Source organism: Ambystoma mexicanum, chromosome 2p (assembly GCF_040938575.1).
Source record: "Ambystoma mexicanum isolate Mex_15411 chromosome 2p, UKY_AmexF1_1, whole genome shotgun sequence".
In the NCBI taxonomy this organism is placed as follows: Eukaryota; Metazoa; Chordata; class Amphibia; order Caudata; family Ambystomatidae; genus Ambystoma; species Ambystoma mexicanum.
The window spans coordinates 196,193,978-196,458,217 of record NC_090923.1 but is presented as its reverse complement, the minus strand read 5'-3'; the positions used below and the strand labels follow the sequence as shown (position 1 = coordinate 196,458,217).

At 45.7% G+C, this 264,240-nt stretch overlaps 1 protein-coding gene across 1 annotated transcript; it reads right to left on the bottom strand.

Annotated features, from left to right (window-relative positions):
* Positions 1 to 31,230: 31,230 nt before the first annotated feature.
* Positions 31,231 to 198,943, bottom strand: LOC138566337 (protein SSUH2 homolog). The gene is made up of 13 exons (XM_069643478.1): positions 198,749 to 198,943; positions 131,727 to 131,800; positions 115,952 to 116,134; positions 110,827 to 110,899; positions 98,574 to 98,703; positions 94,567 to 94,627; positions 66,470 to 66,591; positions 64,107 to 64,169; positions 63,895 to 63,974; positions 62,719 to 62,811; positions 55,297 to 55,402; positions 36,208 to 36,315; positions 31,231 to 35,760 (listed from the first exon to the last, which is right to left on the bottom strand). Exons 1-13 carry the CDS (start codon positions 198,757 to 198,759, stop codon positions 35,617 to 35,619), a joined length of 1,248 nt encoding a protein of 415 aa, XP_069499579.1. The 5' UTR covers positions 198,760 to 198,943; the 3' UTR covers positions 31,231 to 35,616.
* Between the last annotated feature and the right edge of the window lie 65,297 nt (positions 198,944 to 264,240).

Sequence of the window (264,240 nt, the reverse complement as noted above, 5' to 3'; positions counted from 1 at the left end):
ACTTTTTGGGTGAGACTGATCAAGAGAAGTGCCTCAGAGAATGATGTTGGCACAGACTTGTCCTGAATATTTTGAGGACGACATGGCCCAGGTGCCTGTCTCAATATGGACCGGCTTGTTGAAAGGAGTCAGAGAAGTAAGGATTAAGTTGAAGCCAGGAGCAATTCTACCCAAAGTACGACAGTATCCTATGTCTAGGGAAGCAGCTGAAGGAATTTGCAAGACAATTTTGCCTATGATGGAACAGGGCATCTTGGTGACGTCAGTCATCATGCAATACCACAGTTTACCCTATCAAAAAAATCAAAGGAAGGTTCTTGGCATAGAGGCAGAGTTCCCTTTAGTCCCTAACCCAGCCACAATCCTATACAATATACCTGTTGAGGCAAATTATTTCACAGTGATTGACTTGAAAAATGCATTTTTCTCAATCCCATTTCACCCAGACTCAAGATTTGACGTCATTTACATTCAGACAGATGCGTCTGAAAAGCTTGAGGTTACCCCAGGGGTATTGTGAGTCGCCTTTAATTTTTAACAGAGTCCTGCAGATGGACTTAACCAATATTGCATTAGAGAGTGTTGTCTTGCAATATGTGCATGACATCCTGATTTGCAGCACTACAGATTAAGGATACAGATGAGATTCTGTCCAGCTGTTGACCATATTGGCTGAGAAAGGATATAAAGTTGGCAAAGAAAAGTTACAATATTGTCAGCAAGAAGTGCTGTACATAGGCCAACTGATCTCGCATGAGGGGAAAAGGGTTACCTTTGAAAGGGCTGAAGCCATACTGAACACAGCTAAGCCACACATGATAAAGCAGATGCAGAGCTTTTTAGTTCTTTGCAATTATGTCAGAGCTTGGGTCATTGACTACAGCTCATATACCAAGCCCTTGTTACAAGCTCTAAAGAAGGCACAAGTGACTAAAGGAAAAATTGAATGGACAGACCATGGAGAAAGGGTTTACAGAACTCGAGAGCCATTTGCACAGCACCAGTTTTAGGGATTTCCAATTATGCAGAGGAATTCTACTTGTTTTCACAAACCAATGGCAGCGTTACGACGGCAGTGCTCACACAGAGAACCACATTGGAGAACAAGCCCCTGGCATACTAGTGGGAATTTGGACCCAGTGATGAGAGGCACTTCCCCTGCGAACAAAGTTTAGCTGCTGCAGCGTTCACCATAGAGAAGGCTACAACTATTGTGATGGGATGCTCCATGACGTTGTACATCGAGCATACGCTATTTGCTATTCTAGAGAAACCAAAGGGCACATTGACATCTTAGAGAGCTTCTGCTTATGAAGTGATCATATCAAATCCATCGATTAAGATACTTAGATGTAAGATTGTGAACCCTATGGGGTATCATGTACCTATGCATTGTATTCATCATTGTTTTACTGTCACTGGCAATTAGAACTGCATTTTTTATTGGTGCACAAAGTGTTCCGATTCCAGTGCACCCACCTAATGATGCACACATGAAGCCCACAAAGGCATCCAGACCCTATATAGTCATTCCAGTCCCTAGAAGGTCTGATAGCGGGTTGAGTGAACTTGAGATGGATGTGATTAGCAATGACACACACACTTATGGCAACCAACAAATTGAAAAGCCGGAGACAGGGTCGGCAGAGTAAGAATGAAAGGTTACTGTGAAAGAAGAGAAGGCTGGACAGCCAACAATGAGAAGCTCTACTGTAAGTGAAGCTAAAGCCAAATGAAGACAGCTGAACTAGTGAAGGCTGCAGAGAAACTGGGCAGGTATATGCACAATAGTGAATGTCTATGTTCCAGCATTGGAGATTCAGAAAAGTGACCTGAATATTGACAGTTCCCCAAAAGCAGATGCTCACCTGAGTAAGAAGAGATCTGTGGAACAGATAAATCAAATATAGCGAGATAATTACTTTTCTGCCAAATCCATAGAAGTTTTTGATGCTATCCCTTATGAACATAGGTTGTTTAGTCAGACTTCCTCAGTGTTCACAACAATCTTCATGCCAAGAATTCAAGTTGGAGCAAATACTAAATTGTTGCAGATAACCAGATGGGAGTTGCTGCAGACCATCAACACGACCATAAAAGGATTCAATGCAATCAGGGAAGAGTTAAGAGCGATACGACTAATGACTCTCCAAAAGAGATGTCCTTGACATGATCACAGCTATGGGCAGAGGCATTTGTGCAAAAAAAAAAAAAAACACTAATCAGAGAATTATGTTGCACATGTATACCTTCTCACGATGAAGAAAATGGAACCCTAACGCCATAGGTATGCTGCCGAACCTACAGACTCAAATTATTGATGAAACTGACGAAGTGGATGACAACCGCTGGTTTGGATCACTAGTCGCATGGGTTCCGCAATGGATGGCAGACATTCAAATTCCTAGGAGCCCTACTAGTGATTATATTGCTCTGATTGTGTGTCATCAAGATAATATCTCAGTGTCAGAAGACTGCGGAAAAAAAAGCCATAGGGATGAAGATCATGACTGATGTCTAACCAGGATGGAAACCCAAAGACCTCACTTAAGAGACTTTGTGAAGGTCATCATTCATGCATCAGAAGTAACAAAGTTTTGATATCCCAGGAAGCATAGAAATGATGTGGGAAGATCTATAATAGCCCAGATGGACAGTGTCAACTAATGACATGGAACAAAGATGAGCATGGAAGAACAGCAGGAAGTCTAAAAGGAGTCATACAAATATGGACCACAAAGAGATTTCTTTAGACCGTCTTGTATAGACCAAGAAGATAAAGAAAGAAATTGACCCAGAAGGTGAAGTGAAAATTAACACAGAAGATCCAAAGAAGATGGATACAAAGGAAGAAATGAAAGTGGTCGATGAATCACCCAGAGGGGGTGGGGAGTGTAGCTGAGGTCCCAAGTACAGCCTGCAGGCCAACCGTCCATTTTGAAGTACCAGGAACGTCCATGCTGAAGTATGTGATGTATGAGGAGCAAATAAATGAGCAGAGAGCCACAGTGGGGCTCTGTCCAATACGAATTAGAAAAACCACACCCATTGAGGTACTTGCACCCAAGAAATCCTGGACAGTAAGGTATCCATTGAGAAAACCATATCAACAAATGAAACAGAATGAAGATCGTCTGAGCACAGTCCCTGAAGAAACCAAAAAAGGTCCCAATGGAAGATGAATGGTGACATCGCAAGAACCCGGACTGACTTGCATGTAGAAGATATGACGACCTGTGAATTACGAAAAGAGACGAAACACCATGGATAAGGGAAATCGCGAACCTGAAGTGAAAGGACGATGTCAAACGTAAAAAGCTTATGCTATGAGCACAGCAAAGATATTCAGTTAGTTTACGCATGTACATATGCTGGGAACTGCAAGAAAGCTAAGAAAATCGTGAGGCTTGCTATGCTTAGTAGTAAGATACATTGCGGCAAGCGCCACCTATACATATCTACCTCAAAATAAGCACGTTATACAAGCATACTGTCAGGAATAAAGGATGGGGTAGACGTGGGGTGCTGCAGTACATGCAGTACATGAGGCGAACACGGTTGGGCAGCTACAGGGGCAGAGACTTCAACTCCCAGCAGCCCCTGGGCGTTTTTGTAGTCCTGTCTTCGCACGCGCTGCCAGCTGATTGCGGTCAGTAAGGCTCATCAGTCAGCAACGGCGCAAGACGGGTGCAGATTATTTTGACTTGGAGGAGGTTTCGCTGCCCGACGGCTGGACAATTTAATGACCCAGAGGAACACGAAGGTCGGAGGGGACACGCTGCCAGACTGTCTTCTTTGATGCAGCGCTTTCTTCGTCCGGGTAGTCCCAAGGGGCTCCTGGACTAAAGCTAAGTACTACGGGGAGCGGGCACTGATTATGACCTACTAGTGTTCTCTCATTGCCAGAGTGTTGGGGAATCAATTACCACGGCATGTGTTTGTAAAAAACAAGTTTTTCCTTCTATCGGATCACACATGCTAAGAAAAACACTTTGGAGTCCGGATGGGAAAATTTGATTGTTCTTTCATAAGGGGCATTAACTTGACATGACTAGAATTGCAAACAATTCGGAGCTAAGAGAATAAGTATCTTAGTGAACAGGAAACAAGTGTTGGGCATGGGTTCTAGTGCTGTAAACTGGGACTGTCTACTGTGTGCTAACCTTCATGTACGTTAATGTGCTTCTGTTGCTTTGCCCAGAAAGGGTTCATGTGTGTGTTTGTTCATGCAGGGATATTATTCTCTTGTTTGTTGCATTTTGCTTGAAAGTCTAGTGCGCTCTATGTGTCATCAACTGTGGTACATGTATTAAGGTGTACCTAACCACATCAGTCAGGAACAGTGTGGGGGTAGGTTCATGTGCCTCGCCAGAGTGCAAGGAAGTGCGGATTTGTGTGTTAGAGGTTTGTAGGTTAGATTTTTACCATGTGCTTCCCCATTCCTATCCAACCTAGGTGCTCCCTACTCCTTTTTCTGGTGTTCCCAATTCCCCTACCCTATCCACAACCTCTCCCTAATCCCCCCCCCTCTCCCATTGGCTGCCGCATGATGTCCTGTGCCAACCACGATGGGAGGGGTCGATTCATTTGGCTTCTGTGGTTCGGGAGAGGTGTCAAACTCACTCCCCTAATAGGTGTGATTGTGACATACTTCCACTATGCACAAGGCAGAATCAACCAAAGGTTACTGGAGGCCGCATGAGGAGTTTCATACTCATTCAGCTGAAATAGACTTACAGTAGCTACAATTAATGAAGCAAAGAACAGAATATCCTGCTCAAAAAGGTCAAGATAAGAAGCAGAAGGCAGGTGGTGGGCAAAACGAACATCAAATACATAAATTACATGAAGAATGAGGCAGAAATCAGTGTCTGAATCACGTGACCAGCGAGAAGGGGGACTTTCACACCTACGCATGGCAGTGGGCCATGCAAAGCTATCAACTTTCTCCAGACAGCGATGCAGGCTGAAGGCCAACCACAATGAAATAATTGCCACATGACCACCATATTGATATTTTGTAGCAATAAGTGGATGAAAGCCGGGGGAGCTGACAAGCACCCTGCACCTGGTCAATCATTCTGCATGCTGATAGGCAAAGTGGAAAAGTATCAGTGGGGTTGGTGCCAACTGAAATCATAGTGGACCAAGTAATCTAGTGTCCTATAGTTAGTAGAACCAATGGGACGTCTACAGTAGCCATTTTTAAGGTATGGCTTAGATGCCCCATCCGACAATGTTTACCCAATCCCCTCACTCCGTTACATATACTAAAGTTACTGTCCTAGAACCAATAGAATTGCATGCAACATTTTAAACATTATACATCCATGATGAGTTTTTAGTATATATTATGTGTTTTTTTATGAAGTTCGTTGGAGTTGTGAAGCGAGAAGGAAGATCAAGCAACCGCTGATATTCATGAAACTGATGGTTTTTTGTACTCGTCATTAAACGGACTCCCTTTGCCAAACTATTGAGTTGTCATTATTGATTTGATGCTAGAGTACGAATCTGCATCCCCATCCATCTCACGGGTGCTGCCATTCCATCTTAATGTGCCATTGCCCAATGCCCAGCTTTATGGGCCGGTTGTGGTCCTGGTGCACAGCCTTCACGGAGCAAATGCACCCTGCATGCACAATTCCTCCAACAATTTCACACCATGTACACACACACACACACACACACACACACACACACAGCATGCACACCCTCTCAGATGACATGCATACCCTCACACCACACATTCCACCTTACACTGAACATACATTAAGACTACACCATCTCTGGGCAACATAAAAAAAATAAAATAAAAAGAATCACATTTAAGCTGAAAATCGTTGAAGCCTGGCCTGAAGGGGTTTGAGACGCAGCACTTAACCATGATGCTACTATGAGGTTATTGTTTGGATTTTCACAAGTTTCATACCTAGCCTTTTATCATTGAACATTAAATTATAGGCGAAGTAGGAAATGTATGCCCCATGAAGTACCAAGCCATTGAGGCCTAGTGGTTAAATGCTAAACCTTAAACGCTGGTAGACCAAGGCTCAAAGTTGTAGGTTTTTTAAATGTAATTAAAAGAGAAGCAGCACAACTGGGAGGTGACTAGGTTCATTGCAGTACATTCCTGTCATCTAATTTGGCATGAGGGCATTTAGACGGGACTGCAATGCCAGCTAAGTCCAACCATCCCTTGAACCAAAATAACAGCGCCGGAATGGCTTTCACGGCGAAAAGGGCGTGTCAAAATGGGCACTGCAACGGAATGTCTGCGTCAAATCAGCCTGAGCCAAAATGATGGCACTGAAAAGGGGTGTACCGCTTGGAGCACGCTGCTTGCCCAAAGTGTGCACTCCATGGAAAATAATGTAAACTCACTGCGCATTGCCTAAAAACATCAAGTTCTCAAAGCCTGCAATCCTAAAGCCATGGTTAGTGGGGTTTTAAAATGTAAAGTGGGCACAGGCAAAGGCAGTGCCCAATGACCATGGCTGAAGACCATGCTAGTGTTCTGGAAGCATTCTAAAAATCTATGGAATAACAAAACACTTGAAATTCAAGGAAAACGCTTGTTGCAGGGACATTAGAGTGAGAACTTAATGCAACACAACCCCTGAAATTCAACTAAAGCGACCTTAACTTTATGCCTCTGCTGCGCAGCCTATGACCATCATGACAACATCACAGATGACATCATTAATAGCATTACAACATTAACTGGCATCAAGCATGGCCTTCAGCCACAGACAGTGTGAATGGCCAAATATTTTAACACGTGAATTAGTACTAGTCATGGCCTTCAGCTATGGACCGTGGTCACAACCTTTAACCATGTGCATTGAAAACACAAACAGGTTACCAACCAAATATTTGTCCTTTACCAGTGGATAGAGCTTTCAACCGTGTCCACTGTATATTATATACATTGATTAGGCACTAATCATGCACTGGAGCACAATACTGGCCACAATCTTTGTCTGTGCCCACCATATATTCCAACATATAAATGGACCACTAGCCATGGCCTTATACCATGAGCAGTTTGTACATCTTTTGGCCATGTCTACTATACATGGTGTGGGTTTTTGTGCCTCTGAGGATATCCATACACCTTTGTGGAAGGATTAGGTGGCCAAACTAGGACTTCAGGAGCCAAGCTGCCAAGTTCAATGATTGTGGGTGGGGGGATGCCCCTTGTGTTGTTTCAAAATGTTGTACAGGCACAGGAGCTTGAAGGGGTCGGCCATCTCCAATTTGAGCAGATGTGGAAACCAAGGCTTCTCGCCCACATAGGATTGATCAGGGTTACTTGTTCCCAGTGTTTCTTGTGCACTATCGTACTCAGGAGTGGTGTTGGAGGGGGTAAGGATGTGAAGCGTAATCGAATTTCCCCGACCACGGCATTCCCCTTGGACCCTGCCTGGGGAAACCTGGACGCAAAGTCTGGGCATTAAGCTTTTCGCTTTGTGGCGAACAAGTCTAGTGGGTGTGACCCCATAGTGAGAATATTCCATCTAGGATATCTGTCGAGTTGCCTCACGTGTTCGTCTGGTAGAGGGTGTCTGCTTATGTCAGCCAGAGAACGGTGTTCCCCTGGAACATGTTGGGCTGTTAGAAACAGGTTCCGCATGAGTACCCACCTCCATATCTTCTGGGATAGTTTGGACAGACTTGGAGACTGTGCTTCCCTGCTTGTTCAGATAGAACAAGGCAGTGGTGCCCTCTGAGGACCTACACTGTGACCCTATAGATGTTGCTGAAAAGCCTGAAGAGCTTTGAGGGCTGTCAAGAGTTCCAGCAAGTTGATAGGTCTTTGGGCAGTCGCGAGTGTCCACTGTCAGTGGGCTGTGTCGAGGTAGTGCGCCCCCCAAACTGGCGAGTGAGGCATCTGTAGTTGGCTTTGGACTGTGGAGCACGAAAAGGGTTTCCTTTTAACAGGTTGTCCTTGGGCCACCAGCGAAGAGCCCGACCCAGGGTTAGCAAAACGACCACTAGATCGTCCCACTGTCTGCTTGGCAGACACCACTGTTTCGCTAATCATTCCTGCATTCGACACAGGCGATTGTGAGGAACTAAATAAATGCAAGAGGCCATCATCCCTAGCAAGAGCATTGCTTTGGGTACCCTTATCTGGCGACCAACCTTGTATTGAGGGACTTGCAGCATATTTCATACTCTCCAGATCCAATTTTGAGTCTAGGATAGCTCCCAGAAATTGTTTTGTTTGGCTGGGGATTAGACTATTGTTTCTCTTTGAGAAACCCAGATTGCAAATTTGAGGAGATTCCCTAGTGATCAGGCAGCTAGTCATCCATATAAGGATCTATCACGGGATACACTTTCTGCGCAGGTGTGCTGCCACTAACTGGTAGTGTACTCCTGCCATCTTGAAACACAGGTATTTTCCATGCATTGAAATATGAAAGTATGCATCTTTCATGTCCAATGTCACCATGTAGTTTCCCAGTTTGAGGAGTGGAATCAACTCCTGAAGAGTGGTCATGCAAAACTTTAATTTGACATTTGTTTGTGGGGCACAGATCTAGTCCTGGGCTCATGGTAAGGTCTTTCTTTGGCAAAATGAAGTATGTTGAATAGATACCCTTGTTTGGCCGGTTCACCAGGACTTTCTATAGCGTCCTTTATGAGCAGCATTTATTTCCTCCAGCAGTATGGTTGTTTCTTCGGTTCGTTTCTTTAATCTTAGCGGGCAGGTAAGGTGGTTTCTGAAGCAACTCTATGCAGTACCCACCTGCCATGGTGGAAAACACCGATTTGTCAGATTTTATCCACTCTTATGCTTGGGTTGAGTGAGTAGGCCTCCTTCTGTAGTGGCATGGGAGGGGACCTGGAGCAGCATCCCAGGTGAGGTTCTGCCTCTACCTCTTTTATTCCCCCTTATAAAGCTAGACATGGAACCTTGGACGAGACTGGTTCCAGGACTGTCCTCCCCGAGAGTAGCCAGAGGAACGTGGACCACTCTGGTCCCAAAACCTTCGAGTTTGGGGAACCCCGTTGGAAAAAGATCTGTTATTCAGCTGCCCAAGGGATTTAAGGTGTCATACTAGTCATTGGCACTCTAGGGCACCCTCTATGGCCTTACTGAATAGGATGTTTGGTTATACTGGCATGTTCAGGAGGGCCGATTGGGTCTCTAGCTTAAACCCCGACTGCCTAAGCCAGGAATGCTGCTTAATGAGCATCCCTATGGCTATGATGCAACCTGCACGGTCCTCGCATCAAGGTTGTTTTCAGGATGCAACTGAGATTTGTTTGCCATCTGAAACAGTCTTAAGCAGTTGGGGGTTTTAGTCGTTCTGGGACAGCCTGTAGTCGTTCCAGCTCGTCCCACTTGTGGCAGCTGCAACTAGCCAACAGGGTTCTATTGTTAGCAATTCTCGTTTGGTATGCTGCAGAGGAAGCTACCTTTCTCCCAAACGTGTACATCTTTTTACTCCCCTTGTCTGGCAGGGCTTCTGCTGACGCCAGAAGTGCTTGCCCTCTTTCGGGTGGTGGCAACTACCAGAGAATCTGGTTTGAGCTGGCCCCTAATGTACAGGGGGGTCAGTGGGTGTGGGCCTGAACGGCTTTTCTAGCCTTGGGTCGACCGGCCTTGAAAGACTAGGAGTCAAGAGGGATGGTTGAATACATCTCTTGGCGGACTGCAGGAGATTTATGAATTGTGTAGATGCCTTTTGTCTCCCAGGATGTTTTCAACAAAGTCCTTATCTACCTGTGTCTCCTCACTGTCACTGTAGATATGCTGCGCACCTTCAGTAACAATTAGTTACACTGTAGTTGGTTGTCAACTGGCGAGTCTGCAACCACTCCTTTACCTCTCTACCAATCCCAAGCCCACAACACTAGCTGCTCACCGTCAAAACTCTTCGTCCTATGCACCGACCGAAGGTTGACCGCACCAAGCTAAACCTCGAACCAAATGGATAAATAAAAGATTTACCCATACTCAGAATAATGACCCGTTGCTCCCACTCCTGCACAAAATTCCCCAAAAACTCTGCAAACCCCACATGTCTTCCCGCCTCTCCAGGGCAGAGTATGCTTCTAGTTTCTTGTGACCAACAGCACCCATTGCGTTACCAAACGTGTGAAATGCCTCTCTCCAGGAGACTTAACCAGCTAGTTCACCTTCCACAATCTAGGATAGCACCAACTAACCCTCACAGGAATACAGTCATCTATCCCTGAGCTACAAACACCCAATTCACAGATATTCTTTATTTAAATACTTCTGTAACTCAAGCTGTTAGTCCAGTTGTTCACCAGAACCTTTTATCTCGAAAACCGAATACGCCCTAGACAAAGAAAAGGGACTTCTACCTCCACTCAGGTCCCTACTGACTAGCACTACTAAAACACACTATTAACACTACCAACAATACTTCCACCCTCCCTTACGCCAACATTGCCAATTGTCTGGACCAATACTTACGTTCCATGCTAGTTGATGCTGCTCCGCTGCTGGCTCCCCATCAACCACTCGCCTGGCTCTTCTGGTCTGCCTTGGACCCTACACAGATCGCGGGCAGGATGGTTTCCAAACATTCCAGATGACTTTTCTCTGGTTTGCGCTTTCCCGGTTGTCTCGCAATGCCCACGAGGGTCCTACAGCCTTTCAGGTCCGGCGGCAGAGGAGGCAGATTCTTGCCAGGCTGACGTCACAAATACCTCCACTACCAACTTGTTAGGGTATAACGTCCAGGCAAGCAGGGTGGTTGCTAGGAGTTTGCGGACTCCGAACTCATGTAAGGCTTAACTACTTCCCTTTCCCAAAAGGAAAGGAAGCCCAGACAGGCAGCAAGTTCAACTGTGGTTTATTACAGTCAACAAACCATCAGGGATTAGGACATGGAGAGAAATCTAGGTACAGCTCAGCGAACCCTGGCTTGCAGGCCAGTTTTGTATCGCAGTTACATCACATCATCTTAGTCTGGGTCCTTCTCCAGAAACTTATCACCATCTATGAATGGGTGTTGAGTGATAGTTCCCCGATAGCGGTCCATATAGAGGTTAGTTCCCATGTCAGGTGTCAGGCCTGGACCATCCCTAAAAAATGTTACTTCTAAATGTTACAGTATACAAACATGACTGGCTGGAGGCCCCGGCTACCCACCGCTAGGGCCATAAATTGTGATTGGTCAAGCTGCTATCCCAGGCCTGGTACTCAAGTTGGTTCTCAGCTCAGAGTGTACCTGTTAAAGGTGATATGTGCAACTACGTGTCTGCAGTATAACCGCATGTGAACCACCATAATTACGAGACCGCTCCTTTCCCATCATGTAACTTCGTCTCCGGTTGTAACAACCTTGTTGTTAGCCACTGTCTTGCTCGCGAGACCTCTGCTCTTCCCAGCAGTCAGTTCTTGGCTCATCATTTCTGCTGGACCACATGTTCAAAGACCGTGTTTGTGAGCCTCTGGAGCTCTGAATTTCTGCCGCATTGGTGTTACTTCAGGGGAAAGAATGTCATTTGAAACAGACATTGCCAGTGGTCCCGTTCCACACACGGCAGCCCTCTGGTTTGTGCTGCTTTAAGCTTGGCTTCAACTTTGAGAATGTTGTGGCCTATTGTGAATTCCTAAGCCATACTCTGGCCTCTACTGTATGTGCTTTTCCATAGTATCCATAGGTCAGTGGGCAGCAGTTCGGCCAAGTCCTTCAAGTGTTCTTGTATATCTGTAGGGTTATTTGCATGTGAGCATCTGCAAGCATTTACACAAGATCTTCTTGCGGTTTCTGTGTTGCTGCGACACGCTAATGGCAAAATAATAAACATGTAGACGGTATGTACATGTTACTATCCTCTAACTTACAGAACTGTACATATGTACATGTGTTCAGTGTTCTTCGTGTTTGGGTGCGTGATTGTGTCCCGATGTGTATTTTGTGGAGGGGGTGGATTAACAGGGCCGGATTTTGACCTTCCCTCTTCATGATGGTCTGGCGACTATTATATAATTGTAGTACTGGTCTTGATCCTGTCTATAGAGATCCCCGGAGTGTGTGCTTGATCATCAGAACATAGGTCTTGAGATGGGTCTTGGTACTGCGTGATGTCTCGGGATGCAGAGGCCGGAATGCCTATTGTAGAGGTCCTGGGCTGTGGCTCAAGGTGAGAATTTTTGGCAGGGGGTGGCTCTGCTGATGCCCCTGGCTGCGCGGCAGCTCAGAGTACTGTTAATTGATCTGGGTGTCTGTTCATGAAGTCCACGAAACAGGACATTCTCCCCAAGATCTTGTTAAATAGTTCTGGAGTAAAACGACATTCTGGTGGGACGCCCGAGATGACATGGTCCTGGGAAGGGTAGACCTCCCTAGTAGGGATGTTTTTTGTGGGAATGCCGTCTTTAGGCTGCATAGCCCCAGAGAGGGTGTCTTAAGGGGGTTAATTGCATCAACATGATTTTCGGCAACCTTGCCTTTAGAAGAGCGGCACCAACTGTTGGGAAGAATTCTCAAAAATGTGCTAATTCCCTCTACCTCAGAGACCCCCAGAAACTTTGCTGGATTTTGAGGACTTGATTTTTTTAACCTGGAGAGTGACCCTTTTCCCCCCCACCTCCCACTCTCGTGTATTTGGATGTGCGTTTTACTCTTGTGTTCTTTGATTATGAAGTTTTAGACAACTCCATGGGCATCATCCTTTCCTGAGAGTCACACAGCGCCCTCAGTGCAGTGACACAGGGAAGCCTTATTTGGCTGTCCCAAGGTTTAAATACCTTCTCTGGGATAAAGTGTTTCCCAGAGAAAGTAAAGTTAAATTGACTTTACTAGTCTTTTTAAATTCCTAGACTAGGCACACCCTATCTTACATGAGTGCTGGAGGGGTTTCCTAGTATCCCCTATGTCTAGAAACTCATAGCAGTCCAATGCTACCCTGTCCTCTCGAAATGGCTGGTGGCCGTTTTACCGCAAACACCGGTAGTGTTAAATTGCGGAAGACATGTTTTTCAAGATGTGTCTGAGCCTCCTTTGTTTAAATGGGTTGCAGTCTTTTTTCGCCATTTCTTTTTGGAAAGGTCCTTCTAGAATTGGTCTCTGTGCACCAAACTTGGTTTGGTCCCTTTGTTACTACGCCTTTGGCGGGCTTCAGGACTGAAGCCCGCCTCTGGCACCAGAGTGTCTGGGGTGGGCAGGAAGTGAGGGAGGTGGCCGAAACTCCCTGTGCTTAAACTCCTAGGAGTCCCAAATGCACTCTGGCGTGATTGGCTGGCTGGCTGTCCGGGAAGGATAGCCACCCTGCTGGGTGAGTGGCAGCTAGGCTGGAATGAATGGGCGAGAACTGAATAAAAGGAGTCTCTTGGCTTGGAAGGCAGTGTCGACCACTGGACGAGAGAACCGATAGAGCTTGAAGAGGACAGCTGCTGCAACTCCTGGACCGTTGATTTGCCTGGTGAAGCCCTGCTGCAGATCCAAATCGTCAAGTTCGCAGCGACATATCATATCAGAGAAGCCCTGCAAGGACATCTCCCTTTGAGTTGGTGGGACCAATCAACTCCCAAGTAAGCCACCTGGACACCCATCTCGGAGCTGGAGGCTGCGCTCTGGTGTGATTGGTTGGCTGACCGTCCGGCAAGGACAGCCACCCTGCTGGGTGAGTGGCAGCTAGGCTGGAATGAAATGAGAAAACTGTTCTAGTCTCTTGGACTGGAAAGCAGAGTCAACCACTGGAACGAAAGAACCAAAGACTAGCTGGAAGAAGACGTCTGCTGCAACTCCTGGGCCATTGGTTTGCCCGGTGTAGCCATGCTGCAGGTCCAAATTGCCTAGTCATCTCGACAGAAGCCCCTTCAAGGACGACTTCTTCCTTTGAGTTGGTGGGACCAATCAACTCGTAAGCCACCTCGATACCATTCTCGGAGCTAGTTAGGATTAACCGGGGGCGGGATGACACCAGCTTGTGTGTTTGAATTACAGCTACACAAACTGAAGGGACTACATTTTCCCAACTTGCAGGCCTAATCAGCTGTAACCCAACATATGATTCTTTTTCATACAAACTACTTTTGAGGACTTTGGCAAAGACTTTACTGTTCACTTCAAGAACTGCTTTCCTATCCAAGACACTAGTCCATTGACTTGGCCTAGGCCTATTGAACTGAATCGAGTGCTCTAGTGAACTATAACTATCTGCGCTGCCTAAGAAAGTATGTGATCGATTCTGTTAACTTGTGCCTTTTTACTCCCATTGAAAGTAACTGAAATGCCATTTTGCTCCTATTTCAGGGGAGCCTAATTAGTTCAGAAACTTATCGGTTTGATATTGAAGTGCGTTTGTGTATAATATTAAGTTTCCTCTTTCTAGTGAATGTTTCCTAAATGATTGTGTAATAAATTAATAAGTGTTTTACCAAGAAACATTGAGTGCAAGTGTCTACTTGAACCACTGCGATTGTAAGACCTCTGTATAACCTCTTGTACTGTTCACATTCCCTCTTGAGATAAGCTTGGCTGCTCAGCTCGCTACCCCAAACTGTGTAGTACGTCCTTACACCAAAGGTTGATTTTTTGCTTACACCTGTAGTCCTAATTATAAGTGGAGGTCCCAGAGGTTATTGCATGCAATTCTGCCTAACAGTCTGTAGTAACAACTGCCTGCACTGAAGGATTATAAAAAGGTTTTCCCTTTCACATCTTCTCCTTTGTACACCAGCGTAGAGCTTGTACTAGGGTTAGCGAAACAACCACTTTCCTGAGACTACTGTTTTGATAACCATTCTTGCATTGGACACATGCCCAGTCGTGCATGTGGCACCAGGTAAATGCATGATGCCATCATCCTGAGCATTGCTTTGCGTACAGTTATTTGGCGACCAGCTAGATACTGAGGTATTTGCAGCAGTATGTTTTGCACCCTTTCGTTTGATGGAAAGACTAGACCTTTTCTGTTTTTACGACAGCCTCTAAGAACTGTTTGGAACTAGACTCAATTGCTTCTCATTGATTGAGAATCCCAAAGAGATTGATTGTTCGCTGGGTATTTGGCTTGCAAATCTGGGCAGGAGATTCCGCTGTCATCAGCCAGTCATCCCGACAAGGATACACTGGGATTGATTCCCTGCATAGGTGCGCTGCCACTACTGCTAGTGCCTTGGTAAATACCCTTGGAGCAGGGGCTATGCCAAAGGGTAGTACCTTGAAATGGTAGTGTTGGTTCACTATTTTGAAATGCAAGAACCTTCTGTGCGCAGAGAACATTGACATAAGAAAGTATGCATCTTTCATAACCAAGGTTGCCATCTAGTCCCCCTGCTTTAGCAGTGGGATTACCTCCTGTAGTGTTGTCATGCAGAATTTGTGTGGCTTGAAATCGGTGTTCACAGGTCTAGGACATGCGCATCATTGGGTCTTTCTTTGGCAGAAGGAAGTACTTTGAATAAATACACATGTTTACCCGGTTTGCCAGGATGATTTTGATAGCGTCCTTTGGAACCGGCACCTTCACCACTTCCAACAGGATACGTTCTTGCTGGGAGGTATGCCTTTGTTTTGGCGGGCGGTTGGATGGTTTTTAGATCAGCTCCATACAATAAACGCCTGTTAGGTAAGATTTTCATAGAAATGGTCAATGTTCCTGACCTGGGCAAACCCAAGAGCTTTTTTGCTTTTACACCTCCGAGTGGGAACCTTTTTCCACACTCGCAGAATATTTCCCCTTTTTGGGTGGCATTTTATTGACTCTGCATAGTGTCTTTTTAAAGTTGTCCTCTTTAACAACGGTTTGGCAATAAGTGCCTGTTGTTGCTGGGTTGCCATAGGGGCTCCCCTTTCTCTTGCTAACCTTGAGAGAACTACAGTTCAAGGGTAGAAAGGATCTTTGGACTCGCTTACATTTTATTAGGTGAAAGCAACACCCTCCACCTTATGGGGAGTGCTGGGGAGATGCAATGTATCCCCTCTCACACTGAAACTAAATGCTGTTAGAGACAAGCTTATGTTGGCTGGTGGCAGCGATACCTTGTATTAATTTGGTGCACCTTTACTTCGGGCTGTGTTCACAGATGCAGTTGAGGCACTGACGGGTGCTCATTTTACCAAAAAGGCCATGGTCTTCTTTTTCCACCATTTTAGTGTTTGATGTCCTTTCTTGTTCATTCCCCGACATCCAGGGAGGGAAATTCCTTTGTGTAATTTTTATCTTCGGTGGGAGTCCCCTGGATCCCCGCCCAGGCTCCAGTCGGTCTGTGAAGGCAGGAAGCGAGGAGGAGTCCAAAACTCGGCAGCCCTTTGTCTTTCTCGATGCCTGAATGGGACAAATACCAGTGGGGTGCTGGCTGTCCTGATTAGACAACCAGACCACCCCTTGTAAAATGCAGGGAGAGAATGCAGCCGTTGTGCTGTAATTCCTGTTAAATACTGCGAACCTGGAAGCTGAAGACAAGTTAACCACCAGAACTGAAACCGAAGAGGATGATTAAGGAAAAGTGGCTGAAAGAATTTCCAGCGACTGCAGAGCCTGCTGTGTAATCAGAGCCTGCTGTGTAATCAGAGCCTGCTGTAGCCCTTCCTGTCAATCGGCCAGTGACTCTGAAAACGACGACCCTGACAAGACCCACTAGACTTAAGACGACCTGCATTTTAAGCCATCCCACGCGTTACGGCAACCTTGCGGGGCTGCAATACCCTGAGACCTCGAACCTTTGTAACGACAAGAATACAAACACAATTTTCTGTCTTCTTCTGTGCTGATCCAAAGCCGCATTCAGCCATGAGGAAACACTTTCCTAGAGCCTTCTCTATTGATCCCTGTTGTAAAGTACCTTCCAAAGGTCTTGTTTTCAGTCACCAACGACAAGGAATCAACTGACTGGGTAATTTGGCTGCAGATCCTGAAGTTCTCCTTCTGCAAAACCTTCAATGCAGAAGTACAGTGTTGGGTTGGGAATGTACTTTTCTTACGTCGTTTTGGATTCCTGCGAAGTGTGGGGTGTTTTCTGTGATTGGGAGGCCTCTCATCCAGTTCCACTAATGGAATCCTGCTAGAGTGTCTTCTGTGAAGCCCCTGGTCCCTCTACTCCCCAGTTTAGCCAGTCTTCCTAAGGAACTGACATTTGCTACTTAAGAAACTATCCCGGCACTGCCTGTTGGACACTAGATCCTAGTGACCCCCTTCTGCCACTGAGAACACTTGTGCTCCAATAATAAAAAGGAAAGACTTACGGGATTGGGTCTTTTGCCTAGAAAAGATGTTTAAAAGTTAATTACTTGTAAAAGAGTTGGTTGGTAACTAACTCTAAGAGTGAACTAACCTTGGATGTGTGATACACCATCTGTAAAAGTATGGTGAACATCTTTCTTTCCTTATAAACAGTTTTGCCATTATAATAGAAAGTATATATGAAGGTATATTACTCACCTGTTATTAGGTTGTCCCTCTTCCCAAAAGTAATATGTTGGTTTCACCAGATTATTCCTGTTAAGATAATTTTAGCAGTGTCCCCCCAACTGGGTCTTGCTTACCCTGACTTGCGGTTAGCCAGTCCAGAATAAGTCTGCATTAGTTCCTACCTAGAATAGCTCAGTGTATTTTAACATTGGGTTTTTACTTTCCCAGTGCTTTTGTAGACAGACTCACTAAGAGTCTTTGGTTCCAACTGTCCCTCATAAGTCATACATAAGGTACTTGTATAGCTGGGAACCATCAAACCTGGACTTCATTGTGAGTTTAAAAATAAGTATGGGTTTTACTTATCTTGGGTTAGCTGTGTGCCATCCAAAAATAGTGTTACTGCTTCTCAATGGGTTTCACTGATCTCAAAAGCACCTGTAACTGAATACTACATCCTTCAGTTAATCACAAAAGCAGTCATAGGTTTTTACTGCACCTGGAATAAGTGTTCCAGTAGTCACAAAACATACTGTTCAGTTGACCGATTATGTGATTTGTTACCGAGAGTCTACTGCCCTATGTATAAGTAGAGCGATAAAAACTCGAAATTCCAAATACTTCTATCATAAGAAGTGTTGGGACCTTCGCTCTTATTACAGATTGTCCTGAAAAAATGGGCACTAACCCCTGAAAAGAAATGTTTAGTATAAACTGATTCAATTCATTTATGCATCACAAAAATTAAAAACACCCATAGAATCACAAAGCAAATCATAACTCAATACAATATCACAAACAAGATTTAAAAAAAATAAATAAAAAAAAAAAAAAACACAACATTCAATGGTACAATAGACACAAATGACAAAAATGTAAACTTCAACACTCAGGGCCTCAGAGTTTGGAGGTAGCCAAACCGGGCTCCAATACTGGGTTCCTGCAATGGGGAATAACCAGGCCATTCCGACATAGGAGGATCCGGTAATTCCTCCTTGCAGGAACCATTCCCCATTCCCATTTGAGCACCCATAGGGCTCAATGGGAATGGGGAGGGAGGTAATAACGGGCAGATTACAACTGGCCCGTTATTACCTCCCTCTTCCCGTCGCGGGACCCGAAAAAGAGGTCTGGTTTCACCAGACGTCTGGTCCGGGTCCCGCAAAGAGAACCTCGTATCCGGCGCTCTCGTAATGAAGGGGGCTGGTCCTGTACCTGCCCCCTTCAATACGGGAGCAACAGGGTCGTAATGAGGCCCTCAGTGTCTCTACATCAGATTCCCGTCATGTTGCTGTTCCTAACACCACGCTGGTCAAACTTATCAGGGAATGTTATTTTAAAAATGTCTTCAACACTTGTGCTGTGGGTAGTTCTTGTAAAATTGCAGTGCAATTGTAAAACCCTGCAAATAATACTTCTTCCATGGCGTAAAGATATTTCCTCGAATTCCAAATGAATAAGAACTGTTCATCTAAAAATTGCTCTTGCATAGCACATAAGCTCATCTGTTGCTTAGGCGGCCATTGCTGCAGACATAAATGCACTCGATTCTTGTTGATAGTGTCCGAATAGGTTCTTCCTATCTTGGGTTCTCTGGGTGACACCCATGCACCATGTCTGTATAAGAATCACACTCCTTAGAATGCCCAATTCATCGTAGTCAAGCTCATATACTGAATATATGAAAAAGGTTGGACTTCCCTAGAACTACTGTTCGGTGGTCCAAATAAGGTTATGCGCTTTGGTCTGTACAGATTCAAGCATAGTGTTGTGTTTTTATAATTGTGATCATGTGGGATAGTACTTATTTTCCCCTAAATTTATCTGGGATTTAGCCTGTTTGGTAAGCTGCCGATAAGGCTACCTTCCTTCCAAAAGGTGTACATTTTTCTTACTCTCCTTATCGGAAGGGGGCTTTGGAAGAGGCCATAGAAGTTCCTGCTCTTTATCTTGTAGTCATCACCACTAAAGAGCCTGGTTTTAACTACCCCTTAATGTATAAGGGGTGTTTGGGGGCCGTCTGAACATCTTGATGCGCAGGTTGACTGTGCGTTAAATTTGGTATGAGCTGAGAGGGTTGAATGAGTCTCTGCACGGATTGCCACAGGGGGATAAATTGGGTGGCCAATTTTTTTTTAATCCCAGAAGAGGTCTTTCAAGTCCTAGTCGACCTGGGTTTGTGTGTCCATCTTGAAGTGCTCTGCAGCCTTCAGGGGCAGGTCATTATATTGTAGTTATCCACCAGTGAGTCTGCCACCAGTGGGTTGCGTGATCTGGTGACTGGATGTGAATTTCCTAATCATTGTAGTACTGTTACATGCCCCTTGGTCTGTCTAGTGCCAGGGTCCTGGGCATCTTGCATGGTATAATAGTACCGACCTTGCCCTAGGTCCTGATGGGAGTTGGAAGCCTGCATAGAGTCCAGGGAGGCTTTTTTGCTGGTAGGTTGCGGGGCTGCTGGCCCGCTCCGAGTAGTGTTCCCTGAAAGTTTTGCAGGACCTTGGGGTGGTCAAAGAAATTAACAAAACAGGACATCCGCTTCATACCCTTATCAAATTGCTCAGTCGTCAATTGGGAAGAGCTTGGCAGAGGAGAGGGGCCAGGAGTAGGGGTAGAGGGAGCAGGTGGTGGGAGTTTCCTTTTTTAATGGTGCCTAGCACCCAACAGAGTGCCCTCTGTTACACTGAAAACCCTACTTTCTGTATTTTTCCTCGTGGTGTCGAAGTCTTATGGTCTTTCGACATACAGCCCATTAACAGGGTATCAGGCATGTGTTTTTTGATTAATGCGCTTATTTGCGACTGTGTGCCTTTCTTGGAGGCAGTCGACGTATCTTTCGGTGCCAGAGAATTGAGGGTTTAGACACAGGAAACATGTGGTCATCACGATGGCCCAGAGAACAGGGCAATTTCAGATCTTCCCCTCAACGCTGTGGGTGGCCTTTGGTCAACAGTGTGTTCTACTATCGGCTGTGCGGGGTGAGCTTTGTGCAGCAAGACCTGGTCATGCTAGTGCTGCAGTGGGTCGTCCCTGAAGCAGAAACGCCGGCATCCCTGTTGGTGTCAGGGGCATGCACAGGGGTATCCAATGGATTCAGATCGCCCTTGGCGTCACTGTAGACATTCAAGGCAGCCTAAGCCTGCATGGCGTGGTGGGCCCAGGGTTTGGTTTTGTGGTCCTCGAGTGTTTTAGGGATGAACAGTTTGCACTGTCCCTCGGCACAGTCCCTGGGCAAAACTTAAAGGGTGTGTTTTCCATTATGTTTACGGGTGGCAGCCTGGCGAAATATGTGGGAGTCAAAGGGACTAGGATTCTCTTAACGAGACTAAAGTATGAAGCTTCCCCCACTCTCCCTACTGTGAGGGCCGAGATCCGCTGAATCTTTCCGGGGCTGTGACAAAGGATCATTGTGGCGGGCTGTTGTAGTCTACAATAGTAATTTGTCCTCGAAGCTGAATATCTCGCGGTAGAAGGATTACCGAAAGGACAGAAAGAAATATTATAGTTCTACTTTTTCTAAATAATGGCAATAGCCAAGCAGGAACTCTGCAATATGCATCCCACTATGATGGTGGAAAAAAACAATCCGAGGGTCCTCGACGTGTGAAGCACCATGGGTACAGTAGATGTCACTAGGGATAGTACTACTGGCACACCCTATCGACGTCCCTTTTGAGTTTCGGAAACAAACATTAATATTCCGCAGCTACCACTAGATGTCGGCTTATGCATATCATGTAATCTAAGCAGATTCCACAAGTGTCATATATATATATATATGGGATACATTACTCACCGTAATCGTATTTCTGATGCTTGTATCTGCTTAGATTCACATGCTGTGCATAGGCCGACATCTAGTGGAAGCTGCGGAGTATTACAGTTTGTTTTTCGAAAGTCGAAAATGGGCGTCGACACAGGGCGTGCCAGTAATACTATCCCTAGTGTGACGTCCACTGTACCCATGATCCCTCACGCGTCTAGGATCCCCAGATTGTGTTTTTCCTGACATGAGGTAGCATGAGGAGTAGCGTGAGTACAGATATTCCAAGCAGATAGAAAGAAAGGTAAGACTACAAGCAACCATGCGCCTTCTCTCGGAGGGGAGGAAGGGTGGGTCGCATGTGAATCTAAGCAGATACAAGCATCAGAAATACGATTACGGTGAGTAATGTATCCCTTCTGAGGCTTGTGGAATCTGCTTAGATCACATGCTGTGCATAGATTAGCGAGCAGTACCAGAAGAAGGAGGTGGGATGTGAGAAGGGTCATGAGCAAACAGGTGTCTTAGAACCGCTTGTCCCACTTGTGCATCTGCCTTGGAATGAGTGTCAATGCAGTAATGCTGAGTAAAAGTGTGAATAGAGCTCCAAGTAGCCGCTTTGCAAATGGTGTCGAGGGGAACATTTGCAATGAAAGCCAGAGTGGCCCCAATGCCTCTAGTAGAGTGGGCCCTTGGCGTAAAAGGCAGAGTCTTTTCAGCAAGAGAGTAACACAGCTGTATACAGTTGATAATCCACTTTGAGATGGCGCCCTTAGAGACGCGATCTCCCTCTCTGCCTGTAGCTACGGAGACAAACAGTTGATCTGTTTTCCTTAGCGGTCTGGTTTTATTTACATAGTATAGGACCGCCCTACGCACATCTAGGGTGTGTAGTTTCACCTCAGCCGAGCTTTGTGGGTTTTGGAAGAAAGCCGGAAGCTCGATGGACTGGTTTACGTGGAACTTGGATATGAATTTTGGTGAGAACCTAGGGTGTGTGCGTAAAACCAGTTTGTCCTTGTGGATAGTAAAGAAAGGATCCTGCACTGACAGAGCCTGAATTTCACTGACCCTTCTTATGGAGGTAATGGCTACTAAGAAGGCCGTTTTATAAGTCAGGTGTTTGAGACTACTTTTATGCATGGGTTCGAAGGGGGGGCCCATGAGCTTAGATAGCACCACATTGAGATCCCATCCTGGTGGTGGGTTTGAGATAGGAGGGTGAAGTCTCTTTACTCCTTCCATGAAGGCTTTAACCACTGGTACTTTCCACCACGAAACCTTGTTATGGGATGTGGTGTAGGCTGAGAGGGCTGCCAGGTGTACTTTCAGAGAGTTAAAAACCAACCCTGCATCCAGCAGGTGGAGCATGTATGTTACAACGTTGGAAGGAGTGCAATCAACCGGGTTGATTTGTTTACTCTGGCACCAGATAACAAATCTTTTCCACTTGTTAAAGTAACAGTGCCTTGTGTTTGGTTTCCTGGACTCTTTTAGAATGTCCATACACCTCTGTGGTAATTTGAGATGTCCAAACTCTATGACTTCAGGAGCCATGCTGCTAGGTTCATAGAGTTGGGTTCCTGATGCACTGTTTGACCTTGTTGCTGGGACAGAAGGTTGTACCAGGCTGGGAGTCTGATGGGCTCGCATACCGCCATCCTGCGTAGGTGTGGAAACCATGGTTGTCTCGCCCACATGGGAGCAACTAGGATGAGCGTCATCGATTCCTTGTTCATCTTGTACACCACCTTCCTGATGAGAGGAGTTGGTGGGAAAGCGTACGCAAACATCCCTGACCAGTTCATCCACAGGGCATTCCCCTGGGAGTCCGGTTGGGGGAACCTGGATGCAAATCCTGGGCATTGTTTGTTTTCGCTTGTGGCGAATAGGTCTATAGTGGGGAAACCCCACTGAGAGAAGAGATCTTCTACTACGTCTTTGTGAAGGACCCATTCGTGTTCTTCTGGGAGGGAGTCTCTGCTTAGAGCATCCGCTAGGGAATTGAGCTCCCCTGGAACATGTTGCGATGACAGGAAGATGTTCCGTCTGAGTGCCCATATCCATATTTTCTGGGCAAGCTTGGACAGATTTGGCGAACAAGTCCCTCCTTGCTTGTTCAGATAGAACATGGCTGTCGTGCTGTCCGTCCTGATCTGCACCGACAAGTTTAGTAGATGGGGCTCGAACGCCTGCAGCGCTCGGAATACTGCCAGAAGCTCTAGCAGATTGATGTGGTTCTTGGCTACTGAGTGAGACCAGAGACCCTGAGCTGTGTGGTGGAGATGGTGAGCTCCCCACCCCGTCAGGCATGCATCTGTAGTCACCACTGCCTGTACTTCGGGATCGTAAAAGGGTTTCCCCTTTGCGAGATTCTCTCTTGTCCACCAGTGTAGGTTCTGTACGAGTGTTGGCGAAACGACCACTAGATCGTCCCACTGACCACTTGCCTGAGACCACTGTTTCGCCAACCATTCCTGCATGGGACGCATGCGCAGACGCGCGTGGGGGACCAGGTAAATGCATGACGCCATAATGCCCAGTAACCGCATAGCTTTGCGTACTGTTATCTGTTGACCTGACTGATAATGCGGAATTTGCAGAAGTATGTTCCGAATTCTTTCTTCCGAAGGGAAGGTCAATCCTTTCTGAGTATCTAGGATAGCTCCTAGAAACTGTTTTGAGGTGCTTGGCACCAGACTTTTTCTCGTTGATGGAGAAGCCTAATTCGTGGAGGAGGTCGATGGTCCTCTGAATGTTTGACCTGCAGATTCCTGGGGTTTCCCCCGTTATGAGCCAGTCGTCCAGATAAGGGTACACTGGGATTGCCTCCCTGCGTAGGTGTGCAGCTGCCACCGCCAGTACCTTGGTGAATACCCTTGGTGCTGAAGCTATCCCGAAGGGCAGTACCTTGAATTGGTAGTGGCGACTGTCCACCTTGAAGCGCAAGTATTTTCTGTGCGCCGGGAGCATGGAAATATGAAAATAGGCATCTTTCATATCCAAGGTTGCCATGTAATCCCCCTTTTTTAGGAGTGGGATTACCTCTTGTAGTGTGGTCATACGGAATTTTTGGGGCTTGACATACTTGTTGGCAGGCCGTAAGTCCAAAACTGGGCGCATTGTTAAATCTTTCTTTGGCACAAGGAAGTAAGTTGAATAGATACCCTTGTTTACCTGGTGTCCCGGGACGAGTTCTATCGCGTCCTTTTCTAGCAGAATGGCGATCTCCTCGAGGAGGATCTTCTGATGTTGTAAAGAGTGGACTTTTTGTCTTGGAGGATGGTTTAGGGGACGTTGCAGTAGTTCTATGCAGTACCCATTGGATACTGTTGACAGCACCCATCTGTCGGATGTTATCCCTTCCCATGCCTGGGTGAAACTTGATATACGTCCCCCTACTGGGGTTGCATGGGAAGGGACCCTGAACTGAGCGTCACTGCTTTGGTGGAGGCGTGCCTCCTCCTTTACTGGGGCTGCCTCTGCCTCTACCACGTCCTCTTTTACTACCCCTACCATACGCCTGGGTAGACTGTTGTGAGCTGGTGTTCCACTGTGTACCCTGGGTGTGGGAGTAGCTATTTCCTCTATTGGAATTTTGGCCGCGGGGGCGACGAAAATTGCCATTCCCTCTTTGGTTAGGTGGTTTGGTAGTTAACTGGCCAAGGGATTTGAGGGTGTCGAATTCTTCCTTAGCGTTTTTTAGAGCGTCCTCGACTGCCTTCCCAAACAGGAGATCACTTTCCACTGGTTTGTCTAAGAGCGCAGCCTGTGTTTCTGCTTTGAATCCCGACTGCCTCAACCAAGCATGCCTTTTGATGACAGTCCCCTCTGCTATAAGTCTACCCGCATTGTCAGCGGCGTCCAGAGTTGCTTTTACAGTGCAGCCTGAGACGTTCCTTCCTTCCGCAGAAATGCGAGCTAGCTGGCTTTTAAGGGGTTCGGGAGCAGAATCTATTAGTGCTGCCACTTCTTCCCACTGGTGACAGTTGTAGCTAGCCAACAGTGTGGTGGAATTCGCGATTCTGGCTTGGTAGGCTGCCGTGGAAGCTACTTTCCTGCCAAAACCATAAAGTTTTTTACTTTCTTTGTCGGGGGGAGCCTCAGAGGAAGATAATGGTGTACCAGCTCTTTTGCGGGTGTTGGTTACTACTAGAGAATCTGGCTTAAGTTGACCTCTAATATATAGGGGGTCCGACTGGGCTGCTTTAAACAGCTTCTCCACTCTCGGATTTACAGGTCTTGTCAGGTTTGGGTTGACAAGGGATGGTGCTATTCTGCGTTGAACAGATTTTAGGATGGGAATGGTTTGGGCTACTGGCTTCCTTTCCCCTATTAGTTCTTCCGCAAAGTCCCTTTCTTCCTGGACACCTTGTGTGTCTATGTGGAAGTGGTTAGCTGCCCGAAAGAGCAGTTCATTCAGGAGGGGCTGATTATCTATTGGGGAATCAGACACTGGGGCTTCCCTTTCGACTGGTGAGTCCATTCTGAAAATATATGGGCTATTTTCTGGCTCCTCCTCGTCTTCGTCTTCGCCGTAATAATCTGATCCTGCAGGATCTTCTGGCGTGTCAATTTCCTGACCTTCTATAAGGGAAGAGTTTCCTTGGTCTGTAGGGAAGAGGTAAGAATAGGGTTGGACCTCAATGGGGTCTAAAGGCCTAAATGGTGTGTCGACCCGGGGTCTTTTATTTGAGGGGATAGGGTCCCTTGACCCTGAGGGAGAATCTTCCTGAGGGTTTAAAGCTAGGAGTTGTTCAGGGTGTCTTTCGAAAAAATTCGCCAAGGAAGACATCCTTGACATTACTCTGTCAATGTCCTCGCATGACCAGAGTTTGGAGCTTGGGGTGACCTTGCTGGGACTTTCTATGGACAGGCCCTGAGAAGACTTGAACGGGGAAGTCAGTTCTTTTGTTGTGGAGGATTGCAAGGGTTGTTTCCTTTGCTGTTTACCCCCTCCCCCGTGGGTGGAAGTGTGTTTGCCATTTCCCTTATCTTTCGACGCCTGGCGTCGAGAATCGGAGGTGGAATCCCTGTCCTTCGAAGTAGCCTTCGAAACTGGGCCCTCTTTACTCCCAAGTGGTGTACCCTTTCCCTGGGGTGCAGGCTGGTGATGGAAGTCGTGTTCGTCTCCGGACGAGTGATCTTCCGTGATGTTAATGGGCGAGGCACTATGTGCAAGTGTGGAGGCTTGCCTGACGTCGTGCGGCGACCTCGACCGGGAGCGCCCAGAGGACGTCCTTTCGGACCGCTCCTTCTGTGCCTCTTTCCGAGGTTTCGACGACGTCGAATCTCGGGTGGATTTTTTGTGTTTAGCGTGTGTATGTGTAACACTTTTGTCGCCGGGGGACTTCCCCATAGTCGCCGGGACGGACGACCTTCCGAGGCCGGGGACGTGCGTTCGGCTGTCTTTCGACGCCTTGGTGCCCTCGCCGTCCGAAAGTTCGGCGTCGCTGCCGTCGCTGAAGGTACCCTCCGCCTCCATAGCTGCTAGCTTGGCGTGGTGGGCCCAACGCTTGGTGGAGCGGTCCTTGAGAGTTTTGGGCTTAAACCTACTACAGGCCTTGCAACCCGCCTCGGGGTGGTCTCTGGGTAGGCAAAGATTGCACGTAGCGTGCTTATCTACCCAAGGGTATTTTTTATTACACTTGGGGCAAAACTGAAAGGGCGTACCCTCCATACGCACCTGTGGGCAGCGGGCAAGTGTATGTAGGTAATAAGGTGTCTATATATATAATATCTATATAGCCGAGTGTGGAAGTGTACCACCCCCCACTCTCCCTACTTGTAGGGCCGAGGCCAGCGGCCCAGGCCCGAGCCGAGGCGGAAGCCTCAAGGCCCAATCCGTCGGTATTCGACGTTGATCTCCTCCCCGGTTCGGCGTCGAGATGTTGATCGACGAAGGGTGACAAAAACGGGGCAAGTTAGAATTAATTTTTGTTGAAAATAAGGCAAAGCCAGGGAACTCCGATGAAGTGCTTCCGACCAGAATGGCGGAAAAAAACAATCTGGGGATCCTAGACGCGTGAGGGATCATGGGTACAGTGGACGTCACACTAGGGATAGTATTACTGGCACGCCCTGTGTCGACGCCCATTTTCGACTTTCGAAAAACAAACTGTAATACTCCGCAGCTTCCACTAGATGTCGGCCTATGCACAGCATGTGATCTAAGCAGATTCCACAAGCCTCAGAAATATATATATGGACACAAAAGTGATGGGCAGAAGGTTAATAAATCTGAGCCACTGGCACTACTCTGTCCAACTTTCCACACAACAGATTTTTAGCCCGTCTGTGCCATTGCAAAAGGGTTCCAGCCATACGCAAATCAGTCAAGTTCTGCCACCAACGTGATCAGCCTCTCCAGCGCTGCTAGGTCCCCTCAGCACAGAAACACAAGCTTGTTGGGCCTTCTCAGTGAGGTGCAGCATGGTTCCCATGGAGCAGAAAATGGACCCACGTTTGGGCATACCTGTTAAGGATAATTCTCATTTATGTGTTAATTCCCTTCTACATTAAGAGACCCCGACACTTGGACTTTAGGACTTTTAATTTTTATCCTAGAGAGCAAGACCTTTTCCCCCCCCCCACTCATGTATTTTTCTCCGATTTGAACCTAGTGTCTCGGTTTTTGAGTCTGACAAACCCAGCATCATTTTGACACAGTATACCTTCAGGGCAGCGACAGAGAAATCATTTGGATTTCTGTTAAGGTGTTAATACCTTCCCTTGGATAAAATACTGTTTCCAAGAGTAGTAAAGTGAAATTACTTTACTTACCTTTTTCTCTTTGTAGACCCACACAGTGCTGGAGGGGTTACTTCGTATCCACTTTGTCTCCCTTCTCATGTAACCTGTTTAGATTACCCTTTCAACAATTAATGGCCAGTGGAAGTGGTTTAATTTTCCTACCATTGTGCGCATTTACCGCAGACTTTGTCAAAATGGCCTCAGTCTTTTTTGCCATGTCTTGTTGGAAAGGTCCTTCTTGAGATTTACTCTGCGCGCCAAATCAGGTTTGGTCCCTTTGTTAGTTTTGCCTTTGGTGGGATTCACTGGCGAATCCTGCCTCTGGCACCAGCGTGTCTGCCAGGGCAGGAAGTGAGGGAGGTGCCCACAACTCCCTGTGCTTAGTCTCCTTGGTTATAGGAATGTACCCAAAGGTGATTGGCTAGCTGCCTTTTGAGGACAGCCAACCGGTTGTGTGATTGACAGCTAGGCTGCGAATATGGGAGAAACGTGCAAGTCAATGTCTTTTGCAAGGAAGGCAGAGTCGACCACTGGATGAAGTAACCGAAGAGGAAACTGGAAGACAAGCTTGCTGCACCCCCCCCGGACCGTTGGTTTGCCCGGTGATGCCCTGCTGAAGTGCTTAAGCTCCAAATTTCTAATCTACTAGAGAAGCCCGGAAAGCACTTCTCCCCTGGAGTTGGTGGGACCAATCAACCTAAAGACGAACTTGCATGGAACACCTTTCTGCTGGCTGTACTTCTGCAGGAACAGAGGGACAGGAACACCACGACGAGTGCATTGCCTTGAAGCCTGACCAGAGCTCCAGGAAGAGCCTCTGAGTCCCTCAAAGCAGGACTAACCAAGCCTGAGCCACCTCAGTGCTGGACCCAGAAGCAAGGAAAGTCCACAAGGTATCCAAGAATCGCAGTGGTGCCATTTGCAAGTGGCTGAAACTGAAGTGCCGTTGATCTGGAGTGTACCCATTGCTGCTGCCGATGTTCAAACCGTAGTGCAGGAGTCCCCAGATGTCCTCCCTCTTGTTGCCATGACTGAGGCCCAGGAACAGACGCCAGCTAGAACCTTTTCTTCAGTCTCAAGGTACTGTGTAACTAGGGGTACTTAACTCTTGTGTGTAGCTTGCTCTAACTGGAGACTTGCATTTGCTGCCCTTCACAGAGTTGCTTTCAGCTTTGCTCCTTACAAGCCTCCCTGCTTGTGACCCATCAGTGATTTTTTTTACAACACAACCTTTAAGATTGTGCAAGACTTTTGTGCTATCTTCAAGAAGTGCCTCAGCTCCCCTAGACTTTGTTCCATTGACATTGGCTGGCCTGGCTCCCTGAAGACTCTTATTACCGTCTGACTGTTCAACTATTCCTCCAAAAAGTCATAGATACCTTACTTGTAAGGCAGGGAAAGGGTTAACCTATAATTCATGGGGTATTATCAAGTACTTACTTGTTCAAAGAACTGGTTAACCTTTGTTTCCTTCCCTATCCTTTTCCCACAATCTCTTAAGTGCTGAAGTGTAATATCAATGTCCTAGCAATTGAAGTCACCTCAGGGTGTAGGAAGTGTGCGAGACATGCTAAAATGGTATCCATTACTTAACTGAAACTAAGGAGTGCATTTTATTGTTGCATATTGCCCTTTCTAAAAGCAAACTTATTTTAAAACTGATTAATAAATGATTATTTTAATAAGAAACCTTAAGTATGATATGATTATTTATAACGCGCTTAATACCCAGAGGTTTCTATGCGCAGACCAGGGGATCTAACCTGTGTTGCTCCATATCGTCTTACTTGCCCTTCAGCTATCCTCCCGAGGTATACGAGTTATTTGAATATTTGTCACTGAATCTCTATGTTGCACCTCTACAACTTACATCGACCCCCCCCTTGAGAAAAGTCTGGCTGCTCAGTCACTACCAACTCGTGTAGACCTATACCAAAGGTTGGGTTCCCTATTGCCAAGAGGACAAGCCTGGTATAGTCCCCCACAGGGCTACTACATACAATCTTGTCCAACAACCAGTGGGAAGAATAGTTCACAGACGGTACCCAAACGAGACACTGAAGGATCCCTCCAGCAATAATACAATGTAGATTGCCCAAATGATAAAGTAGGATTAAAAAAATTAAGTATGGAGAGACACAAAAATGACTTCCATGGAAAGAGTAAAAAAGCGTGAGGGGGGAAACTGTTCCCACTGAGGAACATAGAAAAATAATGCACAAGTCCACCAAAAAGTGCTGGGGCGGGTCTCACAGGTGAGGGAGATGTAATATAAATATGAAAATCGAACCTAACAATTTACTAAGTTGTGGATTAATGCAACTACAATCATACGTGTCTTGTGTGCGCCTTTTGAAACATGTAATTAGAAAGTCTTGTGTAACGTGTGCATTTAATATTTATAGGATATTGCACCTCCACGAGATAGTTTTTCCAATTTACAATGACCACTTTGTATATTGGTGTTTTCTGCGAGTGATGAAATATTTGAGATAAAAATGAACATTTGAAATATTGATGGATTTATAATCGTGACATTAGACTGATTCTTCCATTTAGTTTAGTGGATTACTGCATTTCTATTAAAACATGAATTTACATAAAATACGTCAAATGCATGGTTTTGGTAACTTGCACAACATTTACAAATTAAATGTATTTTTTTTTTAACAAATAGTTCTTCTACCAGGACCACAGTACCATTCAGGCTTCATCCAATTTACAGATGTATCCTTTTGCCAACTACAGGCAAGCTTGCTTCTTTATTTCTATGGCGCGCAAAGGTATCTGGGCACATTAGAGCAAATTACACTTGTTAAACAGTAGGCATGTATGCGTTTACAAAAATTACAGTGAAGTACAATGAGAATGGGTACAAAGCAGGGAACAATAAGGTGCATAGAACAGATCAGTTACAAGGTAAAAGTAGTCACTTGAAGCAATGCTGGTGATATGTTGTGGATATAGGTGGAAAACAGAGCGCCAGACTTGGAAGTGATTAGGCTTGCAGTATCAGGTTGGAAAGCAGTTTGCCATCCGCAACTGGCACAACCTAGACTCATCCACTCCTCCACCTCTGATCCTCAAGAATACCCGTCGCTATGCATGAACATTCATTTTAATAAAGCCAAGAAATTATCTGCTGAAGTGTAGTGAGGAGACTCATTTACAAACAAGGACGTCTGAAATGGTTGATCGTGTTGCTGCTCATATTACAATACCCCTTGCTTTTTGTACACATTTAAAAATGTTACTTTTAAATGCAGGAAACCATTTTACAATGCTGAAGCTTCGACACCACCATTATAAAAAAAATCTTAACAGCAGAGAAACCAAATGAAGCATTAACTTAAACAAGAGCGTTTAATATATTGTGTGTTTAATGATTTCACAGTTGTACATTCAGAGGTTTAAAACAGTGGTAAATCCAGTATGAAGGTTAAAATGGTTAAGCACATTCACAATACACCATACAAATAAAAAAAGGCTACACGTAAACATATCTGTAAAAAAAGGAAACTGGAAAATCCAGCCTGCAGAGGATCTAAAAACAATGAGGTTAGGTCAATTTAAAGCTAAACATTCTAAGGGTGCCACATGGACAATGGGGCCAGAGAATGGCAGTACATTCATTTTAACAATCTCTTAATGGAAGCAATCAGCACTGTCTACGTTACTCTCATACTCAAGGGACAATGAAACATGGTGGCGGATGCTTTTTGTAGGGCAGTGACATCCTAGGATATGAGACTGGATACATTACACAGAAAAACATGTAAAAGAATATTTTAGTGACCAGTGACTCAGATGTGCCCCTTATTAGAGGTCATTTTAATCAGTGAATTGAAGATCACCATACATTCCTTGCAGAGAATAAACCCATTAAACAGAATGAGACAGCACTTGGGTGACGTTTCACCATTCAGGCCACAAAGCCCAGTTCAGATACCTAAGGGGAGAGGTAAACTGTTGCAACTCATTTGCAATCTTCCAATGCTCCAGCAAATGCCAGGTCAATAGCACAACCAGTTATGCACCACAATACCAAAACCACAGGTTTGAACACGCATAGGACTGCACAAACTAGATTTAGTAGGACTATTACACCGGTTACACATACCCACCCGGACACGCTGTGCCATCAGCTGAAAAATACTACAAGCTTATTACTGCACAAAAAGGTACACCGTTATGTGAAGGCTCAGAGTAGCACCATAGGTTACATATAATAAGATTTACCATCATTAAGGTGCTCACACATTCAGGTACAAGTCGGTCATAAAAAGATCAAAGTGACAGAGGTACACCATTTACTAACTGCTGGACAGGAAATCTACAGACCTCAAGTAATCCAAATAATTTGACTGCTTGACCCATCAGTAACTAAAACACCATTTCTTTATTAAGGGGGAAGAGGATGCATGTGTAACATACATAGGCGGGTCACAAAGACTATGCAGATGGCATGCCATCACCCTACAAAGCACCACAAAAAACAAGAAAGGCAGAAGCTAAGGTATAAAATGTACACCACACCATTGCATAAAAACAATAAGTCCAGTTATTCCTAGAACAAACTCATGCGACATTCACAGTAGTTCATTCTGGACCCAAACTTTGCACTGAAGATTAGGGGACAAAAAGACAGCGACATTTCTGGAAAAAAAACTATCAAAATGCCTTTAGTAGGGTAGCAAATACATCCAATTGAAACACCTAATTGAATAAGTCAGAGGAAGGCTAACAGATTATCCAAAGGCACTTTATAACAGCAAAGCAGCAAAGGAGCTAAGGCTTTTAAACAAAAATCCACAACATGGTTTCAAGGACAATATTTGTGCGATAGGAGGAATAACCTGTGCTTGTCCAAGCTACAACCTAAATCTTCTATTTGCCAGACACGCAGCCTGGTTCGGCTCAGACAATTCCTGCTTTTCTTACGATCATGGATGGAGTAGGTTAATCGTTTTCTTAAACAGCTGTCTGCAAACAATGAAATCTGCACCATAGAACACACAATAACTGAGGGCATATAATAGACTGCCTGAACTTTAAAGCTGACCAGACCGAACAGCAGGGCCGAAGAACACCCATTTCATAACATCTGTTCAAATCAGAGCCTCAATTTTCACAGTCGCTGCTTAAGGGTTAACAAAATATCAGATTCAAAGAGATGAATGTCAGATAAAAATCACTGTTTCACAGTAAACCCATGGTATTAAATCTTCATTTCAATCACAGTGCAGGGGTTCCCCTGTATCAGGCACCAAAAACTAGGCCCTAAAACAAGTGCCATCTTAAAGATTAGTGGGCTTGGTTGCGGGAACCTTGACATCTCTAGAGTCTAAGGTGTCCCTCAGAAGGCAGAGGAATGGTTTCCTTCCCCCCCTACCATGAGGGCACAGAATCCCAATATGAATTCCATAATCACCTGCAGGGGCCTCTCCCAAGGATGCCACATTACGCATACTAATAGAATACAAGCCTATGTGGCGAGAAGCTAGTCTAGATCAATAATTCCTGTAAAACATAGCAGGTAAGGCAGTGTATAACTACTTGAACATGCATTGAGCTTATGATTGGGTTCAACTACACGAGGTAATAAGCCTCTTGGCACCGGTTTACAGCTAGGTAACACAAATGCCTAGTAATGGGCAATGGATCAATGCTCATTGGTTCGTGCCCATGGGAACCAGTTTCCCACTGTATAGGCAGGCCATGGAAGATACGTAAAGGAGGATAATTTAAAGAACAGCAGGAGACAAGTTAAAACTGGAACAAGATACTCCAGATTAGTCAATGTCCAATAGACCTCACCCAGACAAACTTAATTTCATGACGGTGGGGGCGGTTCAGTGGGAAATTGCCCCTTCCAATGATCGAGTCACTCACTTAAGCAGCTTCTAGGAAAGTATCCAATGAGGGCTGGGTTGCTTTTCTGTGGAAATGTGTGCATGTATCCGAGAAAATCTATGGCAGAAGGCATTGCACAGGTATACTCGAGTGGTGGATGGAGAAAGGGAGCAGGAGTGGATAGTAAAGGCACACCTTCGCTTTCACACCATTACACAGTGGAGAAAGCATTTAAGTTCCTCCTCCACTTAATGAAGGGGAAAGACAAACTGCTTCCCATGAAAAGAGGAGGAACGGGATTAGCATTCAGATCAGACTAAATCGCCACCAAAATGCAATTCATTTAATTTAAACTGACTTCTAGAAAAGCAAAATACAAAAATATTAGTTTCAACTTATATTTGTCACTCTTGAGTGATCATCCCAATTTTAAGACCAAGTTGGCAAGACTAGTCTCATGCAGCCAACTACAGAGGAAAGTTCTTGAAAACTGCAAAAACAGAAACAAAAACCTGTAAACAGAACTAAAGAAAGCCTTTTTTTTATATGGAACGGTGGTCAAAGCTCAGCCAATACTCAACAGGTGCAGTTCCGAATATACCTGGACAGGAAAGAAAAAGGCTACCTAAACCCGGGACCTGTACAGATGAACACCCAATACGATAAACCAGAAAGAAAAAAGCAAATGCAACTATTACACAAGCAGATAAGAGTCCAGAATCAATAAGAAGCCTGCACTCCAGAGACTTCAGATTGGACCATTTCCCCTCAATTCAGTCTAGCCCAAACCAGCATCTAAAAAACAGACTCAGTGCTGCCACAGATGTAATTATTTTCTCAAGTACAAAATGGATGAACAAGTTATTCGAAAAGATGTACATTAAATATTAATTAGAATGTGCATGATCAATCCTTTGCTTACAAGACCTTTCCCATGGCACAGTCTGGAAATTGGGTACATTTACATTTTTTTCCATGCTACTTTACTACACAAGTCAAGCTAAAGTGTGCTGTGTTCCAAACAAAAAGTAGACTGGGGACATTTTGAGCTTAGTAAATGTAGATTTTAAAAGTGATCCTTTTATAATGTTGTGTTAAAAATAATTGATTATACATAGATGTTACTCCTCTTGTGCTCATCCACACACACTAGTGGGCCAAGGCGCCAACGTGTGATTACAAAGGTGATCTGTTATACAAGCGAGTAAAAGGGCTAAAATGGGGGCGTTAATGTATGGTGAATCATTCCCCTACACAGGAAGGCCAGCACTATTTATTAGAAGTAAGGCGGCACCCAAGTCGAGTATTGGTTTATCCTGAGCGGTTACAATTCTTCCTCCTTGAACTATGAAATATAATTTGATGGCACCCAGTACCTCTTTGGAAAGATTACTATTCAATGACCTGAACAATAAATAGAGGTCATGCGTCTACATCTGAGAAGTTGCCATGGAGCATGCCATCTTAGATAGAACAGCTCCTTAATAAACGATTCAAATTTTTAGCTGAAAATCTTTGCAAGTTTTCCAAGTATGCACCATCTCCATTACACTTCTGTTAACCCCACATTGTGGTTTCAGATCTTCAACACCAAAATGCTTACACTATCCTCTTCAACATAGACTAAAGTCATGGTTTGGTGCCAATGTGTAACAGGGTTGTTTCCAATTTTTAAAAAACTACTTAAGGATTCTGAAGTAGTGTAATGTACAATCAATATAAAAGTGCCTAAGCAAAGTAAACATAATATTAAAAAATAAACGAGACCCCAAAATACACAAAGGCCAAGGTTCTCTGAATAATAGCATAATAGGTGGTCTGCTGTAAACATGTCATACTATGGTACTACTACATCTGTTCAGTCCAATGTGCCTCTGAGCCCTGCCAACCTCACATCACATCACAGAGCAGCAGCAGCAGGTGGCTGGGTAGTTTTCTGTGAAAACCTTATTCTCAACTCCATAGACAAAGTAGGAGTTGGGATTCCCTTTCCAGGAATAGTTGACCTTCGTGAGCGGGATGAGCTCAACAGTGTGCCTCTGGAAAATAAAAAGAATACACATGGTCACTAATGCCACACAAAAGAGATATCTAAATTACTTGATTCATGGCAGAACAGCACAAACATTCTAAGATAAAGCCAACAATTCACTCATGTGTATAAAGACCACAATGTTATCACCAACCAGATTCTCACTAAACAAAAAAGGTCATCTTGCACCAAGTGGCACAGGTCGTTTCTTGCAACAGCATACATGGCACTTGGACACATTTTGACTTGCCCAACAATTGGCAAGCCATACACTTCAATAGAATCACATGCACAGCTAAGCGTTATCAACCCTTCCCGAACCCCTACAAAATAATGCTTTGCTAGCATGGACTTCAATGGCATCACCCTCATAAACCCCTAAATTTATCTGAGCCCCGATGCTTTGATTGCTATAAATCAATGGGCCTGCATATCTCAATTTGGCGGTACTCGCCTGTCTCAAAATGCGGCAACTAGACGCAAACTCGCTCCGATGCTTCTCGACTGCTGCCTGTGAAGCATGATTAATTGAAGCATCTGGGAACGTCATCACTGGATACACCTAGGAGGAAAAGGATATGAATTGCAACAAAGTAAGTCGCACTGACTCGATCGTTCCAATTACAAATATATTGACCTCTTAACAGCCTCAATACCAGGTCACCCTTTCTCTGCAAAGGGTGAAGTGGTTACAGCTTGCTTTCAACATAGTTTTTCTTTAATTAGACCTTCTCAAAACATTAGTCTTTAAGTCTCCTCCCAATGTTCCTCTGAGTGAAAGCCGACTGAGAAAGCAGACCTCGCCAACAGAGTGTAAGCTGTAATGGCATCAACCACATGACAAAAGTAAAAGCAGGGTTGCGTGCCCATACACGGGGAATTGAATAGATATGCAGTAATCTAAACTCATAATACCCGCCAAAACTCGAATGTGCATTATGTTCTGAACCACCCATTTCAAAACATTGACCCAAGGGTGCCCATGTACATGGACCAAAGATTACAAATATCTAGGAGCCATTAAATTAATCCCAACTGTTCGAATGTATAAATTACTTTAATAGATCTTCGTTTTACATTTTGTATTCAATGTTAACACTTCGGTTGTGAAGGAGTGGAACGTTGGAATAATGGTGTATGGAAGAGGATGATTGGGTAAGCAGAGGATTCATTTACCCAATAGACTTTGGTGCGTGAGCCCGTTTACCATTATGACAACTTGAAGGACATTGCCCTTTCACACCGGCCTCTTAAAGAAAGTCCCCCTGCACCTCCCCGCCCCCAACCCATGTTGGGATCAATAGGACCAGAGCAATAATGTCCCACTTGCTTTTTTAATTTCACATGGCAGCACATGCCACTAAATTGTGCGCTACAAAGACACTGTCCCATCAATGACTTCGTACCATCTATTCAAAATGGTTGTACCTTGTGGTTTATGCTCTGTACTGGTGTCAGGATGCATTGCTGCTTGTATGCCAGAGCACCACACATTTACCACTGCGCGCACACAATCATGGCACCAGCGTTGGCAGTTGCCACGGCCCACCGGGTATACTCGTCTAGCAATGGCATTGGCTTATTTCAGATCAACCGGAAATGGGTATCCACAGGTATGCGATTGTTAGAACAGTTTATCCCCTGGGCAATACAAAACTCCAACCCTTAATATAGGCCTGTACCACTCAATGCACTGGTAGGTGGCAGAGCAGCTAGGTTCAGCTTAGGAGGGAGAGAGGGATGTAGGAAGGGATAAACAACTTGGAGCATACATATGGTCCAAAGAAAACACTTCTATAAAACAAAAGAACAAGTTACTTAACAACTGGTAACATTCTTTCGACTGGATGTTCCTTCAACGTATTCCACATCTTTGACATGTAATGTCCACAGCGGAAACTTTCAGCTGACGGCGTCCGTCGATGACGTCGGGTCGATGTCCCTCAAAGGCCTCCGTCGAGGGTAACATCACCGGATGTTATAAATAGGACGCACGGCACCCCGTAGCCTCAGTTTACATTTTTTCCCTCAAAACATGTGGCACCAGTCACATGCCTGCTTGACTGCATGTAGCCTTGCAGAAACGTAAACTGCAATCGTGTAGGAAATTCTCCAGAGGGGCAGGCTGGGAGGGCGATGTGGAATACGTTGGAGGAACATCCAGTTAAAAGAACGTTACCAGTTAATTAACTTGTTCCTCGAGGTAATTGTGTCGTCCAACGTATTCCACATCTTTGACAGACTCCCAAAGCAGTACCAGTAAATGGAGGATGGAAAAAAGAATTTAGAATAAAGAATAAAGAACCCCCTTTCCCAAAGGCCATATCCTGACCATGGATCGTATCCAGGGACTAATGTTTAACAAAGGTGTGGAGCGAAGCCCATGTAGCTACTAGGAACCCCTCGCTGGAGGGTGGAAGTAGCCACGCCCCTAGCGGAATGAGCTTGCAACCTTCAAGAGGGTCCTTACCCGCCAATCGGTAACTCTCCGTAATGGGGAGGATAACAGCCTTGCCCAATCGATGTCCAGCACATCCTACAAAGAGTTGATCGTCCACTCTCACCCTGGACATCCTAGAAATGTAAAAGCTCACAGCTCTCCTAGGATCCAACCGATGGAGTCGCTCCTCTTCCTTACCAGGATGAGGAGGGTAGAAAGATGGAAGAACCATTTTCTGACTCAAATGAAATGCAGATACTACCGTAGGTAGTAAGGAAGGACGTACCTGCAGTACAACCCTGTCCTAGTGGAACACAGTAAAGGGTGGCTTAGAGGATAGTGCCTGCAATTCACTCACTCTGCGAGCGGAAGTAACGGCAACCAAGAACAGGGTCTTGAAGGACAATCTCAAAGGACAAGAGTGCAAAGGTTCAACGGAGCACCCATGAGAAATTTCAAAACCAAATTTAAATCCCAAACCGGCACCTGGAAAGGAGACGGCGGAACAGTCAGTCCTTTGAGAAATCAAAGGAATCTTAAAGTAAGAACATTCTTCAGACGAGTGCTTAAAGATATACAGTGCCGTGCCGCCAGGTACCCCTTAATGGTACCCACTTGAAGGCCCCTGTGGGCCAAAGAAAGACAAACCATAGGAATGGAGCACTGAAAAGTATCAACATTGTGACCTCTGCACCGGTCACAGAACTTACACCAACGGTGTTGCAGGCCACCTGGCCGAAATCAACACCTCCATCAAGTCATCCGGCCAGTCTCAATCCTTATACCTCAACCTTTCAGATAGCAAGCATGAAGGTTGAGTCTTGACCTCTAGATGAGCAACAGATACCCCGTCCACCACCGCTCCACCCCTCATGTTAGAGAGCAGATCCTTGGTAGGGAAGAGGGCGTGGAAGGCAGATGGACATTTCTAGAAGGTCCGGATACCATGCTCTCCTGGCCCAATCCGACGCAATGAGGATCATGTGGGAACCAAACCTCCACAACACTTGGGAATGACGGGGACTGGAGGAAACTCGTACAGCAGTGGGAATGACCAATCCACTACGAATGTGTCTCCTAAGGCTCCCTTCAGAGGAAATTCCCTTGAGCAGAATCTCTCCTCTTGCACTTCCGGCTGACACTGGTGGTGAAGAGATCCACTTGCGAGGTTCCCCAAAGGGCGAAGATCTCCAGAAGGACTCTGAGCCAACTCCCACTCGTGAGAGATCGGCTCAACCTGCTCAGCTTGAGGCCACCGCATTTTTGTCCCCAGCCAGATGACCTGCCGACATCGAAACATCCTGCTGGATGGCCCAGAACCTGAGCTGCATTGCCTCTGCACAACAGGAGTGACCCTACCCCCGCGCGTTTTTGTTGGAGTAATGCATGGCCACTGTGTTGTCCACCCCCCCACCCACACAGACGGTAGGAAAGCTTTCAGGGCTAGCCTGATGGTCCTCAGAGTCCAAACTCCACATCAATCTATTAGAGCTGACGGAGACCAATGACTGCTGGCGGTCAAGTCGTTGGCATGAGCACCCCATCCTGTGAGGGAGGCATTCGTCACTACAGTCACCTCTGACCACGGTTGCCAAAACAGCTCCCCTTTCATCAGGTTTCCTTCGTTGGCCCACCACAGAAGTTCCTGGGAGACAGAGTGGAACCTGAACGGGATGCGACATCTTGCCTGATAATTGACAACTGTCTCTTGAGGACCCACTGCAGGAATCGCATCCGCAGCATGGCCTCTGGCACCAGAAAAATTCAGGATCCCATGAGGCTGAGCAACCTTAAGAATTCGAAACCCGGGAGACTCTGGGCATGTTGAAACTTGTCCACAATCTGCACAATGTGATGATCCCTTACCTTGGGAGGTGAGCACTTCCAAGGACGTGTTTAACAAAGCCCCGATGTACTGGAGCTGTTGGGAAGGTGTCAGATGAGACTTCTTGAAATTCAGGGAGAAGCCCAGCCTGTGGAGGGTGCAGCAGGTGAGACTGAGGTGATCCGGGAGCGCTCTCCCGAGCAAGCGTTGGATCAACCAGTCGTCCAGTTAAGGGTAGACGTGAATTCCAATCCCCCCCACCTCACCTGAGGTACGCTGCTGCCACCACCACCATGAGCTTGGTGAAGACCCTCGGGGGCGGAGGTCAATCCCACCAGCCGGACCTGAAACTGAAAGTGATAGTCGCCAGCCGGAAACCTCAGGTACTTTGTGCATGGGATGAATCTGCTCATGAAAGTAAGCATCCTGTAGGTCCAGAGACACCAACCAATTCTGAAGTTGAAGGGCCTGGAGGACTTGAGAAAGAAGAACCATCTTGAACTTGTCCTTCCTGAGAAGTTTGGTCAACCAATGCAAGTCCATGATGGGTCTCAATCACCAGTCTTTCTTTGGTATCAAAAGAAAAGGTGCATACTATTCCTTGATCCCTTGTACCTCTCCACTACAGGCACTAGTTCTATAATGCCTTTCTCCAGCAGGGTTAAGATTTCCTGTGCAAGGAGCGGATCCAGAAGCTTCTAAGAAAGTTCCCCGGTGGATTGTCGGGCGGCCCCTGAAGGAAGGGAAGGCATTAGCCGTGTGCTATGGTATCCAGAATCCACGCATCTGAAGTAATGGCTCGCCATTCGAGATGCTGAGACAGTCGGCCCCCAAACGTCGAACCATGGGACATGGCCTCATTTCTGTTGAAAGCAGCTGCGGCAGTGCCATAAGGCAAAGAGGCAGCTGCCTCAGTGGCTTTGGCACCTATTTCCCCAACCACCACAGGTACTTTTTCACTGGCCCCTTTGACTGGCAGTCCCTCTCGTTCTACCAAAGGAGGAGTAGAAACAAAAAACCTACTCTCCACTGCTGTCCCCTAGGACGAAAAGGCAGAGGTTGACACACAGCTGCGCTTAACGATTTAACCATACCTTTGAGGTCTGCAACCTCAAGGCTCTCGTCAGCCTTGCTGCCAAACAAATGTGCGCCATCAAAGGGCATGTTCAGAAGACTGGCCTGCACATCCGGAGCAAACCCCGACTTCCGCAAATCTGTATAAGGGTGCTCGCAGCCATGGATCAGCTAACTGTTGGCCGTATCCAAAGACGACTGAAGGGATTCACATACTGCATCCTTGCAGTCTTGCATGAGAGCAATCCCTTTCTTCCCCCTCAGGAATATGTTCAGCCGCTAAGGAAACATTTCTACAGAGTGGGAGAACCTCGCCAAGGCACAAGTGGAGATGGCCGATTTCAATGCCATGCTCCCTGCAAAAAATACCTTCCGAGCCCAACCTTCGAAGCGCTCGTCATCCCTATCTGGAGGGATGGTATGGTACACCGCCTGCCTCGAGGTGGCCGTAGCCGCCTTGTCAGTCTAGAAAAATGGATACCTCTACTTTGTGACCGCAAACGTATTTTGGTGGCCGTGGGCCAAACGTCTCATGCATGATACGACAGAATATAGGTTTGAGTTTGCCAATGAGCGGCCATTTTGATGTAAGAAGAATTGCCATTTTGTTTTCTAACCATTGCTCATTGCTTTCTGTTCCTATTGCTTCGCAGTATATTTTCTGCTTACACTGCTCGTTTCAATGCTCCTAATGTTATGTTATTTTGCATTTATATAGCACCTTATATACCATTGGTATGGTCTGAAGGCACTGGTAGGTTGAACACCCTTGGGAACCGAAGTGCAGGTCAGTAGAGAGTCAAAAGGTGCATGTGAGCACCAGGTATGTGTGCAGCTGGTGCAGTATTCGTGTAATAGCCGCTTCTTAGAGGTAGGTTTGGTGGTTGAGAGATCAGGAGTATGTGTTCGTTCTGGAAAGATTTATCCAGACCGAAAGTGGCTGCGTTAGGCCTGAGGAGAACGCCTGGCTGAGGGGGGGGGGGGGAGGGGGGCAGGGGGACGCCAGGGGTTGAGTAACCAGCAGTGCTTACTTAGAGTGATGGGGAGAGAGCGGCGGATGTTGGTATGAGAACAGTTATACCGAATGGTGTCATAGTATCACTGTGTTCTAGTTGAGTGGTAAAGAGGAGAGCAAGCGTGGTGGTGTGATATGATTGGTTATATGCTCTTTTCAAAAGTTCCCTGCATTCCAAACCAGATTATGCACCTCACGCAATTATATGCGCTCTAGTCCACTCCATGTACTCCAGTCTGCTCCACACACTCCAGTGTGCCCGGCGCGCTCCATTCCACCCCACATACTCTAGTCTGCCCCGCGCATGCACTCCTGTCTGCCCCGCGCATGCACTCCTGTCCGCCATTCGCACTCAAACTGCTCTATTTACTCCAATCTGTTTCGTGTACTCTAAATTGTTTTATGTACTCCATCCACATATTTCGTCCGTACCATTCCGCGTATGCTAAGTTGTTTATACGGCACCCGTTCTATCCACATAGGTCAGCCGTTCCATCAACGTACGTCACTCGTTCCATCAACGTCCAGGACGCTTTCCATCCATATATGTGATTAATTCTATTCACGTAGATCATTTGTTCCATTGATATAGAACCCATTTACACACTTCACTCGTTCTGTCCACTCTACGCATTCAGAAGCTCTACGTACTTATCCAGACTACATACTCATCTATACTGCATACACTCTGCACTCATTCGTTCTACATACTCAAATGCTCTACGCAACTCTTCTGTTCCCTCTAAGCACTCGTTCACTCCGCTCTAGGCACTCATTCGTTATATGTCCTCACACGCACTATGCATTCACCCGTTTTATGCACTCATCCACTCCCATCACTCATCCGTTCTATGCGCTCGTGCTTTCCACGCATTCAACTCATCTGGTCTCTGCACCCATCCGCTCCAGGCACTCATCCGCTTCAGGCACTCATGTGTTCTACTCGCTTCTCTGCATTTACGGATTCATCCGCTCTACATGCTTGTCTGCTCTGCACACGCATGTGCTTAACATGTTCACCCATTCTATACACTCATCCGATCTATATAGTCATCTGTTCTGTATTCTTCCACTCGGCGCATTCATCTGTTCCACACGCTTCAGCAATGCTAACTATTTCATCCACGCCATTCACTTTGTTCGCTCCTCATGCATTATGTTCATTTTGGCAGTATGTCTCTTTACCGTTTCCCTATGATTTATTTTTTACTCGTTTCATTCCGTTTGTCCTTCTAGTTTATATTCGGGTTATTAGCTGTCAATTTCTCGCATCAGGTAGTTTGTTGGATTGGTGCCAAAGCGATGCGGTTAGTCTGTTTGGGTTAGTTTTGGTACCGGTTGGTTTTAGGGGGGGGGGGAAGAGCCAGGTTTTCAGCAGTTTGCAGAAAGACATTAAATCCTCAGGTGGATGTGGGGTGCGAGCGAGTCCCACAGGGTGGGGGCCAAGGCTGAGAATGACAGTCCGCCCAACCTGACTGAGTTTGTCTTAGGTATGACTAGAATGTCGGCTGAGCTTGATCTTAGGGTGCGTGGAGGGTGATCGGGTTTTAGCTTGTCTTGAAGATATTGCGGTCCGGTTTTATGCAGTGCCCGATGGGCGTAAGGTTGTGAAAGTCACCCTTCGGCTACTGGAAGCCAGTGAAGTGTCTTAAGGGCTGGGGAGATGGTCTCTTGGGCCGAGCGCAAGTAGCATTTTGGCTGCTGCGTTTTGTGCCCTTTGGAGTTTATTCAGTTGGTATGCATGGACTCCGAGGTATAGAGGGTTTGCATAGTCCAGTCTTGATATAATGATTGATTAGAGAGTCCGTTGGGAAAGGCGAGATATGGAAAGATGTGCCTAAGGGTTTTAAGGTGGTAGTGGCAGGACTTCCAAGATTTTTTACTAAGTTGCAGGGGGGGGGGGGGGATGGGGGGGGGGTCGGTGAGTTGCCCATGGCGGGTGGCCAGGATAGTGGGTGTGGAAGAAGACCGGAGTTGCCACATACCATAAATTCCGTTTTGGAGGGGTTTAACAGGAGGTGGCTTTGGGTCATCCATAGTTCTATGTCGAGGAGGCTGGAGGCCAGGTCAGGTCGGGAGTTGGGTTTGGAGTTAATTAGTTTTAGAATTAGTTTAGTGTCGTCAGCATAGTTTTAACATAGGAGGTTGTGTGAACGAATTATTGGTGGGAGGGTGATCAGGTAGATATTGAATAGGAGGGCGGATAGGCATGCTCCTTGTGGGACTCCTGTGTCGACCGGTCGGGCTTGGGAGGTATAGGTGGAGAGTATCGTTATTTGGTACCCATCTTTGAGGAATGAGGCTATCCATTTAAGAGCGGTTCCACAAATTCCTAGGGAGTGGAGGCGGTCTAGGAGGCTTGAGTGATTGATTGTGTCAAAGGCGGCAGATAAGTCAAGGATTAGTGCGGCACATCCCGTGGAGACTGCTGTCATTTTAAGGTCATCCCAGATTGAGGTTAGGGTGGTTTCAGTTCCGTGACGGGCTCTGAAACCCGATTGTGCGGGGTCTAGGAGATTGTTGGCTTCGACAAAGGCATTTAGTTGGGAGTAGGCGGTTCGGTCAATGAGTTTGGCAAGGAATCTGGTGTTTGAGATCGGGCGGTAGTTTTTGGGCTCAAGTGGGTCAAGGGAAGGTTTTTTTTTTTTTAATTAGTGGTTTGACATGAAACGTTTTGAATGCGTCGGGAAAGATACCAGAGGAAAGGGAGGCATTTATGATGGATCTTGCTTGTTCTGCACAGGTGGAAGCGAAAATCTCTATGAGGGTTGTGGCCGGGCAAGGGTCTAGCGGAGAGCCAGATGGTGTTTGAGAAATTGCTCTGGTGATATTGGACTAAAGGATTCGAACGTTGGTTGTGTAGTGGTCGCAGCTGGCGGGTTGGCCAATGCTTTAGCAGTCCCATTCCCCCACACCAACTAGTAAAGAGTTCAAAGTGAGTTGAGGAGCGGTGACAAAGTCTTATGCAGCAGCAGAAAAGGTATATTTGATACCTCAGATAAAATGCTTTAGTGAAAACCAGTTAGGGACCTTGGAAAGGACACCGTATACGAGCACAAGCAGGTAAGCCTGTGCAAGTGTTATGGATGGACACCCAAACATCTGGTATAGCACTCCAGTCACTCTGGAGTGACTATTCAGCTTGAATTAAGTTCTCCAATAAGGACAGCCAGCCCTCCCCGTGGGAACTGGTTCCATTCAGGCACATCAGCAGACAAAGGACAGCAGACGGCAATGTCCAACTCCTCCTCAGTTTCCTGACCTCACAGACACACTGGAGTTTAGGCTGGATACACAAAGGGTTCCCGCCAAAGGCAAAACTTACATTCAGACCTCTACCCTCCCAATATGGTAGAAGGGCTAACAAAGGACAACCACACAAGAAATGGCGAATAAAGAGAAGGAGCCATGTTAGAATATCAGTGACCATTTTGTGCATAACCGGGATGGGGATACAGCCTGCGGTAGTAAAAGGTCATGTGTGCTAACCTCTCATAAGTATACATTTTAGGAAGGATACAAAACTATCCCTCTTTCCTTAAGAACAGTAGTTCTTCAGGAAAATGAACATAAAAATGTGGTGCTTTATGCTACAAAAGTGTAACACGGATGCCTTCAAGAGATGTTAGGCAAAACTGTATGCAGTACCCATAGGGTGCACTACAACAACTCTTGAGCTCCTGGCAGTAGTAACCCAACGTTTGGTCCAAGTATGTACTACACATGTTGGTAGTGTGGACAAGTAGCCAGGCCTCTCAAGAGGGGTCAATGGGAGCTATAGGGGAGTTACACCAAGGTTCACAGTGACAAGTATTTAAGCATACACAGGGTTTCTTGATAAAACAATTTACCAGTCAGTTAATATGACATGCATTACTCACCGTAATAGCATTTCTGATGATAGTATCGGCTTAGATTCACATGCTGTGCATATGGTCCGACATCCAGTGGTAACCACGCAGTATTGCGTCTCATCTTTCGGGGACCGAAAGGGGATGTTGGCATAGGCGTGTCTAACACTATCCCCATTGTGACGTGTAGTGTACCCAAAATCCCTCACGCGTCGAGGTCCCTCCGATTGCATTTTTTTCTGCCATGAGGGAGCCCAAGGCTAGAGAGTACATAGAGAGAAAGTAGTAAGACATCTATGTTTCTTCCAACCTAGCGGGGAGGCAGGGTGGGCGCATGTGAATCTAAGCAGATACAATCATCAGAAATGCTATTACGGTGAGTAATGCAGGTCTTCTGATGCTTGTTAATCTTAGAATCACATGCTGTGCATAGAATAGTTAGCAGTACATGGAGTTGGAGGTGGGTTGTGAGATGGAACAGTAGTGAAAAGATGTCTTAATACAACTTGTCCCACCTGAGATACAGTTCTAGAATGAGTGTCTAGGCAATAGTGTTTAGTGAAGGTGTGTACAGAACTCCAGGTCACTGCTTTGCAAAGGGACTCAAGGGTAACATTTGCAATGAATGCTATGGAAGCCCCAGTGCCCTTAGTAGAGTGTGCTCTAGGCTTGAAAGACAGTTCTTAGCAAGAGCATAACAGTGTAATGCATTTGACAATCCACGTTGAGATAGCCGATTTAGAGACGGGATCACCTTCTCCACCAGCTGCCACTGAAACGAAAAACTGGTTGGTCTTCCTCAGTGGCTTTGTTCTTTCCAGGTAAAACAGGACTGTCCTGTGCACATCTTCATGCATGCTAGTGGGATTCTGGAAGTGGGTCATTCCATTGATTGGTCCACATGGAACTTCCAGATGAATTTGGGCACAAATTTGGGAGGAATGCGCAGAACCACCTTATCCCTGTGGACAGTAACAAAAGGGTCTAGACCTGAAAGGGCCTGTAGTTCGCTAACACCTTCTAGTATAAGTGATAGCCACTAGGAGGGGCGTCAGGACTTTTAGACTTGCTTTATGCATTGGTTCAAAGGGAAACCCACGAGTCTGGTCAAAACCACATTTAGATCCCATCCGGGAGCTGGGTTTGAAATGGGGGTGAATTCTCTTAACCCCTTTCTATTAATAACATGTATTTTCCACCACAACACTTTCTGCTGTGACGTAATGCATGCTGAGAGCAGCTAGATGAACCTTTAGGGAATTAAAAACCAAACCCGATTCTAACAAATGAGTTAGGTACAACACAATGTGGGTAGACGAGCAATCAATGGGATCGATGCCCTTGGTTTTACACCAGATGACAAAGCGTTTCCACTTACTGGAATAGCAATAACAAGTGTTAGAGTTTGGACACCATCAACCCCCTCAGATGCATGGACATACTCAGGGAGGCTAGAAAACCTAATACCTCAGGAGCCAGGCTGCTAAATTCAGAGTTTGCGGGGATGAGTGTAGGGTCTCCCCCCCCCCCCCCACCAGTCCTGACGCATGTACGGGTAGGGTTGTCTCACCAGGGGCGGGGGGCCATTTCCATTAGATGAGCGAACTAGGGTTGGGGCCACCAATAGCATGGTAACTGGTTCTTGGTGCACTATCTCGTTGAGAAGGGGAGTCGGGGGGGGGGGGGGGGGAGAGGGGGTTTGGTTGGGGTGTTTGAGGAAGCGTAGGCAAAATTGCCCCGACCAGGCTATCCAGAGTCCGTTCCCCTTGGAGCGGTTCTGGGGATACCTGGAGGCATAGTCTTGGCATTGGGCGTTCTGAGTAGCGTTGGGCGTTCTCCTGAGTAGTGAACAGGTCTATCGCTGGGAAGCCCCATTCTGCGAAGACAATGTCTGTGTAGACACCATTTGTATTTTAAGGGCAGTGGGAAATCTCTGCTTAGCTTGACAACACAGAAGAGAACAGGTGGAAGCCCAACCGGGGCAGGCATTGACAATTGCAGATTATACAGTTAGGTCACAACATTATACATAGCTTTACGGATATGAGCATGAGTACAGCAACACAGGAGAGAACTGGGTAACCAAGAGTTCAGGCAGTGAGGTAGGAGAAGAGGAAGCAAGGGATGCAACGTCAGTGGTGGCCATACAAGAGCGAAATTTCAGCCAGATAGTTGGAACTTTAGTGCCTTGAATACTGCTAATAGCAGTAACAGATGTGGTTGGATGCTACTTGTGGGGACCACACTCCATGTGCCATCTGCTGAAGTAGGTGAGCCCACCCCCCCGCGGTGAAAGATGAGTGTCGTGAGAGTGGCTTCCACTGTGGGGGTGGTGAAGGTCTTCCCCCTTCAAGAGGATTGCCCCTCGACCACCACTGCAGAGTATGAGGGCTGGCGAGACAACTACCAGATCTTCCCATTGTCCGGGGGCCTGACAACACTGGCTGTTGAGCCACTCTTGCATGGGACGCAGCCGCGTGCGGGGAACTAAATAAATGCATGACTCAATCATACCTAGCAAGCGCATTTCCTTGCGTACCGTCACTTCCCGACTGGCTACATATTGAGGGATCTGAAAAGGCATGTTCTGAACCCTCTTGTTAGAGGGGAAGATGAGACCCTTCCCTTGTCTGAATCAAAGCACCTAGGAATTGTTTGGCTTGACAGGGGTCCAAGCTGGATTTCTTCTCGTTGATTGAGAATCCCAGACTGAGTAGGAGGTCTATTGTCCGAGTATTACCTAGGCATGTCTCGTAAGAGTCCCCCGTTATGAGCCATTCGTCGAGGTAAGGGTAGACGGGGACGGATAGTCTGCGCATGTGTGCTGCTGCCAGTGCCATGACTTACGTAAACACCCTTGGTGCCGAGGCAATGCCAAAGGGGAGCATTTTGAACTGATAGTGTTTGTCCTCTATCATGAACCTTAGGTATTTTCTGTGCACCAGCAACATTGAAATATGAAAGTATGCATCTTTCTTTTCAAATGTTGCCATGCAATCCCCGGTTTCAACAGTATCATCATTTCCTGCAAAACATACTTTACCATACATACCATACAAAACATTTGAGGTTTGACAAACTTGTTTGCTGGGCGCAAGTCTAGTACAGGGCGCATGGTTAGGTCCTTTTTATTTGCAAGGAAGTACACTGAATAAATACCCTGGTTTACCTGAAGCATAGGGACAGCTTCAGGTAAACCAGGCAAACCAGACAATTTTTCCAGAAGTGCTTCCACCTCTTGTTTCAGGATTCACAGATGGTCTGGCATCAGGAGTCTCGTCTTGGGTGGTCTGACCTGTGGTGACCAGACGAATTCCACACAGTACCCGTGGCCGACCATTTTTAGAACCCACTGGTCTGATGTAATCCCCTTCCATGCCAAAAGGAAAGATGTTAAGCGCTCCCCGATCGGGGCGACATGGCGGGAATCTGGATCCGTAGGTCATTTCTGACCAGAGGCTGTGTGTGGCCTCTGCACTTCCTGCGTCGCTAACCCCTAGGTGGATAGTTGGCGGGGTGCTGGATGCTTGACCCGAGTTCCAGTGGTTTCCCGTGTTGTACATGTTTTGGGCGGAACAGGATTGGCCTCGAAAGGACCGGCAGGATCCACTTCCCCTCTAAGGGGAGGGGTTTGTGCGATTTGTTGCAGGGACAAGAGACTTGTGCTCTTTTTTTGGCAATCTCCAGGGCCTCGTCGTCTGCTTTACCAGAGAGATTTGTTAATAAGAGCTGCTTGGGTCTCCGGCTTGAAGCCCGAGTTTCGGAGACAAGCGTGTCATTTAAGCAGTGTGACCTGAGCCATGTTTCTTCCGGCCATCTCTGCAGGATCCAGATTGTTTTTTTAAAACATTTGTTGACCTGCCTGCCCTCGGCCACAATGGCGAGTAATTTGGTTTTTGCGGGTTCAGGTACCTCCTGGAGACCTTCTTGAACAAGGTTCCACTGTGCATCGGTATAACTGGAAAGCAAAGTGGTGTTTGCTATGCGCATGGTAAAAGCAGCTGCCAGGGTAATACGTTTACCCAAGGCATATAACCTTTTTGATTCCTTATGAGGAGGTGACTATCCCGTAGCAAGGGGTACTCCTGCCCGTTTCTGGGTGGTGTTAACCACTAGGGAATAGGGGGTGGCGTGGCTTAATATATTGAGGGACAGTAGGCGATGGTCGAAATAACTTCTCCACCCTTGGATTTCCTGGTCTGGTGTGACAAGAGAAGGAGCCAATCTCCTTTTAATGGAGTTTAGGAGAGGAATGGCTTGACTGGAGGGGGGGGGGGGGGGGGTGGTTCTTTAAGAATGTCCTCCATGAAATTTTTTCTCAGGTATGGCTTCATGGGTGATCTGAAAAAATTCTGCTGCCTTCCTTAAAATATTAAAGGCTGGGGTGGAAGGACGGGAGTCTACACACAGGACATCTGTGTCCCAATTGTGAGTAGAGTACCCATGGGTCCGTCTCAACTTGATGAGTGTCCTCAGTTGTCTGTGGCATCCGCCTGGTCATCTGCAGTGTAGTCCTGTAGGAATTTAGCATCTCCTTCCTAATCATAAATGTCTTGATATGTGTCCATTTGAATTTCTTCTTCAGGGTGGGTAGAAGAGAAGGTTCAAAATTCCCAGGAAATCTTAAGATCGACACAGAAAGAAGATCACCACGAGGTCGCTTGGGTGTAGGGTGCTCTGAAAGCGACAATCCTTTCCAAGTGGTCCATGCACCCTTCACATTTTTCCCATGTCCATTTAGAAGAACCACAAGGTGCAAAATCTTCATTTTCTTGCCTTTGGCGCTGAAATGTATTGCTAATAGTGCTAAACAAAATCTCCCGACTGTCTTCATAGCCTTCGCGAGCATCAGGGTGCTGTGGCACGTCTTACTTGTCCACAGCACTCTCCTTGCATTTTGTCGATTCCTTAGGCATCAGCCCCACTGCCGAAGTAATCCTCGCAATGCTTTTGGCGATGTCCGGCGAATCGGGGCATGCCGTATGACTAGGAGGCCTAGTGGTAGATTGTTCTACCGGGGCCTTGGGGGGCGTCGGAGCGTCAGCTGAGCGCGCTTCGACAGCCAAATGTGATTTTGAGGTAGCGCCATTGATTTTTGAAGGCCCAGTTGCAAGCAGCTGCTGCGGATGCGGAGAAGGCTGTTGATCTTCAAGATCAGAGGATTCCATTGAAATTTTCGGTGGTCCTGTTGGCGCTTTCACCCATCGACGGAACCGTCGAAACTGGGGAAAGGGTTGTGCGTTTAGTGCATTTTTTTTTTTTTTTTTACACTGGGTGTTGTCCCAGTAGCGTGACTAGGTCAGGCCTGGAGGGGTTGGGGATAGGCGTGGTGGACCTCGAAGTGTCTGTCGTAAGATCGATGGCATCCGCTACGGATGCTGGTCATCACTAGTGCCCCTGTCACTTTTGCCTGGGGAGGGAGAAGATCATCCAGCCCGCGACATGCCGTAGGCGGCCCACCACTTAACGTGATGTTCCTTAAGTGTTTTTGATTGGAGTCTACAAGCCGCGCACTGCTCTTCGTCGTGGTGAAGGGGCAGACAATTATTGCACTTATCGTGCTTGTCCTTCCACAGGTATCGGACCCTGCAAGAGGGGTAGAATCTAAATGGTGTCCTTTCCATAGCGAAAGGATATGAAAATTACCAGACCTAGAGGGGGGGGGGGGAAAGAGGAGAGACAGTGAAAGATATGACCAACGCAACCCCACTCTACCTACTGTGTAGGCCGGCCAGAGGGCCCGGCCACTTGGATACTTCACCGCCGGATCTTCCGCGTCTTGGTCCACCACCGTCGAAAGTTCCTGTAGTCTTTGTCTTCGTATTTGAAGCACTGTCGAAGTGACTTTAGGGGAAATGACCGACAAAGTTTGTAAACAAGGCGACCAGTTATCTGGGAGGAAAAAAACAATCTGAGGGAACTCGGCGCATGAGGGATGTTGGGTACACTACACGTCACGATAGGGATAGTGTTACATACACGCATATGCCGACATCCCCTTTCGGTACCCGAAAGACAAGATGCAATACTCTGCAGTTACCACTGGATGTTGGACCATATGCACAGCATGTGATTTTAAGCAGATTAACAAGCATCAGAAAAGCCTTCAGAAGGGAGCACTGTAAAACCCCACATAAACATACTTCAAAATTACAATCTTAGTTCAGAATCAGTAAATACCCATTTGGGATGGCATACAGCAGAGACCTACACCCTCAGGAGACTTCAATTGCTAGGGTGCTGTTGACATTAATGTATTACTGTTGGCATTCAGAATTAGTAGCAAGTAAAAAAAAAGGGAAAGATTAGAGAAAACAAGATACCAAAAAGTGTTCTTAAGCAGGCACATACTTTCAGATCCCCCAATAAGTCATTCAGTTAAAACAGGCTAAGCCAAAGTCAATAGGTCAGAGTCTATATGGGCTGAAGCACTTTGAAGATTGGTCGAAAAGTCTTTGCACAAGGTTTCAGAAGTCTGAAGAAAAAGATTAATCAATGCTGTTAGACTTGCGAGTAGTAGAAGATGCAAGCAACTCTACAGCAAGAAGTAAGTTCTTAGACTTTGCACAGTACCTTTAAACTGAAGAAAAGATGCAGCAAATGACTCCTGTTCCTGTGCAGCTCTGCAGATCTCACTGTTCCTCGACCTCAGTCGTGGGGACAAGAGGGAGGACACCGTGGGGGGGAGGGAGGGTTAGACGGGACTCCTGCACTGGGACGGTCAAAACTCGCAACAAGCACACTTCACTTTCAGTGGCAGTTTAGGGTTCAGCTCCTCGCGTCTACTGCAAATAGCAACACTGTGGTTCCTGGCTGTCGAGATGGACTTTCCTTGCTTCTGGGGTCCTGCACTCTGTTGAGGGGGCTCAGGCTCAGTCAGTCCTGCTTCCTGGGAGTCCGGAGGATCTTCCTGGAGCTCTGGTGCAACTTAAAACAATAGACACAAACAGGTGTTCCTCTCACTGGCTCTACGGTTTCCAGCAGCAACTCTATGGAAATTCAACCAGCTCTGAGATGGATGTCCAGGTGGCTGGCTTTGGAGTTCATTGGTCCCACAAACTCAAGGGGAAAAGTCGTCCTTGCAGGGGCTTCTCGGTCGATGTAAACTTGCAGTTTTGGCACTTCATCAGGGCTTCACATGGGCAAACCAATGGTCCAGGAGCTGCAGCAGGCGTCCTCTTCAAGTTCTTCGGTTCCTTCGTTCAGTGGTCGACTCTGCCTTCCAAGCCAAAAGACTGCTCTCCCTTTCATTCCAGCCTAGCTGTCGGTAATCTAGCAGGGTAGCTGTCCTTGCCGGACAGCCAGCCGACCAATCAACTAAGAGTGCATTCCTGTCTTCTACGTGACTAAGCACAGGGAGTTTCGGGCAGTTCCCGCCCACCCCAGACACCCTGGAACCAGAGGCAGGCTTCATTTGTGAATCCCGACGAAGGCGAAGCGAACAATGGTACCAAACCTGGTTTGGCGGGCAGAGTAAATCTCAAGAAGGACCTTTCCACAAGAAATGGTGAAAAAAGACTGGGGCCATTTTGACAAAAATGGCACGCTTGGGCGCTTTACTGCAGCCGTGAACGCAGCCCGCGGTAAATGAACACCACGGTAGTTAGAACAAAACCACTGCCACCAGCCATTCAGTGAGAAAAGGGTAACAAACATGTTACATGAAAAGCTAGACAAAAGGGATACTAGGTAACCCTCCAGCACACTATTGTATGCTAGGTCTAGAAAGTTACAAATACAAGTAAAGTCAATTTCACTTTCCTGCCCTGGGAAATAGTAGTTTATCCCAGAGAAGGTATTTAAACCTTTGGGAAATCAATCTGAAAGACTTCCCTGTGCCATAGCACTGAAGGTGCTGTGTGACAATGTAAGAGTGTCAGATTCCACAACCAAAAGAACAAAGCTCAGAAATCATTAAAATACACAAGTGGGGGGGGGGAGAAAGAGAGGGGTCTCGCTCTCTCCAGCTTATGAAATCAAGTCCTCAAAGTCCAGACAATTGCTGGCGGTCTAAGGTGGAGGGAATTGGCACATTTCTGAGAATTCTCTAACAACGCACAAGCATTGTCCTGGGCAAATGGTATGGGTGAAAACCTAATTCAGCACCCTAGTAACACTAGAGTGACAGAAGGGCTTGAGGTAAGTACTACCCTGAGCCCCAGAGTGCCTGAGGATTGATGAAAATCCACCTGGATTCTTTCGTGATGCAACAGTGGTGGACCTGGTCTCCTGTTCCTTGGTCGTGGTGACGAAAGGAGAGACTCTGAAAGGAATGTTGCAGCAGCCGTTGAGGACGCTATGCAAGTAATTCTTTGTACTCCCATGTCAGTCTACAGTTGGACTTTTTTTTTTACAAGCTCTAAGGATTAACAGTTAACTCCCAGTCACTCCGCCTGGATTTCTAGTGTGTGGGATGTTAATTGAGGCTATGGTTTTAACAAACTAAGATAGCTGCTGCATGTTTCCATTATATTGGCAAATACCTTTTTGAGAAAGGATACTGGCCAGAGCAGCTTTAGCAAAGCAAATCACTCTGAAAAACCTTGCAGCTAGTAACTCCAGTTACTGGTTGTAGTTTATTTCGCTGCTAAAGCACTTGACAAAAATTCAATGATTTGTTACAAATAAAGAAATGATGGCAAAATATAACAAAAGCCAGAGCAAGATTCAGTAAAACCAAACAGAATGAAAATGTAATGTTAATCCAGAACAGGATAATGACAAGTGAAGCCAACGCACCCCACACAAATAAAAAATAAAGATACATGGTTGAAAGGCAGTGGTAAAGTAAAAAAAAAGTAGAGTTATGACTAGCCAGCATACACAATAGTACTGATCAAACAAATAGAGTTTCTAGCAATCTGCTGCATTGCACTGGAGGCCTGCCAGTGATCCTAGGGATGAGAACATAGGAGCCGAAGGAAATCCAAGTGCCTGTGCAGTTAAACGTTAAGAGTGCAGTAAAGCAGAGATTGAAAGGAAGTCGAGAAGTATGTGCATGCTGCCGTTAGTCTGTGCAGCAAGAGTAAGAGCCAAATTGCTCTTGCGTATCATGACCATGCACTCTGCAGAGGTGCAAAACAAGGGCGAGCCACACTAGCCTCCACTCCATGAGAGCCAGGTTGCTCTTGCAGCACCAGTATTCTAGATCATGAAGTGCTTCAGTCCTATCACAGACATAAAGCGTAGGAGTGCATGTTCTTCACAAAGGAGGATGTCTGGGTTTCCAGCAGTGAAGCCATTTCAGTGAAATCTAGGTCTAGTAACTCCTGCAGTGCCAAAATGGGTATCCCTTTAAGTCGATAAATGTAGTTTCAAAAGCAGCATTTTGCAATTACCATGAATTGTTCGTCTGTAAACAATTTTTTTCCTGTCACTTTCTTGAAGTTTTCTGCTGGAAATCCAGAACTCTGATCAGCCAAAAATTCATGTATGTTATTTTTCCTGTAGGACACGGGGAAACAAAGTGTTGTGGGTGAATTGATATTTTGCCTCTCAAGTTGCACATACTTGATTTAAGCAATATTTACACAATGTAACCAACATGTAAATTACCTCTGCACCTTTAAGGTGCAGTATGAATATTGCTTTTAGCACCATTCGTGTCTCAACATGCAGATCTGAAGTAGAAGAGAACGTACACCGCCCCCCCCACCTCCAAAAAAGTCTAACTTTACCAAAGAGATCTACCATGCCAGTGGGAATCTTGGGGGCCCAAGACCACCCCTCCGCAGTTCATGACGAGACGAAAGTGCTGACACGCTCACAGCCACCCATCTTACGGAGGAAAGATCCCGGGTGCACCAATGATTAACACATACACTGAAAGGTATCCTCTCAGCCAGTCATGCAGACCAAATACAACGCAAATCTTTCCATGTGTGGGAGAAGAGCCTGTGAGTGTGGACAGGGAAGCCTATATGGACAGCCTCGACCAAGCAGCAAGAAGCCATGGTACCGACATCATTAGTGACACCACGACATAGAAGTGTTACCCATGAAGCACATGTGTAGTCCACACTGCACAGGCAAAGTTTGAATGCAGTACGTTCTGGGAACACTACAAACAACTATGACTACAGGTATAGGCAACCCAACTGTAAGTGACTTCAATCGAGCACTCCAACTAAGCCAATGCCTAGTCTGGGATGCCCAATGGAAGCACTTATTTATATATTTTTATGTCAACGTTCTTTAAATCTGGATGATGAACCCTTATATAACGCCCCTCTTTGAATCTCCCTGACCTCACTGAGCCAAGAAGTAGGTTTGTTTTGCAAATTAAAAGGTTTATTGGAAGAATTTAAATCATATATATCACACTTTTATGAATATAATAATCTCTGAATAGCACACTTATGAATATGACAATCAGCAATGGGTAATTAAAATCTCAACAATCTCTTTAATCAGTAAGGAATAGGAGAATAAAGGTAGCAGAGAATACTTTTATGGTTCAAGGAACTGCAAGATAGGAAAATGCAACACAGAAATAAACTTATATGGTTTCAATCAAAAGACAATATGATCACTTTTTCTCCTGTTATTACTCACTCCCCCCACTATGCAATATGAAGAGATATAAATGAGGGCACACAGGTTTCATTTTAGGTTTGTTAGAAAGCTTAGGATCTTAGCTTCAAAATGACAGAATTCGGTTCTAGGAGGTATGGTTCAAAAGTTAGATGTTTTTGTGAAGTTAGATTTTTTAGAAATAAAGTCAAGATTTCAGAAATGACAGATGCGCTTTAAAGATTCAGAACCAATATGGACTTCAACTAAGGGGCTATGAAGAAGCAAGACACTCAACCGGCAGCCACCAGAACAGCGGCGCAACCGCTCTGATCTCGGTCCATCAAAACACTTGTCCCTCTTCATAAATATCAGTGCAAAGATGATTATTGCTAAAATGATCACAGACTTGAGAAGAGTTTAGGATAGACAAAAGGTTTTATAATGCAGTTCTGGACAGGCTGAGATGGTTGGAATAAGATTACTTTAAACTAAGAGATGGCTATTCTAGACTAAATACTCACTCCTAGGCTTTAGAATGGAGTGGGCCTCATCACAGATCTGGTCACGGGTTTGGACTTCACTCGCCACCGGATAGGCCTTAGGCACTCTGGGTTCTGCTCTCAGCACTGCACGGCGGTCTGGTTGGCCTCTTGGACTGGATCTGACGGGTTTTTGATACAGCTCTGCTTTCTGGGTCTGGATCTGGGTTCTAGCACAAACAGCACAGCCCGGCTGTTGAAGGTGAGAGCCCCTGGGGAGATTAGGGGTTAGAATCAGGTTGCTAGTTTCTGCAGGCCTGCTGAGAAGAATTCAGCTTTTGGATTAGGCCTCTCTGCTTCAAAGTTCTACAGTCTGGTCTCTGGATCTATCTAGAGTGTTCCTGCAGTGTGCTTCGCCAGGAATAGTGAGTAGTGGAAAAGAGTGTGTTCTATCTGTCCTAGCAGTCCTTATTTATGTATTTCCAAAGTGGGTGGGGAGGCTGATTCTCATTGCCCTACCGTCTAAGGATTGGATTGGTCGGAGGATTTTGCGTCCCCTGACTGGAGAAAGGATCAGCGTGTCACCGAGCGTCATGTTTATGGCTTAGGTGAAAACACTCCCCTTTGTGTCTGTAGAGCATATCAGATTTTTCATAAAAACCCATATTTACAATATACACACTTGTTAGTGCTACCTAAATTGCATGACAGATTGCCTAAGGTACATTTCTGTCCAACTCTTATCTTCCTAGGAGCTTTGGTTCAGAAATGACCACTTTTTGCGCTTTTGGTGGGTTTCCAAATATTATTTCTGCACCCATTTTTAGACATGCATTCATATCCTCTCTGGGCGTATTACTGTAATTTCTTATGTTCATAGCAGCAACCCAGCAGCGGCAATATGAATACATTCCGGGGTTTGGTCTCAGAACATCACACGGCGTCCAGCTTAGTCTTAAATTGTAAGGGAATTTTTCATTTTAATAACCTCAAAGTTTCCCATTTTTGTCAGCTTGGTACAATTTGTTAAGCATTTTTAAAAAACATACATTTGCTTTCAATTCACATGTCAGTCTGAACCGCCTCCTAGAGCTGGGCTGACTCAGAGGGTCACATGTCTCGTTTCCTGCCAACACTTAGTTACACCCGAATTTAGCATATTACTATTCATCCCAAAGAATCCATTGTCTTGACTGAGAGCAACAGGCCAGGGTGCCTCTGCTAGTTCCTGTTCACACCAGCCTGTCAATCTCTTGGCCAAGGGCAGGGGAAGCTTCCTTTGTCCATGGGAAAGGAATGAAGGTTTCTCAGGGGAAGAAAGCCTCAGGTTACTTTCTGATCAATTGTAACAGTTCCTTGAGAAAAAAAATAAAATGTACAATCTAAAATAAGCAACATATCCTTAAATCAAGTCTTTTTCAACATGAAATCACTGTGGCACTCATATGGCATTTTATAGGAATTGTCTTTGGCATAGTTTGGGTTCAATTGTTCAACTTAAAACAAATTATTTTAAAACGCTGGCTTTCTGGTAGAGGCGAGCAACGGTATTACACCCATTTTTGACAGCTGTATTTCCATCAAGTATCTTTAAAATAGGATTTTGTTCTGAGAGCATAGGATTTTTGGTGACATTGAAGTGATGTGGATTCTTGCAGTAATGATCTGTAACCCCCAACAAAGAGGTTGGATCATTTAGGTGATGTGAGCCATGATTTTAGCAATTTGACAATCAAGAAAACGGATTTTCAAACAGCTCTGTGTTTCTTTTTCAATCAGCATTGCTATTTCCAAGTGGTTTCAGACTACTTTGTGGGTAGCCCAATGGTGGTTTTAGGCCATGATCTCCTGTGCTCACTAAGAAAGGCAAAAGTGGATGGTGGCTTATTTTTCAGGTTTTCACTGCACAATTTCTGGTGATTTCTGGCGAGCAGCATGCTTTCCAGTGGCCAGTATGTTTCTGCTGCCAGCAATGCACAGTGATGTTGCAGGGCTTGGATGAGTGGGTTGTTACATCTCACACAACCTTTGCTATAAGTCTGTACTACAGTTTCAGTAGCGTGTTGAGCAGCAAGGCTCATCTCAAGAGGGGAATGTGAGCAGTAATGATGTTACACAGATCCACAATCACAGGTGTTCAAATAAACTTACATTCCAAGTTTCTTGATTGTCAGTTATAAAACATTCACTAGAAGGAGGCACTTAAACACTCAAACAAATATACTTCAATACCGTACACTAAGTTTTTGAATCGGATACGATCCTATTGCAATGGTCCACAAACACAATCTACAACCACCAATAACTTTAGTGACAAGGGTGTTGGGTACATCAATATCTTACTGTAGACATTGATAATACTTTTCAATAGGAGTAAAAGGCAAAGGTTATCAGAACATGAGAGGTTACAATCATTCTTAGACCGTGCAAATATTTTGAGTTGTTCACCAGAAGAGTCAATTCAATAGGTTAGGCCAAAGTCAATGGGCTAAAGTCTTGGATAGGATAAAGCGGTTCTGGTAAGTAAAACGGTAAAGTCTTTGCAAAAGTTCTCAGAAGTAGTTTGTAGTAAGAAGAATCATGTTGGGTCACAAGCCGATTAGGCCTGTGAGTTACAAAAGTTTCAAGCACTTTCACGAGAGGCAAGTACTCGGTCTTGTTTTACAGTACCTTAGAAATGACAGTTCCTGCAGATGTCACTGTTCCTGGGCCTCAGTCATGGGGACAAGAGGGAGGACATCAGGGAACTCCTTCAAAAGCTCACAACCTTCAATTTCGGTGGCTGTAAGCAAGGCACAAACCGGTGTCCCTCTTCCTGGTTCTACGGTTTCCTGCAGCAACTCTAGGAAATTCAACCAGCTCCAAGATAGGTGGCTTACTGTTGAGCCGATTGGTCCCACCAACTCAAAAAGGAGAAGTCGTCCTTGCAGGGGCATTTCTGTCAATTAGAACTTAGCAAGTAGGCACTGCAGCAGGGCTTCACCAGGCAAACCAATGGTCCGAGAGTTGCAGCAGGCTCTTCAAGCTCTTCTTCGGTTCCTTCGTCCAGTGGTCGACTCTGCCTTCCAAGTCAAGAGACTCCTTTTATTCAGTTCTCTCCCATTCATTCCAGCCTAGCTGTCACTCACCCAGCAGGGTGGCTGTCCTTGCCGGACAGTCAGCCAGCCAATCACCAGAGTGCATTTGGGTCTCCTAGGAGACCAAGCACAGGGAGTTTCGGGCACCTCCCTCACTTCCTGCCCCACCCCAGACACTCAGGCGCGAGAGTCGGTCTTCACTCCTGAAGCCAGCCAAAGGCAAAGCGAACAAAGAGACCATACCTGGTTTGGCGCGTAGAGAATCACTTGAGAAGAACCATTCCAAAAATAAATGGCGAAAAAAAAGACAACCAGGACCTGTTTTAACAGAGGGGCCTCAGACGCCATTTGAAAAACATGGCTCCCACGATTTAACGCTACCGGAGCTACGAATAGTTTGCGGTTGGGAAAAATAATGGTAGTTTGTTGTAAAACCACTGCCACCAGCCATTCTGAGAGGAAAGGCTAGCATATGACTGCTACATTAGTATGTAGACACAGGGGATACTAAGTAACCCCTCCAGCACTCTATTGTAAGATAGGGTGGGCTGGTCTAGGTATTAAAAAAAAAAAAGACTAGTAACGTCAATTTCACGTTACTTACTCTGGGAAACAGTTTATCCCAGAGAAGGTATTTAAACCTTGGGAAAGCCTGAAAGGCTTCCCTGCGCCACTGCACTGAGGAAGCAGTGTGAAAAATGAAAAGATGATGCCTATGGAGTTGGTTAGACTCCATAACCAAAGGAAACGCACACAGAAAACAATCAGAATTAAAAAGTTCAAAGTCCCAAAGTTTAGCAAAATAGCTGGAAGGCTCTAAGGTGGGAGGAATTGGCCAATTCATGAGAATTCTCCGTAACACTGTGCAGCTCTGCAGATCTCACTGTTCTGGGCCTCAGTCGTGGGGACAAGAGAGGGCATTGGGGGACTCCCGCATCGACAAAGCTGGCAACTGGCAAACTTTACTTTCAGTGGCTGTTTCGTGTTTCAGATCCTTGTGGTACCGCAAATAGCAATAATCACGGTTCCTGGCTGTCAAGGTAGACTTTCCTCACATCTGAGGTCACGCACTCAAATGAGAGGGCTAGGGGGGCACGGGTCAGGCTTGGTCAGTCCTGCTTCGTGGGAGTCCGGAGGATCTTCCAAAAGCTTTAGACCAGTTTACAAGCAACACACACTATCTGGTGTCCCTCTCCCTGGCTCTACGGTTTCCTGCAGCAACTCTGAGGAAATTCAACCAGCTACGAGATGGGTGTCCAGGTGGCTTACTTGGAAGTTGCTTGGTCCTACCAACTCAAAGGGCGAAGTCGTCTTTGCAGGGGCTTCTCTGTCGATGCGAACTTGGCAAGTAGTCACTGCAGCAGGGCTTCACCAGGCAAACCAATGGTCCAAGAGTTGCAGCAGGCTCTTCAAGCTCTTCAAGCTCTTCGACGGTTCTTTCGTCCAGTGGTTGACAGCCTTCCAAGCCAAAATCCTCACCTTTTATTCAGTTCTCTCCCATTAATTCCAGCCTAGCCATCACCCACCCAGTAGGATTAATGTCCTTGCCGGACAGCCAGCCAGCCAGCCAATCACAGAGTTTATTTGGGTCTCGTAGGAGACTAAGCACAGGTAGTTTGGGCACTTTCCTCACTTCTGCCTACCACAGACACTCTGGAGCCAGAGGCGGGTTTCACTACTGAAGCCCGCCAAAGCCGAATGAACAAAGGGACCAAACCTGGTTTGGCGCACAGAAAAACTCTAGAAGGACCTTTGCACAAAGAAATGGCGAAAAAAAGACAACCGGACACCATTTTAACCTTGAAGGCTGGTCACCATTTTGAAAAAGATGGCTCCCGTGGTTAATGTTACCAGGTCTGTGAATGGTCCCGGTAAATGCTAACCTTGGTAGTTCAAAACGAAACCACTGCCACCAGCCATTTCAATGAGGAAAGGGCAACATAAAAATGTTAGATGAGCATTTAGACATAGGGGATACTAAGTAACCCCTCCAGCACTCTATTGTAAGATAGGGTGTGCTGGGTCTAGCAAGTAAAATGCCAAGTAAAGTCAATTTCACTTTACTGCCCTGGGAAACAGTAGTTGATCCCAGAGAAGGTATTTACACCTTGGGAAATCTAAAAGATTATGCCTATGAGGTTTGTTAGACTCCATAACCAAAAAAAAACGAGGTAATAAAAACACAAATACATGAACGAGTGGGAAAAAGGTCATACTCTCTCAAGGTTAAAAAAACCAAGTCCAGAAAATCCAGCAAAGTTGTTGGGGGTCTCTAAGGTGAAAGGAATTAGCTCATTTTTGAGAATTCTCCATAACACATGGTTGGCTCAGTACTAGATCTCTGCACAAGCAACAAGACTGAGCTCAGCACCCACACAGAAAGGACCAGCACATGTCAACATGATTAAGAAGAATACTGCCTGCACTCAAGAAGGGAAGTAGCTAATCCTGTAGGAATATACAGTAGAAACACTGAAGCTTTGCTCGCATTTTCCATGCAGGACACCAGCAGAATAAGACTTGAGCGATCAACATCGGTCTTGGTGTTTCAGTTGGAACTGACATACCGCTACAAGGCCATGACTGCACCACCACAAAAGCCCCCGTTGTTTTTATAACTGCTCTACCCCTCTTACACAGAAGACCAGATGCCCTGAATGAAAGCAGCTCATCTTGTTTTCCAACATACCATGTCGCCTTCAGCTCGATGTAGCACAGCAAGTTCTTCTTTCCTTCACAGGTGGCGCAGTCTATGCGGCCTTGACCCTTACATTTGGAACAGCTGCAACAACAAACAAAATACAAGTATCACTAGAACCATAGCCTTTTGCAGACTATTTAAACTGCTTTGTAGAACATATCCTCTAACTTGGCTTTGACAAACGGCTGCACATTACATAAATCCTCAATGCTGTGCAAGTTGGGAGTGAAGCTCCATGTACCTTGATCGGCGCAAATACAAGAGACAATTGCTTTCAGGATGTGATATCCAACTTTCTATTTACAAAACGAATGAAAAGATCGACTGATACCATGTTGAATGGTATTACAACATAAATGCAAGCCTTCAATGAATTGCTGCACATGGTCCTGCAAGAAGTATACATTTCTAACATTGCTGCATGTTGAAGATCATAATCCGATTTCCGAATAGCTAAACCTGTAAAATGGGAAATGTAGGGGTGTTGAATAAGAGAATTGTGTTTTGTTCACCACCCCCACCAGACATCAATATAGCTCCTGGGAACTAGCTACGTTGTTTATTTTCACAGTTGTCAAGTCTTAATGAAACAAGGCTTAGAACCCACTTTCCGCTCTAGAACATTTTGCTTCTACTCTACGTCAGGTAAAGCTATACAACAGGGTTACTGGTACATTTATGAAGCGTGCCTTCCATTAACCCAAAACAGCCGACAGATGGGTATTCCGTGATATAATCTCCAGAATTTATATTGAGAGCAACATGGGAGAAAAAATAAATTACAGGCACTATCCAACACTTTGCCCAAATATTATGTGCTTGGAGTTGTTTATATAATTGCACCAAGATATGCTGGGGAGGAGTTTTAGTGCATAGAGTCACCCTCGTTATTTTAACCAGCGATTAAATCACATAACCGACTGATGGGACTCAGAGGTGATTTGCAGAAATGAAAAATTCCCCCCCACATCTATGTAACCACCATACAGGTTATGATAGGTTTAAAAAAAGTACATATAATGTGTGAAGGTACGTCATGTCCTTTAACAATGAGGACTGAAACTGAACCATCTGTACCTACTGTGTTTCCACTGTACATGGAGTTCAGAGGGTGCATCAACAGTGGAGTGGACAAATATGCAATAGGTTTCACAATCTCCTCACCTTTGGTTCCCGATGCCATTGCAGTGAGAGCACTGGTCATCCACATTCTTCCCAGTTCCTTTGCACACAGTGCATTGCAGCTGCAATCGCAAAAAGAGATTAAATTATAACTCTAAACGCCATCACTTAATTCAGATGCAAACTGGTCCAGTTAGGCATTCACAACACTAGGGAAGGATACTATACCAAAAAAACAAACCAGAATGACTTACCCTTCCTGATCCTTGACATTCTTTACAGATTGTTTGGCCTAATCCAAGGCACTTCTCACAGGCCTATGTAACAGAGAAAATTCAAGTTAAAAAAAGAATACATTTAGAAACAAGAATTGTAATGTGAGCAAGAAAATACTAACAAAGTGTGGATTCTAGTTTGCTTATTTATTACTCTCCTTCATAACTGGTTGGGTGTTACCCAATCCACAGAAAGGCTACAATTCGAGAATAGCTCTCATAGTGGACCTGCGCACCACACTGAATAATGGCCCGGCATCAACCAACATAGCTGGTTCCATAGGTTTCCCAGCCAACCCAGTTCACGCAAGGTAGACAGGTCAAGCAATGACCATGTATGGCAACATCCATTTACCATCTGGCTGTTAGGACAGTTTTTCTGAAGTTCTACCCAACTTCATCAAAACCATTCAACTGAGACAGCACAAGACTCCACTCTTGGTAAAAGGCTGTACCACCAGTGTTTGTGGTAGCGTAGACAGAGCAGCCAGGCTCATTTTAGGAGGGAGAGCGGGATGTAAACCAGAAGAAAATCTAAAACACAAATGAATCCATAGAAACAGTGACAACTAGAAGTATTATTAAAAACAATAAAAGGTTTATTTTCAAGAAAATTAGGCCAACTGAGGTCATGGGGTAAGTACTGGTCAAAATCATAAAAAGGAACAAGTTATTTACCTGTAATTGTTCTCCAGCATGGGTCTGGCATGGATTCACATGCTCATGAATATTCTCTGTCATCTAGCTGGGATTCCTCGGTAAAAGAAAAAACTGTTTGTTTCATTTCATCTGTCTTTCTCATATAAAGCAATCACTGAGCTTTGGGTCATACTGCCCCCAGCCAATGACTGTCCTCTACCCAAGCCCCTCCCCAGGCAGTGATCTTCAAATTTGGTAGCACAAAAAGTGGCAGTAAGATCAAGAAGAGCCGCAGAGGGGTAGGCAGGAGGGTTTGCATGCAGATCCATGCCAGACCCATGCTGGAGAACAACAGTTACAGGTAAGCAACTTGTTCCTTCTCCAGCACAGGGTCTGGCATGGATTCACATGCTCATGAATAAAGAATACATAGCAGTACACAAATGCACAACCACGGGAGGTGGCAAGGCTCAACAGAAGCAATATCTTACCTGCTCATCAGGCTTACCTTCAAGCAAACAGGTTGCGCAGCACTGCCTGGCCGACTCTGGACTCCTCCCTGCAATCACTGTCGACGCAGTAGAATTTCGTGAAGGTGTGAGTCGACCTCCAAGTAGCAGCCCTGCAAGTGTCCAGCAGGGGCACACCAGACAAAAACACTGTCTTAGCAGCGATCGCTCTGGTAAAATGGGCTCTCGGATGGCCAGGCAATGGTCGGTTTGCCAACCGGTGTCAATGAATGATGCAGCCGGAAAGCAACCTGGAATTGGAAACCTTGGACAGGGCCTTCCACTGGTTCACAAAAAGCTGAGTTTTCCGGAAACCCTGCCTACGGGCCACATCCAGCGAGTGCAAATTCCTTTCAGCCGGCAATGAAGGCGTTGTGGGGTGGGGGGGGGTGGGGGGCAGGCGCTCGAACATGGGTAACACAGGTAACACCAAGGGCTTGTTCAGATGAAAGTCCGATGGAACCTTAGGCATGAAAGGGGTGCGTCCACAGCACCACCCTCGTCTCATGGAAAGTCAAGTAAGGTGGCTTGCAGGACAGGGCCTGGATCTCACTCTCCTTGCAGAGGTGATGGCCACGAGGATGGCTGTCTTCCACAATAATCTTGAGCGGAACTGAAAGCATTGGTTTGAATGCACCCCCCCTCCCCCCCGCCTAGTCAGCACCACGTCGAGTTCCCACACTGGGGAACAGTGTACAAAATCACATTAAAATACATGATTGGGAAAAAGTGTCTCTCTCCAGGTTGAAAAAAAAATAAAGTCCTCAAAATCCAGCAAAGTTGCTGGGGGTCTCTGCCCAACTACCACTTCTGAGCTTGAGGGAGATCCCTGGTACCAAAGTCACGAAGACTAAAGACGTTAAGAAAAATCTTAAACAGCCACACCACAACTCCACTACCCTCATTTTAATGGTCTGTGCCTGAATACCAGGTGAGTTGTTGGAGCTGGCGATGAGTTGCTGCATACATGTGGCCTGATCGGCTATGCTGCACAGAGGCTTCTCCATGCAGTGTTCACCGCTGGTCGAGGTGGATTGCCAGGTGGGTGGTGAACTGTACTGTATTCATATTAGGTTAGGGCTCTGCTACGAGACACTACCTTGACAAACATCTTTGGCTGCAATACAATCACAAATACTTTAAAGCATCCAATGACAACTATGCACAGATCGCATCAGTGCATTAGAGACTTACTTTCACAGAGGATGTGTGGGGCACCTTGACATGCTCTTCTCCATCCTTGAACATTTCAGGAACAGGCACCGCTATATCCCATGGAAGAGGGGCAGGACCGCCCATCGAGTCCACAGGTTCTCCTGTTTGGGCCACAAAATATGAAGTTTACATTAATCAGATCACAAACCATGTGGAACATTTGGGCTGTCTAGCGTGGTCATTCTACGGTACATGGGTCCAAACTGAAACATGCTGAACAGCACCACCATGGAATGCCTTCCCTACTAGATTTGTACTCCAGAAAAATATTTATTGGAATGGAGTCATACGTGCACTGAAGAAGCATTTTAACACTAATGGTGGATGTTAGAAAATCTGCTGCTTACCTCTTGACTTCCATATGGCATGTTTTGCTTTGTTTGGACTCCTGAATTGAATCTTTAGAGTCAAATAAAGTAGTCTTGCTTTATTTGCCTGGTTTAACTTATCGTGTCTTTTGGCTCATTCTTATGTGGAAACTGATCAGTTCATAAAACACAGTAATGAGAGACTGTACATTTCTGGTACAGTTACAATTGCACACCTCACCCTAAAAGGTAAACGGTTGGTAAGATGGATTTCTAAACTGTGGTGGGCAGAGTCTAGGAGGCCACCCTAGCTATAACTGAACTCTGGGAGTTTAGCCAAGCCAATCAAGGTAAGCATGGAGAGTGGTCAAGTCTTAGTCTCAGGAGAGGCAAGTGAGGTCAGGGGTCCACCATGAGTCCACACAGTAAAATACACCTGGACAATAACTACAAAAATACAGTAAAGGTCCAAAAACACTGACAAATCAATCAAGCAGGTAATACTATCACACAATACTCGAATATGAAACATACAATCAATCACTACATTGCATATAAACGCCCTACTACTTTCAAGGAGAAGGTAAATATATAAACGATTATGTCAATAGTCCACAGGAACGGGAGCCCTAACTTTAAGAAGTCCAACTCTAAGTTGAAAAGGGCCTTGTGCCCAAATGTTAACACGGTCCCTTTAGAAGTTAGGAACAAGTTAGACGTGTCCCTGTGGGTTGATCCAGAAGTCTTTCAAATGGATTTACAGGAAAGTAAATTAATGTTACATGGCTTCTAGAAAGGTGTTTTCAGCAGAGGTTTAAAAAATAAGTAGCTGGAGGTAGGTTTTCCCACCATTGGCTACAGTAGAAGATGCAAGGTGCCAGTCCGAGTGCAACCCTTTCCAATGGAGAAATGCACTAGGCACCGATGCAGGACTCTTCAGGACACTACCAGATGGGGGATGGCCAGTTCCAGCGACAGTCGCAGCACACGGGTCGTCAAGGAGTGGCGGGGGCTCTCTAGTAGTCACCCGAATTACTAGCAAAGACACTTCACAAGTACGGAGAACACAAACATAGGGAAAAGTTTAGTCTTGATTATCCAACAAATTACAGGGATCACACTAGAAAAACATTCTCCAGAGCTTGTCTCCCAAACGCGTGTCATACATTTTTATCTGAGAGTGATGCCACAAAACCAAGTTCCGTCCCCGAAACACATCAGGTGTGCAAGTTGGTCAGTTTAGGCGAACCATATACTCTTTCTATACGGATTAATACGATTGGATATCTGGAGGCTCCACCGGATATCACCTCTACATATAATGAATACAAAGTTGCAGGGCTGTGGGGAAACTATAGGCTCCCTCCAGCAACATATTATGCCTTCATGTGAAAGGTGACTCTGGATTAGATAATGCGCCCTCCCAGGCCTGGGACCCTGGATCAAGCTGGATGTACCTTCAAGGCAATGGGAATTATCATGGAGGTGCTGCGTGTTCCCTAATGTTACCATCTCTAATCACCCATGCTTGTGAGAACCCATTCAGTTAATTTGTGAGAAACACATGCATTTTTCCACCTCTGGTTCGATGAGAACAGGTTCCATCCTTCTACCTGGATTGAATGGGCATTGTTAATGTTAAAGGACATTTGTACTGCGCACTATCACCACCGGAGCGGTCCCCTGGTGCTCAGGCGGCTCTGAAAGAGGAAGGGACGGGTGGTTAGTTGAAAGAAGCTGAAAAAATGCAAGCGAGCAGTGATGTGCTGTTGGCGGCCTCAGCCCGGTGTGTCCGTTGGCTGGGCCTGGGGTGTTTGCAGCCGTTCGTCGACGTGTTCTGTTGTGCAAGTCGGTGCGTTTGTTTTGTTGTTGCAATGTAGTGATGTTTGTGCGGTTTGTTGTGCTGTAGGTTTGTAGTTGTGTTTGGTTTGGAGTTTGAGGTGTATGCAGAGCAGGAAACTTTGTGCAATTGGTTAGTCGGCATCTTTATCCTGCATGGAGGTGCTGGGATTCTGTAATCTCCCCAGGTGGGGTTCGGGAGCACCCCAGCGCCTCTGGCCTCAAACTGGGTCCGTCTGGCCTTCATGGTCCCCTTCACATCTGGCCCCTTCCTCCCCCAGCCTCCCTCGCAGCACTACCAGTCTTCGCTTCCCACTCATACAGCTAGTGCAACTGCCAATGTCCACAGCTCATATATAGTGCAGCGATTGCCAATATCTCGATAATTCCACTACCCTGTGGTACCTGGTGGCAACTAAGGGGAAGAGTACTCTGATCAGTGGGAATAGCGTCTGTTGTCTCCATCTCAGTGTGGGTGTCGCCTGTGTTCCCCTCTAACCGGCATCCTTCGTCCAGGTGCCATGGGAGCTTCTTCACATTGGGAAGTCCACAATCGGACGGAGGACGGGGGGGGGGGGGGTGTAAGAGAGGGGGGTTGTCCGTGTCCACTCCAGTTTAGTCATACCTTTCCCTTTTTGTTTCAGTTTGAGTCTGTGGTGTTGAAGAGCCAGGTTTCTAGTAATTTCCTAAATTGTAGGTGATTTTTGGTCTTATAGCTTCTGGGATGTTTTTGCGGCTAAGTGGTAGAAGGAGGTGCCTCCAAGTTTCTTCTTGAGGTATGGTTTAGGTTCCAGGCGGATTTCGTTGCTTGACCTGAGGAGTCGTCGGCTTGTAGATTGCCATTTTCTTTTGTAGGAATGCTGCTCCTTGTCCACCGATTGCCCTATGCGTAATGCACATTTGAAGGTGATGCAATGTTTAACTGGGAGCCAGTGTAGTGTTTTTAGGGCAGGAGTGATGTGTTCTCTTGATAGTTTGAGTAGTCTGGCTGCTGCATTTTGGATCCGCTGTAGTTTCTTCAGGCGGTATTCCGAGGTAGAGGCTGTTTGCAAACCTTTTTCTTTCAATCCTGAATGAGTGGAGCTTTTTTTGACCAATTCTTATGAGCTCCATCTTTTGGAACACAAATCTCCTTTATGGCTGGTGGCAGTGGACATGTTATACCAACTATGGTGTAGTTTTTATAATGCATGCTATGTCCATAGCCTCGGTAGTGCACAATAGGGGCACCCAAGCACCAACTTGGGACCTCGCCCCCCCTCCCCCCCAGTACTAGCACGGTTGTGCTTGGTTAGCCCTTCTACCAATACTTTTTTTAGGGGGGCGGAGGGTAGGTCTGTATGCTTTGCCTTGGCGGGAACTCAGATATCCCTGTCTCTTCCCCAGAGTGTCTGGACAGGCAGGAAGGAGTCTTCCACCCCCCCCCCCCGTCATTTGCCTGCCAGAGTGCCTGAATAGGACCAGCTCCCAGCTCCCACATGGGGTCTGACAGCCAAATGCCCCTTTCTGTAAAATGTTGAGATTGCAGATGAGTGTGCTGGAACTGTATAAAAAGGTGAGGTATCAAATTAACCACTGGAAGCTGAAGTAACTGAAGTAGACAACAGTGAAGCGACAACTGCTGTTCTGGCCCAGTTTTCTGTGCAACAGAGGATCGCCAAAAAGGATGATGACTCTTTGGCTTGTGGGTACAACAAGACCCAGAACGAACTTTGAATTGAGCCATCTCTCGAGGTCCTAGGAGCTGCAGAACCCAATACCAGGAGACCAGCTACCCATTGAGTGAATCATTGTGGAAAGGCTGAATCTGTTCAAGTCTTTGCTGCACCCGTATGGACACTCCAGAAAGCCGATCCAAATCACCCAGACGCCCTCACCAGAGTGTGGGACGGCAGGAAACAAAAGATCGACCAGGTGATCTGTGTCCTTTGTTGGTACGCCAGAAAAGGCACCACAACCGCAGAGTGAAGAAGTTGCTGAAAGTCATGCCACAGGTCCTCCCTCAAGATTACTGCTGAGTTCCCATCCATTGTCCTGCCTTCAGTCATCAGACCAAGGAATCTAGATGTGTCCAGAGCTGCAACACCACGGAACATCCAGCACAAACATTTTCTTCTAAACTAAGGTACTGTGGTGAAAAAGGTATTCCAAAGTTCACCCCCTCTTACCTCCCTTCAGCAAGTCCTTTTACAGGTCTCCCTTGTTAGTTGTTCCCTTGCTGCTTCTAAAGCACTAGAGACCAGAAAAAAATCCTCTGCACTCCTTGTATTCTGCTGCTTGTCAAGACTGAGCCCTCACCGAAACGCCTTTAGCTAGGGTTGCGTATTTGGACTTTGTGCAAAGAAATACTCTAAAACCTTGAACCGGGCTAATGTTACACTAACCATTTTCCTCCCAGTAACTTTATTATATTTGTTTGCAGAGTAAATGTATTACTGTATGAATTGTTAAAACCACAGGTGCACATAGTAACCAATAATATGATGTCTTTTCCCTTTCAAATGTTGTTACAAATGTAACGTGAAAAAACTGAATGTCCTTTGAAATGTATTAAGTATTCTAGTGTAAACGTATTTAAAAGGGATTCTGGTGTATACAATAAATATATAATTTTATATAAATTATAAGCGTTTTTGGTGGCATGTCCAGCTAAGATCTGTAGGCTTACCTACAGCTCACATCTTCCTCTTAAGATAAGGGACTATTCTGCCACTCTACCCAGGTCCCGAGTTAGTACAGACCGATACTAATAGTGGGAGATCTACACTGGGATAGCTTACTAAAGTCTTACTATCAGTAGGACTTTCGGAAAACTCCCCTAAAAGCCACCCATGTTATGCAGTTGGTATGTCGTCCCTGCCATCATCTTAGCATGCAGCTCTGTTAATTGAGTAACTGCCTCTGTCAGGGTCCCATTCTCTTCATCATGGGCAGGAATGAATGTGAAGCAAGAAGGCCCGATCTTGGCGTAAATGCCTCCATGGCAGTGAGGAGGTCTAGAACATCTGTTCTGGAGGGCCATTAACCTTACTGCTCTCAGTTCTTCCTTGAGAGCATTGAACCCTTCTCAGTGGAATACATCGTCTGCATCAACTCCCAAACTGTTATCTGAAGCCATTTGGCATTCATGTTTGCCTGTACTGCTGGAACGATGAAGCGAAAAATAAATTCAGTTCCGCTGAACAGCTTGTGTTCTGGTGGTATTGCATCGAATGCATTTTCCATTTTTGACAATGCATAGTTTCCTCACTTCACTTGGTCAACCCAACTGGTATCTTCCTTTGCTGCGTATCCATTTTCGGGAACCCATCTACTTGTAGGTCTTTCCGGGGCACTGCCAATGCTTGTGTGTAGCTCTACGAGTGAGCACACTCTTCCCAGTTAGGGAGAATTGTCAGAGATGTGCCAATTCCCTCCACCTTAGAGACCATAGCAACTTTGCTGGATTTTGAGGACTTTTTTTTGGTTGTGGAGTCTGACAAACTCCATAGGCATCTTTTACATTGTGTCACGGCACCATCAGTGCAGTGGCACAGGGAAGTCTTTCAGATTTCACAAGGTTTAAATACCTTCTCTTGGATAAACTACGGTTTCGAAGAGCAGTAAAGTGAAATTGACTTTAAACATTATAACGTTCTAGACCCCAGCAAACCCCATCTTACAATAGAGTGCTAGAGGGGTTACCCACTATCCCCTTTGTCTATGTTACCCTTTTCGCACCGAATGGCTGGTGGCAGTAGTTTCATTTGAACTACCATGGTGTGCCTTTACCGCGGGCTGCACACACAGCTACAGTAAAGCATCCACGGGAGTCATGTTCGTCAAAATGGCCCCCCCTCCCCTGACTTTTTTTTCACCATTTTTTTGTGCAAAGGTCCTTATTGAGATTTGCTCTGTGGACTGGACCAAACCAAGTTTGGTCCCTTTGTTCATTTTGCCTTTGGTGGGATTCACAAGTGAAACCTGCCACTGGCTCCAGAGTATCTGAGGTAGGCAGGAAGTGAGGGAGGTGCCCAAAACTCTGTGCTTGGTCTCCTAGAAGACCCAAATGCAATCTGTGGTGATTGGCTGGCTGACTGTCCAGCAAGTACAGCCCCCCTGCTGGGTGAGTGACAGCTAGGCTGGAATGAATGGGAGAGAACTGAATACAAGGTGTCTTTTGGCTTGGAAGGCAGAGTCGACCATTGGACGAAGTAATCTAAGAAGAACTTGAATAGGACGCCTGCTGCAACTCCTGGACCGTTGGTTTGCCCGGTGAAGCCCTGCTAGAGTGACTACTTGCCAAGTTCACATCCAAAGACAAGCCCCTGCAAGGACAACTTCTCCCCTTGAGTTGGTGGGACCAATCAACTCCAAAGTAAGCTACCTGGACACCCACCTCACAGCTGGTTGAATTTGTACAGAGTTGCTGCTGGAAACCGTAAAGCCAGGGAGAGGAACACCAGATTGTGTGCATTGCTTTTAAGCTGGCCTAGAGCTTTTGGATGATCCTCCGGACTTCCAAGAAGCACGTCTGACAGAGACACCTCAGAGTGCGGGACCCCAGAAGCAAGGAAAGTCCATCTAGACAGCCAGGAACCGCAGTGCTGCTATTTGCGGTAGACGGGAGGAGCTGAAACACTGAATAGCCACTGAAAGTGAAGAAGTTTGCTGGTTGCGAGTTTTGACCGTCCCAGTGCATTGCAGGAGTTCCGACGTCCTCCCTCTTGTCCCCATTACTGAGGCCCAGGAACAGCGGGATCTGCAGAGCTGCACAGGAACAGAGGTCATAAGCTGCATCTTTTTTTATTTCTAAGGTACTGTAAAAAGTCTGAGAGAACCTCTTACTGTAGAGTGCTTGCAACTTCTATAACTCACAAGCCTAAACAGCGTGTGGCCCTATATTTGATTCTTCTTCATCAAACACTCCTAAGAACTTGTGCAAAGACTGTTCCATTTACTTAGCAGAAGTGCTCATTCTATACAAGACTTTTGCCCATTGACTTTGGCTTAGCCTATTGAATTGTACGGCTCTTCTTGGAGGATCCAAAAGTATTTGCCTGCTTAAGAATATTTTTGGTCTCGCTCTAATAACCTTTATTCTAAATGTCAGTGATATATTAATGTCCCCAGCACCCTAGTTATTGAAGTCACCTGTTGGTGTAGGTTGTGTCTGTGGGCCATCCCAAAAGGGTCTTTACTGATTTAGAAACTAAAAGTGTACAGTATTGAAGTGCATTTGTGTTACTATTATATTGCTCCCTTCTGAAGAAGGCGTATTCTAACTGACAACTAAATAATTGTTGGTTATGCAAGAAACCGAGCGTAAATTTATTTGAATACCTGTAACTGTAAATATCTAACTCCACTACAGCTCACATTGACCCCTCTTGAGATAAGCCTGGCTGCTCAACACGCTACCAAAACTGTAGTACAAGGTTGGGTTTCCTATAACTGTAGTCAAGAGTTGTGTGTAGTGGTCCCAAAGGGTACTGCATACAAACTTTGCCGAACACTGTGGCAGCTGCATGTATGCCTTCGACCCGATATCCTAGTAGTGGTCCATCAGCACTGCGGTTCCGACCTCCATACCTGGTATTCGAAATCTGCTTGCATCCTTTATTCTCTCCAACCTTTACTGGACCATCACTCTGGAAACCTAATGAAGCACCCTTGAGCGGAAGCATGGGCATGGCCACGCTCCATTTTTGACCCATGTAAGCAGTTCCTTTTAGCTTCCCACTCCTTGAGGCAATTGTTTTTTCTTCTGCACCATTACCACTGGAACGGTTTAGGAGCACCTGTGCTCTGCCCCCAAGGACTCCTCCTTTCCACCCTTTTGCGGTTTATACTTGTCCATATATAATCTGCAGCCTTTCCCCGCATCCTGGCAAACTCCCTCCTGCCCCCTTCCACATGTCCTTGGGTCCCATCTTGGGGTACCAATTCCTTGTGTCTCATTACCTTTGCTTCTTCTTTGTGCAGACCTTCAGTGATGTATTCTATGGTTTTGTCTGTGCTCCAGTAGTTTATCATTTCTTGAGTCTTCAAACTGGAACGGCTTTCTGAACATCCACCTTAGTGTGGCTAGTCTCCCTTGAAATCCTCTTTGTGTTGCAGTGTGATAGACCCATAATGCATTGTGCTCTGGCCATTGGGATTTTAGTTGCTACGAATGTCCTTGGTGCACTCATGGCATAGGGGGATGAGAACATACCAAACAGCTCTCTCCTGTGGTTCATTTGCCTACCTTGGCCATGTGCGTGTACCACATGTTGGAAATATGGGCCAAATCAGTTGAATATGAATTTACCTGGCTGAGGTCTAGGTCTGCACTGCATCCAAGTCTATTTACTTCCTTAGCAGTGCTCATTACCTGCCCAGATATGGCTTCTGGAAAAGCATGGATAGGGGCTACATTAGCAGGGGGCAAGGCTTCTGCATGTGAAAATTAGACTTCCTAATAAAGAGGTATAGACAGCAGAAGGCACTAAACGTTATCACAACATTTCATATTAGTCTACCCCATTATGCGATTCCAAAGTGTTTTCTTGCATTGCTCCGAGGGTCTGTAAAACTCAATTGAAAAGCCTAAAAATGTGCAGTGGCGACAACATACAGGCTCTCAAACCAGGGTTTATACCAGGGCCTGACGAAACTGCGTAATGAAACTGTGTCCCCTGGGTAGAGTAGGGGCAGCTTTAAGAGTGTTAGTTTCTGGGGTGTGGTCCTCACTGTTCTTCGACCTCTACCACCGTGCCCGCAGTTGGTGAGAAATAAAAAGGCAACAGCGGAGCCACCTCGTTAACGTGGCTTATTTTTACAAGTGTTTGAGCAGGCAGTTGAGGTGCTCACAGACCATTAACTTGCGAGCGATGGGCACAGGAAAATGTGTGCTGTATCCCCAATACAGATATGTTGGACCTCATTTTGTGAATGAAACATTTGAGCACATTGTACGCCCTCGCACACCCACCCCCTCCCCCATCATGGGAACACCTCTCAAACAAGGAATTTTGCGAGAGCGTTGGGGTGACAACAGGGACCGGCTTTGATCCATCAGGACAATGGTCATTTGACCACCATCATGTAGCGGTAGCCCTGACAGACATGAATCCTGTCAACATAGTCAATGTGAAGGTGTTGGAAAGGCCCAATCGGGCAGGGTATGGCTCCACTCACTATAAAGTATGACCAGCACTGAGTTTTTTTACAAGTAACAATTTGCCATGTACGTGGCTAAATGCTCTGCCATATTTTACAATGCGAGTGGCAAGTACATCCCTACCTAGAGTGGGGTAAGGCAACTGCCTAAGTGCAATCTGCAATAATGCAGTTGGAATCACTAGCTTGCCTGTGCTCTCCTGTGGCCATAAAGCATCAGTCTGTAGGGCATATCGAACATCCCCTTCTTATCCACGATACTCTTCTCCAATTGTGCCCTTCAGCACGTCTGCAGCCCCTCTGCCATCGTGACAGCCCATAATGTACTGTAGACGTCATGTAGTCCGAATCCGAAAACGCCAACTTCTTGGTCCCCGTTGGAGAATTTTCATTTCAGTGCTAAATTCCTCCCACCATATAGACCCCCAGCTCTTTTGCTGGGCCTAGGATTTTAATTCTGGAGTGAGCAAGACCTTTTTCTGACTCCTGTTTTTTTACCCAATTTGGATTATGTGTTTTCACTGTTTTTGGAGTCTGAAAAACTCCATAGGCATCTACTTTTTGTATGGTGGCACACCACCTTCAGTGCAGTATCACAGATATCCCTTTAGATTTCGCACAAGGTTCAAATACCTGGTTCAGGGGTTAATAAAGTTCCAAAGAATAGTAAAGTGAAATTGACTTCTTACCTTTCTCATTGTAGGTCCATGCAAAACACCATCTTATGTGGAGTGCTGTGGGGGTTACCTTCTAGCCCCTTAACCTACATTATCATGCAGCATTTATATGTTACCCTCACTACTTTAAACAGCTGCTAGCAGTGGTTTAATTTTCCTACCATTGTGCGTTTCTACCGCAGGCCAAGCTGCAGTACAGCAGGCATGGATGACCATTTTGTCAAAATGACAACACCCACGTTTTTTTTTTGCCATTTTCGGTCTTAGAGTGAATTATCAGACCTTTGCCAATTCCCTTCTACCTTAGAGACCCCCAGCTCTTTTTGCTGGACTTTCGGACTTTATCTCATGTACTTTTAATGAGATTTATTCTTTCTTTTGACTTTGGATTCCGACAAACTCCAAAGGCATCATCTTTACATTGTGACAGAACCTCAGTGCAGCGGCAAAGTGAAGTCTTAGATTTCCCACAGGTTTAAATACCTTCTCTTGGTGAAACTTTTTCCAAGAGCAGTAAAGTGAAATGGACTTACTAGACCCAGCACACACCATCTCACAATAGGGTGCTGGAGGGGTTACATAGTATCCCTTTTGTCTAGCTTCTCGTTTAACATTTTTGTAACCCCTTCTACAATTAGGCTGGTGGTAGTGGTTTACTTTTTACTACCATTGAGTGTTTCTGCCGCAGGCTGCAATTGCAGCCGCAGTAAAGCACCCATGGTTGCCCATTTTGTCAAAACGACCCCAGTCTTCTTTCGCCATTTCTTGTTGGAAAGGTCCTTCCTGAGATTTACTCTTTGCTCGTTTTGTCTTTGGAGGGATTCATTGATGAAGCCCGCCTCTGGCTCCAGCGTGTCTGACAAGGGCAGGAAGTGAGGGAGGTACCCAAAACTGCTTAATCCCCTTGGTTACAGGAATGCACCCAAACGTGATTGACTGGTCCTTGGAGGACAGCCACCCTGCTGAGTGATCGATAGGCTGCGAATGAATGGGAGAAACATGCATAAAAAGGCAAGGCTTTTGGCTTGAAAGACAGTCTACCACTGGACGAAGTAATCCGAAGAACAAAGACGCCTGCTGCAACTCCTGCACCGTTGGTTTGCCTACTGAAGCCCTGCTGCATTGCTGAAGATCCGAATTTGCCTCAAATAGAGAAGCCCTGCAAAGGACGACTTTGGTCCCGCCAACTCATCAACCCCAAGACAAGCTCACCTGGAAATCCTCTCGGAGCTGGCTGTACTTCCATTGCTGTTGCAGGAACTGAGTGCCAGGGAGAGGAACACCAGAATAGAGTGAGTGTCTTTGGTCCCGAGTTTCAGAAGATCTTCCAGACTACCAGGAAGCAGGACTGACCAAGCCTGAGCCACAACAGAGTGCTAGACCCCAGATGCGAGGAAAGTTCATAAAGGTATCCAAGAACTGCAGTGGTGCCATTTGTGAGGGTCGCGCGAAGCTGAAACCGCAAAGTGCCACTGATCTTAAGTTTGCCCATTGCTGCCGCCGACCATTCATAGTGCAGGAGTCCACAGAAGTCCTCCCTCTTGTCCCCAAGACGGAGGCCCAGGAGCAACAGGATCTGCAGACCTACACAGGAACTGAAGCCAGCTGGATCCAATTTCTTTTAACCAAAAGGTACTGTAAAACTAAGGGGAATTACCTCCTGTTGTGTAGCCTTGCTAGTCTTAGTTGCTTTTGCAGAGTTGCTTACAGCTTTGCCCCTCACAAGCCTCCCAGCTTGTGGCCCTACTGTTCTACAAAGGCTTCTAAAACGGTGGTCGGTCAAAATACCGAAAAAATCTCGAATTACAAAAAGCACGAATTACAAATCTGGAGGGGAAAAAAAAAAAAAAAAAAAAAAAAAAAAAAGAAAAAAAAAATCGAATTTTTTATTTATGTGTTTTTGGGGTCAGGTAAGTAAACAAAAGGGGTAAAATAAAAAAAAATGAAAAAAAGGGGGTTGGGGGAACCCCCCCATTTTGAAAAAAAAACTCATTGAAAAAAAATGATATTTTTTTTTCTGAGATTTTTAATTCGTGCTTTTTTTTCCGAGATTTTAATTTGAGATTTTGACTATAAACCATCTAAAACATTGTGCAAGACTTACTTACCTTCAAGAAGTGCTTCAGCTCCTACCTTTTGCTCAACTAACATTGGCTGGCCCGGCTCCCTGAAAGACTCTTACCTCCAACTTTGTGCTTTACCTTTCCCCAGGAAAAGGTTACATTACTTTGCATTGGGGATTCAAAAGTACCTGCTTAAGAATATTTGTTAACCATTGTGTTCTTCCCAAAACCTTCGACACCAAACACAGTATTGCTCCAACTGTGCCAGTGATATATTAATGTCCATAGTGTCCCAAAGTCGGGTCTGTGTGCTATCCCAAAAGGATATCTCCCGAATTATAAACAGTGTATTTTGACGTATATTTGTGTTACATATATTTGCTGCCTTATAAAGGCTTATTCAACTGACTTAAATTAATAAAATAATTGTTTAATCAAGAAACCTTGAGTGTGTTTATTTTAATACTTGTCAATGTGAATCCCTGTGTGATAACCCCACAGCTCACATTGATCCCTCTTGAGATAAGCCTGGCTACTTAGTCACTCTACCAACTTGCGCAGTACATGCTTATACCAAGGTTTGGGTTAACTATTGCCAAGAGGACAAGGCTGGTGCCGTCTGCCACAGGGTACTGCACACAATTTTGCCTAACATCATGTAACATGGTTAGTTACACTAAAATACTTGGCTGGTGGCAGTGGTTTAATATTACTACCAGTGTGCATTTATACCACAGGCTAAACACTCAGCTGCAGTACAGCACCCAGTTCTTTCTTGTTTTTACCCTGTTATTTGAAACAGGTTTGAGTCCTTTGTGTGTTTTGCCTTTGGTGGGCTTCAGCCCCGAAGCCTGCTGAGGCTCCAGTGTGTCTGGAAAGGCAGGAAGTGACAGGAGGGACCCAAAACTTCCCTGTCCTTTGTCTCTACGTGTGCCTGAGCGAAACTAGTACAGATTGAGACACCCTGCTGTGTGATTGGCAGCATAGGCTGTGAATGAATGGGAAATTGCTTACAGGGCAAGGCTTTTGGGACTAGTGGCAGAGTCGATGTTAGGCAAGATTGTATGTGGTACCCTTTGGGTGAACTACAACAACCCTGACCTCCTGGCAACAGAAACGCAACCTTTGGTATAAGTCTGCACTACACAGGTTGTTAGCGCGTGGAGCAGCCAGGCTCATCAAGAGGGGTCAATGTGAGCTGTAGGGGAGTCAGCGATGCAGTGATAGATATTCAAATAAACGTACACACAAGGTTTGATTAAAAAATTATTAAAATTACCAGTCAGATATAGTAAGCCTTCTACAGAATGAAGCAATATAAAACACCAAACAAATACACTCCAAAAACACACTTAGTTATCTAAATCAGCAAATATCCATTTGGGAGAACACACAGGCACTACCTACACGCTCAGGTGACTTCAATAGTTAGGGTGCTGATGGCATCAATATACCACTATTGCATTTAGAATATTCTTAAAGAGAAGAATTCAGAATGAAACACGTATTCACACAGTTATTCTTAAGTAGGTAAGTACTTAATGCAAAGTCAGTTAACCCTTTCCTGGATTGAAGGCAAAACACAAGCAGAAGAGAGCAGTCATTCAGGGAACCTAGGCCAGCCAATGTTAAGTTAGCAAAAGTCAAGGTGAACTGAAGCACTTCTTGCAGAAAGTCTTTTCCAATGTTTAAAAAGTCTTGGTAGAATAGAAGAAAATCAAAGTAGGGCCACAAGCGGATTAGGCTTGTGAAGTAAAGCAGCAGCAAGCAACTCTACTCATGCAACTAAGCAAGTCTCCAACGAGGACTAGTGGCTGCATAAGAGGTAAGTTTTTAGCCTTTACTGTACCTTTAGGTTGAAGAAAAAGTGCAGCAGATGACTTCTGTTCCTGTGCAGCTCTGCAGATCACTGTTCCTGGTCCTCAGTCGTGGGGACAAGAGAGGACTTCTGGAAACTCCTGCACTGCAATGGAACGTCACCGCTCGCAACTGGCAAACTTCTAACAAGTGGCTGTTCAGTGTTTCAGCTCCGAGTCTACCGCAAATAGCAACACCATGGTACCTGGCTGCTGAGGTGGGCTTTCCTTGCTTCTGGGGTCCCGCACTCTGTTAACTTGAGAGTCCGGAAGATCTTCCTGGAACTCTTGGCCAGCTTAAAAGCAATGCACAAAAACTGGTGTTCCTCTCCCTGCAGTTCCAGCAGCAACTGCAGTGGATACTCAACCAGCTTTGAGTGGATGTCCAGGTCGCCTACTTTGGAGTGGATTGGTCCCACCAACTGAAGGGAATCCTTGCAGGGGCTTCTCCGTCGATACAATATTGAGTTTTAGCACAGCAGCACTGCTTCACCAGGCAAACCCAGGGTCCAGGAGTTGAAGCAGGTGTCCTCTTCAAGTTCTTCTTCGGATTCCTTCGTCCATCGGTCGACTGCCTTCCAAGCCAAAAAACCTTGCCTTTTATGAGGCTTGCTCCCATTCATTCCAGCCTAGCAGTCAGTCACCCAGCAGGGTGGCTGTCCTTGCCAGACAGCCAGCCGGTTGGCCAATCACCTAAGAGTACATTCCTGTCTCCTAGGAGACAAAGCAAAGGGAGTTTCTGGCACCTCCCTCACTTCCTGCCCCCGCCAGACAACCTGGAGCCATAGGCGGGTTTCACCTGTGAAGCCTGTCCAAAAAACTAACTAAGGGACCAAACCTGGTTTGGCATGCAGAGTAAATCTCTGCAAGGACCTTTGCACAAAGAAATTGAGAAGAAAAAAAAAAAAAGACGACCAGGCCATAAAAATGGCACCCTATGGGTGCTTTAGGGTAGATGCCAGTGTAGCCTGCTGTAAAATCCCATAATGGTAGTAAAAAGTAAACCACGGCCACCAGCCATTCACAAAAATGTTACCTGAGAAGCTAGACAAAATAGATACTAGGTAAATCCTCCAGCACTCTATTGTAAAATGATGTGTGCTGGGTCTAGAAAGTTACAAATGTAAGTAAAGTCAATTTCACTTTACTGCTCTGGGAAATAGCTGATCCCAGAGAAGGTATTTAACACTGCGTTACTGCACTGAAGGTGCAGTGTGACAATGTAAAAGATGATGCATATGGAGTTTGTCAGACTCCACAACCAAAAGAAACAGTGTACACATTGGTTTACAAAAAATAAATAAAACACATGAGAAAGTGGGCAAAAAGGGTCTCTCTGTCCAGGTTAAAAAAAAAAAAAAAAAGCCCTCAAAATCCAGCAAAGTTGCTGGGGGTCTGCAAGGTAGAGGGAAATTAGCACATTTCCGAGAATTCTCCCCAGCAGTCGACCACTGGAGAGGAACATACGTAGACGAGACGCCAGCAGCACCATTACCATTCTGGTCTGCTAAGTGCCCGGTGAAGCCCTGCAGCTGTGCGGACTCCATTTTCACATCTACTGGGAAGACCCGTACGTGATGACTCCATTAGGCTGGTGGGACCAACTAGCCACATGGAAAACTTCCATTTGGCACAACACCTAACTTGCTGTGCCTCAGACCTGCAGAAGCCCAATGCCAGGGCATCTGCAACCATCGACAAGTGTATTGTCTTGCAAAGTCTGAATCGGTCCAAATCTTTGTGGGCATCCAGAGGACACTATCAACGCAGCACATTTTGATCCAGAGTCCCTGCACCAGAGTCCAGGACCGAGGGATCAAGCTTCTTCCAACCACAGTTTGCGTTCTTCATTGGGGCTGAGGAAAAGGTGCCAAAACACAAGTGCCACTGAAACAAAGGAAATCCATTGCTGGGGAATCCCTCTTCAGAGTACAGCCGCAGGAGCCCGCCAGACATCTTCCCTTTCATCACCACAACCAAGGTCCAGGAACAAGGGTCTGTAGCTTGGAGGAATCCGACTGGAACAGTTTTCTTCAAATCATGGATTGTGGGGCTTGGGGTATTCACTTTTTAGCCATAGGTTGTGCTTCCCGCCTTGAGAAGTGCTTTTTGGAGTTGATCTAAATTCACCTGCACTAGAACACCTTGTGCTCTCTACAACGCAGCTCACTTGAGCTTGTGAATTCTTCTGAACTTACTAACTTTGTCAAGACTTTATCTAAGAAATGCATCAGAACGATAATCTTTTTCCATTGACTTTGGTTGTCCTGGCTCCATAAAGGCACTCCTCTGAACCTATTGGCTTTCACAGTACGTGTTCCCTCATAGGTTATAATTGTTGACACCATTATAGCTGGGAGATTGTAATTGTTTTACAAACTGTTGAAAGTATGTTCTAAATCCTTCTCTAACCTTTCCTTCCTTTACAAAGCAATAACTTCATTGGTAACCAAAATATGTGCAATACTGATCTTTACTGAAGTCACTCCGTGTGCTGGAACATGCGTTAGCATTTGAAATGTCTTTACCAATTTTTATTGTCTTTTAAAAACCAGAATCTCACTTTGAATGTTAATAGTAGATAATGCTTTTTAAAGAATGCTTATTTAAACCTTGTGTATACTATAAATAAGTACACAAGTTTTTGGATAAGTGTACAACTCTACAGCTCACATTACACCCCTTATAAACTTGGCTGCTCAGTCAGACTACCAACTTGTGTAGTACAGGCCTATATTAAAAGGGGGGTTACCCAATATCAAGCAGATAAGTCTTGAATAGTCCCACACCAGTTGGACTGCACCAATTCTTACCCAACAAAACATCATAAAACAACTCAAAACCCATTATATGCAAACCAAGGTATATGACAATGCATTACTTACAGTAAAAGCATTTCTGATGGTTTATCTGCTTAGATTCACATGCTGTGCATAGTCCGACATCCAGGGGTCACTGGAGTATTGCATTTTGTTTTTCCTAGTTGAAAAGGGGAGGTCGACAAGGCGTGTCTGTAAAAAACTATCCCTATAGTGACGTGCAGTGTACCCACAATCCCTCACGCGTCGAGGCCCCTCTCTATTTTTTCTGCCCTGAGGGAGCCTATTAGGCATGAGAGTACAGAAAAGAGAAAGATAAGGATGTCTATGTTCCTTCCATCAGAGCGGGGAGGAAGGGTGGGCGCATGTGAATCTAAGCAGATACAACCATCAGAAATGCTTTTACGGTAAGTAATGCATTGTCTTCTGATGTTTGTTAATCTGCTTAGAATCACATGCTGTGCATAGACTAGCGAGCAGTACCCGGAGTTGGGTTGTGAGAAGGAACAGTAGAAAAAGATGTCTTAACATTGCTTGCCCCACCTGGGAATCAGATCTAGAGTGGGCATCTAGACAGTAGTGTTTTGTAAAGGTGTGTACAGAACTCCAGGTTGCCGCTTTGCAAATGGACTCCAGAGGGATATTTGCAATGAATGCTATGGAAGCCCCCGTGCCTCGAGTAGAATGTGCTCTTGGCTTGAAGGGTAGTACTCTTAGCAAGAGAGACAGTGATGAATTGGACAATCCATCTAGATATAGTGTATTTTGAAACAGCATTTCCTTCTCTTACTGCTGCCACCGAGACAAAGAACTGATTAGTCTTTCTCAGAGGTCTAGTTCTTTCCATATAAAACATGACAGCCCTGCGCACATCTAGTGTATGCAGGCTCTTTTCTCCCAAATTTGAAGGGTTCTGAAAGAACGGTGGTAGTTCTATTGATTAGTTGACATGGAATTTAGAAATTAATTTTGGTGCAAACCTAGGATGTGTGCGTAGGACCACCTTATCCTTGTTAACTGTTACGAAGGGGTCTAGTATAGAGAGCGCTTGTCGTTCACTCACTCTCTTAATGGAGGCGATAGCGATTAAGAAAGCAGTTTTAAGAGTGAGGTTCTTAAGGGATGCTCTGTGCATGGGTTCAAAGGGTGAGCCCATAAGCCTGGTAAGTACCACATTTAGGTCCCATTCGGGAGCTGGGTTAGCTATAGGAGGGTGTTTTCTCTTTACTCCCTCCATGAAGGCCTTAACTGGGACTTTCCAACATAACAGTGTGTTGAGAAGTGGTGTATGCGGAAAGTGAAGCTAGATGAACTTTAATGGAATTAAAGACCAAACCTGAGTCTAATAAGTGAGTCGGGTAAAGAACAATCTGTGTGGGAGAGCAGTCAACTGGGTTGATGCTCTTATCTCTACACCAGATGATGAATCTTTTCCATTTGCTGGAATAGCAGTAACAAGTGTTAAGTTTTCTAGCCTCCCTAAGAATGTCCATGCATCTTTGAGGGAGTTGTAAATGTCCAAATTATATGACCTCAGGAGCCAGGCTGCTAAATTCAGGGTCTGTGGGCATGGGTGTAGCGTTCTGCCCTTGTTTTGTGACAACATGTTGTACAGGCAGGGAAGTTTCACTGGAGGAGATAGACACATTTGCATCAAGTGAGCAAACCATGGCTGCCGGGCCCACATAGGGGCCACTAGTATCATTGTAACTGGTTCCTGGTGCATCTTGTGCACTATCTTGTTGAGAAGGGGAGTCGGGGGGGAAAAGCGTACACACATTTCCCTGACCATGGTATCAATAGACCGTTCTCCTTGGATTGGTTCTGGGGGTACCTGTAGGCGTAATCTTGGCATTGGGAGTTCTCCAGAGCTGCGAACGAATCTATTTCTGGGAATCCCCATTGTGTGAAAACGAAGACAATGTCGTCTTGTAACCGCCATTCGTACTCTGCGGGCAGAGGGAAGTCTCTGCTGAGTTCGTCTGCCAGCAGATCGAGTTCCCCTGGTACATGTTGTGACAACAGGAACATGCGTTTGACAGCCCACTTCCAGATGTTCTGGGACAGCTTGGACAGTCCTGGAGAGTGAGTGCACCCTTGCTTGTTCAGATAGTACATGGCTGTGGTGCTGTCTGTGAGGACCATCACTGTCTTCCCTTGCAGGTGTGCCTGGAAAGCCTTCAGTGCTTTGAAGACCGCTAGTAGTTCCAGCAAGTTTATGTGTTTGGACGCTACACTCGGAGTCCAAACTCTGTGTGCAGTCTGATGGGATAGGTGAGGGCCCCCCCCCCCATCCTGTGAGGGATGCGTCTGTGGTTAGAGTGGCCTCCACTACGGGGGTGGCGAATGGTTTACCTATTACAAGGTTTTCCTTCGACCACCACCGTAGCGAGAGAACCAAGGCCTGCAAGACTACCACTAGATCGTCCCATTGTCCGCTGGCCTGACACCAGTGGCTGTTGAGCCACTCTTGCATTGGGCGCAGTCGCGCGTGAGGTATACATGACGCCATCATTCCTAGCAAACGCATTGCGCACCGTCGCCTCTCGACCGGCCAACTATTGAGGGATCTGAAACAGCATATTTTGGACCCTCTCGTTGGAGGGGAAGACGAGGCCGTCCCTTGTTCGTATTAGAGCCCCTAGGAATGGTTTGATCTGGCTGGGGTCTAGGCTGGACTTCTTCTCGTTGATGGAGAAGCCCAGTTGGAACAAAAGGTCTACAGTCTTTTTGGTATTTGAGAAGCACGTTTCGTAAGAATCCCCTGTTATGAGCCAATCGTCGTGGTAAGGGCATACTGGGATGGACAACCTGCGCAGGTGGGCCGCTGCCACTACTTTCGTGAATACCCTCGGCGTTGACGCTATGCCGAAGGGTAGCACTCTGAACTGGTAGTGTTTGCCCTCTAGCATGAACCTGAGGTATTTTCTATGCGCTGGCAACATCAAAATATGAAAGTATGCATCTTTCATGTCCAGTGTGGTCATTTAATCTCCTTGCGAAAGTAGGGGGGGTGGGGGGGTTACCTCCTGTAGGGTCACCATGTGAAATTTGAGGTTTGACAAATTTGTTCGCTGGGCGCAGATCTAGTACAGGGCGCATGGTTGTGTCCTTTTTGGGTACAAGGAAGTACACTGAATAAATACCTTCCGTTACCTGTGATAGAGGCACAACCTCTATTGCTCCTTTTAGTAGCAGTAGTTCCACTTCTTGAAGAATGGCGAGGTGTTCCGGTGACAGGTGTCATCCCCTTGGGGGTCTGTACGTGGGGGACCGACTGAATTCTATACAGTACCCGTGGGCTATAGTGGACAATACCCATCGGTTTGATGTTATTCCCTCCCATGCTGGTAGGAAAGATGTTAACAGGCCCCTGACCGGTGATGCATGGGAGGGGACCCGAATCTTCGGGTCATTTGGTGTTAGTAGCCGGGGAACCTCTGGGAGTGGGGCCCGACCTCTGCCCTTGCCACGGCGCTGTCCTCTTCGCGTGTACTGGCCACTGATTCCCCGATTAGTGGACCAGTTGCCTGCAGTGTACTGCTGTTGCTGCTGTTGGCGTTGGCCTCGAAAAAAGCGTTTGTTGCCGAATCCTTGCTTATGAGATTTGGTCTAAGGTGTTGAGGGTGTCGAACTCCTTCGCAGTCTCCAGTGCGTCGTCTACTGCCTTCCCAAAGAGGTTAGACTCTTCTATTGGAGGATTAATGAGCGACTCCTGGGTTTCAGGCTTGAAAGCGGAATTGCGGAGCCAGACATGATGCTTCAGAAGAATTCCCTGCACTAAAGAACGGCCAGCCGTTTCTGCAGTATCAAGAGTGCTTTTAATGATGGTCTGGTTAATCAGAGTTCCTTCTGTTACTGTGGCCAATAAGCGCGAGTTCTTAAGGGCTCAGGGATTTCTGAGGTCTTGCTGTAATTTTCCCCATTGGCATCAGCATAACTTGCCAGTAGTGTATTATTATTGGCAATTCTGGTTGAAAAAGCTGCCGAGGCTGCAATTCTTTTACCCAGGGCATATAGAGCTTCTTTCCTTCTTTGTCTGGGGGTGCTTCGCTGGTTGACAGCGGAACCCTGCTCTTTTCCTTGTGGTAGTTACCACCAAGGAGTCCAGAATTGAGTGACCCCCAATGTATAATGGGTCTGAATGAGAGGGAGTAAACAAATTTTTTAATTCTGGGATTGACCCCTGTTACCAGTGCAGGTGTGGACAGCGATGGAGTAATTTGTCTCTTCACTGAGGCGAGGGGAATGGTTTGACTAGTGGAAGGTTTTTCTTTAATGATTCTTTCTACAAAATCATCTCAATTTCAAAATGCGTTGATGCCTTCCGAAGTAGCGCGTCGAAGGTGGGTTGATCATCTATTGGTGATGGATTCCTGACCGGTGTGGTCTGAGGAGAGGGAAGGTTTATGATGTCAGGGTCTTTAGACTGTTGGTGACTGCCAGAGCTGTGAGACACTTTCATCTGGGTCTTCCTCGAAGTATATGGTCAGTATTTTCATGAAAACCTATTCCGAGGTCTTGTTGGTCTTCACTATTTAAGAACTCATCGTCCTGGAAGTGAGAGTCTTCTTTGGTGAGGTCATAAGTATTCATGTCCTCTTTAAGGGGGTTAAATAATCTAGGATATTTAGCCCTAGGGTCCTCCTGAAGTGCCTCCCTTGGTCTCCTCGGTCTTTTATTTTCAGGAGTGGACATGAATCTGTCCAGCTTGTCCAAACACGACTGGAATCTCTCAACAGTCCAGTATGGTAAACCAGAAAGGTCTGGAGGCAAAAAAGGAGGTTGCTCTGCCTGTATCCGTTTAGGTCTGTCCCATAACTTCGAGGATAAGGTCCCTTGGCCTTCTGAGTAACCTTCTCACAGGCTAGGGCCTTCTTTCGACGGCAGGAGCGGTCCCTGCCTTCCTTCCGGCATCCTCGGCGCTCCCTGGCCTTGTGAGCGGTTTTCGGCGTGTCACTCGCCGTCCGTCTCTGGCCGTCCTTGGAAACTATACGCGCCAAGCACTCGATTAGTTTCTCCGTCGAGGGTTCGTCTGGCGTCGTGCTGGGCAGTGCCGAGTCTTTTTCGCCGACGATAGCACTCTTACAAAGCACGTCGCCTGATGTTTTGGTGGTAGCGCCCTGGTCTGCAGGTAGCCCAGTCGCTAGTCGCGGCTGCTGTGGCGGGGAGGGTTTGCGAACCTTACGGTCGGTGAAAGACGCCGGTAGGCCCGGCGTCTCCGTTGGCGCTAGGGCTGTCTTCGACCAAGACCTGCCGTGGGTTGTGTGCTTATGTTTGTGTATTCTGTGTTCGTCAGTGTCGCCGGGGTGTTCATCCCCATAAGCAGGACCGTGAGCCGAGCTTGTCGGGGCCAGGGACAGACGAGGAGCGGGAACGCTCCCTAGAGAGGTCTACAACCTCCAAAGCGGAGGTCGGGTTATCACTATCCTCGTCACACTCTGCGGCGGGTGAGGAATCAGACCTAGACATAGCATAGGCTGCCCACCTCTTGACCCTGCAGTCCTTTAAAGTCTTTGGTTTAAGAAGTTTACAGGCCGCACAGCCGTCCTCTTTGTGGTCGAGGGGTAAGCAACGGTTACACCGTTTGTGCTAGTCTTTCCAAGTAAATTTGCCCTTGCAGCGCAGGCAAGGGAGTCCTCTCCATAGCGGAGGAAACAGTTAAACGTGATAACGACCCCGAAGGAAAGTGAGGGGGAAGAGAAAGGCATTCTCAGAAAGAGAAAGGCATTCTCAGAAAGAACAAAAAATGTCCCACGACCCCACTCTCCCTGTCTTAGGCCGGTGAGGCCAGGCGTTCGGCAGCGCCGAAGGATCTCCTCCGTCCAAGTCACCGCCGTCGAAGTTCTTATTCGGCGGTGAAACAGCTTTGCAGCTACGACGTCGAAGGAGGGATCTAATGTAATGTATAATCTTAAATAACGACCAAAGGGTCGAGTAAATGTTTTTGCAATTTCTCTCGAGGATCTTCGCGTAAAGGCGACCAGTACCTGGGCGGAAAAAAACAATCCGAGGGACCTCGACGAGTGAGGGATCGTGGGTACACAGCACGTCACTATAGGGATAGTGTTAGACACGCCTTGTCGACGTCCCCATCGACTACGAAAAACAAAATGCAATACTCCGCAGTGACCACTGGATGTCGGACTATGCACAGCATGTGATTCTAAGCAGATTAACAATCAGAAATAGCCTTATTTAGAGGAGCAAGAAGCAAGTCAGGGTGAATTCAAACCTTAAGGTTATACATTCAGGATAGTAATCTACTATTCTTGGGGAATAAGATCAGGTTAGATATACTTTTAGAATACAGTCAGCATTTCAAAGTACACTTTTCACATTACTTTTTAGAACTCAGTTCAGAGCTAGTAAAACTCCTCATACTTTGTTTGGGCTGAACGAACTCAATGACCAGTATGAATGCACATATTTCAAAATGCACCAAGCAGGGGAAAGCAAAACCCCATTACACTTTAAGACCATAATGTTATTCAAGATAAGTAATTGACTGGCTATTTATTTTGGAAATGCTCCAAGCAGTTTCAGGGTAGGCATGACCCAGTGTTAGAAGTTAAGAGCAGCAGCTATTCAAGGCAAGTAATCATAATTTTAAGAGGGGCATCAAGCAACTCATAAGACACGTATTAACTTCCGCTTTACACAGATCAAAGACAGTCTAGATCAGAGGAAGCAAATAAGCAAACCCAAATTCCACTTTAAGAACATAAGGTTATTCGATTTAAGTAAAATCCTAAAATTTTACTAATTCAGTTAAGCAATGATAAAGTACCAACATTACTTTTTAGAAAGGCGGAAACACCATTCGAAGTTAGTAAACCAAATTATACACTCGTTAGAGGGGCAGAATGCAACTCAAGGTAGGCATAAACTGAATGATACTTCGTAACCTTTCAGAGATAGTTACCACGCCCAATTCTTTACACGTATACTTGAAGACAGAAGCCTGGTGTCATCCAGCCCTTCCCTAGTCTATTGCATGACTTCTCTCAGAGGCAGAAGAGGAATCCTAGTGTTCTAGGTGCCAGCTGTAGGTAGGTTGAGATCAGGTGCAGTTGCAGGAAAGTCAAAGTTCCACAGGAGATCTTAAACAATTAAGTATTCCCAGGTGAGACCTCCCTGGCCTTTTTGAAATCACTGGCCTTGTGCTTTGTGCCTCCAAACTCCTTTGCGTCCCTGGCCCTCCTCCTGCATTTCCTGTCCCTCTACCAGCCCGCCCCTGACCCGTGATTGGCTACCTGCATCAAGCACTGGAACTAGGCCGCTGCACCGTGGGATCACACCCGATTAACATCAGTCGTTCCCAGGTGAGACACCCCCAACCTTTTTTTTTAAATCCATGGCCTCGCCATTTGTTCCCATGCCCCCTCTCCTGCTCTTCCCAGCCCTCCACCCACATACTAGCCCTCCCCAACCTGTGATCGGTTAGTCCCCTGCCTTAATGGTTCCTCCCAGGGCAGCCCTCTGCCCAGCAGCCCCTACGGCTAAGGGCCCCAATGCAAAGGGCAGCTCCCACATTGGCAGCTCCAAGGTGTGTCAGCAGGTGAAGCCAATGAAGCCAGCAGTCAAACACCAACAAAACTAAGTGTGACATGGGTGGGGTGTAGAGCAATTACTCTACTCCAGAAAGCCCCCGCCACTCTACCTTACCTTTCCATAACTTAGACCACCACACACTTACACCATTCATACTTAGAGATTTGCGGCCACCAGCCTAAATCTATTCATTGCTGAACTGTAGAAGTGGCCTTGCATTACATTCTCACATACTTGCCAACGTTAACTAGTGCCAAATCTAGAGAGAACTGGGAAGATTAGCCTGTGTCACATCTAGATAGGATTATGAATGTTAGCATGTGCCACACTTTCATAGAATCATTATCACTAGCCTGCCCCACATCTAGATAGGATACTGAAGATTAGCAAGTGCCACACTCAGATGGAATAGTGAATGATAGCAAGCAACACCTAGACATAATTGCAAGGACGGCAATGCCATTTAACCAATCCACTAACAATTTCACCCCCTCAAACTCTAACCAACCACAAGCCTACACCACAACAATCTGCACAAACTCCACTCCAACAACAAAACAAACCACACATCGACTCACACACAACTACCACCAACCGTAAAACACAACACCACAAGCCCAGCCAATGGACCCACCAGGCTGAGGCGGTCAACAGCAAATCACTGCTCTCTTGCACTTTTCCAGCTTATTCCCACTAACTCACCCCTCCCTTCCCCAGAGCACCAGGGGACCACTCCAGTGGTGATGGATATGTGCGCGGTACAAATATCCTTTAACATTATTCACTTTCAACTTTAGTGTTCAAGGACTTCAGAGAAGGCTCCCTGTGTGTGTTCCAGTAAAAGGCAAGTGGTATGGGCAAACTCCCAACCACACTAATCACCCACTGAGCCTCACAGGATGCACATCAGACTTAAAGCAAGTATTACCCAAGCCCATGCAGTACCTTAGGAGAGAATAGCTTTGGAGTGAATAGCTTTGGAGTGAATGTATTCAGGATGCTGCAGCACAAGACTCAGTCCCTGGATTCTTTACTGGGCACTAGATGGGAACTTGCAGCAATCGTCAAAGGAGGATTCCAGGAAAGGTTTCTTCAGATTTTCGTGGTTCTGGATTTGGCTCCTTTTTACAGTAGCCAGATGAAGAACAAATATCGCTGTTAGGATTCTCTTCACCCTCTTGGTCCTGCACTTGGTGAGGGGACTACCAGGATCTGCAGGGACATGCTTCAAATCCTTGGGGAGGCCACCAAAGCTTTAGACCAATTCAGACTTGGAAGACCAAGTACTGCACAATGGCTCGAAGTCCAAGGGTATTTCAGCCCAGCAAGGTCGCAGCATGCGATGAATCGCTCAAAATGCATAGTTGATCTCACCATCCTCTGGGTAGGAGTAGTCGCGTTGGGGACACACAGGTAGATGGGACGGAAGGCTAACAGGATCTGGTTACACTGCATGCTCCCGGGTCAATGGAAATCACTACAGCAGTCTTTTCTTAATCTTCCTCTTCGGTTTCAGCTCCAGTGGTGGTATTTAACAGTCACTACAGCACAACTACTGCAATATGCTCCTGCAATATGCCCCTGCATTTTACAGAAATTGGCATCTGGCTCTCCAATTAGGAAAGCCAGTCCCCTACTGGGAGTTGTTCCCTTTCAGGCAAGGTGGAAGACGAAGGGCTGCAGAGTATTCGACTCCTCCCTTGCTTCCTGCCTTCTCCAACACTGTGGAGCCTGAGAGGGGGAATCCAAAGGAATCCTGCCAAAGAAAACATCCACGGTTGTTCCCACCAAGAATGGCAGGGGAAGATCACAGAAGCATCAAGCACACAAAAAATGTCAAATAAAAAGGAGTCTACCATTTTAGCAAAATGGTGCCCATTCTGTGCATTACTGAGGCTGAATTAACAGCCTGCGAGTATTAAGTCAAGAAGGTAAAACCACTGCCACCAGCGAGTCATTTAAACTCACAATTGTAATAACGCGTTATTGGGCTTGGGTGGGGTAGATTTGATTGAAACTATTTTACCTAATGGAGAAGTGACTGAATCGATGTTAGCAAAAAATTTTTTTTTTTTTTTGGGGAGGTGGTGGAAGAACCCCCTGCGGCACCCTCTTACCCCTCCCCTAACTTTAAATCTTACCCCACAGTCCACCTATTAAGCACTACACATACCACATTACCCATTTTCAGTTGCAGGTCAAATTGCTCTACATTAAATCTATAGTATTGTGCTGGCTCACATACACAAAAAGTAAAGGGGATGAAAAGCCCTGCTTACTACTTGGTAACTGTAGTTCACAAAAGTACATGAAAGAAAAATTAACAGGGGAGCGCAAAGGGGCAACCTAAGCCCAAAGGTTATAGGAAACCAACTTAAACCATACACTATGGAGAGACACAAAAGGTCACCCATAAAAAGAGTCAGACTAGGCGAGAGAGAAAATATTGCCACTCACCTAGGGACAAGGTCAAATAGTTACCAAGCAAAAGGTTCTGGGGTTTACACAGGTCAGGAACATGCATCACTAGTATGTAAATCTTACTCAACACTAGTGACTGATTTTTTCTGCTGTGTCCCCCCATATCTTTGAAAGCATTCCCCAGCAGAACTCGACTTGGATCATTCCCTTGAAAATTCACAGGAAGCCCAACCATTCTTAGATTTACCTATAGGTCGAAAATCCTTCCCAGAAATATTTGAGCGGCCAGACAAATTAGAGGGACTCGGGCAGCTCTAGCAAGCACCTCCGATTTAGCAGTGTGGAATCCACCACAGATGGAAAGTCACCAGTATCCAAGAAAGCTGTGGACTCATAGCCTATCTTTGAAATGGCACTTGTGCTATCAGCTATGGTGGCATAGTCAACAGCTCCTTGTTGCTTCAGTACCCAAGGAAGACTAGAACTATTAAATAGCTGATCTTCTGACATTGGTGCAAAGTCAGAAGAGAATTATAGTCTAGGGCTGGGCGATACGGACCAAGCGCCAGATCGTGATATTTTTGGGATGAATAGCGATATATAGTATGTGGGTTAAATGCTCAGTTGTATGCCGCCAACTACATGCGAGATGTCACAAAACCCCTTTATTTATATGACATTGATCAAATTCTCACAAAGTGCAAATACAGGGTTCCTGTTTGAGAACACATGCATAAATATCAAAATGTAAATAAAAAATATATCTCTTAATGTTAATATGGTCCCATTCTATAAATATATCTGTATATTTTCGAAACTATATATCGCCCAGCTCCATTTGTCCCAAAGGGAAGCCAGATTCACTGGGTGGACCCACTCCCCCCCAGGTTTTAACCTTTCATCATGGACCTCCCTTTGCAAAATCATTTGCTGCACAAGATCCTGATCCGTGTATGTAGGGATGTTTACTGTGACCAGATTCTGGTTTTGGGTGGTGCATCCCAATACCCTTTCATGGACTATACCCCCATTCTTTAAGAGACTTCTGGAATACAGTTTTATCACACCACCATCTCTCATTTTGCTTCTTTCCCTCAGGTTTGGAAGGATGGCTCTTGATCATTTGGTTCAACCTCATGGAACACTCTCCTGCTACAGTCGACTGTCCGGTTATGCAAAGACAAAATCCTTCCCCTATTCACACTTAGTGGTCATCCAGATTATGATGGCATTTACTGGGCGCTGACCTAGTTTTGAGAAGCTACAGAGCACTTTAAAGACACAGTTCCTTTCAACATTCTCAATTGTCGCCTGCTAATATGCAACATCCTAGGTTTCACAAGAAATTTTTAAAAAGCAATATATATTTGTGAAGTAGTATCAAGTTTAGTCTCACCGTTATAAGGCACATTTTTCCAGCCAGTGGTTCTTGCCTCTGTGAAGGTTTCAAGACGATACTAACGTGAAGAAATCATTAATTTTTAGAAAGAATAAAGGAATGCATTAGCAATGTAGAATCAGAACTGCTTTATATAAATTCACAAACTCAAACCAGAAAAATAAACGCTTCATATAGAGCCCAGGAGTCAAGGAAACAAACCCATCCCCTCAACACATGAGGGCCTTTTGAAAGATATGCATAAATTGGGCATGAACTCACTCCAAACAGGAACTTCAAATGCTAGAAAAGTGTATGGTCTAGCAGGAACAGAGACACTCGTGGGAGGACACCCACTCTAGTGCTAGACTCTGGTCACCACACATCACCCTTTATCCAATTCTACTTTTGACTCCAATGATTTTGCCAATTTTTTGTTTTAAAGTACAAGATTAGACTTTCCTTGGATAATTTGTTTTTCGGTGGTGTCCAATATTTGACTGTACGACTACAAGGTTTGTGATAATTCACGGTCTTCTGTTTCAGTAAGCTCTGTTATAGCGAAGACTGCCCGCTCATCCCTGCTTGTTTGAATCCACTTACTACTTTAATTAAATCTGTTAAACCTTCATTTGCTGCACTATTCTGGGTGTGTTCCAAATTCCTTTAAAGTAGCTACCATTATTATATAAATGTTTGCAGGATGCTACAGGGTTTGCCATTTGTCCCATTTATCCGATCTCATTTATTTAAGCTCCTCGAATGAATCTCCACTTCAGTTCCATTCCATTCTCCATGCCTACTATTTGAAACAGTTTTCTAGATTAGTGCAGCTTCTGAAACGGTGGACCATCCAATGTCACTTTCTTCATTGGGCATTAGAGGTTCTCCGCCTAACTATCTCATTGCTATATTAGTGGCTTGGAAGGATTCTCCCATCACAATCCTATCCTCTATACGTTTGTGTTCCGCAGGGTTCTGTTCTTGGTACTCTTCTTTTTACTCGGTACACATCACATTTGGACTGCTGGAAAGGTTTACAGTACACTTGAAAGCCAACATCAGAAATCAGTGGTAGTCAAATTATTAAAGACCATTTCAGAGTCCCAGGTAAGTTCAGTTTACTGGAACACAGGTCCATTTGATTCCTCACACACAGGTGTAGACTCTAAGTGTTGAGGTAATACTGACTCAGAGCAAAAACAGCAGAGGACCCCCAATTGCAGTAAAGGCTCCCTGCTCCCCACCCAGAAATCTCTACTACGGACCAGAGTGACACATAGGGATGAGTATCTTGAAAAATGGCCCTCCCCAGGACCTAAAGCTAGGTGCCAACACCAGTAGTTTGAGCAAAAACTGTTCCAACAGAGCTCCAGTGAGTTTGCTGCCCTTTCCCACAGGTCGGATTTGAAAAAAAAAAAAAAAAGAAATCTTCCCAAAATGTCTGCACTTAAACATAATAGTTTTTGTGTGGACCACATTGGAAATGCGAGGGAGCCCATAGAAAAACTCCATCCAGATCAGTGGTCAAAAAGATACAACGCTCAGTAGCAAATAGTCACAGAATGGGGACAAAGCTGGAGGAACCCTGGTACATTCCAAGCTATCTGGCAGGCAGTTGAGGCTTCAATCACCTTCTGGACTCCAGCATATATCCACAATCATAAGATTATGGTGGTAAACTGAGGGTGCTGGCAGTAAAATGGCCCAGAAAGGGACCAGGCAAACAAGGTTTGAACCAGCTGATGTGGTGAGACTGGAGACTTCAGGGGGCCTGGATTGAACCTGCATAGGCAAAAAATCTCCAAACCCGGATATTCCCAGACCACTGTACCAAGCCAGTAGGGGTAAGCAAAATGGGATTCTCCGTCAGCAGTCCTGCATCATCCTAGTTACAGAACACCAAGAGTGCAACATGAGCAGGCCAAAGCCTAAATACCCTTGCCAAAGGCCGGCCGGCCAATCACTAAAGGTTCTAGGGCTGAGGGATAGATGTCCAACCACAATGGTTAGTCAGTAGGACCATCATGTAACCTTAGCCATCCCCACAAGAAGTGAAGGAGTCCATAGACCTCTAGTGACCTAAACAAGTTGGGATAAATATGGAGGCTGCCACTGAACTCGCAAAGCATCCACATGTCCAGAATGGACATTTTGCATCCACATTGTGGTCACAAGACAAAGTAAAGCCTTTTGGCCGACATGGATACCAAAAGATTAGGTTATTACACAGCAGTCACCAAAGGGCTGTGCAAATATCCATTAAGCATTCCTGCTTAATTCTCTGAACTAGCTGCACCTTTAAAATAGTATCATTTAACAAACTTGCTATGCGATCTGATCAGTAGAATATATTATGAATTGCCATCTGTAAGGTAGTGCCAACTACGGAAGGAGGTCCTTGAACCTCATGGCTGCCAAAGAGGGCTACTGCCATGGAGATTCTCCAGTCTTCCTTGGGAAAACCTTGCAGAAAGTTCTAGCTGTTGGCAGTAAAGAGTGGCTGCACACACTGTAGCCATTTTGTAGCTCAGAAGTAATTATTTGTTCTGTTTTTTGGAAAGGGCCACCATGTGAGATTGCGTGGAGACACAATGAATGATCATGTAGGCATTTCCTGATGAGACCACAGAACAGGCGCTTAAATGGCTGGGTGGATGTGCTGGGGAGGGCGTTTGTCTGGTATCCAGAGTTTGTCCAGAAAGATTCACGCAATTTGTTGCGTGTCCACATCGATTGGCAACACCAAATGTTTGAATGATGTAGGAGTGCGTTATTGAAGGTTAAGTGCACACTCTGGTTTAGTGCTATAACCTAGCAATGCACCAGTCCTTGGTCTGCTGGATTTCATCCCAGAGCATCCAGATACCAGTCAGATTATGACAGAAGCTCTGTACCACCATCTGATGGACTCCCAAGAATCCAGATGGTGAAACCCCTGCTCCAGAAACCATAAAGAAACTTAGAGTCTTTCCATTGACCTGCAAGGGCCAACTGCTGATGAAACGGTTGACTCTGGTGGGCCATCACTTCCCTGAACAGTAGCAGGGCCATTGTACTGCCCTCATGTGGAGGCCAGATTTGTCCTTTTGTTCTACAGTGCCGGTCACACCCCAGCATTCCAAATCTCTATTGCTTCAATCCAAGTTGCTCAGCTGCCATTCATTCACCTGTTCATCAGGAGGAAGCCATACTTGGAGCACAGACCTCAACTTGGATCCATTTTCCTATAGTCACAGTCCTATAGCTACAGACCTTGCTCATTCGGCTGACCGAATCTACCACCCCTACAGAGTCACTGCACGCCCCCCCCTCCGCTTACCAATACAGCAGCTTGATTCACAGTTAACCATCTGCACAGTCTAAATCTGCTGTGCCACAATTCCAACATGACTTCTATCATATTGGAGTAGTGTGGGCTGGGGAGGTGGTGTAGGGGTGGTACAGGAGGGAATGGGGGTGGGGAGGTTAATCCCCTCACAGCTGTACCTTGGTTCCATGGTAGAAAAGCTCCCAGGAGGACATGAACCATCCATAACTGAACGGTATTGCTGGTGAAGTATAGGGGGCCAGGACAAACAGATCTTGGTCATTGGGGTCTATGGCCCTCTGGTGGTCTTTTGTCGCTGGTTCTTGCCTGTGCAGACTATATATAGACCCACTTACCTCCATTGAATGAACCTACACCAATGGCCGGAGAACAATGAACTACAGGTGGTTTAAAAGGTACTATAGGGAACCCTCCCCCCCCTTTAACATTTCATGATCCTGCAAGAGCACCAGCTCTGTTTTATACGATTATGAAAAAGGTAGCAGCATTTCAAACATGTTACTTTACACCATTTAAATACAGCTTTAGAGAGTGCGGTCATTATTTTATTGTGTGTAAATGAAAACACCATCTTTAAACCTGGACAAAAATTAGACCCTGAAAGATACCAGAAGCCCAAAAACCCTATAACTGAACCAGCAACTTAGTAAACAGAACAATATCCAATACTCCCAACAGTGTCAGCCATGCATACTCTGTACGTGTTGAACGGCTGGAGGTCTTTCAAGAGCATGTCATTGGCAGGGGCAGAGCTGTAGCAGCACTTGCTGTTCGCATACTGTATGAAGGCTTGCTTGGCTGTGTCTTCTGATATGGACGATATACTGAAAAGAAATTTGGTAGATGAAGGTCACTTTGAGGACAGTTTTGCTAATCACAACATGCATAGCTCCGGATGGTCCCCACTTCCTATATAGGTAGCCTTCTCTACCCTATTCAAATGAGACTATAAAAAGGAGGCATCAAAACAGACTCCAATTTCCATACTTCTAGATGCTAAAGATTACCCTGTTTGTTTCTCGCAATCCCATAAACAAGTGCTTTGCTGGAATACTTTCCTTACGCTGCACTCCCTGCTGACACCCCGCCAGATGAAGCCACTGCTCACTAGGACCGGAAGAGCACCATCAAACCAACTGTTTTGCTAAGAATGGAAGTCTGACCTACCACAAAGCACCTTCATGTCAATTTCTACCACAACGCCCAAACCACCAAATGCATGCTGCCTTCCATTGGTAGTAGTTGGTTAGTAAGCACAAATGATTGTTATTTCGGGTTCATCCAAAAATGATTTCCCACAATAGGTTGTTAAATACTGTCATTACTAAAGCCTGCAAATGAAATACAAATAAATAAATGAATATCTTGGATATAGCACCGAATCACAATAGGGATCCTGAGCTACTCGTTAACATTGTTGTGCAAAAGAATAGCAGGAGTGGGAAACCATAATACAGGAATCCGGAAGCAATGAATACCTGCAATTTCATTAGAACTAGACCGCACAGTGTACTTGAATTTCTATTTCCATCCACAATTATCGCAAGGAAAAAAATTTCGCCTACAATCACAACATTGGTTTCCAAGGTTGGGAACCCAGGCAGTACACATTTGATTGGTTCTGGGTCATGTAGAAGATTTCTAAACATACCAACAGCTGGAAATTAACACATTATGGGACTGGGATATTTTCAGCACAAGAAAATGAAATGAATGGTCATGCTAGGTCACTAATGCAGATGAAAGGTTAAATAGAAAATGCACATTGTGAGGGACAAAAGCAAAGTGATCACCCCCGTCAGTTTCAGCGGCAACGTTAAAAATGCTGGCGGTTCAAAGCAAGGGAAATTAATGGATTTAAAACAGCCTTGCATGTAAGGGATAAGGGCAAAGAAACATTAGAAAGACTGAAACCGCAATGTCCAAAGGTGTGTGTATTTTCGAAAAGGGTGATGTGCAAACATGTTAAACATAATAGGAAGACCATGTCATTCTTCTAGGTTCCTGTTGTGTTCTGTGCCTTGACTGCATTGACCGTTTGCCCTCTATGGTTCTTGATATTGTGTTGCTATCCACAGTTTGTGGCATCATTGCAATTACCTGCATTCTTCACTTCTAGGTTCCCTACCGACCTAGGTTCCCTGCGGACCTCAGTTTTGCTCTTGGTCCTGTATTGCATCTGCATTCTCAACTTCCAGGTTCCCAGTTGTGCTTTGCCTTGGTTTTGTACTACATCTGCATTCTCTACTTCTAGGTTCCCTGTTGTGCCCTTTTTTTTCTGATGGTTCTGTACTGCATCTGATTTGTAGGTCCCTTTTTCTTTGTTGTGTCCCCCCTGTGCCTCCCTCTTGTCTGCCCACCTGCAAGACTTCCCTTCCCCAGGATCCCCACTCCCTACCCCCCCCACCCTCTTTCCCTCCCTGCACCCCTATAGTGCTCCGTCTCACCCATCTTTTCAACGGCTTTTCTATGGACTATCCGTATCCCTCCCACTAAATCTAGCAGGACGCTCAAAAGGGACATCCTGGTCTCTAAACCAGGCCGCCCTATTGCTGATGCCCATACCAGTGCTTCCTCCACCCTTACCACCATTCTCTTTGTTCCCTCTCCAGGCCTATGGACCCCCCGTCTGCCCCCCCCCTTAAATATGGTCCATTCCCTCTCTTCTCCCATTAATAGTGGCACCCTGTGGGAGGCCATCCTGGCCCCCTCCCAATCCAAAACAATCATTAATGTCAACATCTTTGTCAAGGGATCCCGTGCAAATCTGAGATAGATGCTTACTGCACATCTTTCCTCTCTGGTCATCCCTTCTTACCCCTCTCTGGCTCCTCTGCCACCTCTTCAGCACCCCCTGCTGCTGCTCTGGCCACCCTGTTGCCTCTGCCACTCTTCTCCGACTACCCTGCCTTCTCTTCCTTCCTCCCTTTGGAACGGCATCCCGACCACCCTGAAACTGGAGAACCATCCCTGGTCCTGGAAATTTCTCAAGACCTTGCTCTTCGCTTCTGCCTTTGCCTCTCTCCCCTGCTGATCCGTTTCTCTCTCGGCAGCAGGCACCTGGCCACTGTTCATTCGGGCCCAGGTACCTGCTCACCCTGCCGTACTCCAGCCCGGCCTCTGTACTGGGGCCTGTATCTGTACCCATACAGTCCCCCTTCTTCTACACTTATCAGTATACCTGTTCAGAAAGATTTCTTAATTGTGGGTAATTTTCCTTCCATGTGGCAACCCCTAAACTTTTTGCTGTTTTCACCATGATCTAGACTTTGCCAGAGAAGTGCAGCCTTCTGCCGCACTCCTCTGGGCTTTCGCTCCATTCTTACGGGGAAACTGACATGCTCTTAAGACAGTCAGTACCGGGAAACGTTTTCTGTAGTTCTTTTATGTTGCAGCTGTCGCGCAACATGGCACAAGAGGGCACTGTAAGCTAAATTACTGCTCTCTAGTCTTCTACAGGCCCTAGACACCCTTTGGATTGTTAACGAACGGTGCAAGTGAATCACGGATGGGACTGGTGGCAGCGATCGTTTCTTTGTGTTTTGAGCTCTTTTTGGCTGTTCAAGCACGTTTCTCGCGCTTAGCCCAAAATGGTGGCCTGGCTTCCAAAATGGCCAGACCACGAGGCTCGTTGTCCTGCCCGCTGACCGTCTTGCCCCCTTCATGTTCCCCAGGTCGAGCCGACCCGGGGCCTTCCTTATTTGGGCATGTACTTTACCGCGAAACAGATGCTTTTGTGGGCTTCTACAGGCCTTGTGTGCGCCTCCAGGATGTGAGCTGGGATGTCTGGTCCCAATACACATCCTGGGTGCCAGAGAGTCTAGTGTGTCGTGAATGCCTGGGACCACCGTGTCCCGTGATATGTCCACGTATGTTGTGAGTGTTTTGTGAACAGATCTCCCATTGGGACCCTCCGTTTTGGCGCGAAGGGAACCGTGGATAAGAGGAGGCTGGAAACACCACTACCATGTTGATCTGAGTTCCAACAAACAAAGGAATACAGGAGCCAAGTATCCTGCAACTACAAGGCTGAACCGAGGAATCGCTGGTGACCCGCTGAAGGACTGCTCCTCTGCACTGCTGTCGCTTTGTGAAACCCTTTCTACCTCTGAACGAACGAGAAGGCCTGTACTGGTACTTCGACCCTTTGGAATAGTGGGAACAACTATTCTCGGCATCTTCACCATCTCCTGCACGTAAGCCTTCGGAAGTGTCTCTGGGCCATCCAGTGGACTGACCAGCCTACCCAGGAGTCTTGCTCTGTAACCGCCGTCAGGTTGCTGTTGTATTACGAGTCCTTGCCACTCTCACACGATTCGTACACTTGGCATTCCCATGTCTGAAGTGAGTGTACATTGGGCTGAAATACACACGGCCGCTCCGTTGCCCTGCTGTGGTAACAAACTGTGCGGGTTCACTGTGTTTGGGACACCCTCAACTCTAACTTCTGTTGCCGCGGAATCTACACGACGCCCAGACGTCCCCTGCTCGTATCTGAACCTGCCAGCAGTGAAACTGAAGCAGAGCAGCCTGGGTCTGCCTGCATCGGGGACCGGTGAGTAGCATCGCTAGGGACTGGTCGCCCTCCTGCAGTAGCCCATAGCTTTTCCCCGCTGTGTCAAACAGCACACCTTTCCGTACTCACGCTCTGCTTCTGCCCACAGTGGAGGCTGCGCTTGAGTCGCGGAGCTCTGTTCTTCCGTACTCACGCTCTGCTTCTGCCCACAGTGGAGGCTGCGCTTGAGTCGCGGAGCTCTGTTCATCTTCATTTGTTCACCGAACTGAACTGCCCGATTTCCTCGAGGAGACTCCCCTTTGCCCGTTGGCACCCGCGTGTGCAGGTACTTTTGAGCACAAGGCTCCACTCGTCGTAGGGCTCGGACTTCCTTCTAGTTAGGTGCCTCTGAAGGCGGACTGGGTCTAACTATTGGGAGTAAGGCTGTATACAGAAGGGGTCCGAAGACTGACCTTGTATTGGTGCTTCAAGCCAGGATTTCTTACTTGGGTGTACCGGGTCCCTAGACCCTGAGGGTGTAGCCCCGTCAGGGGTATAAGAGAGGAAGTGCTCAGGATTCTTGGCATAGAAGTCTGCCAGGGATGACATCCTAGACATAACGTTTATATCCTCACTAGACTATTCCTTAGAGCTGGGGATTGCTCTTTCCTGGGAGAGTTTCCCTGTTCTATCCTAACAGGACCTATGGCCTTGTGCAGGGGTCTTGGGTAAATGAACAGAAGACTGACTGGTCCGTCTGTTTCTGTGGTGTAGAAGAAGGTTGAGAGTGCTTCTTCTGCTGTTTCCCCCCCTCCCCGTGGATGGAAGTGTGTTTCCCCGGTGTTTTCACTCCATCGGAGCTTTTCGATGTGTGGCATCAAGATTCGGGGGAAAGGGGGGGGGGGGAAAGTGTCCCCATCTCTAGAATCTGGAGGTCGGGACTCGGGAGCAGCCGTCACGCGGTCTGCTGACGCCGACTCCTGGAGTGCGGCCTGGGGATAGAGGTCGGCTTTGTCTTCCGACGATCGAACCTCCATTACCTTAGGGAGCGAGGCACTTTTGGCAACAGTGGATGGTTGCCTGGTGTCATGCGGCTATCTTGATCGAGAATGCCCAGAGGACACCGATTCGGTGGACTGTTCTCTGTGTGCCTCTTTCCGAGAACTAGACGCGCGTGTCGAGTCTCGGTTGGTCTTCGCTTGTTTGGTGAAAGTGCTGTGGGTAGCGCTCGTGTTGCCGGGGGTTTTCCCCATAGCTGCCCTGCCAGACAACCTTCGAGGTCGGGGACTTGTGCTTGGCTGTCTCAACACCACATTGCCCTCGCTGTCCGAAAGCATGCCGTCGCTGCCATCACTGAAGGCACCCTCTGCTAAGTAGAAAGTATCCATTTGAAACCAAGTGTGGGGGTTTATAGTGATATTTTCGAATTACATTATGTCGAAAGTCATGTCAACAAAAAAAAGTTGAAAAAAAATTCTATAATGTAATTCGAATGTCTATTTTTGTTCGAAATGGGGGGGGTTCCCCCGAACCCCCCTTTTGTAATTTTGTTTTACCCCCTTTTTTTTACTTGCGGAACCCAAAAAAAACACAAGTAAAATAAAACATTTGAAGAAAAAAAAAAAAAAAAAAGAAGAAATTGACATTTCTTTTCCCGACATTTTTGGCATTCGACCTAATGTTTGACTTTTTCACTGCACACCGTGTGTGGGATATGCTTGCCTTAATATCTTCCCAGAACAGTGGGTTTAGGGGGCCTGGCACAAATTGTTTAGACCCTTAAGATGCATTATAGTAATTCAAAGTAATTGGGGTGCGTTCACTCCCCCCCCCCCCCCCCCCCCCCCATCGACCTCCCACCAACCCCAGACTGCTCTGAAGAAAAGGGGTTGGCCATGTCCCAAAACGAAATTCCAACTGTCCCCCACTCCCTAGACCTGGCCATTAAACAGAGGGGTGCTGCATATAACTAATGGCTGGGTTTTTGGTGCTGGGGTAGTTCTCCATTGAAAAGTGTACCCTCTAGAGAGAGTGAGTCAAGTGACCCTGGTAACAGAACGATTGTGTTGCTTTTGGGTGAAAAATGAAGGGTTCTATCCATCAAAAGTATCCTCAAAGTCGGGGTTATTTCAAAACTGCTAGCATTGTGTGCAGAGAAATTCAAATTCGTTAAGAATCGATGTAGTAACACAGACTAAACAACAAGTAACCCACCTTTTGGTATAGGCTTGTACTACAAAAGTTGTTAGTGTGACTGAGCAGCCAGGCTATTCTCAAGAGGTGTCAATGTGAGCTGTAGCAATGAAATCTGCAAATACATGTAGTCAAGTAACACTTACACTAAAGGTTTCAGGCATAAATATCTATCAATTTTTAAATAAGCGTTCTTTAAAAAGATATGTAACAATCAAATATACTTTAAAATACTTTTCTAGAATCAGCACAATTTAGTAGATACTCTTTGGATGACATGCATTACTACCATTTCTGATGATTGGATCTGCTTAGATTGGTATCAGGTAATATTATCCCCACCAATAATATTGTCATATGGTAGGTCGGGAACGGCCACAGGCGATATTAGTGGGGATACTTTTTGCGGTAAATGGGAGCAGGGTGGTGCGGGGGTACACCCTGCTGCTTTTAAAATATGGGGGCTGCGGTGGCGTCCCCCGCAGCTATAATGTGTTAATATCGCCGCAAAAATTGGGTGCCATTCTTGTATGGCGATATTTTTTGCGGGGTTATTAACACATGGAACCCTATGCTGTGCATATAGTCCGACATCTAGTGGTAATTGCAGAGTATTGCAACCCCCAAGTCAGAGGCTTTTTGGCTTGGAAGGCAGAGTCTACCACTATACGAATTAATCCGAAGAAGAACTTGGAAGAGACACCTGCTGCAACTCATGGACCGTTGGTTTGCCCCGTGTTAGGTAAGGTTTGCATGCAGTACCCTCTAGGACCACTACACACAACTATGACTACGGGTGTAGTCACAACAAACCTTGGTACAAGTCTGTACCACACAGTTAGCGAGTTGAGCCGCCAGGATTATCTCAAGAGGGAATCTGAGCTTGTAAGGGCGTTACACAGAGGTCTACAAATCACAAATATTCAGATACACACTTGTACTCAGTCAGTTAGAATGAGGCAATCAATATCACACAAAAATATACTACAGTGCATCACACTATTTGGTTCTGTGACATTTAACTACTTTGAAGTAGGAACAAAAAAGATATGAATATTACAGTTACTCTTAAACAGTGTAAATAGTTTATAGTTCAGAGGAGTTGATTTAATGCAATAGGTAGGCCAAAGTCAATGGGCTAGAGTCTTGTAAAGGTAAAAACGGTTCTTTGCCATGGTTCTCAGAAGTAGTTTGTAGAAAGAAAAAAAATAAAAAATTCATACGACGGTCCCAAGCTGACTAGGCCTGCAAGTTGCCAAAGTTTCACGCACTTTCACAGCGAGAGGTAAGTTCTGTTGGGTTTTCGCAGAACCTTATATTGAAGAAAAAGATGCAGCTGAAGACATCTGTTCCAGGCAGTTCCTGCAGATCTCGCTGTTCCTGAGCCTCAGTTGTGGGGGCAAGGACGACGTTGGGGACTCTTGCACGGGGACTGGTCATAAAGCTGGAAAACTGGCAAAGCTTCGATTCGGGTAGCTGTCAAGCACACAAACTGGTGTCCTTTTCCATGGCTATCCAGTTTCCTGCAGCACTCGGAGGAAATTGCAACCAGCTCCGAGAATGGTGTACAGGTGGCTTACAAGTTGATTGGTCCCACCAACTCAAAGGGAGAAGTGGAGCAGGCCTTCACCGGGAGAACCAATGGTCCAGGAGTTGCAGCAGCTGTCCACTTCCAGCTTGTCGTCTTGTTCCAGTGGTCGACCGCCTTCCAAACCAAGCGACTCGCCTTTTAAACAGCTATAACCCATTCGAGCCTAGCTGCCACTCAACCAGCAGGGTGGCTGTCCTTCCCGGAAAGTCAGCCAGCCAGCCAATCACGGCAGAGTGCATTTGGGTCTCCTAGGAGACCAAGCACAGGGAGTGTCAGGCACCTCCCTCACTGTAAAGACCGGAGGGGGGTCTGCACTTCCACTCTCTATATGGTAGAGGGGAGGCACAGAGACGCCTGCCAAGATTTTCTATTTTAACAGTCGAGCAATCAAGGCCTAGCTTCTTAGGAGGTGATGCGAGCTGGTTCTTAAGTACAGTGTAGTCCCTGGGCACCCAGGAAGGAATGTCCACACACTATCGGCTAAAACACAGTCTTTATAATATTCAAAGTCATATACACGATCACGATAACTCACTTTGTACTCCGAAAATCAACAATGGTAAATAAGTACAAGTGGTACCACTAACGTTACTCGATCTTATTAAAGTGCATACGGTCAGAATGACCCAGATCAAAATAAAGCGGAAACTAGCAGTAGAGAGGGGGAAGGAAAGCAGGATGGTTGAGCAATAGGCAGAATACTGGTAACTACCGTCAAACACAGCTCTGTGTGGAGACCTCCCCCCTAACCCCCACCTGGGCAACCTGTAGAAGAAAGATACAAGCCCAGGCCATATATTGTTCACCCTTAGACTTCCGAATGGTTCTGCAACCCCAAAGTACCTTGGTGTTGTAGTGTTCCACGTCGGGGAAATCGACAACCCTTCTTGAGTGACCTCCCTTTCAGGCAGGAGTCACGGCCCATCGAACGTCCGACGGAGAACAGGTCGAGCTACGACGTTGAAGTGGCCGCGTCGCTCCTAGCGGTGCTCGTTGACGGGGAAGCGTAAACATCCTGCAAGAGGCGTGCGGGGCACCTTGGTGTCAAATAGTTCTGGACCGCAAAGAGTTGAAGAACTGTGGCCCAGCAAGGGCGTCGAGTCGTCAGCGTTTGTGGTCTTTGGCTGGCGGGAAACCCACCGGTGGATGGTCCTCGGCGCGTCGATGGTCAGGCCTTCTCCAGTAGGCTACAGCGGCGACGATGCGGACGAGAGCGTCCTTCGATCAATTAAGTTCTTAGGCAACGGGAGCACGGCGGCTCTGGTCGGCGACAGTGACGGACAACAGTCCAGGCGCTTCTCCTTGGAGTTCCGTAGCAGTCCCTGTATTGGGTCGGCAGCCTGTCGAAGGTCTGTCTACCAGGGAGCTTAGGCAAAGATCAGCTGTGCACGATGGTCCCTCGTAGCTCAGGAAGAGGGCGCCTTACCAGGTCCTCTCTGGGTCAGTCCTTCAAGCACAGCAGCTTTCCGATTGTGAAGGAGAGCAACAGCAATTCCTCGTCCAGCAGGGCTCAAGGTTAAGCTTCACTCCAGTTACTCGTCGTAGTGGACTTCAGCTTCCATGATTCCTAGCAGTGAGATGTCCCTAGATATACTGTTGATCTCCCATTCATTCCGCTGGATCGCACTCAATCACGACAACGGGCATGCATGCAGGCAATCAGGCACACTAGGTATTCAGGCCATTCACTTCTCTCCAGACACTCACAAGTTATGTGTATTGGGACAAGTACCAAGCCATTCAACACTCCAAGCGGCAATCATACCAGTTTCGGGCAACCATTGTGTCAAACACCAGATACTAGACAGCCACAACATAGAATGTATATTCGTCACACACTCCATTTACCCAGGTCCCACCCACAGGTGTACCCACAACATACGGTCGTTGAGAAGGCTCCAGCCAGTCTGGTCGGCACTTCCCCACACTACCATATACAGAACTTCCACCCAACAGCCAGTCAGGGGGAAGGGACAGAGGCATGGCTTCCCGGGACTTTGGGAAGATCAGGATAACAGGTGATAGAAGGCAAGAGGCCATGGGGACCATTTTGTCTCCATCAGGAATCTACCGATTCCAATGACAGGGCCTGGGCATCCCAAAATGGAGGACGCTCAGGGTACCAGTCATTTCAGCACAGAGCTGCCACCAGCCCATACCCTGCTCTGTGGGTCACACACACACACACGTGCCCAAAACCATACACTAGGGGCGCAGGGTTGTACCCCTACCCATGGGTGCCATAAGGGTATCCCACGGGTCCGTTCACCAAACCAAAAGAGCTGCACTGCCAGGAGTCCCACATGAACTCCTGCGCGGAAAACATGACAGAACACACGATAAAAAGCAGTAAAGGACAAGGTTACGGAGGCCTTGTCCCTCCGATGAATTTCCAGCATCACACTCACCGCCTGCCCACGCCAGACACTCGGGCGCCAGAGGTGGTCTTCAGTCCTGAAGCCCGCCAAAGGCGTAGGAACAAAGGGACCAAACCTGGTTTGGCACGTAGACAAACTCTAGAAGGACCTTTCCAAAAAGAAATGGTGAAAAAAAGACCGGGACCCGTTTAAACAAAGGGGGCTCAGACGCCATCTTGAAAAACATGGCTCCCGTGATTTTTTGCTACTGGTGTTCGCGGTCGGGAAAATTCATGGTAGTTTATTGTAAAACCACGGTCACCAGCCATTCTGAGAGGAAAGGCTTGCATTTCACTGCTACACGAGTATATAGACAAAGGGGATACCTACTAACCCCTCCCGCACTATTGGAAGATAGGGTGGGCTGGGTCTTGGAATTTAAAAGACTAGTAAAATCAATTTCACTTTCTCTGGGAAACAGTTTATCCCAGAGAAGGTAGTTCAACCTTGGGAAATCCTGGAAGGCTTCCCGGTGTCACTGCACTGAGTGCAGTGTGACAATTGAAAAATATGCCTATGCAGTTGGTTAGACTCCATAACCAAAGAAAACAGGTAAAACACATCAAAATACATGAGTGGGGAAAAAGGGTCACAATCTCCAGGTAAAAAAATGAAGTCCTCAAAATGCAGAAAAGTTGCTGGGGGGTCTTTAAGGTGAAGGAAATTAGCACATTTTTGAGAATTCTCCCGAACAGAGCTGAAACTGCAAAGTGCCACTGAATTGAAGTTTGCCCTTTGCTGTTGCAGACTGTCCCATTGCAGTGCAGTAGTCCTCAAGAAGTCCTCTCTTTTGTCCCCACAACTGAGGCCCAGGAACAACAGGATCTGCCAGGCTGCACAAGGAGAAGCCAGGTGGAACCATTTCTTCTAACCAAAGGTACTGTACAGTCTAAGAGAACTTACCTCTCATTTTGTAGCCTTGCTTTCTCATGTCTTGGTTGCTTTTGTAGAGTTGTTTGCAACTTCTACTCTTCATAAGTAACAGCTTGTAGCCCTACATGGATTCTTTTCCACAAAGAATTCTAAAAGATTGTGCAATAATTTTTACCAACCTGCAAGAATTGCTTCAGCTCACCTAGACTTTTGCCCAATTGACATTGGCCTGGCTCCCTGAATGACTTCTTCCCTCCTGCGGTGTGTTGGGTCTTCCTTCCAGGAAGGGGTTAACTTACTTTACATTGAAGGGTTTAGTACTTACCTGTTTCAGAATATTTGTGTGATCTTTTTATTCTAATAACCCTTTTCTTTGACACGCCACTTAGTATTGCTGTAAATGTACCAACGATATATTAATTTCCACAGTGTCCTAGCTACTTAAGTCACCTCAGGGAGTACGAAGTGTGTGTGCCATCCCCAATTGGTATTTGCGGATTACAGAAACTAGTGTGTATTTTGAAGTGTATATGTGTGTTACTATTATGCTGCCCCTTCTTAAACAGGCTTATTCAAACTGCCTGATAAATTAATAATTGTGTAATCAAGAAACCTTGACTAGAAGTGTTTATTTGGATACTTGTCATTGTGAATCTCTGCAACTACCCTACTGCTCACATCGACCCCTCTTGAGACAGGACTGGCTGCTCAATCATGCTACCAACCTGTGTAGTACAGACTTATACCAAAGGTTGGATTCCTATTACCAGGTCGTCAAGGTTGTTGTAGTGCACCCTAAGGGTACTGCACCAAATCTTGCCTAACGAGACCAGTCTGAGCCGGACCTCAAGTGGGCTTTAGGAACCCCCCACCCCCCAACAGTCTGCCAGTTACTTGAACAGACTGTGGCACTTGCAAACTATTCTCTAGGAAAGACTCCCAACTGATCCAATAAATTAAAAATTTGTAAACATCTTTGCGACCCTATGCCATTTGCCCACAGAACAAAATCCAAACAATGCTACGAAAGTACAAATGCCAACTGCCTCCCAGTGCTTCCCTCGACAGACCTTACCTCAGATACATGTATCCAAGTAGATTCTAAAAGGTTCCAATGGTCAATGCATCATGATTTTTCTAACATTAACCAGAAATATGGCAGGCTTCAGTGATCATGGGACTTGCAATCTGCTTATTTACATAGAACTTGGACATCTGCAATCTAAATTAAAGCAAGGTGTTCATGCCACAAGCAAATCCAAATGAACGCATGAGGTGTATGCACGAAAATGGACTCCCCAGAAAGAACTGCTCATTCTGTAGCCTAATGACACTATCAGTGTTCACACAAAGAGTGAAAAAGAAAGCAGGCGCTTACCTCCACTCCACGTTAGGAGGAGGGACATCAATTGGTGGGGCGGGAGCAGGTGGGGGTGGTAGCCATCTGCCATCTGCAACAAAAATAATACAAATATAAGAGCTATAGGAAATGGTTCGCAAGCGGAGCTGTAGCAATCAGTGACACCTTCAAAACAGTGAAGTGCGAGTTAGATGACAGGAGACCATGACGCACAAAATGAAAATTAGCTAATTCCACTAGTAATGCACCCAACACACAGACTATTAATCTTGGCTGCAACACAAGGAAAGTAACATTCGTCACAGGAAAACGTATTGTGAATTCTGGCAGTGCTCCCAGGTTTAGTTTCCTTCCTGCAATTATTTTAGTCATTATTTTAGTCCACGCCTTTAGTCTGTTGACTACCGACTATCAAATACAACACCTTTCATTACCTTTCATTAAGAAGCCTAATCTTATTCCCGGTTTAATATTTTTTATTTTATACTCTTAAAAACCAATGAATTCGCAAAGACCCTGTTGCATCATAAGAGCATCTTTCACAGTCGTAGAATTGGATCGTGGTACCCCATTAAAGGCTGCCATAGCAGCAGAGCTCTACAGGATCGTACTCTGTTCCCTACGGATCAGTGAAAACAGTCAAGCGCTTAGAGTATCAATTAAGTTGTGGTCGGGCAGGCAAAACTTATTAGCTTCTTACCAGTGTGCAAATATCACTAGATCAGTAAAAATGATCCTGAAAGCAGTCAATACACCTTATTCCAAAACATTCTGCTGTTAACCACAGCTTAATCACTCAAAGAAAAAAAAAAGAAATAGAATTTAAAAAGAAAGCTTCAACTAACAATTTGATTTTTGTTTAACAAATTGCTAGGACTTATTGTTTTACACGTTCACCAAGACGGTGACAACTTTGCTTAGAATGTTTTCCCCCTGGTAGTCCCAAACTCGACACCTTGGGCAGGTCCTGTGCAGACTATAGAGCTCTTAACGCCATCACCAAGACAGGTGCCCATCCCCCGCCTGTGAACTGATGAGTTAGTGGACAAAGTGGGTGCTGCAAAGTGTTAGGACAGTGTTTAGGAAGCCGACACAAAGGACTTCATAAGACCTATACCTAGGGCACTACAGAAACTACAAATAGTACAGGCTTGTACTACCCAGTGAAGTGGTAGCTATGACAGAGCAGCCAAGCTCACTTTAGGAGTTAGAGGGCTGTTGGAAGTTCCAAAGAACTTGTAGCCTACATACAGTCCAAAGAAATACATACATATGGGATACATTACTCACCGTAATCGAATTTCTGATGCTTGTATCTGCTTTGATTTTTTACATTTTAAACCCGTGAGAATAAGCAAATGCAATGTCTCCAGGTGCGATTTGGCTTACTGTGTTTTTACTTCCCCAAGTCCATTTACTGAACTGTATGCCCATTAGTACATTGCCTTGTAGTTTGCTAGTGCTTTGATACCACAATACCCATTTCTACCTCGTCCACTCAACCGCACATGTAAAACAAGGATTCCGAGTGCTATTTTGCTCAATTTTCAAAGGTTTTCAATCCGATTTTTGCCTCCCATTGAGAAGGGGGTTCGGCTATCATTTTACAGTGTAATTATCACCACACTGGCGACTGCTGCTCTATATTAAATGTGTGATTTTCATTGGAATTTAAAAATAAATATTACACACCAGCCTGGTTTATGGTCCATTGTGACCCAGGGTGTTTGTAAAGTCGGATGAGAGACAGGTTGGGTGCCTTCTCAAATTGAATTCATAATATATAAAATAAAAGTATTGATTGTGCGCCGAATCCCTGGCCAATAGCGAGAGTCCTGATCTGGAATGTACCATGCCTTTGAAATCCCTAACAGTCTCAGACTCTGGGTCAGGGTCATTCTCAGAGTCCCCAGGTCGATTGGAAGTAAGGGCTACAGCAGGTTCAGATTACACAGCAGGCTCTCCGGTTGCTGGAAATCATCTGCCACTTTTCCATCATACTCTTCGGTTTCAGTGCCAGTGGTCGACGCATCCAGGTTCGCAGTATTATCAGGACAGCCACCCCTCCACCTCTCCACCTCTACCCCCTGGGATTTGTACCCATTCAGGCAAGGAGAAAGGCGACTGAGTTTGGACTCCTCCCTTGCTTCCTGCCTTCACAGACAGACTGGAGCCTGGATGGGTCCTGGGGAATTTTGCCGGAAAAAAAAATAATAAAATAAAAAAACATTTTATTTTAAAGACAAAGTAATTTCCCACACTGGGTGTCAGGGGAAGGAACAAGAAAGGCCAAGCAACACTAAAATGGTGAAAATAAAAGTGCCATTTTGGTCAAATGAGCACCATTAGGGGCCTTTACTGCAGCTGTGAACACAGTCGGCTGTAAAGGTGCACCAAATTAATACAAGGTATTGCTGCCACCAGCCATTGCAGGTAAGCTCGACCCTATAACAGAATTGTACAGTTTTAGTGTGAAAGGGGATACATTACATCTCCCAGCACTCCAAATAAGGTGGGGTGTGCTGTTTTCACTAAATAAAATGTAAAAAAGGTATCCAAAAGATCCTTTCTACCCTTGGGAACTGTAGTTCTCTAAAGGTTAGAGAAAGAAAGTTAAGGGGAGCCCCTAGGGCAACTCAGCAACAAAAGGCACTTATTGCCAATAGGTTGTTAACTATAGAAAGACTATGGAAATTCTAAAAAAAATAAATAAAAAAAATGACACCCATAAAAAAAGTAACAGATACTGCGAGTGTGAAACAAGGTTCCCGCTAGTAAAGCAAATGGTTTTCTGAGGTTAATCCAGGTCAGGAAGATCTACCATTTCTATGAAAATCTTACCCAACCTTACCCAAGAGTCATGTTTTTTTTTTATTTGCATTAGAAATTGAAACAATTTCTTTTTAGCAAAACAGGCATTACATGTTCCAGTAAAAACAAACAATTTAGAGAAATTAAAAATTCCACTCTCCGGGAGGCCCTCCATCAGAAATGTTACCTCTGCAAGAATGTGAGATTTTTTGAACATACAAAGAAGGTCTCCAGATTTTCACGCCTGCAAGTGCCAAGTCCGAAAATAGAGGGTGAAAGAGTTTACAGCCGTGACAATGTCAACACAATTTTTCCGCAGACGGGCCTCCAATTGCTCTGATCTCATTCGTGGGATGTAAATTCAAGCGTGTCGCATAAAATGGTCCCTAGCCCTTTTATCGGGAAACAATTTCAAACAGTCACAGGGAGTATTAAGGATACAGACTTCTGAGGGTAGGTCCCCTCGCTTGCTACTGTGTTTGAATCCAGTCGTAGTCTTGGATTTTCCTTTTCACCCGGTCCGGGTCAGACAGCAGTTGGTCTATGAACTACTGATTTCTTCTAGGAGAGACAGTGAAGATGCACACCATCTCACCAACATCGCATTGAAGCTTTCCGTTAACTGGGAGTTGAGGCCCAACTCTCTCCGGATAATGGCAATCGGTGTGGAGAGGGGGATGCCCAGCACTTTTCTATAACCCACCCTACCTTTCGAGGTGGAAGAGTCAGGAAGGATGAACAGGGCTTCCGCTCGGTATGTTGAAACTGGTACAACGTTGGATTTGTAGTACTTCAGTACTGGTACAATCGAAGAGCAGCCGAAATTCCTGTTCAGGGCTGATGCTTGGCTGGTAAGGTCTACATTAGATGGGTTGACATTGGTGTTTCTATTAGAAAGTTGCTCAACATACCCCTAGGTATTTGAAGGAAAACCTGGTCAATTTTCAATCCGTCGATGTACCATGAATGTCAGTTGGGTCCCCTCTTGCCAGGACCAAAGGTCAAGATTCTCGTCTTCCCCTTAATAATCTCAAAGTTGTTTTTTCCGATGTAAGAGTGCAAGACGTCGAGTTGTCTTTGCAGACTGACAGGCATTTGGTCGATAAGCACGGCATCTGCATAAAACAGGCATGGTAGCTTGACTCCACTGACCTTGGAGGGGAAATGACCTGGTAACCACAAAGTCTTCTGGAAGATCCTTCAAAAAAGACAGTAGAGCGCTGGGGTCAGGGGACACCCCTGCTTGACTCCTCGGAAAGTATTTTTTAATTTTCATTCGAGAGCAGACTGGCTTTTTTCAGCCTTACTCGTCGCGTGGTACCAGAGTGCATCACTGTGATGGGCTGAAGTTTTAAGAACTTGAAATGGCTAATTTGACATTTTTAAATGATGCATTGTTATTTCTCTTGAGATCATGAACGTGGTTTAATGAAGTGGTTTTAAGGTTATTTTCTAATCGTCACAGAACTGTTAATGTATCCGTGTCAGTGATTTTTGATAAATAAAATATTCTAAAAGTCAAAGCATTACTAAAGATCACTGCAAAAAGGTTGTTTTGTCTCCACACTATGGTTGCATGAAAAAGAGGTAAGATGCATAAACAGACGCAACACAATATGAAAGAGACAAGCACTAGCCAACATTGTATTAGTGCATATGATTTGAGCATGGTGATCAATGAAATGGCAAACTGAGTCCACATCAATACATGCCTTTTATTTGAGTAATAATTTGCCGCTGGATCTTAATTGATGAAATGAAACTTTCTAACCAAGCACTGCTACTAGAATTCTTTTTTTGTTAGTGACAGTCAAATTCTCATTAACTTCACAGTTAATCTAATTTTAAAGCCCATGGCAGTAGCTTCTATACATTTTTAGATTGTCATTTTTGAACAATTGCTTAGCTTTAGTCAGGGTATAATAAAAAATAGCTATGATAAAAAAATAAAAACATGCCACTCACTAGAGTATTTGAATCTTCATTTGTCAAGAACTCCAATGAGCACAGTACTGTGTATATATAGAGCCTACAGGTCTTTGAGCTTTTGTTTAAATGTGGATGTGTTTAGCTCACTCACCCACCCCATTATGTAACGGGGGCGACACCCTAAACATTATTTTTCCTAAGCCACTTCCTATACAACAGTTTTTTCCTGCTCGCTTGGTATTAAAAAAAATAAATAAAAAAAAAAATAGAACCTGCACAACAGAGGAAAATTACCACCAATGGAAAGACACGTCTTCCCGATACTGGTGCCTTGATTGAGCACTCAAGGTTTCTGCAAATCTAAATGAACAAAATATTTTTAGAAGAATATGGGTGTTCCTACCTCCGGCGCCAACAGCAAGCCCTTCATATCCTGGTACTGGATCAAACATCAAGTTAAGAGTAGGTGCTGTAGCAGCCCCCACCATAGGTGGGCCTCCCATACCAATGGGAGGATACGGCCCTGGTGCACCCCCAACAGGAGCAGGATAAGTCACTTGCCCACTTGCAAATTGTCCCGGTGCACCTATGAACATAAAAAGCAAATAAATGTCACTTGCACGGATGTGCCAAATAAACGTTGTGGTGTCTTTCAGCAATGTATTTAATCCACCTCGCCCCAGCACAACATACCATCAAATTGTCAGAAAGCAAGTTTGCTGCCATCACATGCAAGAAAAATATAAAATCAGAAATTACCGCATAAATAGTACTACTCTACAGGAGTAAAGTTGTACCTCCTTCACTGCCCCCCCCCCCACCCCCCAAAACCCACCTCCCCTCCCTCGCTCCCTCCACACATTTTAACCTTGCCCATCAACCTGTGCTGGAACAGTTTAGACAGTAAATTGACACAAAACTTACTAGACTAAGGCGATTGTACTCGCAACAAAGTGGAGTGGGTGCATCATTTACATTTTGGTGCAGGGTAGGGAATGGTTAGTAGTGTTAAAGCTGTAGCTGGCAAGCCTTCAGGAGTGTCCTCCAGAATTAACATGAGGTCAGCCAGGAAAAATTCAAGAAGCAGTTAGGTTCACAGAAGAAAATTGAGGGTGCTGGGTGGCATGAGGAGAGTTTACCATTTATTTATTTATTTATTTTTTAAACAATCACATTTTATTGGTTTTGTAACATACAAACTTTGGTCCTCACCGGGCCAAGACACAAAACAAACTAAAACAATAGTACCGTACAATGGAATACTCAAACAAGCAGATCATACAAAGTCACCTTAAAGTTGTTGTGCTAGTGAGAAGGATCCCCTACTGCCCTGCACATTCTACGTTCAGGAGTGTCATATCAAGTCTGGTTGCCGAGTTCACACCTCGTCTTCCCATCGGTGCCATATCTTGTCCGCCTTTTCGGGACATCCTCAGGCTTTATACACTCTATGGCAATGCAAATCTGTACATCAGTGATCCACTGGCTTATTTGCGGAGTCTCTGCAGCACCCCATAGTTGTGCTATATTCCTTTTAGCAATTGCAATTGTTGTCATGAAGCAGGGCTTTTCGTACCTTGACAAGTCTATTTCACTGAACGCTCCACGGAGTAGCAATTTCGGGTCACTGGGGATCGTCTTGTGTAGCACTCTAGTAAGGATGTCACAGCATTGCCGCCAATTTTCGCGGATATTTGGGCATTCCCACAGCGTGTGAAAGAAAGTTCCTTCTTCTCTATGGCAGCGTAGGCAGTTGGGTTCCGCTAGCTTACCCCAGCGCTATAAGGCTACCCTCGGGTAAGATTCTATGTAGTATTTTTAGCTGGACCAATCGCAGTCTGGTCGATATTGACACCTCCAGGGGGAACATTAATATCTGAACCCAGTCTTCCGGTAATATCTCCCCAACTTCGGCTTCCCATTTTGTCTTGAGCCGCACCAGCTCCGTTGTAGCGAAGGAGGTGATGGCGCTGTACATTACTGTGGTGACTTTAGCCTGAATGCAGTCTGTTATTATGTTGCGTTCTATTGGCGTGGTATCTGGCATGTCAGCTAGTGTAGGGAGATACTGCTGGAGTGCGTGTCAGAGCTGTGTGTAATGGTACCTCTGTCTCTGGGAGGTTAAAGGATATAGCCAGTTCTTCATAGGATCGGATGGCGCCATTTGTTACGTCGCCCACCTTCTCTATACCACACCCCATCCATACTGGCCATCTCGGTAATTTGGCTACCTCGTAGAGGTTTCCATTATTCCATAATGGTTGGATTGGCGTGACTGTCTCCCCATCCCGTGAAGGTATGCGATTCTGCCCAAATACGGGGCGTCTGTGCCGCCATGTTTTTTGGGGGGGGGGGGTCGCTCTGGGCATCGACTTGTACAGTTCCAGAGCGGGGGGGGTGGGCGATGCCCATACATGTGTCAGTGCTGGATCTGCATGCATTGCATCGTTTACTACCGACATCTTGACTGGCCCAGAAGCATGTCTGTAGCCTTGGTAGGCCAATCCCACCCTCCCATATTGACCTTTGTAGTGTTTGTAGGGCAATTCTCAGGCGTACACCCCCCCCCACCCGCCCCCAATAAGAGCTTTCCGAGTATATTGTTTATGTTCCGGAATTCTTTCACAGGTATGTGTAGTGGAGCGTTTGAGCTCATACAGGTAGGGGGGGGGGCAAGTGTCTGCATTTTGAACAGTGCGGCTCGGCCTAACGGGGTCAAGGGCAGGTCATCCAGTCCTGCACATCCCCTGTGAATCGCTCCGTAATGGGTTGTAAATTGTTCAGTGTGTAATCATCTAGGTTCCTCGTGATCTTAATTCCCAGATATTGGAAGTGATCAGGGGCTATTCTGTATGGGCAAGGCTCAGGAACCCCACTACCTAGAGCATTTAGTGCAAATAGCGTGGATTTGGACCGGTTTACTTTCAGGCCGCTAAAGGCACCATATTTCTGGAGCAACTGTGTCACCACCGGGCACATAGTCTTGGGATCCCTCAAATATAGCAATAGGTCGTCTGCATATAATGAGACTGTCTTCCCATTCTGAACCCCCCGGGATGCCACTCCATGTGGGTGCCTCTCAGCAACTGGGCCAGTGGTTCCATGGCCAGCGCAAAGAGTAGAGCTGATAGTGGGCAGCCTTGTCGGGTCCCTTCCCCCCCCCCAATGCAAAGGAGCGTGAAGTCCAGCCGTTCACTCGGACTTTAGCCATTGGTGCCTCATATAGCAGTTGGACCCAGGAGAGAAACTGTTCCTGAAACCCCATTTTTCGCATGATAGCCCAGGGAGCCTCCCACCGGATAGAGTCAAACGCCTTTTCAAAATCTATTGCAAGTACACCCAGGGAGATGTTGAGGGCCTGGGCCCGCTCAATGGCCAAGTGTATTCTTATTATGTTCATTCTCGTGGATCTGCCTGGCATAAAGCCACATTGGTCCGGGTGGACTAGGGATGTTAGGACTTGCTGTAGGCATATCGCTAGGAGTTCCGCCAGAATCTTGGTTTCACCATTAATGAGGGAGATGGGCCTATATGAACTGCATTGATCAGGGGGCTTATTCACTTTGGGTATAATTATCGTAGCTTTCCTCAGGTCCGCCGGGAGTCATCCCATTGTCCGGGCCCGTTGGAACATGTTGAGTAGGTGGGGAGCTAGGTTGTTACAGCTCATCTTCTTCCAGGTTTCTGTAGGAAAGCCCCTTCAGTCTAGGGGTCTTTCCAGACTGGAGCTGCATCATGACCATTGCAATTTCTTCTTCCGTGATGTCTCCTAGACCAGCAATCTGGGTCTCATTGAGGGTCGGAAGGGCGATAGTACCAGGGGGAGTTGTAGGTGCCTTGTATAACGCCTCGTAAAATTTTGTAAATTCCTCAGCTATGTCCTGGTCCGTGAGGCAGGGTTCCAAGTTTTGGGACACAATTGCACTCACATGACTGTGCCCTTCATCTCTCCGTTCAAGCCAGGCTAGGACCTTCCTTGCTTTGTCCCCAGTATCATATATTCTGCTTGGCATTGTCCAATGCAATGTTTTGCAGTTTCTTTTGGGCTAGCATCAGTGCTCTGTTAGTAGCTGGACAGTCATTGATCAGAGATGTTTCTTCTGCTCGTTTTACGTTAGTTTCTGCCTCTCAGTGATTCCAAATGTATTTTCTTTTGGGCCGTCGTCCAGGAGATGATTTCTGCTCGTAGCACTGGTTTGTATGCCTCCCAGAGTATAGAGGGACTTTCTACTGATCCGTCATTGGTCTCAAAGTACTCTGTAGTGACCTTTTGTATGCGTTCAATCAGCTCAGGGGAGCCTAGGTAGTAGTTATTCAATCTCCACACTGGTGGAGGAGCTGGTTTGCACGTTGTGAGTGATAGGAGTAGAAGGGAGTGATCTGAGATGCCCCGTGGGAGGTATTCAACTTGTGTTACTGTGTGTTAATGTCGCAGGCATTAAGAAATAATTCAAACGTGATAGCGATGAGTGTACTCCAGAGTGGAAGGAGTAACCCTTTTCTTCCGGATGCAGGTCACGCCACACATCCCTAATACCAAACGCTTCCACAAATGTAGCCAGGTTGGTTCGACGGTTAGGGTCTCCGTTACGTAGGTGCGTACGGTCTTGTACATTGATCATGACGTCATTGAAATCTCCTCCTAGGACCAGAATATCCGAGGTGTAGCCGGTGGAGCATAGATCGCCATAAGGGATATCGTTTTGTTCCAGAGCGTGCCCGTGGCATATGTGAATCTGCCCCCGGTGTCCTGTATTGTTTTGGTGAGGGTGAGCGGTAGCCTTTTGTGGATTAATATCAATACTCCTCCGGCTCCTATCGTAAAACCAGCTTGTATGGCTGTCCGGTAGTTCGAGCGCTTAAATAGTGTGTTGGATGTACGCGCCAGATGGGTCTCTGTTAGAAGACTATATCCGGGCTGTGCCTGTTCAGGAACTGTCTTACTAGCCTCCTTTTCAGGCCGTTTCCTAGGCCATTTACGTTCCAGGTGAGTAGTTTTAAAATTTTGTTCTTATTGTCTTGCAGAGTTGCGTTCATGAGTATGGTTCAAGCTGGCAATGGAGCCTCCTATAGTGGGGGCGTTGGACGCATGCAACTCGCAGCAGGGAACAGTAATTGCTGGTCGATTAAATACTGTTGTAGTGCTTCATTGAGTATTTCCAACTTGTAAACTTGTGCCAAACTCCCCCCTCCCCATACTTCATCCCCAACCGAAGCATCTGTCGCCCCTTAACAGTTCAAACTCTACTTAAACAGTATATCTAGGCAGTCTAGAACTCTGCCTATCGTACGTTCGTTTCTTGCCAAGGGGGGGCGGGTCGGTTCCAGTCGCCAGCCATTACTTTCTGCCATGTGAATCTCGTTTTTAGCTGGTTTAATTTCTCTTTCGTGTCTCGTGGTTTCACTTGCCTTATCTGTTGCTGTTTCCGTCATGCGTTTTCCTGTTGTGGTGCATCTTCCTGCCGCTGGGGTAGACTTGTCCGGTGGTCTTTCTGTATGTGGCCTATTACGATAGTTTCCAACCTTCTTCCTTCCGTTCCAGTCGCCTTCAATGAGCCATTCTGCCCAATTCCATGCTTCTCTAGGATCCGTAAAGTGTACTGTTGTGCCCTTGTAATATATCTTGAGTTGAGCAGGGAAAATCAGGCCATATTTGATTCCGAGTGATTGGAGGCGCTTTTTTAGTGGGTCAAAGGATTAGCGCACTTTTTGGACTTCTCTAGTGAAGTCAGGGAAGGAGATTCGAGCCGTTATAGGTGATGGACCCTTTCGTTCTTGCCATTTGTAGTATGGCATCCCTGTCTATAATTCAGAAGTCTTGCTATGACCGCACGGGGTGGCACGCCAGGGGTGACCCTGCCCTTTGGGATGCGGTGGGCTCTTTCACAAGAGAAGAATTTGGAGAAGGATTCAGTATCATATGTTCAATAGCCATCTTTCAAGGAACAGTTCCATGCATTCTCCTTCCGCTTTTTCTGGGAGGCCTAGGATGCGGAGATTATTGCGCCTTGATCGACCTTCACTTTCGTCTACTCTTCCCACCAGGGATTTCATTAGTTGTAGCATGCCCGTTATCTGGCGGTTGACTCCTTTCAGATTGTCCTCGGTCACCGATATGCATGCTTCCGCCTCTCCAGTGCGTGCAGTCAGCTTCTGCAAGTCATGTCTCAACAGGGATACCTCAGCTCCAATGGCGTCCATTTTCTTTCCCATGGATGTCCTGGAGCTGGCAATGGCGCCCATCACATCCCTGAGGGAGATGTCCTCCTCCATGATTTCATGTTCGGTCGATGCCGACCTCTCTGGTGATCTAGACAGTGGAGTGGTTGCATACTGTTATATACTGCTTTGGGTGGAGGTTTTTCTAGGCTTGTCCTTCCCCATATTGCGAAGCAGGCCTTGTATTATGAATAAAATTACGTTCTGCGGTTGGGAGGAGCTGGCAGTGTCGTTACGGAGGTAACCTGCCTTAGTTGTTCACGAGGTCATCATGTCTGGTCGAGCGCAGCGTTCTCTGGATGTGCACAGCCCAGGCAAATGATCTTTTGTTCCCGTGGTGTCAGGGGCAAGTATGGTTTACAGGTTGTTCCTAAGATCTATTAGTGTTCTGGCATGCCCTCTTCTTCACTGCTTGGAGCACTGATTTTCTAATCTACTGGCAGGAGGTAATTGTTCTTTACTGTAGTCCAGGTCAGTAATTATGCATAGGAACTGCTTTATGTTGGTATCACGTTTTATGAGTTGAAAGAGTGTCTTGCCTGTGTACAGGCTTTGGCGCTCATTTCTGCTCCCTTCCGGGTGTGGGGTGCGTTCTTCACCCCACTGTTATGTTACGGGTCTGCCGGTTCCCCCGATGCTCCGCCGTGGTTCAACTGCGGCGGGGGGGTGGGGGGGGGTCTCCGGTCCGTCACCTTTTGTATCAGGAGCGAATGGTGATCGCTGCTGCGCCCTCTCACATGCTTGACATTCTTTCCACTGTGTGGTTATTGGAATAGTGTTTTCTTGGGCCCTTGATCAATAGGTGATAGGCAGCAGTTATTCTAATTTGGTAGGCCACCACTGTTCACCTAGCGCTCACTGCCCCCATCCATGCAGGGGCAAGAATTTGAGTAGTGATATGATTCCAGTAGTACTGAAGGTTCTTTAGGCTGCGCTTCTCAAATCGCTATGGGTTGGGAGAAACTGTTGCCGGGGGCCCGCGTATCATGTGGGCTGCATTTATGCATCAGTATTTTAAAGTCTGCGCTGGGAAAGCAAACGGGTCCCAGTTCAACTCCTGGGTCGCGGAGCACTCGCTCGACAGTCTCTCGGGGTGTTGCACTACCTTCGGCAGGGGGCCCGCTTGCACCAAGAGGGGATCGTGGGAACTCCTCCCCCCACAGCGCGTTCCAGGCAGGCGGACAGATTTCAGGGCCCACCGCCGCCTCCCCTTACCGGGTCTTGCGGATTCCTCCTCCCGGTGCACACCGCAGGCTGGCGGGCGCTCAACGATGTACGGAGCGCCTGCAACCACTCGGGAGGCCGGGGGGGCAGAGATTCCAGCACGGATCCCCAAACGTAGCCGATCCGCTCCTCCAGTCACTGCTACCCCCTATCTGGCAATATGTTGGTCCGCGTGGGGGGGGGCAAGGCAGGCCCCCCCTCCCTCGAAGCAGCGACCGTCTCTGCGCAGCCACTCTTCCACGGGTACCAGGATTTGCAGCGTCGCTGGGTTCGCACTCAGCAGCACCCGGCCGCCATTTTGGAAACTTCCCAAACGCTGTCACTCCAACTTTTACCAGCTTATTTCTCTGAAACTGGCAGCCGATTTCACACTTGGACCACCGGTCATGAGAAACGTGTTCCGACACCCGAAAACACCTTTTACTTCACATGAGCAGTCTTTTTTCTAGCAGGATATTGCAGGATACGGCTGACGGCCTCAGGAGCACCGAGAGCTCACGTCTTCATGCCGTGTCCGTTGGCCACGTCCCTCCGATTGCACAAAACCCTCAGGCCTTACAGTGCTGTCGAGACACTCAGTAAAGTAAGGAAAAGAAAAAAGTTTGGTACACATGGCGAGGTAGCCAAGTTGAGGTCCAAATAGAGGGGTGGGAGAGCAGTGTGCCAGATAAAGATTTTGAAGGAGTATTACTCTCCACATTCCCATTCGGAACAGGAGTATTTTATAATAAATATATGGTTTAACTGTAAAATAGAACTGTTTTGTAATGAATATTTATTTGCATCAAGTTATTCATGCACATTTAAAAAGATACATTTGTAACTCTTCAGATCAGGCAGCCAGACTAGATTTATTCCTGAAGCATTAAATGTACTATTGGTCCAACCAGATCCATGGAGCTGTGTGACTGAAAGACAGCGTGTGTCGGTTTTTTGTTGGGAGTATTTTTTTGGTCCCCGTTTTTATTTTTTGGGTGCATTTGCCAATTTTTTTTTTTTTATATAGCCGATACACCCCTTATCTGTAGTACTGACTGGTAGTGAACAGATTGCTAGATGGATGAGGCGATGTCGTAGCTTACAGAAAGGTTCCAGTAAAATCTAGAGCGGATCTGGAGACGCTTCCTGTGTAGTGAAAACTACCAATGTTTAAGTCAGTTACAACAATCACAAAAAACATTTTGTTGAGGTCTGGAGCATCTTTCATTCATCTTCTTTAGTGGCAGAGGAGAGATTACTGTTGCCAATGCATTCCAGACCCCTGTGGTCCAACATCTGGGCAAATCTCTACCTTCCGAGACCACTGCTACAGGTGCAGACAGAATCTGTCCAATCGGGGTGTAACCCCCCCCATCCCTTAATGAAAGGGATGTGCCTGGGTCGTCCTCGGCAGTCTGATGTAGCATTCATCCTTTAAGAGTCAATAGAACACTTGCCTGTAGCTGCTTGCTAAAGATGTCAGACTATACTATGTTAATATGGTGGCTGTAGCAGACGAACGGAAGGTATGAACAGCACTTTGCTGATTGATGAGCTAAGACATCAGCTAACCCCATCACTTTCTGGAAAGATGATGGCAATGTTGAAACTATTAAAGCCTGTGTGATGGAGAGCAGGAGTGAACTTGCAAAGGAATATGTGCATTTCAGCAATTGCTATTAGGGAGATTTCTGTGCCAATTTCTTTTAACCTTAGAGATCCAACAATTTTGCTGGACTTCGGCTAGAATGTTTGGTTTTACTATTTAATGGAGTCTGGTAAACTCCATAAGCATCTGCTTTTTTCAAGGCGGCAGCACCTTTTATTCAGTCGCACCGACAAGTCCTTTGGACTTTAATGTTCAAATACATTTTATTTTCGTGAACTATGTTCCCAAGAATAGTACGATTACATCTTCCTTACCTGTTTTTGTGGGTCCAGCACACCACCCCATGTGGAGTGATGGGGGTTACATAGCAACTACTTACCCTACTTCTCATGGAACTTTGTTACACCAACTTGAACGGCTGGTGGCAGTGGTTTCTGTTTTACTACCTTTGCACCATTTATCTGCAGGCGGATTTCTCAGCTGCAGTCAACACCCAAGGGTGACCGTTATTCCAATATGTTGCCAGTCTTCCTTTTTCGCCATTTCTTTTAGTACCTTCTGGGCTTTTACTCTGTTTGAACCAGGTTTAAGTCCTTTGTGCATTTTGCCTTTGGCGGGCATCAGCCCTGAAGCTCGCCCAATCTCCAGTGTGTCTGGAAAGGCAGGAAGTGAGGGAGGGTCCGGAATCCTACCTGTCCTTTGTCTTTAGGTGTGCCTGAGTGAAACCAGTTCTGGTTGGCTATCCGGTAGGATAGCCACCCTGCTGGGTGATTGACAGCCCTAGTGCTGTGAATGAACAGGAACTTGCTTAAAAAGCCAGGGTTTTTGGGACTCGAGGCAGAGTCAACCACTGGAGGACAACATCTGACCAAGAAGATTTGAAGAGACACCAGCAGCAAATGCCTGGACTGCGAAATGCCCAGTGAAGCAGGCAGCTGTGCTGACCCAGTTTTGGGTTTGCCTGCAAGTCCCACAAGGGAGGACTACCACCTCCATTGGGCTGGTGGGACCAACTAGGCTCGAGGCAAGCTTCATTTTGTCATAACCGCAGACTTGCTGCACTTTTCAAAGCTGCAGAATCTCAATGCCCGGGCACCCTCGACCAGAGTGCACCGTCTTCAGAAGTGCAAATCCAGCCAAAAAGGACCCAACAGAAGCAGGAAATCTTCATGCAGAGTCCCTAACCAGAGTCCAGGACTGAGGGGACAAGTACCTTCCAACTGGAGCTGTTTGTTGTCGAGAAAAAGATGCCAAAACCACAAAAGGCTGCTGAATCCAGGAGAATCCATTGCTGCAGAGTCACTATCTAGAGTGCTGCCCCCAGCAGCCCACCAGACATCCTCCCTTTAGTCACCACAACCAAGGACCAGGTACAAGGGTCTGCTACACTGCACCAGGAAGGCATCCAGCTGGAACAAATGCTTCTATTCTCCAGGTACTGCCTTGGTGTACATCTACCTTTTACCATTTGTAGTGCTTCCTAGCTTGGGGAGTATTATTTTAAGCCCTTTTGAGTTTATCTCAAATCACCTGCACTGGCCTTCCAGCTTAAGATGGCTCCACTTGAGCTTCTGCAATTTTTTCTACTGATTATTCTAAATCATTTCCTGTGTAAAGTGCATCAGAACCTCAACTGGCCCAATGACTTTGGCTGTACCATCTCCCTAAATGCTCCTCTGAACCCATTTGCTTTGGCAGTGTTTGCTCCCCTCCCAGGTTAATTGTTGAACACTTCTTGCTGGGACAAAGCTGGCCTACGTCCCTTTGGGAGAATCTAGCTGTTTTACTACTTATCAAGCAAGTTCAGATCTAACTTTTGCCTCCTTGAAACTCAATATTGTAATGGTGGCGATGTGTGTGCGTGTGAATACTGACCTCAAATGACATCACTCAGTGTACTGGAACATGTTTAGCATAAGAAAAGTGTACTTGCCTACTTTATTGCTCTTGTTGAACTGAAGCCTAACTTTTCATGTAATGTTACTATTAGTTGCTGCTTTCTAAAGATTGTCTATTATCCTTGTGTATATATAAATATATATTTATAACCAAGTGTGTAAGAGTTTACTTGGATACCTGTATTTATAATATTTCATTGCACAGCTCACATTACCCTTCTTAAGATAAGCCTGGCTAGTCACTCTACCACCTTGTGTAGTATAGGCCTATATTAAAAAGGTGTGTTAACACCAAGATACAAGTCCCATACCAATTGGACTCCAAATTGTTACCTAGCACTTGCCATCACAGAATCTGGCCTGAAGGAGTCAAAATAAAATTAAAAAAGGACGGCTGATATTACTTTTCCAAAGGGATTGACAATACTGAGAGACCAATGTTAAAAACTGACATGGGAAAGGGGTTGGTGGAGAGGAGATTGGACGAGTGGGTGACTTGTAGTGGAATGGAGCTGCCATGCTCCATTCAGAGGGAGAGGGGCTTGGTGGTGGCGGGGCAGAGGGGCATGGTGCTTGGAGGGGAGGAGTGGCGAGAGAAGGCTGAGAAATACTGGGTTAGGCTATGCAGAAACATGACGACATGGGAATCTGAAGTCAATTTGGAGTGAGGGCTGGCACAGAAAGTGAAGGGGCTTGGGGTTATGAGCCAAATGAGAGATTTGGTACTTGGTCATATAGCACTTGCTGACATGGACAACGGTATGTGAGTAGCTACCAAAACCATGCCATCAGTCCTCTTCACAAACCACAATTAGGAAAAAGATGTCGATTTGCAGAAAAACCCACTTTTTATCCCATATATTTAGTGATTGGATGGGAGTATAGCTTGGTGGCAATGTGCTTGTCTTGTAAGCAAGACCATGCAGAGCAGAGCAGGCTCGAACCTCTGTCCCACAAAGAGGCTGGTCTCCAGCATGAAGCAAGATAGAAGAACCCAAAAGATGTTTATTTCCCACCTGTACATTTTACTAGATTACTGCTTTTTATCCCAGCCAGGTTTAATCCAAAGCCTGAAAAATGGTGCTCTGTTGTGTGCTCTGCCTTAAGCGTCCTTTTGACTTCGAAGGTAGGAGTAAGCCCCCAAAAGGTAAACACTCCCTTAGGACGTACCCTCTCGGTTAGTCCTGGGGCTAGACTGGGTGATGGCCCTTTTCTCCCCTTGTGTAAAATGAAAAAATGATGACCCCCGCCTGCCCCCATTAAACTGGAGTCTGATTTTTGGCCTCAAACACCTGAAGGTTCACATAACTAGCCCTTGTTCTGTGTACGGAGTAGTGGCCATCTTTGGCCATTGGCAAGGTGTTCCTGGACTGGGCTCTCGCCAGCCTGAAGCCAGTGATAGGGCAGTATGGATTAACTTTGCGAGCATGCCGTTTGCGTTCTTGGAAGGACTGATGCAGTTTGCTGACCACGCCCTGCAGCACCCTCACCTCCCCCCCTCCCACCACTGCCGCCCCCCACCCCCATTTGGTGGACGCTAGGTGTGCACGAAGCAGACTCCTTGTCCGCAGGCTGCATCGCTTAACCTACACTTGGACAGCCTGCTGTGTGAGGAAGGACCAAAGCTCGATCCTATAAAAAGGTCTATATCCGAGTTTTTCAAGACACCCAAGTAGATGCAGGTCCAGAAGGGTCTACCAAAATAAAGATCCCTGCAAACCAATCCAGCCTGGCAGTATGCAGTAAGATAAACACTCTAGCTCCCAGGACCAACAGGTTGAAAAAAGACAAACTACACAATAACAAAAGGTAAGGGAAATTGCCACCTGGGAGCAAACGACCTACTGTAAGAGGATTGTGCCACCAGGGAATCGAGAACAAGGTGCGAGTATGGCCTGCTCGCAGGACTTGGGTTTCTTACTGTGCTTCTAAATGAAGTCCGGTTTTGGCATCAGGCGAATGATCTAGCGATGAAGCAGCCCAGCGATTCAGAAAAGCGGCATAAAAGCCACTTTGCCAAAAGAATAAACCTGCAGTACAAAAATACATAGGATCCCAAACCTTTCAACACTCACACTACTCAGATATGTTCCAATCAGTGTCTGGTGTGAAGTGGAACCAAGTTAAAAACCCATACGCTTGAATTACAAGAAAAAGTAGGAATACAAAATTGTCCAAATAGATTTTTGCTCATCTAAAATAGTCCCGCTCAGAGATTTGTCCTCTTTAAAGGTAAAAGTTACTCCGAATCTGGAGCCCTGGTTAGAAACTAAAATTTTAGATTTGGGTTTGTTCAGGGTACAACTTCTGATTGCGACCAGGCTCAACCTCAAATGAGAAAAGGTTGCATCGGTGTGGTGGTTGATGGGAGGAACCAAAACACCTACCTCCTTGAATAGTGTAAGCAACTTGAGAATGAACCACACAGTGACTGCACCCCAAGGGATTCAAAGATTGTGCCTTTTTTCATTAACCAAGCCGACGCGAGGGAGGATGCTTGAAGCAGAGCAAGGGATTATCCCGTAAATTTGACATTTACGGGATAGGATTTATAATGAACTGAATGTTTAAATGGAACAAGGATACAAACTGGCCGGATATTTTTGTTTTGAAAAGGGCACGAGAGGCCGAAATACGTGTTAATTAATAGGCACAACAATTTAAAGGGCACAATACATTAACTGCTGTTTTGCTGGAACTTTATTTCAAATTTTTCAAAACAAAAAGGAAACAGAAAAATCTTTGAATCCCTTGGGGTGTACTTACTGTGTGGTTCATTCTCAAGCTGGTTAGAAACTAGAATCTAGGTCTGACATGGTGTCCTAGAACGTATATTATGGCAACGAGCGAGTAGGGACGTGGGCACAATCTCCGGATTCTATCCCTCACTGGCAAAGTGTCATGAGGGACAGGCCATAACTCAGCCACGCACTCTCCAACAGATTGTTAGACAAAGATTATCCTAAAGCACTGGCTGCGCCAGAATCCCCATCAAGAGCATCCCCAGTTTGTGATCCTTCAGTCCCTGTTGTCACCACTAGTGGTCAAAGTGTCCTGTGCGACATACCCGGCATTATATCAGATTTGCACTCGCAGCGTTTGTAATGGTTTTCTTGTAAATTAGTTTAGTATATGGAAAATGTGTCTGCCGGAAGCAATTATGCAGGATGAAGCCAAAAAATGACGCTGGGAAAAACTGTTGACAGTGGAAATGGTCGCTCGGCCAGGTACTGTGACCGAGATGGACAACTAGAATGATCCTGTTGAGTAACACTTGAGGCAGCCAAGAATGAGAAATTAACAGAGGATACATAGATCAGCAGCGACTATGGCGTCTTCACACAGAACTAGAAACATTTCAGCTACATGATGCAATCCTCCATTTCTCATGTCATTGGCATTTTAAAACTGTTCAAACTAACTGACCAGGAAAAGTAGGAGGTTGCAAAAAGTTAGATCAGATACAGTTCTACCTTTATGAAGGATTCTTAGCAACTATCCCTCATTAGCTTTGTGTGAATTACAGATACTTCCAGCTCAGCAGCAACGAAAGGTCTATACAGCAGCAAGCCGGACCATTAGAGTGCCAAAACCAAAAGAGAAACCATACACTGGAATACCTGTGGGTCCTAAAGTACAGTAGTTAGAACTTCTGTTCAACTATACAATAAATAATGTTCAGCCTGGGGAATAGGATAGAAGTGTAGGTTGGCTGGCATAGGAGATGAACAGCCCCTCGCACCAGTCATGCAGACTTCGTGTTCAGAGCAAACACCATGTCATAGTCCCTGTGTTCAGAGGGTGTGGACCCACAGTTATGAAACTAATTCTGCAAACTTTCCTGGCCTCAGTGTTAACCCGACTGACCAGTGGAGGGCCACTAAGGATTAGAATTTGCTACCAGGCTAAGCTTAATAGGTAGTGTTGCATGTCACCCTCTGGGTAGAATGGAAGTTCCCAGGATCTCAAGCTAATAAAAAAGGATAAGCCGCTTCCGACTTGTCAGTTGAATCGAAGCTGACTCCGCTGTCATTTCAGGCACCATGTTGGTGCCACACTGCGTGCAGGAGGCCCAGTGGCGGGGCCCTGCACGAGAACGATTCCCCTGCTCGACAACACCGTCCCCCATGAAGGTGAGGCCCGCGTGACCAAGGCTGGCTGTGCAACCCCGGCCTGGGTGCCCACAGAGCTCCGGGGCTGCGGAGCGCTGGGTGCCCCCAGCCCACGTGTCATACTCCTGTGATCCGGAGTTAGCAAGGTGACCCCCTTGCCTTGTGTCTGCTGCATGGATGCAGCCTCATGATCCATGACGGGTGGCCCCGACAACCGCAGTGGCCTGCCCCGGTGATCTGGTAGCAGGCCCCACCACAAGTAGGAAAGGCTTCCTCATAACCCATGCTTCAGGTCTTTGTGTTCCACTGCATAACTTCGAGACACACACACAATTTGATAATAGCTTTGCTCCGAGCCTTTTCAAAGCCTTCTTCCACCCAAAGATCTTGCCCCGAATCTTAGCAGCTGCTGCTGCATAAACCACGCCCCCTTTGCCCATCTCGTGCATGCAACTAATAGAATAAGCCAAACGTCGTATCAGCCACATAAGCACCTGTGAAAAGATAATTTCCTCCATAGTTATTGGGGGATGGTCAGCTGGCTGATGGGGACTTCCCACAATATCCACATGCCGAGTACACCCACCTCGATTTTAGTTTAAGAAAACTCTCCAATTCGTTTATACCTCAAATTTGCGCATGAATATATTAGTACATTCACGTTTTGCTGCTGAATTATGTTTAAAAGAAGCACAAGATGGAAATGTCAAAACTATAAAAAGAACTCATCCTTCAGCTGGCTTCGCTACAAGCTTTTCAACAGTACAGTAAACAGACTTGACGCAGCTCTTCCAAACAGGGTGATCTTGTGACCAGTGCGTGACTGCCTCCAGTTGAAAGAAGGCAAATAGATGCGCTTTAAGCCCAAAGTTGGGAGTTCCTAGAATCGCACAGGGAAAGGAAAGCCCTCCAAGCATGAAGTCATTATGAAAACCAACTAGACATTCTCGGTTTTTGCAAGAAACAAAACAACCTTGGGAGGTTAGCTCTGGGGCAATGCGCTCGCCTTGGAAGCAAGATGAGATAAAACACAGGTTCGATCCCCAGGTTCCGCTTAGAAAACTCAGGTGTTAAGAGCTATAAATAAAACAATTACAACCCTCGCCATATTATGGAACAGAATTTTTCCATGCATACCTGGATGTCCAGGAAAGGCAGGAGCAAGCAACGGGTGACTTTCGGGTCCATTGACTGGATAAGCAGCTGCAGATCTGGCGGAAAAAATAAATAAAACCTTACTAAAAAAGGCAAAAAAACAAAACTAATTTACATTTGGATTTCATGACCTGCAATACCCAATCTCCCCCCTGCCCTGGCATGATCATATTCTTTTGTGATAAAAACCTAGCACTTGGTGACGGTTTTGGCTCCTAAAAGTCCAAAATAAGCAAGGCAGCACGTCCCCAAAAAAATAAATAAATAAAAAGACTAGCAACGAGAAGTACAAACCTAAATAAATAATTTGGCGCAACATTCTGAAGACCTAGGGCTCCATATAACATTGCAGTGTTTATGTTTTGGGACAAACTTTAGAAAGAAAATAAAGAAATCCATTTATAGCCATTCCCACCAAATGACTGTCCCTCCCAGCCCAAAGGACATCTTCCAGGGATGTTTAAGCTCGCTTTATTAAATCCTTACCATCAAAACTTTAAATAAAACTGCTCAAAGTGCCATTTTTGCATTTAAGAGTCAATAGCTCAATTGGAGCTGCAAACGGTACTGGTGTAATGCATTCTAAAATCGGTCCGCCTTCAGCTACTCTATTTTAGAAGTATTTTGCGTCACAGAAGTCGTGTTAAACACAAACTTAGCCACCAGTTTTGCCTTGTGTACAAGTATTGGACATTTGGCAGGAACTGCTATTGGATGCCCAGGTACTCGCACCATTTTGCAGCTGCTACCACCACTGGTCAGCTTCTACCACAATAGCAGTGCCTGGGGAATCTTACCAACGCCTACACAAAAAAACTTGGCATGGTCAATGTTCGCTTTTCATGTGACCACCTGCTCATATTCCCCTATATTCTCACTGCCTTCTCTGCAGCTCCACTCTAATGGAATTTCAGATTACTCCTCCTCAGTCTTTAAGTCTGCAATGCATCTTCTCCATTCTCCAGTTACACCTTCTATTCCATGTACTCTAAATTCCAAGCCATGGTCTTCCCACTTCATCCGACCCATTTTATCTCGGCCTACCCTTCAGTTCGCATTCTGCCCCCAATCACTACACTGCCTCTTCGTCCCTAAACTTGAATGTACTAACTTTTGCTCCTGAGCACTGGCACACTACTTCATGGTCTTCCGCTCAAATGTATTCCCCCCCTCCTTTCGGCTTCATAAATAAGGCATGCAATTCTCTTATCACATAGTGATTTGTGCACCATTCTTAGTTTCACAACTTCGATGAAAGGGAGCAATATATATGGGATTCATTACTCACCGTAATCGAATTTCTGATGCTTGTATCTGCTTAGATTCACATGCTGTGCATAGGCCGACATCTAGTGGAAGCTGCAGAGTATTAGTTTGTTTTTCGAAACTCTAAAATGGGCGTCGACACAGGGCGTGCCAGTAATACTATCCAGAATCCATAGTGTGACGTTCAATGTACCCATGATCCCTCACGCGTCTAGGACCCTCAGATTGTATATTTTCTGACATGAGGTAGCATGAGGAGTAGCGCGAGTACAGATAATCCAAGCAGATAGATAAGACTACAAGCATCAATGCACCTTCTCTCAGAGTGGAGGAAGGGTGGGTCGCATGTGAATCTAAGCAGATACAAGCATCAGAAATAAGATTACGGTGAGTAATTTATCCCTTCTGAGGCTTTTGGAATCTGCTTAGATCACATGCTGTGCATAGATTAGCAAGCAGTGTTAGAAGAATGAGGTGGTATGTGAGAAGGGTCATGAGCAAATAAATATGTCTTAGAACCACTTGAGTCGCTGTCTTGGAATGGGTGTCAATGCAGTAGTGCGGAGTAAAAGTGTGAAGAGAGCTCCAAGTAGCCGCTTTGCAAATGGTGTCAAGGGGTACATTTGCAATGAAAGCCAGAGTGGCCCCAATGCCTCTTGTAGAGTGGGCTCTTGGTGTGAAAGGCAGAGTTTTTTCAGAAAGTGAGCAACACAGCTGGATACAGTTAACAATCCACTTAGAGCTGGCACCTTTAGAGATGCAATCTCTCTCTTTGCCTGTAGCTCTGGAGACAAACAGTTGGTCTGTTTTCATTAGCAGTCTGTTTTGTTTAGATGGTATAGGACCGCCCTACGCACATCTAGGGTAATTTCACCTCAGCTGAGCTTTGTGGGTCTTGGAAGAAAGCCGGAAGCTCGATGGACTGGTTCACGTGGAATTTAGAAATACTTAGGTGAGAACCTAGGGTGTGTACGTAAAACCAGTTTATCTGTATGAACCGTAAAGAAAGGATCCTGAAGTGACAGAGCCTGAATTTCACTGACCCTTCTTATAGATGTAATAGCTACTAAGAAGGCCGTTTTATAAGTCAGGTGTTTGAGACTGCTTTTATGAATGGGGGACCAATGAGTTTAGATAGCACAACATTAAAAGGTCCCAACCTGGTGGTGGGTTTGAAATTGGAGGGTGAAGTCTCTTCTTCCATGAAGGCTTTAACCACTGGTACTTTCCACCACGACACCTTGTTATGGGAGGTGGTGTATGCTGACAGATCTGCCAGGTGTACTTTCAGTGAGTTAAAAACCAACCCTGCGTCCAGCAGGTGGAGCATGTATGTGACAATTGTGGAAGGCGTGCAATCAACTGGGTTGATTTGCTTATTCTGGCACCAGATAACGAATATTTTCCATTTGTCAAAGTAGCAGTGCCTCATGTTTCGCTTCTTAGATTCTCTTAGGATGTCCACACATCTCTGCTTTAAATTGAGATGTCCAAACTATGACCTCAGGAGCCATGCTGTCAGGTTCATTGAGTTGGGTTGAGGATGCACTGTTTGACCTTGGTGCTGGGACAGTAGGTTGTACCAGCCCAGGAGTTTGATGGGTTCACACACCGCTAGTCTGCGTAAGTGTGGGAACCACGGTTGTCTCGCCCACATGGGAGCAACTAGGACGAGCGTCATCGATTCTCTGTGCATCTTGTTGACCACCTTCCTGATGAGGTGTTGGTGGAAAAGCGTACGCAAACATCCCGGACCAGTTCATCCACAGGGCGTTCCCCTGGCAGTCTGGTTGGGGGAACCTGGATGCGAATCCTGGGCACTGTCTGTTTCCGCTTGTGGCGAATAGGTCTATAGTGGGGAAACCCCACTGCGAGAAGAGATCTTCTACGATTTCTCTTGGTAGACACCATTCGTGTTCCTCTGTGAGGGGATCTCTGCTCAAAGCGTCCAGAGAATGGAGATCCCGTGGAACATGTTGAGATGACAGGAAGATGTTCCGTCTGAGTGCCCATATCCAAATTTTCTGGGCAAGCTTGGACAGATTTGGCGAACGAGTCCCTCCTTGCTGGTTCAGGTAAAAGATGGGTGTAGTGCTGTCCGCCAGGATCAACACTGACAGGTTCAACAGGCAGGGCTCAAACGCTTGAAGCGCTCTGAATACTGCCAGAAGCTCTAGCAGGTTGATATGATTCTTGGCCACTGAGTGAGACCAGAGACCCTGAGCTGTGTGGTGGAGATGGTGTGTTCCCCACCCTGACAGGCATTCTGTTGTGACCACCGCCTGTATGTCGGGATCCTAAAAGGGTTTCCCCTTGGACAGATTTTCTCTTGTCCACCAGTGAAGGTTTTGTACAAGTGTTGGCGAAACGACCACTAGATTGTCCCACTGAACACTTGCCCGAGACCACTCTTTCGCCAACCATTCTTGCATGGGACGCAGGCACACGTGGGGGACCAGGTAAATACATGACGCCATCATGCCTGGCAAACAAATTGCTTGGCGTACCGTTAACTGGCGACCAGCCTGATATTGCGGAATTTGCAGCAGTATATTCCGAATTCTTTCCTCTGATGGAAAGGCAAAGCCTTCTTGATTGAAACCTAATTCGAAGAGGTCGATCGTTCTTTGAATGTTTGTCCTGCAAATTACTGGGGTCTCCCCCGTGATGACCCAGTTATCCAGATAAGAGTACACTGGGATTGCCCCCCTGCGTAGGTGTGCCACCGCCAGTACCTTGGTGAATACCCTTGGAACCGAGGCCATCCCAAAGGGCAGTACCTTGAACTGGTAGTGTTGACTGTCCACCTTGAAGCGTAAGTATCTTCTGTGCGCTGGGAACATGGAAATATGAAAATAGGCATCTTTTATGTCCAATGTTGCCATGTAATCCTTTTTTTTTTGGAAGGGGATTACCTCTTGGAGAGAAGTCATGCAAAATGTTTGGGGCTTGACATATTTGTTTGCATGCCGCAAGTCCAATACTGGGTGCATTGTCAAATCTTTTTTGGCACAAGGAAGTAAGTTGAATAAATACCCTTGTTTACGTGGTGTCCCGGGACGAGTTCTATCGCGTCCTTGGCTAGAAGATTAGCGATCTCTTCGAGGAGGATCTTTTGGTGGTCTAATGAATGTACTTTGTCATGGAGGGTGGTTTCGGGGACGCTCTAACAGTTCTATGCAGTATCCTGCGGACACTGGACAGCACCCACTTGTCTGATGTGATCGCTTCCCAAGCTTGGGTGAAGTTGGAAATGCATCCCCCTACTGGGGATGCGTGAGAAGGGACCCTGAACGGAACTTCACTGTTTTGGGGGAGGCATGCCGCCGTCTCTACTGGGGCTGCCTCTACCCTTACCACATCCTCTTGTTACCCCTGCCATAACCCTGGGTAGACTGCTGGTTGTTATTGTTCCATGGTGTACCCTGCCCCTGGTAATAGTTGGAGCCTCTGGGAATTTTGGCGACGAAAATTGCCATTCCCCCTTTGATTCGGGGGTTTGTTGGTTGATTGGCACAGGGATTTGAGAGTCTCGTTCTCATCCTTGGCATTTTTTAGCACGTCCTCTACCGCCTTGCCAAACAGTAGATCAGGCTCCACCAGTTTGTCTATTAACAATGCTTGGGTCTCGGGTTTGAACCCAGATTGTCGTAACCAAGCATGTCTTGATAACAGTGCCCTCTGCTATCAGTCTGCTGGCGTTATCCGCGGCATCGAAGGTTGCTTTAAGGATGCAACCAGACACGGCTCTTCCCTCCGACGCAACCTGTGCCAACTGGCCTTTTAAAGGTTCTGGGGCGGAGAGTGCCGCGACCTGTTCCCACTGGTGGCAGTTGTAACTCGCCAGTAGGGTGGTGGAGTTGGCAATACTTGCTTAGGTAGGCGGAAGTGGAGGCTACCTTTCTAGCCAAACGATAGATCTTTTTGCTCTCCTTGTCGGGGGGAGCTTCAGACGATGATCGGGGCGTTCCCGCCCTCTTTCGGGTGTTTTGTCACTACCAGGGAGTCCGGCTTCAGTTGCCCCCTTAGGTACAGCGGGTCTGACTGGGCTGCCCTGAATAGTTTTTTGATCTTGGGGTTCACTGCCCTGGTGAGGTTGGGATTTAGAAGGGAAGGGTCTATTCTGCTCTGTATAGATTTGAGAATAGGGATGGCCTGGGCAACAGGTCTCCTTTCTCCCACTAGGTCCTCGACAAAATCCCTCTCTTCCTGTGCTCCCTGGGTATCTATGTGGAAGCGTTCTGCCGCTCTGGGCAACACCTCATTCAGGAGAGGTCGGTTGTCGACCGGTGAGTCGGTAACCAGACTTTCTTTTCCTACTGGGGAAGTCTACCCTGTAGGTTTCTGGGTCATCCTCGTCCTCCTCAGCCCCATAGCAGTCCATCCCGGTTTGGTCTCCCAACGTGCCCAAATATGGATCCTCAATCAAAAGTGGATTCTCATATTGAGAGTAAGGCTGTATACAGAAGGGGTCTGAAGACCAACTTTGTGTTGGTGCTTCAACCCAGGATTTCTTACTGGCGTAAGGGGGTGCAGCCCCATCAGGGGTATAGGAGAGGAAGTGCTCAGGATTCTTGGTATAGAAGTCTGCCAGGGATGACTTCCTAGACATAACTGTCTATATCCTCACTAGACCATTCCTTAGAGCTGGGGATTACTCTTTCCTGGGAGAGTTTCCCTGTTCTATCCTGACTGAACCTATGGCCTTGTACAGGGGTCTTGGATAAGTTGATAGAAGACTGACTTGTCTGTCAGTTTCTGTGGTGTAGAAAAAGGTTGAGGATGCTTCTTCTGCTGTTTTCCCCCCTCCCCGTGGGTGGAAATGCATTTCCCCCGGTGTTTTCACTTAATCAGAGCTTTTCGACATCTGGTGTTGAGATTCGGGGGGTAGTGTCCCCATCTCTAGAGTGTGGAGGTCGGGACTTGGTAGCAGCCGTCACGCGGTCTGCTGACGCCGACTCCTGGAGTGTGGCCTGGGGATAGAGGTTGGCTTAGTCTTCCGATGATTGAACCTCCGTTACCTTAGGGAGCGAGGCACTTTTGGCAACAGTGGATAGTTGCCTGGTGTCATGCGGCGAACTTGATTGAGAACGCCGATTCGGTGGACCGTTCTCTGTGTGCCTCTTTCGGAGAACTCGACATGCGCGTCGAGTCTCGGTTGGACTTCGCTTGTTTTTCGTGGAGGTGCTGTGGGTAGCGCTCGTGTTGCCGGGGGTTTTCCCCATAGCTGCCCTGTCGGACAAACCTTCCGAGGTCAGGGACTTGCGCTTGGCTGTTGACGCCACGTTGCCCTCGCCATCCAAAAGCATGGCGGCGCTGCCATCACTGAAGGTGCCCTCCGCTACCATGGCCTCTTGTCGCCTGGTGTGGTGGGCCCAACGTTTGATCGAACGGTCCTTTAGGGTCTTCGGTTTAAACCAACTACACGCTCTGCAGTGCGCATCGGGGTGGTCCCTCGGCAAGCAGAGGTTACACAGGGCGGTGAACCCAAGGGTACTTGCGGTAGCACATTGAATTAAAAATAATACATATGTAAACAATGAACAATTGGCCTAGGAGAATAGCAAAGGCTTGGCACTGCATCACGCTTTGGTTAAGAGTGAATCTGAGATTGTAAGAAAAGAAGAGTCTAAAAAAGGTCACTATGGTCGCAAATGCAGGCCAGAGGGCAGGGCCTCTTCACTATTTTCACTGGGTTCGGGTACCGGATTTTTGTGCGCTTCCTGCAGTCAAGCTGGTGTAGACAGGTAAAGGCGCATTGATAAAGCAAGTCCGCATCAAGATGGTGCTAACCGAGGATTCGCAAAATGATCAAGTTAGCAAGTGATGAAGAGGGAACTACTACCACTCAGCACCCAATCCACTAGCCCGATAAGTTTGCTGGCGATTGGCCCAGAGTGTGATGTCATACTGACGAGCAACCCTCGACCTGCCTGGGAGTTTCTCCGAACAGCGACATGGCTTCCAGTAGATCCGACACTAGATAGTTGGGTTGCTCAGATGTGGCAAGTAGAATGCTTCCACAGCTGTGAGCCAGTACTAGAGTCGAGAAACTGACATACTACACAGCAGACCAACAGCTCAGAGAGGCAAGTAAGAAGCTCAAAATGTGGAGTGGCAACAGCAGTACCACGTGTGTTTGAAAGGCAGAGAGTATGGTTTTAAAGTGGTAAGAGGGTTCCAGGCCCTCTTGGACTTAATTGCTGCGAGTCACAGCCCAGGGGGACTTCAGTCAAGTTGAATATTTCTGTTGCACTCAGATTCCAGGAAGCTTGGACGGAACCTAGGGTTCTGCCTTCAGTGGAACCACAGTTAAGGGTTGGGCCAACAGTAGTCAACGCCACCTGTTCCCAGGACATGGTTCTGGGACAGCTCACCTCCGCCTCTGGTCTTTACCACCCCCCCCTAGCAGAAAGTGATATACAGTATCCCAAATAGAAGTCCAGATTTCTTCGTGTGGTCATCCAGTTGTGAATCCAAACAGGGGTTGCACAATGCATAATGCCCACCCATGTCTGCAAGCATCAGTTCATATCAGTCCCATTATGGGGTGGCCCTTCACAGAGAGACCGATAGCAAATTTCTAGAATCGTACTATTGTTAGGCCACAGTCACCATTGTCAAACGAGGCATAGTTTATGCACAGATTTAAATACTACATTCTGAGGATTGTGTAATCTAGAGGCAGGTGCACTGCCTGCAAGATGTCCGTGTCCCAGCTGTCAGGAATGCACAGGTAAAAGCTGTGCAAACGATATTTCTGCTATGGAGGCGCCCAGTTAGCAGAACTTCGTGACTTGATTGCAGAACACACATTTTCGCACCCACTCCCCACCTACAGCAGCCTGGCACAAACACTCCATTTACAGCAATCAAGTCAATTCTCTCCCCCCTCTCCCAGCCCCTCCCCCACAAAGCCAGCAGTGTCAAAGCCAGCGAATGTGCACCTCACAAACCACCACTTACGAATCTATTGCCACACGCCCCACCATTAAACGAGTGATTTAAAATGCTTTCCTCTGCTGGCAACATTACAACACAGGCTTGCTTCGTTCATTACTACCCAGTAAACTAAAATGGGATGAGACACTACTTCCAGGTCAACCCCTCACAAACTCCAGCAGCTGACAACCCCCGCCAAATCGTACCACCAAAATAAAACCAAACCATGCAAATAGCACTCATGCCACGCCCTCCTGCACCAGAAACTGGGTCAAAGTATAAAGGCCAGAGTGGGTCTGGGATTATGGGGAGAAGGGGGGCACCTGCAGAAAAGGTTTCTAGGAGTAGGTTGCTTCATCATGCAGTGGACTTTCAAATTATCTTTAGAAAAAACATTTGCATTAACTAGAGCTGTCAAGTGTAGGATGAAAGCCTTGTAATCCTAGGCAAAAGCGTTCAAGCGAAAATGCGGCACCCAGGTGTAGTTCTTGTGGGATGGGGGGGGAGGCAGGACACCAGGTACAGGTCTTTCGCAGACTGCACTGGTTAGCCAGAGTCGCGCCAACAACTTTGGCATGGCCCAAAGAAATTCTGTCTCGCCCCCATCTGTAGCACTTGCAGATTTCTGCTGGTCTTGCATTTCAACAGGAAAGCTGAAAATATTTACGCCATGGATGAGCAACCGGTTACTACTAGTTGGAGGAATTACAGGCCCAACCTGCAGGCCCCTCCCACCCCCCCCAGTCCCACCATCCCACCCGACTGCCAAAGACAGAGTCCCAGGTGGCTCATTCCACTAGCTTCCAGGGCTACAAAGTAACTGGCCTTGGTTCATGGCAATTCGCTGCTAATGGGCAGTAGTCACTTTTTTGGGCGTTGAAGGGACCTGCTCACGTCCAGAGTAGGAAACTAGATGCTAAAAGGCTGGCTACAACTAATTTTGTAACATTTGTTAGCAGCACTTTTAATTAGGCATGTGTTTAGTCAATTGATAACATGACGGGGCATTTCCAAACGGAAAGACTCCCGCAGCGCTCCTGTTGGCTACCAAATGTGTCCGCTACCAAGACAATTAAAAGGTGTACAGCCAAAGTCAATATATCCTTGAGGTCTACCAGTTGGGTTTGCCTTTATGATGCTAGAAAACCATTCATAACAGCAAGCTGGAAGGTTAGGACTAGCTCTATACCCAGGTAGCGTGAATAAGAGCTAAAAGTACAGCCAAACAAGAAATTGAACATTTTGCATGCTGGCTGTAGAAATAAAGCCACGCAGCCTTTTTTTTGGCTTAACGGGCACCTATAAGGATTTACATAGTCCTGTTATGATGGTTTTTGTATTTTTCAATTATTAAGACAGTATTATGGTAAAAGGTCAACCCTTAAATAGTTGTGTCAAGTAAAGCTGTCGAAGCGTGAGGACCAAGTAAAGCTGTCGAAGCGTGAGGACCAAGTAAAGCTGTCGAAGCGTGAGGACCAAGTAAAGCTGTCGAAGCGTGAGGACCAAGTAAAGCTGTCGAAGCGTGAGGACCAAGTAAAGCTGTCGAAGCGTGAGGACCAAGTAAAGCTGTCGAAGCGTGAGGACCAAGTAAAGCTGTCGAAGCGTGAGGACCAAGTAAAGCTGTCGAAGCGTGAGGACCAAGTAAAGCTGTCGAAGCGTGAGGACCAAGTAAAGCTGTCGAAGCATGACGAAGTGCCTAAATTAAACAGTAGCTAAATATCTCAGCTTCACTCTTAACCAATGCGTGATCTGGGCCAACTCATTCTCACTGCAGCTTAACTGCAATACATGGAGCTCTTAGAATAAGAGGGGTCACCAGATCCCCACTCCCCCCATAGACAATGGAGCAAATTTAATTGTTTAGAGACAAACAATGGTGTTCTCTCATGCTACTCAACTAGTAGTTCCTGAGACCGTCACCTAGAATGACATTGTTGCATTGGCCCTTCATCAGTCCCATATCACTTGATTTGACGGACCCATGTCTCACCAGGCCGCCGGTACACCAGAGATTCTAGTAGAGCGACTACTAGCAGCAACAAAGGAGGTGGCAATACTGGTTCTGTCGCAGTCCTGAGTGTCACAGTATTATGAGTGAAACAGTTCATGCTAGGTTATTAACTCGCATTTCACATCTTTTGCCTTTCAGTTTCTTGGAGAGTCATGATCTGCAAATTAGGGAGGCGGGCCAATTTATAAGCAGAGAGCGCAAGGCTGCAATGTTGATCTGAACAGTCCACAAGTTAGAAATCCGTATTGAGAGTTGGAGCAGCGATCCATGTACTCACCAGGTTGCAAATAGAACATACAGTCTTTCCCCTTTTGCAATGGCTTAGCAGGTGAAAAGCGATGGTCTGGAGGGTTGCCCAGAGCAATGCTAGAGGTAACTATTAATTCTAAACCTTTCAGTCATCACCTCTTGTTAATTGTTTGGTTGCCTGTGGTGTCGGTCAGAAGGAATTGGAGCCACAGAGAGTTGGCACTATCTGGTCTGGTGTATAGTGAAATGTATTGCAGCCAGGAGTCTACAGGTGTTGCACATGTAATTATGTATCCAGGGTTTCATTGCTCAAGTGGTCGTCATTTAGGGTACGATGCAGACTGAGGGAAACAAGCGATGCAAAATAATCCACCCAATAACTATTTTACCTTTGGAAGGTCACATGAGTTTATATCCATAAAAACTCCATCTTTGAGGGCTAGTTATGCCATATTATATAGGTTAGGCTAACTGATGCCATGTCAGGTGACTCAAATGAACAAGGGGATCCTGGTAGTCTCTCTGCCAGCCATTAGTCCTGGTTGCAAGAGCCTTACCCAGAAGCTTTAGGTCTCACCCAAAGTTACTAGCGGAATCCAGACGTGGACCCCTTGCTCACTATTCTTAGAGGCACTGCTCCACCCCTACTGATGAGGTCAACCAGACCGAAACACGTGTCTGGGGTTGCTGTTGGTACTCTTGAGAATTGCTTAGCATTTCGGTGCTGGACTGCACCAGGGCAGGACAAAGAATGATATATGTTTGGGATATTTCTCCTCTGCGAAAGATAGTGAGAGACTCTGGGTAAGGCTCTCAAAACCAGGACTAATGTCTGACAGAGAGACTCCCTGGCCACCCCCCTCCCCCTGTTATGTGCATGCCAGGTGACCCTATGCTTGGCACAGATTTAGTGCCCAGTCTCTATTCTGCTGCCGGGGTCCACTCCAACAGCCCACCGACACCCTCAAGACATGACCCCCCACATTCTCTGAAGGTATTTGGTCTCCCTACCACCACAACTTGAAGCTTTTGATTGCCAACCCTACATCCCTCCCCCACCTCTGAGGTTTTGGTGGTCAATGGGTTCCAACTTAGTCTTCCATGTGTGCTGCCAGAGGTGGAAAACAATGTAGGGTCAGCACTTAACACACAAAAATCAAAGCTCTCCTTAAGTGTTCGAGATGCCATGGCTCGAGTGATATTCCAATGTTGTGTAAACAATGCATACCTTTGTCAAACGAGAACCTCAAGCAGGTGGATTTATCACAAAAGGTTCTTTTGGAGGTGTGAACTGTAAAAGGAATGTAGAATTGGTTAAGGAGATCACGTCAGTTGTGAAATAATTCCTGCCTTTTAGTTTTAGGCGAATACAGAAAAAGCTGTGTTTAAAAGGGGTCATCTGTATGCATATTTGAGTGAATTTGTTTGTAGAGGGTCTATTGGGTGGGAGGCTGGTGATGCGACACAGAACTGAAGGCCTCGCAGGAATATAAACTGCAGGATTTGCTTCTAGCATTAGCAAGAAGACATGTGGGATGGACAGATATTGCTGAGACAGGCTTTTGAGTGAATAGCAGCAAAAGAAAAACATTTAGAAAAAAATAACGCACTATACAGTGGCAATGCTGCCATTTATGTTGAGCCCAGCCCGATTAGCCAAAATTTCATAAATGTGGGTTTTAATCGTGCTTTTAACCAACAAAATCCAAAGGGGAAGCACCGGCCAAAATGAGTTAAGTAGTTCAGGTTCGCTCTGCTTTATTCAGGAAAGCCTGCACACCCTTCAACTTCACAAATCCACTGGCTGCACGCGATTAAGGCTGCAATGGTTTCGTCGAAGTGGGAATAAGGGGTCCATAAAGATAACCAATAAGGTCCTGCGACCGTCCGCTTACCTCATCTCGCACGCGTTTTTACACCCGCCAAGCTCCGCTCCATGCACGTGCAGGGGCTCTCGCCTACCAAAATGAAATGAGAGTTTGCCCCACTCCCCACCCATGCCAAGGGTGCTATAAAGGTTGAGAAGTAGGCCTTCTTGGACCCCTACTGTGACAAGTCCACACAGACCAAGAAGAATCCTAACCCACGACCAGAGGGGTTGCTAGAGCGAGGAGGGGGCTAAGGGGGCTATAGCCCCTGATCTTTTGGTTGTAGCCCCGGATAGAATCTCAGGAGCTACAGCCAAAAGGCTAGCTAGCCCCCACTCCCGACAGTTCCGACATCAGCGTAGCCCCGGGTCTTTTGCAGACCTAGCAACACCCCTGCCCACGACTACGCACTCAAACCGAGAAGATGGAGTAATGAGGCTCAAGCCTCGGTATCCAAAAATCACAGCCGATGGATGAAATCTGTCAACAAGAAGCAGCGTTCTTGGACCACACATAGCGGTTGGAGTGTGGGGGGGGGGGGGGGGGGGGTTAGAGAAGAGAAAGCACACTATTCCCACAGTTTACCCCCACACCCCCGCCCTCCTCCATGCGGCACTGGGTAGAAAGCCATCAGTCAGCCTAAACGGACACTTGCGTCCTTCAAGCCACAGAAAAATCCATCTTCGTTCAGAAGTGTCTGGGCGAGGCAGCAGGGCTTGGAGTCCTGCCACCACTCAGGCTTTCCAGGAACGAACAATGGCAGAGCTGAGCGAGTAGGAGGGGAGAGCTTTTAGAAAAAGCAGGAAATCCGATATAGCCACGAGGCAGAATACTCCCAGGAACAGCTGCCTACAATTAAATCAAACCAGTTAAAACGGGTCAAGCTCAAAAACATGCACAGGACGACACTGCAACACTCGGGCATGCCTCGGCCCGACCCTGGGAAATGTTGCACCAGCTTAACACCCCCTCTCTCGCCCGCAACAGACCTCGCCTCCATCCAAACAAGCCTTCAGAGCCAACAGCAGTGCATGCTGCAACTTCAAACTACGCGGGGAAATAGAACTGCAAATTCCGGCATGCAATGCAAAGCTTGTTAAAGACCCCGGAGATGAACGTGGCCATCATGACAACTGGCTGTTGGCAGCTAACTTTGAATAATATTTTCTTAACCGAATACCACGACAGCTGCAAGGGTGGGCTGAGGGCCACACACCCACACCCGTGTTTGATTTAAGTGCTTCAGAAGATGAAGACCTGAGTATCCTCTACCCATCCCGGCCTTAACTCACATATGTAAGGGATTTACAAAGCGACCTATACATGGCATATGGACACAGGAGTTTATGCGTGTAGTGCTAGGTTGCTGCAGAGGGTTCGGGGGCAGCCGGAGGAAGTAGGGAGTGTCAGGGTTGCACTATGCAGCCGGAGGAAGTAGGGAGTGTCAGGGTTGCACTATGTCCTTTGACCAACATGGGCTTCAGGTCCCTCATGACGTGTAGGAATGGGGGGGGGGGGGCACTTAAATGTTGTTCTCTGGACATACTAAAGTAAACCCAGCTCCCCAATCCTTCCCGTAAACAGACTACACTTGTTCCATGCCCACTTCTTAACAGGTCAGGCGAGTGTGTTCTAAAGCTGCACCATTCCATGGGAAGAGCACTATGCAATGTGTGAGAAGTCCCGAAACGGATGTGTGAAGGATTGTCCAACTCAGCAATAGCAGCTGACCTAGCACAGGTTTCTTAATTCTCGAATTGCGATCAAACACGCCCTTGCTCCTCAATGAGTGGCTGGGGATTTAAAGCCTGTCATTGCCTTTAGGTAATAAAAAACTAATTTTTTTTTTTTTTTTTTTTTAAAGTGAGACCTACACCCAAAAATACAGATGTGAGGTACCAGGAAATCCCAGCAGCCAGCATACTAGAGATGCCAGATCTTGGCCTGGGCACCAAGTCCAAGGTGGTAAAGGCAGCCCCCAACACAAAAGTAGTAGAAGGGGATTATTGGGAAGCTAGTATTGCAACGTTACATTGTAAAAGTCTCAGGAACAAATTGGCTCGTGGGAACAGCCGATAAACTAGTATACAAATAGCATGCGAGATCCGTCTTCCCCAGTGACCAGGAAGCGGCTGCAGTGCTTTACAGCCAACACAAATAATAGCCTGCTCAAGCAGAACACACACATACCGCCTTACTTCGATGTTTGCCCTTGTGAATATCCAACGTTCTATCCTACAAGTACACAACACAAAGCCCAATAGAAGAAATGCAAAAAAGGGCCCAATTCATAGACGTGCTTTATAATGGAAAAACCCCATTGGAAAACGCTTTGAATTAGGGCTCAAGAGCATGGCTGGCCTGAAGGCTGTAAGCACCCGGGCGAGTCCAAAATATGGCATCCTCGGGTCCCTGCAAGAAGGGGGGTAGCGGGGGAGGAGGGGCGGGGGTGCACCAGCAAATGTTTTGTTGCTAGTTTGCTTGTTTGACAGCTGCGCTGTATTGCAATATAAAGCACCCCGCTATCCTGCCTGCGCGCCCAGCACAAGCAGGCGAGGGGGGGGGGGGGGCATTATTATTTTTTTTAAAGGCGCTTGCCACGCCTTCACCCACCACACCAGCTTGAGGGGAATCAAAAATAGCGCAAATTGCAAACAGTCACGCTAGATGCTTGCATTGGTGTTGCTCATCACACGTGCCATACTGGGTGCATTCACGGCTGAAAAATCTCGGCTGTAGCAAGAGCCCCGACATATGTGTCTCTAGGTGTGGCACAACCCCGCTGGTGTGCCAGTAGGTGCAGCCGGGAGATTAAACGACATGCAATCTGCTCAAAACAAAAAACCATCGACTTTTGCCTCGCACATCAGCTTACACGAGCCCAGTCAAGCTCCACCAGAGTGCTTGCCAGCGCCGCAATGGTACCAGACGGGGGTAGGTAACCACCTGTGCCCCATTGCTGACAGGCCAGGGAGAGGGCGCGGCACAGCCCGAGCACTAGAATGGGCTGCTCCCCCATCCCGCACTTCATGTCCCATTCCCCGAGGGGCAGACACACCATCGCCAGCACGAACAGGAAGCATGAAGCGCAAGGTGCAAGCAAAACCTTGCCTTTCCTCCCAAAGAGGTGTGTTGTGATTAACTTTGCATTCATCTGGTGCAAGTGACTAGAATCTTGAGATGGAATGCAGGGCTTAGAATGTTTATCTATGAGCGAGTTCCAGGTTTGTTAGTTGCAAGGATGTAAGCCCTGAGAGAGGATGCCGGTGGGTGTCCTATGTCCCCTTTTACTTACCTGACCCTAAGAACTGTATTTGGTGTACCTAAACCTAAGTAAATAAGTTAACAGTTCACTGGAGTGTCAGAGTCATTTGTGGCCAAACCTTGAACTCAACACTGGCGACGAGGATGGGATGTTGAGTTCAAGGTTTGGCCACAAATGACTCTGACACTCCAGTGAACTGTTAACTTATTTACTTAGGTTTAGGTACACCAAATACAGTTCTTAGGGTCAGGTAAGTAAAAGGGGACATAGGACACCTACCGGCATCCTCTCTCAGGGCTTACATCCTTGCAACTAACAAACCTGGAACTCACTCATAGATAAACATTCTAAGCCCTGCATTCCATCTCAAGATTCTAGTCACTTGCACCAGATGAATGCAAAGTTAATCACAACACAGTGCTAAGCATCTGAGGTAGGAGGCAGAAAATAGGCAGGGACCAACTGACCTAGCACCCGAGGGTGCAGAAGCCGTCGGCGTGGCAGCACAGCCCCCCCCCCCCCACAGGCCAGTCCCAGAGTCTAATAAGGAGCTGATTTTCAGCAGAAAGACAGAAAGCAGTTGCATACGCAGAGTCTTCTTTTTGAGCATTGCTCTGCTCAAGCTTAAACTAAGGTAACTGGAACAGCGAAAACAAGAAGTAGCTTTGTCCGGTGCGGCACTGCCAGCATGCTCCAGCCCTGTACCCCGTGCTCAAAGGCTTCAGCTAGGACAAAGTGCCACCACAAGCGTTGGAAGAACCAGCTGTTTGGCGGGAAAATAGACATCGGCCGGGACAGAGCACCACCGCGGGCTACAGTGAGCACCGCGCGGTTTTGACTGCACAAAGATTTCAGTTGAAACTGAGAAACGCCATGTTGCAGCAGCGTGCTCCGTGCTTTGCAGGAACAAAGCAATAGGGGACAGCAAAGCAGATTGCAGCACAGAAGAAATTTGCAGTGCTGACCATCAGAAGAGTGAAGGGGGCAGGATCCTCACCAACCTGTTTAAGTGCCCAGCACGAGAAAGCCGGGAGAAAGGAACACCGTTCATCAAGCGGCAAGACAAACTTTTGCTCGGCGTAAGAGCTTAAGGGGGCAGAGCTTGCCAGTGAAACAAAAACATGAACATTGTTACAAGAAGCCCTTGCAGGGGTTGCCAGGCAACAAGCCACAAGACAGAATACTTTTACACACGCTTTTGTAACAGAGCAACAAGCTAGGGTTACAAAAAGCAATGATTGAAAACAGGATGCGGAGCAGGTTTCTTTCCACAACTGAGCTTGTGCTAGTTTTTCTTGGTCAAAAAGCAACGTTGCAAGCAGAGCGAACCTACAACACAAGTGCCTGGAAGCAAGACAACCGAGCCCCGTACTAGTTTGTTTTGTCTCAAAAACAACGCTGCAAGCAGAACAAACTGGTGGCCACAAGAAGAGCCACTTTTTTAAAACGGTACAATCAGTACCCTGAACATGGGGCACAACAAGGTTAAGCAGACAAGCAGCTTTTTAATTGCTTTTAAGAATGTTATAAAGCTACAAAACAAGGCAAAAAACACAAGCAGGAGTCGGTGTGCAACGACAAAATCAGTACCATGAATACAGGGCACCACAAAATGTAACCATGCCACCCAAGAAACTACCACAAAAATCACAGCTACGACTGGCAGAGGATGCAGCAGAAGACTAGGGATAGCCATGGGTCAATGAACATCTTTACGGAAATCAAGGGAGAAGCAGACACAGTAGAGGAAGAAGCCCAGGGAAGGTTGGCAGACACAAGAAAGGGTCTGCAGGAAAGTTAAAAAAAATGCCTTTGATAAATACCCAACACAGCAAAACGCAAATAATTGAACAAATGATCATGGAAATGAGGGATAAACAGCATCCACCCAAAGAGCCAATCGTGGCTACAGAAAAATAGAGCCAATAGCAATTGTGGTAAACAGGGTACTTTTAGAGGCAATAGTGAACGTAGAAAAAGGAGGGGGGCCTGACGGACCCCTCAAAGCATGGACTGCCCCCAGTTCAACAAAGGCAGGGGCAACAGCTTTGGACAAAGTAGGGCTGACAGAACCAATACCAGCCACCCCATAAACAGAAGGAGTAACGATTACCAGTGTGCAACTAGATTAAAAATTAAAATCTTTAGAAAGAGATATTAAATAGATACAAGAAATGGCTTGGCACATTGACCAAACAGTATGCAATATGGAAAAAGGAGTACATAGAAGTGTTTTCACTTATTGAAGCACAGCATAAAGGTTTGGCCGCTTTTAGCAATCCCAAGAAAATTGAAGAAAAAGCGATAGCCAGAAATGCACATGTGAACGCAACTGGGAGAATTGTTTAAAGAGTTTAATAATCCTAGCAACGGTTTTTCTGGAGAAAAAACGCCAGGGGACAGGATCAAAATGCTATCATACAGACAAAATCCGGGAGGTCAAAATTGCCTATGAAGGGGGATGCATGATAGCATATGTTGTAAGGTTCAGAAGAAAGAGCAAGAATGGGATCAGAGGGTGACATAGCACAGGCCTCTAATAAAACAAATAGTAGCACCCAAGTCTAATACCCGCAGCCATTTTAAAAACAAAACCCCAGCAAAGCTCCCACTTGCTGGAATTATGGAGAAAAAAAAAACAATGTGCATGGGGAGTGCAAGTACAAACACAATTGTTCAGACTGCGGGGAGACCACCCAAACAGAAAATGTACCCGGCTGCCAGTTATTTAAAAAAAAAAAAAACAAAAAAAAACCAAAATTAGTACGATACACCATCATACTCACGGGGCCAGTCACTCCATGACGGAATCCCAGAAGATGAATCAGCAGTGACCTACACACATTTACAAAAACTGTGGCAGGAAGGCACCGATTGAAAACTAGACAGCTATCAGACTGCTACCAGTCCACCCAACCTCACAATGGCTCGGTTTCTCTTTTGACAATCAGTTTTATGGGGATCGATATCTGCCCATTGGCTGCGCAGTATAATGCTTGCTATACAGTTCATTTTTTCAGTGGGCATTCCAGAAACCGGTACGGGGGCCCAGGTGATGCATTACTTAGAGGATTTTATGCTGGTAGGTCCAGCAGGTACAGGTGATTGCCGAAAGGGCACTGTCAGAAATGATAAAGATGGCAGCACATTGAGGCAACTAACATCATTTGCTTAGGGATGAGAATAGATACTGAAGCAGGGATTTGCAAAATCCCAAACACAAAAGTAGGTGAGCTGTTGACAAAATCCAGAAAATGGGAAAAGGTCAGTCAAGGAGATACAATCACTGGCTGGTAGTCTGAATGTTGCAGCCAGGATTATACCACAAGGAAAGGTGTTCGCAAGAACCTTGGAACTAAGGATAAAAGCATAAAGCAAACCCACGGGGAAAACGTGAAGACCTAGAAATCTGGGAAGACCCACATATTTCAACAGGGCAACACTTGGCACATGCCACTGAACTCAGGTGACAGACGGGTGCTTTTCACTGATGCAGCAGGGAGCAAGGGGCTTGCGGCCATCCTAGAATCAGACTGGGTGGCCAGAGAATGGCCAGAAGCATGGCATCCAGCAGGATGGACCAAACACATTACTCTTCTTGAGATTATACCCATCTGGTTAGCTTTAGGCATCTGGGGCAGGCGCCTAGCAAACACTGAGCTTACTGCATGGTCTGACAATATCGCGGTGGTGGGAATTATCGAACAACCAAATGCCATCTGGTACTAAAAGTTCTAAGAGCCATCACAAAAAGAAGAGTAAAAACACATTGCAGATGCTTTATCTCGTTTTCAGTGGACAAAATTTCACCAAATGGTGCCCAATGCCCGGAAAGCGATGAGATCCCAAAAGATTGCTGGGAGATGCTAGAAAAATAGCAATGCTGAGCGGCCGGGGCACTCAACCTGTTCCTACAAACACGGGTGTATGCAGATTCTACCCACAGAAAATACAGACCCCGACACAGGGTTCCTTTTCGAGCTGGCCAAGAGCCTGGTGGACAACACAACATCTCAATATACTAAGTGTCTGCAAACGGTACTAAATGTGACAGGGCTTAACCATGTAGCCTTGTTGACAAAGGACATCAATGCATTTTTAAGGTGGGCATTCAGTCAGGGATTTAAGAAAGAATGGGCAAGAAGACTCCTCACAATAGCATCATATTTTTCAAAACTACAATGACACTCAGACCCCACGCAGAGTTCATTAATCTCATATGCACTGACAGGCTGGGGAAAGTAGAAGGGCCACAAATAGACAAGATGTCCGCTAGACTTCCAATGACTAAAATAACAGGCTTAGTAGAGGGCATATGTTCACACCCCTACGAAACTTTGCTTTTGAGAACATATTTTGGAGCCTTCAGGGTGAGCAAACTCATAGCATCCAGCAGCAAAGCCAACAATGGTCTGGGGAAGATGGACACAAGGGTGAGGACAGACAGCATTACCATTGATGTGCAGAAATTCAAAACAGGAGCAAAACGAGAAATATTGTATGGATGTTGTAAACAACTGCCCAGTATGCATTACCAATCTATACTGCTCGTAGCGTCCCCTAGTAGGCGTAGGTTGTTTTACTTCTGCCTGCATATGGGTCCACTGGTTATAGCCAGCTCTGCAAGAGTACCAGGCGGGGGCAGGTAACCTGCGCCCCATGGCTGATAGGCCAGGGAGGGGGGGGGGCATGTGCAGGGCATCTTCGCCTCCCGCACTTTCATGCATCTCCCGAGGGCAGACACACATCGCCAGCACAAACAGGGAGAATGAAGGGCAAGGTGTAAGCAACACCTTGCCCTTCCTCCCAAAGAGGTAGTAAGCGCCCTGAGGTAGGAGAGGCAGAAAATATGCTGTGACAAACTGACCGAAGCACCTCATGGTGTGGAGGCAGCCCAGACCCCCACACAGGCACAAAGTCCCAGGGCCAACCCCTGGGTCCAATATAAGGAGATGATTTTCAGCAGAAAGACAAAGCAGTTTGGGACCCTGCACAGGGACTCCAGCATAAAGAGTACACTGCGTATGCAGAGTGTCTTTTTCCCCAGAACCCTCCCACCCTAGAAAAAGGGGGAGCAGAAAGAGAAAGAAGGCAGGCCACCGTACGGTGACTACACGGTCCTGGGACAAGGAAGATGGCACGGGCCAGAGGGGGCAACCTTAGGACCCGGTGCCCAAAAGTACAGCATATTATGGTTACTGTAATTATGATTAGGTTTGTTATGACCAAAATTGTGCATTAGAATGCCACTGCCTTTTTATTGCCAAAACCCAAACAACGTTCGTGTGTACTAGCTGGGGGGAGCCCAGGTTGTGATTTCTACTGCATATGGGTCCACTGGTTACCACAATGTCACTCACATCTACGAGAGGTTGCCACAGCATGCCAAAGTAAGACTACAAACATGCATTGTGAAGGGGACCAGTGCAATCCGGGGAGTGGGGGGGCAAGCACATGCATAAAAGGTGAAGGCAGCTACAGTGTTACTGTTCAATAGGCAGACAAAACGGTGCATTGTGGGGTTTGCACCACAGGGGGTTTTCACACCGTCTCCATACACCCCCTCGCAAACAAAATGCAATACATTTTATCACTTTAAAAAAAAAAATTATAATTGGGTGGCATATGGTGGCCAGGGGTTTAAACATTCTGTATCCACAAATAAACACATTTCCTGCAAATGTGCCAAAACTTATATCCAGAAAAGGGCAACCCAAACAAAGGCCATAACAAACTTTCCAAGCCTTTAAAAGTTAAAAAGGAAATCACAACCCAAAAACTGGTTATAAATTTCAATAGTTTGCAGGTATATCATCCCGAGAGAAGAAGGTATGCATTCCCAAATCAGCTATATAGTCCATAAACAGGATTAAATCAGTAACAAATTGTAGCTAGGCTACTAGGATAAAGAATCATAACAGGTGCACAATCTACCCAAGTCTTCTACAGATTTAGATTTTTAAAACAAACAATATAGCTTAAAAATGTACTGGCTAGTTGAGGGTACATATTGTACACCCAGTTTAAGGATTGTTCTGTAAGAGAGGGGTGCAGAAGCTGAACAGAGTAGGACAGTTTTACATTTATTAGAATAGGAAAAGGTCTCCCTTGCCCCTCAGATTCTCTCCCACAGTGAAGGCTTATGGCAGGCCTGTGGGATATGTTAATCTGGCTACCCACCACAAACCAGACATGAACAATTGGGAGCCCCAATTTAATAACATTTATTCCTTACAGCTTCCCTCCACTTTCAGGACAAAACACATAGTTGCACAGAAGGTGCATTATTGGCAAAAATAGAAATATTGTAATCAGATTAAAGATTTAGAAAAGAAATGTGTTGCTTTATAAAAAAAAGCCAATGATCAGAAACACACACTAGTCCCTTGTCTTCAATGGTACAGTTATGTAAATAGAGACAGTTATGACACATCACCATAGTTCTCCATGCATTTAATTCATCCCGAGCATGCAGGCACAATGGACATACATGAGTCCAGAATGTCTTAGTTGTGAAAAAGAGGATAGTTTAATATATACACCCTACTATGCAATTCTCGTTACTTCCCGTTTATTCAAACCACTCCCTTAAACAGGTCATAATTTCTACAGCATTTTAAATTAAAGTGCAACAAACTACTGGACCTTCATGTATGTAAATGGAAAGAATTAATAAAATTAATAAAACGTATGCGAAAGGCCAGGATTCCATCACAGTAGCCCTACTTCTCTGCAGTTATTGGGCATAATAAGAGTGCAATCTGGTGGGAGTAATTTCTGAACCCAGTTTCCCTCCCATTTAATGTGATGTCATCTCAGGCTTGCATGCAATATTGCCACACTCAATAAATGCCACACATTACCACTTTACTAATTTGCTCACCAGATTCCACTTGCTGGCATGAATACATTGATGCAATTATTAGAATGTTAAGATATTCAAATTATTAACCCCCCCTCCATACTCTCCCACCCACCCTCCCCAACAACACCGCATCGTATCTCAAAGCACCAGGCTCGTCCCTACTACAGTTTCATTCCGTTGTGACAAAATGAAAATTCACCTAATTTCGCATACTGAAAATGGCCTCCATTTTTTTTTCTACCACCTAAAAGCATTTAGAGCTGAATATTGCAAAAGAAAACGTCCAAGTTCCTGTAGTGTAGAGGTATGGTCAGAATAGTGAATCCCACTGAAGAAATATAGCATCTGCAGTTAGGGTTGTCAGCAACATAGCTTCTGGAGACTCAGTTCTTCAGCTGTTAGTTCAGGGCTAATATTTACGACCCAGAGACCTGGCGGTGATAAGGTCTTTGAAGTTTGGTTCTTCAGGGCTTTATGAATCATCACTGCCCCTCTTGGACAGTCTTTAGGGATGGGGATTGGAGAGGGGGGGGGAATTGAAAGATCAGAAACCACAAATCTGCCAACCACCCCCATTAATTGTTCCTTATCTGAAGCTCACTGTACACAGATGCAACCCATAAACGCTGGCTTAGAATTTACAGTCAGGTCCAGTCACCTTTATGGCTGAGCCTACACCAGTTCATTTCTCTCAGTGAAAAAGCATGGCATCTATTTACATATCTCATTGGGGGAGGAGGGGGTGATGAGGTGACATGGGCAGAACAGATGTCAAAGAACAGTTCTGGCTTCCTGTAATGCTGTCCCATTCACACTTTCAGCTTTTGAAATGTACATGTTCCTGTTCCCCTTGATTTTACATTTCCCCCAAAAATCATAACTGCATAAATTGTACATTTTTCTTTCTTAAAACTTGGTTAAGCAGTTCCACATTGTAACAAAATCTACATGTTATTTTCTTTTACATGCAAAGTGTCTGCAAAACATTTGTGTTTTAGTGCGGGTTTCTGCCCAGCTCCTGATGTGTTCTCAGGCCAGAGAAGGTCTTTGCGTTTCTCGATCATGTCTTCCACAGTCATGTCAGCGCTTGCATTAGACTTTCCGATGTTGCAGGGCACCCCTTCTGACAGAGGCGACTGTTGTGGTATGCTCTTGGGGCCCAGATAAATAGGGCTCCATCATGGTCCTATAAATGTGCCACAGACACCCAGGGTTTAGACAAGGAGGGGGGAGGTCAGGGAGAGTCAGCAGTGTAGGGCGATGCCACCACACGGGTCATGTGCGCAGTGTAGTCCAGCTGTGTCTACAATCAGCCTGCTCCATGACCAGTCGGGATAGGCCAGTCCTCCACCTGTACCACAGATGCCAGGAGATTTGTGAGGGTAAAGCAGTGATTTGTGAGGATAAAGCAGTGAAGAAAACCCTGGCTGCTGTAAAGAGTCCGGGACCACTCCACCAAAATAGCCCACCTGCTGTCTCCCCTATAACACAACACAATACAGAGGGGGCGTGGCTGCAGTCCATAATAACAGCGACACCGCCTGGATTAAAACTAGCACCACAGGCGCAATAGGGCCATGGGTGGACACCCAGAATATAAAAGGGGCCATGAAGTCAGTTCATAGTGCATCATGGTTTATAAACATATTTTGTAAACGTGTAAAATAATTGATCATTGCCAGGGAAACGATGAGGCAAGTTCACACTACGCAAGTCTAGGAAATAGGAATAACGAGGAACCTCCCTAAAAAGAAAAAACAAAAACGCACCCACAACTATTTTCACTCAGCTTTGCCTTTTCGGGGCACTACCATCAACCTCAGAAAGCATGCCAATTCACACGAGTGTAAGAACTGATGTGCTAGTTGGAGGGCTGGCAGTGTGATACAAGGCTGGCTAGTAGCAGGCAGATCCTTCACCAGGAGTAATGGTGCTCTTTGGGATTGAAAACATAATAGGAAAAAGCGCTTACTCAGCAATCTCAATTGAGCTCCTAAATCAGTGACATCATTTCACCAAAATGTGAGGGGTAGCGGAAGTGACGTCACACAACCCTTGACCCCTCGATGACACAGGGAGTGATGTCAGTTGACCTCCCACCCTGAAGTGATGTCACAGGAAGCGATGGAACACAACCTTTCACCCGTTGACAAAACAGGAAGTGGCATCACAGCATTATACACTCCAAAAAATATGGTTATATCACATCACTATAATGTGATGTACATTTCATACACGAATGGATCACCATATGCGTCATTAGGATCAGTATGTACAGGCCCATATGCAAGCAGACGTCCATGACCAAATGATGATGTGTTATTATATAGCACTTACGCTTAAGCGCTTTATATAGAAAAAATATACACCCAATCTGTGTTGGTACTCATTAATCAACCTCAGACGCATGAAAGGCTGAGTTGAAGTGTTTAAGAACAGACTAAATCAGTGACTCACCCACTGAAGTGTGCCTGAAAGAAACCTTTAATGTGTCTAGCAATTATTGTACAGAATTCCAGAAAGACAAATTATTTGGTATTCCTATTCTTTCTAATTTAGAGTCAGTGCTGAAAGTGTAGACCTGTGGCACTTTTTTTTTTTTTTTTTTTTTTTAAAGGGGCCTGAACAAGAAAGCCAGCCACTCCAGAAGTAAAGAGCCACATGGTGCTGGCCACAGCCCAGGAACTTGCATAAACATTTTTTAAAATAAATTAAAAAAAAAAAAAAAAAGCAGTTGCGACCTCTGGTGACCCCCAAATTATGTCCCTGTCCTAAATAGGAGCCCTGTGGCAACTTCAAAAATAAAAACACCAAGAAAGCAGTGTCCACGAAAATAAAGACCAAAGAATCCAACCTGCCCATACATTAGGAGGCAGGAATGGCCCAAAGTGGGTCCCAAACAGTGGCAAGCAGTAAGCAAATGCACCCGAAAGCTGGGAGTCAGGAGCCGTTTTCTTCAATGGGTCACGCCTTGCAGCCTTTTTTCGTCAATGGGTCACGCCTTGCAGCATAACCTATTCTACTCAAGTGAACACAGGTCCAGTTTATCAAGCGCTGAGCTGGATTTCCACACTCCTCAAACTATCTTAACAATATAATTTACTGCGCCTTTTGCTTCCCCGCTCCCCCGCATTTAGAGGGGTGAGGGACTGACATTGTATGGCCTCTCAAGAGTTAGTTACTTCAGTGTGCCGTTGTTCTAAACTGGTGGCTGTGCAACACCCTGGGATCCAGCATGCAACGTCCACAGTCCATCTCACCCCTTCGGTTTAAGGTTTACTTGCAGCACCTGGCCATATTTTCCACTATGCACCCGAAACTCAGAACTCACTGCGTTTGGACGATAAACACCAGGTTTCTGGCAACTTTGCGTGCAGCAAGTTAGCAAGTTTCCCACAGGAAAGCCAGATATTTGCACTGGAAACATCTGGCCGACCCAAGTGTGTGCTGTAAGCAATTGGAGGGAGCCCTTTGTTGTATTAATACAATGTAGTATTTCTATCTCAGAGAGCCACCCCTTTCATAAGCTCCAATACAAAAGCAGAAAGGTCTGTACTTTGCTGCATCAGTCTTCTCTCTGCAGCACCTGCTCTCCACTGGCAGAGCATATTCAGAGGCCTCAGGTACCCTTTTGACAGCTGCTGCGATAAGAAGTCACTTCAGCAGAGAGGTCCACCCTCGGTTCCATAACCAGCGTCATGATCAGGGGCATTGCTAGAGGGGGGGCTATAGCCCATGTTCTTTTGTTTGTAGCCCCGGATAGAATCTCAGGAGCTACAGCCAAAAGACTAGCTAGCCCCCAGTCCCAACAGTTCTGACATCAGCTTAGCCCCGGGTCTTTCAGACCTAGCAACTCCCCTGGTCATGATCAATACTACTCTGGTGGTAGTTTAAACCTTAAATATTAAAGCCATGCCCAGGTTTAAAGGGGCAGTAGATAAAACACAAAAAAGCCCCATCCCATTTGGCTCCTACATATTCTACACTGAGCACAGGTCATTTGGGGAAGGATTCAGTTTATTCTTGTCAGACAGCTTGGCCCAGACACCAGTAGGACAAGAGACTTGGTGGAGTCTCGCCTTTGAGGTCAGGTAACCACTAAAGCCCTTCAGCAAGGGGGGGGGGGTCCTCCTGTGAAAGCAACCGAGGGCACTTCCCATACAAAAGGGACTAACCTCATAACCAGGATGTGGCATACCAAAGGGCCTTTGATGCGATGGGTAAAAGAAAAGGCAGGGCTAGTGTCGCGAGCAGGATCAGCATAGTGGAGGGAGGAGTTCCACCATCAGGTTTCACTCTGTAGCCATTTCCATCCCATTTCCTCAATTTCATTCAGAACCAAGAGTATGAGGTCAGAAGGCAAAGACCACGTGTCTCAAAAAAAAGCGACACTGCAGGTTCTGTTGATTTTTGAATGCAGGAGAGCAACTACTTTTGTTCACTTCCTCTTGTTCCAATCGAGTACCTCGGCAGGTGGGGGGGGGGGGGGGGTGGCAGGCAAAGATTGAACCCTTTATTTGCTTTTTGTCTAAACACCAGTGGACCTTTGCCGATTTAAAAAAATAGGCATGTAGAAGGGGGTTGGAGTTCTCCTACTCCTTCGATTACTCTCTGGACTGCAACTATCAATTAAGTTGAAGAAAAAAAAGTAGCAGTCCTTTCCAAAGTTCTCCAGTTGATGAGAAGGGAAGGCAGAGGCAAGCTCTGCTCCCTTGCCACTCCCAGAGCACATTGGAGGGGGTGAAGGACCCCTGCAGATGTTTGCCAGCCACCACCCCGCCACCCTCCTCCCTTCCACCTGCCGTGGTACTCGATTGGAACAAGAGGAAGTGAACAAAAGTAGTTGCTCTCCTGCATTCAAAAAATCAACAGAACCTGCAGTGTCGCTTTTTTTTAAGCTTCAGAACACTGTTGCTGTATCTCAAGCCAGTTCACTGCCGCACCATGCCACCTGATCCTGATGTTAACTTGGCCCGAAGCAGAAGTCTGCCGCTGCAGGAGACTTCGAACCGCCACGTGCTCTACTCAGACTCGACGCCTGTTCCACCTGGATCGCTGCATCCAAACCAGGGCCAAGAATCCTTGTTCGACACCGAACCACCACAAACAGCGAGAAGGTATTACTGACTGCCAATTTCACCCAGGTTTATCCATGGGCCCTAAAGACTGGTTAGGTCACCCTGTTTTTACAAACATTTCGGTTATGGATTGCCTTTACCCCCGTTTCATTACCCCACGGTGCATCTTTCTATTACGTGCATATTCTGTGTTCTTTCCGCAGGTGAGAGTTTTGGATAGTGTTCCATTAGTTATTTTTGCATATGGTGTGTTTAAAGTAGGGTGCACATTTACACTTGCTACTGGCGAGAGACAATCGAGTCGTGTCAGGAAATTAAATTAAGACAAAAACCGTGCTGTTGCATAGAACTGAAGTGGCGAGTGACAATTTTAATTTCTTTTTACCCCCGTTTAATATATATTGGTAGAACCTTTGGACATTCCTTTATTTTTGATTGTAGTACCATTGCTGTGTCTACAGTTTCACATACACACCCCTTTTAGGAGTATAACCTGCCTTCTTTACATATTAAGGCAAAGGAGGGATTTCTTACCTGTGCCCATTTCAACTTTGCGATCAGGTTCTCCTACCCATCACACTGGGTTCGCCACTTAGCAGTCAATTCACAATTGCCACTGCAGATAAAGTGAAGTGGTCGCTTTATTCAGATTATGATAAAAACGTCCACACTACTTTTCTCATTAGGCGAGTTTAGCAAATGCTTAGGTCATTTGCAATCCCATTAAAGCAAGCCTATCCAAAATGCTCATACTCCCTCTTAGACAGAGTGTCTGCCTTTTGGTAAGAATACAATACTTTAAAGCCCTGTGGAGGAAATCTAGGTTTTTACTGCTACAGTCCACGCATTGTTCGTCACCACCACCCACCTTGCAATGCGAAGCAAAAGAAAATGAGCTCTGAATATCAGTTTGCACAATCCAATACCTAATGGGGCCGGGGAACCACCCTGTACACAAAACTCAGCAAGTAATTTTCATGGACCCCGGGTGGTGGTGGCAGTGACCGGGGAAGGGGGTGAATTACGTAAACCCATTACTTCGCAACTAGATACATGCACAAGTCCCTGCATATAATGATGCAGCTGCGATTTATACAGGGGTTGGACCAGTACCAGGTTTATCCTGAAGAGAGTCAATCATGATCCTCCCCGCCCACCCCACCTCAGTAAGTTCATGACAAGACGAAGGATGCAACCACCCATTCTATTTCAGACGAATTCCAAATGCACTAATGATCAACAGAGACCGAGAGGTATCCTCTCAGCCATACAGCCCATGTGCGCTATAAACCTAACCATGTGTGGGCGAGGAGCTGGAAACTGATCAGAGACACCTATATGGATAGCCTGGACTAAGCACCAAGAAGCCATGTTGCTGACGTCATTAGAGATACAAGATAGCAGCGTTGGGCATTAAGCACTGGTGCAATCAGCACTGCCTCACACAAACACACACCCGATGAAGAACATGAGTGCATAGTTCTATAGTTAGAGGACAGATATATAGTCATTGCCATTATTATTTCGTCATTAGCCAAAGGCAATAAGGCAGAAACCACAAGAGATCCTGAGCGTGCTTGCTGATGCTTAAAGCCAATAATCGCTTGGACATACAGGAGTATATATGGAACCTGATCAAACCACCTACAAGCTAATCCATAGTGAATGTAGTATAGCATGGACAATATAGAACCCGCACTATAAGTTTTAGGAAAATTATAGCAAGCCTCAAATCCCCAAACAGGAGACAAGCTAGCCGATTCAGGCTGGACAGAGCAAGACATGTGAGACAGGACCCACAGCCAATGTCAAGAGACAAGACATTCTTTCCCCAGAGGGCCACAGGAACAGCTGCAAGAAATCGAATAAATTCTCATACGGAGCCGCAGAGCTCCATTTTGTCGTCTCTAAACACGTGGTGCAGCCAAATAGAAGTGGACAGTCCGGCAGCCAGATGCAGATTGCAACAAGTGTTGCTACCGTGAGAAGAATATTCTCATAAGGCAAAGGTGGTGCACAAGTCACAATACAGACAATCGTTCACATTACCTTGAAGAGGTACACTGCGAGCTGAGAGAGTGTTCGAGACCCAGGCTTGGGGGGGGCAGGGGGTTGTTGGAGAGGAAGAGGACTTGTGAGATCAGCTCTAGCCAATCACAGTTCAGCAGTTCAAGGGTGGGTTGCAACGGGAGAGAACCAATGGTAAGCCCACCACTGCAACAATTGCTTCAGACTTCATGAATAGCCCTGGTTTGTGAGCTCTTTGTCACGTGCTACAAGACCATATCGTTGTTGCATTTAACACCATTTGATTAAATTATAATGTGCGCTGTTGCTCCTCTTGGTGACTTGCTCACATCATCCCATATTAATTTCATACCCTTTTAACTGTCCAATATTTGTCATCAGTACGTTCTTGTACCTCCTAATCTTTGGGAAATATGTCCTTGCACATGGGCTGTTTGTTAAGACTCCCTTTGTGCTTTTCCTTTACCTCTAGAAATAGCCTCCTTGGTTCAAACCCAATGTACTCCTTAAGTTTGCAAGGAAAACGACTTCATCATCTTTCCATGTTAAAGGATAGTTCCGGGACTTTTTTTTTATTGTTCGGCCATGTGTTTTTAAGCATAAATCTGTAGATCGTAGAAAACTTTCCTATGGACCTTACCCGACTTTTCGTCCATTAACGCACTCGAAATCAGCCGCCATTTTCTGATAATCCTATCAGTTGCCGCATCGCCCTGGCTGACCTGCTTTTGCGGCACTAAATCAAATCCCCCGCCCCTGAAACAGACTTGATCAAAACATTCATATTCCCCGCCTCTATCCGTGACGTGACTGAGCTGCGTAGGCAAACGCGCCCAGGCGTCTTCTACGCGACTCCACACAGAACCAGGAAATCAACACAGATGAGCTCACAACACAGCGCGCCACAATTGGGAATATGAAACTACTTTTAAATTAAACCGCAAGATTGAAAATTTGGTAAAGTACATTTATTGGACATCAAATGTTTTGAGAATATTCAGCGATTTGCATTTTTATTTGCTCACGTTCCAAAAAGTTCGTTTTGAGGCACACGATGTTCCTTTGCTGTACACAGGGTCTTAGATCATCTCACAATACAGCACCACAATTCGGAATATGAAACTGTGGTTTAAAAGCAAACGGCAAGATTGTACATTTGGCAAAGAACATTTATTGGACATCAAATGTTTTGAGAATATTCAGCGATTTGCATTTTTATTTGCTCTCGATCCAAAATAGTTGGTCTTGAGGCAAGCGATGTTCGTGTGCAGTACACAGGGTGTTGGTTTACGATAAAATAAGCTCTTCGGTCGCACTGATAATCGCATGGCTGTTCCAACAACGAGGCACTAGGCCACCACAACGGTCTGTATGTTGCATCTAGCCGTTAGTACCGCGTAAGGGCATACTTGTACTTGGCGATCGTCCCATAAAATGGTCAGGGTGGTAACGTTGTTCACGCGGAGAAGCAACTGGCGGTTGTAAAACCCATCCGCCGGTGTCTGGTACTCGTGACACAGACAATAATGGGTGATGTACCCGTTTGAAAAACATAAAAAATGAAATTAGTCTCACCATCAGATCTTTATTAAAATTATTCATTTTATATATTAGGTCGGGAAATTATTTCATAGCTAGGACAGTGCAATTGGGTATTATACGTCAAGGGGGGGCTGTAGGATACTGAGACAGTCCCCCAGTGCAGGGGTTGACAGGGAGGCAGTGCAGGTGGAGAGTGGAAGGGCCCAGGACCGAGGTCGCAGACAGTGGACCAGTTGTAGCAGGGGAGAGGGAGAGAGAAAGCAGAAGCAAAGAGGAAGGTTTTGAGGTGCTTCCGTAAAAGGAGATGGTTCTCCTCAAGATAGTGCGCGGTACAAAACAATATGCCACATAGAACGAACAAGTACAACTTACCCGTCTTTAAAGCTACTGTATAGTAATTAAATTGCGGTATAAACTCATCTAAAGAGTTACTTACATTATATTTGCATTTTCCATTGTGTCTGTGCATAGGGCAGCCCCGAAATACCACTCCTTCTATGCCGACGTTATTTCTTCTAATGAACGAACATGAAATGGCTTTCGTTTCTGAAATTATATTCATTATCGTTTCTTACGTTATTGCCCACACCCCCAAAAAGAAGTCTTTCGGGATGGTCCCGGCCTGTCAAGGTCAAATAACAATAGAACCTTATACTGAGTCGTGGGCCATTCCGGCACCCGAGCAAAAAAAAAAAAATCATAGCAGCTGACCTTCACTTTGAACGAGCACACATTCCTAGTTAGCTACATTCAGTGTAAGGCCATCTCACAGGACTTGAAATTTACACTCAATCTTTGCATTTTGTCTGCGTGCTTTGCAGCCCCAGAGAACCATAAATACGGAGACATTCTATATTTTTTGAAAAATGATTTATAATACTGTTTGGTTTAATTTAATGCGCAAATGAACAAGGTTGGATAGACACATTGCATGTACACTGAGCAATCACTTTTATTTACACATTACATAGATACACATATTCAATGGGCCTGCGACATGAGGAGACTCGAGAGAACAGACAATCAAATTACAATCATTTAAACCGTGATGTGTATTTCTCAATGAGCTCTTCTTTAGGTGGACATGGAACAGAGGCAATGTTGGGTGGCAATGCAGTTGTCCCCTGCACAGGTTCATTCACAACTCCATTTATGTGCCTATCTAGGACGTCAACAATAAGTCTCTCAATAAACTCATATTGCATATCATCAAACACTGGTTTGATCACCCATTGTTTACTTCTTTTAGTGAAGGCCTTATTGTAGCGAAGCGTCCCTAAAGTTCCGGTCGTCCTACTTTGTTGACGGCCAACATTATGGTTTTGTGCCAAGACCGCTAGAAGAGTCCGATTTATCATGCCCTCCATGCCAAAATGCAATCGTTTTGGCCTGTACTTTAGGCACATATTGTGGAACACCTCCAAATCTCCTGTGTGGCAGAATTCCGTGAGTCCCCTCAAAGCTTTTGTTATAGTTTTATCATATACAATCTTTTCAATGGCTTTGTGAGTGGGTGATGAAGGAATCAACCACTTCTTCTTCCGTGCCTCCTCTGTGGACAAATGGCCATGTTCACAATTGTGGAAATGTTGGTTTGTGTTCCACCGGTGAACGTTTGTACAGTGTAGCATTACTGACCGCCATTTTTCCAGTAGAATTTCCAACGACCCTCCACATGTTTTTGAGTTCCACCAAAGATGGTTGCTGATTGACTTGTACCACTGTGAAATACCTTGCATATCTTTTTTTTTACCTGCAGCCGACAATTTTTTTATTGATTGTTTTTGCAAGATGCCAAACGTCAAATTGGTGATTTATATTTTTATACTCTTCTCTCATTGTCTTGGCAATTGAAACGTGTCTGTCCGTGGCTATCAGGTCGATCACCATTCCCCGCGATTGTAGTTCTTGCAATGATGCTACAAAGCCAACTTTCTCCATGGCCACTGAGGATGTACTTTGTGACACCTGTACGACGACCGAACTCACAATTTTCTTACTTTCCATGTCCTGAAAGTGGTAGGTGCAGTACTTGGCTGAAAATCCAGGGCTGTCGCACTGTCCATCACCGGCTAGCCTGAACCGTTTGCCCGCGAATGTACCATCAATAGACATTTTTTCCATTCTCCAAGCTTCGCTAATGGCTGGAAATAGATAATCGGTTTGGTATTTGTAGAACTGAGTTTTCGCAATGAAATGGATTCCCACAAACTGAAAGAAAGACTCTAACTTTTTAAAACTTGAACCACAAAAAAGTGCAGCCGCTGCACAAAGTAGATTGCCTGCTGGCAGTTGCCCCAGCATGGGTTGTGCAGACCATGAGAAAGGATGATATTTTGTACAGGTGGCATGTATTTTAAGGTTAGTGCCTCGAATTGCACGAGTCACATTAATCAATGGCTCCCCACATACTTCCCCACCAACCGAATGCCCACATTTCATCCGAATAATAAGATCAAACAACTATCGAATACAATGAATTTGGCCTCTTTCCTTATACTGTCACTCTGCATCCCAGCTGGTTCGGCCTGTAACGTTGATGACATGTCACTCACATGAAAGGTAGAATCTCTGATATCGTCTTCCGCTATGTTCAGTGATATTGATGGTGTTTCATTGTCGTCCACTTCATTCTCTTCCATTGCAACATCTGTTCCTTCTCCGGCGATGGGTGAATAAAACAATTTCTTCAACTTTCGAGGTCTTAGTTTTTGCGGGTGTGGATTCTGTGAATTGATCTCCGACTGCATCCGAACTACCAGGAGGACATTCACTATCAATGGCTGGATGTGGTATAGCTCCGTTGTCAATCACTTCATATTCTTCCCATTGGCACGATGCATCTCCAGTCTCAAGTCCCTGCCAAAAGGTTTGACAAGCAACATCTCTCGTTCGCTTCACTGTCTGTGTAGATCTAGTTCGTACACCCACTCGCAACTAGAGGACAGATTGGAAAAGGGATGTTCAGTTTAAACACAACTTACAGTATTGAACTATTAACAGTGAAAAACAACATATTATAGTGACCAGGACACTAACCTTCTTTTGCTTTCTTTTCTTTGAAACTTTCTTGCCTCGAACTTCAACATCAGGACGCTGTTGCTCCGACTTGTGTGCATGTCTCCACTTCCTCTTGCGCTGCAACGACTATATTTTCATGATAAGCACATCCATCACGCACTGACGCTCCATCGACTCCCTGAAACATAGAACTTTCATTAGTATGTATAATAATATTGAAAACACAAAATGTACTTGGGGACCAATATCCGCGTACATCTCAATAGCAAAACACGAATGAACGCTTTGTGTAGAACATTCAAACGACAATTATTCACGCATTGTTGATCTAGTTAGATGGAACTGTCAAGATCCATACCTCGGGCTCCTCATAGACTTCCATTGATGATATTATTGAAGATGATGCTTCAGTAACTCCCTGAAACACAGTAATTGCATTAGTATGGTTTTCTATTTTGTTAAAAAAGAACATACACTTTGTGCAGGCGTCAACGGCTCATCTAAATAGACCTGCACAAATGATCAGTTGTCTAAAACAAATAATGGATATCTAAATATGATTCGATTTGCTCGATCGTTGGAAGTGTCACCACCCAGAGATCTGCATCAACTACTAGGTGTGATGTTCTTGTAGAAGAAGCTCCATTCATCTCCCTGAAACATAGTACTTGCGTTAATAAAGAAGGAAGTATAGCAGATGTAATGACGTCATATGATTTCGCTTGATCGAACTGTCAGTATCCATACCTCGAAATGCATAAGAACATCAAGGGACGATGTAACTGCGGTGCACACTTCTGCAAGCTGTTGCGCCGACCCGTAACTGCATGCTCCCCCTTCTTCTTGGACTAATGCTCCATCGACTCCCTGAAACATAGGACTTTCATTAGTAATGAACACAATATTGACAAAAGAAGACACATAGGAGGGCGACGACCGAAGGACATATCAATGGCTAAAAACGAAAGAAACATTGTGTGTAATAATCACGCTACAAGAATGCAAGATCTGATGATCTCCATCGATGGAACTGTCCGAAAACGTACCTCGAGCATCTGAGTGACATCAACGGTTGTCGTCAATACGTTGGACTCCTCAGCATCTCCCTGAAAGACAGTACTTGCATTATTTTGGATAACAATAATTATAACTGAAAACAAAGACTAGAGGACGAGTACAAGGGTGTACCATTAGGTAAAATAATTACACGATAAATTAAAACTATTGATTTACATGCCTAAAACAAGTCAGTGGCAGAATAGCCAAGTAAGATTACCCGCTAGGCGCTTGAAGTGGCTGATGACTGCAATAACGACACGGATGGAGAATCTTCCGCCTTTATATTGAGTGGATACATAAATGGGGAAATTATTGTTAGCTAATGCTACACACTACCGCAAGGCCGATAAATACGTAAACTTGACTCACCAGTGGAGGGATGTGGACGAATAGAGTGGGAATAGCGGTTAAGAGCAATTTTCGCCTCGCTCGAGGTGTGTTCTTCTTTATTAGCAATGATGTGGAGTACATGTCTGAGCTAAAGTGCCTGCTGCAGATGCGGTATCGATCACCCCTCTTGTCCGCAAAGACTTCTAGGACTCTACTTTCAAGCTCAGACGGTGGATATCCGCAATATCGGACCCATTCTCTTATCTGATCTATTGTCTTAGGGAAAACATGCATTATAGTACCTTCAGATTTACTATGAGTCTTCGAAGGGCAACCGCCAATGGAACAGGCAGGCATTGTGGAAAGTTCTGAAAAGTAAAGATCAACAATTCTCTATGAATACCAATGTAAACTCAGAACATGTGACTAGTTCCTTGCATGTACTGTCTTGAACGAAAAGAAATTGGACGCAAAATGATTATGGTACATGGCCTTACCTTGACGATCAAACAGTTATATGCAGGGATCAGAGTAGTTTCTTGTCGTAGAACAGGGAGCAGTTCACAGGTTGCAAACTGAGGAGTTTCCTCGAAGTGGTCACGGAGTTCACAGAGACGAAGAGCAGATAACCAGCACCTTCACGGGTTGACTAGCAAAGCGCAAAGAAGTGCTCATTAGAAATATGAAGTGGGTTATAAAGAATTCGAAACAGGGGTGTGTTTGTGAATGAATGACGTCTGCGAACTGCCTTTGATAGGGCGGGGGGTGGATTGGGGCGGTGGTCGTGCAGACAAGACACAGGAAGACTTGTGAATGGAGACACACTTATGTGGATTGCAGGGGGCCGTCCAGCGTGAGGGGGGGGGATGCTCGGCAGGAGACACGGGGTCTGGAGGTAGACATGGGAACAACAACCCATGCTCTATAGACCACTTTGAAGTGTACATGGTCTTTGGCACCTCTTGGCCTTTATCGCTCCCCGACAGCTCCACTTGCCAGCACAAGTACCCCGGTGCGAACTGCCTTTGATAGGGCGGGGGGTGGGGGGTGTGGATTATGGCGCTGGTCGTGCAGACAAGACTCGTTTGCTGCAGGTCCTCACCAAGGAGAGGCCATCTAACTGCATGTAAGAGGCAGGCTGAAGGATCTAGTAAATGGAAGGCAGGGGGGTGAGTTTATAAATACCTCACCCTCCCAGGAGAATATATGGGTGCAGTTCACCCTGGAGACCCTGGATGCCTAGGCAGTTAGTCAGCAGCAGGCTGGCCTGTGGTGGCAAGGCGGCACGGGCTAGAGGGGGTCATCTCTGTACCCGGTGCCCAAAAGGATGATTTATTATGATCAACCATGTTGATTATTTACCTATAACCATGTTTTGTATCAATAAAATCCAACATCCTCTTATTGCCAACGCTTGAACAAAGTGGTGTGGTAAGTATTTTTGGGGGAGGAGGCAAGGCCGGGAGGCTTGACGCCAACCCGCAAAATAACATATGTATGTCTGCTGCATATGGGTTCAAAGGTTATGTGGATTGAAGGTGGGCGGCCAGCGTGAGGGAGGATGCTGGCCGGAGACATGTGGTGTGACAAGACAAGGCACAGGAAGACTATTCAATGGAGACACACACTAGATTCATTTAAAAAAATCAAAACAACCATTGTTAAAATATATGTTGGGTTTTATTTTAGATCTTAATTTCAATTTAACATAAATAATAAACATTACACATTGTAAAGTTCCGGTTGCAGTACATCCAGGGAAAATCCGCGGTATTGTCCACTGTCGCTTGGGAAATGTTGTCTAATGGCAAGTACCGCACAGGCAGGTATTACTCTCCGAACGCGGTGTCCGAGCCTCCCGTGAAGCCACCAAGTGAAGCAACGATAGGCCACCAGCCTGTACCACCTGTGAAAATGAAAGATGCAAACTGTATTAAAATGACAAAACTTGATCATTCTGCTTTGAAAAAAATTCTATCTAGAAAATGCACAATGTGGAACCAATTTACATGTGAATTTACATGTAAATTTACAATTTACATTTACCAATTTAAAGTGGCATCACTGACATCAAAACCAGAGTATACTTACTCGGATTACGCGGACGAACAGTGCCGCGAAGTTCGTGCATAAGCACCATCATCATCCTCAACACGGTCCGTGAGAGGCAGGCTTCCCTGAACTCTGGCAGCTCGGTGATGCATTGCGGACTTGGCTCGCCTTCCGAAATGTAGGCCAAGCACCCGGAATTTTCACGGCAGCAGCAGTTCTCCTCCTCAGTTGGCATTAGCTCGCACCGATTGCACGTGCACCAGGTGGAGACGCCGTCCATGCGACATGGTCCAGGCTCTTCATCCGTTGACTGGTCCTCCCAACTGCCGCCCGAATCCCCATCGTTTTCGCGTGCTTGCCTTTCCAGTAGTTCCTCCTCGGTGTACTCAGGCTCGTACATATACAGCATTATTGTAGCCATTGTGTGGTAAAGAAAGTAAAATAATTTACAGAGATGGTACAGGTGTTCACAAGGCCTAGAAGCGGCGAAGGTAGCTGACCAGAGCACAGAAACGAGTCACAGAATACTCAAAGTAACACAGAGAGAGGAATGGAATCGAAAATCTGCTGCTGTGTGTTGTGAAACGGTGTGTTTATACTTATTGAGGAAAGAGGCGTCCTGCCATTTCCATGGCGACACGTCATTAGCTGAGGCGCAGCGATTGTTGACACCAAACGTGCTTTGGCGTTGGGAAATGGGCGGTACGCGTCTGCTGATGTCAGGTTCAGGGGCGGGGGATTTGATTTAGTGCCGCAAAAGCAGGTGAGCCAGGGCGATGCGGCAAGTGATAAATGGCGGCTGATTTCGAGTGCGTTAATGGACGAAAAGTCGGGTATGGTCCATAGGAAAGTTTTCTACGATCTACCGATTTATGCTTAACACATGGCCGAATCATAGGAACAATAAAAAAAAAAGTCCCGGAACTATCCTTTAAGATCTTGGGCTCATATTTTTAGGTTGATGGTAGGAAGAAGGGACGGCGGCTTATAACCTTGTGTTTCAGCGCTTACAGTTATTAACAAACGAGGACTTCAATTTTCTTTAGGTTTGTAAGTACTGTATCAGGGAGTACAGTTACGTAAACATTCTTTAGTATTTTCATATCGTTTCAGCATAGGTTCATATATCTTCTTTATGACATCCATATCCATGTCACGCACCATTTTTTTTCAGGGCTGCATTCCGGCAACTCCAGCAAGGGAGGGTGTGTTCTGAACGGTGGTCTAAGTGCATATCATCTTTCATACACTACACGAGGTATAGGAATATTGCAGGGGTTTAGACACAGGTGCCCAATTGTGGCTCTTTGTCTGTCATTCCAGACAGACGGGGCGAGGGAGAATGCCATCAACCTGCTCCCCTACGTATTGCTTGAATCTTACCTTGAAGATAGATTTGGTACATCCCATTGTTCACTGCTTTCAATGCAAATAGTGCAGGTACTCACTAACACAAAGAATCTGCTCACTGTTCTATAGTGCTGGTTCTTCACTAACAAGTAGTAAGTGCTGGTACTAGGAATCCATCCCAGTCCCCCTCAAAGGCCACACGCAGGTACCGAGACCCACCACTACCAACCCAGCAAGCACCGGCCCATTTAAAAATCACTGCTGCTGAAACCAAATCCTTGCTCTGCAGTGGCAGTTCTCGCACACAGTGATAACCGACAAACTTAACTCTTGCTGATCGCCTCCAATTTCGAGCCATGCAATCAAATGAAGCAGCGTAAACAAGCATTGGCAATGTTAACAGTTTGGGCATTTGTAGTCACGGGAAAAGGCACTTGCAAGGCTCTGATGTAGTGGTATTTACTTGCCAATGATGGTTTCAGGTTATAATACTTAGACATATCAGTGACTGGCAAATGGCCAATACTTTAACAAATACCCCAAAAAAGTAACTTTGCCAATGCTTGTTCTTAACAGGATTTCCGTGAAGGACACGCTTTGGGATTATAAACTGGGTGGCTGAACTGGTCAAGACAACTAACACTGGTAGTGCATTTACATTTCCAACTTGCTTTGAAAAAACACTGGCAGGCACTCGAGTGAAGAGCTTGATGTTAAGGCTCGGATAAAGCGAGTTAATGCCCATGAGGGTGTGGACATGGAGGGGCAGGAACTGCCATATGGATTAGCATGGCCAGAAGCCTCTTCATATACCATTTCCCATCCGTACTCTTATCAGCATAGAGGTGGGGCCAAAGTGGCACAGAATAACCCACCCAATCTATGAACACTGACCAAATGGTCGAGAAACAAGTCCAGTCCTCACAGGTTTTAGCAACACTGCAAGCATTACATTCTGCGTGCTGCTTGGGGGGGGGGGGTGGTGGTTGTGTGTGTGATTTTTCTAGTAGATTGCAAGTCACCTTAGAACACCCAGTTATCCAAAATTTCGTCATCCTTTGTAGTGCGCATGTGTCTGGTTATACACATTACTCTGATAATATCGTCAAGAAGGGAAAAAAAGTTGCCATTCTCCGCCTTAGTCCAAGAAAGTGCTACCAAATTTGGGGACAAACACGAATTATTTAGCCAATAAATTAGAGTACATACGGCATATGACCCTTTGTCTGTTTGGGACGGGGGAGGGCAAAGCCCTCTTCTCCCCACAGTCGAGTTGGTTAAATTAGTGACAACGTGACCTCAAAAGCGAGCATACATATAAAAGCACTGTGCATATCAAACAGCAGGAAGCAATTGCCAACATACTGCCCAGACTACCTCTTCCGGTAGTGTAAGGGGTCTGCTGCGCCTTGGCAACCAGCTTCCATGCTCGGTATTGACCACCGTCTTTGCCACACCCATAATCAGGGGCCACAGATTCATGTATGAAGCACATTCTGAGAGACTTCCGCCTCCGCGGTATTCCGGCAAATCAAGTCAATTTGTTGAGAGCGGGCAAGTACACACATCATCATTTCAATGATCGCGGTGTGGTGAAATGTGAATTGCAAACCAGTCACTGGAGATCAAACACAATTCAACGTGTGGATTTATCCATACAAGTCTCGACAAACAGGCTAGCTACAAGTCCATGCAGGCAGGATAGGACAAAGCAAGACGCGAACACACACCGGTGTGGGTTGCCCTAAAAGCAATCTCACCCAAGGGAATCCAGACAGGTCCCATCATAACACTAAGAAGTAAGCTAAACCATACACAGCCACCTTGATTTTTCCTCCACTTGTAATGTGCATCAAAAGCAGCCCCAATTGCTTTTAGTTGTGGGCAACGTACAGAGGGTTAATAGAATTGAAGGGGAATGTCAGAATAGGTGATAAATGAACTAGCAAAAACAAAAGTTGTCAGTGTCTTACAGAAAATATATTACAATTTCTGAAATCTGCGAGGACCTGGTTTTACGACTTCATGTAGTACTAAAACTTCAGACATTGGTTGTAAACCTGCAACACCCCTTTCCCCCTCCCCCTCCAGCGTCCCTTCCCCTACCTCACCAGCACTCCAAAGAAAGTGCTGGATGTCTGTCAGTGAGTGTTGAAAATGCAGTGCCTGATGCTTAATGCATCAACGGATTTAAAATTGTTTGAGTAGGCATTTGCCAGCCACTGGCATAAACTGAACTAAAAGTCAGCTGGAAAATGGAGCGATTACCTGGGGATATGATAGTAGTGCCTGGCAAATATCCAATACATACAAGACAAAACTGCTGGCTTGGTCTATGGGTTTTACTAGGATTTGGAAACGGATACATCAAGTCTCTACAACATTCTTGGTTGAGATTATAGGACATTTACAGCGGTCATGATCCCATTTACTAAGCAGACTGGTTGGCCAAAGTTTGGTACAAACTTCACAGACCTAAATCAAAGATGGCAGGAGGGTGCGTTTAGGGCTGTGAATGAGTTAATGGGTGGAAATTGCCACAAGGATCGGCATGCCATCTCCCTCAACTCACTGAGGAAGTTGATTAATAGGGAGACATATGCACAGTTGCCTCAACCCCCCCCCTCGCCCCCCAGCTATCCAGAAGCAAGACTACGCCTCCCAGCAACCCTAGCCAGCATAGTGAAAAATGAGGGATCATAGAATATCTGGAAAAGAAGGTTGCAAATACCTGCATTAGCTGAAGCCAACTACATTCCGTCAATGGCATCCTCTCCATTTAAAGCCACAAGACTGCGTCAGCCCCCCCCCCGCCCCCAATCAATCAACTCGCTTAGAAAAAAAATAAACCACCAGAAATGCTAGTATTCATGCAAATCCACATATTCTCACCCAAAATCGATATGATACTATGGTTGGTGGCGGTCGGGAGGGGGCTTGGGAGGGGTTACCCAAACGTAGGCATTATAATTAAGCAGAGAACCTTACATGAAATGGGCTTTAAAGGAACAAAACCAATTTCAAACCTTTTTTTGGCTCAATATTTCACAAATAGCAGCACAAATGCCCAGGAAAGGTGGATATCGCACACAAGGGGCAATACAAGACCACTTACAAAATGTATATATTCTTGGCCCGTGCCATATGGTGAACGGCACCATTGGAAAGCAAAGCGTTGCAAACAAGTATTTGATCTTTTATCAGACATGAGCAAACCAGTACGGATGGATAGGATGGGTCATTAGATTAAGTCTAGTGTATTCTGTGGCAGGAATCAACACCAACCAAACAGTGGCAATGCCAACAGTTTTGGCTTTTGTGAAGGCATGGAATAGGCATTTACCAGAGCTGACATAAGGGTACCACCTGGCCCCCAAGATGTTCATGCAGGAAATGGTGGTAGCGCGGCATATGATATGCCCATCTACTGTGCCAGTGCACGTTATAAACTGGCCTCATGGGTTTCTGGTTTACAGTAAAAGACAATGCATACCAATACAATCAATAATCATTCATAATTTAAATGTTCTACAAAATGTGTATATATTACACTCACACTTCAAATCAATCACATGGATTACCATCACACCTATTAGAGCCGAGTGAAATTAATTTAATCAAAAAAAATAAACCAGCAATGCGTTTGTTAATGTTCTGAAGGACCCACTATAAATTCTTTCCCAGAACGATTTCGATGACATAAAAGCAAGACCATGAACAAAAAAGGGACCAAAGTGAGCAATGTGTAGGTCATTCAAAACAAACCACCTCAAGTGCCTTAACTGCAAAACCTGCATTTTGCCTGCAAGAGTTCCAATCTCACACAAACGCAATCACTTTTTTTTTATAAAAAAAGAGATTAAACCTTTCATAACTATGTTCCTGTGTTGTGAACTTGTAAACAGAGTCAAACACGCGACTCACTACGTATCTTAACAGGCTTCAGTGCAAGGAAGTAGCTGAACGCACATATTGCACAAGTAACCCATTTAAAACTGCAATTACCATTAACTAAAAGGATTTAAGAAAAAAAAAAAACATTAACTCAAAAGTACACAACACAGAAAGGCCAGAAGATATCGTGAACACCAATACCATTTCATACAAATTCCTAGTGCTCCATGGAGAACAAGTACAGGTACCCACCCAGCCAGCCCTACAGACCAGGAGCAGTCCTAATCTTTCCCAGAGTGGACGAGGAGCTCCAGGGCTGGAACTAAAGAGACCTCAATTGACAGTATCAAAGCGCCAACAAGCCACCTTACTGATGTGGTTCCTATCTAACGCTAAGTCGTGGTGTCTCTAACAACAAGTCCCATCGGGACACAACCACACACTAATACATGAGCGTACATTTCTATAGTTGGATATATATATTGCTTTTATTTTTTTGTCATTAGCTTAATGCAGCAACACAGAACCCGCAAGAAATCCTGAGCAGAGCTTGCAGATATGTACATGCAAACAACCTTATGTAACTGCAGGAGCATTTAGGGGACCTGACAGAGCCATGTGTGACTAACCGTTTAAGAAAATTACAGACAAGCCTCACAGCAAGAGCCGAGCCAAGTTAAATTCTGGCTGGACCAGAGCAAAACGTGAGAGACAGGACCCCGCTGCCAAGGCCACCAGATACGAGTGACTTTCCATTCACTGAACGACAGTAACGCCAGCGGCAATAAATGCAAATAATTCAGAGCGGCAGCGCTCCAAATCATGGTCTCCGAACACATAATTAATTAGGATAAACTCCCACCGAACTCTTGAAAGGCCTAACTCCTTCCATGCCCAAAAGAAACGCAGGCCCAGACAGCAAGTTCAAACTGCGGTTTATTACAGCCAAAGCCAACAGGTAACAGAACAACGAACACGCTCCTAGATAGTCCAGCAAACCCTGGCTTGCATGCCAGTTGAAGGCAAAAATATATCACAATGACGCCATAACCTGGGCCCCTATCGGACATGCGGATTGGGTGTCGAGTAGTATCAACCTATAGTGGACCATATATTTGTTAGTTGATGGTCCTCCCATGTCAGGTGGCTGGCCTGAACAATCCCCTTCTACAATGTTGCAGTTCGAGGGTGTTACCATTGGTTCTTGCCCATAGGGTCCTACGCTGCGATTGGTTAGAGCTAGTCGCCTCCAGGCATGGGATCCGAAAGGTTCTCCGTTTGAGGTGTACCTTTAACACAACTATGTGTCTGCATTGTAACGTGTGTGCACCACCTATGCCTGTGAAAGCACTCGTTCTGGTCATGCACACGCCGCTTCTTCTGTAGCAACTTTGTTGCAAGCCATTGTCTGACTGTGGGAGACTGCTCCAATTTCCCAGTTGCTATTTTCGGTTCACCATCAGCTCGGCGGGTAACGTTTCTAGAGACCATGTTTGGGGCTTCTGGAGCTTTACTGGGCAGATGGGACTGCAGTTCAGGGAAAGGAATGTTGCTTGAATCTCTGTGGTCTTGGCAGCAGGGCCGGTCCCACACGGTTGCTCTCCATTGCGCTGAACTCCGCTCAGCTTAGCCTTGCCCAAGACGATTGTGGCTGAATGTAATTTTCCTAAGCCATGGTATGGATTCTAATATTGTATGTACTTATGTGCTACTCTACAGTATCCATAGGTTAGTTGTATATGGCACTGCCAGTTCCCTCAGGTGCCCCTGCAGCTCCATAGTTTAGTTTGCATGCACGCATCTGCAAGCCAGCTCAGGATCTCTTGCTTCTTGCGGTTGCTGCGTTCAAACTAGCATGCAGGCAGTATGTAGGTGTATTTGTCTCCAGTTTATAGAACTGCATGCATGTGTTCTTAATGTATTTGGGGTATACAGAGGCTTCTCATTCACTTTGGGCAACGTTTGTACTGCTCCTGGGTTATAGGATCCGACAGAGTGGGTGCCTATCCACGCATTATTTTATTATGGGGCACTGGGAATCGTACGAGCGCTCGTAGTTCTTCCGGTTTGAGAGCCTGGCAGGAGGAGAAGCAGGGGTGGTATTCAACCGTCCCCAACGTGACTCAGACGGTGGAAAGAATCCAGCGCTGGCAAAGGGAGTTGATCCTACGCAACCAGGCAGAAGCATGCAACAACTCATCCAAAGGATCCTCATCACAAGGATCTCTTCCTGTCTGAAGCCTGTCCGGAGGCACCCGAGGCCTGGGCCAAGGACTCTGCCCATTTTCTGGTAAGCCTGCCCTGACCCTGCAGCTTGCCCACACCTCCCCAGAACCTAACCTTTCCACCTAATCCCTTTATGCGGTACACCTCGTGGGTGCCTCTGCTTTTCACTGGACAATTGCTTGCTATCACCTGGTCCATTGGTATATAATATCTCACTATACTATTTAGCACATTTACCAGTATTGCTTATCTGCTTTTACTGTATCCTCTTGTGCAGCCAACTGCTACCTATTATTCCCTGCCACCATTTAGCCTCTGCCTGCCCCACTTAGAAAATCGAATTTAGGCATTGTATTTTGTTGAATTGTGACCCACTTGTGAACTGCCTCTGAACTACCTAGCACTAGTCGCACAATCCCCCCCAACCCCCCCCCCCATGTCATTTCTGTCACATACCAGCTGCACACACCAGCTACACAGCCACTATCATGATGCCCAAGAGTGTACCTCCCAATCATAGCATAGTTCACTCTCCCTGCCACACTCCGCCCAGCCAGCCTAACAGCTCTCACTATAATGGCCTCTACGCATCCCCACATATTCCTATCACACCTCTCAGCGCTCGCACTAAATTCACATGCCGCAGCACCAGACTACAACATTACACAGTCTTGGCCACCTAGCTTAGCCACCAGACTCCGCAATCTCAGAAATCGATCACTTCCTAGGTATTTACTCTGCTCACCCACACCCATCACGACTAGAAACACCAGATTAGGCACCCGCACTGCACCACAACCCCATACTAAGATGAGAATAGGCACTGCCCCTCTCCCCCCACCACCCCAACATGCCTCTACACTACTTCGCACTAAGCCCCTCACTACCACAACAAGTACACTTCACCCCATACTAGTACAAACACATCAAAGGCACACAACACCCACCTCTTAAATGTGCACTACTGAACGTACGCTACCCTACCTGCACATACCCTTGAGATAAATGATCTACTATCCACACTTAATCTGGACTTCGTATGCATCACCGAATCCTGGCTCAATGCCTCCTGCCCAGCCATAGCACTAGCCCTACCCACAGGCTACACCATCCTTAGAAAAAAGATAAATGTGATAGATTGGAGGAGTTGCCCTTATCCACAAAGGCTCACTATCCAATTAACAGACCATAGGATATCAGCATTACCACCCCATGTACTATCAGCCAAGCTTACGCTCTCCCCCAATAATCTAATCAACATCCTATACAGACGGAGCGGACTCCCAGCTGACTTCCAAGAGCACCTCTCCCATCGACTCAGCAACAGCATTAAAAGGTCCTCCAAAATCCTTCTATTAGGAGAATTTAGGATACAATGTTCCTAAGGATAAATCCGCCACAACCCTAGCTAAAGAAGTCGCAGACTTAGGTTTCTCCCAAGGAGTCCTCACCCCCACTCACTCCAAAGGCTGCACCCATGACTGTGTCATGGATCACAACTGTGCATCCAACATTACCTCAAACACCGCCCTTCCATGGACGGACCACAACATGCATCGAATTCCTCATCCCCACCAACCCTAAACCTAAGACTCTCCCCCACACACCACAATAAGAAATTCTAAAAAAACTCAACGCAGACAACTAGCGTCACCACCTTTCTCTCAGGACCCAAATTATACTATCAGCTATATTTAAATGATGCCCTCACCAATGCCATAAACTGTATAGCGCCACTTAAAAGCAAGAAGGAAAAAAATAAATCCATTTCACTGCAACTCTTGGTTCTCAGAAGAACTCAAAACTCCCCCTCCCTACATCCCCCCCCCAAACTTAAAAGCGTCAGTTGCTTAAAACTGGCAAACTGATCCGAGTGATCTAAATAAGAGACTCTTCAAACAAATAACCCTCCAATATAAAAAAAGCCATCTTAGCAGCAAAATCCAACTCCTTCAATGATAGGATCTCAAGGGCCAACTCCAATGCTAAAGAACTATTTGCATCTTTAATTAATTAGTCACTCCTCCGGCTACCGCTGACGAGATAACTAAAGAAAAAGCCTGGTGTGCCAGCATTCAGTCCGCCATGCTCAACAAACTCCTCCAGAACAAAATCCAAAACCACTGGAAAGCCCTCCCAAACCAAAAAACCAACTGCCCTACACAAGACAAGCGTAGTAATCTCAATCACGCTCAATTCTCCTTCAGAGACGTCACTGAACCTGAGGTCCTTAATCTCATTAAAAACCTCAAACCATCCCTCTGCAAAGCAGACATTTGCCCTCCCAAAATCATCAAGGAATGCGCCAATGACCTAGCACCCCTGATTACTGCCTTCATTAACGCATGTTTCCAAACAGGAACTGTCCCAAGCCATCTCAAGTAAGCCTGGGTGTGGCCACTTCTAAAAAAAACAAAACCCACACTTGACCCAGCGCAACCCACCAACTACAGACCGATAACGACAGTCCCGTTCCTCCTAAAACCCCTGGACAAAGCAGCTCACATCCAGATCCAATCATACATAGAAGCTAACTCTATACTAGGCAAAAGCCAATTTGGCTTCTGTGTCGGGCATGGAACAGAATCCGCCTTATTAGACCTAAAAAAAAAATAAATAAAAATATTAAAATTCTAAAAGCCTAATCTCACAGATCATGGACAAAGGCAAACCTGCCTTGCTCCTCCTTCGATATATCAGCTGCTTTTGACCTGGTGAATCACCACTCACCCATGCAGCCCATTTCTCTAATCAAGCAGCATCCTGGATCACTTCCTTCCTTGAAGGAAGAGCCATGAAAGTCTACGCTGACACAGTTAACGCAGATCCTACCACTATAAACTGCCCCAAGGATCTTGTACAGCCCCCACCCTCTATAACTCTTCACAAAACCCCTCTTCGACCTACTTGCTCCATGGGTGTTGCATATACAAACTATGCCGATGACACTCAAGTACTTTTATCCCTATCTGGACTCTATCACCAAGACGCCACAGCCCTTCACAATATCTATGCCACTATCCAAGCTTGGATCGCAATCAATTGCCTCTGTCTTAACGGGGAGAAGACAGAAATTCTGGGCCAGACAAACACATTATCGGAACTAAGCCCAAAATAAAACAACTTCAACATAGACAACTCAACCATCTCTGTATCATCCTGTCAAGACTCTAGGTGTTCACATTGATGCATTCTATCGATGAACAAATACGTCAGCGCCATAGCCTATGCATCAGCACCAAACTCATCAATGCCATTAAACCCTACTTATCCACCCCAAACCACTTGGCCATAGCTAGAGCAACTATAGGAGACAAACTCGATTATTGCAACACCCTCCTAGCTGGCACCTCCGCCAAAAACATTCAGACTGCAAACTACACAAAACAATGCCCTCAGAGCCGCCATGAGCATCCCTAGAAGAGACCATATATCCCACCGCAGACGTGAAGCACGGTGGCTCCAGGTCAAAGACTGTATTACTCTGAAAATCCTCACCATCTCATCAACAAAACCGCTCCAGCATACCTATCTGAAGCAATATCAAGGACCACATCCACTCGCCCCACCAGAGCTCAGTACACCAACCAGCTACACAAACCACGCATAAAGAGAGCCACAGTGGGAGGACTAGGCTTCTCTTATATTGCACCAAAACTCTGCAACTCACTCCCTGCCAACCTTAGAGCTGAAACTTCCATCTCTGTCTTCCGCAACCACCTCAAGGCCACTCTCCTCGACTAGCAAGTGGAGGACTGCCTCCTCCACTTCTGCTATGTATATTGTAATATGTAATATATATATATATATAGCTAATGACCATGTAACTTAGTAACTAAGCTTTGTTCAGTAACAAGGTCTACGATGTCCTCGGGCTGTTGTGCGCTTTATAAATACGAATAAAGCAAAACAAACAAGCAACAGTGTTGCACAAAGCACCCTCATAAAAAGGTGGTACACAACACACAAGTTACAATGCTGACACATAGTCGTTCTCATTGAGAAGGTACACAGAGCTGAGAACCTTTGCAGATCCCAGTTCTGGGGAGGTCAGCTCTAACCAATTACAGTTCAGGCTCCTAGGGGGTGGGAAGCAATGGGCAAGAACCAATAAAACCATCACACTGCAACATTGTTAGAGAACAATTTGGGGGATGGACCAGGCCAGCCACCTAACATGAGAGCCAGAAGATTAACATGTATAGTGTCCACTACAGGTGGACTATTACTCTGTTCCCAATCCAGTAGTGCAATAGGTTTTCTGGAGAGGGGCCCCAGGTTGTGATGTCACTGCCCCACCCTCAGTTCCCAAAGATTACCCAATAAAAATATAACACGATTTTTCCAATAAGACAAAATATAACATAACCCACCAGCAGCACTCATCTGTGGGTGCCACCATCAGAAAATCTACCATACAAAAAAAAAAAAAAACAGAAAACCCAGGCAGAACTTTCACTAGCCCACTGGGATGAAGCCTCTCCATGTGCACACACCACTTCAAATCATGCTGGCTAAGAATTATCACTCACCAATGACATACCGGGCAAGAGCATATTCGGATGCCACTACGTCAGCAGATGGAATGAATTGGACTACCCAGAAGAGCACTTTCTGTGACACAATGCCATCAGTGGGTGAAATAGCATCTCTCTCTTTAACAGCGATACAACTATCACAGACTTAACACTCCGTGCTTAATACAATACAAACCTGTAAGGGCGGAACCAGACACCAGCTACCTTGAAGCTGAACCCAAAGTTCCAGCAATCAGACTATGCTTAACCGTGGGCAGCCCTGATGTAATATTCCTTGTTTGTGGCATCCCAGATCCTGGCAGCAGATTAAAGTGTAAGGGGTGGCTGCTGGGACTCTACAAGTTATACTTGACTAGACATATTGCATTATATTATATTACATTTTGCTTAATTGCTAGTGACCAAATTCACAAAAACTGGACCTTGGGTGCATCATCGTATATGACTAGGTTTCCCTCAAACAAGTTCCCTATGGGAAGGCATGAAATATCTCCAGGGGGGCGGGAATTGCTGCTTCAATAAAGAACCCTGCCGAGACAACAAATGAGGCGCCTTAATTATGAGAAACTGATGCAGAATAGACATGAAAGTTGGGCAGAGTTAAGGTAGTCAAGACCAGCACCAATCCACAGAAAGGCCCCACCATGATTCTCATCCTGTTCCCCACCTGCAGACAAAGCTCTGTGGGACTGACAAATCTAGACAACATACTAAACCAAACCCCTTGCAGAAAGGGGCCAATCAGCTGTGGTAGACCGTTTAAAAAAGGGTGCGACAGTCTTTGAAGAACCATTTTTAGACTACAGAGCGATTTCACAATGAACTTGTGGGCATAGTCTGCCCCAAAGTTCCAAGAACGAAGCAAGCACCCTCCTCCCCTCACTACCACCCACCACCTCCCCCAATTCATCTGAGGGAGACATTGTGTGTGATGTGTGATCTGACAAGACCTGCTGCAAGCCGAGGCGACTGGATCAAGAACCGTCTCATTGGAGGAACAGCTGATCCAAATGCTAGTAACCTTCCAGCCAGGTAAAAGGTGAACAAGGATCCACCATGCCCCTGGGGACCGTGGACAGTGCCCCCAGAAACCATACGTCGAATCTGCTCTGGGGACTGTTCACTCAGATCCATTTGAGTTGCTGCAAGCACCTAGTGCAGCCACAAACACTCACCACCTTTTAAATCCAGTTTTGCTCTTGAACACACACACATCGCATCTTCGGACCATTCCGCCCCCTCCCCTCAACTGTTATGATTGAGGTGATCACTGTAACATGACAGCACCAGTAGACAGTCTTGACGCAAGCAACATTGGGAACAGCACAACCGACTCGCTCCTTCGTAAAGCATCCAGAAGCCGGATTCGATGGCCAGCACCAAGAACAAACCTGGGTCTCTTGGAGTCCATGGCATGCCCCAGTACACTAATGAGCACCGTTATGACAAATCACTAGTGTTTGAAATGGGTGGCTATTAAGTGCTGTTAGGGACAGTTTTTCTAAAGTTCAACTTTGGGCTTCATATATCTGAGGCAGTACAAAAACTCCACTTAGTATAAGTCTGTACCACCTGAGAACATTCGGTAGCGTAGACAGAGCAGCCAGGGTTGTAGCATACATATGGTCCATTTAAATACAATTAGGCCGAGATTTATCTTGGGAAAGTAAGTACTACAATATAAACAATTATTTTTAAAAAAGAATTTGAAAACTCTTAAGGTTTACAAACCCAAGTAAAATATTAATCAGCCGTCAAGGCGAGTCAACCCTACAACGCATTTAGAAGCCATTCTTGGGGAGCAAAACCACAGTTTTAGATTACAATAAGTAATTCAAGGGTAGTAGACCCTACTGGTTATAATCTACAGTGTTATGCAGAGTCACTTACTTATACCAACACTGGTTACAAGTATCTCTTGCAACCCCTTCTGTCAAGAGGATCCGTTTAAAAAGGGAGTAACTTAACTTGTATATTATCTAGTGGCCTAAAGCTTCCTCAAAGATAAATATAAAGGCAGTGAAACTATTTTAGACATGCCCTACAGCAAGTACAACCCAATAACAGTTTAAGAAAAGCACCAGCTATTCAAGGTCGGCATAAACCATTTGTGTTTAAACTATTACACCATTTCTAAGCATAGGAATATACAGTTTCACCAATGATAGGAGTGTAATTAAGTAAGAATTTAGGATACTTTTCACAGAACTACTAGACTGTTTTAGAAATGCTCTAGGCAGAAAAACCCAGAGATGCACTTTAAGAACTCCCCATTATTCAAGGTAGGTAAACGGATTGGTAAGCAATTAAGAATAATAAAACCATACCAACATAATTACTTTTAAGAAAAGTGGGACCAAAATGTATATACTTTCAAAGGCGCAACCAGCAACTTAAAGTTACATACTTTTAGACACTTACATTCTATTTTCAGAGATGTAAAGTACTTTTACATGCGTTACAGTTGTCAAAAAAAAAAGCTTCATCTTTTGTAGTCCTTCCCTATTCTATAGCGCAAGTTCTCCCAGAGGCAGTAAGGGGACCCCAGTGGTCTAGGAGCCAGCCGTAGGCAGGTCAGGATAGGGTTCGGGTACAGGAAAGTGCGAGTTCGAGGATATCGTCAACAAGTATTAGCTTCAAGTGTTCAGGGACTTCACAGATGGCTCCCTATGTGTTCCAGCATTAGACCTAGGTGAATGCTATGGGGGAAATTAGCCTCAGAGGATGCACACAAGACTTACGTATTACCCCAAGCCAACACAGTACCTTATGGAGAAAGGAAGAGCTTCTGGGTGGATGCCTTTCGGATGCAGCAGCACCTGACCTGGGCCCTGGATTCTTTGTTTAAAGACAAAAGGAATGGACACTGGATGGGAACTTGCAGCAGTTGCCAGAGGAGGCTTCCAAAAGAGGACACTTCCTGTTTTTTTGCATCTCTGGATTTGATGCATTTACAGGATCCAGATGAAGGACGAATATCGCCAGTCAGATTCTCTTCACTCTCTCCGTCCTGCACTTGGGGCTTGTGTCTCTGGAGATCTAGCAGGATTCGGACTTCACGAAATAACCTGCACTTCACGAAATAACCTGCACTTCACTCAGTCTAGAGGTCCACTGGTACTGCAGTGCACAGCCAGGAAGTTTCCAGCACGTGATGGGATGGCTCGTTTTGCAAGTCTGGAGACTAGTGGTCTCAACACCTCGGCATAAGAGCTTAATTTTTCGGGCCCCCCCATGAAGGAAGGGTTGCATCAAGCTTCTGTTACACAGCAGGCTCTTCGGTCGTTGGAAATCGCTAGGAATATCTTTTCTTCACTCCAGATTCCTCTCCAGTGGTCGACTTGTCAGCAGCTTCCAGAATATGAGTCTTTATCACGAACTACAGTACAACTCTGCAGATTCTCTCTGCAGTTACAGAAAGGGGCGGTCTGGCTGTCCAATTAGGACAGACACCCCCTCCTCAGCCCCACCCCCCCTCCCCCTGTGTGGACAGGATCCCTTCAGGAATGGTGAAAGACAAGGGTTGTCAAGTTTTGGACGCCTGCCTCCCTTTCTGCCTTTTCACACTGAAGCCTCTACAGGGAATACACAGGATTCACACCAAAGACAAAACTTCAACCGGGTCCATTTATTTGAATTTGTAAAGCGCACTACAGCCCATGGGCATCGAGGTTCCTACCTAGAACAGCAGGCAACGAAAACAATCAAATAAGGAATGACGAGCCCACCATTCTAGCAGGCAGATTTGACAGCCTGCGAGTAATAATGACTAATAGTGGCTGTGACACTGCTTTAATGACATTAAGTAAACTTGCATATGTAGCCCACTTCATTTCAGTAAAAAATTGCATCCCCCAGAAGTCGACATAAGGGGGGGTGGGCCGAATCAATGTATAAAATGTAAAGGGGATGCAAATCCCACTATACCTCGGGAAACAGTAGTTCACCCAAGAATTAAGAGAATTGTAAAAAGGAGCCAAACGGGGCAACCCAGCTTAAGGCCAAACGTTACAGTAAACTAACGCCAATCACACACTATGGATGGACATAAAAGTCACCCATAAAAAGATTAAAAGACTAGGTAAGAGGGAAAAAGATTCCTACTCACCTAGGAATAAGAAATATCGCCACAAAGTGCAGCAAAAATCTGGTGTTGAGACAGGTTAGGAAGATCACTGCAATTAACATCTTACCCAATAGGCACCTTTGCCCTTTTTTTACCCCCACAGACCATGCCCTATATTATTATTAGACCATTGAAAATGCCAACATTCAGACTAGAGATAAAGTATCCCCTCGCGCACACACACACTTCATTTCTACATGAAAACTTCCGGGTCAATGGGTCACATTTTGCACGAATGTTTGGATAGAGCAGATCAATTACTTGCCAAATTTGAACATTGAGGTATTAATTTTAAAAGGGGATTTGTCTAGCAAGAACGCCATTGCATGGAATCCAGAGTTCAAAACACGTCCCTCCTTAGGGGCTAGTCTTCAGGTACTGTGCCAGCGCTGGCAACTCCCCCAGTCAAGCGACCGGTGAGCAAGGGCCCAGAATCATTCATTTACAACCTGTGCTAAACCGCCCAAGCCTCACATCCAAAAAAAAAAAAAAACAGACACTGCGTGAATAAGTCTAGTGATTTGCAGACACTTCGAGAATTGTGACACATTAAGGAGCAGAACAGTTGGGAGTTCACTGCTATTGCTCATAAGGGCATTGCTCAGAACCACTAGACGCGTGTCAAGCACAAAACGCCATCGTTCTTCGGTTCCTAAAATACTATTTGCCTTTTATTTCGTTATCACAAGACTCCGTCCTGCGCTCCCCACACCAGCGGCAGTGGATTCGGTTCCTTGACCTGGGCTGTCGCTCTACCCGATTAGACCCAGGGCAAAATGTCAATTTCCAGCACTGCAGTTAAGCATGGATTCCCTGCGCATCCCACTCATTTAGAAGCGCCTCAGAATATTTTATTAAGTGCACCTTGAATCCTAAATTTGTGTTTTATCATATTTAGTCCAACATTTTTAAAAACGGCTGTAACTGCCCGAAATTGCAGGTTTATGGCTTCTTTCCAAGCAACTGTGTGCAATTCAGCTTTACATCCAAAGACTACTACAGAGCTGTACAATAAGCTACACTGCAGACTAGCTGTGAGGTGCTCATGGACACAAAACTGCAGCCATTTGTTTAATGTTAATTAGCATATGGATTCCATTAGACCTCTCAGCCAATCAGAACGCAGTCTATAATCTCCGGTATAGGCGCGATTCGGGGCATGCACACTCGAAGTCCCCAAATTAACGAACAGCAAGGAAACAAATAAGTTCACGGTTACTAGTTGCAGGTTTCTTAAACCTAACTTGTAAATTGTGTGCCGACAACCCCCCCCCCCCAGCCAAAACACTTTACTTTAGTCGCACAACTCGTCCCCGTAGCCACAGACCAAGGGAGGGGTCATAAGTATGGGATAATGACACCCCCGCAAAGTACTGTCATCTATAGAAAGCCACTTAAAGCAAGCATGTATCGAAAATGAAGGTACTCGTTCAAAGTCTGCACAACGCAGTGGTCGAAGTGGACAGGAGCGGTGCTCTTTTTTTAAAAAATGTTTTACCGGTCCTTTTAAAGCAAACATTTCTGGAAAAGTTGCGTTTTAAAATAAAACTGTAGAGAGACTTGCACTGCACGTTCCCTTAAACAGCAAGTGCACTTTTTTTTAATATCGTGGGAGGGGGCGGGGCGCGCCAGCATGGAACATAGTTCACTACTTCTTTTTTGAACACTTCGACTGGAAAAACGTCGTCCCTGTAAGAGTTGGAACACTCTTTTGGATATCGGTGATCAAGGGGAACACACGCAACATGGTTAGTTCCCTGTCGTGGAAGAGATGTGGAAGCGATGGAAACATATTCACACAAAACAACTGGCTCTCAGACTCCAAGCTGAAGTGAAGTGGAACGCAAGCCCACAGCTCAAGCCCACAGCTCCCCCGATCCGCCATGACTTGCACTGAGCATTAAGCTGCAATTGTCGGTGCAACACAGCTGCATTTATTCGACCATGATGAGAACATTGTTTGCCAACAAGCTTCAGGCTGGCACAGCTGTACGCACACAGTGAGTTACATGGGACAGAGTGTACACATGCCACGCTAAAGAAAGCTTTCAAAGAACGAAACGGACAGTATATTACACCAACTTATCCGTCTAGTCATAAACACCCAGGAACCTCAATGCACCTAGCAAGAAGCGTCAATTCTTAAACCTGAAAACCGTGCATGCTAAAATGCAAGGGTGACCGGAGAAGGCAAGCCAATGTGGAAGCCGCTGTAATGGTTTATCTGGCCAGACCACAAGTATTACCACACAGAGAAAAACGAGATTACCCATTTCTATTGAGTCTTTATCTTCGACCTTGGGTATTACTCACGATATAAATTAAGTAATAAGCGTTCATAGCGATAATATTGCCTACCATTCCCCACCACCGCTAGCCTATTGCAGTGCAAGACCAGTGCTAAACAAGAGCTGCTTGGGAGTACTACTCTGTTCGTGCAATAACCAAGAGCAGTGTTGTAGAAGCTGTGCAGCGCACCAGTGCATGTTCAATTGGCACCAAGGCACAAATTGCCCCAGCGCACGGGCGGGGGGGAGTTTGCAACCTTTGGCACTACAGATGTTTTGGACTACAAAACCCACCAGCCCTAGTCACCCAGCACAGTCCATTGAGGATTTAGTCCAAAACACGAGACGCATAGCAGACACCTCCCCTAGCGCAATGCATGTTGGCATCCAGTCAGTGATATTCCAAGTTAGATCACCTGGTGCAAACAATCCTTGTATATTTTTGCAGTAGGGCAATGTGTACAATAGCTGATATTGCACTTGCACCGATGCAGAGTTTCTGTAACATGGCAACCAGACGGGAACTGAAGGAAACAAGACTGCTTGGGAAACCCAGCTCTACCGCTATTACTTGGTTGATCTGCCAGCAGGTCACGACTGGCAGCACGTGGACAAAACAGTAATAACTATTGCTGTACAGACCATGCTGCACTAGTATAGCTTCAGAAACAGTCCCTTTGCACAAACGACCCCAAAGGACAGTGACGTAACTGGGGCCACTGCATCCCCGCCATCCACAAACCCGCCCCCCTCCCCCCGACTAAACAAATAAAATGTTTGAACTCAAGAGGTCTCCCCTCCACCCCATGACATGGAAGCATCTAAGCTGGAGGCCTCCATGTCATGGGGTGGGGGAGCTCTATGACTTCAAAAAGAAGCCATTTCTTTTTGAAGTAATAGGGCTCCCCTCCCACCTCATGATGCATGAGTTTGTGAGTGTATGGTGAAAGGGTGCACATTTGAATGTATGGGTGGCTGCCTGCATGTGCCTGCATGGTGAAAGGGTACACACTTATGTATGAGTGGCTGGGTGTGCTTGTGTTCAGGGGCACAGTGCTAACCCTTCAGATGTTGTGAGGAGTGGCGGTAGAGGGGGCAAACTTATTTGTGTGGGGAATCCAGCTTTTTTATGCATTCTAAAGAGACTATTTGCGTGCAGCTTCAATGTTACAAGCAGTTCTCATTACGCCTGAAAGCACCCACTTCTGGACTGCTGTGAGAATAAGCAGTGTCCTCTCTAACCTTCCAATCTCTTCCCTGGCATGCAAGTACTAAACCCACATCAAGATTTCAATTGCCTAAAGTATGCAGGTACCAACAGTGAAATGCTTTATGTTTACAATTGCTGGGCCTCTGTTAACAACGAAACCCAGGTGCCGTTAAACATTGGTGTCCTGTTCTGTAGGTCAGCCAGGTCGAGTCAACATAGACCTAAATTTCAAGGTGTGGGGGTGGGAGGGCTGAAGCCCAGTCAGCTCAATGGTGTGCACCGCTACTTGCGTTTAATGCCTTGGTTACTTATTGATTATGTTAATCACTCATAACCCTATTCTTCCTCGTCCCAATACTTGTATATGAGGCACTGACTCTTACACGAGTACTGGGAAGAGGTAGAGGGACATGAAAGGAATGCATGGTTTAGCTACCTGTAATCTGCATTACTCCTATGTCCCACTCTTCCACATCCCAGTACTTAACTGTGATGGAAGGAGCAGTATCCAGTAATATGGTCGCCGGAAAATGGCAGTTTTTACAAAGAAATTACGGCAAAAAGACTATTACCAGGTAAATTTGTTTCCATTTATACCCCACAAGGGGATCGGGGTGTCCCATGCTCCCCTTCTGCAGTATAATGGGTCCAAGGTGTCCCCCGCATCCATTACATGGATCGCAGGGGGCCACACCACAGCCTTTTTGCAGCGATTTTCTTTAAAACTTCCATTTTCGTGGCGACTATTACATGGGACCCAAGGAGCCTCACATGTTAGGCATTGGGACAAGGATAATGAATGTGGAGGTAATTCTGGTGTACAAGCTGATTTGTGGGAGGGGTTGGGGCGGGGATTGTGCAATATCGTAATGGTCATCCATGTCCAGGCTAAGCAGGAATTAAGATGTGCCATTAGTGGCTAGAGAGGCATGTTGGTGCAGCCAGTCTAGTAATTTTAGTTTGGCTTCACTTTTGTACTGGGCATCTCTGATCAAGCATTCCTAAGTAATTACATGGCTAGACTGCCATTTGTGTGCTGCCAATTTACCAATGTCTTACTGAAGCACTGTATATTTTTCTGGGCATCTGTGATAAAATAACCATGGTTAAGAGTTATTACTTCGACTGGCCTTTTGGTGCAACCCGTCTAAGTGTCTAAATGTGGCCTGGCATGCTGTACTGTAATGTGTTATTACGGGTCTACATTGTGCAGCCAGTTGGACAGGTTTTCATTGAGGCATGGCATTTTTAATAGCAAAGCATTATACGAAAGCAGTAATGTTCTTGTGCAGAGTTAGTGACTTGCATGTATTGGATTTTTGGATGGGTGCTATCCTACAAAACAATTGCAAACACTGTTAGCAAGAATTGAACTAACCCTGTGTGAGACTACACAACCCTTGTCCCCTTGGTATTAGGTAACCCACCTTTTGGTATAGACCTGCACAACACAAGTTGTTAGTGTGACTGAGCAGCCAGGCTTCTCTCAAGAGGGGTAAATGTGAGCTGTAGATATGTAGCAATGAAGTCCACAAATACAAGTAGCCAAGTAACACTTATAATCAAGGTTTTAGTTATATTTAATAGTAGTTTTTAAATAAGCATTCTTTAATAAGGGCAAAGTCTGTAACAATCAAATATACTTTAAAATACTTTTCGCAGAATCAACACAAACCTAGTAGATGCTTCTTACACACTTCCTACTCCCTGAGGTGGCTTCACTAACTAGGACAGTAATGGCATTTATATATCACTAGTAAACTTGTAGATTCTGAGCTTTGCAGAAAGGGAAAAAATGTTAAAACTGGTTCTGTGAGCATTTTAAATCTTCCAATGAAGTCTGGACAGAAAGGAGCAAAGTCAAAAGGACTAGAAGAGGAGCCAGGACAGCCAAAGTCAATTGGAGCACAGTCCATGGAGCTGAGGCACTACTTAGAAAGCAAAGTCCTGCACAAAGTTAGAGAGCTTGTTGAATTACAATAGGGTCACAAGCTGTTCTTGTGAAGTGTAGAGCTGAAATCAACTCTAGCAAAGTAGATACTTCAAGTCTCAACTGAGAAGAGCAAAACTGACGACACGAGGGAAGCATCTCCAGTTAGAAGAGTGGCCCAGCTGGCTTCTGTCTGGTAGCAGGGAATGCAGATCCTGGGCTTCAGTCGTGGGGACAAGAGGGAGGACATCTGGAGGACTCCTGTGGCAGCAATTCGGAGGCAGCTATGGGCTCTTTTCAGGTCAGCAGCACTGCCGTTTCAGCGTGTGGCAAACAGCACCACCGAAGATCTTGGATACTGGTTGGGCTTCCTTCACTCTTATGAAGAGACTACAGTTCTGGCTATACTGCTTCTGTAAGGTCCTGGGGAGACTCCTGGAGCTTCTGGCCGGATCACAGACGTTGCACTCTACTATGGGCTTCTCAACCCCTGGCACTCGGTTCCTGCACCAGCAAAGTACAGCCAGTCGGGGAAGGTGGTGTAGTGGAGTTAGTTGGTCCCACTAACCCAAGGGAAGAAGTCGTCTCTTTTGTCGATAAGAAAAAAAACACAATAAATAAAATAAAAATTAAAGCTTCAGCTCAGCAGCAGGGCTTCACCGGGCAGTTCAAAGGTCCAAGAGGATTAAGCAGGCTTCGTTCTTTGTCAGGTTGTTCTTCCCAGTGATCGACTGTCTCGAGTCTTAAAACCCTCACCTTTTAAGCAGGTTTCTCCCACACAGCTTATGTCACTCAACCAGCAGGGTGGCCAGCCAATCAGGGGTAAGTGCATTCAGGCATTCCTAAAGACAAAAGACGGGAGTTTCAGGAACTTCCCTCACTTCCTGCCCTTTCAGACACACTGGAGCTAGGGAGGTGTGTTTCAGTATTGAAGCCCGCCAAAGGCAAAAACGTACAAAAGGCTCAAAACCAGGCTTGGCACGTAGAGTAAAACCCAAGACAGACCTCAAACAAAAAAAAAAACAAAAAAAATGTCAATAAAGAAGACTGGGCTGTTTTGACAAAATATCACCCATGGGTGCTAGCTATACTGCAGCCGAGCGGTAGAAAAGCACAATGGTAGGAAAATTAAACACTGCTACCAACCATTTAAAGTAGTGAGAGTAACAAAACATATGTTACATGAGTAGGTAGGATAAGGGGCTACTAAATCACTCCCTAGCACTCCACATAAAATGGTTTGTGCTGGACCTACAAAGAGAAAAGGTAAGTAAATTTAACTTCACTATTCTTGGGAACAGTAGTTCACCCAAGAAAAGGAATTTAAATCTTATCAGAAATCTAAAAGGATTGCTCTGTGGCACAGAACTGAAGGTGCAGTTTGTCGCCATACAAAAAGAAGATGCCTATGGAGTTTGCCAGACTCCAAAACCAAAAAGGAAACGCATAATCCAAATCAGGACAAAACACATGAGACAAAAAAGGGCTCACTCAATCCAGGGTAAAAAAATAAAGTCCAGCAAAAGAGCTGGGGGTCTCCAAGGTTGAAGGGAATTAGCTCAGAAATGAGAATTCACCCCAACACACTTTTAGCCACTTTCTCAGAAATTGTGCTGTATAATGCATTAAAACACATTTCTATTTTTCTCCTAGTGTAGTGTGCGGCGTACCCCTGAAGCAGCACGTTCGTGCATATTGCTCAAGCGTGGTAATCTAGGCCAGCCCAGAGTGTGGCGAGGCACGATTTTTTGTAGAGTTAGGGGGCCTCAGCATGGCTCACAGGGGGGGGGGAATTTTGCGTTATGCCACTGCCAGAGGATAGTTGTGTTAGTACGCCTGGAGTGATGCGACAGATGCACGTCCTGCGCGATAGCCTCTAGAAAACATGTCCCACCCCAGAGGCCTTTAGGACTCTGCAAAGTTTTCAGTACACCAACACAAGATATCTACATGCAGTGAATCTCTGAGACTTTTTCAGCATTTAACCTGGAATCCTCCCTAGACAAAAACGCTAGTTTAATATTTCTCAAGCAGAAAGAAGTATGCGTTTCCTTAAATGTCTGATCCTTGGGTAAAGCACCTACAAAAAGTAACTATTTAGCCAACAGATTTTTCGTGGTCTATACATTCTGGATAGTGCTTAGAAGGTATTTTAGATGCAGTTTGCTTGCTTAGTCAATGACTTATTTTGACGGCACGATTGTGGCCCTCAATAGATGTGCTGGCTTCTAAGAGGGTGACTACTAAACAATTAACTTCCCAATTTGGGGAATCCTCAGGGGTGACAAGGGTGTAAAGGTAACTTATTGGAAAGAAAATGAGTAATTAAACATTTAGAATATGCAAAACACGGAATTAGGATTATCATAATTGTGTAATTGTATTTATTTACACAGTGCTTATACACAGGTGGAGTACTTCAAAGCGTGAAGGAAACAAGGGAGTACAGTAATAATTCTTAGGCTTTGAAGTTTCCGAATGATGCAACAGAAAAACTAGCATACTACGCCTGACAGCGTTTCTCCTAGTGCAAATGCATGAAGTGTTACAGTTGTGACCAAGCTAGGGAGGGGGTCAGGGGGGGGGGGAACAGGACAAACTTACTAACCCTAGTACATTTAGGTCATGCATGCGTACAGACGGAAGTACAGGGAGGGGGCCGAGGGAGAACAAACTCATCCAGTCCAACAGGGCCCTGGGTTGAGTGCTGAGAGGTTGCCCCACTCGGAAGCGTGAGCTGAAAGTGCAGTAATGCTGAACATAGTGCAGTGGACCGGAGGCAAGTGCAAAAGGCTGGCAGGGGAGCCTGGGACCTATAAGGCTCTGGAGGTGAACCAGGCAACCAGTCAGCAAAAACGGAGCAGCGTTAGGGAGGGAGGAAAGCGGGGAGAAAAATAGGAGTTTAGCAGGAAGAGGGAGAGAGAAGGAGGGCGAGAAGAGGAAGGTCTTGGAGGAGTTTCTAGAGCTTGAGGTGCAAGACAGAGGCAGGAAGGCTGTTCTAGAGGGAGGCACATGCAGAGGATGAAGAACTACCCTAACTCTGTAAAAGCAGCTGACGCGCAGAGAGTAGGGGGACGACGAGCAGAGGACTCTAGAGGGAGAGTATTTAGGAAGAGGGTTGTAGATAGTGCGGGTGCGGGCCCAGAAAGCCTTGTAGATTATGCAGAGGGGCTTGAATTTGATCCGTGCAGCTAGGGAGAGCCAGTGGAGGGATTTCAGCACCTGAGAGATGCAGTCCCTGGGCTCGAGTCCAAGGATGGGTCTTGTGGTTCTGTTCTGGATGAGTTGAGAGTGTAGGGAAATTGAGAAAGAGGCTGTTGCCTAGAGAGAACCAGGGCTGTCGAGGTGGTGAGCCTCTGGGAAAAGTGAAAAATGTAGAATACCTCTGGAGGAGGTGCAGTTGTAAGTGGGATTTTCTTTTTGCTGGAGATGTCTGAGCTGTGAGAACCGAATGAGAGTGGAGTCGAAGATAACCCCTAGGTTTTTTGCCGCACTGGTAGGTGAGGGTGCAGGGCCAGCCAGTCTGAGAGTGGGAAAACAGGAGCAAGGGTCCCAATGAGGAGGATCTCTGTCTTACTGGCATTCAGTCAGATTGTTAGCAGCACACCAAGACTGAAAGGGAGCTGCGTGTCATCCACATAACACTGAAAGTTATAGATCCTGTGGGCCAAGGGGGCCATGTAGATGTTGAAGCACCAGGGGAAAGGTTAGATCCCTGGGGGACACCACAAGTAGATAGAGTGTGGTAGAGGAAAGAAAAGACCCAAGGATTGAGCTGCCTCATGGTGCGAGTATGTGTAAAGGATAGGGGGTCCAGGTCATTACAACGATCATGGTCTCAATGGGCGGAAACCCCTTAGAAATAACTGCCATCTTAAGACAGTCACTTGAAGTGGGGTGGGGGTGGAGAGCAATTGAATTCCAGCAGCAGGAGCTTGAAAGTGAAGATTTGACTGATCAAGATTAGGCCTCAAATCCAAAACACAATGCAGTTGGAGACTACTACTCGCAGAAGATTTTTTTATTTAACCATAACTTAACATTCCTCCATCACAACCAGATGATTCAAGAGAGGGTGGGGCAAATAACTACGAAAGACAAGCGTTTAGCACAAGCAAAAAAACAACAAGCATTGCAATGCCAACTTTTGGCTTGTGTAGGCATTTGCCAGGCATTGCAGTAATGGTTCTAACTGGCCATTAACGGTAGCAGCCTTAAAATGAACACATAACTGGACATATGATAGCAGTGCCTTGCAAATTCCATAATAGCCATTATATACGCAAACCTTAACGGTTGGGTTTTTTGCCAGGCATTGCAGTAATGGTTCTAACTGGCCATTAAAGGGATGGTCTAGTAAAATTTTTTATTTCAAACATAGATAGGCCACATTAAAAAAAAAATACTAGCATCCTCCGTTTTAAAACTTCCTATGTAAAATTTTGAGCTATTCAAGCTCAAAATTCGAAAAAGCAAGCACAGGGGCGCCGCCATTTTGTGAAATGGAGGCCCTCCTGTGCTGGCTTTTGCGGCACTAATGAAGGAAAAGCCAGCCAGCTGTAGTAAACAAAGTCTAGCGCTGGGTGGCTTTTCCTTCATTAGTGGCGGGACTCGGAGGACGCGGACCGGAGACCAGAGCAGGAAAGCTGCAGCTGAATCTCGGTAAGTGCTATTTATTTTTTTTACAAAAAATAAGCACTAGCCGCGGTTTTTTTTCTAAGTTTTCCGGGCTTGAGGAGCCCGGAAAACTTAGAAATAAAACCGCAGCTTTAAAAACGTATTTATGTTTGCGGTCGCTTTTGAAGCGACCGCAAACATAAATACAACGTTGTGTTGGAAAACGCTGCGGTTTTTCGTTCCAAGTTTCTCAGGCTCCTCCGGCTCGGAGGAGCCTGAGAAACTTGGAACGAAAAACCGCAGCGTTTTCCAACACAACCGCGTGTGTTTCTGCCTGCTGTGGCTATCACCCAAAGTGATAGCCACAGCAGGCAGAAACACACGCGGTTATGTTTACATGCCGCGTAGTGTTTCTACCTGCAGCTGATTTCCCATTTGGGGCTCTCGGGCTCCCCGTGGGGAGCCCGAGAGCCCCAAATGGGAAATGCTACGTTGTCTGCCTGAATCTTCTTTTCCATTTGGGGCTCTCGGGCTCCCGGAGCCCGAGAGCCCCAAATGAAAAAGCAGATTCAGGCAGACAACGCGGTTGTTTTCTGCAATGCCGCGTTGTGTCTGCCTGAATCTGCTTTTCCATTTGGGGCTCTCGGGCTCCCGGAGCCCGAGAGCCCCAAATGAAAAAGCAGATTCAGGCAGACACAACACGGTTGTGTTGGAAAACGCTGCGGTTTTAAAACCGCAGCGTTTTCCAACACAACGTTGTATTTATGTTTGCGGTCGCTTCAAAAGCGACCGCAAACATAAATACAACGTTTTTAAAGCTGCGGTTTTATTTCTAAGTTTTCCGGGCTCCTCAAGCCCGGAAAACTTAGAAAAAAAACCGCGGCTAGTGCTTATTTTTTGTAAAAAAAATAAATAGCACTTACCGAGATTCAGCTGCAGCTTTCCTGCTCTGGTCTCCGGTCCGCGTCCTCCGAGTCCCGGCACTAATGAAGGGAAAGCCACCCAGCGGTAGACTTTGTTTACTACAGCTGGCTGGCTTTTCCTTCATTAGTGCTGCAAAAGCCAGCACAGGAGGGCCTCCATTTCACAAAATGGCGGCGCCCTTGTGCTTGCTTTTGAGCTTAAATATCTCAACATTTTACATAGGAAGTTTTAAAACGGAGGATGCTAGTATTTTTTTTTTAATGTGGGCTATCTATTTTTGAAATAAAAATGTTTACTAGTCCATGCCTTTAACGGTAGCAGCCTTAAAATGAACACATAACTGGACATATGAAAGCAGTGCCTTGCAAATTCCATAATAGACATTATATACGCAAATCAAAACTGTTGGGTTTTCCAATAATTGTGTTTTAATAGGATTTCAATGAAAGGCACATAATCAAGTAGCGAAAGGCAAACCTGGTTAAGATGTTTTCATTACACCAGTAGTAATTTTAGAGACCAATTAAGCCATTAAATCGAAGAAGGCCGCTTTGAAAAAGCCTGGCCTGAATTGAGAAGAATGTTTGATGTTCGGGGTTGTTAAGGTAGCTCAAAGAGATCCCAGGAACAAGTGTTCTTGGAAAGGAGTGGGTGGAACGGCCATCAGGATTAGCATGCATGGACAGTCAATGGTGGCTAGATAACCAAACGCCTACAAGCATTGTATCCCTCTTCCTATCCCCCTGGTTATACTCGAATTAGTTTTGGCTTATGGGGGGGGGGCACTTCCTAGCCAAAACTATAGTGTAGGGTTCAAGATTTTCCACAAGTTGCCTTAGATCTATAGCATATAGAATATTCAGATCACAATAAGGCCCACTCCACAGCCTTCAGCAGCGGTAACGTCCCTTGGAAAAAAGGTGCGCCCAACGTGTTGCTACCTTGTAACGATTTCCATGATGTTGCGTCATTGCTTCCTTAAAAATTGAAAAATAACATCCGGGATAAAATACAGATCACATTTAGGATGCATTCAGAAATATATAGAATTACAATACATATGCAGGAGCATAACTCACAAGTTAAGCACTACAGTGTATGGTTAAGTTAGAGCAGACGAAGCCCGTCGTACGTACGTTAACTGACACCATGTATAACATTTTCTACAGTGCTTAGAAGCGGAAAGAACCCGCATTAAGCCATTCTACAAAAACGTGCATGAACAGAATCCATGTATGGACTGCAAGGAAACAAACTCCACCCCGGACTGGATTACCAGGCCTCCCCACTCCATGTGTTACTAAACCCTCCGCCTGCCGATTGAGAGAATGGGTCGAGGCGTAGACAGGGTTGAGCCTGAGGGGCAAGGCCCACCCAAAATCAGTAAATGCACCCTCAGCAGCGCTGTGTGGGCATTTACACAAGTTAATAACACCGTGGTGGGCCCAACTACGTTAGTCTCAAGCCACAATTCTAGACAATCCTGTCTACGCCTCCAGGCCATTATAAACGTGGCCTGGCTGCACCCCCCCCCCCCCCAAAGGCCGCAGTCCCGTCCAGCCAGCCTGAGAAGTAGCCCAATCGTAAAAGGGGGCATTTATTAGCGTCACTTTGCGTATGCTTGCTGCGAATCGAGTCTAAAAATGACTCGCGAGCACTTTGGACCAAATCTCGGCAACTTTAACACAATACCCGCACCCCACCTTCTCACAGCCAGACGATCACCACGTCTCCTCAATTTCGCACCCCACTTTCGTATCCATCTCCCCTACTCTGTAACCACGTTGTCCCGCATTCTCTCATCCCACACTAGCAGGACGTACCCTTGCTCGTAATCCCACACACCAATTTACCGCAGCACCCACCCCCCCTTAATCAACTTTCCCCAGTCTCGCACTCCATCTTCGCGTGCATACGCCGCCTTCCAGTTCCACGTTGCACCACGCCAGTTCCCATCCTCAGATCCCGCCGGTGCTCCCACCACCCCCTCGCCACAGAGCGGTTCCTCACGCCCTCCCGGGCCGCAGGCTTGCTGGATCAGTTTTAGGAATGGAATATGTAAATCAAAAGTAATCTACACGTAGAGCCACCCTCTTCCCGCAAAAAACACACATTTCGTGATTTCCTTCCAGTGAATAAACGTCCGCTAGGGTCTACAGATCTAGAACACCTAAGAAACACCAAGGGGGCGGCCTGGGGTTCTCCAGTGTGGAACAACGTGTACGCCCGGAGGGGGGGGGGCGGCAATGGCAGTGCAGGGCCAGGGGGGGGGGTGTTGAGCATAAGAGTACCCGAGGGGGCACACAGAAGGGGACGCAAGCTCACCTATCCTCCATTGCTGCTGGTGCCTGTGTTTTCGTCTGCCTGTTCCTAGCCCTGTCTTCGTCCTATCCAGCTGAAGAAGAGGGAGTGCGGGAGCCGCGCCCTCCAACTGGGAGGAGCTGCGGTCCTGGGCTTTCCGGGAAGGCCCTTCCCCCACATACCGACCACTACCCTCAATTTCCAGGCAGCCGCAGCAGGCTAGCGGCATCCGTCCCCTACTCTACCCATCACGCGCCTCAGCTAGCAAAACGCCCACCAGCAAGTATTACCCGGCCCCGAAGGAAACATACACAGACCCCCACCCCCCAACACGGTGGAAGGGGGAGGAGGGTGGCAACTTTTGATTCTTACACGGGAAGGCACAACCGACTTGAATATGAGCAAAATACCCAGCAAAGCCGCCCGACTCCTCTTCGGGTCGAAACAGTGCATTGTACAGCATTATTCAGAACGAACTGAAAAACAGCACATGATTTAGAGACAGCTCAGGGCATATAACCACCTCGCAGCAGCCACCCTCCAAACTTGCACTGTTAGCTCTGCTGCCTTAATCAAAACGAAAGACCCTTCTTAACTAGCGAGTAAGCAAGCAAACGTCTTCCATAATGTCTCATCGAAATGTTTACTACGCCCGGACCAGGGCAGCGTTGACTGCCACCTTTGTTTTAAGCCCCACCCACATATTTACTAGACTTGTCCCTTATAGACTCGCCCCTTATAGATTTGAAAATTGTAGTAAAATAAAAAGGGGAGAGAGAAAAATCATGCACTTATTTTTAGAACATGCCTATATTCTTTTTTTGTCAGTTTAAAAATGACATTTCAATACATTATGTATCATGTATTTTTTTTTTTTTTTTACCTTGGAATAGTCAAAAGCCATTCTTGCCAACCCTACTAATTTAGGCAGTAGGCTAATGCTTTTTAAACAGTCCTACCCAACTACAGATTTGGGTGACAGATCCTACTGCTTTTTACAGTGGCAAGTAATGTATGTGATTCTAAGGCAGGCTCCAGGACAGAGCATGCAACACATTAATTAGTCTGTCTAATCCAGTGGACTGGTAGGTGATTACTTGGATTGCACTCAGACCAATCCACTGACCTGACAGCTGCATGACTCTGTCCTGCACTCTTGCCGGGACAACCCTTGGGTGAACCAGCAGTGAAAGCAAGTGGTAGAGTGTAACACCATCACACAGCATCTGATGACAATTTGGTGATCGCATTCAAAATTATACATTTTTAACATTTCAACATCTTTCCATGCTGTGCTGTTTGTACTTTTTGTATTTTCCTGTGGTGTCATTGTTATGGGAATTATTATTTTTCAAACTTGAAAGATCCTACATCTTTTTGGTCACAGCATGTTGGCAAGTATGGAATAGTCAAAAGCGGATGTGCCTTAACACACTGGTCCATCTTGCCCAATCAATAGATGGTACACATCATTTAACTTCTCAAAATATTATTTCGTTTTAAAAGCAGCAGAACAAATCATAGTAGCTTAATTTTAAGCGTTGAAAGCCAGTGGATCCTTGCAATAGCTCACTGGGTTACGAATCTGCAGCAGCAATCTAGGTTCAGGTTTCATTTAAGTCACTGCAGCTGGAATATTAACCTACCAAGCCCACATCCCAAAAGAAACTTAAAGGGAGAACATGTGAGATTGGTTTTTTAACTATTTTATAAAGTGCACACTGTAGGGATATTTGATACAAGGGAAAAGATGCAGAGTAAGGCATAGTAAAAACCATATTTAAGCTGCAGCCTGGGGTAGGACCTGACGGCCATGGAATAAGACGTGCTCTGTACTAGCTTCAGACGGATCCTGAAGTTGATGGGCCCGTGTTCCCAAAGTAAGGATATTGGTGCCTGAAGTCTGCGCAGGGCATTGGGAGTGAACTGGTAGCGTTTCGGGAACCCAGAGAGGAGTGTTGATGGAGCAGGCGGAACAGGAATCGGAGCCGCAGGGACATAGGAAGATGGCACTCACAGCGGTGTGATGGAGCAAAAGAAGCGTCTTGGAGGAAGGTGGCCTTCGGAAGAAGGTAGCAGCAGCTGAAGGCATTGAGGTGGGTGCTGGAGGACAGGAGAAGAGAGCCGGCATCTGCCAATGCCGCCAGATGGCAAGCACCGGAGATGGTGAGGCTGCTGAGGGCCGCGGGTTAGTGCAAGAAAGCGCTGGAGACAGACCCACTTGATACATGCAGAGAGAAGCTGGGCAGTGTGTGAAACCTAGAGGTATTCTCCCATTTAGACACTGAGAATCCTCTATTCAGGTGGCCAGGGGAGGGACATCGCTTTTGGATCCCAACCCTGGGGGTGGAGAAGCGAGGGAGGATCACCTGGGTAGGAGAGACCGGAGCTACCCCTGGAAGAATACCCTTGGCGAGACACGGTACTCCAATCAGTTAATAGGTGGAGAAATCCCAGAAGCCTTTGTAAGTTATGCAGGCCCCATTAGCCCTAACCCAAGAAAGAGACAAAGCCAGAATCTCAATTCCAACGTTTCTTTGTCCTTTCCCCATTCAGATCATGGGAAGGGTTATGCCGACCCGTACTCGCATATCCAGGCAGGTAACATAGGAAATACTTTAATACAAAAGTATTCCCCTTTTGTCTACCAAGTTAGGGTCAAGGGGTCTCCCCCTATTCAATACCGATCACCTTGTATAGCTTGTCAATGTCTTTATCTAACTCCAACTTTCTATTGCCAACAAACACTGAGACGAGGAAGAGGCAACTAAGAACAGTAAAGATTACCCATAGGAATAACATGGAGAAAATAAGGGCAACATACCCTAGAAAGAACCAAAGCTGTCCCACTAATAGAGTCAGGCAGGGTCAGGCATTCACTGGTAACTACTCAAATGACTCCACTTGACTGGTCTTTTTGCTATAAAAGGCGTGGTCACACACAAAATGATGAGCGAATAGGAGAGCAAGCAGAAGAGTGAGTTGGGAAGAGAGCCGAAATGCCAGAGCTTCCCAGTGGAGCTGCCTCTGACCCAGCGGCCAGGCTGGTGGAGGACACATCTATGCCACAGTCGGGAGTCGGACATCCAGCAGGGGTGGCCACCACGACAACTGCACCCCAGCCGGAGGAGGATGTGCAGGCAGCAAGAGCCAGGGCGCAGGCACAGGCACAGCAGCAGCAGCAACATGGTGGGAGCAATGATGGCTCTGGGCCTTTAACATCGGAGGGGCAGGCAAGGCACTGTGACAATGAAGGTGGGATAAGGAACAGCCGTCGTGGTACCGTCCTTGGCTCCATGAACAAAGCAGCGTCAGGGAAATCAACACAGCTGGGGAGTTGCAGAGACCAATACAAGACCAGTCTGTTTTGTAGCCAACGTTGGAAGCAGCAACATTGTATGGTGAGCGCTGGGGCGAGCGCTTGAACATGTGATAAGAGACGCAAGTAAAGTTGAACTGCTGATGAGTGATTGAACTTTGAAAGCAAAATACAATGGGCCTCATTACGATCCTGGCGGAACGGGTTAACGGGTGCCGCAAAAGGATGCGGACCCGTTAAACCCATTCCGCCACATTACGAGGTCCCCTCGCGGGACACGTTAAGCACGCCTGGTATAACCAGGCGTGCTTACTGGGTTCCGCGAGGGGAAGAGGGAGCAAACAACAGGCCAACTCATAATCGGCCCGTTGTTTGCTCCCTCTCCCATTCCCATTGAGCCCTATGGGGGCTGATATGGGAATGGGGAAGGTCCAAATCCTTGGAGGGAGGAATTACCGGGACCTCCGAACTCGGAATGGCCCGGTAATTCCTCATTCTGGGAACCCAGACCCGGAGGCGATTTCGGTGGCAGCCATGCCGCCAATAGCAGCATGGCTACCGCCGAGGTCCTAATGAGGCCCAATATCTTTGACAGAGTGGTTCGGCACAGTGTGGGTGCTCAATCAAAGGTCTCTGTAAGGTATCCAGCTGAGAAGTGGCAAAAATGAAAGTGAGAAAAGTTATCAAGAAGTGAACAAGTAATTGTGAATCTGTTACGCTCACCTGGTCTCTGCGGAGGCGTTGGGGCACGGTTGCAGCCCTCCGACTTCACCCTCTGCGGTTATGTGGTGACTGGTGGTAATAGGTGATGCTGCTCGGGACTGCTCCTGCATGGAAAATAGGGGGCGTGAGTATGCCAGCTTGTGCGCCTGATCCCCTTCCAGAGCCCTTGTCCCAAACCGTGGTACCCGTGGGATGAGCTGTCCCTGGAAAGCTCACCTGTTCATTAGTTTTGGCGAGCACTCCGTCTAGCTGCTTCTGGTAGGGTCGCTTGTATGATCTGGACCGAGTTCCTTCACTGGTCCCTTGCACGTGGTAGTCCAGTCCTGCTGCGACTAAGCCACTATACTTCAGGTAAGTGTTCCTGTTTGCCTTTGTCTTTCCTAGTCTGTTTTTGTTGTATTGTAAAGTTTGTTGTCTTGTATTGCTGTCCGTTCCACTTTTGATGTTTGCTCTTTTGCTTTCTTCCCTTGCAGGTGATGTTGCCGCCCAGCAGAAGCTGCGGAGCTCGAGGCGGCAGCCGGAGGGAATGAGGAACGAAGCTGCAGCGGTACAGTAGCTGGTAATTTGTTAACTAGGGGGTGCGCAGGGTTCAAATGCGGTGCGGCCCCAGGACGGATGTTCTAACCTTGTCTTTCTTGTTCTTCACAGGGTCCGAGATTGTGGATGCGGAGTGCGGTGCTGCGGCGTCGGGATCAAGATCACTGGATGTCAGGAGATGAGTCTGCAGATGAAGCGATGAAGCACCGGTTTCCTGGAGGTGAGTATGCAGGAGAACGGCGGGATTTAAAGGTAAGTAAACTGGTCCAAGCGGCGATGAGCGCCACGTTGAACACAAGTGCACAGTAATGCGAAGCACCAGCCTTAAGGATGGAGCAGCTTATATAGCTGAGCTTCTGAAGCCACGCCCACCAGGTTTTGCCTGCCTGCCACACCCGATGAGTCAGCACATGAAGACCAGGCCTAGGGAGCCACACCTGATGAGTCAGCACATGAGGATGTTCTCTGGAAAAAAGGCTCTCTGCTCCTGGAAAGTTCTTGTAAAATAAAATCACTCCTGCACTGAAATAAAGTAAAAGCACTCCTGCTCTGAAATAAAGTGTTCCTGCTCACATCCCTATATGAGCCTGGCACCAAAGGTGCCAGGAGTGAGTCCAGCCAGGGCCCCTGTGTTTATGGGTCCCAAAGGGACATAAGTGAGTCAAGTGATCCATTTCCCCCATCACTAGATGGTGTGGTTTTTGTGTTCTGGGGCCTGTGGCCATGACAGAATCGAAGTGGTCATGCAACGTGTTGAGGAAAATCCCACACACAGTCAAAAGTCTTCGATTTGGATGAAATAGAGAAAGTTTGGAAAGTAGATAAATTTGGTCCAAGCCCAGCGGAGGGAGACCAATTGAAGGTTTTGTGTTAAAGTGGGTCAGAGGGACACCTGGGGTGAACAGTAAATCACCCGGGAAGTTGTTTATGTGAAATCCTAAGGAGAAAGGAACTTTAAAGTTTGTCGCGTTGCATCAGGTCCTCTGAAAGAAGAGACTTTGAATGACAAAGAGACTTTGGCACAGAATGCCCTTTTTTTGGAGTTTTGAACTGCATCCTTGTACTTGAGAAGCCAGAGAGTGTTCTAAACTTGAGTGTGCCGGCGTGTCCCGTGCTGAAAACGTGCGGAAGGGAAGCCAATGGCTTGAATATCCTGACATATCATTTCTTGAACACTTTTCTATTGCATAACATTGTTTCCCACACTATTTGTATTTAAAAGTAAGGATTGGCAATAGGTTTATTAGTATATGCCCTTTTATTTTGACAGACTCGACTAGGACTGTGTTATTATTATTTGATGGTCGTAGCTTGCCTCCATCTTTAGATTTAGGATTAGATAGGCGTTTTTCAAATTCAATTGAAGTTCAATAAACACCATTGAACTGTAGTCACTTGTGTCTGTCTTAGTGTTTGATACCATGCCTTCTTTACAGTACACACAGATGACAAGGGTAAGATGGTCTTAGTGCATGGGTATGTAGAAAATAGGGAAGTGTGCATGATCAACACTTATGCACCTAATCATGACGCCACTAGTCTCTTCCAGTCCCTGTACGATAGCCTTGAATCCTATCAGGCCGTCACATGGATCTTAGAAGTGGATTTCAATTGTACACTAGACCCTAGATTGGCTACATTGGGCTAGAAGTATGGGAAGCCGTCATCGTGTGCGAAGGTGCGGGGAAGACTGATAAGGAACCTGGAGTTAGTGGATGAATGGAGGTGGATGCACAGAGAACAGAGAAGATACTCTTATTATTCAAGCCCGCATGAGGTTCATACATGCATCGATAAAATCTTTACGGAGTATGAAAGCGTGCAGGAGTTCACCAGTGCCAACTATAGGTGCAGAACGTTGTCAGATCACCAGGGATGGACTGGGAACAAAAAGAGGCCCTGGAAGTAATTTTCAAAGTGGCCCCAATATTCAAATTTTTAGCAAGCGCAACCCTTTTTCTGTGGGGAAAAGTGGAAATAAAATAGGTGACCACATAAAAGAGGCAGAGGGAGAAAAGACCTACCAGGAAATCTCCAGAGTTCCCTATAGGCCAGACCAGCCCTGCATTCCTGTTACTGGAACGTGGGATGTTTAAGGATACTCTGAATATGAAAGTGCTGAGATGCTGGTGCGCAATATGAGCCAGGGTGTGCCGTGATGGTTCTGTGGTGGTCTCAGCACTGGGATAAAGGTGCACTGCGGGTCAGGGTATATGTAGGTGCATTGTGAGTAATGGAGGTGCCCTAGCAGTGTGGGTCAGGAAAGGGAGCATGGTGGCTCGGTACTTGTATTCAGTGCATGATGCAAGTTTGATATAAGTGCATGCGTGTATTTTATGACATATATGAATGTCTCTACTGGGATACCAGGACACCCTGCAAGGGAAGCTGCTGGGGAATTATTAAATCTCTGTCAATGCACTGTGTGACTGGAAATCAGGGCGCAATGGAAATCAAGGTAGCAGTGAATGGTAAGAGCTCCCATAATGCCTCTGGGGTATAACAAATCAGGATGAAGGCGAACTATGGGAGCTCTATAAATCCCTCTACTGGTCACAGGGCAATGAAGGCAGAGGCGAATTATGAATTATTATGCCTCACGATGTATGGGAAAGGTGAATTATGGGATGTATGTATGCCTCCGCGATATATGGGAAAGGTGAGAATTGTAGGAGCAGCCTTAAATGTGCATGTTAAAATTCAGGATAGAGGTGCATTGTGGGAGTTGTGTGGGCGTATCAGTCCTACGACCAGTGAATGATATAGTCCTGTGGGATGTTTTTATCCATGCATCCAAGCCCTACCACCAAAGCTGTGCATTACTGTCATTGAAAACATCATAATGGCCAGAGCTCCCCAGAAAATGCACAGGAAAATCCCATTTCGCCTATATTGTGAGCTCAGAGAGGCAATGCTGATTGCCAAAAGCAAACCCATAACTGTTGGGAATTCATTTTTCTTGAATGTCAAATATGGCAAAATCATGGGAACTGAATTACTTTACTGCAGAAACACACCAATGCCATGTCCTGAACATGGACAATATACTCCATGTAATATCACTTGCTGAAATGAATCAATCTAAAAAAAATCCCAAGGATGGATGCAGTAACCACAAAATCCTGAGGGTGGCGCTAGCGGTCTAAACTCTGACAGGAGAGCTGTCTTGCAAAACTGTCTAGTGCAAAGAAAGGGGTCTTATTTCATTAAAAGTTCAAAGGGGTTGCCTGTCCTGAGAACTCTTGACACTTCAGAACTCAACACAAGAAGCCAGGAAATTAATTAAATGCAAAGTGGCTCCCTGGCCTCCTGATCTCAGCTTCCCAGAGACCACACAATGGCCCCTCTCCTCTGAAAGGAATATGTTGATTTTTACTGTTTCCTGTCAACAAAGGCCTGCCTGACCAGAGGACACATGTGACTGACCCACCCAAGTCTTGGAGGCGGACTCCAACACTCTGAGAACTGACTTGAAAGCAAAATATATATTTTACAAAAACACTGATAACTCTTTGTAATCAAATGACAGAAATGTATAACCTTGAGAGCCTTAATTTAGAAAATGTACCTTCAATTCAAGCCCAAACTCCAATTTGTGTGATGTTCTGGGGCAAAACCCTGCTAATTGTTAATATTACAGACACTGTGTTTAAGTTAGACAAATGAAAATTTACTGGAGTATGTATGGACAGGCCGTGCACATGTGTACAAATCTGGAGAAAAATCTGATGTTGCAAAACCACTAAAAAGGTGCAAATATTGCCATTTCTGAATGCAAGCCCCCAGGAAGAGCAAAGTTTGAACAGGGGATACCTCCTGTGATATGTGAGGGGTGCATGTAATTTTAAACAAATGTTTACCTGTGCAAATATGTCTTTTTTTTTATCAAATATAGATTGTGTGCAATTTGACAGGGGAGTGTCCTCTCTGCAAGCCATAAAATGACATCACGCTGACACACACTTCCTTCCCCAATCAAGTGAGAAATGGAAATTTGACCAATTAGAAGCTGAGAGAGAGGCTGGCTCAGTGATGCTGCACACACACCCACATTCTAAACAGATAAAAGCAGAGAGTGCAAGCCAAATAGAGATTCATTTTCCACTTGCAGCTGGAAGCTCTGCCAAAATTCCATACCTTACCTCCATCAATCTCCAGAGAAAGCTGTGCAGAAAGACCCAGAGAAAGCAGAGCAGTATCCAGAACCAGAGAGAGCTGACCCAGATCACTGTGAAGTGCAGAGACCAGAGTCCAGTCTAAAACCTGACCAGATCCGTGGCGAGGCCCATTCTAATTCAAGAATATAGTGTGAGTACCTAGCAAAACTGTGCAGAACCAATCTCTTAGTTAAAATAATATAATTCAATCCTATTTTAATCTAAGTAGAACTGACTCCTAACTGTCACCTGTCATTTTCTAGTTGCTAGCTGTCACTTGTCTTTTTGAAACTTTAAAATTTCAAATCTGAAAAACGACCTTCACAAAATCGCTCCTATCTCCGCGACCGTTTGTCTTAGAGACTTGCAGTAACTTTCATCTGGAAGCTGAGATCCTAGGCTGTCTTAGGACCCCAAATCGATAGTGATAGTCCTTGTAGTTCCTCTGTAATCGCGTCCGGCACATTCGCGAATTTTGCCGCGATTTGAAAATTTCTCCACTTGCAAAAAGATAGCTGCTTTTGCTTTCCTCTGAAAAAATCGTTTGCCTCATAAAAACTATCCCTGCATCACTGCTAGAGTGAACCTGAGCTAATATTAACTAGATACCACTCACCCTAAACCTCTAGAGGAAATTAAAAGCATTTTAGCATATTTTTTTCTTCATTGCCAGCACATTTAAAAGCATTTGGGCCTGTGTTTTCAACTTCTGTAGTCTAAGTTGCTGGGTGAACTGAATTACATTTGAATTGCATTTCTGAGAATTGTGTGCCTTCCTTCCATTTCCCTGCATTGCATAAAAGGGGGGGTGAATTGTCCAAGAAAGTGATTACATTGTATTTTGCTGAAATCCTATCAAGTTATTTTCTGTACTGCATTTCATTCCACATTGCATCCTTTGGAAACCATAAAAGTATTGTTGCTATCTTATCCATTTCATGTCAACTCCTTAGTGATTATAAAGAAGTGTGCTAGTGCCAGATTCTCCGTTGTTAATCTTTATCATATCAGATTAAGTGTGATATTCAATTATTAATTTATTATAAAGCGTGATATATATATATATATATATATATATATATATTGTTTAAATTATCAATTAAACCTTTTAACTTGCAAAACAGAACTACTTCTTGGCTCAGTGGGGTCAGGAGGATTCCAAGAGAGGGGTGTTATATAGGGGTAGTCATCCAGAACGCATGAACTGGACATAAAGTTATATCAATAAGGGTTTTCATTCAGTATTATAGACTAGGCGTTGACTTAGCTGTAGTGTTGAATTGAATCCTCTTACAAATTGGGGGCTCGTGCCGGACGTTTGGATTAGATCTATCACTTGTGCAGATTAATACAGCGTGCCAGCTGACCAGATACACATATCCAGTCGGATCACCACACTGTGTTACGCTGTAAAGCACTCCTCAAAGGAACGCTCTTAGGAAAAGGTCTGTTTTGCAAAAATAAAATACAAACTTCTGTAAGTCAGGACAGAGACCAATCTCTAGAATGACGACCTTAGTAGACATGAAAATAGCCAGAGAGCACTTCTTACATAAGTTATTTGTGAGAGGTGAGTGGACTCACCAGGACCAAACAGTCTGGTTGCAGGCCATCACACCCCAAATCACGGAAACAGGGTCAGATATATGGAGAGACCAGGGTCCCTTACATGTGGCCCTGAGTGAACTATATATGTCCTCTAAGGCCAAGGATGAGCACAACAAGATTGCCAGGGTAGCGGCATATTTATATTTACATATGGGAGCCATGCAGGACAAATGTGCTGAAGGCCAAGATCTGGCGAGTAGGCAACTGCTGGCATTACAGAAGGCCCAATCTGATCTGGACTCTTCTGAGCAGAGGCTGCTCAGGAGCCAGGAGTCAGAAAATGACAGTAGGCAGTATATCATTAAAATAAACGAGGGCATGGATATACTGCAACAGGAAAAGGCTGACCAGGATACTAGATTTCTGGCCCTGCAGAAGGAGCACCGAGACAGTTTGGACTCCTTACTGCAGAGCCAGAAAAAGCTGGAGCAACAATTAGACTTTAATAGGGCATGCACGGAGCAGGTAGCCACCCTGCAAAGTCATCTAGATAGAGTGAAGGTAGAGAGCAACAAGCTGATTTCGAAAGACCTGGATACCCAGGCAGAGTTTGATGAAGAACGCCAGAAAGCTGGTGCCTTTCAAAGGCAGAGGGACGACCTGGCGGCACAAATGCAGGCTCTTAGTCAGGAAAGAGACGCCTTAGGCCAGGAAGTCTGCCAATTAAAAGAAAAATGGAAGAAAATCACCTGGCCCACCAGGGACTGGGTGACCTCCAAAAAGAACACCAGAACTTGTTAGAGCACACCAGGAGGGTGGAGGATGCTCTAGCAAGAAAGGAGCAGGCCAATAGGGACACAGCTCAGGAGGTAACCCTCCTGCAGCAAAGACTGGCCCAGTGCTCCAGGACCAATCAGGAAACACAGAGAGAGAATGAGGCTCTCTGTCAGCACAATGATAGGCTCCAGCAACAGGTAGCGATGCAGGAGAGACTGATAGAGTCTAGTAAGGCCTTAACTGAGGAACTGAAGGCACAAATGCAGGCTCTTGCATTGCAACAGGGAGCAGGGGCGGATAGAGATGAGGTTCGCTGGGAAAGAAAAGCTCTGGAGCATAACCTCAGGAGCCCTAGTACCAGAGGCCCTCATACCTCTCAGTCACTGGACTCTGCCACCCCCATATTCCCTGGCGCACATGAGCACCGGGCCCCAGGGATGGCAGACTACTATCCAGACAAAAGTATGGGGCTCATAGGCCAGTACCACCCAGGTATGGAGGGGCGGGCACCCGGGTATGGGCAGCCCAGCACAGTGCAATTTAATGGGGAACCCCAGGAGAGTAGGCCCATTAAGGGCATCCTGAAAACCTCTGCCCAGTTAGGTCAGTGGGGGGGGGGGTACCCATCAAATCCTGGCAGCAAAGAGGAATCTGAAGACTCCTCTGAACTGCGCAGGACACAGGAGACCAGGTCCCCACATTCGGCCAGCCATTCCCAGGCTCGCAGAATCCGGGAAAACCTGGAAGAGCAGACAGGAACCTCTGGGAGCAGTGCCTCTGAGTCAGAGGATGAATGGACAAGGGTTACCCGAACCAAAAAGGCCAATAAGGCAAAAAGGGCCTTGCTTAAGGACCCCTTAAAGCAGATTAAGGCGATCAGGAGCGTCATCACGCCTTACCATAAGAACGCTAAGTATTCTGTTTGGGAGCACTTAGAGTTGTTTGAGCAAATGATGGAGACTTTCCATTTGAAGGACAGCCAAAGCTGTATTCAATATGTAAAGTGGACCTTCTCCCCGGAATACTCCAGTTTCTTTGCGGGGCTGGGGGACCAAAATCATTTAAGATGGTCCACCTATAAGGCGGCCATCTTGAAACATTTTTCTGTTCACAGAAATCCTCAAGAGGCTCGCAAGGCAGCCTACAATTTGCAATGTGGGGAGGATCAGGCCCCACAAGAATTTGTGCAAGAACTGAAACGTGCTTTTGCGCAGACCACCAGAAGGGTGCGCACAGACAGTAGAGAATTCATTAATACATTTTTTCATGCCTTGCCCAAATACATACTGACCCAGCTCGTGAGGGATTTTCATGAGAAAAGATCTTTAGACTGGGTCATTGAACAGGCTACCCGGATCTATGAGGTGCAGAAACCGGTAGATAGCAAAAGTAATGCCCAGAAAAACCCCAAAGCCAACAGCACCCCTGCTGCTGCCAAGGTGGCAGAGGTAAAGGTCACCCCCGTTTTGGATTTGGAGATGGGGGGGCCTAAAAGGCCCAGAAGGTCCTCGGGCCAGTCACAGACAGGGAGCCAGGGAGGCAGCCCCACAAATGGGGTCCCTCGCTCTCCTGATTATGTAAGTCCCCGTTACAAGGGAAATCGACCCATCCTGGGTTATGTGTGGACTCCTCCAGCCCAAGGGGGGGGATCCAGCCAAGCACCTAATCCAGGGAACTTCCCTCCCAACTTCCCACAGGGGGGCAGAAATTCTCTAAATCCTGGGCAGAACTTTTTCCCCAGGTATCCACCCAATTTCCAACCCCAAAATCATCCATCCTTCTTTCCCCAATTCCCTGAGCCCAGACAACCTAATCCGGGAGAGGGGAGGCCAAGGGTGGAGGGGTACCCAAATCTTCCCAATCCGGGGTATTACCAGAGAAGGGACAGCTACCCTTCCCGGGATCAGCCCAGGGGAGAAAACAGGGCCCCGTATCAGCCTGAGCGGGTTTCCCAGTTAGAGCGCCAGGTTCAAAACATGGCGCGGGATCTGGGTCACATACTGAGGGCTCAGCAGAACCCTCAGATGGGCGTGCCGGCGCAGAACGCACCCAACTCTGGACCTGGTGCTCCAGAACAATGACGGGGGCAGCACCCCGATAACTCACCGGTTCCCAGGGAGGAGGCACAAAGGGAAGGGGGGTGTAAAGCCTTGAAGGAAGCTTCCTTCCTCACTTGTAAACAGCCCCTGGAAACCCAGGAACCGGAAACAAAATCTCTTGCCCCTGAAAGTCTGCCTCCTAAGGAGCAGAGGGGGGGTAAGAGAAACAAAAGACCCAAACAGACTCAGTTTGAGGAGGAGGTACAGATATTCCAATTTGAGGGAGAGGGATCCTCAGAGGATCCTGGGAAAAGGATCTTCTCCTTCAGAGAGGGGGAAACTCCTCCCAAAGAAAAATGGGTCCCTAGGGATGCAAATCCAGACTGGGGAGATGTGGAGACTGAGCTACCGCCGCCCACCATCTCATCCCAGAACCAACAGCAAGAAAATCCCCTAGTTCAAACCCATCCTGGTGACTGCCTCCAAAAAGGGGGGGGCGGCCCGGAACCGGAGCCAGGGGAACCCACAATGGCTCTGATCTCCAGTTGCCAAATTTTTCTTTCAGATTCCCAAGGCTCTCCACAGAATTCCGCCCAAATCTCTTCGCTAGCGATGTCCAAAACCAGAAAGCTAGCCCACCAGTTGTCCAAAAATGTGCATTATCTGTGCCCCCTTGAGGAGAAGGAGGGAAGATATTATGCCCCGGTACAAGTACAGGGGCAGGGTACAATTTTGGCACTGGTGGACACTGGATCTCAAGCTACCCTTCTGTCCAGAAGGGCCTTTGACGAACTGAATGCAGGAAGGGGAGAGAATTATCGTATTCCTCTCACCTCTCTTCCTGGACAACTCCAGAACTTCGACGAGAAGGACATTCCCGTTGAGGGGACGGTAGATTTGGACATAAAAATTGGGCGACATAAGTTGAAACACCCGGTCATAGTTGTGACCCCAGAGGGCACCCCTTGTTTACTAGGGAATGACCTCCTAAGAAGGTTGTCACCCCTAATAGATTGCGTAAACAAGGTCCTCTGGACCCAGACTAGCCGACCAATAAAATTAAAACAGAGTGTCAACCATGTTAGTTTAAACGGCACCTGCCACATGGTTGAACAAAAATCTGACCAAGTAGAATTTCACTTCCAGAACAACCAGATTCCAGACGTGACAGTAATAGCAGTAGGACAACAGACTGGTGATGGGGGGTCCTCTCTATTTCTGAAAATCAACCTTCCTTCCAGTTTAATGTGGTATTCCACACTGGAAGGAAACACTCTGAAATTCTTTACAAATCCACAATCAGATATTACCACTCCTATAGTCCAGGAAGATGTGAAATCAGCTCAGAGCCTGGCTGATATTCAGCAAATTGGAGTGCAGTTGTTCATCCCTGTTCAGTTAAATGATGGGAAGGACTCTGTTCTCGCTCGAGTGTGTGTGAACAACGGTAAGAGCTTCATCAGCGAAGCCATGTTCCGCCAACTCCCAAAAGATCCAGCCATTCCCACATTCAAACTGATAGACAAATGGGAAATGGACCTGGAAGCACCTAATTCCAAACATCTCCTGCCAAGCAGGTGTATGCTCAAAATCTCCATTGGCAACAAGAGCATAGTCCATAATTGTTGGGTCGTGCGAGACGTCACTGCCGCCTTTTACTTAGGCAGTGACATTCTCAATCGCTTTGCCATTAGTTTGGACCTAATAAACTTCAAAGCTTGGTCCCGATTAGCGGATAATCCCATGGGCTTTGATGATCCAGAAAAAGCATTTAGGTCAGCTCAATTGCTACCTTATGCAGTTGAAATTCAGATTAAAGAGGAAGTCACCATCCCAGAAAGGACCCGACAATTCTCCCTGGAAGTGAAAGTTAAAAGAGGACAACATTTGAAAAACCCTGATGCTTACATACATCTAAATGCTTCTCTCCAACAGCAAGGGTTAGGGGTAAACCCAACTCCATTAGTCAACATAGAACATGACACCATTCCAATAGAGGTGGATAACAGCGACTTAAAGAGTATTACTCTAGCCGCAGGCACCATTATTGGAATGGCGGTTGATGACCGACATTTTTCCATAGATTTAGGTAATGAACTGTTAGGGCCATTCCCCAAGGACTGCTTTGACAGTGACAGTGATGACGATACAACACCAGACAGGATTTTTACCCGGCATGGGGGGAACTTCCTGGTGTACACTTCCTGCCCCTATGGTAAGGAAGATGTGACTTGTGACTTCAGGAGGGATGAGGTGATTTTCCAGGTCCATGAGGGCTGCCTGTCCCACCTGAAGCCTCAGGTCCAAATCAGCACTCTGACCAGGGACTTCTCCACCCAGCTGGAGGAGGTCGCAGAAATAGCCAAACCAGAAGTCTTTCCAGGCTTCAGGCAGATGGTGGAAGAGAGAGTCAACCTAGCTGATGCCTGTGTGACTCTGGAACAAAAGCAAAAGTTGAAACAAGTTTTCTTGGATTTCCAAGATCTCTTTGCGGTAGACTCATATGACTGTGGTCGCACCGACATCCACACAACAACAATCCCCACGGACCCTGGCATGACTCCAGTGTTTGTGAAGCAATATCGCTTGCCTCTCGCATCAATGGAGTCCCTTACTGAAATAATTAAGAACCTTGAGTCCCGGGGAATTATCCGTCCCGTCCACAGCACCTTCAATAATCCGGTGCTGGGAATATTGAAGCCAAACGGCCAGTGGAGACTTTGCGCTGACCTCAGGGAGCTCAACAAACGGGTCCATACTTCGCGATGGCCTGTGCCCTACATTGACCAAGGGCTGGCCCAGATCCAGGGGTCACAGGTATTCACTGCAATAGACCTGACCAATGGATACTGGACTGTGCCTGTCAGCAGGGAGGACCAATACAAACTGGCTTTTACCTTTGGGGGCCAGCAGTACACATGGACCCGGACTCCCTTCGGATACCTCAACTCCGGCAATGAATTCAACATTTTCCTACATAAGGCCATGCCCGACCTGGGTGCGAGGGGTAACCTGGCTTATGTAGATGATGTCCTCATCAAAAGTTCATCTGTGGAGGAACACATAGCGGAGATCCGTTATGTTCTGACCCAGTTGAGGGCCGCCGGAGCAAAACTTTCCTTTCAGAAAGCACAGTGGTGTAGAACCCGTGTTAATTTCTTGGGGCATGAGATTACTCCTCAGGGTCTCTGTCCCCAGGAAAAGAAAGTGGAAGCACTTCAGAAACTAAAAGACCCCACAACTCTGCGAGAACTAAGGAGCCTCCTTGGACTGACTAATTATAGCAGAAAGTTCATTAAGGGCTACGCAGAGATCACCAGACCCCTGATTCATCTCCTGAAGGGGGGGGGTCAAGTGGGAATGGGGTCCAGAACAAGCCGAGGCAGTAAAACAACTCAAAAGAAGCCTCTCACAAGTGCCTTGCCTAGCTTACCCTGTCAGAAACAAGGAGTTCTTCCTGGAGACGGGGTTCTCTAATACGTGCTTGACGGCAGTATTATACCAAAAGCATGACAAGGTCAATAAAGTAATCTCCTATGCGAGCAAAACTTTATCCTCTGTGGAGGAAAAATTCAATGATTGTGAGAAGGCACTCCTGGCAACAGTGTGGGCATTGAAGAATTACCGCCCGTTTATCCAGGGGGAACACATCATAGTGGAGACTCCACACCAGCCTCTGCAATATCTCCAAAGTGACAGAATCCGGGCTGGAAATGTGAGTAATTCCCGAATTACTTCATGGATTCTGTCAATGCAAGGCTTTCCTGTGGAGGTCAGATATGGCCAAAACAAGAAGAGTCCCCTCGCGCAAGGTCTGGCTGACTTGCATGATTGTGCCAGAGAAAACTGTCTCGAGGACGAAAGTCTAAAAATAAAGGACAACACGGAGGCATACCTTAATTCCCCACACAAAGTCTTTGAAGAGGACAAGTGTGAGGGAATACCCACTGTCTATGTGGATGGATGCTCTTACCATGTTGACAACAACGGGGAGAAAGAACTGGTGGCCGGCGTAGGGAATGCATGGGTGAATGAGTCCCCAGAACCCTCCGCTGGATACAAAATTGGTCCCCGAAGTAGTCAGGTGGCAGAATTGATGGCTGTGCATCAGGCCATCCTCACTGCTGTCCAGCATCAACTCCACGAACTGGTCATAATCACAGATTCGGATTATGTACGGAACGGGTTCGTGGAGCACCTGGTTAATTGGAAAACCAGAGGCATGTTATGTGCTAACAACAAACCCTTGAAACATGGGAAGTTGATCCAAAACATTGATGATCTGGTCACCTCGAATGAGATGACCATCTATTGGAAAAAGATCAAGGGTCATTCCAAAGTAGAGGGACCAGACAAAACTGGAAATGACTTAGCTGATCAGCTGGCCAAAACTGGGGCCATCCAAGGGGATCTAATTGAGATTGAGTCCTTGTTGGGGGAAATCCAGGTCACTGCTATCACTAGGTCCCAGACAAATGCTCACAACGACCTTCCAATTGCACAATGGAGTAAGGAGACCCCTGATGCTGATTTGATTACCGCTCAGAAGGGGGATCCAATAATTGGTAAGTTTTACCAACACCTTGAGGACCCTGAGAACTTTCCCCTGACGGATACCGATTACATTGGGAAAGAGGACCTAAGAGTGTTGATGAAATGTCCAAAAATGTTCCGAATCCAAGACGGTTTGCTGGTAAGGAAATCCAAAGCTGGCCACGATCAGTGGGTGGTTCCTACCGCATTCCGAAGCCTGATGTTAAGTCACGCCCATGATGCGGCCACCGCCGGTCATAGGGTGTTTCACACAACACTGGAAATCTTAAGAGAGGTTGCATACTGGCCACACATGGGGCAGGACATTGACCAATACTTGAAGGGGTGTCTCGTGTGTGCACAATTTCAGCCATCATCCCTCACGCACCGTGCGCCTCTCCAAAAGAGGGGGATGACACTGCCATGGTCAGATTTACAAATCGACTTTGTAGGCCCCGTGATTCGCTCTGCTAGGGGGAATAAGTACATGTTGACTGTGACATGCTTGTTTACCAAGTGGGTGGAATGTCTCCCAGCCCCAAATTGCAAGGCAGAAACTGCAGCTGCCCTGATGATTAACCACATCTTTTCCCGATTTGGTCTACCTCAAAGGATTGAGTCAGACAGGGGTAGCCACTTCACCAGTGAAGTGATGACAAAGATGTGGGAGATACTGGGGGTCAAAAGGAAGTTGCATATTGCTTACAGGCCAGCTTCTTCTGGGGCAGTAGAGAGATATAACCGAACCATTGTGAGCATATTAAAGAAGTTTGTGGCAGATTCTGGGCCAAGTTGGGACATCCGATTACCTCTGGTCCTAATGGCCATCAGATCTACCCCTTCATCTGCAACCAAAATGTCACCATTTGAGTTGATGACTGGGTGCAAGATGGTGCTTCCGCAGCATTTGCTCTATAGGACCCAAGAGCAGACACTAATAAATGCCTCCACAACTCATGAGTATGTGGAGAATTTAAGGAAACACCTTCAACATGCTTTTGCTTATGCTCAGCGGAATCTAGAAAGATCAGCTGATAGCATGAAGACCCACTATGACCTGAAGACTTCCAGGAAGGAATATCAGGTGGGAGACCGGGTCTATCTATACAACTTCCAAAGGAACCAGGCCACGCAGCGCAAATTTTTGCCTACATGGAAGGGACCCTTTGAGATTATAGACAAAATCTCCCCTGTGGCCTACAAAATCCACATCCCCAAAGGTCCTTTGGCAGCGGGGGAAGACAAGTGGGTCCACATAAACCAGTTGAGATGTTGCCATCCCAGGCACACACTGCAACAACTGGAGGAATCCTCTGGAATCCTAGCGGGTACTGTCACAGACTAATTCAGTTCCAACCATAAAACATACCACATCTAGTCTCTAAAATATTGTGATTTGCATGAAACTGTCTCTTAGTTATACTGTTCTTTTTTCAAAATAAGAATGTAATGTTTTGTTATGATGAAATGCATATGCTGCCCCACTATCTCAACAGTGGTGGAAATGTCCATGAATAGGTATTGCCGCTCTTCCTTTGTCGTCCTAGGAGAAAGAAAACCTGGAGACGGGACAAGGAGGATGATCCGGAGACCGGGAGCAGAGACGCAATGGGCCCGGGGTACCGCCCAATATTCCCATCAGGACCGGCGAGGAGAACCGATCGATCAGTACCGGATGGAGGAAAAGATGCTGAAATGTGCCATCTACCGGAAGAAGATGAGAACTACATCCCAGATCTTGCGGGTCCCACCAGTGAAGGATCAGATGGCCACCGCAAGAAGGGGGGCTTGTGGGATGTTTTTATCCATGCATCCAAGCCCTACCACCAAAGCTGTGCATTACTGGCATTGAAAACATCATAATGGCCAGAGCTCCCCAGAAAATGCACAGGAAAATCCCATTTCGCCTATATTGTGAGCTCAGAGAGGCAATGCTGATTGCCAAAAGCAAACCCATAACTGTTGGGAATTCATTTTTCTTGAATGTCAAATATGGCAAAATCATGGGCACAGAATTACTTTACTGCAGAAACACACCAATGCCATGTCCTGAACATGGACAATATACTCCATGTAATATCACTTGCTGAAACGAATCAATCTAAAAAAAATCCCAAGGATGGATGCAGTAACCACAAAATCCTGAGGGTGGCGCTAGCGGTCTAAACTCTGACAGGAGAGCTGTCTTGCAAAACTGTCTAGTGCAAAGAAAGGGGTCTTATTTCATTAAAAGTTCAAAGGGGTTGCCTGTCCTGAGAACTCTTGACACTTCAGAACTCAACACAAGAAGCCAGGAAATCACAGGGTTCTGTTAATTAAATGCAAAGTGGCTCCCTGGCCTCCTGATCTCAGCTTCCCAGAGACCACACAATGGCCCCTCTCCTCTGAAAGGAATATGTTGATTTTTACTGTTTCCTGTCATCAAAGGCCTGCCTGCCCAGAGGACACATGTGACTGACCCACCCAAGTCTTGGAGGCGGACTCCAACACTCTGAGAACTGACTTGAAAGCAAAATATATATTTTACAAAAACACTGATAACTCTTTGTAATCAAATGACAGAAATGTATAACCTTGAGAGCCTTAATTTAGAAAATGTACCTTCAATTCAAGCCCAAACTCCAATTTGTGTGATGTTCTGGGGCAAAACCCCGCTAATTGTTAATATTACAGACACTGTGTTTAAGTTAGACAAATGAAAATTTACTGGAGTATGTATGGACAGGCCGTGCACATGTGTACAAATCTGGAGAAAAATCTGATGTTGCAAAACCACTAAAAAGGTGCAAATATTGCCATTTCTGAATGCAAGCCCCCAGGAAGAGCAAAGTTTGAACAGGGGATACCTCCTGTGATATGTGAGGGGTGCATGTAATTTTAAACAAATGTTTACCTGTGCAAATATGTCTTTTTTTTTATCAAATATAGATTGTGTGCAATTTGACAGGGGAGTGTCCTCTCTGCAAGCCATAAAATGACATCACGCTGACACACACTTCCTTCCCCAATCAAGTGAGAAATGGAAATTTGACCAATTAGAAGCTGAGAGAGAGGCTGGCTCAGTGATGCTGCACACACACCCACATTCTAAACAGATAAAAGCAGAGAGTGCAAGCCAAATAGAGATTCATTTTCCACTTGCAGCTGGAAGCTCTGCCAAAATTCCATACCTTACCTCCATCAATCTCCAGAGAAAGCTGTGCAGAAAGACCCAGAGAAAGCAGAGCAGTATCCAGAACCAGAGAGAGCTGACCCAGATCACTGTGAAGTGCAGAGACCAGAGTCCAGTCTAAAACCTGACCAGATCTGTGGCGAGGCCCATTCTAATTCAAGAATATAGTGTGAGTACCTAGCAAAACTGTGCAGAACCAATCTCTTAGTTAAAATAATATAATTCAATCCTATTTTAATCTAAGTAGAACTGACTCCTAACGGTCACCTGTCATTTTCTAGTTGCTAGCTGTCACTTGTCTTTTGGAAACTTTAAAATTTCAAATCTGAAAAACGACCTTCACAAAATCGCTCATATCTCCGCGACCGTTTGTCTTAGAGACTTGCAGTAACTTTCATCTGGAAGCTGAGATCCTAGGCTGTCTTAGGACCCCAAAATGATAGTGATCGTCCTCTGTAATCGCGTCCTGCGCATTCGCGAATTTTGCCGCGATTTGAAAATTTCTCCACTTGCAAAAAGATAGCTGCTTTTGCTTTCCTCTGAAAAAATCGTTTGCCTCATAAAAACTATCCCTGCATCACTGCTAGAGTGAGCCTGAGCTAATATTAACTAGATACCACTCACCCTAAACCTCTAGAGGGAATTAAAAGCATTTTAGCATATTTTTTTCTTCATTGCCAGCACATTTAAAAGCATTTGGGCCTGTGTTTTCAACTTCTGTAGTCTAAGTTGCTGGGTGAACTGAATTACATTTGAATTGCATTTCTGAGAATTGTGTGCCTTCCTTCCATTTCCCTGCATTGCATAAAAGGGGGGTGAATTGTCCAAGAAAGTGATTACATTGTCTTTTGCTGAAATCCTATCAAGTTATTTTCTGTACTGCATTTCATTCCACATTGCATTCATTGGAAACCATAAAAGTATTGTTGCTATCTTATCCATTTCATTTCAACTCCTTAGTGATTATAAAGAAGTGTGCTAGTGCCAGATTCTCCATTGTTAATCTTTATCATATCAGATTAAGTGTGATATTCAATTATTAATTTTTTATAAAGCGTGATATATATATATATATATATATATATTGTTTAAATTATCAATTAAACCTTTTTAACTTGCAAAACAGAACTACTTCTTGGCTCAGTGGGGTCAGGAGGATTCCAAGAGAGGGGTGTTATATGGGGGTAGTCATCCAGAACGCATGAACTGGACATAAAGTTATATCAATAAGGGTTTTCATTCAGTATTATAGACTAGGCGTTGACTTAGCTGTAGTGTTGAATTGAATCCTCTTACAGTCCAGGATAGAGGTGCATTGTGGCAGTTGTGTGGGCGTATCAGTCCTACGACCAGTGAATGATATAGTCCAGGTTAGAGGTGCATTGTGAGAGTTGTGTGGGCGTATCAGTCCTACGACCAGTGAATGATATAGTCCAGGTTAGAGGTGCATTGTGGGAGTTGTGTGGGTGTATTAGTCCTGCGACCAGTGAATCATATAGTCCAGGTTAGAGGTGCATTGTGAGAGTTGTGTGGGCGTATCAGTCCTACGACCAGTGAATGATATAGTCCAGGTTAGAGGTGCATTGTGGGAGTTGTGTGGGTGTATCAGTCCTACGACCAGTGAATGATATAGTCCAGGATAGAGGTGCATTGTGGGAGTTGTGTGGGCGTATCAGTCCTATGACCAGTGAATGATATAGTCCAGGTTAGAGGTGCATTGTGGGAGCTCTGCAAATGTATCAGTACTTTTGTACAATGACATTGCATTGCTTCATGAACGGCCATTGTGTCCTTTTGCCATCCATATCCCTTTTCTTCCCTACCATAACCACTCGTCCTCCCGCTTCCCCATATCCTCTCACTCGTCCTCCTGCTTCCCCCATATCCTCTTTTCCTTTCCCCCTCCCTTGTCTCGTTCTATCACTCCTACTTGCCGCCATCTTGACCTCTCTCTTTCCTCCGTTTCCCTCTTTCACTCTGCACCACTTTTCATTTTCCATTCGTCTCTTCCTCCTTTCCCGCCCATCGCTTACAAGTCCCATTTGTCTACTATCACTCCTCTCCCCAACCCCGCCCCTCTCTCTCCCTCTCTTTTCTTCGGTTTATCCCCTCAAGAACACCCCTACATGTCAATGCTTCGCGCTGCTCCCCCCTCTCGCTCCCCTCTGCCCCTCTCCCCTCGGTATTGTTTGAAGTCTGCCAATGGAGCTCGGAGCTATCCCAAAATATAGCAACACATTTTTCGCATTCACTGCTACTTAGCAGCCCACGAAGGGGAAAAGGTCATTAGTCGGAGCACCGGCTGCATAAGGCTTTACTTCAAATTGCTTGTTTTGCCCAGCATGTCTATTCAGCACCTGCTCTATAGCAATTCACCTGCTCTGGGTTATCTTCCCATGCCAGAAGTGCCCCCACCCGCCCCCCAGTGCCAGACCCTAAACATGCTCAGGTCACCCCCAGCACTGGCATGGCAGTCCAGAAGCAGCTAAATACAGCAGGACTCTATTGCGGCCCCACTATTATTTCATAGAACAGGTCATTTCTGCAGTCTCGGACTGGCCTATAGCCTGGGCACGAATACCTAGAGGACTGGCACCAAAGGCTGGGCAGAGCCAGAGAGATCGATGGGATGCCCATGGGCTTGCAGTGCACGTTTTGTCTAATTTTAATCTTTTGCACAACACATTACATGGTGCAAGCCCCCCCCAGCCAGCGCACAAACCATTTTGTGGAACTGGAACGGATGCAGGCGGCAGCTATCACTCCGTCGTTGCTGGAGCACTGGCAGGTTGGAATTGGGTGGCGGGGCTTCATCTGCGCATGCATGCACACCAGGGCACGTGCAGTGATGCCCTGGCAGTGCCCCCTCACAAGGAGCAAGCGCGAGCTACAGGTGGAACTGCTAGAATCAGGCAGGCAGGCAGCGAACCACCCAGGCTTCAACCGACTGTCCTCAATGAATCATTATGTTAGTATAGAATTTATGTATCCTTCCCCAAAGAAAAGGAGGCCCTAGGTCCTTGAGGCCTACTGGGGGAAGTCCCGGTGGGTCAGTCCGGGCCTGCAGATCAGGCTCCTTTATTTGTCTCCTGGCTGTTTATACACAAGTTTCTGAAGGCGCGACGCGGCAAAGGAGGGGGAACAGAGGGAAGAAAAACATTCCACCACCTATATCCCTGTTGCAAACCTCAAAGTGTCCCTCAAGGGAAGGGCGATGCAATACGAAATTTCAAACTGTTTAACACTCCCTGCGCCTTGCATTAAAGAAAACAGGGTGCCAAATACTAATTGAATATCTGAGTCTGTGCTGTTCAGTAAAGTGTTTTCTAAGTTAAACAAAATAAAACAATTGATTTAAAAGCACACTCTCTAATGAGAGTGAGAGACTCCAAAATGAATGAGTGATTGTTCAGTGCCTCGGGGTAAAGAAAAGGGTTCATTATATATTGAGAAAAGAGGTTGTTGATTAATGTTGCTGTGCCAGAATCTTGCTAGAACTGAAAGGTGCGCGGGGGGGGGGGGGTGCGAAATAAAGAGCGCTGCACATGTCTATTCTGTTGCCAAATAGAAAAGCGTTACATTTCTTTTAAATTCACACCATTTACAATCCATATGGTAAAACAATACTGTCATGTCATGTTCTCAGGTGCTCTCTAAATTAACTTGGTATTAAGAGTATTTTGTGAGATATCCAAGTATATGAAGTATTCTATAGATCTGTGTTTCTATTTAACAAGAGGGAATACAAAGTAAAATGAAATTTACTCCCAAAAGTAAATAGTGGCCAACTTCTTTGTATTGAAGTTGTTGGAAGGAAAGGCTGTGAGCCACAGAGTAAGGTGGCGTGAATTTTGATACTTATAGTGTGATAACAATTTGGTCTACTAAATAACAAATATATATTCTTTCCGCATACTGGCCTGATTCTTGGTTTGCCTATTGGAAAAGGGACGAGGGATACTAGTGGTGTTATATGTGTTAAAGACAGTGTTAGTGAAGAACCCAAAAATCTTTAGATATTTGGGGCGCTTTCGATTGGGAGGGGGGAACAAACTCCCTTCATTCATTGTTGCTCCATGAATGTATCCTATGTAAGAGGATTCAATTCAGCACTACAGCCAAGTTAACGCCTAGTCTAGAATACTGAATGAAAACCCTTATTGAGATATCTTTAGGTCTAGTTCATGCGTTCTGGATGACTACCCTTGTATAACACCCCTCTCTTGGAATCCCCCTGACCCCACTGAGCCAAGAAGTAATTCTGTTTTGCAAGTTTAAAAGGTTTATTTGATAAATTAAAATATATATCACACTTTTTAATCAATTAATAATTGAATATCACACTTAATCTGATATGGTAAATATTAACAACGGAGAATCTGGCACTAGCACACTTCTTATAATCACTAATGAGTTGACATGAAATGGATAAGGTAGCACACTGGTAAATAGGAACAAAAGAAGAAGGTGGTACAAAATGCTTTATAGAGTTCAAATGGATGCAAGGTTGAATGAATGAAATGCAGTATAGAAATACTCAATATGATTTCAACAAAACAATGTAATCACTTTTCTCTGGCAATCCCCTCCCCCCCTTGATGCAAGGCAAGGAAATGGAAGGAAGCACACAGTTCTCAGAAATGCAATCAACTGTAATTCAGTTCAATCCAGCAAGCTTAAACAGAAGTTTGAAAACGCAGGCAAATGCTTTGATATGTGCTGGCAATGAATTAAAAAATATGCTAAAATGCTTTTAATTCCCTTTTCGAGGTTCAGGATGAGTGGTATCTAGTTAATATTAGTCCAGGCTCACACTAGCAATGATGCAGGGATAGTTATCAGGTTAAACGAATTTCTGGCAAATGAAATCAGGCAGCAGCAGTTTTTTTTACATGTGAAGAAATTGCAAATCGCGGCAAAATTCGCGGATGCGCCGAGCGCTATTACAAAGGAACCGCAAGGACTATCTCTACCGTTTTGGGGTCCTAGGAAAGCCTGGGATCTCAGCTTCCAAATGGAAGTTATTGCAAGTCTCTAGCCCAAACGGTCGCGGAGATATGAGTAATTTAGTAAAGGTCGTTTTTGGTTTTGTAAATTTTAAACGCACACTTTTTCAAAATGACAAATTTTACTAGAAATGACAGGTGACAGATAGGAGGCAGTTCTACTTAGGTTAAATAGATTGAATTAGATGAATTTAAACTAAGAGATGTGTTCTGAGTTTTGCTAAGTACTCACAAGAGATTTTGAACAGGAAAGCGACTTGGTCACGATCTTCAGTCTGGTCAGGTCTTTCCGGATTCTGCTCACAGCGCCTGGTCTGGTCTCGGCTAGGCACAGCACTGCTTTCTCTCTGGTCTGGTCTCTGCTAGGCACAGCACTGCTTTCTCTCTGGTCTGGTCTCTGCTAGGCACAGCACTGCTTTCTCTCTGGTCTGGTCTCTGCTCTGGATAGATTGAAGTCTCTAGTTTGGCTTTCTGGAGTTTGATGGAGGTAAGTATGGATTTTTCCGGCAGGGCTTCCAGCGGCAGATGAAATTGAATGTCCCTATGTGTCCTGACTCTCTGCTTTTATCTGTTTCTTGAGAATGGGTGTGTGTGTTGCATCACTAGACTTGCCCCTCTCATTCGTCATTGGTCAGGCTTCCATTCCTCCGCTTGATTGGCAAACTGAACTGTGAGTCAGATTGATGTCATTTTATGATCTCTTGAAACAACCTCCCTTATCATCTGTGCACCCAAATATATATATGATCAAAATCCATACTTCAGAGTTACACAGTTGTTTGAAATTACATATACATGGTGTGGCTGAATTTAGCCATGTCTATGTCCAAATCTGCTCATTCTCGGAGCTTGCATTCAAAGAGTGTACATAATTGACTTTTTAACTGCTTTTTCAATTTCCGACATGGACCCAACTTTACATACATGTGTGCAGGGGGTAGGGACATTAACTGATGAAGTTTCAGATTTTTAACATGCACACATTTAGAGTAATATCCACTTTTCCGCTAAAACCCCCCTGAACATACCACCGGTTCCTACCACGTCTTAAACTGTGGGCAGAAAAATCACAAGAATTATGGTATCATTTATAAAATTTTCACATGTCCGCTCTATGAGTTATTCATCTTTTTAAAGTTATGTTCTGGCTCCAAAGGGGTGTGGTTTTTTCAGGTCACATGGTACAGAAACCAGTCTTTCCAGTTTCTGCCAAGCCAGCTTGCTTCTCACAGGCAGTGCCCCTCCCAGCTTCTCCAGGAGGAAGCCACTTTTTACGACGTCTGTAATAAAAACCTTTGCCTGAGTGGAGAGGGCTTTGTTCACTCTCTGGCAGAGCACAGGAAATTCCATTATCAGATAGGTGGCATATCCTTAGTGTGGGCAGCAAAAGGAACATTGGCCTGGGAACATAGTTGTGACTCAAGTTTCACTCCTGATGGGATCCGTTGCTAGGCAAAATCAAGTTCCTTAAGCCAGACCTTCAGCTAACTTTTTGTTGCTTTTAAAATAACTTGTAATTTTACACATGCAGCTAGAATGCTGATTCTAAGTGCAAAACTAGGACATTTCAACAGTTACAAAGGCATGTGACACCAAGCATAGGTCACTCATTTAATTTAACATTTTCGATTTTGGTGGTTTTAAATCCAGTTTCAGTTAGGCTTAAGCTGCTGACTCCATAGCATTTTTGTTATAAGCATTGTTTTTGGGCTCTTCATTTCCCAGATTTTGTAGGCACACAAAACTCCATTCTGCCAAATGTCTGCTGGTGTTCAGTGAATATTTTGCACATGTTGCAAGGTTTGAAATAGGCATTTTGGCTTGCCTTCAGAAAAACAGAGTGGTTTTAAAACGCCGGCTTTTGGATAGTGGTGAGTACTGGTACTGCACCCAATTTTGGGATTTAGGAAATGAATTCCCAACAATTCTAGGTTGCATTTGGCAATCAGCATTGCCATTCCCAATGGTTTCAGACTACTGTGTGGGTAGTCCAATGGTGGTTTTAGGCAGTTTCCTTCTATGCCCATAACATCGGCAAAAATGAGTGGCAGCCTATTCTTCATGCATTTCCCTGTGCATTTTCTGGGAAGCTCTGGCCATCATGATGTTTTCATGTCAGTACTGCACAGTTTTGAGGTAGGGCTAGGATGCATGGGTAAATACATCCCACAAGCCCCCCTCTTGCGATGGCCATTCGGTTTCACTGATGGGACTCGCAAGATCTGGGATGTTTCCTCATCTTCTTCCAATAGATGGCACAGTTCAGCATCTTTTCCTCCATCCGGTACTGATCGATCAGTTCTCCCCGCCGGTCCTGATGGGAATATTGGGCGGTCCACTGGGCCCATTGGATCTTCGTTCCCGGTCTCCGTATCATCCTCCTTGGCCCGTCTTCAGGTTTTCTTTCTCCTAGGACGACAAAGGAAAAGCGGCAATATCTACTCATAGACGATTTATTTTTTTTATTTATTTTTTTTTTTTCCACCACTGTTGGGATAGTGGGGCAGCATATGCATTTCATCATAACAAAACATTACATTCTTATTTTGAGAAAAAAAAAACAATATAACTAAGAGACAGTTTCATACAAATCACAGTATGTTAGAGACTACTGAGATGTGGTACGTTTTATGATTGGAACTGAATTAGTCTGAGACAGTACCCGCTAGGATTCCAGAGGATTCCTCCAGTTGTTGCAGAGTGTGCCTGGGATGGCAACATTTCAACTGGTTTATGTGGACCCACTTGTCTTCCCCCTCTGCCGAACCGCCTTTGGGGATGCGGATCTTGTAGGCCACAGGGGAGATCTTATCGACGATCTCAAAGGGTCCCTTCCATGTAGGCAAAAATTTGCGCTGCTTGGCCTGGTTCCTTTGGAAGTTGTATAGATAGACCCGGTCTCCCACCTGATATTCCTTCCTGGAAGTTTTCAGGTCATAATGGGTCTTCATGCTATCAGTCGATCTTTCTAGATTCCGCTGAGCATAAGCAAAAGCATGTTGGAGGTGTTTCCTTAAATTCTCTACATACTCATGAGTAGTGGAGGCATTTATCAGTGTCTGCTCTTGGGTCCTGTAGAGCAAATGCTGCGGAAGCACCATCTTGCGCCCAGTCATCAACTCAAATGGTGACATTTTGGTTGCAGATGAAGGGGTAGATCTGATGGCCATTAGGACCAGAGGTAATCGGATATCCCAACTTGGCCCAGAATCTGCCACAAACTTCTTTAATATGCTCACAATTGTCCGGTTATATCTCTCTACTGCCCCAGAAGAAGCTGGTCTATAAGCAATATGCAGCTTTCTCTTGACCCCCAGTATCTCCCACATCTTTGTCATTACTTCACTGGTGAAGTGGCTACCTCTGTCTGACTCAATCCTTTGAGGTAGACCAAAACGGGAAAAGATGTGGTTAATCATCAAGGCCGCTGCAGTTTCTGCCTTGCAATTTGGGGCTGGGAGACATTCCACCCACTTGGTAAACAAGCATGTCACGGTCAACATGTACTTATTCCCCCTAGCCGAGCGAATCACAGGGCCTACAAAGTCGATTTGTAAATCTGACCATGGCAGTGTCATTCCCCTCTTTTGTAAAGGTGCCCGGTGTGTGAGGGATGTCGGCTGAAATTGTGCACACACAAGACAACCCTTCAAATATTGGTTGAGGTCCTGGCCCATGTGTGGCCAGTATGCAACCTCTCTTAAGATTTCCAATGTTGTGTGAAACCCCCTATGACCGGCGGTGGCCGCATCATGGGCGTGACTTAACATCAGGCTTCGGAATGAGGTAGGAACCACCCACTGATCGTGGCCAGCTTTGGATTTCCTTACCAGCAAACCGTCTTGGATTCGGAACATTTTTGGACATTTCATCAACACTCTTAGGTCCTCTTTCCCAATGTAATCGGTATCCGTCAGGGGAAAGTTCTCAGGGTCCTCAAGGTGCTGGTAAAATTTACCAATAATTGGATCCCCCTTCTGAGCGGTAATCAAATCAGCATCAGGGGTCTCCTTACTCCATTGTGCAATTGAAAGGTCGTTGTGAGCATTTGTCTGGGACCTAGTGATAGCAGTGACCTGGATTTCCCCCAATAGGGACTCAATCTCAATTAGATCCCCTTGGATGGCCCCGGTTTTGGCCAGCTGATCAGCTAAGTCATTTCCAGTTTTGTCTGGTCCCTCTACTTTGGAATGACCCTTGATCTTTTTCCAATAGATGGTCATCCCATTCGATGTGACCAGATCATCAATGTTTTGGATCAACTTCCCATGTTTCAAGGGTTTGTTGTTAGCACATAACATGCCTCTGGTTTTCCAATTAACCAGGTGCTCCACGAACCCATTCCGTACATAATCCGAATCTGTGATTATGACCAGTTCGTGGAGTTGATGCTGGACAGCAGTGAGGATGGCCTGATGCACAGCCATCAATTCTGCCACCTGACTACTTCGGGGACCAATTTTGTATCCAGCGGAGGGTTCTGGGGACTCATTCACCCATGCATTCCCTACGCCAGCCACCAGTTCTTTCTCCCCGTTGTTGTCAACATGGTAAGAGCATCCATCCACATAGACAGTGGGCATTCCCTCACACTTGTCTTCTTCAAAGACTTTGTGGGGGGAATTAAGGTATGCCTCCATGTTGTCCTTTATTTTTAGACTTTTGTCCTCGAGACAGTTTTCTCTGGCACAATCATGCAAGTCAGCCAGACCTTGCGCGAGGGGACTCTTCTTGTTTTGGCCATATCGGACCTCCACAGGAAAGCCCTGCATTGACAGAATCCAGGAAGTAATTCGGGAGTTACTCACATTTCCGGCCCGGATTCTGTCACTTTGGAGATATTGCAGAGGCTGGTGTGGAGTCTCCACTATGATGTGTTCCCCCTGGATAAACGGGCGGTAATTCTTCAATGCCCACACCGTTGCCAGGAGTGCCTTCTCACAATCGTTGAATTTTTCCTCCACAGAGGATAAAGTTTTGCTCGCATAGGAGATTACTTTATTGACCTTGTCATGCTTTTGGTATAATACTGCCGTCAAGCACGTATTAGAGAACCCTGTCTCCAGGAAGAACTCCTTGTTTCTGACAGGGTAAGCTAGGCAAGGCGCTTGTGAGAGGCTTCTCTTGAGTTGTTTTACTGCCTCGGCTTGTTCTGGACCCCATTCCCACTTGACCCCCCCTTCAGGAGATGAATCAGGGGTCTGGTGATCTCTGCGTAGCCCTCAATGAACTTTCTGCTGTAATTAGTCAGTCCAAGGAGGCTCCTTAGTTCCCGCAGAGTTGTGGGGTCTTTCAGTTTCTGAAGTGCTTCCACTTTCTTTTCCTGGGGACAGAGACCCTGAGGAGTAATCTCATGCCCCAAGAAATTAACACGGGTTCTACACCACTGTGCTTTCTGAAAGGAAAGTTTTGCTCCGGCGGCCCTCAACTGTGTCAGAACATAACGGATCTCCGCTATATGTTCCTCCACAGATGAACTTTTGATGAGGACATCATCTACATAAGCCAGGTTACCCCTTGCACCCAGGTCGGGCATGGCCTTATGTAGGAAAATATTGAACTCATTACCGGAGTTAAGGTATCCGAAGGGAGTCCGGGTCCATGTGTACTGCTGGCCCCCAAAGGTAAAAGCCAGCTTGTATTGGTCCTCCCTACTGACAGGCACGGTCCAGTATCCATTGGTCAGGTCTATTGCAGTGAATACCTGTGACCCCTGAATCTGGGCTAGCCCTTGGTCAATGTAGGGAAGAGGCCATCGGGAAGTATGGACCCGTTTGTTGAGCTCCCTGAGGTCGGCGCAGAGTCTCCACTGGCCGTTTGGCTTCAATATCCCCAGCACCGGATTATTGAAGGTGCTGTGGACTGGACGGATTATTCCCCGGGACTCAAGGTTCTTAATTATTTCAGTAAGGGACTCCATTGATGCGAGAGGCAAGCGATATTGCTTCACAAACACTGGAGTCATGCCAGGGTCCGTGGGGATTGTTGTGGTGTGGATGTCGGTGCGACCACAGTCATATGAGTCTACCGCAAAGAGATCTTGGAAATCCAAGAAAACTTGTTTCAACTTTTGCTTTTGTTCCAGAGTCACACAGGCATCAGCTAGGTTGACTCTCTCTTCCACCATCTGCCTGAAGCCTGGAAAGACTTCTGGTTTGGCTATCTCCGCGGCCTCCTCCAGCTGGGTGGAGAAGTCCCTGGTCAGAGTGCTGATTTGGACCGGAGGCTTCAGGTGGGAAAGGCAGCCCTCATGGACCTGGAAAATCACCTCATCCCTCCTGAAGTCACAGGTCACATCTTCCTTACCATAGGGGCAGGAAGTGTACACCAGGAAGTTCCCCCCATGCCGGGTAAAAATCCTGTCTGGTGTTGCGTTGTCATCACTGTCACTGTCAAAACAGTCCTTGGGGATGGGTCCTAACAGTTCATTTACAAGATCAATGGAGAAATGTCGGTCATCAACCGCCATTCCAATAATGGTGCCTGCGGCTAGAGTAATACTCTTTAAGTCGCTGTTATCCACCTCTATTAGAATGGGGTCATGTTCTATGTTGACTAATGGAGTCGGGTTTACCCCCAACCCTTGCTGTTGGAGAGAAGCATTTAGATGTATGTAAGCATCAGGGTTTTTCAACTCTTGTCCCCTTTTAACTTTCACTTCCAGGGAGAATTGTCGGGTCCTTTCTGGGATGGTGACTTCCTCTTTAACCTGAATTTCAACTGCATAAGGTAGCAATTGAGCTGACCTAAATGCTTTTTCTGGATCATCAAAGCCCATGGGATTATCCGCTAATCGGGACCAAGCTTTGAAGTTTATTAGGTCCAAACTAATGGCAAAGCGATTGAGAATGTCACTGCCTAAGTAAAAGGCGGCAGTGACGTCTCGCACGACCCAACAATTATGGACTATGCTCTTGTTGCCAATGGAGATTTTGAGCATACACCTGCTTGGCAGGAGATGTTTGGAGTCAGGTGCTTCCAGGTCCATTTCCCATTTGTCTATCAGTTTGAAGGTGGGAATGGCTGGATCTTTTGGGAGTTGGCGGAACATGGCTTCGCTGATGAAGCTCTTACCGTTGTTCACACACACTCGAGCGAGAACAGAGTCCTTCCCATCATTTAACTGAACAGGGATGAACAACTGCTCTCCAATTTGCTGAATATCAGCCAGGCTTTGAGCTGATTTCACATCTTTCTGGACTATAGGAGTGGGGGTTTCTGATCGTGGATTAGTATAGAATTTCAGAGTGTTTCCTTCCAGCGTGGAATACCACTTTAGACTGGAAGGAAGGTTGATTTTCAGAAATAGAGAGGACCCCCCATCACCAGTCTGTTGTCCTACTGCTATTACCGTCACGTCTGGAATTTGGTTGTTCTGGAAGTGAAATTCTACTTGGTCAGATTTTTGTTCAACCATGTGGCATGTGCCGTTTAAACTAACATGGTTGACACTCTGTTTTAATTTTATGGGTCGGCTAGTCTGAGTCCAGAGGACCTTGTTTACGCAATCTATTAGGGGTGACAACCTTCTCAGGAGGTCATTCCCTAGTAAACAAGGGGTGCCCTCTGGGGTCACAACTATGACCGGGTGTTTCAACTTATGTCGCCCGATCTTAATGTCCAAGTCTGCCGTCCCCTCGACGGGAATTTCCTTCCCGTCAAAGTTCTGCAGTTGTCCAGGAAGAGAGGTGAGAGGAATTTGGTAATTCTCTCCCCTTCCTGCATTCAGTTCGTCAAAGGCCCTTCTGGACAGAAGGGTAGCTTGAGATCCAGTGTCCACCAGTGCTGAGATTGTACCCTGCCCCTGTACTTGTACCGGGGCATAATATCTTCCCTCCTTCTCCTCAAGGGGGCACAGATAATGTACATTTTTGGACAACTGGTGGGCTAATTTTCTGGTTTTGGACATCGCTAGCGAGGAGATTTGGGCAGAATTCTGTGGAGAGTCTTGGGAATCTGAAAGAAAAAATTTGCAACTGGAGATCAGAGCCATTGTGGGTTCCCCTGGCTCCGTTTCTGGGCCGCCCCCCCCTTTTTGGAGGCAGTCGCCAGGATGGGTTTGAACCAGGGGATTTTCTTGCTGTTGGTTCTGGGATGAGATGGTGGGCGGCGGTAGCTCAGTCTCCACATCTCCCCAGTCTGGATTTGCATCCCTAGGGACCCATTTTTCTTTGGGAGGAGTTCCCCCCTCTCTGAAGGAGAAGATCCTTTTCCCAGGATCCTCTGAGGATCCCTCTCCCTCAAATTGGAAGATCTGTACCTCCTCCTCAAACTGAGTCTGTTTGGGTCTTTTGTTTCTCCTACCCCCCCTCTGCTCCTTAGGAGGCAGACTTTCAGGGGCAAGAGATTTTGTTTCCGGTTCCTGGGTTTCCAGGGGCTGTTTACAAGTGGGGAAGGAAGCTTCCTCCAAGGCTTTACACCCCCCTTCCCTTTGTGCCTCCTCCCTGGGAACCGGTGATTTATCGGGGTGCTGCCCCCGTCATTGTTCTGGAGCACCAGGTCCAGAGTTGGGTGCGTTCTGCGCCGGCATGCTGATCTGAGGGTTCTGCTGTGCCCTCAGTATATGACCCATATCCCGCGCCATGTTTTGAACCTGGCGCTCTAACTGGGAAACCCGCTCAGGCTGATACGGGGCCCTGTTTTCTCCCCTGGGCTGATCCCGGGAAGGGTAGCTGTCCCTCCTCTGGTAGTACCCCTGGTTGGGAAGATTTTGGTACCCCTCCACCCTTGGCCTCCCCTCTCCCGGATTCAGTGGTCTGGGCTCAGGGAATTGAGGAAAGAAGGATGGATGATTTTGGGGTTGGAAGTCGGGTGGATATCTGGGGAAAAAGTTCTGCCCAGGGTTTGGTAAATTTCTGCCCTCCTGTGGGAAGTTTGGAGGGAAGTTCCCTGGGTTAGGTGCTTGGCTGGATCCCCCCCCTTGGGCTGGAGGAGTCCACACATAACCCAGGATGGGTCTGTTGCCTTTGTAGCGAGGACTTACATAGTCAGGAGAGCGAGGGACCCCATTTGTGGGGCTGCCTCCCTGGCTCCCTGTCTGCGACTGGCCCGAGGACCTTCTGGGCCTAGCATTATTAGGTGCAGGTAGGTTTTTAGGCCCCCCCATCTCCAAATCCAAAACGGGGGTGACCTTTACCTCTGCCACCTTGGCAGCAGCAGGGGTGCTGTTGGCTTTGGGGTTTTTCTGGGCATTGCTTTTATTTTCTATGGGCTTCTGCACCTCATAGATGCGGGTAGCCTGTTCAATGACCCAGTCTAAAGATCTTTTCTCGTGAAAATCCCTCACGAGCTGGGTCATGATATATTTGGGCAAGGCATGGAAAAACGTGTTTATAAATTCACGGCTATCCGTGCGCACCCTTCTTGTGGTCTGTGCAAAAGCCCGCTTTAACTCCTGCACAAATTCTTGTGGGGCCTGATCCTCCCCACATTGCAAATTGTAGGCTGCCTTGCGAGCCTCTTGAGGATTTCTGTGAACAGAAAAATGTTTCAGGATGGCCGCCTTATAGGTGGACCATCTTAAATGATTTTGGTCCTCCAGCCCCGCAAAGAAACTGGAGTATTCCGGGGAGAAGGTCCACTTTACATATTGAATGCAGCTTTGGCTGTCCTTCAAATGGAAAGTCTCCATCATTTGTTCAAACAACTCTAAGTGCTCCCAAACAGAATACTTAGCGTTCTTATGGTAAGGCGTGATGACGCTCCTGATCGCCTTAATCTGCTTTAAGGGGTCCTTGAGCAAGGCCCTTTTTGCCTTATTGGCCTTTTTGATTCGGGTAACCCTTGTCCATTCTTCGTCGGACTCAGAGGCACTGCTCCCAGAGGTTCCCGTCTGTTCTTCCAGGTTTTCCCGGATTCTGCGAGCCTGGGAATGGCTGGCAGAATGTGGGGACCTGGTCTCCTGTGTCCTGCGCAGTTCAGAGGAGTCTTCAGATTCCTCCTTGCTGTCAGGATTTGATGGGTACCCCCTCCACTGACCTAACTGGGCAGAGGTTTTCAGGATGCCCTTAATGGGCCTACTCTCCCGGGGTTCCCCATTGAACTGTACTGTACTTGGGTGCCCATACCCGGATGCCCACCCCTCCATTCCTGAGTGGTACTGGCCTATGAGCCCCATACTCTTAGCTGGATAGTAATCTGCAATCCCTGTGGCCCTGTGCTCATGTGCGCCAGGGGACATGGGGGTGGCAGAGTCCAGGGACTGGGGGAGATGAAGGCCCCTGGGGTTAGGGCTCCTGCGGTTATGGTCAGGAGTCTCTCTTTCCCAGCGGACCTCATCTCTATCCGCCCCTGCTCCCTGTTGCAATGCAAGAGCCTGCATTTGTGCCTTCAGTTCCTCTGTTAAGGCCTTACTCGACTCTATCAGTTTCTCCTGCATCGCTACCTGTTGCTGGAGCCTATCATTGTGTTGACAGAGGGCCTCATTCTCCCTCTGTGCTTCCTGGTTGGTCCTGGAGAACTGGGCCAGTCTTTGCTGCAGGAGGTGTACCTCCTGGGCAATGTCCCTATTGGCCTGCTCCTTTCTTGCTAGAGAATCTTCCACCCTTCTGGTGTGCTCTACCAAGTTCTGGTTTTCTTTTTGGAGATCACCCAGCCCCTGGAGGGCCAGGTGATTTTCTTCAATTTCCTTTTTTAAGTGGCAGACTTCCTGGCCTATGGCGTCTCTTTCCTGACTAAGAGCCTGCATCTGCGCCGCCAGGTCGTCCCTTTGCCTTTGGAAGGCGCCGGCTTTCTGGCGCTCCTGATCAAACTCTGCCTGGGTATCTAGGTCTTTCAAAATTAGTTTGTTGCTCTCCTCTTTCTCTCTGTCTAGTTGGATTTGCAGGGTGGCTACCTGCTCTGTGCATGCCCTGTTGAAATTGATCTGTTGCTCCAGCTTTTTCTGGTTCTGCAGTAAGGAGTCCAAACTGTCTTGGTGCTCCTTCTGCAGGGCCAGAAATCGGGTATCCTGGTCTGTCTTTTCCTGTTGTAGCACATCCATATCCTCCTTTATTTTAGTAATGTACAGTCTGCTGTCATTTTCTGACTCCTGGCTCCTCTGCAGCCTCTGCTCAGAAGAGTCCAGATCAGATTGGACCTTCTGTAATGCCATCTGTTGCCTATTTGCCAGATTTTGGCTTTCAGCACATCTATCCTGCATGTCTCCCATATATAGGTACAGGTATGCTGCTATCCTGGCGATCTTATTGTGTTCCTCTTTGGCTTTAGGAGCCATATATAGTTCACTCAGGGCCACATGTAAGGGACCCTGATCTCTATATATATCTGACCCTGTTTCAGTGACCTGTTGTGTGATGGCCTGCAACCACACATCCTGGCCCTGTTCGGTCCATTCACCTCTCACAAATAGCTTATGCAAGAGGTGCTCTCTGGCTATTTTCATGTCTACTAAGGTCGTCATTCTAGAGATTGGTCTCTGTCCTGACTTACAGAAGTTAGTATTTTATTTTTGCAGAACAGAACTTTTCTTGGAGTGTCCCTTTTGAGGAATGCTTCACAGCGTAATGCAGCGTGGTGATCCGACCGGGTGTATGTATCCCGTCAGTTAGCACACTGTATTAAGCTGCACAACTGGTAAATCTAACCCAACGTCCCGGACGAGCCCCCACTTTGTAAGAGGATTCAATTCAGCACTACAGCCAAGTTAACGCCTAGTCTAGAATACTGAATGAAAACCCTTATTGAGATATCTTTAGGTCCAGTTCATGCGTTCTGGATGACTACCCTTGTATAACACCCCTCTCTTGGAATCCCCCTGACCCCACTGAGCCAAGAAGTAATTCTGTTTTGCAAGTTTAAAAGGTTTATTTGATAAATTAAAATATATATCACATTTTTTAATCAATTAATAATTGAATATCACACTTAATCTGATATGGTAAATATTAACAACGGAGAATCTGGCACTAGCACACTTATAATCACTAATGAGTTGACATGAAATGGATAAGGTAGCACACTGGTAAATAGGAACAAAAGAAGAAGGTGGTACAAAATGCTTTATAGAGTTCAAATGGATGCAAGGTTGAATGAATGAAATGCAGTATAGAAATACTCAATATGATTTCAACAAAACAATGTAATCACTTTTCTCTGGCAATCCCCTCCCCCCCTTGATGCAAGGCAAGGAAATGGAAGGAAGCACACAGTTCTCAGAAATGCAATCAACTGTAATTCAGTTCAATCCAGCAAGCTTAAACAGAAGTTTGAAAACGCAGGCAAATGCTTTGATATGTGCTGGCAATGAATTAAAAAATATGCTAAAATGCTTTTAATTCCCTTTTCGAGGTTCAGGATGAGTGGTATCTAGTTAATATTAGTCCAGGCTCACACTAGCAATGATGCAGGGATAGTTAGCAGGTTAAACGAATTTCTGGCAAATGAAATCAGGCAGCAGCAGTTTTTTTTACATGTGAAGAAATTGCAAATCGCGGCAAAATTCGCGGATGCGCCGAGCGCTATTACAAAGGAACCGCAAGGACTATCTCTACCGTTTTGGGGTCCTAGGAAAGCCTGGGATCTCAGCTTCCAAATGGAAGTTATTGCAAGTCTCTAGCCCAAACGGTTGCGGAGATATGAGTAATTTAGTAAAGGTCGTTTTTGGTTTTGTAAATTTTAAACGCACACTTTTTCAAAATGACAAATTTTACTAGAAATGACAGGTGACAGATAGGAGGCAGTTCTACTTAGGTTAAATAGATTGAATTAGATGAATTTAAACTAAGAGATGTGTTCTGAGTTTTGCTAAGTACTCACAAGAGATTTTGAACAGGAAAGCGACTTGGTCACGATCTTCAGTCTGGTCAGGTCTTTCCGGATTCTGCTCACAGCGCCTGGTCTGGTCTCGGCTAGGCACAGCACTGCTTTCTCTCTGGTCTGGTCTCTGCTAGGCACAGCACTGCTTTCTCTCTGGTCTGGTCTCTGCTAGGCACAGCACTGCTTTCTCTCTGGTCTGGTCTCTGCTCTGGATAGATTGAAGTCTCTAGTTTGGCTTTCTGGAGTTTGATGGAGGTAAGTATGGATTTTTCCGGCAGGGCTTCCAGCGGCAGATGAAATTGAATGTCCCTATGTGTCCTGACTCTCTGCTTTTATCTGTTTCTTGAGAATGGGTGTGTGTGTTGCATCACTAGACTTGCCCCTCTCATTCGTCATTGGTCAGGCTTCCATTCCTCCGCTTGATTGGCAAACTGAACTGTGAGTCAGATTGATGTCATTTTATGATCTCTTGAAACAACCTCCCTTATCATCTGTGCACCCAAATATATATATGATCAAAATCCATACTTCAGAGTTACACAGTTGTTTGAAATTACATATACATGGTGTGGCTGAATTTAGCCATGTCTATGTCCAAATCTGCTCATTCTCGGAGCTTGCATTCAAAGAGTGTACATAATTGACTTTTTAACTGCTTTTTCAATTTCCGACATGGACCCAACTTTACATACATGTGTGCAGGGGGTAGGGACATTAACTGATGAAGTTTCAGATTTTTAACATGCACACATTTAGAGTAATATCCACTTTTCCGCTAAAACCCCCCTGAACATACCACCGGTTCCTACCACGTCTTAAACTGTGGGCAGAAAAATCACAAGAATTATGGTATCATTTATAAAATTTTCACATGTCCGCTCTATGAGTTATTCATCTTTTTAAAGTTATGTTCTGGCTCCAAAGGGGTGTGGTTTTTTCAGGTCACATGGTACAGAAACCAGTCTTTCCAGTTTCTGCCAAGCCAGCTTGCTTCTCACAGGCAGTGCCCCTCCCAGCTTCTCCAGGAGGAAGCCACTTTTTACGACGTCTGTAATAAAAACCTTTGCCTGAGTGGAGAGGGCTTTGTTCACTCTCTGGCAGAGCACAGGAAATTCCATTATCAGATAGGTGGCATATCCTTAGTGTGGGCAGCAAAAGGAACATTGGCCTGGGAACATAGTTGTGACTCAAGTTTCACTCCTGATGGGATCCGTTGCTAGGCAAAATCAAGTTCCTTAAGCCAGACCTTCAGCTAACTTTTTGTTGCTTTTAAAATAACTTGTAATTTTACACATGCAGCTAGAATGCTGATTCTAAGTGCAAAACTAGGACATTTCAACAGTTACAAAGGCATGTGACACCAAGCATAGGTCACTCATTTAATTTAACATTTTCGATTTTGGTGGTTTTAAATCCAGTTTCAGTTAGGCTTAAGCTGCTGACTCCATAGCATTTTTGTTATAAGCATTGTTTTTGGGCTCTTCATTTCCCAGATTTTGTAGGCACACAAAACTCCATTCTGCCAAATGTCTGCTGGTGTTCAGTGAATATTTTGCACATGTTGCAAGGTTTGAAATAGGCATTTTGGCTTGCCTTCAGAAAAACAGAGTGGTTTTAAAACGCCGGCTTTTGGATAGTGGTGAGTACTGGTACTGCACCCAATTTTGGGATTTAGGAAATGAATTCCCAACAATTCTAGGTTGCATTTGGCAATCAGCATTGCCATTCCCAATGGTTTCAGACTACTGTGTGGGTAGTCCAATGGTGGTTTTAGGCAGTTTCCTTCTATGCCCATAACATCGGCAAAAATGAGTGGCAGCCTATTCTTCATGCATTTCCCTGTGCATTTTCTGGGAAGCTCTGGCCATCATGATGTTTTCATGTCAGTACTGCACAGTTTTGAGGTAGGGCTAGGATGCATGGGTAAATACATCCCACACCTACAACATGACACTATGCCAGTGGTGATAGTTGCAGGCCCCTGTTTAGGTGCTAGCCATCAATTGAGTAGAGAATAACCCACCTTGCAGCCCTCTCCGCTGTTTCTGGCAGGTCTTGTAGAATGAAACCGCTAATTCCTGTTTCCTGTTTGTTTTAGTAATCCCATGTATTTCTATCATAATATTTCCACAGATAAAGTTTTGGGAGTAAATGTCATTGTTGGCTTTTGTTTTTGAAGTCTGAAAACAAAGAAAAGACAAAAGCCCACATTATAGCTTCAGCTGGAACAGTACATGCAAGGGCTATTAGCAAATACTGCTTGTTTTTACCCTTACTGCCAAACCTATAATGATAAGCAAACTAGCGATTGGATATGAAATGGTCTCGATTTGGCCACAGGCTCTATAGGGGATGGTGCACTGGAACACCCTCAAGTTAAGTTAAAATATCATCAGCATGTCTCTAAGACCCCACTACTGGAGGCACATTTTTAAACATTGTGGTAGGAAGTGGTGGACGTTCGAGGGCAGTTATAGAGATTGCAAGTGGAAAAGTCGGGTACCTTGTTAAGGGGTGCAAAGAAACAGAGTGGTAGTCCTAGGAGCAGACTCGAACAGTCAACCGAGGAATTGAAGACAAGTGAGAACAAAGGTAGAGATCAAGGTTTTGGCTTAATACCGGTTTTTAAAAAACGTTCATTTGAAAGTCTGCATTTGTTTCCTACACTTATGGTTGAATCGACTTATTGAATTAGAGGGCCTGTGGTAGCAGCCCTGTAGTTATGGTTAAGTTACTCAACCTATAGGGAGACCACTTTTTTGGGTGGTGTCTAACTTAAACCCCACGGGACGCATCCTCACGAAACTTTGCAAAAAAAGTATATGGCCCTGTCAGGTTGATTCTGCAAATTCCGGTGAGGGATAGTGCAGTGAGGGGCAAAGTTATAGGTGGGGTTCTAAAATGTTTGGTTGTTACCATGGTCGCAATGGGCTTGTTCCCGAAAGCAGGCTTTTGTAAATTTGGTGTAAATCCATCGAGTCATTATTTTGAAAACGGCCAAACAAATGTGTGATCTCTGGGTTCGGTCCATGGACGGGCCTCTGATTGGTCCAGGGGTAAGCGTGATGTCCGCGGACATCATATGTCTCCACAGATAGGGTGGTGAAAAGCATGAAGTGCGTCATATTTTTGGAAACAGCCGCCATGTTGGATTAGCGGACAGTGGCTGTTGTCTGCAAACATTGTAGTAAAAACCTATTAAAAAACATAACATTGCACTTTTCAAACTAATGAAACAATCTCTGGGGAGGTGAGGGGTGATGAGGATGGGATAGGATATGGCCATAAAAAGCAAAAAAACAGGCGGTTTTTCATTTCCAAAGTTCACGACCAGTTTGGGGACAGCCCTGTGATGTTCCCTGATATCTCATGCGTTCTGGTGCATCATACATATTTTTGCATTACAGGGTTGCTGAAAAGCAGTTTTTGGATGGTGTATAACTTTGGCGCCACTCAATGAAAGCGTATGAAATTCTGTGATATCATTGTAGACGTGACCTTGAATGGTTTTACAAAGTGTGGTGCTGTTTTGCCAAGAGGGAACTAAATAAGAGGGGGGATCCCAACATATGTGAAAAGCTTATAAATGTGGTGCTGTTTCACAAATATGCACAAATAAAAAGATGTAAGAACCAGATTTGAATGTTTTTGCAAAGTTTGGTGGGATTTTGTGAAGACTGTGCAAAATTAGAGGGCGGGTTTCAACATTTTTAGGTGGGTTATAACTTTGTTGCCGTTTGTGGAATGTGCACAAAAGATTTTAGAAATATTATAGACCAAACCTTGAATGGATTTTGTCAACTGAGAGCTAAATTGTATGACTATTTTATGTATGTACATTTTGACACTTTTCAAAAAATGAAACATGGATGGATTTGCAGGAAAGATTTGCAAGGAGCATTGGCAAGGACTTTAAAGCATGGTTTTGCAAATGTGTCTGTGTTTTATCTTTTGAAAGTTTCACAATGTAGGTACAAAATGTAGTGATATACCTTTGGTGACTGAGGTATAGCCGGTGGTCATGGGTAGTGGCCAGACTGTCAGAGATATGGCCTGTGGCTGTGGACAGTGGCCAGATTGTCCGATTCATGACTCAGACAATCTGGCTACTGGCCATGACCATGAGAAATTGGCAATGGGGTTAAAGTGGCCATGGACACCAGTAACTGGCTATGTGGTGAAGTTTTTCAAAATCGGGATAGGTTTGAATGGAAAAAAAAAATCTGCCCGTGGCTGCAGCCCAAAGTGCTGCACAGGATTGCATCAACATATCGTCGCGACTATTGCTGCATACACTCTGAGACAATGCTAATCAGAAGATAATTGCCAAGCATACAGAACCAGGTGCCCACATGGTCACCAGGCCACCCCTTGCAATCATTAACCACCCTTATTTGCGACCAGATATTAGGATTGGATGCCGGAGTTATTTACACAACCTCGCAGGTATAACTGGCTCACAATCCACATGTGTTGACAAAGACCCTATAGAGTAGAAACACGTGTCGGCTTACTTGTAACAATTAATATAGCATCAATAATGGTTTTGAAGACTGCTTTATTACGACAACAGTTACTTATTGAATAACCCAGCGCTGAGGAGAACAGGGCTCACTCTCCGATTCGAAACCCTGCTCTTGAAGAAGGGCACATTCACAAAAGAAACTCATCACTAGCAACAGGGTAATCTGTTTAAAGAAGTAGATGAAGCACAGTGATCTACGCATTCTACCGCCCTGCAATTACTTGATAATCGTGTACTGGGACATGCAGCATGGATGAACTCTAGGTTTGAATGGGAAGAAATATTCTGCTTGCTGCTACAGCCTGAAGTGCTTTACTGAATTACAACAAACCTGCGCAAGGAGCATCAGCAAGGACCTAAAAGCATGGTTTTGCAAATCTGTTTTGTGTTTTATTTTTCTAAAGTGTTCAAATGTAAGCACAAAAAATAGTGATATAAATGTGGTGCATGGGCAATGGGGCTGGCTTTCGGCAAGGACGAATGCCTACACTGGTTTACTTATTGGGGCATGCGGCATGGCCGAAGCTCTAGGTTTAAATGGGGGAAAGAAATTTGGCTTGCGGCTGGTGCCTGTTGTGCTGGACGAGATTGCTGTAAAGTTGTGTGAGGAGCATCAGCAAGGAGCTGAAAGGATGCTTTTGGAAATCTGTCCTGTGTTTTACTTTTTTGAAACTGTCGAAACGTAAGTACACAAAATAGTGATATATCTTTTCTGCCGTGGGTAGAGGGGCTGACCTTTGGCAAGGACAAATGTCTTCTCTGATTTGTCTATTGTGGTATGCGCTGTTGATAACGAGTAAGTGTGCGTTGCAAAAAATATTTTTGTTAAAGGAGGTTTATTGTTCTTTCATATATGTTAAAAGAGAAATGAATCATTTATATATAGTGATGTAAAATTATGAAACATTTTCACTTAGGAAAACATATTCAATTGACAGAAAAAAACTTTCTTAAAGGGATGTTATGGTTAAGATGTACCCCACCCATGAGACTCCCCTGCCCTCGCAGTTAGCTAGTGGCCTCCCAACTTGGGGCATCCCTAGCCACTTCCCCCCTGGGCTCCCATGATCATTTGTCCATCCGTACTGCCCCTTTTATGTATGCACTTTTGTCACTGCACAATGCATATGTGCATTCATAGGAGCACTATGTATAATCTATTGGTATAAGTATTGGAAATGTAGATGTAAAAGATTTGTAGAACATTGTTAAGTGGCAATTGATGGGTGGAAGTTTAATATGTTGATAGACTATATGTAGAGTTTTTTAAGTGATTGGTGGATATATATGTGCATGGTTTAAAGCAGGCAATGAGGGAGTGTTACAAACTTAACAGTAAAAAGTGTAGAAGGCCTGTTTTGTGTGATGGTGTGCATGTGCAATCCGGGTTTTCTACGAAGGCATGGGCTAGACAGGGGAATGTGGACACAGTGCATAGTTATAAATAGCAATGGATTATGGTGTTTATTGTATTCTGGAGAGATGAATTCCAGACAGAAATGTGTTTCTGTGCTTTTTTTCTTTTCTTTAGTATACAATTGTTCATTATTTCCATTAGCATAGTAGAAAATGCTAATGGGAATGTTGGATAATCTCATTGAATCTAAATACTTTACTGAAAAATGTAAAGTAGATGGGAGTATATAAGCTTATTTTTTAGTTCTATTTTTTAACTGTGAAAGGTGATTCCCAAAGGAACCTTTTTTTTATTTTTTATTATTCTTTTTTGCAGGAGAGGCCAGGATGTAAGGTGGGGAGGGAAATGAGGGAACAGGCACCAACCATAGATATGGAGGGGCAGGTGGACAGGGGAAGATGTTACGCATTTTTTAATTATAAGGTAGGGGAAGTGTTTTTCATGTTCATTGAATACAGTTTCAAAAGCACTTCGAAATTGCTCCCTCCTGCAGCGTGTTGTGTTGCAGTATATACAGAGTACTGTTGTTTTCGAAAGATATGGATCAACAGCCACTTTTATCGCTTGCAAGTTAGCTGGTGGGATGTTGTGTCCCAAAGAAGTAGGCTGTGTGGTTACAGCATTGGTTGAAGAAGAGGAGGTAGAGGAAGACAGTCTACTATTTCCTAAGAAAGGAACAGCCTTTCTAAGAGCATTGGGCCGTTGGATTTGGTGTGGCGGCGCATGGAGGTGTTCCCGTAGGAGTACTGCCCAGGTTGTCTCAGTGCGTTTCACTTTGGTAACTTTAGCCTTTGGTACATTTCCAACAGTGGTAAAGAACTGCCACACCCATGATTCTCTCTGGGTGCTAGAGGTAGGCACTTGCTGTACCTCATCTTCCTGGTCTTCTTGATTGTCTTTTGAAGTATTGTGCTTCTTTCATTGTGTAGCTCCTTCAGCTAGTGGAGGTGATGGCTCTTGGGGAGGAGGGATGGCAATAGATGATGCCATTTTTAAGATAAATCACAGTTTTCCTAATATTCTTCCAAGTATGTGCTGTGTGCTAAATTGTTAATGGATAATAGGCCTCATTATGAGTCCGGCAGTAATCCTGCCGGTGATACCAGCGGGCTGCTGCCAGACCCGTAATAATTTACCAGCGCCTGACCTCCTGGTGCCACCGGCTCATTACGAGTCCGGCGGCTGGGAAGTAAGGCGCCGGTATATTTGTTAATCCCCATTCTCATGGAGTCCTATTGGACTCCATGGGAGTGGGGACCCGGGAACACCGGCACCATTAGCAACGGTGCTGGTACTCCTGTGAAGAGTCTGCCTACCGTGGGCGCTCCGCCAAGCAGTGTCGGGCACAGCGGCCACGGCAGGCAGACTCGTAGTTTGCCAGTTCAGGAACAGGTGCCGGTGAGTTTACCAGCACCCCTATTCCCGGAACAGCAAACTTATAATGAGGCCCACTGAATAAGAATAGGTGTAGGAGCTGTGCAACGTTACATTTTGAACTTCAAAGTTCCTAGATTAGCTGAAAATGCAGTTCCAAAAAGTTTGCAAAGCACAGACCCGTTCGCGAAGTGTGGACGTGTTTGCAGACATGTCATCGTACTGCATGCGCGTGCATGATCACATGAAAGTGTCTGGAAAGTCTGCGATGATGTTTGCGAACATTGGCGAACAATAAAACAGTGGAAAAAGTTGGAAAAAGTGTATACAAGTGTTAGAAATGATGCTAGAAGGTGGAAAATGGCAGAGTTTTAAGGTGAAACATTCTAAATTGGAGACAAATTTTGCTTTATTGGGTTAAGTATGATATTAGTAAGTTGTAGCAAATTAGTGTGCACTGGTAAAAAAAAGAACATGAAATTCACTGAAAACATGTTGTTAAAGGGATGTTATGGTTAAGTTGCACTAATGAAACCCCATGAAATTCAATGTACTGGGTGTTTGCTTAACAGTGCACGGTGGTGGTGCGATTTATGATTGCTTAGCTTGTCATAACTGGCGAATTTCTGAGGTTTTTCGGTTTTACTTGTAACCATAACGTCCCTTTAACAAAGTGTTTTCATTGAATTTCATGGGTTTTTATTAGTGCAATTTAACCTTAACAAACCTTTTACAAAGTTATTTCAGTGAATATGTTTATGTGTTTGTAGGAGTAGGGGATTAGGGGATGGGCGGGTGGGTTGTCTAAGGACAGGAGCATGGATGGGATCCCCCCTTAAACAAAAACAAAAAAAAGAACGGGTTGAATTCAGGGTAACCAAAAGGGCACAAACAAAATGCAGTCTTTCCGACCTGTCGTGGCGGATTTGGAGAAGCGGAGTACTGCGCATCAGTTTCACGTCAGGAATGAATGGCAGCCACGCTGCACGGTTGATTACACTTGCTCGGATCCCTAAACATTTCACTTGGCTAGGGAAGTCATTCACAGCATTTCTTGGTTATACTACGTGCCAGGCTTAAGCACATACTAGCGTCTAGGCGCATGGATCGTGTCCCTCTTTCAATGAAACCCTGAAGAAGACGCGGGAGGGCTTTGATAATTAATCACGAAAAATGGGATAACAAAAAGGAATTCAATATAATTAAACCTGGAATTTGATGGTGATAGGTTGCGAGCACCTCTGGTGTGTTGAAACACGTGTCGGACAATATTGGACGCGACAGTTGGCACTTCTTAGGCTGTGAAAAATATTGAATATTGTATTATGTTGTGTTCTTAACTATGTACACACATACCAAAAGATTGTAATATGCTGTGTTTAGAATGTATTTTAAGAAATGTCAGTGGAGAATAATTCTAATTCCATTAGTGGAAATTTTTCTGTGCAGCAGTGTGTGAATATTTAAATATTTTGCAAGTAATGTGAATGTGTCGGGGTACTGCCACAGGCAGTGGTTCAACCCATAATGTTGTTGGCTTTTCAAATTAAAGGCTTTTATAACACGTAGAACCGGTTTTGGTGGAGTGAAATTAAGGTACTGTTACGAGCTCCACTATCCGGCTCTGATGTCATCTAGAGGGATGGGGCTTACCCAAGCTAGTGGATGACAGGCCCACTTAAATGGGGCATATCTCCCGGTCACCTCCACTTAGCCCCCAGTCTAGGACAGAGAGAGGCCTTTCACATTGAGAGAAACAGCACCAATGTCTCTTTAGGTGACTCAGCTGCTGAACAGAGAAGTGTCATTCTTAAGGGCCCTGGTGATGCAATGTCTCCCTTTTTGTCAAACAGCAGCCACTTCAGTGTTTAGGGAAGTGGTTCACACGCTGTCCCTTTATGGGAATAGAGTTCTAAGACTTCCCCTTTCTCTGACAGACACCAGAGCTCCATTCAAACATCAGTGGCGTAACACAAAATTTGGGTCCAACCTGTGAGCTATGCTGAGGGGGACCCCCACCCTGGCAACAAATTACTCTGGGGCGGGCTAGAATACCAACGATTGCGCAATACGCACAAACGTGCTTCTGCAGGGGTATGCCGCACACTGCACTAAGAGAAAGATATAAATATGTGTTTTAATGCATTATACCGCACACCCTCTGAGAAAAATTGCCTAAAAGGGCCAGAGTGCTTGCAATTGTTTTGTAGGGTAACATCAATCCAAAAATTCAATGCATGCAAGTCACCAACAGTGCACAGGAACATTGATGCTTTAATTAATATAATGCTTTGCTATTAAAAATGCCATGCCCCAATAAAAACATGTCCATATGGCTGTACAATGTAGACCAGTCTAGACACATAATAGCATAGTACAGTAAAGCATGTCATGCTACATTTAGACATATCTAGACTGGTTGCACCAAAATGTCAGTCGTAGCAATTACACTTATCATGGTTATTTGATCACAGATTCCCAGAAAAATATACAATGCTGCAGTAATAAATGGCTAGACTTGCAGCACCCAGATGCCAGTCTAGCCAGGTAATTACACTTAGCAGGACTGCTTTATCAGAGATTCTTAGTTAAAATAAAGTCAATTCAAACTAAGAAATGACTAGACTGGCTGCACCAAAATGCCTCTATAGCCACTAATACCACATATCATATCTGCTTAGCCTGGACATGGATGACCATTACGATTTATCGCACAATCAAAGTCCCCCCACACACATCCCCTCTCCCTCCCACTCCCTGCCCAACCACCAAAATCAGCTTCTCGGCCCAGAATGACCTCCACATCCCTTTTCCTTGGCCCAGTGCTTACGTATGAGGATCCTTGCATCATAGGTAAATACTGGGATGAGGAAGTGTGGGAATGGGAGTAATGAAGATTACAGGTAACTAAGTCAGGCATTACCTCTATGTCCCTCTACCTGATCCCAGTACTTGTGTATGAGTCAAAGTGCCTCGTACACAAGTACTGGGACAAGGAGGAATAGGGCTATGAGTAATGAAGATTACCAATAAGTAACCAAGGGATTAAACATAAGTAGTGGTGCAACACCATTGAGCTGACTGGGCTTCAGCCCTCCCCCCACCCCCGCTCCCTTCTTGGAATTTAGGGCTATCTTGACTCGATCTGGCTGACCTACAGAGCCGTTGCCGGACAGAACAGGCACCTAGGTTTTGCAGTTAACAAAGGACCAGCAATTACTAACATATAACACTTCACTGTTAGTACCTGCATTCAAATGCATAATTCTTTAGGCAATTGAAATCTTGATTTGGGTTTAGTACTTTCATGCCAGGGAAATAATTGGAAAAATAGAGAGGGGGCAGGAGAACACTTATTCTCACAGCAGTCAAGAAGTGGGTGCTCTCAGACTTAAAAGAGAGAGTTAACTGCTTGTAACATTGAAGCTGCATCAGAATAGTCTCATTCGAATGCATAAGGAAGTTAGATGCCCCACACAAAAAGGTTTGACCCTCCCCCTCCGCCCGTGAAGTTAGCACCTCTCCCAACATTTGAAAGGTTAGCGCCCCCCCTCCGAAATTTAGGTTTCATTGTGCCCCCGAACACAAACACACACACACACCATACATACACATGCACACCCAACCACCCATACATTTAAGTGTGTTCCCTTTCACCATACAGTAAAATCCAGGCAGCCACCCATACATTTAGTGTGCACCCTTTCACCATACCGGCACACACACCCAGGCAGCCACCCATATATTTAAGCGTGCACCCTTTCACCGTACACTCACACAGGTAGCCACCTATACATTTAAATGTGCACCTTTTCACCAGGCACTGACACATGCAGGCACCTATACATTTAAATTTGAGTAAGTATGGGTAGGACCTGTGAGTGTGCGCTATAGCCCCTGAAATATAGGCAAAAGGCCGGCTGCGTGACCAACGTCAAAAGGGGTGCACCTAAAAGCACCCTAGCAAAGAAAACCAAGAGAGTAAATGACTGGCCTTCGTGCTCAACCCAAGAGTATCAGAAACTCAATTATAGCTCAAGTCGAAAATGAACTTGATAGTTAAATTATTGAAGCTGCCCTCTGGAACAGGTTACCAGACACTTATCCGGACATGTATCTGGTAACCTTCACATGCAAAGTATCTTAACATTTAATGTCAAAATCTGTTTTTGTCGGAGTCACAAACCACCAAATATCATGGTGAAAGTGTATTGGCGGAAACAATTAATTGCAAAAATGATGTGCAAAGATTTTAGGCCCTGAAGAAGCTTCTGTTTTGAGCGAAACATATGTTGGCCTGACCACACTGCTATTTCTGTATGGTTTTCAGCTCCTATGTAATTCACTTTACTAAATGAAGTAGTATTCTGTGCATTTCGGTGAAACTCCAATTAAAAATGTTTCTACCACGTCTACCAAGAGGTTGAAGACTGTTATTTCACATGACAGCTTACTGTGGTTGGCTTCTATGCTATCCATTCATAACAGAAGATCTTTATTTGGACTTTTTCCCACACACCACGTGTACGGGTGTTTTCTTGTGTGACTGGCAGCTGCAGAGAAGTCAGATTGAAGTTTCTCCAGCGAGCGCCAGGTGAAAAACTACAATTCATCCAGTTTGTTCAATACATTACATTTAGCACGTCGAAGATTGTGAGGTACAGCATCTTTTAAGCACTTATGCATTTAGGTGACCCTAATTCCTGTTACCCTTGTATGCTTATGAATAGGGTTCATATCTGGGAGTCAATCGGAGCCTAATGGCAGCAGTTTTATTCCCCCAGCAGATGTTGACACTATTATCATTTCTGTTCAGATCGCAAATGAGGTTATGGGCAACTTGTTTTCGAAATTACGCTTCATTCCTAAAAACAGACGTGCTGGGTTTGACAGTGCATTCATAGTTGAGGTGAATTGGATGAGGCCTGCCGTAGGCTGCTGTAGCACCTGTACTAATCGGTGTGCTAAAATATAGAGCAAAACAGATACGTTTCTGCAGCACATCTTCTAAACTAAAGATGGCGCTAAGAGGTACAGCGTGAAGCCATGTGCTCCCCAACGTGGACTTTGCACTGGCACCTGAACTCGTGCTCCAGGTTAGGTTGGCATCTGGAGCCAGAAGTGGCATTTGCACCAGTGGTCGAAGTGGACGGGAGCGGTTGGAAGCAGTGCTCCTCTCCTTTTTAAACATCGTTTTGACTGTTCCTATACTTTTCTTTTTTTTAAAGAAACCGTTCTGAAATGGTTTAGTTTTAAAATAAATGTATAGGACGAAGTTAAAACGTGCATGTCAGTGCACTGCACTGAACATTCCCTTAAAAAGCAGGCGGGGGCAGGCCGGCAGGGAACACAGTTCCACTACATCTTTTCCTTGACTTTGATCACTTATTTGCGCCCGCTATAAATCAACGTGCACCTTTTAACTGAGAATGGCTCTCAGTCTTTGCTTTTCAGCACAGATTCATGTGTTGCTCAAACTCCTCTGCCTGTCCACAGACGTTTTCTTTTTATCAGTGCAGCAGGTTTGAAAGATATACTTCCGCCTCCCCTTTCAGTGCCTCTCTTTCCCTCCCTATTGCAGTGCAGCATTATTTATTTATTTACTTATTTATTTAATTTATTTATTGCATTTGGATTACACGCCCAAAACCCTCAGGTATCACGGGGTAGGTTACATCCATCTTAGTTCTCATAAGCAGGCACATACATGTTTATACATTTTTGGATATCATAGGCAACTACAGTTATCTTGTGAGTCTTAGAAGGTTACATACATCATGAAAAGACTTGTTCTTGGGTTTTTTAGTATTTGTTGAACAACCACGTTTTTAGTTGTTTCTTAAACTTTGGTAGGGAGGTTTCGTTAGTAAATGTCTTTTCTGTGTATTTTGTTCTTGTGACTTCCCATTCGTGTCAAGCCATTAACATGCTGTGTATTTTCCCTAGCGCCAAGACCTGGCTCGCCCACCAGTACTTATCAGTTCCAGCAACAGCCCCCCCGCCCCCACTCGCCCCTCCCCCTACACCCAATGCACCAGGGTTTTCATTACAGCTAAAAGTGTCATCAGTGAATCGGGGGAAATAATAAAGTTGCGAAACTCTCAGACAACAGCTAAAACGTGCCGCCAAAATCAAGCCCCGGGAATGTTTGGGGTGACCAAGAATGAGTGTTCTGCCTGTCGAGAGCTGCCGTTCGTTCACCACCAAAAATGCAAAGTATGTCGTCTGCTATCTTTAGCCGGCAGGCCTCTTGATGGCTGATTTGATACGCGTTTCCGGAAGTTGGGAAATTGCAGAAACGGAAAAGTTACTCGCCAGCATTCTTGGATGCCAGTACTGGGCAAGAACGACTACGTAAACAAGTCTGATGTGTTCTCTTTGCAGCCTTTTTTTTGTTTGTTTTTCTAGACACTGTGAACAGTTTAGGGCATCTTTTGTGATGTGACCAGCGTGTGTAGCATGACTTTCTACACTCAGATTACTTTCACAAGCTTCTCAAAAAAGATGCGCGTGTTCCTCCCCCCCCTACACCTCTTCCCCTCCATAGACTTACGGCAATGCCCCCTTGTCCTTTTTGTACAGTGAGTCACTATTCTACCATGCAGTGAAACTAAGTTCAAGCGCCTAGATACCTCAGGGTTTTGCGCGCTATAAAAATAAACACACAAACATCACTTTAGCCTCCCAAAAGGTATCAAAGGACAGCGATATTACGATGTGAGGTCATGGTATTTATTACAGTGGGGTCAATATAGTCCTTAAATCACTCCACAATAGAACTGAAAACTACTGTTACTATTGCCATGGAAGGCTATTCTTTGCCCATAGATAGCTATGCTAAAAGAAAATTTACGGTTTAAGGCCTGTTTAAATCCAACCCATTAGCCAGTTAGATCAGATTTTGCTAATCCAAAATCTTGAAGTGGACATTGGTCATATAATGGCATTCCAAGATGAGGTGCAATCATGTGAACTCTCCATGGTGAAATACACATTTAGTGATTTTTTAAAGTAGGACAGAATAATGAACAACCATTGGCAAAAGTCAATAGTTTTGCATTTGCATTTCATTGAATGTTACATTGAAGAGTGGCAGTGTGGTGTGGTGGTATGGACGTTCTGTAGAGTGGTGGTGTGGTGGATTGGAGTGATGGCATGGAGTGAAGTGGTGGTGTGGAGTGGTGTGTCGTCTTGCTGAGTCGGGGTGCGGAGTGTGTTGTGGGATGAGGCATTCTAGGGGTGTGGAGGTGTGATGGCTGATGTGGTGGTACAGAGTGGTGATGTTGTATAGTAGTGGCGTGGTGTGAAGGGATGTTGAGTGGGGGTGTGGTGGTTGGAGATAGGGTAGTTGGGGGTGTGGAGGCATACCGATGGGGAGGCATAGGTGTGTAGATGTGTAAGAATATGAAGAATGGTTGGGTGGTATGAAGTTGTGGAGTGGTGTGGTAGTGAAGAGTGGTAGTGTAGGGTGGTGGTGTAGAGTGTGGATGTAGAGTCATGGTAGTGTAAAGCAGTGGTAGTGTGGAGAAGAGGTCGGGAGTGGTGTGTAGAGGTGTAGGACTGTGGGTGTGTGGTTGTAGTGTGGAGTAGAGTGGTGGTATGGAGTTGAGTAGTGGTGTGGAGGTGTGCAGTGGTGTGGTTGTGGTTTGAAGTTTTGTGGTGGTGTAAAGTGGTGTATTGTTAAGAGGGATAGTGGTGTGCTAGTTTTAAATTGTGTATTGTGTTTTGGTTTTAAACATTTAAACCTTTCACAAACATTTTTATCACCATATGGTACATATTATTACGTATTCATAATATCCATGAAACATGAATACTTAATAAATACGTAAATACAATAGTGGAAGTAAATATACATACACTAACAAGAAAATCAAGATAAAAACCGTAAAACGCCTAGAAAGAAGACTTAGGAAAGAAGACATAAAAGTAACAAGGGACCCAACTAAATTGTGGCTATGTAGTTAAATCATGGCCGTTATAGCAATGGCAACCACTTCAACCCCTCCTCAAAGTTCCCGAGTACCTCCGTTATAATTGGATGTAGGGGTGCAGAGCTGTAGGGGTGTGATCATAAAGTGTTGGGGTGAAGTGCTGTTGAAGGGTGGTGGTGTGAGTTAGAGTGGTGGAGTGGAGTGGGAGATGATGGTGTGGAGTGGTGTGGCAGTGTGCAGTGGTGGTGTGGTTTTGTGTGGTGTGGTGGCGTGATAGTGTAGTGGTATGTAGGTGTAGGCGTGTGAGGGCATGGTGGTGTGGAGAGGTTTAGAGAGGTGTAGTGTGGTGGAGTAAAGTCAGGTGGTGTGGTGATATGGAGTAATCTGGTGTTTGGGGGAGTGGTGGTCGTGTTGAGAGATGGAATGGTTTGGAGGTGCGCCATTTTTGGGCGTGTGGTGGTATGAAGTAGTAGTGTAGAGTGGCAGTTGCATGGAGGGGTGTGGAAGTGTTAAGTGATGTGGGGTGGTAGCGTTGAGTGTGGGTGTGGTGATTGGGGATGTAGGAGTGTGGTGTTGTAGCATGGAAGTGCAGAACAGGGGCGTGGAATGGTGATCTGAAGGTGTGGAGTGGTGTGAAGGTGTGGGGTGTGGTAGTGGGGGACTTCCTAAAGCAGTTTATCCCTGACTGGCACCCTGCCTTCCTAATCCACTGGCCCCACAGAAGACTATCCCTACCTGCTGCCCAGAGACTGGAGACATAATAAAAAGCTTGCCAGGCCATATGTTTGCATAACAATCCTCTGCACTGTTGTATTTATACCCATGTTTTGAATATCGTTCGAAGGAAATTTGGGCTTGCTTGGTCAAAGCAAGTACATTTCTTAGATATCCGAAACACATTTGAAAACATAACAATGATGTAATGTTCACAAACAGATAAGACTTTAAAAACAATTTTTTCTTGGGACTGCAAAGTGAGCGGGCATAGCTCATTTCAAGAGCACTCTCGGGAAGGGGTGGGGTCGGTATGGATATGGCCAGAGAATAAGTGGTAAAGACAGGGGCAGATGGGGTTCGAGGAAACAAAGCCACAGAGAGCAAAGAACTGCTTTCCTGTTCTCGGACAAGAGCAGGTGGCAGCACATACAAAGCTGATCACAAAGCAAAGGAAATATCACAGTTTAAAAACAGTATGGAAGCACGTGGTTTCAAAGGCAACTCTGGATTGGCCCAATGCATGGAAAACCACTGCACATTGGTTTAAATGGCGGATGGTCACTTAAATTGACAAATTGTGTTTTTTTCCGTTTCATGCCACCAGTAATGCTAGTTGTTGTGCTAACCCGATAGTCTGGTAACCAGCATCCCTTATCTCGCTCTCTTTCTCTCTCTCTCCTGTATAAAGGTTGTGCCACACAATGCCACAACACCAAAAATACAGATAGCAAGATTCATTAAAAATGTGTCAAAATAATGGTTGAGGAGTTCCTTTATGTTAAAACAGGCAGAAAAGTAGACCATGTATAGTCTGAAGTTTTACATTTAACAAAAATTGCCCTTTTGAGACCAGTGTATGCCACATTTCTTCTGTCCGTGTTTTCTAGATGTTTGGGTCTGACAGCATGACCAGTTGGCATACTTTCTCCAAAATCAATTGTTTTGGGCTGAGTAACCAAGGTTAAGGAAGCTCACTGTGTGAGTGAGCCAAGATGTTCTAAGTGAAGCTTTGAGAGACAGAATGGTGGTCTGACGACAGAGCATTCTCCTAGTCCAGAGAAACATATGAAAAATAGGGATAAACTTTGCAATTATAAAACAACTGTTTCGGAGACAGTTCTGAACGTAAACCCAGACAAAAATGCAAAACCTTAACCTCTGCCAGAGTATTCAAGTGTTTTGTTCCTAGGCATGAGAAGATACTGTCAAGTACCTATCAGAAATGTGTGTAGCAGGTACAAACACTGGATGCACAGTAGAACATGAGTGTGCCACTGGAGCAATAGGGCCTATCCAATCCATCAGTTGAAGTGCTGGACTACTTTGGAGATGAATCGAACCACCAGAATTTCTGGTGCTTCCAGCTCCTGCAAACATTCAAACTTTCCTTGAAAATCGTCCACAATAGTTCACGGCCACGCAATGTGCGTTTAAAAAGACACTGCAATGTAAGGCACGCTACTAACATCCCCCAGAGGGCCTTATAATATGCCCACTGCCATATTGGCCCCTTGTATACCTCATCCAGGGCATTGGGGCATGTTAAATGTGTTGGGTTGCTCTGGGGGTCATGGGGAGTTCTGCCGTGATAAGATGTGGTGGTAGCAGTGCTCTTGCGGTGGACTTGCCTGATAAACACCTCAAATGTGATTCACAAATATTTGTGGGCCTTCAAACTTTGGAAGCAGTGGCTTGCAAATATTCATCGGTCCCTTTTGGAAGGATTCATCCGAGATTACTGGGTTCGCTGGTGGAGGGTTCTGCACAATAATTGCCCTGATCATTGCTGGGTCTTCCATATAAACACTGGAGAGGCTGAATTGAAAGTTGAGTCATCTCCAGGGCAGGCACAAGTAGGCATAAGCAATACTGTGGACCTAGGTTAAATAGCCCCTTGGTCTAGTTAACCAGCTAGAAAAACAACCACTTGAACTGTTACTGTAATGCTAATCAGGACTATTGTTGCTTGCAAAGATGACATCCAGACTTTCTTTTAAACAAGACCAAGCTGTATTTCAATTAAAAGGACCACAGCCTATGCCAAACTGCTACAATGGTAATGTATTTTGTACCACATGTCTCGGGAGGATAGCTCAGGGGGAATGCGCTTGCCTTGGAAGCAAAATGACACGAAGCAACACAGGTTCGATCCCCGGTCTGCGCTTAGAAACCTCCGAGTATTAAGCGCTTTATAAATAACCAATCATAATCATGTCCATTCTCAGGGTACATAGCTGGCAAAGCCGGTATTGATCTGCGTGTCTTGTCTACACAGTCACATCTGACTCCAACAAAATGAACACTCAATTCAGTCTGAAATCGGGCACAGGGACACTAAGGAGAGCAGAGGGGTTTGCCTTTGGATGCCTAAATAAGGCCCTAATGTGCCTGTCTGAGCAACAGACAGATACACTTTTGGTCTATTGCTTTTTGGTAAGTGGGGCTACACCTATTTGATGCATTACATTTACACGATGGATTACTTCGCTACTGATCTACCTAAAAGATTCTTTCTGCTGATCAAAAGCTTGATGTGGAAAGTAAACAATGGTCACTATATCACAAGGTCCTATTTGGGTAAAAGCAGAGGTGTTTATTCACTAGATTTGCTCTACCTGCATATCCCCCAAAAAACATTTTCTATCAAGACTGCAGTAAATCATTAAAAAGAAAGTGCATCCTCCTCACACTGTCATCCCATCATTACTAAGGAGATGCATTATGCATTCAATTGTCCCACAGGATTATGTCAGGAGTACCACCTCCATTGCCAGTTCCCGATGGCCATTATTTTCCATGTTCCCACCATCTCTCCAATGCACAATGTAGACTAGCACCCATAGGTGCTTCTACACAGAAACACCACAACCAATCAATCCAAGTGCAATCCTGTGGAACGTCTATGTGCTTTCAAAGGTACTCTCCACATTATGCAGAAATCTGCGGGTTGTACATTTCCTGTTCATACTATCTACAGAAACATATCTATTGTTATGCAGAATGTCTAAATGTGATACATTTTCACAAAGTTCCTTGTGAATTACTTTTGTAGACTTTTTCACAGGGATAGTTGTTGTATTGGAACATCATGGTCAGCAGATGTTTTAAATGGAATTACCTTGTTCAACACCTCAACCGCTTTCCAACTGGTGGGTGGAGGTGGCTTGGCAAGCCGGGTGTATAGGCAGGTTCTTTTTGAATATAAGGGAAATGATTTGCTAAGAGCTGAGTGGGGGAGGAGAATTGGAACAGACATTACAGTGGAAAGCTGGACCAAAATGTGTGAGAATGTCAGATTATGCTCATTGGGTTTGACTGAGCGGACTAGATAAATAAAGATCCTATTGGACCCCAGAAAAAATGTGCAGGAGAGGTTTGAAGGACGGTCCAGAATGTTGGGCGTGTGTTCAGGAGGATGGTACTATAGAACATATCATGTGGGATTGTGTGAAGGTTCGAGGTTTTTGGTGCGAGGTTGGTGAAATTTGTGAGGGTATCCTGGATATGATGATTGATTTTAATTTTGAGACAATAATTCTGGGGAACGATTTCAACTTGGATGATCTATCTCAATGCCAAAAGAAATAGTTGTTTAGAGGGGCGGCAATGGGTAAAAAAATTATCCTTCGAAATTGGAAATCGGCTGCTGCCTTGAATAAAGAAATGTGGCTAAGTGAAATGCGAGATTTGGCAGCTATGGAGGAACATTTGTATAAGAAACAGGGCAAGATGGGTCTGTTTGCAAAGATATGGGGGCAATTTGTTGAACTATATTGATCTTGATTTTATAAGGTCCTGAGATGTGAACAAGGGGTGGGGTGGGTTTGGTTTCTTTGATATCTAGATTTTTTGTGACTTTGTATATATATATATATTTTTTGTAAATATGTTCCTGTATTGTATGGTGATGTTTTTTGTGTTATGAACTGAAAATAAATAAAAAAAAAAAAAAGAGGTGATTGGAGACAAGGTTTGCCAGGGTTTTATTCAGCTTGTTCAGGAACCTGCTAATTAGATTGGGCACTGCCCCAACCTTCATTTCTCTCTAAAATCTAACATCCACATCAAGGGCTACCAACCACTGTCCTGATCTGGTCACACATTCCTTCCCTTTGATATGGACAACAACCATTCCAATGCAAAGGCCAGAAGAAGGTTGCCTATGCATTCCAGGCATATGGTTTAAATCATTGCCCGGCTGGAAACTTTCAACAAACCTCTCCTATGCTTTGAGCTTCCCCAGGCTACCTGCCATAAATAACAGTTAAAGAACAAGAAACTGACATACAAAAATCACTAGACACAGTGTCCCCTCTCATGTAGAAGCATAACCCATTTCCCACATCGGAAGATGCTGACAACTGGAACAAACTATTATTGACGATCTTCCATGAGCTGGCCATCCCATGGCCATCCCATGCAGGATTGAGACAGATCCTGTTCCATCCCAAGCTCTCTGCGACCATCTAATGCACTATATCAAAGTGTAGGTCAAGTGTCTCTGAGCCGGCACTGCATCTCCATCCACTCCCACTCAACCAGCCTCACCTGCCATTTTTTAAATGAACGTTATTGCTCTCTGACTTCACTGCTGCCCAGTCCCAGTTGCCTCCATGTCTATGTCCTCTATCAGGACTTCTTCATGAAACGGCATCATCAGCAATCCCAAAACGGCTAAGCCTGGTCTTCCATTGATGAACCTGATGGTAACCAACCTAAGCAATGCCTCTCCCAACATGGCACTTAATCATGCAATCGTTACTCTTCAGACCCTCGTGTGGAGCCATACATTCCTATCAATGTCCACCCCATGTCCACCAGAACCTTTGTTGTTAAAGTCGAAACCGTAGATACCTCACAGCGCAAAACCTACCTTGAACGACAAAACTTAATTCCAATCTGACTGACGCTGATGCTGAGCAATTAAAACTGCCCTCGTGGATCTCTGAGAAGAGCTGGTAGCTGCCAGTTACCTGTGATATGCATGGTGATTCTAGTTGTCCGTACTGCAGCCTTGGATGCAGGTAATCACTCTATCGCCTATGCCCCCTGAAGGAACTTACTGATTTCAAAGGAACTACTGTCATTTGTCGCATGGCCTTCTACTTCAAGCAAGCACAATAGGTAACACTAGACTCCATCTTGTCCCTAACTGCCAGGTCTCGGGAGGATAGCTCAGGGGCAACATGCTCACCTGGGAAGCAAGACGACAGGGAGGAGCACAGGTTCGATCCCATGGTCCGCGCTTAGAAACTTCTGGGTATTAAGCGTGTAATAAATAACCAGTCATATCAGTATCACTTTGAGAGTACTCCTGCACTTTATTTTATACCCCCATCTGTTCAACGTGCAAATAGGATCACGCCCATCTTGCTGCAGGAGTATTTTTGCAGCATTTTTCAGGGTATTTTGTAATTCGGGTCTAGCCCCCATACTCCTCTCCCACATTTCCTCACCCCGCCTCCAGGCCCCACATTCTTGAAATCCATATATATTTTCTCCCTAATACATCCCCTAAAACATCCTGCAAAAAATGCAGCCAAACAGCCGTTTCACCAATAATGGTGAAGCGGCCACAACGAGAAGGTCGGGTACAGCCTGAATACTCCTTCTATCTTTCTAGGCTTATCAGTTGTACACAATTCTGCCTAAGGATCCATACTATTAACAATATCCCCTTATTGAAACACTCCCTTGCCCTTGCTAAACTGTATTTCGAGAACCTACCTAATGCTGACCCCAATCACGGCTGAATTCATACTCCTTGGAAACCCATCAAAGTATGCTCAAAACCATGCATGTGTACTCTAACCCCCAACTCACATCTCAAGCAAAATACCTCACCTACCCTATTGACAACAGCCTCTGGTTCCAGGCTCAAGTCACCACACTAACGCAAACACAGTACACGGTTTCACTTCTCTACAAAATCAAAACATTTCACTTTGCCTGGAATCTCCCTTGGCTTGCCTGAAGGCAGTCCTCCAGAGAGCAGCTTGCCTCACTTAAGGTGCAAAGCATTTCAATCATATCCCCTTATACATCTAGCCAAGGCAATCAATTCATTTTGTAACTGGGGAGGGGTTTACATTTTTCCAGTAATGAGCACAAGTGACTGAGCGTAGCAAGAGAGCCTGATTAAATTATTCGCATTTTAAGAGTGTTATATCCAATAGGAATTTGTTTTCAAATGAGGTATTAAAATGGTGCAATACTATTTACAATCAGTCCTGTAGGTAACAAGTGAACAAATCGGCCTGCGTTCTTGCTCTTCTCTTGTAACTTTCCACGGAAAATGTAACACTTGTCTTTTTCCTCAAAGCAGTCTTCTGTTAGCATGCTCCACCCAGTATCCAGTGGCTAGGAATTATATTTTGGGTGGATGAGTGATTTACAAATGCAACAAAAGATAAATTGATGGCAGGTTGCCAACAGTACCCAGGAGCATTTTCTACTACATGTCCATGAGGTCTCTGCCCGCAATATGTTTTAGTATTGCTACTGTAAAAAACAAAATAAACATTCTGATGACTGTGCCGAAAATATATCCAAACAAGCATTGGCAAAGCCAACAGTTCTGGCTTGTGTATAAGTATTAGGCATTTGCCAGGCACTGTTATCAGATGCCCAGGTACTTGCATCATGTTGCATCTGCTACCATCAACAGTCAGTTAATACCATTATTAAAAGATGCAAGCCCAAATGCTGGCTACACACACTGTCGCGTTTATTATGCGGTCGCCCTCAATTCAGGGAGATCCTTTTCGCCCACGCAAGGTGGCACACAATAAAGCACTTTTGATTCAGGGTATTTTGGTGAGTCCTCCAACTCGTCTCGCACCCAACCCCAACAAATAAGCTGTGTCACCAATGACCTAGGAACCAGGCCATTATGTAGTAAGAATATATATATATATATATATATATATTTATATATATATATATATATATATATATATATATATATATATATATATATATATTTTCAAAGAAACTGGCTTGCTGTCAGTCATTTAAGGAGCACTCTCCTTCATACCAGGCTTCAAAAAGTAGACGGTTACCAGCGTTCCATTAAAGGCTTCTTTATTTGTTAAAATACATCTTTCATTCTTCCCAAGAAAATCGACGCGTTTCGCAGCATTACTTGCCGCTTGCTCACAACACCATTTTGCCACCACCAGATTGTTTAAATACAAACATGTGCCTATAGACATAGAAATGGGACAGGGGAGTTCTACTCCAGTAAACATAGAAGATGGGACTTAACGTTGTTTAAATTGCTGTGGGACATCTTTAAAGGGTTTTTAGTCCCTATACATTTGAGTGACATCTATCGCGATCGAGTGATCAAGTCGACATGAATGCTAACCTCAAAGTAAATTGTCCTCATGATTAAAGCATTATTTTGATTTTAACAAAAGTCCTGCATTGAACATACTATGCTTAATCGAGTTACCATAAATATACACGCAACCTTTTGCCATTCTTTAAAATGAGAATGTACCTTTTCTACACACATAAAGTGCAAAATGCATTATAAAGTGACTAGTGCTAGCAGCTCACTAAAGTGCCTAGTGCTTTAGTGTATTTCAGCCTCTAATTTTCATAAAGTGCTTAGTGCTAAAACTTCTGTTGAGTGTGAAAATCTGGTTGAATATTTTAGACTGAGTTGCAACTCCCATTTTCTCATAATTGTCAATAGTCTGCGGCAATGTTTAATTTAAAAATACAATAATCAATAGTTAAAACTACACCTACGTGGTAAAATCTAAAATAGAGTGCCTATAAACCCAATTAACAACATACTATAAAAGTGCTTTTTTAAAAAAATTATTGTGCAACAATTCATGGATTTACACTTATTTAAACCCAATTCATGAAATCACTAATTTGCATAAGTCAATCTATATAGGTATATATATAGTTATTTATTTAAGGTTTGACAAACAGACTAACATCTGCCACTAATGCTGTGGCAACACCCAATATCCCAACAGTAACTCTATTCTTCAAACAATACAGATGACATTTTGAAACCTGCTATAACAACTTACAACTGACTTAATTTCGATCCAACCAATGGAAAACATTCACAGTACAATACAGGGTCCAGAGGAATTACTTAATTTGAAACAATACCTTTCTCCCAGTAACCCCCACTCTCCAGGCCTCAATTAAATAGGACCCCTTTGATTGAAGGCAAGGTGCAGGGAGTGAAAACACAATGGAAAAATCATTTTCACTACTTATTTAAAAAGGTACTCTTTAGGAAAGGGAATTCAATGGAAACAATTGTTTGGGGTTTGTTACTAGAAATGCAACATTAGGGAAAGGAATATGGTGGGAAAATCGTTCTTCATCTTTTGTTTAAAAGGCAATGTTGGGAACAAAGTGACTTGAATGTAAATCGTTTTTCAACACACATGAAAATAAAAGGCAGGACTTGGTAATTTGAGCTCAGAGAAAAATGAAGAAACAGGAACATTTCGTTTTGTAACACACGCACAGATGAGATGCATTACTTCGTAATTCAGGTTTAAAATGAATATGGAATTTTGTTTTCAACACACATACAGAGAAGATGCAATATGTAGTTCTGATTTTAAATGAATGGGTAATTTCGTTTTGTACCCTCTACATTCACTTGAAAGGCATCATTTAGGATTTCTTATTTTAGGATTATGGACACGCCCTCCCCCTTTCTATATAGAGGTGAAGGATTTCACTAACAGTCAACCAAGTCTTTATGGGCTATACTGGCTCCAACACACTAGGCATGAGCTTTGTTAGTTTCTAATTCTAACAACACCCATCCTGTGATTTTCTATATGGGAGTTAATTGATTTAATTTAATCAAATGTACTAAGGATCTACACAGTGTCTCCCCTCCCCACAATTTGATGGAAAGGATTAAGGGAGGCAATCCCCAACACAATGCAATTTCAACAGAGGGGTGGTTTTCTATGGGGAAATAAGTTGAATGAGATTTCATAAATTGTGCGATGGGCCAATCCAGTTTCACCCCCCCTCCCTTATTACGCACTAAGGAAAAGGGATAAAGGCAGGTGGCTCCCCACACAATTGATGGCTTTGGGATATCTACTTACATGGGAGCTCGATGCTGTTTGCTCAGGAATCCCGCCAGATGTTCTAGGACCCTCTTTTGGTAGGCAGCTCACACCAGGCCTCTCCCACAGCAAGCTCCCTCCAGACAGGCCTCTCTCAGGGCTCGCAGGTTTAGAGGCAAGTTTTCCCTGATGGACTTGGTAGCTCTCCTTGACTCTCTGCTAGTGGTTCCTCGCTATAGTCCAGCAGCAGGCTGTCTCCTGGTAGAAAGTCCAAAAATCCTCAAAAAGCCCTGTACTGATACGAACATACCTTTTTAATGCGTGGATGACACTGCAATATGGTCCCTCTGGCTGCTGATAGGACCAGAAGTTGGGAGATATGTGTGATGTAGGCTGAGGAAGGAGAATAGGTACATCATTTCAAATTACAGGGAGTTTCTAAATCTTTTGTTCTGAAATATCTCACAATGCAATCACTCCCTTGGTCTATCAGAGAACCCATGATGTTATATATCATGGGCTCTATATTTTACTGCAAATCAGACAACTCATTTTATTGCGGCAAACCCTTCCTGAGAGGAGTTACCATTTGGTGCAGTTTTCTGTTGCGCAAAAAATAGCAAACATCTTTTCATGATCTACCCCAGTGCCAACTTTCACATTGCTCAGCTGTATGAAAATGGCAGAATTATAATTTCCCACATAACTTTAATTATGTACATAACAAAAATATTGCTTTGCAGGGTCCCAATGGCCGTTTTCTTCTGTTTCATTTGAAACCAGGGTGGGCTCCATAGGACACACGCTATTCCTTTTATTTAGGAAAATCTGTTTTCACTGTTTAATCAATGGCAGAGCATAACATGTGTTAGTAAGTTTCATTTCTTCTTAAGACATGTGACCAGCCATCTGGTTTATCCGTGTTTATCTTAACATTTTCTTCTGCTTGGCTTCAAAACCTTGCTCAGTGCTTAATGTACAGTTTATGGGAAGCTTGTCCTTAAGGTCGCTTCTGCAGGACCTGTTATCAGCAAGTAATTGACAACCATACATTCTTCTTGGTGGGCCCAGCCCCAACAGATCTGGAGTTTAGATTTCAAAGGGTCTTTGTTCAGAGCTAAATGCACCTTTTATGGGGAACCTGACCTTAAAGGTTGTTTCTGTTGGTTGTGCTATAAGCAAATTCGATCTCTTTCTTTATATATTTAAGCATATCTTTGAGACAAGTCCTGCATTCCTAGCATTCATCAAACCAAAGGGCTGCAAGTTCAGGATCCAGACACCTTATTCAGTTCACAGTTCAATGGGTGATTTCATCTTAAAGGGAAAAACAAGGGCAGTTTTACCATTCTGAAAGGCTATCATATTACTTTAAACCACTGTATGCCTGCAACTTTCCATGCTGCAACAGGACTTGTTGTTCAGACATACACTCTTTTCTTTATACAATATCAGAACAGAGGTCAATGAAACAATCTCCTGCTACAAAATAGTCCATAGTTACATAAGGAAGCAGAATTCAAATCTACACTAAACGAAATCGGCCTTTCTTTGGCCATGCTGTCATTTATATGGTGAACTTAGGTCTTTTTACTCCTGATAAATGTAATCTGTCCTTCACTTTAATTCTGAATTCCAAAGTCCTTAATCCTTTTATTTAGCTTCCAAATGCACAACTATTTCTTTTCATTCCATGTACATTGCTGTAGTTTTTAAATCTGTCCATGTGTAAGGTATTTCTTTAATATTACAGTTGAAATGACATGAGTATCCCTTCGGTATTGTCCACGCATAAGCCATTATTTACCATGGGAGACCAATGTCCCATTTAATGCTCCAAGTAGTCCTTTCCAAAATGTCAGTTCATTTGAGAAAAGTAAGCTTGCACACTTGTCCATTTTAATAGAGTTTAAC

Excerpts from the sequence above, each read along its gene's own strand:
- LOC138566337 (XM_069643478.1), bottom strand. Across the intron at positions 94,628-98,573 it reads AGCCGTTCAACACGTACAGA|TATCGTCTTGAAACCTTCAC; the intron begins GTATGCATGGCT and ends TCTTCACGTTAG. Across the intron at positions 66,592-94,566 it reads GAAAAATGTGCCTTATAACG|GAGAACCTGTGGACTCGATG; the intron begins GTGAGACTAAAC and ends TGGCCCAAACAG.